The sequence below is a fragment of the Zonotrichia leucophrys genome, chromosome Z (assembly GCF_028769735.1).
Source record: "Zonotrichia leucophrys gambelii isolate GWCS_2022_RI chromosome Z, RI_Zleu_2.0, whole genome shotgun sequence".
In the NCBI taxonomy this organism is placed as follows: domain Eukaryota; kingdom Metazoa; phylum Chordata; class Aves; order Passeriformes; family Passerellidae; genus Zonotrichia; species Zonotrichia leucophrys.
The window spans coordinates 71,490,152-71,778,509 of NC_088200.1; the positions used below are offsets into that span (position 1 = coordinate 71,490,152).

Here is a 288,358-nt window from a genome sequence, read left to right on the forward strand (position 1 = left end):
ACAATTATTAAACAGAAGCATTTGGAGCTTGATGGAGCTCTGTGTCTGGTGAGAACTACATTAAATAATAAACCTTGTGGAGGTGGCATTCCCACGGCATGTCCTGGCAAAGAAGTGAAAAAGGCTGCCATGAGAAACATGAGGGAAATACTTCAATTCCTGATGACCAAAGCCATCCCTTAGTGACCCCATTTCTGCAGGCTTTGGGTGCTGAAACACCAGCATACAACACCTGCAATTTCTGTTCTCTTCCCTTTTATCTCTGCTATTATAATTAGCCTCACACACACCACTTTATGGTCAAGAATTACATTCATGACCCTCAAGTAGAATGTCAAAGCAACAAAACTAAAAAAAAGAGTTTAATGCACGCTGCTTACAGAAATGGTACTGCTGCCTCTTTAATGTATATAATTTTCCACTGAGTTACTTGAAAATGCAAAGTAAATTGTTTTACTACATAAAGTGCTGTAGCACTTTCAGTTGGTGAAGAGTAATTTGAAATTTGAAAATGTCAGAGCCGGGCAGGGGGACATTAGAAATGAACATTTCCTTGTTCTCTTTTCAAACCTGCAGAGGAAAATAGGCTCAGAAATCATAAATTTCCCTTTTCTTTTTATTGTCATTAGAAATTTCTCTGCCTACAGCCCAGTCAACAGCAATTCAGTCATGATTCATGGGTTTAAAGCCTGAATTATGACAAAAGGAGCCATAAATTGCAGGAATTATTTTACTTTAAAGATGATGAAGTATCTACTCTGACCAGAAGACTTTTAATCCATTATATTTCTTAAATAAATATGCCTGGGCAACTAATCACTTGCTATTAGCACTCTCCTATGATCACTTCAACTAACATAACAGTGTATCACTTAAATAAACTGGCAATGTGAACAGGGTAGATTTATGGGCTTTAATTTCTCAGCTCACACTTGTCTCTTGCATTTAAAACAAATACCAGAGTGTAGCTGTTGGCCGATGTTTGTAGAATCCATTTGTTCCATGTTTTGAAAGCAACTGTAGTATTCATCAGCCTCTTTGGGACTGAATTATTATGAAAAAAAACCCCAAAAAACCCCCAAGGAACTCCAAGCAAACCCAGCTGACTAACAAGTAACAAAAATGCCTCTGGATTATATGGTAGCATTGGAATGCTTTTTTTTTTTTTTTTTTTAATTTTCATGATGACACATTTTTTCTCCAGTGGAAAAGGTATGCATAGTGCCAGCCAAAGTTCTGTAGCTCTGCTCAGTTAAAGAAAGGTATGAAAAGGGGTGTCCCAAAGGGGTCCTTGCTGAGCCAACCCAGACGGAAGTCAAGTCCCAAAAATCTGATGTTTTGCCACCAGGAAGTGTCCAAACAGGTCCTATTTTACCTGATGCAACAAGCATGGCATATCCATCAGTGGATGTTAGTCAATGCAAGGTGTACTTCAGGATATAAAAAAACAAAAACAAAAACAAAAAACCAACCAAACAAAAACAAACAAACAAACAAACAAACAAAACACAAAAAAACCCCAATCCAAAACCAAACCTTTTTCATGTATAAAAATAATAAAATAAAATATTACTGTGAAAAAACTTATTAAAGCTGCAGGTGAAAGATGCAGCTTTTAAGGCAACTCTTCCTCAAGGATGACCTCACTTCTGCAGCAGTTCTGGTGCTTCACCTTTCCTGAATGCATTCCTAGGTCCCCAAGGGCAGGAGAGTCAGGGTGGCTGGGGAGGATGGGGAAAATCAGCCTCTCCTCACTGCTCCATTTGGGCAAATCCCAGCCCCTCCAGGGGCACTTCCCACTGAGATGGAGAGAGAGCAGATCCTTGGGTTGTACCTGGTGCTTTGAAACAAATGAAATAAAGGACAAATTAAAAACCAAACCAAACCAGACAAAATAACAACAAAAACAATGACAACAAAAAGCTTCATTTTAGGCTGATCCGAATTCTGGCGTTTGCAATCAGCTCAAAAAATACTTTGGGATTAAGCAATATGCTCTCATTCCTAAAAGATGACTTTGCTTTGGAATCAGATTCTTAACTTAAAGGAAATGTGGAACAAAAATCCTGCCTAAATGGAAATCCCCAAAATAATCTGAAGTAATGCTTGGATTTCCATTTTTTTTCCTGCTTCCACCTTTTCCTGGACTTTCTGTGAGTTTTTTTTTTTATTTTTTTGGTAAGACAAATGACTTGGCAAAAACTGAATTTTAGTTTCAACAATGCTACAATGTCACTACAACTCTGTGTTTCATAGAAAAAGTTTGTAGCCAGTTCTAACCAACTAAATCATGCCCTGTGGGCAGCTGAAGTAAACACAGCTCAGAAAGGGGTTGTTTCCCATTAATAATGAACCCAGCACCTGGAAGGAGAAATAAAAACAATTTCCCTGTGTGGTTGTAGGGCAGCATCTTCTCCAATGGCCAAGATATCTGCCATTTATCAGCCTAATAACCCAAAAAAGAAGTTCGTTTGAATTCAGGTACTTGTTGCTGAGAAGGTGTTTTGGGAGGATCAAAATTTTAGAACACCACTATTTTTATTAGCTGTAAAGGCACAGATCAGCTCTATTTTATCAGTGATTTGAATTTCCACATATTAACTGCAGGCATCACTAAATTAATTTCTGGTCTCTACAAGTGAAAACCAGAATTGACTAAAATGGCAACCACTTACACACCCTCCCACACAATTGTCTTAAGTATATATCAAAACTGATCTAAATCAAGCTAAAAGAACCCCAATCCCTCCCCAAAAAAATCAATAAATTCAGGATTAGTTCTGTGTTTGGTTTTCTTACATGCATTTTTCAGTATTTCCAGACTACTGCTGTGCCACTAAGACTTTAAATTATTGAAGGCATTGAAATGGGATCTTCCTACTCTGCATGGTCTGGGCTTGTTTTCTGATGCCAGAGTTAGAATTTGTCTTTAGGAAGTCCTTGAACAGTCAGCAGCAGGCAGGGCATCTGCTCTGGGCTCGTTTGGGAAAATGAAGTTGTCCACACAATAATATTGGAGAGCGTGGTGGCTCACCCTGGAAATCCAGGGACCCTTTCCCCATCCCACACAACCGCCCTCTCACCAACCCCCCAGAATTAATTAATTAATATTAGAGGATTTTCGCAGAATCTAAATGTCCTACTTATCCTGCCAGCATTTTTAGGGAAAGCTACAAGGTCAATGGAATTCTCCCAACAGCTGCCTCCCTCTGCTCATCTCTGTCACTAAAGTAAACTCTCTTCGGGTGGTTTGGGAGTGGGAGAATTCTGCAGTTCTGTGCCCTGGGAGGCAGGGCTGGGCTGTCCTGGGCCGGGCAGGAAGGTGTCCCTGACCACCCCAAGGGGCTGGAGCAGGTGGCCTTTAAGGTCCCTTCCCACCTGGATCATTCTGTGGCTCTGTGGAAATTTAAATTTAATTTTGCTCGTTTGCCCGGATCGACACACACAGATTGTGCCCCGGTAAGCTTAACAGCTCCCTTCATTCAGTCTCTCTGTGTCTGGCTTTCCTGACACACTCCTGAGCTCTGTTCCACCAGCACACAGAGAGGAATCCCCCTGGAACCATCTCCATCACCTCCTGCCCCGCAGAGCAGGCACACTTATGTGTGATTTCACCCCAGCCTAAATTGCTCCTCACTCCTTTAGCAAAATCCCGATCAGGGATTTTGTGCTTCACTGCTTCCACATCCCTCAGGTCTCCCAAAAAACTCTCACTGAAACTCTGCACCCCACCAAAAACCACAACTGAAGCAGAACCCTAATGCTCTGTGAGGAAAAGAAGCAGCTTGCAGCATTTCCATGCCTTTCCCACTCCATGAGAACAGCATCTCCGAAAGGCTGGATTCCTTCTTTTATTTGGCCATATGCTCTCTCACTGTAACTATGTTCTTTTCATAACAACCCTGCACTAACCATACATTCGTAACCCCAGGAGACCCAAACTTTATTTTCACATTTTCCTGTAAGCACTGTGCAAACCTAGGGTGTAATACTAATGTCTTTTTTTTTCACCCCTCTGCTTACACTTTAAGTATAAGGAGATGGTAAGTCAGTTAAAACAAAAAAAAAAAAAAAAAAGGAAAAATAAGAAATGAAAACTCATTCAGTGTGGAGCATCCAAATCTGAATTATTTTCTGGTAGGAAAGAGTGGGCAGGTGGTAAAACATCTGTTCTCTCTCTGGGCTTTAGGTATCCAGCATTGGCTTGTGCTTTGCAGATCCTCTCCCATATGTGTCTCTTACAGAAGGTTTAACACTTGTTGGACTCTCTACAGCTTTTTTAAAATCAAAACAGCAGAAAAGCAGTAAATTATAATATTATTTCACAGAGTTTCTGCAAAGAAAACTCCCCTCAGAGTTAGGACTGTGGGTTGCACGAGGTTCTGTGACTTGTCTGGCACAGAAACCAGTGGTCAGGTGTAACTCACCCAGCAGCTGACAGACCCAACAACAATTCTGTTACTGCTGAAGAACAAACAAAAATCCTCCTGCCCCTTTGCTCCTGCACTCTGGGGAAAAAGGTTTCTATCAGGGGATCTCAGGAAACCCTGTGATGTCTCAGGAGTCTCAAGCTGCGGCCTGTCAGGGTGTAATTAACAGATGCAGACAGACCCTATCTCGGCATGACTAAGCTAGTTTCACACCGGATAAGCCAGAATTATATTTATTTTCATTTCACAACACGTTCATAATTTTAATGAACTCGTGTGAGATACGAAGGGGAGAGCAAGGCACCGTGACCAATCCTCCCCCTCCCTGAGCTGCTGGCTCTGGAATGTCAGTGGAGTCAGAAAGCAGCTGCTCTGCAAACACCTTCCCCACTGATGGGACCACGGGGAGGGCACGGGGAGTGCCAGGAATGGGCAGGCAGCCCCTCACACAGGGAATGGAGGGGCTGGGAAGGGAATGGAGCCCCAGGAGAGGCTGAGGGAGCCGGGCAGGGGCTCAGCCTGGAGCAAAGGAGGCTCGGGGGGCCCTTGTGGCTCTGCACAGCTCCTGCCAGGAGGGCACAGCCGGGGGGAACGGGGACAGGAGCAGAGGGAACGGCCTCAGGCTGGGCCAGGGCAGCTCAGGGTGGGCACAGCAGGAATTTCCCCATGGAAAGGGGGCTCAGGAGCTGCCCTGGCACTGCCCAGGGGGGCTTGGAGTGCCCAGCCCTGCAGGTGGCACCTGGAGGTGGCACTCGGAGCTCTGGGCTGGGGACAAGGTGGGCATGGGACACAGCTGGGAATCCATGGGCTGGCAGGGATTTTCCAGCCTCTGTGATTCTCTGATTCTGAGAGGGAGCAGGCAGCTACTGGGGCTGATTCCCTAGGACCAGCCTTGTTATTACCCATCTGTGATTAAATCAACAGCCATAATAACAAAATTTCAAGAACACTGGGCTGCAGTCCAAAAGTATTGTATTTGCAGGGTGCCCCAATGAAGGCAGGAATGAAGAATCTGACTCCATGTTCTCAGAAGGCTAATTTATTATTTTATGATACTATATTATATTAAAGAATAATATACTATACTAAAGAATACAGAAAGGATACTTACAGAAAGATAAAAAGATAATAATGAAAACTCCTGACTCTTTCCAGAGCCCTGACACAGCTTGGCCCTGATTGGCCAAAGAGTGAAAACAACTCACAGCAGAATCCAATGGAACAGTCACCTGTGGGTAAACAATCTCCAAACACATTCCAAAGGGGCAAAATACAGGAGAAGCAAATGAGATAAGAATTGTTTTCCTTTTTCTCTGAGGCTTCTCAGCTTCCCAGGAGAAAACCCTGGGCAAAGGCATTTTTCCAGAGGATGTGAACGCCACACAAAAGCACTTGGCCACACAAACCAAACACAAGCAGTGAAATGTGTCTCTCAGGCTGAAACACAGGAAATGTTTTTTGCGCCAGACAATGTGGTGCAAATGTGTAAACAGGTAAGTGGAGACCAAGATGTTTTACAAGACACACTGTCAGACAAGAGGCTGTAGCACAAGTGAGACCTTGTCCAGCTGTAAGGTTGCAGCTCTTGGAATAAAAAACAAATTTTCCTTCTGCTGACCAGCAACAAGAAGCCTAAGGATGCTCTCAGAACCTGCACCTGTGCCTATAATCACCCTTTTTGGGCTAAAACCTGCCCATGCAGCAGCTGCCCAGGTGTTCACTTGTACAGCAAAGGCTTTTCTGCTGCTGTGGTGGGAAATACACTCACATATTATTTTAAAAAGGATGATATGGTCTCCTGAAAATGTCACATTTAAATATCAGAATATTTAAATATCAGCTTTCTGGCTCTGGCTGGGACACAACTCATATTAAATCAAATTCATTGAGAGGCAAGCTCACACCTGGGCAGAGCATCCCTCAGCAGTGAGGTCAGGAGGGGGGATGTTGGAATGTCAGGCTCTTCCCTGCTCCAAGGTCAGGCTGAATAATACTCAGGAAGTGTTGTTTTTGCAGTCTCACTATGAAGTTTATTATACTTATCTATTACAAACCCACAAGATGTGAGCTCTCCCTAACAAGTTGAGAAAATGAGATAAAATGGGGTTCAAGGCTGTTTAAGTCCCAGTTACCCAATAAACAGTTGACATCTCAATTATTTATGCTTCTAACCCAATTATGATCACCCTAAACCTGTGATGTGGACATCTTTCACCCAATTAGAGAAAACCACCCAGAATCGTGAAGAGGAAGGATGAAGAAGGTGCGAAAAAAGACACCTAATCCACACCCAAAATTCTCCATCTTGACTCTGATATACTAAAACCCCAAATCTATGTTTTTTCACCCTGTGAGATCACACAACGCTACCCAAACCACACACACACTGTTTCTGTGCTATCATCACTCAATTTCTGAAGCCTTTGCCAAAGTCTCAGCTCAAACGAGGCGTTTACTGGAGGGCTGGCACCCTTGAATTCAGAAAGCTCCAAGTTTTCAGCCATCAGAAACAGGAGGGAGGATCTCCTGAACTGTGTCCATTCCAAGGGCTGGGACCACCTGTGGTGCCACAGCTAAATAACAATATCAACGCATAAATAAAAACATCAACCTCCCGCTTTGCAAGGATTACCCCAATCCTCCAGAGCACAGCCAAGGGAGATCCCTTTTCACACATCACCCTGAACATCAGAGCCCCCCTGTCCCCAGAGCCCCTCCTTCCTAATACAGCAAGAAAGCAGAACCTTGAGAGCAGTATTGCACATTTTGATATATTTCTAATGATTATTTATCACAAAAACTCCTGTGCTTCTCTGCCTGCTCATTTCTTTGCTGCACAAAAGCTCTCCCAGTGTCTTTATACAGGTGAACCACTTCACTACTACCTGGTCATCACCCAGCCACCCTAACCTGCCACTGTGACCAGTTTTATGCACTTTAAAAGTGCCATTTTTTACTTAAGAGAGTGCACAGCTCAAAACCTTGCTTCCCTTGCACAGGGTTTGGGGCTGGCTGCAGTGTGGTGAGGACTTGACTCACTCATCCCCCTCCCCAGCAAAACTCTCCACAATGGAAAGCAATTTATTAACAAGAGGGCTACAGCAAAAATATAGCCAGGCAAATACAGAAAAAAACCACCCCTGTCAGTAGAATTTATAGAGACATTTTTCGAGGGCCTCAAAGGGATTTCGTTTTGTGTCAGTTTGCTATTCAAATTGTAATTTCAGGGCTGGGTGTGGAGGAGCTTATTTGGCAGCTCAGTGCTGGTGAGGGGCAGGGTGAGGATGCCACAGTCACAGGCAATGGGGGAACAAAGGGGCTCGGCCAGGTCTGTGAGGTGTGAGCATCCATTTGAGAGTTTTCCCCTGAGCTGGGAAACACAAATCACTGAAAAACAGTAAAAAGATGGCAAGAATGTGCCCAGCCTGGTTTTATAAAAATTTCCCTCCAGATCACTTTTGAACAGAGGAGAAAGGAAAAAGATATGAAGAACCTGTTGTGGTGTGGAACCTACGTATATTTTTTGTGAAACCAGAGACTGCATCTTAATATTTTTGGGGTGGTTTTCTTTTTTTTTGGGGGGGGGGGGGGTTGTTGTTTTGTTTTTGTTTTTGCGGGATTTTTTGTGGTTTTTTGGGGTTTTTTTTTTGGAATTTTTTGGGGGTTTTTTTGTTGTTGGTGATGGTGGGTTTTCTTTCTTTTTTTTTGGACAGGGTGTTGTGCATCTTCTTGTGCTGCTTAAGTTAAATTTCTCATTTTAGGCTCTTGAACTGGAGTGATAGAATCAGACAGGGCCGATTCCAAACATCTCATTGTTTTCAGACCTTGCCCAGTGGTTTTTGTGCACGAAACTTTGCTTTGGGCTCTCTAATTTCGGCTGTTTGACTGGAGAATTTTCCCTCCTCAGCAGTCCCGAGCAAGCCTGAAGGTTCCATGGTGAGGCCCCCCTGCTGCTCAGGAGGAACACAGGTCCATGCACACCTCTGGTTAGGCGTAACTCAGCAAATACACCTCCTGAAAGATGAAAAAACCTGCCCTGAGGGCAGCTGAGCCATCCATTGGCAGCAACAGGAAGGGCCCTTGCAGCAGCCCCACTTGGAGAAAACTGCCAGCTTGTTCCTGCACAACTGAAAGCAAAATCAAGGTTTAAGAAGGAGGAAAAAAGCCCAAAATCCCAGCATTGCAAAACAGCAGCTCATTCTGGGCTCACAGCAGCTCGCTATGGAGCAGTTGCAGTAAATAAATCATCATCCCGTTTGGCCCTGGAGCTCAGCTGAAGGCAAAGTGGGAGACACAGCGTTCCTGGGAGCTGTCACGAGGAGCCCTGCCCCATCTTTCCAAGGCTTGCAGGACAAGCTGCAAGAGGCCAAGTGCTAGGCAGAAATTATTTCACGTCCTCCATGCCTCTGCAGCAAAAAAAAAAAAAAAAAAAAAAAAATTTCTTGCCTCGAATCAGCTCTGATTAATTTATTGCGGAGTTTTGGGTTAAAACGTCTCAATTGCTGCTTTGTTCTGGGGAGGACGCTCTTGTTTTTTATGGATATTTATTAGTGCAGCTCGTAGAGAGCTGATTTCATTTCCCATCTCTCTGGGTTTTGGCTCTGAGCAGGGAAGGATGGAGTCATGGGGCTGAAACAAGGCAGACACAGCGAGCAGCACTCGGGGTTTTGTCTCCTCCAGCACGAGGAGCTGCTCAGGACCAGACCCTGCGCTGCTCTCCCCCCACAGCCTGTGAAATAAAATAAATTGGAATGAGTGTGGTTAGCCAGGCAAGGCTGGAACATCACCAGCTGAATCAAAGCTGAGCTAAGACAGGCTGAAAAAAAACAGAGTGCAGGGATGCCTTCAACTCAGGGGCAGAAAGGATCCACACCAAGGTGGATTTTAGCTTTTATTACCAGAATTTTTCTCCTGAGTTCAGAATCATCCCACTGCAATTTCCTGGGCAGAGGAGCTGGGAATGGCCTGGTCCGAACCAGGCTGGTGCTGCTGAGCTTTCTCTGCTCTCATGTGAATAATTGATGGACAATTAATGTAAATAATTTATTCATTCATCCTCACAGGATATCAGGTGATGGTTTCTGCCTGACCAGGACCTGCCAGGTACCAGGAAGCATAAAGATGATTTTCTCCCCTCCCCAGAAAGGGAAATTAACTGTATGGTCACTGTGAGGAAATGCTGTCAATATCTGCCTTCCCAATGCAGCAGGAATGAAAATCCTTGAGCACAATATTGCACATTTTGATGAATTCTCAATCACTATTTAATGTAAGAACTGCTGTGCTTCCCCATCTCCTTGTTTCTTTGCTGCATAGAAAGCTCTCCCAGTGTCTTCATAAACTTGAGCTGAGCAGGCTTGTGAAGAGTCCTGTAAATATATTTTATTGCCTTTCTCTGTCTTTATGCAGATGTGAGTCTGGAGGACAGACTTTTCTACAGCCTTTTTTGCCTAGAGCTCTGGCTTTTGGTTAAAATTGAGTTTTAACATCATCTTTCCACTACCTCGGGAGCCCAAGAGGACCTGGCAACATCTCAGAAAGAAAGGGCTGCAGGAGGATATTGAGGTAGGTGATTAAACTGATTAAACGCAGAGCTCAAGCCTGGTCTCTGAACCAACAGGAATCAGAACCATGCACTAGGAATGAGATGCAGGGCTTTGAAGTCATGGCTAATTAAGCAGGAAAAGGAGGACAATATGGTATCACATCATTTACTCAGAGCAACATGGGTGCTACATGCTGAACTGATGATTATTAAATGAATTCTACAGTAATAGCTGCATAAAAACAGATATGTAAACACTTCATGGCTTCATGCCCCTCACAGGGTGGATGTCTACCTCTGGACACGAATTTTACCATCAAATATTCCCTTCAGACTCTCTCCCATGAACAGCAGCTCTGTGTGTGAGAGGAAGATAATGAGGACAGCATTTTTAATCATTTTTCATTTAATACTGAAAGTATTCAAGTGGTTTCATGTTTGTTTCCTACCCAGGAAGGGTATTCCAGCAAGGAGCCACTGGTTGGATTCCCAAAAAGCTGAGGCTCACAAGAAAGCATTTACAGAGATTATTCTCACAGTCCCTTTCCAAAATCACCTGCCCAGTGACTCCAGGAAGATTTTCCTTGGTTAAATATTTCTGCACCAGGAAAACAGAGCCATAAAAAAAACCCCAAAACTGAGCTTTGTTTCCTTCCCAAGAAGAAGCCTTTAAGTGGAATGGTCATTCTTTTAATCCAGGGCTTGCACAAACATCAGCTTGGATGATATTAGAATTCAGGGGGGGAAAAAATAGGAAAAAAAGGAAAAACAAAAAAAAAAAAAAGGTGATTTCTGGTTGCTGTTCCACAGGGCTCCCTTCCCAAAGAGCAGGAGTTAATTTGAAATATTTGAAATAAGTTTCACCTGTCTGGGTGGGTTGGGCCACATCTCCGTGCACAGGGAGGAATGAATTGAAGCACAAAGCAGAGATCCCCACGTCTCTCACAGACAAATTCCTGAGGGATTTGATTTCCTCCAGTTTTTGCAGGAAAAAATTACCTCTGTTCTCACACAATGAAAGACCCACACGGATCTGAAGCGATTTGGAGATTGGTGGTTTTTTCCCCAGTCAAAGTCAAGAGGAAAATGGAAACTTATTAAAAAACCCCCAAAAAACAGTAGTTTCTCAAATAAATCTTCAGAAAGGATTTCCCCTGGCTGGTGACACTGCCAGGAGGGGAGAGGCATGTCTGAGTGTGCAAAACAAAACAAAACAAACAAACAAAACAAAACAACAAACAAAAAACCCCAAAACCAAACAAAACCAAAAAAACCAAACCAAACCAAAAAACCAAAAAAACCCCAAAAAACCACACATACAAAAACACCCCAAAAACAAAAAACCCAAAATCCCCAAAGAAACCCAAACCGAGACAAAAGCAAAAAAACCACCAAAACAAAAACCCACAAGAAACAAAACAAAAAAAAAACCAAACTCAAAACCAATCAAACAAAAAAACCCCAAAAAACCCTCCAACAAAAAAAAAAAAAAGAAAAAGAAAAAAGTAAATACCCTCATGGACTTTATTACACGTGCCAACAGCGTGTAACATTTCCTATTTGCAACAACAACATTTTACTTTTAGAAACCCAACAGTTTCCTGGAAGGGGGCCGTTCTGTGGGATGTCCAGCTCCATTCTCTGCTGCAGGCACCATCAAGCCAAGCTCTGGCGCTCTGGGTTGAGTCATGGAACATTTTCACTCTAAAACTGAAACCATATACAAGCTACTGCTGAAAGCATTGTCCGATCAGCACTGGAAGATTTTAAATCAGGCTGTGCCTATGAATGGGTGCATGAATGGCCCTTTTGTGGCTCTGCCACTTCCCAGGCACAAAGCCTTTTTAGCAAGCAAAATATTTTGGCCATTCTTATTTTTGCTGTGTGATATACAGCACTGTCCCAAAGCCCTTTGTGAATTTAAAACGCTGTAACTGTGTTTTATTTTCAGAGAGGAATGGTTAAATATAATATTCCCAGATCCCCATGTTCTTGTGTGAAGCCTGTAAGTACTGACAGGGATGCTTTTAATTGGGTATAGGATGGAATTCTGGCAGAATCAGAGCCACTTCAAAAATATCAAGTATTTCACCAAAGAACTTTGCAACCCACAGATGATATCAAGGACTGACTTCAGTGGGATTCCTTCTGCAGAAAGAACTGGATCCTTCAGTCTCAAGCAAGGATGGATTCAGGTCCTGAAAATGTGAAGCAGAATCCTGAGGTCCACCTCGAGCTCTTAATTTTGGCCACTGAAAGGTAAATGCATGTTAACTTTGTTTTTTTGGTGAAGATTTAAATCTAAATTAATGCATCAGTTTGGGACAAGACAAGCTCAGGCATTAAAACACTTTGGTAACTACTACCTTTATTCATAATGTTTAACAAACAAAGACAAATTTGATTTATTTTTTCAAATGCATTTTAATTTTCTTCTTTTTTTTAAAGAAATTGCCATAAGGAAAAAGCTGAAGTATCAAAAATCACAATTTTAAACACTGTGGGTTTCTACAGAAAGTTAAAATAGAGTCAATATCAACCTTAGTAGCACTTTACTCCCAAAAGCTGGAGTGCCACAAGTAAAAGGACGTTTTGCTTTGACTCAGAACCAATCTAAAGTCACACCTGCACCTCAAATAAAGCTGATTTATCCATCCAAGCCTGGCAAATGAAGCTGAGTTATCCATCCAAGCCTGGGGAAAGACTGAGCTCAGCGCATGTCTAGCATCACCCCAGGCCTGGTGCTTGGGAAATGGTTGATCCTGAGCACAACCAGAGGCTGTGAGGATGCAAAAACACATCCACAGTGCCCTCAATTCCCCCATGCGGGTGAGAAAAGCTCCACACAGGGGCTGAACTCAATTTTGGCCACAAATGAGGTGCAGCAGGCACAACAAACAACAAAGTTGCACAACAAAGAACAAAGTTGCAGCTTTGTTCTGTAACAAAAACCCTTCTAGCTGATAACTCATCCCTGGAGGGAGCAGCAGTGTCCCTGTGCCCGGCCCACAGTGGCTACATGTCCTCGAAGAGCTCCTCCGGCCCACACGAGTTCTCCAGGGTTTCCAGATCCCAGTCCGGGCAGCGCTGCCCCGAGGAGGCCGGGCCAGGCCTGGAACAAACAGAGCAATGTCACACAAGGTTGGAAACAAATATCAGTAATTCCAATTCATTTTGGGATTATTCCAGACCTCATCACTCGCTGGGGCAGCAGTGGCAAAGCAGGCTGAGGAAATTCGGTTTGTAAATCGCATAAATTGATACTTTATATATTTGTGGTGGTTTGACATTGACAGGAAACAGGTTTTCTGGGAGGTTGTGGTCAAACCAATGGGTGCTCAGATTTTAATATTGGCACCTGGTTTGACCACTGGGATTTGGATACGCCTCTGAGAACACACAGGAGTTAAAGCAGAGCTGCTGCTCTGGGAGTCTCTCTTGGGACTTGGAGGGAAAGAGGTCGGATCTCCCTCCCCCGTGCTGCTGGGCAGGGCAGGGGCAGCCCTGCCTAGGCCCGGGCCTGGACAGAGATGGGGGTGAGGAGGCCCGTGAGGATGGAAGGGTGGAGCAGCCCCAGGAGACATCGGGCAGCCCCACCCGCCCAGGGGAGAGAGAGGGAGAGCCGGTGTCTGAATGTGATAGCGGCGGCCCAGGAGGAGAAGGGGAGAGCGGCGAGAAGGTGCCCGGCAGGGCAGCGTGGGAGCTCCAGAGCTCCGGACAGGCAGAGTGTGAAATTTCTAATCCTTTTCTTGCATGACTGAGACCTTGCAAATGGTGATCCTCCTGGAGCTGAATGAGAAGAGAGATAAGAGATGAGATAGGAGGGCATGGGCCACGAGGGAGGTGCAGAAGACTCTTGAGTGGAGGGAGAGATGACGGAGTGCCTTTTTGGCTGGACTTTTCTTGTGTCACAGACTGAACCATTTTTTTCCTGTGACACAGAGACTGCACTTAGAGGGAGGCAGTGCCTCGGAGCCAGGAGGGTTCAGTGTGAGGACCCCTCGGCCCCAGGGGGTGAAAAAATGGGGGGGACAGATGTCCCAAAGCAGAGACTGTGCCTTTTTGGAGTGAGACAAGGCATCCTTAAAACACAGCCCTAGAAGCAGCTCTGATCCATGAGCTGTGGTGAGAGCACTGAGCATGGAAGGAAGATGTCACAACGCCAAAAGGATTTTCCGGGCGGTGCTGAGTGACATGGAAGCACATGAGGTTTCAGTTTCCAGGGAAAGACTGTGGTGCGAGAAGGACTCCTCTCCTCTTGATGGACTGAAGTTTGAGTATTCTAAACGGTAGTGCCAGACTGAGAGTTGGTGATTTGGGAGAATGTATTGCATTGGGAATTTGGTGGGGAGGAGATGTATTTGTGAAGTTTTCATTTTCCTTGTGTGTTTTTTTTTCTTTTCCCTTGTAGTTTAGTTATTTTCTTGTAGTTTAGTTAATAAAGTTTTCTTTATTTCTAAGTGGGAGCCTGCTTTGCTTATTCCTGGTCACATCTCACAGCAGACACCAGGGAGAGGGTATTTTCATGGGGGCATCAGCATTGTGCCAGTGTCAAACCATCACAATATTTATATAAAATTCTATATAAAAACAGTTTAGACATTTATACTTATGTAAAATATATGTTAATATTTTTATAATTATAGGCATATTTATATTTATATCTTATACAAATACATACATATTTTTTCATATACCTATAAATAAATAGAATTATAGTTTTATATTATAATTTCTATTACAAGTTGATGAAAATATAGAAATTATATATTTACATTTATATTTATTAATATATTTATTTTCTCATTTTATATAATGATATAAATAATTTATATTTTTATATGTTATATGTAAATATATAAATAGAATATATGTATAGTTTTACATTTATATAAGATTTTATATTGAAAAGAGCTTATAAATTTTTACTTATATATAGCATATATTTATATTCATTATTATACTTTATATTTGGAATTTATATAAATAATTTATATTTTATATAAATATATAATATATCATATTTATGGTTTCATATTTATGAAAAAGTTATATTAAAAGTTATAAATTTTTATTTTTAAAATATAAATACTTATTATATATTTATATTTTTAAATATAATTATTTAATAATATAGTTTGTTTTAATATTTTATACAAATATATAAATAATATATATTTAATATATAACTATATAAAAATAGAATATATTTATATTCATAGTATTATATATATTTAACAATTATATTTAAAAAGATTTTCTAAATCAACCATTAGAGGTTGTTGGAACACCCTGAGAATGACCATTTCACCCCCAATTCCCACATGGAGAGCTGGGCAGAGCAGACCTGATGCAGGAATCATGCTAATCATTTTCCCTATTTCTGCTCTCTCTCCAGGACATGATTCCAGTACAGACAGTTCTGCCCTTGTGCCTTGTGAAGGTGATGTATCCTGTGTTTCCAAAAAACACCAGAAAAGTGGCATATCCAACAGCTTTTGGTACCTACAGGAATTACACTTATATAGGCTGAATCCACAAAAAAAACCCCAAAAAAACCCAGAAAACCCCCAAAAAACAACTGAATCCTGCAGAGAAACCTTTTTTCCTGTGCATTTAGAGGGGATTTATCAATTCCAGGGCTGTGAGTTCCCAGTGATGACGAATTCCAGGGACCAGCATCAGTCCCTGCCTTGAACAGAGGATGTGATCTCCTAAGCTTGGCTCACGATGTGGCTGCAGCTTCACAGGGTTCATGCCCAGGTTTATTACACTGCTGCAATGCTGACAAAAAAAGTGAAAATTTCATGTATTGCCCAGGATGGGAAGAGCTGGAGAGAAGCGGTGGAGAGTTCTACCCTCCAGTGCTGCCCTGTGAGGACTCGGGGAAATGAGGCACACAATGAATTCTTCCTTTTCAGACTGATTCGAGCATCTGCCTTCAGCTGCTCCGTGTGGTACAGTCAGCACTGTTGGTCAAATTAATGAATTTTTCAATTTTCAGAACCAAATTTTTCCGTAACTCCCACCCAGGAATCTCTGGGGAGCTGAAATCTCTATAAAAAATGTCAATTCCAAAGGGGAATGAGCTCCCTAAGACAGCAGGCACTGCAGGGCTCCCACTTGCAGCTGCACAGGCCTCTGGAGGCTCAGGGCTCTGAACATTCTGTGTTTCCTGGCGGTGGGAAATGAGCTCCACTCCATCCCTGTGGTGCTCCATGGCCATCAGCAGAAGCCCTGGAAATGCTGAGTGTTGGATGCTGATCCAGAAGGGTTTCCTCACCACTCCAGCTCTGCAAACCCTTCTAAATTCAAAATATTGCTATATTCAGAGTATGGTAATTACTTTCTCTGACAGTCTAACGAGCTTTCTCTGAGAACTCTTCCAAAACACTCTTCTTCAGGCCTGAATAAATGGTGCCAAGCATCTTTTGTATTCCTTTTGGCACGCAGTGACACCTAAGCAGATATTTGCCTCACCAAAAAGTCACTGGGATTAGCTGTGGAACAGATCTGGGCCCTTCACCAGCGACCTCAGAGCATCCCCCACTGCTCTGGTGGATAGAAATCAACTTATTTAAAAATAAAATACAGGCACCAAGCCCCAGCAGAGGGATTTCAGGTTCAATCACTGAAGGTGTGTTGTCCTTTTACCTCTGTGAGTCCATCCCCAGTGAACCACACAGCGTGGAGCCACCCACCGATCATTTAAATTAATTCTGAAAGGTCTCATTAGCAAATAAATTGGGCTGTGGAGGCCTTTGTGCCACCACGGGATATTTCAGGTATAGTTTTTTTTAATTTTTTTTTTTTTTGAGCATTTGCTCATATATTATTCAGGCAAAAAAAAATTAAAAGTCCTCTGAGACCCCACATTTGTTGTCTGTGAGGTTTCAGCAGTTCCAGAGTTTTCTGATTTAGACAAGGAAGCCTGACAGGGCTTAAGCAACATCAACAACCATTCCCTCCTCATTGGCTAAAACAACAGTTTTCAACACCATCCACAAGAGCACATCCTTAAGCCAAGCCACTGTTGAGTTTTCACATCGCACTGTGAGAACTATTAAGCTTCTGTGTCCTTGTAACAACACGGTCCTCATTGAATCTCCAAAAAGCTGCCTCTGAATGAACCCAGCCCTGAATAAATGTGATGCTCGCAGACAGGAGGCACTGGGCTCTTCACGCCAAGCTCATCAGCAGCTCAGTTCTGCTTTTAGGGCTTGGTGATTCCCACTTGCACAATGCCAGCAGCCTGCTCTGTGCTGTGAAATTATTTTGGGTTTCTCAGGGAGGCTGCATTGCCCTATCCTGACACGTAACTGAGTTAATTTCTGTAAACTGCAGCGAGTTGCACAGCCCCCTCTTGCCAGGAAGCCTGTAAGCAAGGCATTCTCCCCCAAAGTTTATCCCTCTGCTGGATCTCTTTTTGAAGTCTTGCCTTTTGGTAAACTTAAACTCCATTAACACATCTGGAGAACTGCTGACTATAAGAGATCATTTCATATTTCCTGACATTTAGTTCATAAATTAAGGCAGAAGAAGCAGACCCACAGCTGGTGTGAATCACTGCAGCACTAATAATGTCACTGCAGCTCTGCTGACTTACACCAGCTGAGATGCTGGCCCCAAAACTGGAAGAAAGTGGTTTACATGACTTGATATTTCCTTCCAGAGCTGAGCAGGGCTCCTGAGGAGCAGGAGACATGCAAGGCTCTCCTTACAGGAGCTCAGAGCTCACCAAAAACCACTTTATTTTCTGGAATGAGAAGGGTCCCTGCACTTGGCTTTGCCTCCAGAGCCAGCCCAACATGCTGTGGTTATGATTCCACCCGAGCTTTTGTCCTTGAGCAACTCTCATGGGATTTGGAAAGAGAAAAACCATCACAGCAACGTGGATGGAAAGGTTTCCTAAGAAACTTGAGTAATCCAGGATTGTGCCTCTGAACCACTGCATTATTTCCTTAATTTTTTTAGTAATTAAAATAATTGCTTCCAACCCTGAGCTGGCATTTTACCAAGAGAGGGGAATCTCAGCTCTCACCATCTGAGTTTCTCAGTGTGTTCATCCTTCCCCAGCTTGGTTTGGTCCTCTGCTTCATTTGGACATGAATCTTAATAAAATCTGAATACCATGAGTAGATAATAATAGAGGATAAAACCTGATACACACTTTTTTTTCAGTGTCATAAAAATAGGTGTCAGCAGCAGCTCATAGGCAAGGAATTATTACAGAACTAACACAGATATCTCGAATTTTTGAGGCCCCCACTAAAGCTCAGGGGTGCAGCTGAAATCTTGGCCTGGAAGCACCAATGCCCCATGGTGCTCAGAGAAATCCTGTCTGCCCGTGCCTACTGGGAAAAAAGGAAAGTTAACCATAAAAAGAAAAATAAATGCTGTCATGGAGGAGGGGGGGAAAACCTCTCACATGAAGTGATGCACTGAGAACACTCCATGTAGACAGACCTCTTTAAAACAGAATATTAAAAATATGTGTAGGCTAAATGGGAGCTATATGTGATTAAAATTATGATGGTATTCCCCCTCAGAGATATGCTAGAGTCACTATAAGGTAAACTGTAGAGGCATTTTTCTTTTTTAATTCAATGTAGAATGGAAAAAGAAAATAAAATGTTTTACATTTTGGCAGTGGTAAGAGTATTCAGCTTCCAGATATAGTTTTTGCTGGCATTTATTCCTAGAAATGATATGAAAGCAGGCCCATATACTTCAAATTAATCCTGCAAAATGTAAATCCCTCCAAGTCCTGAAGAACTTGCTGGGTACATTCATCTTCATGACTTGAAATTGGAGTTGAGGGATTTTTCCCTAATTTAGTGAAGAAACAGAGATTTTTTTTGCGTGCCTCTGCAGAGAGCAGTGGTGTCAGAGATCATCAGAGCCCAATCCATGCCCGGGCCCAAGACAAATTCATAGAAAGTAGAGAAAAATACTCAGGAAACAGCTGAGTGGAACAATTCCATGCCTGGCATTCCCCTAAGCGCAGTGTGGCAGGCAAGTCCAGTCTCCACTGAGGTCACCAGACAGACAATGACAACAGCACCAATAAAAATAAAAGTAAAAATAAATAATAATTATTATAATAAAATATTGTACTATTTGATTATAATAATTATAAAAATAAACATTATTATTAATATTAATAATAATAAAATAGTATCTTGGTCAATTTCACAGCTAATGAAGAATATTTTCAATGCAGCAATCACAAAATTAATGTTCAACCAGGGAATAAAATGTTCCTTCATCAGCTTTCACCTCTGGCTTGAGGCCAACCTGCACCTGCACCCATCACCACCTCTGCACTGCAGGGCAAGCCTGGAGTTCCCTCAGTGAAACACAACTTAAAGCCAAACTTTCAAACCCAGGATGATTTTAAATTTTGTCTTCAGCTCCTCTGAAGGATGCTCTTCCTCCTCTGGGACTGGAAACCATCAAATGTGGGATGATTTTGTTCGATGCTTGCACAAGTTGCGTGGGGTTTGTTTTAGTTCACACATCCCTGGAATCCTCCAGAGGGAGGAAAGCAAACTTGGAATCCCTCAAAGATCCTATATATCCACACTGACTACAGCAAGAGCAAACAAATATATATCTATATATTGAGAAGATGCTCATATTTATCTCTTAATGACATAACTTTGAATATCTGATCTAATTTCCAGTAATTGGTCTAGATCAGTTCTCAACATTCATATTCATCCACTGCATTCATTTAGTCCTACAAAGCAGAAACTTTTTTAGGGAAACTTCTATCCTTTGAGTTGCAAATTCCCAATGAACTTCAGCTGGCACTGGTGCAGGTCCTTATGTCAAGAGAACATTCTGGTTTAGCAATATAAATACAGCCTTGGATCTTTCCATATGATCAAACACGCTTACAGATGCTCACTAACAAAGATCTACTTAAAAATGTAATAATAGATGTCACTTACAAGGAAAAGGCCTAGACCATGTTTGTTTTAGACAAGTGGCACACATTTCTGTGGCTCATTTCCACTTAAACTCCTTCCTGCTTAAATAAACTACACATGCACTTTGAGGAACACCCCAGCACCACTGCACTCGCTGGGGAAAAACACAAACCTCTCCATCACAGCTACAAAAGCACAGAGCAAAGGGAAAAAACTTGGTTTGTTTGGGAATTTTGTCAAGGCCTTTCATAAATCCAGCGCATTGCAAATCCACTGGCAAATGCTGGGAGACATTTCTCAAAATCATCAAGCACTATTTATATCACATATACATTTACACAACACCAAATCTGGCTAAGCTGTGCCATAATCCTGCTCCAGGCTGCCAGACCCTGGAAATGCAGGGTATCCATAACCTTTTCCTACCTCTCAGGGCGACCACAGAGATCTCAGAGGGCAAATTAAAAAACCCTGGTTTGATTTCTTGTGTCCTGGCGTTCCTCTGCCTGCATCCCTGAAGGGCTGGAGTGTGCAGGGATGGGGTTTTCCACCCCAAAATCTGGTGGCTGCACACGGCAGCCACAACTGAAACAAAGAACAAAAGAGTGTTTAACTGGAGGAAAGCAGGAGCTGGTGTGAAAAGGAGTCTGAGCTTGCAGAGCCTCCCTGAAGCACAGGCCCACCCTCTGCACTGCCTGGTGAAGGGTGGAACCATCCCCTCCACAAATTAACAACATTCAAAGTGTTCTGAATGAACACAAAATGCACCAGTTCAGCATCTGTGCAATGAAAATTTCCCCTCTCAGCACCAGACTGGGGTGCTGTGATTTAGGAGTGTTGTGGTTTGACACGGGTGGCATTTGGGGAAGTAATATCAAAAGTTTTTGTATTATTAATAGTTCGTGGAATTGTTAAAAAATTGGATATGTTTTTGTGAAAGATATATGTTAAATGACAAAAAAAACCCCCTTGGTTTGTTTTTTTTTTTTTTTTTTTTTTTTTTTTTTTTTTTTTTTTTTTTTTTTTTTGTTTTGTTTTTGGGTTTTTTGTTGTTTGTTTGTTTGTTTTCCTGGGGTGTTGGTTGGTTTTTCATTGATTATTGGGTAAAAGAGGGAATGTTGTGGGGTTGGTCTTGTTTCAGGAAATTTTAAAATTAAAAAGATCTTAAATTTCCAAACCAAAACCACTACAAGGAGAATCCATGGACTCTTTTAAAACCTCCCACAACAGAATTAAGCACATTCCTCCTCCCTGCTGAACAATTTGTGCACACACACCTGGGCACCACGAGGAGCCCATTTCTGCCCAGATCACCTATTTTGCACAGATCTGCTCAGCAGGTTTGGGATCGTTCACTTTAATCAGCTTATTGCAGAAAATCACTTTGGATCAGTGGAGCATTTGGATGTGCCACTCCTGTAGGTGTTTTCTAATGACAGCATGCACTCAGAAACACAGAGCAGCGGCGAGCTCTTAATAAATCTGGGAGCAGAATTCAATTTACAACCTAAGGCAGAGCAGATGAAGTGCAGCGGGGTTTTTTCCCCCCTCTAACAGGTCTCTATTGAATATAAAATTGGTTTTAGATCTCAGAAGTGTGCTTTCCTCTCTGCTGCTGCCTCTTAACTCCCATCCAGCCTCTCCCTGTGTTCCTGCTGACCCCTCCCCAGCCACCGAGCTGAATCCATTCATACTTTTCTGAAATGAGATCAAAGCTTTGATAATGAAGATCAAACAATCGCCTGCAGTGACACCTGTGAGAGCTGAAACCTGTTCAAACACACAGGAAAGGAAAGGAAAAACTAAAAATAATTAAAAAAAAAAACAACCAAACAATAAAAATAAGGGGACAGAGTGTATTTAGACCAAACACACAAGCTCATTACTTGCTGGGTAAATGCTGCTAAAGAGTCTGGAGATTGAGATTTTTAAGAAAGGTTGCACCATCTCCAAATAAACAACAAAACCCCAGCAAAACAAGAGGATGGGTTTTTCCTTTGTGTGTTTCCTTGGTGAAAATTGCCATAAAATGAGGGGTTTTCTTCTTCATGAGCCACTCTGCTTTTTATTCCTGTAAATGGCCAGAATCACAGAAAGCAGTGAGAGCCCAGCTGGGATGGCAATCAGCCCTAAAGGTGGAGAGGAGAGGAGCCCAGGAGGGGCACCAGGCTCTGCATCCATGAGCCACCTTTTGGGAAAGGAACCAAGGAGCTATGAGACACAAACCAAAAAAGCGACATTTTAAACAGGAATTTCTCATTTCCACCTCTCCAAAGATCAAGGCACAGCTTCAGGGAGCCCATGCACCTCATGTCCCCTCTACCAGATGCTCCTTCTCAGGCCCCAGGTTTTCAGAGACACTGAATGAGGACATTAAGAACAGGTTTGGGATAAAATTCAGGCATTCCAGGGTGAGCTGTGAGGCTCCTCAGGAGCATTAACCCACAAAGGAAGGTGTGACACTGGTGTCCCAAAGCCACCATGCCCTGCCAGCCTGCTCAGCACCTGCATGGACACCTGCAGGTTCCGTCTCACACATTGCAAAAATCACTCAGCAATTTTGGGTCACTTTGGGGTGGAATCAGCACCTCCCAGTGAGGAGGAAAGAGGCTGTGTCAGGCTCAAAAAATAAATAACAGGAAATTAAGGGATGACCCACCAGCTGTCCACAATGTGGGAACAGCCGTCCTTGAGTCAGCCCAGCTCTGCCCGGGCTGCTTTTGGTGTGTTCAGCAACTGGAGTGAATTTCTCTGTCGTGGCCCTGTGTCCTCTCAAGGCCAGGGGAACCTCCCAGAGCCCTGAAGACACCCCACACAAAATGCGCAGGAACAGAAAAACCACAGCAGAATGCAACGAAAATGTGACAAAATTCATTAGATATCGCTGTGCAGTAATTTTCTATACACAGCTGCCCCAACTCCAGCCCAAGCCAGATTTTTACCTTCAGCTCTGACATATTAGCACAAACCTAAAGCACGTCCAGAAAATTTTCTTGTGCTGCTGTGTTTCAAAGCAGCATCCAAACCACAAACATTACACAGTTTTAATCCACAGAGAGCCTTGAAAAAGGTCCCAGTGCTGCACCACCACTGAAAAATTTAAATAGTTTGCCTTTCTGTTGAGTTTCAGCACAGTGCTGTAAAGGAATTTTTCATCTGACATTAAAAGCATTAGGAGAAAAGGGAACACCATGCAACTGGGACTTTATTAGGAGAAGGCAGATGTCAATCAGAGGAGAATAATCATGGTTCACATATTAAATAGGTGCTTCTGACTGGGTAAAACAACCCAGAAATAGCACTGCAAATGGAGTTGAAGCTGGATCTTGAGGCACTGGGAGCAGGTCCTCTCAGTGGGAGCCCACGTGGTTTTTATCCACCCTGTGGCACTGGCAAAAAGGGGGAGAATAATGCACATTTTTCAAGTGCACCTCCTCCTCTGATGTCTCAATTGTTTTCTTTCCAGAGGAAAATAAATCAGAATCAATAGTCAGTCCATGGCCCACAAGCACAGGGAAGACACTGCCTGCTGTTAATGGAGATTGTGACAGACTGAGCATCCTGAAGCCTGATTCTGTCCGAAATGGGCACCTTTGCACAGGACAGGGAGGAGAGGAAGGTGAAAGAGCAAGACACAGGAATTCCCATCTAAAAGAGCAGATCCAAATAAAATAAACTAAAAATCTGGGATAAAGTCTCATGTTCAGAGTAGGCAGTTAAAATAGTACAGAATGATGCAAAAACAAAATTAAAATTTAAAGTTGTTCAAAGAGCCTTTTTAGAATTAATTTTAAAGCATTATTATAAATAAAAATGGTTGTTTCAAAAGTTTCCCAATAAATCTGGCAGACCAAAGACATTTCTGGTATCATTAGGGGGGGAAAAATTCAGAACTTAGTCTGAAGCACAGGTTTTCAGTATGAGCTCAGCTTAACTTGGTACATAACCAACATCACTTTTAAAACAATTTACCAGCCAGGTTTCCAATCCTTCCTACATGTCCATCCTCAGTATTACTAATTGTAATGAAATATTCTGGCAAGCATAACAGAAGCTCATTCTAAACCTGGTGGGACCCAACAGGAGCCATTTCAGACAAGGTTTGGTGCTGCCAAAATTCAAGTTTCAAGCCCAACATAATTCTTTGGAGCCCACACTTTCCCTGTCCTAGAAGGAGAAGAATGAGCTGTTTTCTGGTGGGAATGCAAGGAAAGAGATTTCAACTGCAGAACACCACAATGCTCCATAAACCACCAATAAAATTATAAATGTGAGGAATAAGTTTGATATTGCTGGTGAAAAAATATGACAGGGACCTCGAGGCCCTTGGTGGGGTGAGGGAAGTTTCAGTGGTGATGTTTCTGATTTCTGCATTTACAGAAAGGAGGCTGCTCAAACCTCAACTCCTCCTGCCCTTCCCTCTCAACATTTTAAGGATCAGGTGCCTTTAACTGACTCTTGATAACAGCAGCAGCTCAACAGGCAGGAGAAAAGATAAAAAGGTGAAAACCCCTCTTATTTGTTTGCTAAAGCTGTACAAAGCCAGAGCAGCAAGCAGGGCTCATGCTCCCAGGCAGAACTGATGCAGTGACGTGCTTCTCTTCCTCTGAGCATCCCAGACCTGATCCCAGCATTACAAAAATCAGCAGGTTCAGGAGGTTTGGAAGTGGACTGGGGGCTTATCAAAACCACACAGTTCTTTCTCCCCAAGGCTTTAAGCAGCAGAAAATCAAGAAAGGGAAACGCCCCCTGTAAGATTTCTCTATTGCTGCTTTCAAAAATGAGAGGGGGCGAAAACAGCACAGGGGGAATGAAAAATGGGATAGCATAAGCATCCAGGACAATCCTTTTGAAGTTTGGATCAAAAAAAAAAAACCACCCAAAAAAAAGGAATGAAGCCTCAGGGGCAAGGGAAGGGAAGTTGCTGCTTTACCACATGGAGTCATTCATCTTGAGCACTTCTGTGCATCCATTACGTGTCAGAAATCACAAATTAGGCAACAGGAGGGTGATAAAAACAGACATTCCTAGAAAACATTCCCAGCAGATGATGCTTAATTCAAAGGAGTGGGTTTTTTTCCTTCCAGCATTTGCCTGAAAAGACAAAAACTCCAGCGAAACTGTCTCTGATGGCCAGTGCAGATCGATACGAGGCGAGCAGCTGGAATTAAATCAATAAAGGGAATAATGAACCTGAAGACACTTCTCCTCAAACAGAAAGCCCAGATGACTCAAATTCCCTCACAGACACTGTCCTGCCTCACCAGGGCTGACTGTTCTCCACACAGCTCCAAGCTGAGGGGCCACGGTGCTGCTGAAAATGCCTCAATGGTGATTAAATTAATTAATTAAAGTAATACCTGCAGAACGATCAAAAATTTAAGTTTTACAAAGCTGCGTGTAGGAGAGGAAGATGTGGGACTGCTGGGGACCTTGCAGAGCAATCCAAATTTGGACAAAAATCCCATTTCTGGAGAGGCTGTTGCTGGCAGGGTGAAGGGGTCACAGCACACCTCACAATGTTCCCTGGCCTTGGTCAGGGTGTGACTGAGCTGCCCATCCCAAAGCAGTGCCAAAAACACCCAATCTCCCATTGAACAAGTGGTGCACCTCATTTATTGTGCCACCCTCACTGCCTTGGTGCCAAACCCCAATTTCTGCCCTGACAGGAGCAGCAGCACAGCAGCTCCCAAGCTGGAGCCCTGCCAGGGGCAGCACAGGCAGCTTTTGGGGCAGGAATGGGTTTTTTGAGGAGTTAAGCACGCCCCACTCCTGCAGAGCCCCCAGGGGGTGATGCATTGCTGCCCTTGCCAAAGGTGAGCTCCCTAAATGGAGAAGTGAGCTCCAGAGTCTGCTGAGCTGGTGTGTTCACAAGCGCTGCTTTGTGCAACGGGGAATGAAGAGTGGGAAAAAAGGAAAGGAAAAGGAAAAAATTCAATGTGGAAGTAAGAATGCTGTGGCATGATCCTGGCTGGATACCAAGTGCCCGCCAAAGCTGCCCCAATCCTCACCTGAGGAGGGCAAGGACACTGGTGAGCTCTGCTCCTTCTTCTCCAGGGCTTGGACTCCTCGCACTCCTTCCCCGCCCCGGTGTGGGTCCCTTCCATGGGGTCAGCCCTTCAGGAATTCCCCCCGTGTGCAATTCCTGAGCTCACAGCATTGCCAGGACCCTGCTCCAGCCCGGGCTCCTCTCCCTCCTGCCAGGACCCTGCTCCTGCCCGGGCTCACAGCCTCCCCCAGGGACCCCCTGCCCCACAGCGGGGCCCTGCAGTGGGGTCTGAGCCCCCCAGCACCAAGAGGAACCACACGGAGAGTGCTGGAGAGGCTGCTGTTACTGCAAAAAGCACAAAGAAATAAAACATGACGTGTTCATGGCTGTTTTGCAAGGCCAGATTATCCCACCTCCACAGGAAACCCAAGGAAATAACCATGGCCCATAGACCCCTGAGCTTGTCCCTTAAATGACAGATACTCAGGGAGTTGTGTAGCACCAAAGGTGCTCCAGAGCCTGGAAATCTGATTTTATCTGAAACTGGAGGCTATTGAGGAGGTGTTCTTGGAATAATCTCTGTCTGTGAAGCTCTGCACATAAATATATACACACAATTATGTAGAGGCAGCAGGGGGATTGCCTGGCTGTGCTCTTCAGCCAAATCAAAGGCACACATTTAAATATACATCCTCGCTAATTCTAAGAAACATTGAGAAACTGGAGCTTTGGGCACACAAAGCAATGACCTAATTGCACTCATCCCCACACAGCATTTTTCCTACTCCCAGCAGATAAAACGCTTCAGCAACCCCCGCTGCCCTTCCTGAAATTTGTTGTGCAATGTTCCTGTCACCAGCGCAGCTCTGCTCTGCCTTAGATGTGACTGTTCCACAGGGAAAACCACACACGCGGCCAGGGAGCCACTGCGGCTCCCTCCAGCTTCCATCATACACTTTTGGGAAGAGAGAGGAAAAATAAAAGGCTTCCAGAATGGAATGGTATGTCCAGCATAAGCCTTGCATCCAATATTAATGAATATTCACATGTTCGTGAATATTCATATATTAATATATTGCAACACACTCCACCTGAAATTCATATATATTAATATACATTATTATATATATTATATATTACTATATATATTACTATATTGCAGCATATTCCATCTGAAATTCATATATATTAATATATATTATTATATATATTGGATATAATATATTATTATATATACTAATATATTAATATATTGCAACACACTCCACCTGAAATTCATATATACCTCTATATATATTATATTATATTATATTATATTATATTATATTATATTATATTATATTATATTATATTATATTATATGACATGACATGACATGACATGACATGACATGACATGACATTATATTACAGTATATTACAGTATATTACATTATATTAATATTCATACAATAATATATTGCAACATACCCGACCTGAAATTCAGATTACTTTCCCCTTTGCACCTGAGTTTTTAAAGGTGTCCTCCTGTCCTCCCCAGCACAGGAAAACATATTTATATTTCCCTTTTTAAGACACACTAGCCACACAGCTGGGTTTTGGGGTTTGTCTGACACTTGGTAGAAAGACAGGCATTCAGTTTGTATGTTTGCCAGGCAAAATAGAAAGCACCAATTTAAATAAAGCTTTAAGTATGAAGGTTAAGTATTAAGCAGCAATTTAAATTTGCTTTTGAAGAGGTTTTGCCAGCGAGGGGAACAGAAGAGTCCTGGGACAGGACAGTGTGAATTTCCAGCTTTTCCAGTTTCTGCCCCTCAGCTGAACTCCTGTTTCTGGGTGAATACACTAAAAACAGTCCAGGGGTAAATATTAAACCAGTAACAGCAAGGTGAAAAAGAGCATTTTCCCAGACAATCCTTTTCTTAAAGATAATTGTTTCTGTTCATTGATCGTTTAGGCCTGAATTTCGGAATTTCTGACAGAAACCCACTATAGGAATCCCTTAAAACCAAAAGATCCAACATGCCTTTCTCTCTATGCTTGGGTGTCAAAGGGGTATTTAATGAATATTAATTCCTCTGATCTGGACAGCCATGACTTCAAGTTTAATGGAAATTTCCAACAAGTCTACAGTTCCCTCCACAAAAGACATGGAAAAATACCTTCACATACATTTATCACAGCAATTCATGCTTACATGCTATTTTTCAACTCAAACAGTTAATTTTAGAACAGAGAGGAGTGTATCTTGCCTTCTGTCGAGATAAACACTGTGACACACAGTGCACAGAAAATAATCCAAAACGACAGAATTGATTTTGGAAAACGAGCACTTGCTAATACAGCTAATGATGAGTAATTCCAGGTTGGGATTTACCAGATTTGATCTGAACCATGAACTATTTCTTTGTCTACAGCTCTGTGGAATAATACTTTAATGAGACTGTGGCAGATTTCCCCCACCAAAAAAAAAAAAAAAAAAGAAAAAAACACCACAAAAAACAAAACAAAAAAAAAGCCACACAAAAACCCAACATCCCTCCCCGCCAAAAACCCAAAAAGCCCCCAAAACCAACAAAGAAACAAAAAATAAAACCCAAAAAAACCAAAACAAAAATAAAGAAAAAACCCCAAAACAACAACAACAACAAAAAAAGAAAAACAAAAAAGAACTAAAAGCAAAGCAAAAAAACCCCGCAAAACAAAATGAAAAATCCCCAAAACCCCAAAAAAGATAAAAACACCAAACAAACCCAAAAACCAACCCATATTCTAACGACATAACTATTTCCTCAGAGCAACCTACAGAGTCTCATTGCATTGATGGCATGGTAATCAATGCCTGTTTTTAATTGAGGGAATTATCGCTGAAATAAAGACAGATTGTCCTCATAGCTTGCTTGGATTGATTAATTTTCCATAAAGGCATTGTGATGGTTTTATTTCTTACTTCAAAATAAGAAATAAAAGCCTGATTTGGGTTTTTTTTGCCCAATTCCTGCCTTGCCCCAGTGTCCTCCCCTTTGATGCTGCTTTCCACATCACAGTCCTCGAACAGCTGAGCCAGGATTACAAAGCCCAGGCTCTGCCAAGAGTGTGAGAGCCCAGCGTGAAGAAGCAGCTCAGGGATCCAAGTTCCTGTTGCCTAATCAGTCCTTTCACCCTGGCCAGGAGGCAGTCCTGCCTCTGCTGTGGTTTTGCAAAAAAAACCAAAAAACAAAAAAAAAAAAAAAGAAAAAATCCAACCAAAACCCCATGAATTATATGGCAGCACAATGAACTGTCAACTACTGACCCAATCTGCAATGCTGGGAATCAAATCCCAAAGAATGCAAGTGATCAAAGGGGAGTCGTAGGTTGCAAATTTTATTGCTGTGTTTTTACTGGAACAGAGTTTATTCCTCCTAAAATCTTCTGCATTAACACAATGCACAGTCTGAAGCTGTTTAAACAGGACCTCATTCCACAATTCCACATTTCAGGGAAATTAGCCAAGTAATAAGACAACGCATTTTCTTTAGGGTATTAGGAAAAAAAAATTAGGAAAAGTTTTGAAAATTTAACTCCTGTCCCCAAAGCCTTAAACTCTGGCAATCAACTACAGAGCATATATTTTCCTAGACAATGAAAAGTATTTGTAATGCGATTTTACAATTAAACGAATGAAAGCTGCTGCAGGATCTGTGAGGGATTGTCAAACCACTGCGAGGAATTCACTTCCACGACAAACCCACCATTAAATCTCTTGTGCATTCAGCCACGAGGCGTTAGGGAAGAAACAACATCTCACACAAGAAGAACCCCCTGGCTGGGGAGATGGTGACTCAGTTTGACTCCAGGAGGGAAAGGTGAGGGCAGTAAATCAGCCAAGGGGCTGCACGTGGCACGGGGCACACGAGGACTCTGCGAGCAGCGCTCGGCTCTCGTTGCTGCTTTCCGCCCTGCATCCCGTGGGTGCATTGTTAAAGGCCCTGGAAGCAGGAAAGGCACAAACTCGTGCCTGGCTTGGCAGGAGTGATGCTGGAATGGATGAATTTATGGAATTTTGCTGCTGCCATCAGACACAGCTTTTTTTTTGTTTCTCTTTCATAGAAGGCACTTGAGAAAGGAAAGAATCTCTGGGCGCTTTCCAGCAGAGCTGAGTCTCAGGAGGGGCTCAGGCAAGACCAAGCCATGGCTGCAGAGCAGCTTCCCCTGGTAACTGTGACTAGGCTGAGCCCTCCAGCATCTCTCCAAGCAATGCTCCTGTCCTGGGGGGAGGGATGGAAAAATACCTGTTCTGGGGAAACCAAAACAGAATAGCAACCCAGCTGGGTTTTTTCCCTTTCGCTTCTATGTTTCTTTGTTTTGTTGTTTTGGGTTTTTTCCCCCCTGTTTTTTTTTGTCATGGAAAGACCAAATTTTTTCCTCTTTTTCTTCTCATTTATTTACTTTATTACACTTGTGTGTTGTCAGTGGGGTCCCTCACACTAACAGGTCTCCAACTTCTGAGCCTTTTATTACAGCACTCGCTTCAAGTCAAGACTTTTTCCCAGTAATTCTGCAAAACAGGATCTTGTGCATTGAAGAAAAAATAAAAAAGAAATTACTTTGGATGGAATCTCATTCTGCTAGTCCTGACTTGACTATCACAATGCTGCTGAAAGAAACACTCCTGGTAGCAGGAACCTGTAGAGGTTCAAAGAGGTAAAAGCAGTGGGTGTAACACCATAAAGAGCTGCAAACCATGGAATATTTGGGGTTGGGGGGGGATGTCTGGAGATGATCTGGTGCATGCCACAGGAAGGTGCCCAGCTGGGGCTGGGATGGCTCCACACAGGGACACTCCAGGCCCTCCCTGGGCAGCTGTTCCAGGGCTCTGCTGTCCCTCCATGCACACAAGTTCTCCCTCCTGCTGCCCTGCCCCTCGCTGCCCTTTCTTTGATGGCCGCTGCTGCTGCTGCTGGCACTGGCAGCACCGAGCAGAGCCCGGCCCGTGCTCTGGCAGCCCCTGCTGATGTTGGGGGGCATTGATGGCATCCCTGGCAGTGTTCCCTTCTGCAGCCTGCCCAGCACACAGATGCTGCACAGCCCAGATCACCCAGGAGCTGGAAATCTGACCCCACAGCAGGTCGCTGCCTCAGATATGGCTAAAAATCTGAATAATCAATTAAACAGAATGCTCAGATTCAAAGAAACAAGCAGCCTGCTTTGCAGAATGTGCTCTCCTGCAGAGATGCTGTGGTTGCAAGTGGAGAATTCCTGTAGCACAAACCCTCCCTGCACAGGAGCTCTGCACTGGGAACGCTGCAGGGCTCCTCTCCACAGCCCAAGGATGAGCTCTCCCATCACAGCAGGTCACTCCAGCTGAAACTGCTCCTCAGTGTGGCTGGGGACATCCCTCAGCAAAATAAGCGTCCCTTGATAATGGTTGCCTTGGTATCCTTAATGAAATCCCACCTTGCAGCACGTTCAGCTCATCTCAGGACATAAAAGCCTGATTGCAAGAGGCACGGGGAAAATGAGGTGATGCCAGTGGAAAACATGCCTTTCATCCATAGAAATAACTCCTGAGAAAACAAGGTGCTCAACAAGGAGTCAGGATGCCCTGACAGCAAAGAGCAATTCGCCAGAATTCAGTGCACATCTATCTGTACATAGATCTAGGATTGCACTGGCATTCCTGCATGCACAAAATAATTAATTTTTCCATTTTTCACTGGTTTTCCAGAGTACAGAATTAGATGCGGGGTCTTTATTTACCTTCTAAAGGACTGTGAAGAGAAACAAGCTCTGTGGAGTTTCTCAAACTGATCTATTTCCCCAGAACTCCTCCTCATTATTAGCATTTCTGCAGCACACTATTAAATTCAGCCAGAGATGCTGCTTCATTTTTTCCTCTGGAAACACTATTTTGCAAGCCAAGAAATATAACTGACAATTCCTTAATATACTGCCCAAAAGTTCTTTCTCATTTCAAGTCATCTTCCCTAATCCCGTTTCTCATATTACATCCTCTGCTCCGCGCTGATACTCTTCAAGCCTTATCAAATGTTTCCCTTTGTTGTCCTGCAGCCAGCCTGTATGTGTTTAACCTGAACCCATCCCTCATAAATCCGGGCTCCAAATTCCTTTCCTGTGCACGGAGTGAGTTGTTCCCTCCATCCCTGAAGCTGTCAGTGCCCACTGCTAACGAGACCTCAGCATCCCCAGCGACAGGAGACCTCTGCTGATTGGGCTGAAATTGGGTTGGTCCTCACTGCTGTCAAATCAGCATTCCAAATTCATGCCCAATTTGCTGTCAGTTACTACTTTTTGTAAGTCCCTTTTGGCGTTGCTGCTTTCCAAGGTTCCCCTCACCCTCAGGAATCCGTGGCTTGGATTATTTCTCCCTCGATAATAACCTATAATAATTCCCCGGTGCTAATTAATGTTTCCAAAATGCTTTTACAGTGGCAAGAGCTGTATAAATATTAAGTGTCCTTATCTGTGATGGGGAAACGTGGCCCATTCCTGTTGTCACATAAACTTCACATCAACACACTCTGTGCATGGCCCTCGGTCATGGGCACTTGATTTCCAACAAAGCCCTGCTGACTGGATGCAATAATGGGAAATATTTATGTGTGGGCTGTGTACACACAAGAGCTGGGCCCTGCCATGTGGGTGTTGCACACACAAAACACGGCCCGAGCCACTCTGCTGTTTATGAATTGAATGTAAACAGAAACTCAGAACATTTTGCAGCTTTGCCTGTGTATTTTACACCCATTTTTTTGCTGTATAAACACTGTCTCACTGAGTTATTGGCTGCCCAGCAAGCCCTGGTGCAGGGGGATTGTTCAATACTGAATGAAACGAAGTGTGGTGAGCTCAGGCAGCTTGGCTATTAATCATTCAGGAAAACAAAACTAGCACAAAAGCCCTTATTTCCTACATTTGACTCTGCCGAGTGCCACTCCCAACGCTCCGTCCCACACAGGAGTGGAACACGTTTGTGCACACTTTAACCCCTTGGGTTTCTGTCCCAGAGCACCAGCACAAGGGGACCATGAGCACGGGGCACACAGAGGAAGGAAACCAGCCCGGATAATTGGTTAAAGCAGGCATTACATAGGTTGGCAAGGTTTATTCTTCCAAAAGGCCACATTCTTGGATCTGGTCCAATAAATCACTCACTGCAGAACTCCTCAGAACTCTGAGGAGTTATCCAGAGATATGGAAGTTAAATCTCTGTGTTTACATGTTTGTTTTTCGTTATGATCAGCACAATCAGCATCTACCAGGATTCACCTACCACTTAACCCAGTTTGTTTTTTTTAAATGCACCAACCTGGACTCAGGAAATTCTGTGATAAATTCCCTGCAAGCATTGCCCCAGAGCAGTGGAGATGGGAGATCTTCACTCCTCCCTGTCCTGTTTTCCAACAAGCCTGTTCACTACGAGGCATTTCCCCATATTCCCTCTTTATCTGAAACTAGAGTCCCTCTACAAACATCACACCAAAGCAGAAGATTGATCTCCTAAAGACCTTAAAAAAGCCATTCCATCCAAGCACCCGATGCTTCTGCATGGCATTTGCTGAGCTCTCAGAGGTGATGCTGAGCTCCTGGTGCAAGGTGAGTTTCCACTCTCCCCTTCCACAGGTGGAGGAGGGCACACTCTGCAGGTTTCCCAAACCAAAAAGCCAGCAGGTTGTTGACTTTGGAGATGGTTTGGGCAGCACAGCACACAGCCAAAGCACCCGTCATGCTACCACAAGACCAGGAAAAAAAAAAAAAAAAAAAAAAGAAAGTTAGAAAGTTGTGTTTGCCTCCCTTATAAAACAGAGAACAGAGCCCTTAACCTCGTATAAAATGTCTAGACTCTGGATAAACAGTCACCAGTGCCGGTGCTGCTGCTGGTTACTGAGTTACCACGGGGACAGGGCTGCAGACTGATGCCAGGCGTGCTCGGGGACGAGGAGCAGCTCTGAGAGAAGCCCTGGGATAATCTTTGCCCAGGGACCATCCGCACGGATGCACTCACACCCAGCCTGCAGGTGATCTCAGCACAGATTCCCTTGGGCATTTCTCACCTCTGAGGGGCAGCTGGAGCACCGCGAGGGTTTGCATCACCTCTGTCACTACTGCTCTTTTATCTCTGGTTTTTAACACCAAGCTCCTCGGCAGCAGGATGCAAAGGCAATAGTTCAGGACAGAATTCCTGATTTCCTTCACAGAAACAAGGGAAACTTAGGTGAACCCACAAAATGTAAAGTGCACATTTTACTGGATGCAGGCAGCCAATTTCAGGAGTGCAGTGTGCTCTGTTGTAGTTCCAGTCTATTGCCTTGATTGCACAAATTCAATTTGCTCCATTTTCTACACACTGATACAATGCTTGTCGTAGACTATTACCCTCCATTAGTTTGCTTCACGTTTTGTTTCCTGGCACTGTGTAGATAAACTAATAGAGTGCTGCTTTGGAAAGAAATGCTTCCTGTATTCACATGATTACCCAAACAAAAAAGCAGTTGTTATTCCCATTGCTATTCCGAGTAAAACACAACCAGAAAGACAACGAGGTTGGTGTGCAAGGGATTTTTGTCAGAGACACATTGGTGGTGACTCCAGCAAACAGCCATTTTAGAAAGGTGAAAATGCCACATAAAACAAATGTTCCTATCATCAGTGATTACCTTCCCAGGTGTTTCAGCACTGGGGGAAATATTTATTAAAAAAAAAAAATTAAAAATCCGGCCTTAACATGAAAGAACATCACCTGTTGCTGTTTCCACAAGCAGCAGGTTTGAAAGACCTAGAAACTGGGACAGCCTTAAAGGAATTTTCCAGGATTTCATCCAGGAATGCCTTTTCTCTGGCTGAAAATCATCTGGGCTCCTTGCTGAGCAATCTTTAATCAAATTGTCTGTGACAGAGAGAAATATTAAGAAGAAAACTAAGGGGGAAAAAAAATCAGGCCTGTTTCCACCAGGGACCTAAGCAGTAGCCTGAATTGAGGTTTAAAGACAGAAAAACTGGACAAATGCACTATTTCAACCTCATATTCCAAGTTACAGAGGCACAAACAGATAAATGTGTCAGTAAAATCAGCTTGCTTTTACTGCACAGTAAGCTCTTGTGAATAACCAACTTCTCCCCAACACATTTTTTAAAAGAATAATTTGTTCCTAGTCAAAAAGCCTGCGTGCCAAGTTTCAGCACAGAATAAAATCTTTACAGTGGAGTTATAAATTTTTTTGAAAAGTGGGTTCTGTGTACTCACATACACTTAACCATTACAAGGGCAGCAGGTGTCACTATAACAAATGATGTAAAGTTTAATTTAAACATCAGAGAACACACTGAAATACTTTGGAAATTGCCACAGGTCACTTAACATTTTATATGAATACGAAAAAAAAAATTGAAAAACCCTAACTCCTCTCCCTAACATTTATTTTTTTTTTCTCCCCTACACGGCCAAGTAAAGAAAACACAGACATGGATTCTTTGTAATTAGCAGGACTGTGGTTTTACAGCCAAACCTGGGCCAAGAAGTGAAAAGTTAACAAATCATTAGACAGCATACACTGCTCTGTATGAGAACCGTGGCAATCTGCAGAATAGCTCAGGATACACGAGCATGAGGTCAACTGTTTTCAGTAGATAATTGTTGAGCACAAGCATCCCTGCCTCACAGACAAGGCATGCAACAACACACAGGGACTCCTGGCACTCCCAAAACAATTATATTTGCCCACCATGTTACCCAAACAAATACAGGAAGCGTGGTCAGTAATCACAGATATGATTTAAATATTAAGGAAAGGAAAATAATAATAATAATAATTCTATTTTCTTCCCTGCCCTCCCTCCATTTTTCTGAGAATCACCAGTTTTCATAGCAACCGCACTGTTTACAACACAACAGCCTCTTCCTCCTCTTGCCCGGGCTCCCTGATGTTCCAAACCACTTTAACACCTCCTCCCCTTTAAAGCTGGGGGACCCCAAAGCAGTGCTGGGGACCACTGTGGGTGTCCTGCTCAAGCCAGGGACAAAGAGGGGAGAGAACACAGAAGGAAAAGTAAAAACAAAGATGCAACATCTGTTTGCTTGGGGTGGCCCTCCTTTCCCAGACTGCGCTTCTATTACAATAAAAGGTTTGATTTTCAGTGTTTCCTGCAGGAATCCTGCTCCTCCTGAGCAGGACTCTGCTCAGGGCTGCACTCAGCTCCCACAAATATCGGTGATCAACGTTTTATTCTGCATCTGTCACCACCAGGGCCAGGCTGGACACGGGCACTGGGGAGCACAGCCCTCATGCCCAGCAGTTTCTTTGCTTTTTAGACACAGAAGAGTTCTAATTAATTTTCAAAAGATTTTATTTTCTTCTGCTTCTAAAATATTAATTTATTTTAATTATACCAAAAGAATGGCTTAAAGATTGAATTCAAGTAGGCCAGAATTCAATCTCACAAAGAGCAGCAGATTGGCTCATGGGTGAGGGTTGATCAGCACATTTTTGTTGTGTTTGTTTCTTTCCTCCAAGCTAAAACTCTCAGAATTGCTGAAGAAAAGATGGAATGCACTTGACTCTCACAGTACCATGCATCACCACTGGACTTTAAACACACACCCACTACTGCTACCCAAAAATAATTCCCATTAATGAATTCATTTAGAGCTCCTGACTAAAAGCGACCTGGGGCAGTGGAAAGGTGGCAGGTGGAAAGGGATGAGCTTCAAGGTCCTTCCCAACCCAAACCACAGAGGAATTCCATTAATAATTTTACCACCATGGTGCTCTTGCTGCTGCTGGTGTCGCTACCTGTCCACAACAACAACAAAGAAGCCCTAAAATCAGCAATTTTATCCCACGTGGCTGAACTTCATATGCAAAAAAAAAAAAAAAAAAAAAAAATTGTCTGTGAGATGGGTTTAGTGAATATTATCTGTTAGGCGTAATTTTTGTGTGTGTGTGTGGTTTGTTGCTTTATTTTTCATCCTTTTTTTCTCTCTTTTGCTTCAGCATAACAACTCTGGCCCCAGTTCAACAATGCACTTAAGCATGTGCTTAGTTTTAAGTAGATGAATAGGCCTGTTGAAAAAAATGCTCCAGTTAAGTTTAAAATTAATTAATAAGCCTCAGTGTTTTGGATTAGGCTTTAATTGCAGGAAAAGTTTAAAGCCATATTGTATAACACTTAAACATCCACCCATAACCAAGTTATGGTTTTTCTTAAAAAAAAAAGAAAAAAACCCAAACTGCAACAATATTCCCTGCAAGAACCAAAGTACAGGGCTAAATATTCCTAAGATGAAACCAATATTATCCTGCAATGTGATAATAAAAACAGATTTGTGATTTTCATGCTAATCTTTGCTGTCACACACCAAGGAGATTTTTTTCATCAGTCTCCATAACTCAGATTATATAGTTTAAAAACACCAGTGCAGTTTGGTGTGTTTTTAGCTAAGTTTGTTCTGTTTTCAAACCCCAAAATCATTAATCCAGGTAATCACAATTCCAGACCACACATGCCAGCATCTCTTCACAAGCATTACAGGAGATCTTTCTGGGGGTTTTTGAGAGTTTTTTTAAATTTTTTTTGTTTTGTTTGGTTTTTTGGGTTTTGTTTGTTAATGGGAAATTGTAAATCCTTGTATCACTACCTCCCTGGTCTACCTACAACAAGAGAAAGCTATTTCAGTTTTGTTGTGAAATATCCCAAATGAACAATTCAAATGGCAAAGGAACCAACGTGAACATGGAATACACGTGGATTTCTTCCCAGCTCATGAGGGAGGTGTCTATCAGGATGAATTTAGCAAGAAGTGAAATATTTGTTATTGTGGCCATCCCATCCAACCTCAACACCCGTCACAGGGGACTTCATCTGTCCTTGTGAAAGGAGAAATCTGAAGCTCAGACTGGAAATCTGAAGAGTTTTGTGTAGCATATTGGTGATATCTGGTGCATGATAAGGGACAGAGAGGGGTGCAGGATGGTCTGGCAGGAAGCGCAAGGTGTGGAGCGGGGATGGACACAAACTGCGGTGCTGTAGTGTGTTCTTAAGTTTTTTAGTTTGCTCCCCCATTTTCTGTATTATATCCCCCAGTTTTCTGTAAATGGTTCCTCCCTTCCCCACTATTTCCCGCCACTGCCACCCTGTCAGCTAAGTTGCTATGGTAACCTCGCTATTCATAGTTGCCTATATGTAACTGCTCCTCCCCTGGTTTCCCTTATAAGTGAAAGTTGTCTCCTCCCTGGGCCCAGTCAATCACCCCCTTCTCCTCCCAGGTTTCGAGAACCTTCTTCTCTCTGGGGGTTATGGTTGGCTGCCGTCCCGGGGCCCCTCCTTTGCTTTATATTAGTTGGTTATTTAGGTATGTCAATTATGTTTAGCACCTCCAAATATGTATTATTATTGGTTAGCTGGGTTTCCCTACCTTTTCCCCCCTTTTTCCCTTAAAACCCTGTCTCGCCCCCTGTTCGGGGCCATTTGCTGGTGATGCCCATCCCCGTTGGTGCTTCTGTAATAAACCGACAGCCTACCTCCAGCAAGTGGTCACCTCCTTATTCGTCTCACAGTGCGCCGCTCCGAGCTATCACCCAGCCCAGCCCGAGGCCTAGATGCCGAGGGGGGCTGCCTTCAGATGCGCTGGGGCGTTGGCCTTCGCCCCTCACCAGCTAGCCGGAACTAGGGCCGCGTACGCCCCCGCGCACTGCGGGCAGCAGAGAATGAGCTCTGGCCCTGCCCGTGGCCTGGCCATGGATCGGCGAGCACAGGGCTGGAACCTGAGCACAGGGGGGACTGTGCAGCCCCCAAACCCAGCAGCAGGGTTCGGTGTTCAGCCCCAGCCCCCAGCTGCCCCAAAGGCACCGAGTTCTGTGCCTCACTCCGAGCATCCCCCGTGCCAGTCACAGCCAAATATTTATGGGCCAGTTGATAGGAAAAGCACAGAGCCAGAGGAAGGGATGGAAAGGCCACAAGACATTTATTTCTCTCTGCAGCTGTCAGAAGGAGCCTGCACACCAGAAAAAAAAGCTCCAAGAAGTTTTTGCAGTGTTGTTTTTTCCCCCCTCAAGACACACGGATACAATGATACCTATTCAGCAGCTCAGAAAAACGCAGAATTGCACTCCTCTGCCTCTGTGCGCAGTTCTCTGCTCACATACATTGTCCAACACCAAAGGAGACAGAGGGAGAATAATATAGTTTCTGTAACAAAAAAAGAACTGTGTCTGCTGGGACCCTCGACGTGTTGGAAATACCAAACTTTCATTCATGCCATGCATGCAGCAAGGCTTCTCCAAAGATAAAGAAAAATATTTTATCAAACTGAATCAATACTGGACTTTCTCACCAAACACTGCAGTGCTTTATTCCTACAGGGCAGCCTGAGAGCTGTGGTTTGAAACCACCACCACCATCACAAAAATCAATGTTTCTTTATTATTAATTACAAGACTTTTCCTTGCAGTCGTCGTGGGAACGGTGCTCACATATTGATCTCTCCCAAGGCAGCTCCAGAAGCAATCCAACCATCTCATTCTGCCATCTTTGCAAAGCAAGTCCCAACAAGTTATTAAAAAACCCTCATTTCTTTGGGCTGTGCCTCTGATTTCTGCCTCCTGTGTCACAAAGGGTTTCTCAGAGACACTTCAGCAAGGGAGGTTGGAACTGGGACTTTATTTGTACCAGCCCAGGGGATCTTGCCCAGCCAAACACTCAAGAACCAATCTCTGAGGATCTCACAGCCAGTGTTAAAGAATTTTTTAAAATTGTAAAATGCAAATGTATTAAAAAAAAAAAATTAAATGCAAAATTTTTTAAAAATGCAAAAATGCATTTTTTGAAATCAAATAAAAGATACTGATGGCGAGACTGTGGAGCAGCCTCAACCACTGATTATTTTAAAACTCATATTTGTCCCTCCAAAATCAGATTATACAGGAGCAAAGATAATAAAATATAATCATAAATTGGAAAAAAATAGTCCAAGTAGGACGTTTCAATACATTTTTGCTTGATGGTTTTTGTCCCTTTTGAACCCTGCATGGTTGATACCAGATGTGACTGTGTACCTTGCTCAGATGATGTGAAAACAAGAAGTTACTGCAGAAAAGCAATGAGGAAGAAATCCCTTTATTTCCTGCACTCACGAGGCAGTTCAGAAATAGCAAAGGTTTTGATAAGTGAAAAATGATAGTTGATAAAATAGATAATAAATGATCAATGCGAAAGACAAATTAAAGAAATGAGAAGTGATAGTTCATTTCTAGGCTGGGATCTGAACCATGAGCAGGTGCAAGAAGGTTGTCTCTGACCCTGCTCCAGGCACTGCAGAACAAGAATGAGGATAAAATCAGAGAGTTTGGACAAAGGGAACACAGTAAATTCCAGTGGCACCATTAGTCACAGTCTCGTATCTCATTAATGTTGTGGCCTTCATGGCTGAGTAATTTCCATGCAAATAGGAAGCACTAACATCTTAATTTCATCCTGATTGAAGTAATTGATTTATTATTTATTTAAGGTCACTGGTGTCCTTCCCCCATGCCCTAAAATGAACGGGGTGCACAGTGCTGGGGCAAAAAACAAACTTTTATACTGGCGGAATCACATGATATTGAACATTATTTTACCTGATATTTACTTGATATTGAACATTATTTTATTTAGGCCTGTCAAGACTGCACACAGCAAGGTTTTTCCATGCTAAACCTGAAAGCAACAGGGGAGCAGCAGGAATATTCAGCATTAACTGCAAAAAGCTGAGACATTTATATGTAGTTCCCTGCACTGCAAACAGAAGACTTACACCACTCTGATTTAATATTATTTAAAACTTGCTTCAATTTTCTCTTTTTCCCTCTACAGACAAATTGAAATAATGCATGCAGGAGCATCATCATGTTTGGCAATTGGTGAGAGTCTTGAAAATTGCTATTTTTTATGCTGTGGTTGGAAGAGCAAATATATTTTCATGTTTGTGTATCAGCTGGATTGTATTAATGCAGTAAAACCTGTGCAAAATTGTTTGCTTGTCTTTGGGCTTGACAGTGATTTCAGAATTTCACAGCAAAATGGCTTTTGGTGCACGATGCAACCTGCAAACTCCTCTTCAACAGCTTCTTTTTGTTAGCTAAGTGATAAAAACAATGAAAACAAACAAGAAGAATAAGAAGCTAAACCAACCAAACAAAAAAACTCCAAAATTCCCAAAATTTTTGCCACATAACCATTCTCAGCACACATTCAGGCAGGTCTAATTCACTTTTTTTTCCCCACCTTTGGCAACAGCTGAAATGACATGGAACACGTTTGAAAGAGGAATGCCTTGAATTGGAAGTGTTTTTATGGAGCTGGAGTTTACTGGGGTGCCACAGTAAGCTGAATTTTCCCCACAGGACTGCAGGGATATTGGGATGTGAAAATGGGAAACTGCATGGAATACACAAAGATTGATGGGGTGTCCATTTGGGGGTGAATTTATCCTTTGTTATAAATACTTTGCCATGGACATGTAAATGCAGCTTTAATATTTCTCCCACCTCTGGCTCTTCCACTTGTTTCATTTTCATACCAAACAAACTAGATTTAGTTGCAATATTTCTGTGGCCAGGAAACCAAGACTTCACCAAAGTGCAAGATGAGTATGTGGTAGCCCAGAAGTTGATATTCTCACCTCAATTCTGCTTTTTCCCCTCACAAATTTATTATAGCACTTTTACTGAACAGCAACTACACAAAACTCTGAGTTTCCAGCATAAAGGAACAATGCATTTTCTTGCATTTTGTTTTCCGATAAGCACAAAACCTGTAGGAACAGATTTTATAATTTGCTTACACCTGCTGGGAAAGTATCATTAATATCAAGGTAACAGATGGTGGATTTTTAAAGTCCAAAACATAAATAATTGAGATATCTACACTGTAGTTAGGATGGTACCTTTCTGTAAAGTAACTTGGCAGGATAGATCATAAACCATTTCAAATTCCAAAAGCCATCATTTTCTGTACTACATGAAGCAAAAAAACCCATCAAAATCCAAAACAGCCTTTCCTGCACATAATGAAATTCTTCCCTTATACTCCCACCCAACTTTTCGAGATGTGAAGTGACTTGAAATGAACAAAGACAGTTAATAAAGGGCAGTGTGACTTCCTTCATCCTCCTCTTGCCTGTGCTGTGGTCTGCACCTCAATTCAAGTCCCAATTTTGTTGGGGTTGTGCTGTCCTGACCAGCAGTGGCAGTGGGTTTTGTCAACCAAGAGAGGAAAATTCAGTGCTGGTTCAAAATGCACCAGCCCCCTTCACAAGTATCAGCTCTGAAGAGTCAAACATAAATAAATGTTGCTGTTTTCCCACTAATTCCACTGCTGACATGCTCTGTAATACGGATCTGTTACATATTCAGCTGCTGTCATATTAGTATTTAGAATGAACACTGCATTTTTGAAGACACCCACGGATAAAGGGGGATATTCTCACAGAATTTTAAGGCAGAGGCTTCATGAACAGCCAGCTTTGCAGTGTCCTGCAGCTCAGATTTCACATGGCCAGGTGAGACAATACATGGCCTTTATTTATTTTCAAATGTTTAGCATCTGCAACAAATCCAGACTAACCAAAACAGAACTGTGACAGTAAAAAAAAAAACCTCAAAACCACATTTCCAGGTCTCTGTCATTATGGTCTCTAATGAGAATTGCTGCTGTTGACATTTCAGTGGATGGCAAACTCCATAAAACAGGGGTTTGTTTATGAGGGCTGATGTTTTTAAGCAGCTGGCCATGACTCTTCAACCTGGAAATTATTTTAGCAGCACATCTTCCACGATTCTCACTGCTCACTGTGACAGTCAGGAAAGCAGCAGCAGGGTGGGAACACATTTTGGGGGGAAATAAAAGGGAAGAATCACCCCAAAGTCCTGCAGGATTTGGGCATGGTGGGTGCTCAGAGACAGCCAAGGCTCTCCATCCACACAGACCTTTTTGGGCCACCTAAAAACAAAGGCCAGACAAAATTAAGGGAATAAAAAGCGTTTGATTATATTTACTGAAGGGCCTTCAGGTACGTTTTGGGCAAGCAACGCCCATCCAGAGGCTACACCCAAATGAGCAATCAGTGACAAGTTTTTTAGGCTTTTATGAGTTTGGTCCATTTGCACATTGGGGGTTAATCTAACAATTCCAGCCTCAGCCTCAGCTAATGAAGTCATTTACCCCAAGTCTGCACACCCAACTCACTTTTGTTTGCATTTCTGGGCCCTGGGGCCCTGAGGTGCCCTTGGTTGCCAGGCCTGGAGAGGAATTGTTGTGCCTGCCCAGAATGGGACAGCAGCAGCTGACACTGAATGTGGAGTTTGGAGTTACACACTAAAGAACTGCAGGATTACAAAATCATAAAATTACAAAATTATAAAAGCAAAAATCCCAAGGCATCAGCACCTCTTTCTCCCCAAGGCCGTGCCTCTGATGGGGGGACAGAGGCCCCTCAGTGTCTCACCCTCCTGCACTCCCAGGAAAAACAGCCCAGCAAAGCACAGAAGTTGCAGAATTCTGCTAATGAAACAATTACTCACTTCAGAATAATAATTAAAAAAAAAAATTAAAAAGAAGAAGCACCTTCCACAATGGAGTTTCTTTCTTTCCCTTCTTTTTTGCCCCCCTTCCCCTCCCCCTGGAAATATGTGCAGTCTACACCCCTTTTATCCCTTCCATTAGTTATTTTAAGGGATACAGCTGATTGTGATGTAAAGCAAAATGAAAATAAGAGTGTTTTCACACAGTGTATCAGAGAACCCAGTTTAAAAATGCATAGCCTCATGCCTTGGGCCTCTAAAAACACTCTTAAAAATCAACCAATTCAATGCTTTTCATGTCAATCATACACAGAGGTCTCCAGTGACTCTGAATTTTATGAGCTGTCACTCATCCCAATCCCAGAGGTGCTGCTACTAAATACAAGCTTCATGACCCTAGAAAGCATGGTTGAATATTTCCATGCTACAAAAAATGTAAATTAAAAGCACAATGGTAATTGAAATTAAAGATTAATTAAAAAAAAAAAACAACACCACTGGCAATTTCTCCTTAAACAGCATTTTTATACTGGATGTGGGCTTTGTTCACACTGAAATAGACATTTTGGTCTCAGAGGGATGGAAATGATGCTCAAAAACATCTGCAGACAGTAAATGGCATTAACCTGAGACAATGAAGATTGCAACACAATAATTCCTTATAATACATAATGTGACCTGATTAATTGTATTTCCACTCTTATGAGAAACCAGAGAAATTTCTGTTGTCAGTCACTGTCACTGACCATACTGCTCACTTAAAATTGAAGTTTCATTTTCCCTTTATATTATCCCCAAAGATGGGGATAATATACAAAATGTGGTGCACTGCCCCAAAATTCAGTGTGCACCTGAGCTGCATCACTGATGGAAAGTTACCACTAAGAAGCCAAGTTTTATCACAGATATTGAACACACAAATAGAAGAAATGCAATTTTAGGAATGTTCTGCAGGGTGATGATCAAAGAAATAAAACAGTACAGCAGAAAAAGGGAGGGAATTAATGCTTGTATCTGTTTTGACTGGCTGCCAGGTGTGCAATATTGTGAATAACTTATCACAGAATTAGGGAATGGTTGGGGCTGGAATGGAGTTTTATTCTAATTATTCAGTTGAAGGCCCTGCCATGGTATTTGGCATGTATTAAAAAATAAAATACATTTGCCATGTATTAAAAAATAAAATAAAATGGCCTGGAAGTTGTGTTACCTTCTTGCCTCATTAGTCCAATATTTATTTTTTTTTTAATTCATTTGAAGATTCACATTAGGGCATTCATTTGATACTAATTAATATACTTGTTAGCTCCACTCATTAACATCAGCTGAAGGATCAGATCCAGTGAGGGCATAGAAATAAAACAGACCTTTCTTTTAATATATTTAAGTAAAAATGTCCTGCATTACCAACATGGCAGCTCTGAAAATCAAATTACCTGTGCAGACTGACATGAGTTTTGTTAACACCTTCATTTCACCTTTCTACGCACTCCATACTTCTCATCTTTCAGCATAAAAATACAAAATACTGGCACGAACCACCACTGTTACACTAATCCTCAACACTTTACATGTAAAGGCATTGTTAGAAAAGTGCAAAGCTACTTTACATTCTTATACTCTCATGAAAAAGTTTTTATTGTGAAACAAAGGAGTGACCTACTTTTGCAAACTTTTCCACTAATAAAAACTGGGAGAAAAAAATAGATATCAATGATGACAAAAGCAGAACTACAAGCTGCTGATAAGGCTCCTAATATTGATGGGAATAACATTCCCTGATGTTGATATCACATTTGATAAGTGGGAGGGCTGGAGCTGTGGAGTCCCTTCCCAGGAAGAACAGAAGAGGGAAATTTCTTGGCTGCTGAAAAATGAGATAAAAAGTACCAAGCAAGAACCAAACTTCCACCAAACCAAGCTGCATTTAGAGGTCTGCCATGCTGATTGTACATAAATTGCATGCTTTAATTTAAATATTATATACAGCCTTATTAATTTTAAATAATACAGTGAATGCGCAGAAAGCCCACCCGGTACAAGTGTTATTGGGTTCTTTAAAATAATCTTAGATTGGACTAAGTCCTTCTGATTTCCTACTGATAAATAAACAAAAAACCAAATAAAACCAAAATTTTGGGTGTACTTTGCCCTTTTTATGGACTAGGAAAGCTTTTGAATGTGAAACTGGGGAATAACCCAGAGAATTGAGAGAAAAGCGCTCATATAAAGATAATATAATATTATTGTGGAGATGTTGTGGTGATTTTATTGATACCACTATAAAAAAGAAGAATATCTGAAGTGAAACATGCCCTCTCAGTTGCTAAGATAGGTTCTTCTCAGGGTACTGTATTTATTTCGCAGAATTTTGGAACACAAGAATAGTCCTTATCTTTACAGGTTGTGTCTTTCCTGGAAAGCATCAAAACACCACAGTAGCAACAAAACCTCAGTTTGCCTAAATTCAGAAATATTAATTAAGCAGCACCCCCAGGACCTTATTAACACACACAATCAACTCCTTGCCAGCATTTCGACTTTTAAAACTTTGCAATTAATTAATTCACCCACACTGATCTTTGTGAGTTGCTTCATAAATGCTCAGTGTTTAAAAGAAAACAGTAATTTTCCTCACCAAAACTGCTGCTGGGTAACACCTTGGGACACTGAAACAAATGCTATTTATAACATCCAGCAGTAACTCAATATCATCAGGCATTCAAATATATGCCTTCAGCTCCAGCATTTCCCTGAAGCATTCAATCCTTTTAAAGACCCAGTTTTTGTGGCAGCGGTTAAAAAAATGTTCCTTCCACTTGATTAAGGGAACCATTTCATTCCCTGAAGGTATCAGATGTTACCTGTCAGGAACAGAGACAAGAATTGAGCCTTGTTTCGCAGAAGAAATATTAAAAAACACACGACAAAAACCGGTGTCACTGCAATGAGCTGGTGAATTATGGTGTTTGGGAAGCAGGGCTTTTGGTTAAAAGCTGCTGGCTGAGGTTTAATCCAGGAAACAGCAAAACCAACACACACATACACATGCAAAATAGAAAAAAAAAAGAAGAAAAAAAAAGGGGGGGGGAAAGAAGGAGGAAAGGGAGGAAAAATGAAGAAAAAAAGGGGGGGGGAAGGCAAGCTGCTTGGGAAGGCTTCTAATGAAGTTGATAAAGGCTATCAGCAAGAGCTTGTGTTCTGTCCTAGTGAAAGAAGAAGACAGGGTGGGAGTCACCCCCCCCAAAACAGAAGGATTCAGGGTTGATTTTTTTGTTTCAAACCCCTGCCACAAGGTGAGGGCGGCAGCAGCAGGGTTTGCTGCACTCACTGCGGGAAGGAACAAATCTGTTTATAATTATTACTTTTATGGGACCAGTAACTGCAGGCCTGATCAGTAATGAAGAAATAGAACAAATGAGAAAATGAAACAAGAAACAAACGAGGGATTCTGCCTCTCCTGTGCTGTAGGTCTGGGCCTTCTGAGGGGGTGAAGATGAGTCAGGGTGACTCAAAGCCGGCGCAGGGGGAACTGAGAGGCACCTTCTGCTCTACCCTCAAAGTGGGTGATCCGGTCCCTGCCCTGCTCCAGCATTAGTCATCCCACGGCAATAAACCCGTGGAACATTAAAAACTCTTTGCCATAAAGACAGAAAGCCTAAGAAACAGGAATTTAAAAAAATAAATATATATATAAATGAGCAAAGGAGGAGGAACAATGTGGACGTTCTTGCGTGACATGAACCTTTTCAAAAGGCTGCTTGGCCCCTGCACACAAAAACAGAGGGCAGGGGACACCTCCAAACCAGAGCGCAGGCCTTGACACCTGGATCACCTGTCAGCCCAAAACCCCACACTTTGTGCTAAATTCAGCATCATCAGCTGGCTCCTGGGACAGATCCCACACCCCTGCAGTATGGATATTTACTGATGGGAAAACCAGACTGCTTCTGTGACTTCATGTCTTCAGGCAAGGTAAGAACTGCAGGAGGGTGGTGGGGGAACCACATTCCACTCCTGGAGCACACCTCACTGAGAGAATGGCCAAAAATTCACAAAGTCACAGGAAAAAGATGGCAAAATGGAGCAAAAATGGTTACAAAATGCCCATTTGCAGCCCGAGGGCTGCTCTGCTGTGCATAATTTCAGGATTTTGGCAGGAGCACAGTTTAATTTGCCTCTGAAGAGCCTTGTTTACTTGCATTTCCCTCTCACCAATAACAAGCTGCCACTTCTGACGTTGTTCCAACATAGACACAAACCTGAGAGTTAGTGTATGGCTGCTCCATGGTTCCCTCTTAATAATAATACATAACAGAAAGACTTTATATAAATGTATCCTGCATGGAATTACAGATTCAGAGCTACCTGCCTTAACAAAAAAATAAAAAAGGTCAGGAAAACAATGAACCAATAAAATAAATTAAAAGCCTATAACTCTGCACCATTACCATGAGAGGAAAATAGCCCTTATGCCAGGTCTAAATCACACAAGTCAATTTAAGCTGTAGGCAAATGGATTAGAACCTTGTCAGTTCTAGAGTTATTTGAAACATTGAAAAAAAAAAAATTCCCATGTTTCCAAGGAAAAAAAAAAAGTCCTGGAATGGGTATCTAAATGGGACAGGAAGACTGGAAACAAATGCACAGCTGCAGAGTGAAACTTACAAATTTAATTATGCATGATTGCTAACTATCAATTTTGTTGCTAAAGTAGTGTCATCACCAGTAATAAGGAGAACAACAATTTATCTAATTTTATGGTGCTTGCAATTATGAAATTCTCTAATGCATGATATGAAGCACAATTTGAAGGAAAAAAAAAACCATCATTCAATTGGAAAGAAAAAACATGTAGTTTCCAGAATGATTCTTGATTCCAGAAACATATCCACTTGGAATTTTCTCTTCCTTCACCCCCTCCCTCCTTTTTTCTTAATCAACTGAGATACACAGGAGCTTTCTAATAGTAAAAAAAAAAAAAAAAAAAAAAAAAAAAAAAAAAAAAATGCTTAATGGAACAAAATGAAATTATTGAATATTCCATCCGGGATATACAAGACATTTCAGCCTAATTGTGTTAGTCTGGGAGGAAAACAAAAATATTATGAGAAAACCTTTCATATTTTTTGCTTTAGAAAGGTAACCTTTGTGTCCCACAAAAAAAAAAGAAAAAAAAAAAGAAAAAACCAAAACCAAAAGGAAAAAAAAAACCCCAACCTAACTAAACAAAATTAATCACCTGGAAAAGATAAAAACCATCAGGACTTCAACTGCCCACAATTTTAGAGGAAACTCTATTGAGAGTGCTTAACCAGCAGAAGGAAAGGAAGGGCAATGCAAAAGCCGGAAAAAAGGAAATAGTCTGTTATCAAAGGACTATTAATTGCTCCCAAAGTAAGAGCAAGTGATGATCTTCTTCCTTTATTTACTCGGACGTTCAGCTGTCTAATCAAAGAAACGTTGTGCTGGCTGGGCGGAAAGAAAACTGCACCTTTTGTTTTGGTGATTGCCCAGCAGACCTTCAGGGCTTTCAGTGGATGGGTTTTACAGCTCGCTGCTGCGCTGTGGGGAGGGAAAGGAGCAGCAGGCAGCTCCAGCCTCCGCCCGCACTGCCAGCAAACAGAACAGGGCTCTGCAGCATCACCCACCTCCATTCTGTGCTCCTGGCTGCTCGCTGGGTCCTCCCTCCAGAGCTGCACTTTCTGGTTATACTCAATTTACTGCTTCTGCAAATAGGAGTTTCTAATTATAAGTAGCTGGTAACATTGAAGACAATAGATTAAAAAAAAAATACTTAAAACAAAGCACCTTTCCACAGAGAAAACAAAGGTTACAGGTTCTGAGCACTTGCACTTCCTGCTCTCCTAGCAAATCATTTTGGCACAAGATTTTTTATGAATTTTGGATTTGCCACAATTCTTGCAGCTTGTAATAAAATAAATTAATAACATAAAGAAAATTTTAATTTTCTTTCTGCCTTGCAGACTCTCAGAATGTTAGATTTTTGCCTTCAACTCTTCAACTCTACAAGAAAATATGGAAATGCACCTCTTCCTTTTATCCTCCCTGCATCCCCCACACACGATCCATTACCAAAGCCATGAAAGTATAAAAGTGTCAGGTCCTCTTTCTCTTCAGAGCAACAAGTTTTGTAATTTGCCTGCAGGCAGAATTGGAACAAGCAGCTTTTCAAGGTTTTTATGGCCTGAAAGAATTCTTACAACAGCAAAATTATTTGGAAGAAAATTTCTTAACTCCTGCTGGAGTGAGCAAAGATGTTCCAGATGACCTGTAAATGATATGTAATGTATGCTGGCTTTTCCCCCTTATCTAAATTTGCTCTTTTCTGCCTTTTTAAGGTCTTCTGTATATTGAGAACAGAATATTTGTAATAATGGATACTATTTCAGAATGTGTGTGCAGAGGCTGGAAATGACCACAGGCACATTTCTGGGGGCACGCGAGGCTTTGCAGTCATTTCTGTGTGAGATGAGGCCTACAGGAGCGAAGGAAACCTTCACTCCTGATACTTAGCAAGACAATTTTTTAAAAAATTCAAGATGTTTACGACTCTGCAGATGTTGCAGGTTTATTTCTTCCCTCCTAGGCTGAGTGAGCACAGCAAATCGTCCCCCCGGGGCCTTGCGAGCCAAGGCACACTCAACTATCCCAGAAAACATCTCCTTGCATCCACAGGACTGAAACACCATTAAAACCCCAGTCTGAAGGGGCCGGTGAACCTCCTGCTTTACTGGTGCTGACCAGAATTCTGGCACATCTGCGAGACAGACACAGTAAATGGGCGATTTGTGGGAAAGCTCTCAGCGCAGCAGCCTCGGCTCCGGGTGGGACTCTGTTATTTCGTGCCCCACCTGAGGAGAGGGGCAGCGAGATGACAGAGGGGTAATCAGGCACACTAAAAGCTCTTGGCTGGCAGGGATGGGGCAGGATCACTCAGGAAGCAACAACAACACGAGCCATTGTATCCCAAACCTGTCCCGACAAAGGCGGCTCTGTCGCTCTGTTGACTTTTCCCAGTTTGTCTTGCTTTATGCCTTTGATAAACTGTCAGTAATAGCTCCTCCAAGGGCTACATTCCCCCCAAAAACCTCTCTCTGCCGGCCTCACATGTGGTACAGCTTCTCGTGCTCCAGCAGCCTGCAGTTCTCGTAAGAGCTCTTCATGTTTTCCATAATAATTTCAATACTTTTCGCTTTATTTTCCAGCTGCGCTGCGCACGGGCTGAGCAGCACCACAAATCCTGCCCTGTTACATTGCTGCTCGCTTTCAGCTGCTGCTGCAACCCTGTGGGCTAAGCTGCAGAACTATTAAAAAGCACAGAATCAGACAGCTGAATGCCAAACATGCCAACAGTTTACTCAACACCCAGATGAATTTACTAATGTTACCCAGCCCTTGAAATAAAGCAAAGTTGAAATCAGATTACTGTGGCTCCCAACAAGAAAAATTATCAAGTTTCTCTGCTCCAGAGGCAATTTTTCTCAAAGCTGATCAGGCTGAACTACCCCCCAGAAATTAACAGTATTGGAAAGCTAATACAGCAGGGCAAGCACTGGATAAAATAACATTTTTCTAAGGTCTTGAGACAGTCAGGACTTTTCCATTTTTCAAACACACAGGAAGAGCAAGAGGAGAACAGTTCATCAGATGGAGACCCCTGTGCTAAGGGAGCATCCACAGGGTCTGGGTTTGCCTCCTCTGGAGCTGGGGAGGATAAAAAAGGATAATTGTGGAGTCAGAGTGTAATTCAGGAACTTGTGCAATACCATTGCCCTTTAAATTCACTGATTAAACAAACAGCTTATTTTGCAAAAATTTGCCTATGTAATCAAGCTTATAGCAAGGCCTAGAATACAAGAACTGTTAATACCAGGGTGACTAAGCCGTCCACTTGCAAAAGCCAGACAAAAAGGGGATAAAATGCATGTCTGAGGACGGGAAATGTTTCACACTGAGAGCACAGAGTGGCCTTTTTCTGAAGAATGATTAGTGCTCTGCAGCTGCCCTGACCTCATTATATTCACTCTGCTGAAATTCAAACTTCCTATTCCGACAGTTTGTTCGGAAGGTGAAGGAAGAGAGTTTTTTGGGCTTTTTTTTTTTTTTTTTTTTTTTAATTTGCCAGTCATGGGTGATTACACATCTTCCTTCCACTGATAGCCAAGGGGAGATAAAAGCCTGAGCAGCACTTTTGCCCTCCAGGACCTCCCTGCTAGGAAGGCAGCAGCTCCTGGCAAGCAGGCTTTGTGCTGAATAATTCCACCTGCCCATCTCTGCTTGCCATCCCCCTGAGCTCCAGCAGCCACAGCTCAGATTGAGAAATCACCTCTGGCAAGCCTGAAACAGATTAGTGAAAATTTGCTTCTCCTCCTATAAAGCAATTTTCAGCACTTTATTCTGGTCAATTCAGCAGGTGACCATTCCCCCCAAGAGGGCACTGGGACCTGAGGGAGTGAAGATGAAAGCTTTTCCTCCACAGATAAATGTGGTACATTTTCAATTCATTAAGACCCTCATTTAACTCCTCTAAAAACAATAGGCTGCTCACAACGCTTGTTTAATGGGAATTACAATGGATTATTAGTGAGCACAAATTCAAGGGTAATCCATATCTGAGAACTCAGTGCTTCCTCACAGCTGCACCACAAGCATTGTCTGCTTGTCACCAGCGTGTTTGTGCATTTCTTGTTGTGTTGTTCTGCTTCCACTGACCCAAGGCAGCAATGCAAATGTTGAAGTCCAGTTTAGTTCCAGCTGGTGGGCCCAGCAGAGCATCACAGGGGTGCTGATGTCCTCGCCATGCACCAGCCCATCCTCCTGTCCTGGATGTCACCACAACTGCTCCCATCCACACCAAAAACACAGCCTGTGCCTCAATATCTGTGCCATCAAAACCTTTCCCTTGGAAAGGAGACACGTTCCTGCCCAGATCAGCCTTCAGAGAAATGGAGACAATTGTTCACAGACAGAACCTGCACCATCCTTGGTTCCTCAGAGTCCTACAGGGACTTCCCATCTTCCCATCTTCCCACCCACCTGAAGGGATGCCATAGGCCAAATTCCAGATTGGGATGAATTTATGTTGTTGCCACTGTCTTTGGGGTCGGCTTTAAGCTTTTGCAGACTGCCTTTTTACAAAGTTATCTTCTGATGCAAGCCCTGATCATTGCTGTGACAACAGGAAGGGAGATCAGTAATTCCATTTTCCATCATTATTCTTTCACGTTGGAGAACAAAATGCCTTCTTTTATTTCCCAAACAAAAAATTTCATGCTATGTAAAAGAAACACAGATGCAATTCTGCTTAGAATTTGAACAGGGCAAAGGCTGCCAGAGCTCCAGGAGGGTTTGGACAATGCTCTCAGGCACAAAGTGGGATTTTTGGGAGGTCTGTGCAGGGGCAGAGGTTGGACTGGATGATTCTGATGGGTCTCTCCCAGCTCAGGATATTCTGTAATTGCTAACCAAAAAAGATCTTTACCAAAACCCTGCAGATTGTCCAAGAACTGCAAATTTACAGTTTTGGTCAGATGTTTTCTTACACGGCACAGCCACCTGCCAAAAGTAATCCCTGCGGAATGTACAATAGGAAATTTATCTTTCAACCCACAGTAGTGAAAATACAGCAGCTCCAAGTACCTAAGGTGCTGCCCAACATCAGAGCTGCCTTCTGAAACACCAGGGAATTCAGTCTGCCACAATTGGAGTTTTGAGTCTCACCTGCTTTCTTTCTGAAATCCTCAGGAAGCCACACACACAATGACACAGGGTGATTAAAAAAGCAGGAAATTGGAGGCCCTGAGGAAGGACTCTGGCAGGTGAGCCCTCTGTAGTAGCTCCTGACTGATGAGTGCATAAACAAACCATTCAAAGGCTAAAAAAGTATCCCACTTGCAAATGATTTTTGCAATTGACGAGACTAAGTGTGGAGGCTGGGCCCATACATCTGAAAATATTAATTTCAGACTCAGTAGATATCTACACTCATCCATATAATCACACTGTATTGATCATATGTCCATTATAAAGAACTTATTCCCCAATCGAAGTGATCCCCTTTCTACGGACTCATTCTTTTATGCTTAGAACTCTGTTAAGTATATATTTTATTCAGATAATGACCTAAATGTGTTGCATTGGTTTTTTTTTCCTTACTAATATATCAAATGAACGCATAAGAAATCTATCTTTCTGCTTAAAGCTATAAAGACACCTTTAAAACAGCTTTCCATCATTTAATATCACAATTAGCTGCACAGAGTACTTGAATAGATGGTACAATAAAATCTAAGATATCTTCAGTGCCTGTCAGGGAAAATATCTGCGTTTTCCTGAATGCAAGCAGTTAACCTTCCATGTTGATTAATAAGTCCAGGGACCACTGTTATCATGCAATATTTATTAATCTGTTCTTTGTATTTCAGAGGTAAGTGTATAAAATACCTGCAACAACCACAGCAATTGTCAGGCTGGGCTTCCAGAGATTAAGTAGAAGGCAACTCCACTGATAGGAAAGGGACTATAAATAAAAACACACTAAAGATTTCATTGATCAAACGCCCTCTGAATGCATAATTCATCAAGGTGTTTGAGAACATTGAGATGCCTTGTTTGAACAGCAATCCACTTCTGTCAGTAATTTGAAATTTAAATTCTCACATTAGCTTCAGGGGGAAGCAGTGGGCGTACGCAGCAGGCTGGAGGTATGAGGAAGAAGAGATAAGGATTAAAATAGAAAATCAAGAAAAAAGTGTCTATTTCAAAGTGCACGCTGTTAATTAATAGATCATGAGCCAAAAAGGAAAATGCATAAATATTCCAGTGACAGCCTCACAGTTTAAAAATAAAGTTTAATTCAGAATTAAGAACTACTCTAGCAGGATGGATGGAGGGTCTGACTGGCCAAAGGTAAAGACACAAAAGAGGGAGTGGATTATTTCCCCACAGTTCATAGACTCACAGACTCCCAGAATGGTCTGGGTAGGAAAGGACCCTCAAATCCATGCAGTTCCTGTTGGGATATGTGTTCCACAGGCAGGGACACCTTCCCCTGCCCCAGTGTCCAGCCTGGCCTCGGGCACTGCCAGGGATGCAGGGGCAGCCCCAGGTGTGCCAGGGCCTGCCCACCCTGCCAGTTCCCAATCTCCCATCCAGCCCTGCCCTCTGGTCCTGCCCCATTCTCCCTGGTCCTGTCACTCCACTTGCAGATGAAGAGTCCCCTCTCCATCTCCCCTGCAGGCCCTCCAGGTCCTGGAAGGGACAAGTGAGGTCTCCACACAAATTTGTCCTCTCCAGGCTGAACGGCCCCAACCTCCTCAGCCCCAAAATCATCCAAGATCGAGTTGATCTGGCAAGCAGGGAGAAGATCAAGCCATGGCTTGGCTCAGTCCTCATTCCTTGGCTTCTGTCAACCAGACAAAGCTCATCATCCTGCCCTCCAAAGAAATCCAGAGGACAGCCTACAGCTGATACAGAGTATTTATTTGTTCATTTGTTTGTTTATTCATAAATATAATTTATACTGCCTGAAACAGCCAGGGAGAAGGAATTCTGTTGGGAAAAGGGGGATGGGGCTGATATTCCTGCTCTCTTCACAGCACCAGAAAGCACGAGGTTGTACAAGGGGGACACCTCTCAGATTTTGTCACAAATTGTGACTTTGGAAGCCTTCCACTGAGGTGGAACATTGACAGCCTTGTTTTGGAAGGTGTGCCAGGGACTGGTGGGAAGAGAGGGATGGAGAGCTCCATGCTGAGCTCCAGGAAAGGAGCAGAAAGCCATCATTCTCCAAACCTTTTCCCTGCTGCCACTTTGCTTAATGCCATCTCTCGACAGACCAGGAATTTTTCTGTCCCCTGCCTATATCCATCCACTGCCTGTGTATAATTAAGTTTTCTTCTGAAGGGCTTTTTAATAAAACTGAAGCTGCTGCCTAAGCCCTTCTCATACATCTTCTCTATCCTCATGGTGTCGGTTCATCTATAATTAAACACCAGAAAGCTTTATCACCTATCAGTCATCATTCATCCACAAGCTTGTCTTATTTATCTAATTAAAAAGGTATTTATTGTCAACATATTACATTTTTTCTTCAGTATGTGTCCAGTGGAGAAGTACTGTTTCATTTAATTTCTGTGCAATAATATCCACTGCAAAATGCTTGTTAAATCAAGAAGTGGTAAAATAAAAAACAGTAACTTCAGAGTTGGTGTTATCAAGGAATTCTCACATAAGCTTCATATACAGATGGAATATGGAATTGCTACTGTCTACTTTAATATGGATTACTCCTTTGGTTTCCTTCTCAGGTTAATAAAGAAATTTTATTATCATTTATCTGACAGCTTGGTTAGTGGCAGGAAAATTCATTTTGCTGAAAGATGGAAAATAAGAAAAAATATATAGCACCACATTGAAAACAAGGTAAAATAAGGAAAGAGAAAAACCAGTATACATTAAATTTTTCCTGTTGCTGAGAAGAAAAAGACAGAAATCTATGGAGGTGCCTTGCTTGAACATTTATAATAAAAGTTTAATTTTTCAATTATATCCCTGTAATATCCTGTCCTGAAGCACTGATTACTTCCTTGGCTCACTGAAAATTAATTTTGCATAGTGCAAAACTGTCTTTGGAAAACAAACCCCAGGAAAACAAAACAAAACAAAACCCCACAATCTACCTTCCCATCTAAGAATTGCCAATCCTTCTCCATTAACAGATCCACAAAAACACAAATGAGGAATGACATGTTAATAATGCCTGTAAGAAATTATTAAAGACTGAGGACCCTGATTATGTCCTGTCACTCTCTTGCCCTTAATTAACTTCTACTCTAGAGAGTTTTTAAGCAGGCAGAGCACCAGGCTTTCAAGACCGTAGATCTTGCCATAGTTTACAAATAATCCCCACTATTCATTTGGAATTTTGTAGTTCAGGGCTGTTGAGGCACAAGCAGCAGTGGAACCAATAAGGTACAAATTAATGTCTGCAATTGTTGTGTCCTGCAGCACCCTGAGGTCGGCACCTCTGCCAGACCCAAACCTGGGCTGAGGGAATTACCTGAATTAGACACCACACGAGGATCCCAAAACCCATTCCAGGATGCTGCTGCCATGGTTGTGAACTGCCTCAAGGGGAAAAAACCTTACAGATGTGGGCCCTACATTTCTGTTTCCATCAGCTAAATGCTCGGGTGAAATTGCTCAGAAGAAACAATCTGATTTCTCTTTTCTTCCTCTTTTCTTCACCTACATTGAGGCAGTCACGTTTCTGCTCCAGGGGACAATGGAGACGTTGTTACATGAGAAAACCTACTTTTGTGAGAACACACAATGGAAGAATAATATTTGGAGATGTCAGGCGATGGCAGGTGAACCTCCACACAGGTGCACCTCTATGCAGGCAGCACCGGGCTCTACCTGGATTCATTTTCTGAATTCCAGCTCAAATTAACTAAGCCTTAACAACTGGAAGGTTTTCAAGATGAAAAGCACTTGTCAACATGACCCAGCCAAGAAATATATGTAAAAGCAGAGAACTCAATTACATTTGGAATGTTGGTGCCCTGCTAGGGAACAGCAATTTCAGGTGTGACACAAGTTTTGAGGTTAATGATTTGGAAGCCCTAACTGAGACTCAACTTTCTGATGCCAAGGTAATGATGTTTAAATAAATATCAAGCAAATGCTTAAAAATAAACACTAAATACTACTGAAGACAGGAATACCTGGTTACAAGAAAAAGGGAAGATGAGAAATAAAAATATGAATAGCCAGCTTAGATTCATGGTGATTCAAGCAATTGGGAAGGCTTGGATAGGACATGCATAGTCACCTGTCCAACAACATCCAAGCCTGTTTACTATCTGTCATCTAAGTAATGAACTTCAGTAGTACAAATTTCCCTTAAATTATTTTTTTTTCTTTCACTTGCATATTTCTCTTTGGAATAGAAATATGTATTTTGGTTGATGCATCATGAAACTCCAGTGGTGTCTGAAAATTACATGTGTCACCATATTCAATGTGACCTACCCACTTGTGGGCTGGTTTTGCAAAGGGACCTGAGAAACAGAGAAGTCAGAAATAACGAATCTGTATTTTTAGCTTGGCAAAATGAGAACACGTCAAGAAACAGGAGTTGGTGCAGAGCTGGGAGTGGTGTGAATACAACCATGAAGGAGGGGAGTGTCTGGCTAACACTGCCTCAGGGTAACACGAAAAACTGATTTTTTTCTGTAAATCCAGCTCAATGAAAGGTTATAACAGCATCAGGAACACCTCAACCTCGCAAACCATTGCATGAGAGAAAGCTGTGAAGGCAGGATTGTGGTCTCTGGCAGCATCCTGCGCCCTGTCACGCTGAGCAAACAGCCTGACGAGCCTTCCTCGCCCTGCCCTCAGATGTGATGGCTGATTTGGTGTCAGTTAGAGCAGAAAAGGTGTAAATGCACACCAGGCATGCAGGGGCCTCAGTTCTGTGCCTCTCAAGTGTGGTGCTGGAGGGCAGAAAGCGGCACGGCAAACGGGAGGCTGAGAGGTCACACCAAAGAGTGGATAAAGGCTCACTTGGGCAGCAGCACATCCCTCCGAAGCTGAATTTCACATCACCTCAAAGCCTCCAGCTCTCACAATCCCAGCCCTGCTCATTCCAGGAGTGCCTTGACATGATGTTCCCAAAGCTCCTGCTGTGTCATTCCCTATGTTCAGCTCTCCCATGGGCAGAGCTCGTTGTCCCAAACGACCCCAGGCATTCCCAGATGTGGGAAGGACAACACTCACCACAAAGGGAAGCTGCACAAACCTCATGTATCTCTAAAAAAAATGCTTTTCTCTCCTGCCCTCCTGTTCTTGCCCTTGCTTCTCTCCCTCACCACCATCACTGCCTGGGGGACACTGGTTTGGACATTTTGCCTGGACATTTTTCTCCAGGATGGCTCTCAGTATCATTGATAAAAATTTGATGGTTTTGCTTCTTTTTACAACTTTGGAGCTCACAAAATATTTTGAAGCACTTAAAGAGCCAACAGGCAACTCAACACAACCTGACAATGTCTTATTTTTACTTGGACATCTTCTGGTTTGTGTCTTCAAATCTGTTTTTTCTTCAATTGAAACACTTGCTCAGGTTCTGAGCAGTTTTATCAAAACAACACAACTGGGTATAATCTGTATTTCTGTTTGGTTTTTTTTTTTCATTTAACATTTTTAGTCAGTGCTGTAGCTACACAGATATACAACTAGAGAGGAGTTTTAATACCAAGATATTCTTTCCTAACCTGGTGCTGCAGAACAGCTTGACACTGACACAGCACTTGAACAGAAAAACAATTTTGTATTTGTGACATACAGCAAATCCAGGAGGTTCACTCCTTGGAGAAATGTTTTCCTATTCAGGGGTGAGTTTTAGCCTAAAGGATTTAAGGTTTTCTTTATAAAAGTATATATTTTTTCAGGATAGCTTAATAAAAGCAGAATTTTGTTCAGGTAGTTCAGTAGTTACCCAAGGATCAACTCCAGAGGGAATAAAGCAGAAACTCTTTGGATGGTTAACATCCCCAGCAGAAACCAAATGATTTATCACCACTTTACTCCAGTTTTTACACTTGTGCAACTTCAAGGTTTATCCAGTTGTGGCAAAACACTGAAGTGATGAGTAATGAACCATTTTCCTCCGTGAACAAAAAACAACCCCTGTGAAAATGTTTCATAGAGTTGCTCAGGAACCTGGGGAGTGGGGAAGATCACAAGATGAACGAGGTGTTGAACAAAGTTTATTCCTGTGGCCAAATCATAGTTCAGAACCTGGTGATTTTAATTACTATGTGGAGAACTTCTCAATATGTAAAAAAACAAAAAAACAAAACAAAAAAACCCCTCATTTTTCATACTCCTGCTGAATTCAGTGAACATTCTCTGTGTTCTGTGATGGCTTTAGAAAATCACATCTCTGTGAGCTTCTACAACATAAAACAAATTTCTTTCAACCTTTTCCTACAATTAGCACCTTTTCCAACAAAGGCTTCAACCCTCTCATAAATTATTTTCTCAAGTTAAATACCTTCTTTATCTTTTCAAGATAAACACAAGGCCAGAGGTACCATTTTTTAACTTAACAGACAGGTCTCTCACTTTGATGTCAAATACTCCTTGGGGGATCTATATAAGTGGAACATAAAATATTTATTTCTATGCTCTTGAATAATTAACACCTTTTAAAGAAGGACATGAGAAATCTCATCTCTTTCTGGCATGAGACCTGGAATGAAACTCACCCTCACCAGCAGTGGAGTTTTCTTGCACATTTGTCCCATTTCCTCAGTTTTAGTCATTATTATTCTGCTCATTCTGAATGTACAGGATGAAACACTAATGCCAGTGGCTACACCAATGTTAGATTTTAATTCAACTCTGTACTTTGAATCATCAAAACAATTTTGAAAAGAGCCTTTCATTTTATCTCACTTCTGCTATTTAGCATTCAGTACAACACTGACTCTGCTGCTGATCATTTTTGAATATTGACCATTTTCCCTCAGTTTTACACCCAGTCCACTTACAACAGCTGATATGCAGAAAACCATCTGAGGAAAACACAAGCATGCAATTAGCTTCCAAATTGCTGGTTGTATGTTCAAGCTTGAGTGATGCAACAGCTCTATGGCAATTGTTATGAATGGTTTGACAGATGAATAAAGTAAGGAATTATTTTAAGTGTTATTAAGCAATCAAGGGAGTGTGTCAGCAAATTCTGTGTTAACAAGGCTCATATTAATCTAATTCTGCACCTCCTGCAGCTTCTAATAAGGGCATTTTTATTTATGCTCAAGGAGAGTGAAAGGTAGTCAAATAATTTTAAGAGAGACCTGTTTTGTGCAATTCTGTCTCTAATTCTCAAAGTTTTTGGACTGATGCATGAGTATGTGCTCTGTGCCCTGCCACAGATGGCAGAACTCATCAGGAAGGGGTCCTGATTAATGCCACAGGAATTCTGACACAGCCTGACAGAAACAGATGAGTCCCCTCACCCAACCATGAAAGTGCATTTGCTCAGGCCGTATGTATTAGTCACAGTGCATAAATCTATGAATATTTATCCCCTCTGACCAGATCTGGGGATGCTCTAAATATCATCAGAAATTCATTGCCATGGACGCCAAGGGCTTGATTTACTGATTTTGGGGAGACATAGGTACATGGTAAATGGGAAAACAAATGCACCATCAGTGCCTCTCACCACTTTCCCTCTCCTGTCCTGCTCACAGATGTGTCCAGTGCCACATCTCACCCATTTCTGTGCTCCAGACCTTCTCCTGCTCCTTCTCCAAGCCATTCTGAGGCAGGAGCAGGATTAAAATAAATTCAGTACAAGTCCTTTACCTCCCTTTTCCTCTGTTTTTGCCACCAGAATTCAAGTATTCTGGAACAGAAAATCTGTATCCTTTTCAGTGTCAGGAGCATCCTTATGCATCACACACAAGAGGTCTAGAAGGACACCCAAATATGATACAATATTTCTCATTGGCTGGACCTAGGTCTTCAAAATCAATAATAATCAGTGAAATTAAGCAGGTGAAGAAAAACAGACACAGCCATCACTGCTAGAGCACTACATTCACCAGTGGAAAAATAATTCCCATGCATTTAGTTCTATGGATTTTAAGCAGAGGATTAAGCACTTTTTTTTAGCATTAAGAAATTCAAGAAAGTCTTGCTCAATCTAAATGCTTTTTAGCCCTGCTTTGCTGAGGTGGGACATTTCTGGGAGGAAAAAAAAAGTAAAAAATTAAGTAAAGGAAAAAGGACGAAGAGAAATACAAATAGAAAGATTAATAGCTTCGTGCAGCAAACATGGATTTTGAAAAGTGCACTGAACTGAGATTTCACCTCAGCAGAGCAAGCAGCATTTGCAAGAGTTTGGGAAATCCATTCCCAGACCATGAGTTTTGGTGTATTTCTGTGCACAGGGTTTTTCTCCAGCAGGTTTCCTGGAGTCCATTATGATTTAAGGGATTAATGGCCTTCCCAGACAGTTCTGCTACACAGAATACCCCAGTTCAGTGCAGTAAAGAAAACTTCATGTTCAGACCAAAGAACAGCAAAAACAGGTATTTGAGGCAGCTTTATGTCATTAACAGAGCCAAGCTTTCCTCTTTTTCTCTGCCATGGTATTTTTGACACCAGGGCTGAGGTGCCATCCATCAGCCTAATCTCAATCTTCTGCCAACACCTGACCAAAATCTCAGGCCCCTGCATTACCTGCTCCTTCCTATTACAAATAATGTGAAAATAATTCTGCCTGAAAAGCTGCTTTGGGAAATTGAGGTTAAATGGCACCATCAAGAGCCCCTTGCAGAAGTGCTCACACAGAAAGTGCATGTTTGCTCCTGCACCCTGATCACAAGGATGCATGTGGAATTTCAAATATTGCCTTCTTTGTTGCTTTTAACACAGTCTCCTTTTCTCAGCTTCCCACCCTTCACCCTCAAAGGCTGAAAATGTTGGAGCATGGTCTACTTCAAAAGCCAACAAGTGTTCCAGCACTGCTGGTTGCCTCAACCACACACAATCTTCCCTCCTTCTCAGTGTAATTTACCTCTGAGGAGAAATTCTTTGGCCTCCCACATTAAAACACCCCATTGAGGCTCCCAGTATTTAACAAAACTAATGCATAGTTTGATAAATTAAACTATTCCAACCCACAGCCTACCTAAGAGGGGCTTTTTTAAAAAGCTCAGGTAAAACACAATTCCAGTTAAAACCTTTCTTGAAAAGGCAAGGGAAAAGCATAAAAAAAAGTTTACCAGAAAGGTAATGGAGGAAGAAGGTATTTCTATTTTTTAAGCTCTTCTCTTGTAATCTCACAGCCTGAAATATGAAATAAATGTTCTGGAAGCATTTCAGTGAAATGCATTATAGATGAATCATTGGAGACACATATCTCACCAGATTTGTCACAGCAATAAAACCCTGACCTAAGGAACATGCCCTGAGACAGCAGAGGGTAGAGTCCTGTCAGTCTCACTGAGTAATAACTCCTCCATCAGCAGTCAATTATTGGGCTATTACCAGTGACAAAACCTGTGAGATGTGCTCCAAACTGGAGAGCTGAGAGACTTTTCCCGGGAGAAATGGCAGCCTCTGAGGTCAGCAGACAATGCTCATTTTTTTCCTTCACATTATCCCACCCTTCCCTGGGGAGCTGAGAGAAACGGTGGATCCCAATTCCTTCCACTTCCCATGGAAATACATCACCCCTTCCCACGTGGATGCAGAAGCCTAATTATCTACTCACCTACTATCTAAAAAGACATTGCACAGGTACCAACAGCAGGAGAAAACCAGCTGTGCTTTGTTGCATTTATTTCTGCCTTATTCATTTGAGCTGAAAGAATTACTCTAGATCTTTTGCTACCACATTTTCCCCCAGTGATCCACGTCTTATACAGTTTTTGCAATTTTATCATCAAAGGCTTTATATATATATATATATATATATATATATATATAATTTTTTTTCCTTTGCTCTGGCAGCCCCCCATTGTTGCACAGGTCACACAGCACAGCTCTCCCTCCCAGCCCAGCCTGGAACAGTGGCAGGTGAGCGTTCAGGTGATGAGGGTCACTTATCAAAGCTCCCCCTGGGCACAGAAAGGGGCTGGGACATTTCTGATGTTGGCTCAGGTGGGGAAAAACTGTCTGGTGTGAGTGATGGCACACTGCTGCTGCCAGTGTCATGGCAAAGGAGGGGAGAGAGGAGCAAAAATAGATGGAAAAAGGAGGAAGGGAAGGGAAATTCAGGGAAGTTAGGGAAGGGAAAAGAAAGGAAAGGAGAGAGAGAAAAAGAGAGGGAGAGAAAGAGAGAAGGAGAGAAAGAAGGAGAGGAAGGAAGGAAGGAAGGAAGGAAGGAAGGAAGGAAGGAAGGAAGGAAGGAAGGAAGGAAGGAAGGAAGGAAGGAAGGAAGGAAGGAAGGAAGGAAAATGTTAAGCATGTGTGAATCACAAAGATGTCTTATCTCAGTATTTAATTTTTTTTGTGTAATACATTAAAGGCTCATACAACCCAACCATCCACTTCTAAGAGGTTTCTTAACTTGTTTGCATTTCAGCCTGAACGAGTAATCATCAAAAACTTTCCAAACATTGCCGTCCATAAATTTATGATGGCAGGAATGAGCTTCTCACTGCTGCACACATTCACTGCACTGACTGACTGGAAGATCACAGTGATCACAGTGTTTGCCAGTCCAGGAAAGTTCTCTCCTATTGTATTAAATAAATGCACTTAGGAGAATACAAAAGTGACAGGTCATCATGAGCTCTTAAATACATCTTTCCCTAAAAAAGATAACTGTGGTGAGAACTTCATACTCCCTCTGGAAGGTTCTGGTGTCATTTTCAGCAGAAAAATGACAATTTTTGCGTGGTTGAACTTTTACGAGAAGAAAGAGTTGTTGTGTGAGACAGAAAACCCAAAGTCTGGTTTGTCACCCTCTGAGAATGCCAGATTCCCGGACAGATCTGTGGTTTCTCCTACCTGAGTCACTGGTGGTGGCAGACCACACTTTAAATAAACTTTGCATTAGGGCTCCAAAAATGTGAACTGCAAGCAATGAATTAAACAAATGCAGAGAGAGGGTCCCCAGGGAGCCCTGGGCTCACCACAGACTCCAAGTACTTTTAAGGTGGTGGAAGTTTATCAAAAGAAAAGACAAGTCCAGCTTATTACAGTATTGGGATACAATGCTGGAGGATTTCTTTCCAAATAAATTACATATACCTGCAAAGACTCGAAAAGAAACCTTTTGAAGGGAGGAGAGCATGAAGAATGGTCAAAAAAAAAAAAAAAAATCCACATTTATCATTAACAAGTAAAAACCATGCAGCAGCTCATTCTACCCACAATTACACACATGACTAAGTTTAATCAGGCCTTGAAGCCAGGAACAAACAGGGAGTGTGAGCACCGTAACTTTAAATCGTGTTTAAAGTAAAAATTACATTGCCTGCTTGGCCTCTGGCGGGGCAAGGGATGGCAAGGCAGGTGGCACGAGCCTCCCCCTGGCAGCTCCTGGGACCTTCAAACACACTCTCAGAAACCTGATTACATTTCTCTGGGTGTTTCTGAGAGCTCTCTGAAGAAGCAGTGTTTATGTGTAAAAAAAAAAAAAAGAAATAATTTAATTACTGGTAGCAAAGGTCCCATCAAATTGACCCGCACCTTGAAATTTTGGCAAAGTCAAACATAGTGAGGTAACATATCTCTTTCCTCCAATTTAAATTTAGGCCTGATTCTGACCGTCACTCCATTCTATCACTCAAGCAAGAGGTATCAAGCCAGCAAAAGTCAAATTTCAATTAAAAAAAAAAAAAAAATAAAGGCAGTAACAGTGACATCAAATGGACTGAGCTAGACTTATGAAACTGAAATTTTTGGCACACAGAACAACTAATAAGTCAGAGTCACAGTGCTTGTTGTAAACAGGGAATTCCTCATTAAAAAAAAATACGTGTTACTTCTCAGCTGGATTAAGAGTATCTCTTAACACTTGCTTCTCACAATTATGGAACACTTCCTCTGTAAGAACTTTTCTTAAAATTATTTTTCTGGTCTTCTTCTCAGGAGAATCCAGCGTATTTGCATCCATAAGAATGTTTTTCCTGTATTTAAGATGCCTTTCCCCAAACCACTACTGTAATTGTACATCCACTCAACAGCAGGCATGCATTAAATAGCACAGAAATTATGAATACCCTCGAGCAGCAGGAATGGATTATATTTTGAAATATACAGAATAACTTATGGATATTTTGAGCCATATCCAGCAAAGCCTTTCTCCCAGGAAACACATGTGTGAATGAGGACAATAAAAGATCCTTTATTAGAAAAAAATGCAAGACAGAAATGAAAAGGTTTTGTTAGTCTTAACTCATTAAAAAACCACCCCCTCGATTTTGATAAATCAAAGTGGAAAGATGTAACTTGCACTAGAAATAGAAGCTTTTTCCTGATTTATTTTTATTTTAGCTATAGAGACCCCATCTCTGTTACATAGTAGTCTCTGTCTGCAGGTTTTGTTCAATGACTACACTCCATTTTTAAAATTATATTAAAAAAATTGCCATCTTCAGTAGGTACTATCTGCTCTCAAGTAGGTTCCAGCACTTTTAAAGTGAAAATATTAAGGAAACATCCAGTTATTTACAGGATTCAGGCTGACAGGCCATAGAGCTAAGCCTCTATATTGAATGCATATTCCACACAGCTATTAGTGCCATTCATGTGCAGCCCCCAAAGAGATTTGGGTAATGCCTCAATAACCATAACTTCTAACTGTGGATTGGGAATGCTCTTATTAATTTTTTTTTCTCCTCCAATTACAAAATGCAAATTGTGAAAAGCAGAATTTACATCTTAACTTGACTTATATATTATCTCTGCCTTGCACCTTAGGAAATTGCCAGATATTAAGCTACAGTTAAAGCTGCACCAAGACCATCACGGTGTACTGGAATCAGAATAATTTTATTTTACTTCCTGGCTCAATTGTGTTTTGAAAAGTAAGATTTACTTTATGTCCTTATGTATTTTTAAAATGTGTAAATTAAGAGCCATAGGTCAGCTGTTATTCATTGAAAGTAACATCTGTCTGCCCAAAGAAGCATTTCCTTCCACTGGATATCTCTGATTTAAGAAAAACCTCCTAGAGAGCTGGATACACCTCATTCTTGGCAGTTGGCTAACCCACTAATTATTCTAAATTTCTACTTTATCCTAAAGTACATCTTTATTTCAGCAAATAATTAAACAGATCATTTAGAGACCTTGTTCCACAAATCCTAGTTCAGTTCCTTGCTGCTCTCATGGCTACTTTCACTAAGCTTAATATTATCCAAAGCACATTGCCAAGTTTCATTAAAAATGTTGATTTAGCCCTTGAATAAATTGCCACTGTAATACTAGATGTCTATATGGATAAATACAATTCAACTCCTTTTCCTGCCACTGCACCCACACACAAAGCATGAGAAAGGCAGCACTCTTTTGCTCTAATTTCTGTGTCAAACAAACATTTATTTGCATTCTTCTGAGTATTTTTGGTCATATCCAAGAATATATTTTCATTCCAAGGCGCAGAGAATTGCCACACAACTAGCCCTGACATCCATAAATCTGAAATATTTGCAGAAATAGAATCCTTTATGTTTTGATGACTTAAAGTTCTCAAGTTTAGGATAAATGCTACTTTCTTAGCACACTGTGAAGTTTTATGAAAAATAGATGAAAGTTAAGACACAACTTTTCTTACGCGAAAACACTGAAAAACACTTTGTTATCAAAAAACCATCTGAAAGACAAAGGGAGAATAAAACCTTGGGCACCTTCCTTTGCTACAGAGACATTTTTTAGGATCTTGCATCGAGGAACTCAGGATGCAGCAGCTTTAGGGCAGCATCAGGCTGGAGGTGTTGGGTTTGTGGCAGCCCTTCCCTGGCCTGGAGAGCGCTGCTGACGTCACCAGAAATTCCACATGGGAAACAACCCTAAACAAGCTCTGTTTGATACAGCAAGAACTGAGGGAAAGGGTTTTGTGCGACTTGGCCTCGAAGCATTTACATTTTTATGTGCATGAAGGAGCCGGCCCTGGCTGCAGGTCTGAGCAGGAGAGCCCAGGAAGGAGGGAGGACTCGTTGGTGCATTTGCACTTGATCCCAGAACATGCTCCCCATCTCCCTGTTTGTGATGGAGCACTTCCAGAGCTGAAGGAATTTCCAAGTTAACTTCCCCCACTGACACCCCTCTTCTTGGATAAATAAGTTTTAATTTTTTTGTTTTGTTTTGTTTTTGCTCAGTGACACAGTACTGGAGAACATTTTGGGCAGGACCCCACTGTGCTGTCAGCTTAAGATGAAGCCCTTTGCAGCACCAAGGATTTGGCATTCCATCAGCACAAATTACTGGAGTAATTACAAATTACTCCACAAAAGGACACCTATGTTTGTGAACTGGATCGCCGTGCTAATTCTCCACCTCCCCACTTTTGACAGGCTGAAGAGAACCGAAAATTATTAGCCAAGCAAATTGACTGAAAACTTGATTAGCAGCTGGCAAAAGACTTCAGGTGAAGCTTAAAAACTTCAGTGACGTTGAAAAAAATAACCAGCAATGTGGAAATTATTTCAGCTCAGATTTTGTAAGGTTTCAGGTAAACAGGGATATTTCCTATCCTCCTGTCTAATCCAAGAATTGTCACTGCCACACAAGGTGCAGGAAAGAAAAATGGAGAGAGAAACTGATAGAATGGATGCTCCATATGCCCAGTATCAAAATATAACTAATTATGGTGTTGCCAATAAGAAGAGCCACTCTTTAGATTCAGCCCTGACTCAATCTGTAATCAGAGCAGAAATTCTTTGCACATATGAAAATCATAATGCTGCTCTGTTTCTACTAAAGTTTGCCGTTATTTCAAATAAGAATTAAAACAAAAATATCACTATATTCTTAGTCCTCCTACACACAGGACTCAGATATAAATAAAAAGATTATTACTCAGTCCAAGGCTTCTGTATATTTGCAATACTTTGCCTCCATAGGTTTTCCTTCAACAATCAATATGAAATAAAATGAACCTGAATTTCAGGCAAGCACAGGCAAGCTATCAAAATCAAACTGACCAAATACAATGGGGAAAGGGGATTTTCCACTGCAATGGACTGGGATGTAAAAGAACAAAAAAAGCAAGGCCTGACATATTTCTAAACCATCCTAAAAAAATTCAATTTTTAACCTAATAAAACAGGATTGTAAATTCAAACATTCCTAGCTGGCGTCAAACCACAACTTTTACGTCAAAGTAAGATAATTTTCCTGCCGATTTAAACAGAAATCTTTGCTAATCATGAGAAATGTCTTTGTAATCTACTTCTGTCCATGGCTGTTCAAGGAGTTTACAATCCACGGAATATTACAGATAAAAATGGAAAATATGTATTTTCAAATGTAATTTACCATGTATTTAGGAAAAATAGCCAGGTTTTAGAAGAAAATGCTACCAATCCCATCAGAGCTCTGAGGCAACTCTATGCGTAGCTATAAGCACCTCCCAGAACACCTGGAAAGATTTCCAGAAGCTGAAATGGACATAAGAAAAATACTTTTAAGTGTTACAAATCCTGACTCCCTTTGTGTTGTAAGAGCAAACTTTTTGCTGTCTGGAGACTCCACGTCCTGAAAAAAAAAATCTATTAAAGATGGAATTGAGAGGTAATTTCTTTGCACTGGAATCCCAAAGGCAGAATCGCAGGGTGTGAGCTTGGAACCTCCTCAACCAGAGGCTGTCCATGCCAAAATGGGTTTGGAGTCCCATGACCCCGATGAGATCTGTGAGCATAAAAACGTTCCTATATATTTAAAACCCACTTACTTTTCCTGGGCTGGCTGCTCTGCCTCTAAAGCAGCCACCTTAGCTCCTGTCCCTGCAGGTTTTGCTGTCCTTTGCCTTCGTTTTCTCCTGGGAGCTGGGTCCACGATGTCTGGGCTGCCCAGCAGGGAGGAATCCCTTCGTTCTGGAGCTGCCAAGAGGAAAAACAGCCAAGGTCAAAGGGAATCTGACATTTGAAGTGTTTCGAGACAACCCTCAAAATATTGATTTTCTGCGCCTTTCTTATGAAAATGTCTGTAGTCACAAAATGGCCTCAGAATTGGGAGAAGTTTGTGACATAAAGGCGTGTTCAAAAAGACTTAATTTAGACTAGAAAGATAATCTTCCCTCTGCATCTCTTTGTAACCAGTGGAGAGAAACACCACCAACCTTAAACTGGACAATCTGTCTGGAATTTCACTGCCTCTTTTGCGGAAGTTGAGTGAAGCAGGCTCTGTCCAGGTTCATGTACCTATTTAAATTGCCATGTAAATTCATAAAACATGCTTTATCTACCCTTAAACAACAAACCTCTCTCCACTTTGACAACTACATACTCAAAACTCAAATGTCAAGACAAGCAGATCCTTCCTTAAGCTAAAGGAAAGATAAAACAAAAAGTCCCCTATTAATGCATTCAGAAGTTATACAGACATTTTAATCCCAGCTATCAACATCCTGCAGTGTATTTTCATTTGGTATGCCTGCTTTCAAAATGAAATCATAAATTACCTATAATTTTCAAGACAACAGAACAGCACAAATTTCAGCTGGAATATATTCAATAACAATGTGGTGACTGAGGCTGAAGCTGTTAGGGTAACTTCCCTGTTTATTACATTTCTGTGCATTTTAGGGTGGTTTAATCCTCACGTGGATGAAAGATGCCATAATTTGAGATTCAACACAAACATTTTTCAGAGAAAGTAAGTAAGGAATCCTTTTTCCCCATTGCTTTCAGAATTCTTACCCACATGTACTGAAAATGAAGCAGGGAGGTAACACACAGCCCACAAGTGGCATTTTTACCATTTCTCAAAGAAACATGTGTTTCTGGCCAAGAACACTGATAAATTAATCAGAGGCTCCCTAGAGCCTCTGCCCTCAGTGAAGCACAAACCTAACATTTAATAATATTAAATATTCACCAGCATGCACTACACCACATCACTGACTTGCAGATACTTGCAGGGTGACAACAGGTATTAGCTGACATATTTCCAAGGCACAAGGTAATTAACAAGTTCCAAAGTCCAGCACAGACAGGATACATTCCTACAATAAATGCTTAGAAGGGTGAAATGACATCCTAAGTCTCCACACTAAACTTTAACCAGATATGCATGCTTTTCCAGTGCTAAATGCTGAAAATATATTTATGATAGTTACTCTTTACCTGTCTGGGGCAGTGTGTCCAACATTTCCATAAACATTATTTTATATATTTCAACATCACTATTCAAAGTTGGCGTCTTCATCATGAATACACACAGAGCAGTTTGCTGTCAAGAATCCAACAAACTGGAATAAATTTACTATCATAACTCCTATCCTTCTTTTCTGCTGTTTTCCTCCCATGCCCTCTATTTTGGCAAAAAAGTAGACCCAGAGGTGAACGTCATATACAAAACCTAAATTTTCCTAGCGTAGTAAAGAAATGTCTCTGCGTTTTCACCTGCAGAATGTGCACTGGAGAGCACAGCCCTCATGCCCAGCAGTTTTTTTGCAATTTAGACAGAGAACTCTTCTGTGTCTAAAATTATTTCAAAAGATTTTATTTTCTTCTGTTTCTAAAATATTAATTTATTTTAACTATACCAAAAGAATGGCTTAAAGATTGAATTCAAGTAGGCCAGAATTCAATCTCACAAAGAGCAGCAGATTGGCTCATGGGTGAGGGTTGACCAGCACATTTTTGTTGTGCTTGTTTCTTTCCTCCAAGCTAAAACTCAGAATTGCTGAAGAAAAGATGGAATGCACTTGACTCTCACAGTACCATGCATCACCACTGGACTTTAAACACACACCCACTACTGCTACCCAAAAATAATTCCCATTAATGAATTCATTTATAGCACTTGACTAAAAGCCAAAGAAAGCTTCAGCAAAATGTTATTCATTGCTCAATGTAAAAATCTTTTGGAAAAATGAGAGACAGTCCTAGGCACAAGCCTAGCTTTTCATCCTGAAAATATTTTCTGTCCAAATTTAAGCAACGTTTTAAGGAAGGAAAGTTCCTTGACTCCTCGTGAAATTAAATTTCTTACTTTTATATTATGTGATTCAATATGAATGATTGTTATACCTTTGAGAGGAATGGTAGCAATTTAGACACAGACAAGAGTACTGCTAGATGAAAAACAGTAATTAAACCTCCTACACCAAACATTGATTAAGAAAAGAAAATATTCCCAATAGATAACATACTTCCTGCAGGAGAGTAACTGCAAGAAATGAGATTGATAAAGAGAGCAAGAAGGGAACTATGGTTCAAGTACTAGAAGAATATCTGTGCCCAGGAGATAAAAGGCTTTAAATAAAAACTCCTGCTGGTTGGAGGGTTTTATGTTGTTTTGGGGGTTCTTTTTTTGTAATTTTAAAAAGTGATATTATTTGGTGGGTTGAAGGAGCTTTTCAATAGGGCATTCTAGAGAATAACTGAAAAGTAAAAATAGCTGTCATTGGTTTGGAAGACCCAGGATGAAATTAAATCAATGCAGCCCCACAATGCTGGGGACCAGGAAACAGAAAATGCCTTTAATAGAGAAAAATGTCAGGACTCATAAGACATTTGGAAATACAGCATAAGGATCCCTGAAAGTAGAGAAATTAACTTCTGCAGCCTAGTTACAGGCAGGCAATTCTGTTAGATTCTACAATACACTTTTGCATTACTTTATTTTTATATACAGAAGTCAATTGTTTTAAAAAAATACCTTCCAATCTGCCATATCCACCTTTCAGTGTGAGAAAAGCAATGACTCTGTGAATCTTCATTTGAGTACACCATCACCTCTAATGAAAAATCCTACAGCTTTGCCTTGCCTAATTATTCATGAGAGAGTCACTGAGAAAACAGGATCCAGATCCTCTCAGTACAGCAATAAAGGGCTAAAATCACCACCAAAAGCTTTGTTTTGCCATAAAAAATATAAACAGGGACCAAAGCAAGCAAAAAGCAGGCAGAAGTTTTTCAAAACTGAGGAATTTGTTTGCCTACAATGACCTAACTTCACACAGACAGAATACACAGCCCTGATGTTCAAATTATGAGTGATGGACCACAAGCAAGAAAAAAAAGCTGCAATTAATCTGATTTTACCTAAAGGAAACTCAATCACAGGCATTACTTCTCCTCACTTTGCTGTTATATAGTCAAGATATAACAAATGATTAAACGGATTCAAAGGACATTCACATTTTCAGCCTGCATCACTAAGTGAAATTACTTAGTTTGATCACAATAAAGAACTCGCAGTTATTAAAAAAAAATAAAGAAAAAAAATAAAAGAAAAAGGGCTTCTCCAGATTGGTACAGAACAGGAAATACTTTTAAAGGACAAGCATTTATCCTGAAGAAAAACCTTCATTTAAAATTATCTCCTATCCTGGAGATTTCATCAACAGCACAGAATTCTAACAATTTTTTAATCTTCTGAATGAAAATTCAGCTTTTTCATCAGACTTAGGAGAATTTGCTCAGATTTTCAGACATTAACACTATTGTAACTCCCCTAAATTCCTCCTAGAGCCCTCCTGTTAGCAGAGCAGAACTCCCTGGCTGAATTCTGCCTAACTCCAGGCAGCATGTGTTGCTCCATGGAATTAATCAACTGGACTTCCACGTTCTGCTCCTTAATAAAGCTGCTGATTTAACCTAAAATCAGCACCAATATTAGACAAAATGGGCTGAGAGGCACCTGGAGAGCAGCAGGACTGCCTGTGAGAGCTGTCCCCAAGCTGCCAGAGAAAGGCAAAAGCAGAGAGGAAGCAAAACTCATCACTTTAATCCTTGACTGTAACTCCAGCCATTCCCTGGTTCCTCAATCCCAGCATAATTCCCCAGGGATCACCGCGGCTGACGATAATTAGCATCTCTCTGACAGTCTCAGCAGAGCCTTCCAAATGAACGGGTATGGAAATTAACACATCCCAGGGATGTATCTGCAAAGCAGGATGAAGTCGTTCCTGACAGGCAGCTGAGGAAACACCATTCCTACCTACTCTGAAGTTACCCCGTGTGCACAGATCCTGGCATTTCTCATGGGAAATTGACTTGTTTAGATCACTCAGAGATACTAAACACTGCTATTTACAGTCCATGCATCTGCTGCAGTGAAAGCAACAGGAATATGTCATTATATTAATTTTAGGAAAATAGTGAAAGACATTCCCTGTTCTTTTTGTCCTGCCCTACTGTATATTTAATTCTTTGTATAAATTTGGGTTTACTGTACCATAATCCCCTGGGACCAAGAGGCAGCTGAGACCAAGGTTCCATAAATTCTCTGTCAGCTGGTTATTAACATTTATTTTTACAAAGAATATTTCCATGGGAAGTGTTTATGAAGACACATTTTAAAACAACTCCAGCAAGAAGTTTAGCTCCAGCTATACAAAATTTATAAATTGTATTCAGCCCAGTAAGGAAGTTTACATTTCACCCTTCTAGGCTGTATTACCACTGAGTTTTTTATTTGCAAAGTCAATTCTTTTCCTGATATCACCCTTTTCTAAAATCTTTTTAAATACAACTGTTTTATTAAAAAAACACAAACAAATAAACAACAAACCAAACAAAAATCCCCCACAAAACACCCTCATTTCACACCTGAAGGGAAACCAATCAAGTTATGGTAAAATCTGTTTGCCATAAGGTTTCCTTCTCAATGCTTTTTTATTTGGGATAACTCAGGTGCTCATCTGTTGCCATCTCACATTGTCTTGAAACTACATTGGGAAAAAAAATTTGGGTAAATTTGACACACAAATAATAAATTTAGTCATGAGGCATGAAAAAGTCTCTTTCCATCTATCAAAGCACATGAGGATAAAAACATAATGCATTTTACACATATCCAAGAGACTCTGAGGGAGCTCATTAATTTTAATCATCAAAACTATGATCTGTAATAGAGAGTCCTCTTTTACAAAGTACCTTAAGAAGGGAAATTTCAATGAACAACATTGAGGAGGAGAGATACTAATTTTCAATAATCCATATCAATGTGTTTTGCCTAAAAATAATGCAGTACTATTATAATTCTAAAAAAAGTCCCTGCTTACACGCATTGCTAAAGGTTATGATTTTGTTTGAAAATACTACAAATTTATAGTCCCTGTAGCTCCTGGAAGTTGGCACCTCACTCAGAGCACAAAGAGAAAGTTTTGGGATATGCTCAGATCATTCCTTGTGTGTATCAGGCAGGCAACATTTTGCAATTTCAATATTGACACCTAAAAATCTCCTTACCAGTCTAAATCCCCTAATAAAAATCTAACAATGTCTTCCCTGCTTTATTTTCTATGGGTGCTTGACAGAGGCAGCAAAAAGCTCGTGGCTCCGATGCTGTGGTGCTTTTAGGCTTGGCCAGGGGCTGTTTGGGGACAAAGCTTTAGGCTGCTCAGCAACAGCTTTTCAACAATCCACTGCAATTCCTGATTTACTGCACGGACCTTTCCTCCCTCTCTGGCCCTCGAATCTCTTCAAATCTCTGAATTAAGGCTAATTTTCTGTGCACCACGGCTGGATGCAGTCATCCAGCACACAAGCACATCCAAGCTCAGGCATCAGCACCAGAAAGGTCGTGGTTTGAAGAGGTTTGGATGAGCTCAGTGTCCCGGGTGTGCCTGTTTGCTGGAGTCATCCTCTGGGCTCCCGGGATGTCCCGTTTGGATCATCTGTACCACCCAGGGTGGAGGTAGGAGGCTTCTGGACATAACTCCCAGGAGGCATGAAGCACCATGCAGGTCGAGTAAGCAAAACAACAAAGCAGGCAGACACAAGGGCTGAAATCATGAGGCCGCTATGGGAAAGATTTCTGGGCTGTGATGTCTCAATTCAATGTGAGGTAGTGGAGCCCAGAGTAATTCCTCACCAGGCTCGTAAAGCATAAACCTCGTGCCTGGAATTCCATCATTTTTTGCTCGACTTGGATTTTCTGGTGTCTGAGCTGATGTGGCTCTGGCCCACCCAGCTGATCCAGGCCCTGGCACCAGCGGTGGTGGGGCTTCCAATGATCACCTCTAAAGATTTCTGACCCACATGTCAGAAATCGGTATTATCCCTAACCTCAGGCTGTGTGGATGTGGAGTCCAAGGTCTGAAAACCAGTCCTAAAGAAGAACGTGAATAATCAACATTATTTACTGATTTCAAGCCAGTAAGTGATTATTTTGTTAACCTTTATGTAGTCATGAAACCACAGAATTGTGGAATGGTTTGGGTTGGAAGGGATCTTAAAGCTCATTCAGTCCCACCCCTGCCATGGACAGGGACACCTTCCACTGTCCCAGGGTGCTCCAAGCCCTGTCCAACCTGGCCTGGAACCCCTTTGGGGAGACTTTTGGGGACTCCACAACCTCTGCAGGTAACAGAGGTTGTCTGTGTGGCTATAAGGAATGTGAAAGTAAGTAATATATTTGTTCATGACCACTATTTAAAAAATAAACAGTGTACTGCTTCTGAATTAAGTCTCAAACCCCTCATGCATGTAGTGAGAGCTGCTGTGATTCTCCTGGATGGAGAAATACACAACAGCCGCTGCAAGATCTGTACGCAAGAAAGCCTTTTGACGTTATTCAGCTTTATTTTGACTTTCTGAGCCAGCAGAGTGCCCAGAGGCCGATGGCCCCGGGGCTGTGCCGGCCGGGGGGCGGCAGCAGGAGCGGGGCAGGGCCCGTCCCTGGGCCGGGCCTGCTGAGGCCGCACCTTGAGGGCTGCGGCACCTCCGGGCCCTCACACGGGCAATGGAGGGGCTGCGGCCGGGGCAGGGAACGGAGCTGGGAAGGGAATGGAGCCCCAGGAGAGGCTGAGGGAGCCGGGCAGGGGCTCAGCCTGGAGCAAAGGAGGCTCGGGGGGCCCTTGTGGCTCTGCACAGCTCCTGCCAGGAGGGCACAGCCGGGGGGAACGGGGACAGGAGCAGAGGGAACGGCCTCAGGCTGGGCCAGGGCAGCTCAGGGTGGGCACAGCAGGAATTTCCCTATGGAAAGGGGGCTCAGGAGCTGCCCTGGCACTGCCCAGGGGGGCTTGGAGTGCCCAGCCCTGCAGGCAGCACCTGGAGGTGGCACTCGGAGCTCTGGGCTGGGGACAAGGTGGGGACTGGGCACAGCTGGGAATCCATGGGCTGGCAGGGATTTTCTAACTTGAATAAATGATTCTGTGAATCCACCACTTGTTAAATTTATTTTCTTATTCCTTTGGATAAGGCACTGGTGCTTCAGCAGCCTTTGCACTACCTGGTCTCCCTGATTAGAGCTTGTTTGGAGAATCACCATCCTGACAGACAGTAAATTCCCTGGGAACTCCATGGGATTCCTAGGGAATGGACTGAGAGATTTTCCCCTGCGTACCAAAGGCAGCCTTAAAACCCAAGTGTGACCTGAACTCGGGACATTCCCTCCAGGGCCTTGGAGGTCAGACTCCTCTGCCACAAGAATGATTTCTTTGCCCATTAAACAACCTTTGAGGAAATCAATACAACTCAAGGGAGGCCACAACTCTGGAAAATTTATGTTTTCCTAATGTGGCATTTTTTGGTGGATAAATTTGCAACCTCTACCAATAATTTGATCGTGTTGTACTTATAAGCCTAAGATTTTTTTCACTTGTATTGCACATTACAGTTTTTTGCATTATAGGTATTTCTATTTTAGGTAGAGAAAACATTTCAGGTTGAAAAATCTAAAATAATAAAAGAAATCTAAAGTAGAAACCTACTTAAACAGGAACTTTGCTTGCCTGTATTTCACTCTATATTTGTAAGGAAGCACAAAAATATTTAAACAAATACTACATTCAGAACAGAAGGGATTTTGCTACTTATTTTTACAGCAGCATAAACACGTGGTGCTATTTTAGAGATAAAATAGCAACATAAATATGTGGCACTACATCTTTTAGAGAAAAAGACAGATTTAAAGCTTTAAAATAACCCACTGTAAAATAAGTTGGCGACACAAGACCTGTGCCCCCTCCAAAACAACACACAGCTTTAACCCTGGAACACAAACCAGCCACTTCAAAACTGTCCTTACACATGAACATACAGAATTAATGACAGCACAGAGCCCAATCACTCAAAATGTCATTGTCAGAGGACAAAAGTTGGGATGAGTAAAAGGGAAGTGGTGATTCCTGGGGTGGGCAGGCACAAGGAGAAGGCCAGTGCTGTTGAGCAAGGCTCAGACACAAGAAAATCTGGGATCTAATGGCCCACGAGCCACTCTGATGGCCAACGTGATTCGTCAGCATGCAAAAGATTATAAAGTGTGCCTGCCCATCACCCTTCAGCCAATGCTGAGGGTGAAAACCCCAATTCATGCCCCAAACGGAGCTTCAGATAGGACCAAAGGTGACGCCGACATTGTGATCTAATTAAGGAAGCAAATTTAGACATAAATGTGATTTGGCCTTTTCAAAATTTTTAAGTATTTTAAAGATTAAACCACTGCCTGAAGTATTCAGTGTCTTGAAAAATGAAGTGAAAAATCGGGAAGTTCAACATGACAACCTCAGGGAGGCCAAACTTTGCCCCAGCATCCTCCACTCTTCAGTGATGATCATCAAAAAATTGGGGTGAAGCCTGTGAGATTTTGTACTGCCTTCTTTTATATCCATTCTCCTTTTCTTTTCCTGCCTTTAGCAAACTTTGAGACAAACTGAAGAGACTGTGGTGACTGGCAAAAGCAGATCATTGCCCAGAAAGTGACAGAATTATTTCAGACCCCTTCCTTCTCCAAGACTGTTCCATGAGAAGCTCATGCCCTTTCGAAATAACCTTTGCTGTAGAAGTGATTTTTGGTGTACTTATATTGTGCTTTTTGTACGCACACACATTTTTTTTCCCCGAATGTAACAAGCTCTAGATCTTTTACTTCTACTGTGTATTTTTTAATTTTGTATAACCAGCTGATACAGTTCCAAACTCTGCCATGCATTTTCCTGTATTTCCTTTGAAATGTGGAAGCTGAACTGAAGTCTCACATGTCATTCACTAGGAACAAAGTTCTATTTACACTATTACCTTTCTGGACCCATTTATTTCTCTTGAAATCAATATCAAACCTCCACTAAATAAAAGACATACCATGAGTATTATCTACAAATTGCTGTCAGCTCTCTGCTTTTTTCTTTTTTTTTTTTTTTTTTTTTTGTCATACCGTATTCCTAAAAGGCTTTCCATGCTGTGAATTTAAAGACAGCATTTAAGATGTCATTATGGCATGTCTTTATATACAGCTGCCATTAAGGTCTTTGTAAATGGATTCAGAAATGATGAACATGGAAGGTGCCTCAGTCAGACATGACATTAATGTTTTTATGGCAGATGCACTGGCACAATCTCAATCAACATCACGGGATAATTCTGCTTTGGAAAATGCTACAGGTAATTCTGGTTGCCCTAAGAGGCTCTGAGGGCATATTTAAAGAATTTTAAAGATCTCAGTAAGTACTTTGAGAGCAGCAACACATTAATATTTATTACAACACTTACTGAACAATGAACGTGAAGCCCGGGCATTGATACATGATGAACAGAAAATTATCAATCACCAGGTCTCAATCAGAATGGAGAAGTTGGTTTAAACTGTAACAACCTCTGTTTAGATGCTCTTAAACACTCACACAGACACATCCACAGCCACCATTAATTATTGATTGCGAATGGACTGTGGCAGGAGCCCAGAGCTGTGTTCATACCCTGACCTGGGCTGTTTTTCTTCCCTTGGGCATGTGCAGGGCTCTCCTGGTCTGGCTGGGCTGTGACCATGAGCAAAGCCCAGCAGTAACAGGGCACAGTCAGGAAGGAGCTCAGCTTCAGGACCTCAAAAACACCTGTGGTGCACAGGGAATGGACAAGCTGGGACATCCTCAGGGATTTTTTGGAGGGCTGTGGCGGAGATGGATGGCAGAAGACCATGGCAAACAAGTGAGCCAGACAGCAGGGCTGCAGAGCCAGGATGCAGGGTGAGGTCAGTGTGTGTGATGGCCAGACTCCTCACAGGACTGGCCCTGCTCCCCTGGGAACCACTAACTCTGGGATAGTCTTTCCATATGGCAAAAGCTGCAGGAGAAAAAACAGGATCACGCCCTGGGCTGTGCTCATGTTCCACAGATCCTCCCCCAGCCAACGTCCCTGCGAGCCTCCAGGGCCAGGAGGCACCAGGAGAATTGTTTATTGACATGGGAATGACAGGGGCTTGATCACCCAAACCCCCAAACCCACTTGGAAACGCAAGCCCCAAACACCCAAGCTCAGGAAACATAGTATTTTCTTCTGATAAAGAGTCTCCCTACTAAGTTTTGCTGAAATTTGCAGAGTATCAGCTGCTTGAGGGATTACTGAAGGGTGAAACACAGCCTAGACTGGCATAGCTTGATGCAATTCCTCTACCCCTCCATCAAAGTGTTGTGATTCTAAAAAAAAATATATCTATATATAGGGATAATTTATGGTTGCTTAATATTTCATGCAAGCTCAAAATATCTATACGCAAGAAGAAAATGCTTTTCTATATTTAATGTATTTTTGTAATTTCATTACACTGGGCAATTCTCATGCCCCTTTACCAACAAAAATTCATTTAAATTATTAAGGCCCTGTGGAAATTTTAAACACTTCCTGACATTTCTCCAAAACAACAGTTACTGTAATGGTAAGGTTTGATTACAAAAAGTAATACAGTCTCCCTCTAACTAAATAAAGCTTAGAGAAAATGGGATTTAAATACAAAGGGTGTGTAAACACACACTCCTTTTCCCACCACAACAAAACAGACTAGTTTAGACTGAAAAGAGTTTTTCCTCTGGCACCTTGCTTCAGAAAAAATATCAAGGGATGATCACTGTGATATAAACCACATGCTAAATCCTAGTGATGAAATACAGTAAAAACAAAATGTCATCAAAGGAAGAATGTCAGTGGGTTATTTCCAGAGAAATTTGCTGAAGATGTTAGAAAGTATGAATTACTTTGTGAATTTTTCTAGAGAACCAAGAGAAAAAAAAGATGTGGCAGGCTACAAAGACATGAAGGATTAAGCTCACTAACAGTAAAAGCAGAATAAAGTCACTAGGTTGGGCAGGTGATGTGTGGGATGATATAAAGGCATACCAAGGTTCTATAAGCAGAAAATATTACATAATTTGATTTTTTTCCATTCTTTCCAGAAAAAAAAAAAAAAGAGAAATGTGCAACAGAGAATCTTCATATCACATTTTCTCAAATGAAAGGTTTCATCTTAGAAGTACTCCAGCTGTCCTGAGTAGTGCTGTGTTGACAGCCTGATCCTTAGAAAAAAACAATGCAGATATTATTTAAAGCTAGAATTTTTGCCTTTAACTAACATTGTTTCTAACCATCATAATACTTATCCAAAAAGACGTTTGAGAACCTGCGATTTTCTTTTATCGGAATGGATTAATCATTATTATATTTGTATACCTAAAATAAAAAAAAAAAAAAAAAAAAAAAGGAGGCGGGAGAAATAAAAAAAAAAAAAAGAAATCACACAGAGTTCCAAATCAGACATTTAAAAAAATATTTTCCTAGTGTGCTCCAGTTGGAGTTCCACAGTGCTGCCCTCAGTCCCACGGTTGCTGGCACTGGGTGCTATTTTGGCAGGCTGCCTCCCAGGAAGGCCAGTCTGGTCTGACTCCTCGTGGAGGAAAGCACTGTGCAGAAGAGTGAAAAACGTCAGAGCAGAGCTCAAAAGCAGAGAAAGATACATCTCATCTTTGCCCGTGCACACAACACCCTCTTTGTTGACCAACAAAAAACACATTAAAACCTCCAGGACTGGGCACAGAGTGCTGATGTGAATAGCGGCTGCTCAGATGAGTAACACTTTTATTGCACGTTCAGAACTGAACACTTTGGGCCAGAATAAGCCAGAGCAGTCTCTCTGGAAGTTAATGGAACCATCATGAATTACACCAATTGAGAATTCAGGGTATTATTCTGGGATAGAGCTTGCTGGTGAAATGCACAAAACAAAGAAAAAAGCTAATTGCATGCTGGGCATGAACGCAGTCACTTCAAATTGTATTTCCTGAAAAGGCAGCTGAGTAATACCATTACCTGAGAAACACCTAGAATCCTTCTTGACCATTCCCTCTCCCACAAAACCTGCACATAGCAGCTTTGTTCTTTTTTGTTAAATTGTATGAAAGAGCTTAAGGTCCATTGCTGCTTTCTTTCCCCTGAAGTAGTAGGAAAAAAGCACTACCATGACTAAAACATCCATTTTTAAACTGCTGACACACTAATGGCTAGCCTGCATGCTCACACATCACAGCCTCTTGTTTTGGTGGTTTAAAAAAGGAAAATGCTCTGTGCCTTCACCATTTACCCTCAGGAACCCTCGCTACAAAAATACCTGTTATTTCCTCTAACACTGTTTTCACTAATAACAACTATTCCAGCTGATAACAAGAACTGTGTTGATCTAGTTATCCAAGGATATCTAAGGAAAATAAAGCCACCTCCTGTCTGCCAGACAGGGATTTTAAAGTTCCTCTGGCCCATGAGCAACAAAGGGATGATTTGTTCTGAGAAGCAGACGTGAATTAAAAATGTCAGTGTTGTCCGGAATGGGAACAGCAGCCTGGGCCACTGGGAGAAGCTCAGCTCTGAGACACCAGGCTGCTGCAAGGAAGGATTTGGGGGCTGCTTTCCCTTCCAGTTTCCCATCCCAGACAAAGGACATGGATACACAGCATGGTTAATTCACTGCAATATGGATAAGGGTCATCACTGACTGAGCCACTGGCTGCCATTAATAAATGTCACATCTCTCCTGCAGTAATTCCAGCAAGCCACAGCGAGGAGAATGAAGTGGGAAATACCTTAATCTCATCAAAATGCCACTTCTTCCTGTCTGATGTCCCATTTTTCAAAAAGTAAAGAAAAAAAATTAAATGAAAATGCATCTTGTTATGTCCTTTACTGCTACTACTCATTGCAGCAGAAGGATGGAGCAGCACAGAGTGAAACAGACATTGTTCCCACCTTAGAGCTGCAAAATCCCTAATCTGTACCATGAATTTAACAGCTTTTCTCCCACCAGAAGACAGGAACTGTGATTATATCCCCTTACCCCACTAAGGCTCATCTCCTGTGCCCATTCCTTTCCCTCAAGCTCAACAGGGGGAACTCACCAGTGATTTATTTTAAGGCAATTTTCCATCATTCATGCAGTAAAGATTCTCCTCAGTAGGCTACGGACACATCTTCAGTGGGGCTGGGGCTTTAGGAAACTATTTAATGTCTTTTAGCCATAAAATATAAGTATCTCCTGAAAGTGCTGGCTTGTCTGGATGCTCTGTGCAGCCCTCCAGTGTCTGTGACACTTCAGTGGCACAGTTGGCCTCCCCCTGCATATGAAATACCTCCAGTGCACATAAAGGTGCCTGCAATGGGACGGCTGCATGTCTTCCATCCTTAGTTTATCCAAAATAAACCATCTCCTCTCCTTGGCTCTCCAAAACTCAGAGGTTGACAACATGGGGGTTGATTTCTTCTGACTCCTGACAAGAGACAGGACAAGAGGAAATGGCCTCAGGTTGCACCAGGGGAGGATTAGTTTGGGTATTAGGAATAATTTATTCACACAAAGGGTTTTCAAATGCTGGATGGGCTGACTGGGGTAGTGGTGGAATCATCCTTTAAAGTGTTCAATAGATGTGAGGATGTGGTGTTTAGGGATGTGGCAGTGCTGGCTTCACCATCTGACTCCATGATCTTTGATGTTTTACCCAATCTTAGGGAATCAATGAATCTGCAATTCTGTGTTCCTGTGAGGTGGACAAGACCCTCCTTCTCTCAGGGTGCAGTGAGAATGATGCCTGATTCCAGTGATTTTCTGGGTATTTTTTCCTCAGATTATCAAAATTCAGCTGTGCTAAGCAGCTAAGCAGGAGGTTCTCAGCTATTGAAACAGCTTTTTGATGTTCATATGCCTAGAAAAAGAGTAGATTTTTTCATTTGGCAGCTCCTGAACCAAGTGTTGCAACCGAGTAAAGAATAAGCATCAGGAAGCAGCTCAGTAGCCTAGAAAGTGACATAATTCGCTCACAAACCAAAGGCTAATCACAGCTTTGAGCTTGCTGATGATGCTTCCTGGAAATTACTGCCATCAGTCCTATTATTCAAACATTGTAAGGATAGCTTGAAAGCACTCATAGCCCTCAAAAATCCTCTGTTGGGAACCTTCTAATTCCTGCCCTGCTTCATGGGGAAGGTGCCCAAGATGTTAGGACTCATGGCAGAAATCTGATTTTACCCTTGGTGTGATGTGGTCAGTGTCACCAGCCTGCAATAATTGAGGGCAGCTGCTCAGTCTGGTTGCTACCTGTGCAACATCTTTCATTTTTCTGTCTCTCAAAAAAACCCCAGAAAAACTGAGTTTAGGCAGAGGGAAGTGGGGAATTGGAAATCACATTTCCATCAGTCACAGCCTGCCTCCATTTCCGATCACAAGGAAAAGACAGATGCATTCATGTCACAAGTGCCAGAAATCTTTATGAAGTCCTTGGTGGGCAGAAGCACTTTTTACATTTCCCTAAAAGCTATGAGACTTAATCATTTCTGGGAAGTTTAAACTACAATTTCCAGAAAGAAAATAGTTCTCTGTTCTCCAGTTTGATGAAAAGTTAAGCTAAGTGCACAATAGCAGCTTATCCCTCCTGGGCATGCAGAGAAGAGGTGCATTTAAATTTCTTCTGCATCCTGATGGCATTTCGTGCTTGGTTAGTGATTTGTTAATGTCCTCAGAAGTTACAGAAGCTTGGCAGAACATGTTCCTAAATTTCACTGGTTAATGAAATAGTTTTAGACATGGGAGGGACAGAAAAAACAGCAAGGTGAAGTAAAAATAGAGCAGCTCACATCAAAAATGAATGACAGTATAGTGAAATGATTGAAAATCCATTTAACCTAAAAGTCCATCTGCATTTCACATCAATCCCCAGATTTTGTTTTCCTTTACCAGCCAAGGTAGGTGATAATATTGGAATTGACCTGTTTGCTCTACAGAACTGAAATCAAACCAGGTGCAATTTACAAGGAGCCTCCACTGGGGCATCAACCAGCTGCTGATGTTTTGAACCTGCTGCACAAAGGCTCGTTTTGCAGGCAGCAGCCGCACAAACAGGCGGCCCAGTCCTGTGGGGAGATTTGCTCAGCATACCTGGGGACATGGCTGGGAATTGTGACTCAGATTTGTTGTTGTCAAGTGAGGGAATCGGGGAACTCTGTCTTCAGGCAGGCTGCAAACAGTGCTGGGTAGAGCCAGGGCTGAGCAAGGCACAGACTTTGTGGAGGACAGGTAATGAGCCCAGTGCTCTTAGGAGCAGTGCTGGAGTAAGGATGAGGATTCACCTCTGGACACAGATGGAAGCTGATGGCAAGCAGTGTCTCACAGCAAATAGAGAGGAGCTGATTCTGATCTAAGAAAAGGCTCTGTTCAGCATGAGGACTGAACAAAAAACGAACTGCTTGTTACGGGCTATGAGGAAATTCACGCCAATAAAAGCAGTCAGGTGAAAAGCATGGGTGCTGGAAGGGTGAGGAGACCCTGGCACAGGGTGCCCACTGAAGCTGGGGCTGCCCCTGGATCCCTGGCAGGCTGCACACTGGGGCTTGCAGCAGCCTGGGGCAGTGGAAGGTGTCCCTGCCAAGGAACTGGGTGCTCCTCAAGGTCCCTTCCAACACAAACCAGTCTGTGTGATCTACACTCAACCCTCTGTGAATCTCATGGATTATGTGGGACTTTTAGAGACTAGCCAAGCAAATTACTTATATACCAAATATCCTTGCCATTTTGCACATCAATCTTTTTTCCTTTTTTTTTCTCTTGTTTTCTTTTCCTTCCCACACCAAGGGGGTGTTCCTGCAAATCCCAACAAAAAACACTGTGAGTCTTCCACACATGGAAAACAGGAGTCACTGGTAACCAAGCACAAAGTGTTTTACCTAACAAGGGATATTCAGGGGTTCACAACATGCAACTGCTTTGGAAAAATCAGCTTTCCCAGGAGATTTCCTCAAGGCTGCTTACTGCACTCCGTGCATGTGTTAGGGGCTCTGTCAGGTGACACCCTGCGTGCGTGCTGTTTCCAACACAAACACACACATTTTGGGACCTGCTCCATCCTCATTCCCCTCACTCACACACTGATCAACAATGCAAGAAGCCACTGCCTCCTTTCAGGGAGATGTGTCCCAAATCCTATCACATATTCCTTCCCTCTCCCCTGCGCCGCAGGGCAGCTCCATGGAGTGAAGGCATTGCTTTTGGCTTTCTTCTCCTCACCTCTAGAACAAAACAAAAGAAAAAACAAATCCAACAAAAACAACAAAAGAAAATTTCACCTCCATCAAAATTCTCCAAGTCTTGCTAGAATTCAAAGATTGCCCCCAAAGGGTTTTGATGCTTCCTGAAGGAGCAACAAGCTGTACTAATGAGCCATTTAGTTAATGATACTGTTCCCAAAGTAGACCAAATTTCATGCCTAACTAGAGTAGTTAATATTTGTTGAGGTGTAATGAAGTAAACAGTCAAGTGGGGAGCATAAAACAGCTTTTTTTTGTATTTGAAATTTCTCTCTTTTTTTTTTTTAATTACTTTGAAGCTTAGAGCAGATGAAGTGCATTAACGCCACGTGAAGATGGTGGGACAAAATTCAAATAACCCATGGAGAGTGCCAGAATGCCACCATCAGCCCCCAAAAGAACCCCTGGGGATTACAGACAGGTTAACCGGGCAAGGTCTCAAGGAAATTGCTGGCAATCAGATACTCCTGACCTGACCCTCCTCTCCCAGGAACCCAGGTAATGAATATCCTTGTGAGAATCCAACACCTGGCTATAGATTAAAGAGATGTTTTTCTCCTGACTGAGACAACAGCTCACAGTATGGCTAATCCCAAATAAACCCTGCTTTTCCTGTATGGAATTGGAGACAGTTGCAGGATCAGCAAAGGGAAACTGGGGGCTGTGTAAGCTGGGACAGCATTGCAGCCAGGTGAGCACACCTGTGAGACCCAGTCTCAGCTGAGACAAAACTCTGCTCCAAGGTGTTCTCCTACAAGCTGAGTTTATTTCTCCACCTGAAACAACCAGGTTCATTACAGAGACAAAAATTAAGACTTTTGGTCTTGCCTGAACTGGCTACATCAAATTTCCTTCCAAGCTACTGATGGATTAACCCATTAAATAATGAAAATTACTTTGGCACTCTTGAAAGCTGAGATTTTTAACTATCAGCACAGTCACCAAAGAGTTGCCTATTCACTTTTTTGTTGAGGAAGTTTTATATCCTTATTAAATACAAAAACTCCAAAAACTCTGCTCTCAAACTGAACAAAGGAATGCCCTGGAAGCCATTTGACATAGGCATAGTAAACTGGTTTTCTGCCATGCACATCAACACTGAACATTAATTTATTTTGATTGTGGCTTTCAAATGATTGAGGAGTTACTACTTAAGAGAGACTAAGAAAAACTATCATGGAATCAATGCCAAGTTTTCATTCTTAGTATATTCTCATTATATTTAAAAATACTGGAACATATATATGTATGGTAATGTACCTTTTTTGTTTCATTTTGTTTATGATTAATCTGGACATAATTGATATCTACACAAAAAAGTTTAAATTTTACCCCATATTCTATGAGAAAAAAAAAAAAAAAGATAATTAAATAGGGTCACTCTTTTTAATTTACATTTAAATATCCAGATTTCCAGAACAGTATGTTCTGAACTGTTCACAGAGCATCCAAATTTCTGTTTGCATCAAGAGTGATATTGTGCCTCTTTGCACATGACAGAATTGGTAATGAGTTATAAATGAGTTATAATTAATATTTTTATAAGCTACAAGGGAAAAAGAGGTTTGTAGCTTGACTACAGGGATACCTTTTCTGGAAAAGTGAATTATTTGGTTTAAATTTGAGAAGAATTTCAAAGAGGGCCCAATGATTTCAGTGCGATTGGTCCCAGGTGATCACAATCACACCTGTTAACTTGCAGGAACAGGAGCAAAGTTAGGTAAAGCCTTATGAAATGGAGATGAAAACTGCAGGAAAATGAATTCACCTGTGAGCTTCTTTTTCTTTAAATCTACCTTCTTAAAACAAAAATTAGCTACTTTGTTTCTAAGATAGGGGCATCATACTCAGGATGCACAGAGTATTGTTTTGCACCTGTTTTTCTAAATATAAATATAAAGCTGTGAACCTCATGGATTTTACTCTCTCTGTGAAGTTATCAAGTGTCATGTTTTGTGTGTCTTAAGAGAATAAAACTAATCAGATATTAAAAAGAAAAAAACAGTAAATAAATGAGGTATTTGTATGAGGAAATGCACACTGTGTTTCATGTATACTGGAATTCTCTCTGCACCAAATTAAAAAAAAAAAAGCAAAATTCAGAGTTTACAATACTTTTGCTTTGGAATTATTTCCTTTATTACTTTTAATTTATATAGTAAGCAAAAAAAACCCACAAAAAACCAAAAAACAAGCTAATAAGATGTTGCTGACAGCTCCAGATGTGAAAATATCTCCCCTTTATCAGTTGCCACATGGGAAAGTTTTCTTTTAGAGTGTGAAATTTGATGTTTGACCTGCCTGGACACAGGGTATGTAACTGTGAGCTCCTTTATGAGGTCACCTGGCCTGCTGTACATAAACCAGCGAGTTCAGGTGAGGCTTCAAAACCAAGCAGAATGCAGCAAAATGCACAACAAAATCTGGAACAATAACTACTCATGGCATTTGCCTATTGTGCCTGGATTATTTTGAAGCCGTTTTTCCCCTTTGAAGCCATTTTCCCCCTTCCAAGTTTCACAGATTTCTAATATTCTGCATTAAATCTGTGCATGTGATGTATGCAGCATCATGGATATTGAGGAAAAGGGTCCTCAAGAAGAGCCTTTCATCCTAAAGATGAAAAGGGACTTCTCAGCCTTTCAATACAATGACTGACCAAAAAAAGAAAAAAACAAAAACAAAAAAACAAAATCCTGCTTTCCAGGAAGTATGGAAACATGCCAAGTGATTTATGTGGAATCTGTGTATCAGTTTAGTGCCATCGTTTTTCGTTTTCACTGAGTAAAGCAAATTTTCCTAGTGCAATTTTATCACCTCATTCTCAGTGTCTTTTAGATTGATCTATGTGCCACCTTAAAAATAAAAGCTTAAGGTGGGAAGGTGACTTTAGGACATTACCTTTTACCTGAGATGGACACAAATAACAAAAATGTCCAGTAAAAGCAGGACAGTAGAGAAGGGGAGGAGGGAATAAGTTAAAAAAAAAGTTTACAGGCATATTACATTCATGATTTTTAGATGAAGCAATGAGATTTCCTTCTTCTTACTCAAAGGTGTTTTATAGCACTAAAATAAAACATCTTTTTCTATTCTTGTTTAGATAGTGTGATGACTTTGACATTTCCTTAGGTGTAAAATCTGTTTCCCACCAAGTTTCCACTGGGCTTAAAGACACAATAAAGAGCCAAACAGGGAAACCAACTCTCAAATCCAGCCAAGACCCACCAGACTCACAAGGTGCAGCCTGGCTGAGAAAACTTCCAGTTAAAAACAGGGATGTGTGCTTTAACCTGGGAAAGCAATAAATCAAGGGAACAACCACAGGCCTTAGAGCAATCTTGAGCAACCCAGCTTTTAATCAACACAGGCTGTTTGCTGGGATGAGACACCATGATGCAGCTGGGAAGTCATTAGGGTAATTATGGCAGTGAGCGTTGCACAGGTGGCCAGAGCAAATGCCCCCACAGTCCAAATAGAAAACAAACTGGTGTGTGCACCCAGCACTGGGGAACTGCCCACTGCCTGACTCCCCACCCAAAACACAAAACACACAGGAAATGGGCAGCTTGAGAAGACAGCCTGCAAAACACTCAGCTCTGCATCAGAGGAGCTGCTACAGAACTTGGAACAGCCACAGGTGACAGCAAACTCTGCTGGAATGTGCTGCTCCCTGGTGTGCCAGCACCTGCAGCATCCAGGGCTTGCTGACAGACAGCCCCAGCTGACAATAAGGGTTTTCATCCCAGTGTTCAGGATCGCCACCCTTTCAGGAACCTTTCTTCCTCAAGAATCAATACTTCTCCTTGTTGAAAGGATCCCCCAACAGTGCTAAACCAAATGTCAACTCTTCTGAAGTGACAGTGTTCTCAAAAACTGAACGCAAATGCTCTGTGTTTTCTGCATGTCAATTATCTGGTTTTCAGTATATCATGAAATATGCCTAAATATTTTTGATGCTGTTTCTTCTGAATTACAACTGGCTGGGGGCAGGGTCAGATGGGAAATTGGGAAGGAATTGGGAAGGAATTGGGAAGGAATTGTTGCCTTCAAGGGGGGCAGGGGACGGGGTGGAATTCCCAGGGAAGCTGGGGCTGCCCCTGGATCCCTGGGAATGCCCAAGGCCAGGCTGGACAAGGCCTGGGGCAGCCTGGGACAGCGGGAGGACCAAGTTCAAAATGAAATTGTGTGACAGAGGTTTCCTGGGCAGGCTTGCATTTCACTGTGCACTGAATTCAGTCACTGCTGTGGTCCATAATACAAGTATTGAAGAATAATGTGGTGTAATAAAAATAATCCCTGCCAGGTCCTTTAATTGCACCAGATCCCAAAAGGAGAATTACCCTGCAGATGCAGGGAGTGTGGAGTAAAGCAGAGACAGAAGCTGGAATGGGGATTGCCCCTGGCAGGAGTTTCCTGCTCACCTGATAAGCAGTGGCTCTTCAGCTGGGCATTGGAGGAGGATGAGGCAGAGCAGGGAACAGCTCCAGCTCCACTCAAGTTGCAGTTTCACAACTGGGGAGGTAAATTCTCTACCAACAGGTGTCAAAATAGGCTTGGGAAATGATTCCATTATTCATGGAAGGAGATAAGGCACTGCTTCATTAATGGATTTAATTGTGACTTATTTACTCAAAAACTTTATATCACTTATTCTCCTTTGTGTGACCATATTAACTCCCCCCCAAAAATGAAATAATTCCACCTCTGTTCAAAGTGCACATTGCTGAACTGTTGAAATTAACCTGGTTTTTCAGTTGAGGACAGAAAAAAAAAACAACACTGCATTCATGGGTGTGCATCAAGATTGTAATCAACAGCTTGGTCTGAAAATGATTCTAAAATAAGGCTCTTACAATTTAACTTGAATATACTAAAGGCAGTTAATTTGACAATTTATGCAGAAATTAAATAGCACTTAAAAACATTTTACAACTCACCAAGGAAATAAAAGGTCTTTCATGTGTGACATTTATTAGTATGTGGATAATACAACAACAAACATTTTAAAATTTTATATTAATCAATGCTGTGGCACCTAACTGTGCAGTGTGATCATTAACTGCTCTAATTTTTTTTTGATCAATCACCAAACTTTCAACAGCCTTAACAAAGTATAAATCTGACTCTGTCAATTACAGAATTTCATCAAATAATGACTCATTTTGGTGAAACCACATTCAGCTGCATCACTGTAAATGCTGAAGAAGGAACAGAAAGAAGGTGTGTAGAGAATATGCAGAGATAGAAGCAATTTTGATAATTTTCATAGAAATATGTCAAGGTAATGTGTTGTAAATCCCTCTTAGTGCAATACTCACATGAGGATTTTTAAAGGGGCATGGAACATTTTGATATTTTTACTGTAAATGCATTTTGACCATGACACCTGCTGTAATACAGAGGGAAACCAGTTTGGCCACCACAACTATTTCAGAGGCACAAAACCATCTGGTTGCAGGGGAAAAATCAGTATCAAGTTTCAGGGAGAAGAAAAGAAAAGGTATCTACAGCTTTAAAGGAAAGGGAAATGAGATTGTTCCTCAGGATGAACCATTTTCAATTGCAGCCTGACAAAAAGAGAAATAATTTAAACTTGAGGTAAATTAGGATGGCTAAGTACTAAAACTCCTAAAAAACAGACTTTTAAAGAGAAGCCTTCACAGATGGAATTTTAACTGCACAGCACAGCCGGGTGCTGTTACAACAGGCTTTTTTTATTATTATTAACTTTGATCAAAGCTTATTAACCAGCAGCATCGAGCCATCAGTGGCTTGGACTACACAGGAGAGCTAATTAAATTTAAAGTGCCACTAAGTCCTGAGGGCATAACACACAATCCCCAAGGCAGGAGCTTGAATGCAGGGGGTGAGAACATTTGCATGGTGAGGCAGTGGGAGATGGCAAGGTGCTCGCTCTTATTTACTGTGGGCTCTGCAGAGATTTTAGTAGAACCAGTTCTGAACCTGTCCTCATCATCAAACACGCAGAAAAGTGTGGGCACTCAGTGTCTGGGGAAATGTGGGATATTTCCACACAACTCGGCAAGAAACACAGATCATAAAATTTTATTTGATCCAGCAGGGCAGATCATGACATCCCTCCTTACCCTAAGGAGAGGTAACTCCTACCAATTATAATGTGAAATACAACTAAGGAAAATAAAACGAGATGCAAGCTGACTGTAAATTGGTGCACAGCAGCCTTGTTCTGTCCAGAGGCAGACACATATAATGGCATTTATAAATTAAAATAACAACAATAAATCATTAAACAATTTCTTCCTACATCCCACCTGCTATGTTATCCTTCTTATCTACAATAGATTGCAATAATTAAATCTTTCCCTGCAGTTTTGGCATATACCTGGGAGGAGGGATAATATTCTCCTTTCTGGTCACTTTCCAGGCACTGTGAAGAGTAAACTGTTACCCTCCATCTCTCTTTCAAGCTCCTGGGAAGGCAGCAGAGAGGGGGAACATTTATCCCATCCTTGCTCATGTTTTAAAAGCCTCCTGATGGGTGAACCACTAAAACATTTTCCAGTGAATAACAGGAGCTGATTTGCAGGGCAAAGCCATTATTTCCAACCGTGATATCAAATAATGATTTATCAGACTGATATTGTCATTTCAGGATCCCGAGGAGGAAGGGCTCAGTAAACAAAACCATTACAATTCAGTGCAGAGGGAAGAAAGAGGAATCTGTAACAACTGGGCTGTCCCTAACCAGAATTAGCGTTTCTGTATCCTGCAATGACAGAAACATCTTGTAGCATCCTGCTGAGTGACCCACTCGCTCCTGTGGGCCAGGAGGAACTCAGGCTTTGCTTTTTCCCCTTAAAGAACAATTGTGCCCAGCTGGCACCAGCGCACCAAGGGAATCACAGCCTTACCCCACTCCACACCTTCTGAGGGATTTCCAGCTCTGCTCCAGATGGGGGAACTTTGCTGAAGCAAAGTTCCAGAAAACACCTGGATTTGGTAACTCTGGGAATCTCACCAGCCCTGGAGCAAAAGCTCAACCAGCCAAAGCCAAACCAACCCTGTCCTGCTCCCCAGATACATTCCTGGCACTCCATCCACGAGGAGCAGCAGCAGGATTTCCCCCATCTCCTCCTTCCTCTCTCAAGCAGGAGCTCACGGGCATTTCAAGGACCTGACACAGCATCTGTAGCGGCTGCTTCAGAATTTATTGAACTGCAGTGAGAGCTGGAGCTCTGTGCCTGTCTCATCCTCACATTCACAGCCCTAAACAAGGTTTCAAATAAATTCCTCCCATGCTCATGGCATGGCAGGCAAAGCTCTTGTGAAGAATCACACAAAGTGTTATTTATAAATGTATTATTATTTATAAACATTGTACTATTTCTAAGGAGTGTAATTATCATCAGCTTTATTTCTGAGTGCTTTAAAATACTTACTTATTCCATTTTAATTTCTCCCTTTACACTAGCAAGCATTAACTACATTAGTGTGTAAGCAAGACAAAAACTACCATGTTTCAGTTCATCTTTGCTTTAGCCTAGGACGCAGAAATTGTTGTGAGAAAGCAAACCATATATCAAACATACAAATCACACTGGAAATGCCAAAAAAAGAAGAAATTTTAGGTAAACTTTTAGGCTCCAGATTCTGCCCCTTTACAAAGATTGCAATTAATCATTCTTACTAATTTTCTTACTATTTTTCTTCAGTGCATTTTGTTACAATATTTTTATCAGATTAACACCAGACTGATAACTAAATAAGGTATTCAATTTTCTTTTAATAAATATCAGCAGGTTTTTCCTCCATATCCAGTGAAATACCCTGGCATTTGAATGCCCCAAAAATTCAAGGAGAAGAACAATTATTGGTGATTAAGAAAAACTGTCAGAGTTGTAAACTCTGCAGTTCAACAAATCCTGATTTTTTTTTGGCTGATTTTGCAAACGATCATGATTTTGAAAATTATTTTGTCTGAATTTCATAGCTTCTGTGTAACATTCCTATGAGCTGCTAGAACAGAACTATCTTGTGATGGAACCACCACAAGTTTTCCCCTCCCAACAGAAACCCAAGCACTTGCTGAGCACTCCTGCTTTTTCAATTAATAGTGCATTATTTAGACATGCACATATACAAATGCACTTTTACTGTGCATATATGTGTGCACACACACACCTGCTTTCACTTTCCTTCAAAGAAATTCTTTAATTATGACCTTCTCTCTTGATTGTGGGTTTCACCAATATCTACTGAAACTACCTCAATAATCTTCTAATTCTCATTGACTCCTGCAATGACATTGCAAGTCCAAAAGGGAAAGAAATACAGTGATGAACTAGAATATAGGAAAACTGAGATAAATAGAAAAAACATCCCAAATATTATCTGTCTTATCTTTTATGTCTTACAGTCCTTGATGCTTCACGGAGCTTTGAGCTTCACTATCCACTCATTCCATTCATCCCTGAATTACTATTTTCCGCATAAAGACATGATCTGCTTCTTTTTGAGTGTGAAAATTCTAGGACAGACTTCAGATATTCATCACCTAGCTGTGCTTGCCCATTGTTCACTGGGAGAGAAAGCTGTGCACACAGGAGGAGCAGCAGCTGACCTCAGGGATATTCAGCAGTGCTATGGCCTTGAAAAACTCAACTGTGTTCCCAGAGCATTAACTTTATGTTCTTTTCATGTTATCTGCAAATTTTGCATCTGAACTCTTCCAGTCAGGACCAAAACCCTGAGGACTGCATCCCTCAAAGACAAAAGAAAGTACATTTTTTGTTTGCACCTAAAATAAAAACACAGCTGGTGTATTTTCCAGTTCAGTCCCTCGTGGTTGCCTGAGCAGGGCAATAGTTGTTGTTTTCATTATTAAATACATATCTCCATCTCAAAATTCCCTCTGAGCTAGTTAGGCCCCACTGAATTTAGAAGAAGACTCCACACCTTCCACTTTTCTCTGTCTTTTCACAAAACAAATTTCTCATCATGTTACCTGAACTGAACAATTAGCACCTGACAGCAAAGACTTCTGGAGACCCCAGTGCAGCATCAAATTATTTCTTTCTGTGATCACAACTTCCTCCACTTGTCTGAAGCTCTGCCCACTTTATATAAAGCCAGAAATTCTTCTGCAAACAGACCCCCATGAGTGACCAAGCTGTTGGCCACTGGCACCAGGGTCCCAAACACTTCCAGCTCCCAATGGGAAGCACACAAAATTGCTGTTTTACAGGAAAAGATTGTTGTCTGGATTACCTTTACCTGTGGTGGAAATAAAAAGCTCCAGTGAGAGAACCCATAGCAACCTTTGAAGACCTTAAGGGAAGTTTATGTATCTATTTTTATACACATATGTGTATATATCTATACATATATATAAACAAACGATATTACAACTATCAATGCAGTTTTGAAACTTTTATAGCATTTGCCCTGGGTATTCCCACTAGTTTATCACAAACATGCCAAAATTCTGATTCACAGTTAAATATTTTGTACTGTATAATGTGCCATCACTGCATCCCACACACTTTACAAGGCTCTAGTCCTGGAAGAATTCATCAGATTAAGTTTCATGAGCATCTTCACAAGGCCAAAAATTCTCTGACAAATAAGTGGATTCTGCTATAAATACACTTTCATTCCTTTTATGCACACAGCTCTTTTTATAGCTGTTAAACCTCCCCTCTTTCCCCTTTTTAAACACTATTGAAACTGTCAGGAGCTACCTTTTACACTTTATCAATCACGGCACACACATCATGATTCCTAGAATTTAAAATGGAATTGTTGATGGTTCGGATACTGTTAGACTGTCATTAGTTCTGCAAAGTGTGTAATTTGTCACTTTGCAAGAAATGACAGTGCCTTCACTCGTGCAACATGCTTTTAAACCTCCCCTCTCTAATTTGAAAATGCCAGTATTGTACTCTGCTCCAGGAGAGGTATTTGTGAGGCTTGCTGGCTGGCTTGTCACAGAGCAATCTGTCAGGTAGCATTTTGCCTTCCTTAAGGTTTATTCACACAAAGCCTGTCTGTGATATAACACAAAGACAATGCTTTCTGTCTTACCTGATGGCAACGAGGCCCGTGCTGGATTTTCACTTTCCTCATCAGTGCTGGCATCATAGTTGTTTTCTCTCTTTACAACCACCTGAGTAGCAGCTATACTATCCCTAAAAACATCAAAAGAAAGGGAAAGAAATTAAGGTATTTTTGTTTCTCAAAGGAATTAAATAATTCAGGGAGAATATGTATGAAATCACCACCTATGGGAAGGGCAGGGACATGATCCTACTGGAAAATCAATTGCAGCCCAGCAGAAAGCAGGAGAGCTCCATCAAACACTCACTTCTTGGCTACAGCACCCACAGCAATCTGCTGCTGCTTGCAGGGATGCCAGAAGGAATCCTCCTCTCCCCTGACTTCCAGGATTGGTTTGGATAAGCCAGCACTCAGCCAGGAAGAACTGTCACTCACTGTCAGGGCCAGGGAGATGGAAACTGAGCTAAGCTAAACTCGCATGTGCACCCCACCAAGAAACCCAGGGAAATTAAATACCTGGCACACTTGGCATCCGCTGCAGATTCTTTAGCTTCACTCAACAGCTTCTGCAAGTTCCTTATCTTTGCCTTCTTTTCATTCAGCACCAAAACAAACCTGCTGTAAAGGTCTGCCTCCAGCTCCTCTTTGGCTTCCACACATTTTTCCAGCCTGCAGCACAAAATTAACTGTTACACCAACTCCTCTGTTTCCTAGAAGACAATTCTGTCCTGAGGCCAGCCTGGAATCCCCACTCCAAACCACTCAGGGCTGGTCCAGCCCCTTGTGTCTGAAACAGGCCTGAATAAGCTTTTTTTTTGGTGGTTTTTCCACAGAGGAGTGCAATGAGCTCTGCTTCCAAAAGGGAGAAGTTCCCCAATGTGAACCTTTCTTTTCATGAACTTTTTTTTTATTTTTGGTACGTTCTTGCACCCCTCCACCCAAGACAACTAAAATTTAAACAGGCAAATGTTCTTTATTTTCAAGGCTGAATCACAACAGTGGGCATACACCTTAGGAGGAAACACATAATGAGATTATAAACAGATATGATTCACCTAGACAGGCTTCAAATCCGTACCACACATTGGTGTGAAATATATTTGAAGAGGAAAAGAAAATTTCAAAATATAAAAAATGCCTAGCTCTTAATATCTTCAGAGGAAAATATACTTCAGGTTTTTAAAAAAATTTAGTATTGATCTATGCAGGTAGATGAATGTCAATAAAAGGAAGCACAATGGGAGTATTAAATTAAGAATATGGGTGTTTGAATGCTCATAAGCAAAACTGGAATACAAGCAAACCTGAGCACAACAAATCAAGTGATTTGTGGCAAATGTAACTCTGTATTTAATTATTGTATTTCATAACCTTTAAGTCCTTGGGTTGAACCACAAACATTTTATTAGCTGTGTACACAAGAAGCAAATAAGTATCTTGATAATTTTATTGATCATAGTAAGTATAGTAGTCATAAGTCAAAATCGTATTTTTCACCAGCCTGTGCAAGGCTGTAAAAAAGTTTAGAATGCTTATTATGCTATTAAACCCAGACATGTAACAGACTTTAAAAATATTAATTTATAAGGCAAGAGATTTCAACAGACTTCCTACATAAATACTAATTATTTTGTTCACAGATCAAACCCATATATGATGTAGGAAGCAAGACAATAGCAAAAAAAAAAAAAAATCTCACAATTTTAATGTTTTGGTGAAATGTGTGAAATCTCATGAAGTATTAAGCCTACTGTTCAATGCTTTAGGGATATGCTTGATAGTTGATAAATAATTCATCCAATTTAAATGCAAATAGCAGAACATCATTACCATACAGATCAGTTCAATAATTCTTAAATGAAAGATCATAGGTACTAATCAACTACCAGGAGACTTCCCACCTACAAAAGGGAAGTTAACTGTTTAGTGGGGAATAAATAGACAATTCACAAAGAACCATAAACCCTAATGCAAGGCCCAGAAGAGCCTGGACATGCTTGATACTAATTATTTCTGTATACATAAAAATGGGGGGAAAAAGGATTTTGTCTAAAATATGCTAATCTTGTCTGTATCAAATCCCTTAGAATAATCCCCTCTCCCACACATAAACCAGGGAAAGTGGTTGCTCTCCGCCTTTACTTTGACAAGGCACTGGTTTGTGGTGGAGGAGTTGAGGCTGGTCCAAATATTGAGAAATGTGGCTGACTTGGCCAAAAAAATGCCATTTAAGATAACTTCAGTGAGGTCCCTGGGTGCTGCAAAGACATCCCCTGATGAAAATCCACTTAAAAGGAAACTTCAGTGAAGTGAAGCTGATGCTGCCTGGACTGTGAGTAGTACAGTGGAGAAACCAACTGCAAGACTAGCCAATTCCTTCAGTCTCCAGAGAAAAAAAATTAGCATCTTGAATATTAGAATTAGAATATTAACTTTTCCCTCTGGGCAGAACCAATTAGTAGTATGCCATCAGTTAATCTTATATGATTGTTTTCATTTACATGAACACCTTTTTTTTAATTTTTCTCTCCCATTATTCAAAGCTGCCCACATCCAAATACATTCTCCACACACAGAATGGCATTAATTTGGCAGAACACAGAATATCACAAAAGCTTCACATTAATGCTGTACTTGCAGTTTATATGCCTTTAAAATACACTTTTATATGGCATATCTGATAGTTTAGCAGAGACTGGTAAAAGGCAATGGTCAAACAGCCACTGCTAGGGACTATGACAAACAATAAACTGAGAAATTAATTATAAAAAACAAGATTTCTGGTGCTGACCCAACACAGAGCAATCACACGTGCTCTACAGAGGCGAACCTGAGCTATGAAACTTAATGGCTTTCCTTTAATTCTTAGTGGCAAGCTTCACAATCCAACACTATGAAGGAAATAATTCAGCATCTCTGGTATTCATCCCTGTTCCCAGTGCTCTGAAATAATTCCTGGATCCCACGGCACCTCTCCCTTGCATTTCAGATTCACCCTTCCCCCAGCATTGGAAATGGTATGGAATGTTGATGAGCTAATGCTGAACACTCAGTTTCAAGCCCAAAGTACCTAGCTTGCATTTTTATAATCTGCTTGTGGTTTAAATATACTGTCACCGCAGGTGACCACAACATAAACTGGCAGCTATTTTGAATTTGGCTTGTCTCTCAAATTTTGGACATCCAAAACCAAAATACATACCCCGTGGCCGAACTAGAAATTGGATTTTTATTGTTCAAGAAATTATTTTCTACATGTTATTATTACTTAATATTTGCCACCTCCATTATCATGGAATCACAGACTGGTTTGAGTTGGAGGGCCTTAAACTCCAGCCAGTCCCACCCTGCCATGGGCAGGGACACCTTCCACTGTCCCAGGTTGCTCCAAGCCCCAGCGTCCAACTTGGCCTGGAAATAATTTGTCTTGAATTTTCTAAAAGAAATAAAGAAAATAGCTATTGGCCTTGAATTTTCTATAAGAAATAAAGAAAACAGCTGTTGTGCTCTGATATTTTAACTCATCCATCCCTGAGGTGTACACACACAGACACACACACTCAAGCCCAAGTAGCCACTTGCTCACCAAAACCTCCGTGATGGTCAACAGAATTAAACAGGGAGATGGAAATGGGATTATTGAATAATTCCACCCAGTGCCCCACGACTGAGGGGCACAGGAGCAGCTCTCAGAAGCCTGCCTGCTATGTTTTAATTCTAACCAAGCCCTGAGGAGAGAGGCTGTGAGCAGAGGGAGCTGCAGGGGCTGTGGGGCTGGTGTGCCCTGGCTGCAGCTCTGCACACCACATGCTCTGTGTTTGATGTTCCAGCACTCAGCACCCAGAGTGGTGCAGGATGTAAATCCTGAATTCCTGCCTCCTGAACAAAGACAGGCACAGCTTTGTTCAGCTCGGGGCAACTCGCAGCGTTTGGAGCTGAAACAGCAAAGGCAGGCAGCAGGGTAGAAGGGGGTTGTGGGAAAAAGAATAAAAAAACCACACCAAAAATTAAAAAATCAAAATAAAACAAAAAACTAACAAACAAACAATAAAACAAAACAAAACAAAAAAATGAACCCAAAAAATAAAACCAAAAATCTCCCAAACAAAACAACACCCCCAAAATCCCCCAAAGAACCAAATGAAAAAGCCCAATACTTCTTGAATGAAAATGATTTCTGAATTATTTTTATTCTGCATAAAACAGACATGACCAAAGACTGGTGACCATAAAACCTTCAGCGTATATTTCGAAAAATCATTTTTCATCTACTCAAAACTACAAACATGCTAAAGAAATCCACCAGCTTGCACTGAGAACAAAGTCACACAGCTCGGAGGTTTTTTTTTCCTTATTCCTCCTTTTCTTTGGGGTTACTCTGTAAAAGTGCCACCCCACCATGGAAATTGATACAAGCACTAATGCCTCTTACACATCAGCGTGTAATGCAGCACAGAACACGGGTTATACAATACACTATTGTTCAATTACACTGTTAAGCAGTAAAACACTACTTAGGGAGGCCCTCTGCTTGTCAGGGAGACTGTCAGGAGAAACTGTTACTCATTTTAATGAGAGGGAAACAAAACTAACTCCTCCCAAAAAGTTGGCTGTCTTTTTCAAGGTAAATTAACGCAAATTAGCTGCATTCTTTCATCAATCTTCCTAGATTGTGTGTTTTTTCAGGTAAAGCTACAGAAAAGCAAGACAGATCTCCCTCAAAGAGTTATATGCTTACTGAAACAAGCACAGATTATTTCACTACAGAATGATAGACAACTCAGATTGTAAATGCAGCAGCAATTACAAAAATCTCTTGAAAAATAATGGTGCTTTTTCCTATAATACTGCACTCATCTTTCAATTCCGGCTTCCTCAACAAAGAAAAGAGATGAAAGAAACAGTAATTTATTCCCCACTCAAAAATGTAAATAATTTACACTGCCAGTTCTAAGATTCATAGGAAATAATATTCATGAAAAGGTTTCCTAAGGAAAGTGAAGCTAATTCCACAGATTTTGAGGTGTTTGGGGATTTTTTCTAACACAGAAGCTAAAACCACCTTTAATTGCAAATTATTAGTATCAGTTGCACCTTTATCAAAGGAAGGAGATCTACAACTACATGGGCTGTGGTTACCTGAGCTCAAAACATGTCTCAAATGAATAAAAATTTCTGACCAGTGCTGCTGAGCTTCTCAGGTGTCACCTGTGAATCCACCTGGGAACTCACCTCTTCTCCACCTCGCTCCAGTTGCTGAAAAGCCTTTCATTTTCTCTCTGCAGATGCTCAGTTTTGGCTTGCAGCTTCCCCAGGCTGTCCAGGCAGTAACCAATGAGTTCCTTGATCACCTCTGCTGGGTTTGGGACTTCCTGCAGCTTCAGAGATCCAAGTCTGAACTGAGACACAAAGAAAGAATGAATGATTTCAGCTGAACAAAAATCTTCACTGAGGCTTCCCCCCAGTAAACTTGAATACATCTTTAATAAGCATAAGAAATACCTTACAGTCCTCCAGTTTAAAGGGAGACAATGATTTTGTCATGCAGAGAATGGAGGAATATGTGGAATAATCTACATGGCAATTATTTCCAGAGGGCCACAATGTTGAGAAGGACTCTGCAGCATCTCTGGGCTGGCCAGGCTGCACAAGGGAGCCCTGACAGGGCCGCGAGAGACGTTCCCGAGTTTCCTTCATTTGCCTCATGATGGCCACGAGGGCCCTAAAGGCCCCGTCAGGAGCCCGGGCCTGGCTGAGGGGGACGTTTGCTGGATGTTATCCCAAGTGATTGTTTGCAGGGGTGCTGGCTGTGCCTGCCCAGAGCACTGCTTGGAACAGCTTCTGATGGATGCTGGCTTGTCCTCACACGCTGCCCCTGCCCCACAAGCCCTGACTGGGTGCCTGGGCCTTGCTCGCTGCGCCTGCCCCACACACCGAGGGCTCTCAGCACAATGGCCCAGGAATCTTCCCCACCCTTTGGCCGGATGCCGCCCCTTTGGATTGAGACTGTATAAAGTGGAACTTTTGAGATGGCTCTGGTGAACCCCCACGCCCGACCCCGCTGGCCCCAGCGGATCGTGCCAAGGGGATGCCATCAATGCCCCCCAACATCAGCAAGGGCTGCCAGAGCACGGGCCGGGCTCTGCTCGGTGCTGCCAGTGCCAGCAGCAGCAGCAGCGGCCATCAAAGAAAGGGCAGCGAGGGGCAGGGCAGCAGGAGGGAGAACTTGTGTGCATGGAGGGACAGCAGAGCCCTGGAACAGCTGCCCAGGGAGGGCTTGGAGTGTCCCTGTGTGGAGACATCCCAGCCCCAGCTAGGCACCTTCCTGTGGGATGCACCAGATCATCCCCAGACATCCCTCCCAACCCCAAATATCCTGGGATTCTGTTAGTCTGTAATTTATGCAGCTAATATGAAAATTCTAGCCAGTAAGTTGTCACCTCCAGGGTTCAGACAGCAAGTTCTTAGTCTTAAAAGGACTCCCCCAATTAAACAGGCAGCCTCATCAAGCCAGTGAGGTGAAAGGATCTGTAATGAACCACTGTGACAGCAGTGGGGATGCTGTACAGGGTATACAGGAGGTCTGAACACATTTGTTTTGCCTGGGATAAACAATAGAAAACTGTTGTTTTAGTCACATTAAAGGAGGAATAGCTCAGCCATACATAGAAACCAGTACCAGCTGAGCTATAACCATGCAAGCCTGGGTGAAGACACATTAATACCCAACACAACAGTTTGAGGGAGTGGAAGAAGGAGAAGGGGTTGTCTCTCATCTTCAAAAAGACTGACATATATTTTATGGCATTTCCCTATGGAGGAAAGTATTACCCTTCTTTCCAACTTGAATACATAGCTATAACATCTTAAAAAAGGCATAAATATAAGTGGTACACACTAGGGAAGTGTTCACTCTGTGTTGTGGCACCTCACCTATTAAAAACAGAAATGCAGTTTGATTTGGTTTTCCCCCTATTTTACTTGGGAGGGCATGGAAAATTACATAAAAGATGCCTATTTAAAAATGCCTATTGCTTGTTACCCTTTTAAAGTGCAAGTTTCACTAACGCCATGCATAAGTTTTGGCTGAAAAAGGCTCGGTAAGAGTTGCTCACAAAGCTATCAAAGACATTGTTTGAAACAAGCAACAGCCCTTCCACGTGGACCTTTTATCTGGAAGGGACCTTTTATCTGTGGAAGTCTCTGCCCCAACACATGATACCACCCTGACCTCCTTCAGCAAGGTCAGCCTATCAGAAAATGTGGAAAACACGAAGGTTTAATTTCCAATTAGCCACCAAATTCACATGTGCTGTCTCTAAAGCGTTGTTGTCTTTAGCAGGCATGCATCTGATGGCTACAGATGAAAAGATGCTTTTAATTTATTTTTGGAAATTAGATTACGCTATCAGTAGCCCGCAGATTGGCGTGCACCCCCTGAATATCACACTTGCTGTCAGACAGCAGTAACAAAGATGCACGTTTGTGTAAAGGAAACTGTTTTTCATCACTTGCAAGCCACCACCATGCTATTTGGATAAAGAATTCACAGAGATAGAGGCACGGTAGCACAGACAAATAGCATCACAACCTTTTACCGTGAAGGAAATAGCAAGGAGAGCACATCATCCTTGTCTTCTGCCTTAATACATTCAACTGAGATCAGGTACAGGCAAATCGATTTGATCAGGATAAACAAATTACAGTTTTCACTGCACAGAAAGAATAAAAAATGCATAATCCTGAAATAAATTAGAGTAGCAGCTGAATTATTCTGAAAACCTGCACAACCAAAATCACAGCAGACACTCCAAATGCAATTGCAATGATAAAAAAAAAAGCCCAACACTGCTACAGGGACACAGAATATGTGTCCATCTTTGTAGGTGTTGAAGTCCAACACTGACTTTAATTTGACTTTAACTGACTTTTAAACTGACTTGAACTGAGTTTTAAATCTTTAATTTAGCCTTTAGCTCAGGCTTCATGTGAAGCAACTGACTATAACCTCCTCTCTCACTATAAAATTTACTGTCCTCCTGTCTTGGACACTGAAACCTGTGGAGCATTTCTATGAGAACCACAAAGGTGAGCAGAGCAAACCCATTACCAGGAGGCCTAAATTTATCATGCAGGTGCTGACAAACCAACTAAAAAAGGAAAAAAAAAATAGTAAGTTTTTCTGCAAAACAAGTGTTCTTCTCTATCTCTCCTCCTCCAGTAGCCATCTAATCTTAATTTAGGATAGCTGTGGGGAACACATTATCCAGCTACCTCCAGAAAAACACAGAATGTTTGGATACAGCCCCGATTAAAACAAAACTAATGTGTCAGTCTGGAATAGTGGAAAGCGTCCCTGCTCGTGGAAAGGAGTGGAATGAGCTGTGCTTTATGGGTGCCCTGTGATCCCGGATTGTGTGGTCGTGCTCTGCCTCCCTCACACAAAGTGCACCAAAATCCCCTTCCCTGAGGCCGTTCTTGCAGCAGGGAATTGTTTCACACCAGCTCTTTAACAGGCGACTCAGCACTAACAATAGCAACGCAGCTATCTCGGCAAATTACAGCTGAGTGGTGTTTGCCCCACCAGGAGCCCGGTGCTGAGAGGCTGATAAGCCAAAAAGGCCCCCGGAATTCCCAAAGCAGCGCTAAAACGACGTCAGGAAAAAAAGAAATCTCAAGGCAGTTCATGCTCTAGAGTCCTGCTGGCATCCTGAACTGGAAAGTGGACTGGTAGAGGAGAAAATGACAAAATAACACAATTTTACATCCAAGGATTCTGAATTTGGGACGGGCGTGTGAATTGCAGACATAATTCTGTTAAAATTCAGTGTTGTGGGGGGAAAAAGTGTATCATTAAAAAGGAGATGTTCGTTTTCCCCACACACTGCTAAGACTTTCCTTGCAGCTCAAGCAAGAAACAGTGCAGGTATTTGTCCTTCACCGCCAAAGCCAGGCAGGGGAGCAGCAAACAGCCCCAGGGCGAGGCGGTGGGAGTGGTTAAAGATCAGGACACCACAACAAACAGTTAACCGGCTGGCACATCGAGATAAACAGCTCTTGCTTACTGCAGGAGTGAAAGAAAACATCATTAACACCTCACTAAGCTAATTTGACGAGCAACGTGTCTTTGGTTTGGATCACGTTTCCGAGGTGATTTGGTAAATTTGTAACGGTGAATTTTAAATTTTTTTTTGTTAGCTTTGTAAATTCCTGCACTTTGCCGCTCCCCCGATGAATTTAAATTTCTCACCATCCTTACAGCTGCTGTAGCTCGCTGGCTCTGCATCATCTGCAGATGTAACTAATGTGCTTTCTACTTCCCCTTTCAGATCATTCAAGAAAACATTATGTAAAACACTGAAGCACTAAACACTTCATTTATACAGAGAAGGAGCAGGCCTGGAAGAGGTCCCAGGGGACAACAGAGTGACTGTGACTGATACACTGCTGCCCTTCAATATCTGTTCTACTGTTTATTGGGATTTCATTTTTTCAATCTTTTTTTTTTTTTTTTAAGGTGTAAGAAGATGAAGACAGAAGCATTTAGAAAACTGTGTTCTCTTAATCAAAAATCAGTCATCATGTATCCACCAGACCTTGTATTTTGAGCTTAAGAAATAGAAACAAGAATTAGAAGCTTATGAAAAAATCTCATTTTCCCCTGACCACTTCCCCTGCCCACTATTTCCCTTCTAGGATGAAGAAAGAAATTATCATAATTATAGACAAAATTATCATAATTAAGACAAAATATTTCAGAAATAACTGAAAAGTTTCTCAGTTTTTCTTCTAGGTGCTAATGCTTATGGGAAGATGTGCTTCACATAAGGAAATAACAGGTATTAAAAAATGATACAACACATTTTTCATACAAGATTCCAAAACTGAAAGTTTCATTATTGTATAGAGACTGAATTTTAATTTTGCACTAAGTAACACATAATCTCCTATTTAATCTTTGCATTACTTCACTAAATATGAGAGTTATGATACCTAAGGCAATAATTATCAGAAGTTATGCACCGAAAGGAGACATTCACACAGCAATGCCTCTCTTTTAAGTCAGAATCTGAAACTAAACACTGAGTTTACTTCAAATAACAACAACAACAACTTTTCACTGTGTCTATATGAAAAAAGAAATCATGCTGGAAACTCTCATTACATCTGCTTTGCTGATTGTGATTTCTCTCTGTATTAGTAAAATATTCTAACAACCTTTTCTAACAATATTTTTTTACACACAGGAATTCTGTACTACCACGAAATTAGATAGATTCTGCCCTTGTTGTCCTGGCAGGTTATAGCCTATATATAGATATAAAGATATAGATGTATGGATAAATATATATGTTATATTTGTGAGATATCTCTCTTCTATTAAATCTTAACCCACAGTATTTCAATTTTTCCTTCTCTGTTTCAAAAACCATTTAACAAATAATTTTTGGAGAGAGCACGCTTCACAGACACTTAGGTCTGATTTTGAAATGAAAATATTCCCAGCGTGTGAACTGAATGACAGAGGTTTAATCACACAAGCCAACCTTGCACAGGCTGTCACAGGCTCTAACTCAGCTCACTCAGCTTCCACTTCTCCAGCCCCGAGTGCAACAGAGAGAACTTCTCCCATTCCTATTCCAGAGATCCCCATGTTCTTAAATGCCCCTAAAACAGCATTTCAGACTGAGCTAGCCCACCCCCAACACCGACATCCTCACACACAGACGCTGCCTCCTGCAAGGTATTGCCCAAGCAATGTCCTTTCCCCGGGGAAATATCAAAGAGGAATTTGTGGAGCAGCTGTGCAGTCCCTGTCCGGCTGCTTGGAGCCCGTGGAAGCAGCTGTGACCCCTGTGCTGCAGCAGGAAAGCCCTGCAGATCCACACAACAACAAATCCTTTTGTCACTGCCCTGCTCCGAGCACAGAATCACGGGCTCAGAGAATGTGAAGGGTTGGAGGGGACCCTAAATGCCACCCCTGCCGTGGCAGAGATATGTTCTGTTCTATGATATGTTCTATTCCACTGTCCCAGGCTGCTCCAAGACCCAATGTCCAACCTGGCTTTGGATCCAGGGACAGCCACAGCTTCTCTGGGATCCTGTGCCAGGGCATCCCAGGGAACAATTTCTGCCTAATATCTCAGCTAGATTTCCCCTATTTAAATTTGTACCCATTGCCCCGTGTCCTGTCCCTCCAGCTCCCGACGCAGAGTCCTTTCCCTGCAGCCCCTTCACGTCCTGGAAGGTGCTCTCAGGTCTCCACACAACCTGCTCCTTCACAGGGTGAACAAACTCAATTTTCTCAGCCTGTTTTCACAGCAGAGGTGCCCCAGTCCTGCTTGCCAGCTTTGTGGCCACCTAGAAAAATGCTGCTAGAGAAGCTGTTAAAAGCTGTACAGGTGAGCTACCCTGAAACCCCCTACAATACCTTTGTCTACTGCTGGTGCTGAAAGCAAATTCTTTACTACTGAGCCTGATAATTAAACTGGAATTAATTGAATTCCAGAGGAATTGTTACAAAAGGAAGTTGTGCCTTGCCTGTGAGATACAGCAACTTTCTTTTTCTCTGTTGAGAACTGGAGCTCTTGCAAGACAGACAGGCTGTGATTCCCTGTTAAATATCAGCTACTTCTCCTACTCCACAGACTCTGAAATAAGGTAGAATCAACACTTGGATAAAAATAAGCTTTCACTATGAAAATACCTAAGAATTTAAAAGAGAAAAATGTTAATGAAAATTCATGTACAGGGTTAAAGAATATGACCTACAAATGAATGATGCTGACACTTACACAAAGAAAGTATTGTTACAAGCTTGAATCTGGAAAGCATTATACCATTTTTATTTCTTAAGTCAATCAGTGAGTGGTCTTGATTTTTTAAAGCTGTGCCACTATTATCTCAAGGGAAATCATTCAGCAGCAACTATGACATCCCTGGGTGTGGTAGTAAAACGAGTACACTAGACTTGCACAATACAGTGATGACAACATGAAAGCAGAAGTTGCTTTTGTAACAGCAGACTCTAGGAAGCTAGAAAAAATTACACAGCACCATGGAAGCCAGGAAATCTGTCAGGTTACATCAGACGGTGTAAAAATATGATCACCAACTCCAAAAAAACAAGTTTAACACAAAAACTCTGCCTGCAACAAACCTCCCCCCTGACGAAGGCATTGTATCTACTCTTAGAGCAAAACAGCTGACATGATTTCTCTCAGGTTTTTACCACACACTGCAGAAACCTTCAGAATTGCCATCCTATTAGCTCCATGTCCACTGGAAATTAAATTCTTTCTGGATTCACTGTTTTGCATGGGAACAGCTCCCAGGTATTTTCTGGAGAGTGCTGCAGTGTTCCTCACACATCCATGGCGCTGCGGGCCCTGCAAGGATTGGGGTGCAAGGAGGGAAACCACAGAGAAATTGGGAACATCCCCAGGTGCTCAAACACACTGATAGCCATCCCCACAAGGACAAGGAAGGCCCTGTTCCTCCTTCCACCCCTCATCCAGCCCGTGCTCAGCCTGGGCAGCAGGCTCTGATCATGAAAGCTCTTGATGGAGTTACTGACTGGGAAGGAGCACTGGAGGTGTGAACATCATTTTCGTGGGACCTGCAGCTCTGTGCAAGCACAAGAAACAGTGTCACATAAACCCCCTCACACAGGAATATAACTTTTCACAAGGTTTTCTTCATCTCTTTAGTGTAGCTTGCATATTTTTTCCTAATTTGTCTCCTAAACATACACACATGCCCAATTTGTATCCATTTGTTCCAGGACATGCTCCCTGGCTTAGAGTGTTCTTTTCCCTCTGTCATGTTCAGACTCCATAATTTATAGATAAATAAATTTCTCAGCCAGTATTTTTTTCTGTTGGACTGAAGCTCCATGTAGCTTTGGCTACATACGTTTCCCTTCTCTATCCCTCATACCACACAACCTTCCTCTCAAGTTCAGGTTGCATTTCTTGACTGTGAATGACCAGAACTGTACATGTGATTTCAAATATAAACTGTGTTGAAGTAGACAGTGAAAATCCACAGAAAACAGGCACAGACTTTAATACTGATAGTGTTCAAATGTCACATAAATCAATCCGCATGTTTCATTTCTTTCCTTTAACTCTGACACATGTACCCTGTGTAAGAATCATCAGGATATAGGAATTATCTACATTTTAGGATGTCTGGTTCTCCAGATAGTCTTGGAATTAAAAATGGTAAATTAAAATAGTAAGAACATCATAAATTCTTAAATACCCCCCTCCAAGAAAAAAAGAAAACCATGTACATAGGTTAGAGTACCAAAAACACGTACTGAGCAAGTAACTACTGGATGTCTTCCATAAAAAACATTGTATCTATATGTCTTTCCTTAAAGCCTTTGGAAAACTTCCTTGTTTAATCTCTACACTCCTCAGAAACACCATATTTCACATATCTGTACCATCAGCTACTTCTGTGAAGCTTAATCCCACCCAGGCTGAAAGGGTCTTTAGCTACTGAATTTTGACAGCTGTGGCATGGTCTGGTCAGGATCTACCCAGGCTGGGATTCCACTGCCTCAGAGTGCTCTGGAACCATTTCTTTCAGTCTTACTCTAAAAAATATTGCTCGAGAGCACTTCCTCTTAACTAACCTTAAACCTATACACACACACACACACAGATAAATATATATGTATATATATCTGCAAGACCCAAATCGTATCTTTGTAAAAAGTGAGATGCATTTCCAAAAAAGGCATGAACTGAATAAAGTTGCAGAGCATTTGCACTACAGAAATGCTCATATCTCAAGGTGCTAAGCCACAGAAAGTTGCCCCTCATTTCCCCCCACTCACCCATTTTTTGACCACAGTGCAATTGAATCCCTTAAAATTAAAAATACACTGAATACTAAAATGAACTGCTGTGGTAATACTCAGCACTTGTAACATCAGGTATTTCTTCCACTTTTGTCCTTTTTTTTTCCCCAATGGTAATCACATAAATTGTTTCCCTTCACCAAGAAAAAAAAAAATCAAAGCAATAGGAGTAAAAAAGCCAGAGGCAAAAATCTATAAAAATCAGGTGCAGAAGTTACTTTTTAGAACAATAAATATGGAACAGGCAAGTATACCTTATAATTCCACAAACAGTGATAACATGATTCTGTGAAGAACCAACAATTCAAGCACTTTGTTAGATTTGGTCTGAAATTACTATTTCACCACGCAAAAACCATCAGGTTTGCACTTTATGCATGCACCCCTTTTATTCCTCTTGTATGCTTCCCCTCTTTTTATCATTCCCTTCTGTACTTCAGGCAATACTGTACATCATTCACCTCCCTGCTACCCCTTCTGCCTCTGAAGGGAGCTAACAAAGAGGAGTGAAGCAGCACACCCTTAAAGGACCTTTATTTTATTTTTTTTTCACCTTTTCCCTCATTAATTCCGTGGCTCCAGGCAGGATCAGATGTGTTCCCACCTCGCAGAGCAGGAGCAATGTCTGTGAGCAATGGAACTACTGAAGGCTGGTTTCCTATGGCTATGACTCTTGCGCTGGATCCCCTAATGTCTAAAAAGGTGAGAAATCCAGTCAAAGCTTTTCCCTTATTTAATGCATTCATAACTTCTCTCCTCCCCCATGAGGATTTGCTAGTGTCTAATAATACAGTTGATCTCATTCCACAGCTTTTTCCAAAGCAGGCACATGAATAGGGTCTCTTTTTCTCCATCCAGGCACCTATTTCCATGAAACTAGTAGGAACCTGATATCTCTGAGACCTTTACTCCTGTCAAATCTGTTTGAAATTGTCCAGGAGTTTCAGAAGTTACTGGGGGGAAAGGGAGGAGGCAAGAGGCTGGCAGTCAGCAGAGGCACACAGCATGACCACATAAGCTTTGTTTCCTTAGGAAGCAGGGTAAAACACTTGCACTTTCTATTATTTTTAAAACCTGCCCTAAATGAATTAGGAAATCAGCTTTACTTAGAGATCTAAACTTGTTTTCTTCCTTGTTTTTCACGTTATTTATAGTGTGGCAATAATACAATAGACTCTAGACATAACATCTGGATTCAGGTCTCAGGGCTTAAATGCATGAGCAGTTCCCAACTGTGTTAATTTAGATTTCAGAGGGAAAGCCCTTTGAGATAGCTTATATCAGGATTTATTTCCTAGAGGCAAAGAACAGAACATAGGCTCATTACCATAAAACAACTGCCACACAAACTTATCACACAGCACCTTCCTTCAGTTGGAGGCTTGAGCCTCCCTGAAAGTATGAAAGGATACCTGCCAAGGATTTTTAATTTGATCTGATGGCTTTTTTGTTTGTTTGTTTTGTTTGTCTTCTTCACTTATATTCAGGTTTCCAAATCAAAAATTAATCCATTAAAAAACCCACTTATTTAAGTGGTTTTTAAAAAATCTTACTTAAGCAAAATGCTTAAAGGAGCAGTGCGAAGCTCTTTTTCTGAACAGTCACAAAGCATATGTGGCATGAACCTGAAACACTGAAAAAAGCACCATGCAAGCCTTTAAAAACCTCCAGAGAAGTTTCTACGAACATTATGAAAGGTAGACCCATATAAATGTGCTTTCAGCCAGAAATCTACAAAATAAAAGCAAGACTTGCAGGAGTGCTGGTGACATTACTGTCAGTAAAGGTTCCAAGGTAACAAAATATAAATGATTAATACTTCCAAGATTAAAAAAAACACCACCACATTACGTGCTGCATAATAGGAGTATTTTAATTCTACCTGTCAACTGATCCTATTCCTACATGTGAAGCCCAGACTGCAGCTTTCCTTTAAAAAAATATAATAAAGCACAACTGAAATGTCTGGAGTAATAACTGTCAGATATGAAGACAACTTGTCTTGGGAGCTGCTTCCCTTCAAACACTTGACCTTTAGGCTTTGGGAAGTAATGGAAACTATAAAGTGCTGGGTGAATACACCCTTGGAGCTGACGTGCCAACGTTCTGCAGTAATCTGGGTCTGATTCCCCCTGAATATGCTGGCAGTGAACAGCTCCAGGATTGCACATGACTTTTTTTTCTTTCTCCCCCCCACTTTGGAAAGTAAATGTATAACCACGTGAATAAGCATGAGATAATGCCTAGACCGAGGCAAAATATAAAAGTGTTCCCAGCTAAGCGCTGCAAATAATTTTCCAGTGTGAGTAATAACACTGCACTCATTTAGAACAACCATTGACTATTTTCAGGATGGTATTTTACCCTTTGTTTGAAAAAAAAAAAATCCCTTCAGAATGTTGACAGCCACTTGCTGAAACCTTCAATATCCAAACACCTAACTACTTAACAAAAACTTCATTGAATGAAGTTATTCTATCCCATTCAGAAAAAAAAAAAAGGAACATATTGAAGACTGTTCACCTAACCTGAGCAATCTGAACATCTGTCTGTGTTGTGCCCCACCCACAAATGTGGAAATAACTCAATGCATCATGAGATATATGTACTGAGTATGAAAAAATTCCAGCAAAGCCAAAATTCCAAGCAGCGCTGAGTTCATAGAAGGACATAAACACTTCTATAAATTGTCAAGACATGAATAGAACATTTCTTTCCATTCAAGAACCTAAAGAAATCTACAAAGAAAAAAAAAAAAGGCCAAAATGTTATTTTTATAGAAAACCCAAATCTTATTTTCATTATTTTCTTATTTGCATAGATAGAAATCATTGCAACTTCAGGTTCAGGAATGCAATGCAGGTGAAAAAAACTTTACTGATTTCTCTCTCCCAACAGTTACATCCCTATTCTTATTGTTCAATTTCACCAGCACAAAAAGATTCCCCCCACCCCTTAGGGAACTCTTTAAGTAAGCTTTAAGATAAATAAGAATGAAAGGAGTGTTTTTAAAAATCAAGGAGTACTTCACTTTGTTTCACTGTCAGAGAGGCAGAAATTTGACAAGAAACGTTTGTTCTAGCCTACACACTCTGGTAATAGCAGGATGGGTATTTTTACAGCTAACAGAGATTCTCATTTGGTGGGAGGTGGGTTGAGAGATGCATTCTGCCCCTTCTTGTGTCACAAGGATAACCCCTTGAAGAACAGTGAAGTGTCTGTGACCACAGTGGTCTCAACATGGAATTAATGACACAGGGGGGGCAGCTCCAACTTGAGCCATTCCCAGGTTCAGCAGGAGCAGGAGAACATCTTGAACTCTAAACTGATTGTCCACGGGGCCATTTTCCCCAAAAATGTCTGAAGGAACCATTATCAAACCCCAGTCAGAGCTACACATTCTATCATGTAATAATAATTAAAATAGGACATTTTTATTCCATAGGTAAGGGCCATTTCAGAGCATTAACTGATCATAGGTCATTCCTGAGTGATCAAATGCCACTTCATCTTGAATAATATGATTATTAAGCTCTATGTCAGATTCATTCATGGGCACTACAAATTCAACTCCAGCCATAAATTTTTCTATATGGATTATTATAATGATAAAAGGCATCAAAATCTTTGCATTCAAGAAACCTGTATTAAGTTCTAATAATAGTTCTAATAAAAATAGATTTTCTGAAAATTCAAATCACCTGAATCTATCTGAAGACAAAAAAACTTTCCTATCTTAAATCTCTTAAATCTCTTACTTAATGCTTTAAATGAACACAATTGTAATACGTCTTCTTACAATGCAAGTTTCTACTCAGATGAAAAGCTGGAATGGATTCAATTAAAAAATATTTTTCCCTGAAATCTTATAAATTCTCATCTGCAAAAGAAATATAGTTCATAGATAAAAAAGTTAGACTAAACTGGTTGCTAGCAACACAAACAAAACATTTACTTTCTTTTTTGCACAATATCATTTTCAAAAGTTTCCATGACGAAGTATTTAGAGAATTAATGTTTTCTTAAGCCAAGCCAGCCCTGGATGAAGGAAAGCATTTTTTCCTCTCACCATTAGGATCCTATAGAGCACAACTGGAGGCTTCATGGGATCATGTGTTAGAACATGAGGTGCTCAGATGAGGCACCAAAAAGCCACATCAGGGCATTTGATTTGGAGAAGAAAACAGCGGCAAAAATTTCCAAGGAATCAAGTGAAATGAGTGAAGTGTCCTTAATTTTGCAGTCTCCCAGCACAGAGGCAGGGACAGGCTTCCTCTGGATGGCCCCAGGAGTTTGTCAGAGGCCAAGAGCAGAACACTGATCACAGAAATGGCAAAGAACCTCAGAATTTAATTTCATCTTTGCAGTCATTTCAGTGGAGGGAGAACATCATTGTTCAGGTCTGTTGTGTTTTATTTTCTTAATTTTTACTTGCCAGCAAACCAGCCCAAAAGGGAGAATCTGTGGATTTTCTGAAATCTATAGCAGTAGAACTAAAGGTTTCTTATGAACCAGAAAATGCTGGGATTTTGTGGTTTTGTTTGGCTTTGATTTGTGCTTTGTGCTCATTCAATTTTTAAACATTCATATTATCTTATTAGGATAATAATATAATATTAAGATACTAATATTGCTATCTTATTTACTACAGAATAATAAAATACTAGCAGTGTGATCACCTTAAAGAACATCTGGTTGAGCTAGTGCTGTTTAACACAACTGATAAGAAGAAAAAATTCCACCAACCAACCAACCAAAAAAAACCCCAAAAAGCAAACAAACAACCCAACAAACAAACAAACAAACAAGCCCATGAAAAAACCAACAGCCAGAGAACAATGCATACATTGAGGTGATAAAAAAGGCAAAAATCAATAAACATATATTTCTGTCAGCAACAACCTGGGAAAGAAGACACACAACAGCAAATATAAGGTAGAGAGGTAACTTTTCCTTTAAAGCACAAAATGTCTCAGTGCCAAACGTCAACCACCAGTTATCAGCATTTAAAAAAAAAAAAACAACACTATTCTATAATGATGGGCAAAATAAGATCTAAAGGGATGTGTCTGTCAGGAACCCATTCTGAAGGGCAGGTTCTGGTTCTGGTGGTTTGGGGAAGCCCTGATGCAATACCTGACTGCAAGACCACCCTACAGAGAGCCCTGTGCACAGAGTGGTGACAAGTAAAGTTTTACCATTTTTCTGACTTTTTATCAATATTTCACTGTCAAACAGACAGTGCTTGGTGAGACCATGGCATGTCCAGAGCTGAACAGGCCTGACATGTTCACGTAGGTTCCTTTTTTGATGAGGATAAAACAAGTACTTGCATGGTCTGAGCTGTCCTCAGGCAAGCAGTTATCTGCACTTTGCTAAATATAACTTCACTGGGGTTCTCAGCAGCCTCCTGCACTGCATGCTCAGCAAAAACCTGGCCCCAAATAACACCTAAAACCATCCCTGCTGAGCAAACAGGAGAGACCCACCACCATTTCTGAAGCTACAAAACTGATCACTAGAGTCGCTTCCCACCAGAGTGACACAAGGGTTTCCTTAGGGACGTACAAGGAAAATGCTCCTGTGAGCAAATCCCACCTTGTGCATGCAAAGCCCACGGAAACGCACGAGGAGACTTTTGAAAATAAACCATCCCACGCTCCAGGACAGCTGGTTTAAACACACGAGATGTGATTATTCATCCATGGCACTGGCAGTGTGAGACAGCCCAGGCTGGGAGGCAGAGCTGTGTTAGTGCCTGCACCAGCCCACACAAACAGGAGCCAGAGATGAACCAGAGCAGCAGCACAGCACACTGGAATGGGTTCTTTGCTGCCAAAACCCCAAAGTATAGGAACTCATTAAGAAAAAAACAACAGGAGATATCCCTATGCTGCTCCTGACTTGCAGAATTAAGAATATTATTCCATGTTTTGCAAGACCAGAGTCCTGCAGCCAGTAGCCAACACCACTCAGACCAAAGTCAGAGCTCACCGGACATTTTTTTGGCTTGTTAACATTTAAACAATCATTAAAATGAATAAAAGTTAAGTAAGAATGCTCAACATTACTCAATAATTTCTTTCACTTTACTTTGAGCCATTGGAAAGTGGTGATGATAATCACAGCAAATGTTGCTTGAAAATAGTACCAAGGAACAAAAGAAAACAGGTAAATACCATGCAAATTTCTGTTCACATAAATTATGTCAGAGCACACTGAAACTTGCAAAAGCAGCATGTCTATTGTCTCTACATTTTGCTTTTATCTACTGGAGTGTAGCAATTCAAATATGCTGGAAATTAAAAATGAGGCCATACTAACTGAATGTGGGGATGAAATTTCCAAGAAGCAAAAGAGATCTGATAATAATTTCATCACCTTTATGTGTTGAAATCTACCAGAAACACAGCCTTCCACAGCAGATGCAGGAACCTCCACTGTTAAGCCTTTAAAAATACATTGGAAATACTTGGGTCTTCAAAATCCAGTAAAAATAAGTGTGATTCTTCCACCATCTGCCCAACCCAACTTCCAGCAAGTTGGGGTTGCTCAGACATAGTGAGTGGACTAACCCAAAATGCAAAATTCCTGCACCAAGAACTACAGATTAGCTATTTCCAAAACACATGGAATGGAGAAGGGTGTTAAAAAGTTACTGGAAAACAGACGTTGCCTCTCCAAGTTTTTACACTCTTAGCAGAAAGGTTGTATCTCACACATCTGAGTACTTATATTTGGAAGATTGTGAGGCAAAACAAAACAAAGAGCAGCAAATCAATCTATTTCACCTCTCTCTAAATAAATTGAGCAGAATCTTATGAGATAGGTATCTTATCAGATAGCTCAAGAACCAACACTGGTGTGCATAGAATCATCTATTGTGTGCAGAATTAAGCAGCTACAGCTTGCAGCAATCATGATTTCTCTTTCTTAAACCTGTAGTTTACCACAAAATATCACAGTCATGACCACCAGTGTCATGTCTGAATGAGATTCAGAGAGCTCCTTCCAGAAAAGAAGATGCACCACCAACTGAATAAACTCTCTGTGGCTCTAGAGATTACAGAATATAAGAAACACGTCCAGGACATCAGGCTTCTGTTATCATCCTAACAAAGTCTCATGAATTAACTAATACCTTACCTTCATACAAATTTCATAGATTGATAACTTAAGGCAGTATTCTACAACAATTAACTGATATCTTATTTTATATAAATTGCACAAATTAGTAATTTAGGGTAGCCTTCTACACAAATAATAGGACTGCAGCTAAAACCGTGCAATTGCAAAACTGTTTTCAGGGACATCATTCTCTTCCCCCACACATAGTGAGGCAGATCTCATCAATGGAGAACAAAACACTTTTGTCATACCCCTCCCAAGAGGAAAGACAGCTCTCTGCAGAGCTGCAAGATAATTCACGTCAAAATGAGGAGGAATCCTAACTACTATGAAAACAAATACTGTATTTCAAAACCCACTGGGAGGAGCCCATTGTGCAAGAGGTCAGGATACTTAGTGCTCCTCTACTTCAGTTCATTAATTGTAGCTAAGGATGGATTTATTTATAAATATAAGTTGTCTATCATGCCATGAGTATTGCTTCTCTTCTCTAAACCAGTAACATAAGTCTTGTACACAAGCTTCCTTTTCCTTTCCACTGGTTCTCAAGTTAAAAAATAGCAACTGAAAAGGAAAATCCAAACAGGATGACTCCTCTCACTTTTCTCCTTGATAAATAGGGAGCAACATTTAAATATAACATTGTATTTAAATAAGCTGTAAGTAAAACAAACAGAAACACAAATCAACCGTGATGGCTGACTTGTCCAGAAAGCAGCCACTTCCTGGCAGAAAAGCTGGGAAGTTGCAGTGTTGGAGCAGATGAAACTATCCCTCCTAGCATGAGAACTTCTGCCTAGTGAAAAATAAAACACTTCTGAGTTTAGGGGAAGACTTACTACCTCTGCAATTCTAAACTGGGTATCTTAAACCTCTTCTAACACTGTGTGATAATTATTCCATTATCACACCAAGGTTCTCTGCCACTCTCTCATCTTGGAGAATGCTGAGGCAACAAACTCACCCCAAAACCAACAAAAATGAACTCAAAACAAAACAAGAAAAAAACCACCAAATAAACAAACAAACAAAAAAAAAACCCAAAAAACCAAAAAATCACCAAGAAAACCATACAACCGGAAAAAAAAAAAACCCAAACCCCAAAACCCCCCCCACAAAAAAACCCCAAACCAAACAAACAACAACGAAAAAGAAACAAAAAAATCCCTACAAACAAACATTTAGAAACCAGCCCAGCAAACAAACAAAAAAACCCAAATAAACAATTAATGCAAGTTTATTTACCATTAATCATCTTCCAGAGCATAATGGGTTTATGGGTTTAGAGTTCCATTTTCCACAGCATGAACCAGTTGGTAGTTTCGATAGAATCAGCCCTCTTTCAGAACAAATGTGTGTTTACAAAGACTTACAATAATATGCCAGCCATGGAAGAGTTTTTGATGTCAAGGACTCCATTATATGTTTGGGTGGAAGTTCAACAACAGCTGCTCCAGATTTAATGAAGGTAGTACTCAAGGGACCGACATTTCCTGGATTTATTTATGGGAGCTTACAGAAAATGTTCAATATGTACCAAAATATACATTGTTCAGAGACTTTCATGCTTGAGAGTGAAACTCTCAATGTTTGATTCATAATGCCTATTTCACAAGGGCTTACAGGAAATAAAGCTGTTTATTTTAATTGCATACAGCAAAAATGTTAGAAAAGAAAGATTTATGTTCTCTAGTGACAGTGAATGTTTTGGGTTAATTTGTCATGGTTACCATGGACAGAAAATAAAGGAATACTATTCAAGCACTACTCCAATTCAAGCACTACTCTAATTCATAGACAACTTAAAGTATCAGCAAATACTCAAGTTCTGTGAGCTCTCTTTTTAATAATTCATGTAAGCTTACAGCACCTTTTAAATACAGTACAACTACCTGTGCAAACCCAGCATTTTACCTTTGTTTTTCTTTCCCATTAAGAGAGCTGTTTTTTCATATTTCGTGCTAATGGAAAATAAAAAATAAACTTGTGAATTAAAAAAATATTTAAAAGCAATTACATAACACTCAAAAGACTAAATAGTACTGATCTCTAATTATGTCAAGGTGGTTTTCCACTCCAGCTCAGGGTTTCTATTCTTGTTTGACTGTAACGTGACAATTTCTTTAAAACAAACAAAAAATCTGTTTTCCCTTTTCACTTGCATATTGTCCAACCAAAAGGACTGTGAAGAAACAGATGGAAAACTATGCATCTGCCTATGTTAATTGAAAGGTTGGGAAAATTAGTAGTATGAAGAGAATTTTTATAAAGATGAACACTGGAAATTGGATTACAGTTGGGAATAAATGGGAATAAAATGCAAATTTAAAAACTATTCTTCATTTCACCTTTTCTTTTCTTTGAATAGCCCAATGTCTGTATTGGCCAATGCTTTGAAAAGCAGAACCACTGCCTACAGGTTCACATCTAGTATGAGGAAATTTTAGTTTTTCACGGTTTTGTCTTTGTTTTCCTGAATTTGTGACCAGACAATGGTGTGGTCACACACTGACAGTTATTATCGTGTTTTCTTACACTGTTTCAGCTACTAGGGTGTTAACTGGTAAGATGGCAGAGCAGAAATTAATGTCAGACTGAGCAGAAATTAATGTCAGAGCATTACAAATGCATTTTGTCTGCCCGTTGAATACTTCATTTTCAGCATCATCACACCTATCCCAAAACATTTTCCTCTTGTATTCTGAGTTGCCAACTCTGTCTTCAGCAAAAAGAAAACAGAAAACAGCAAATGACAAATTTCAGCACAATTTCAGTGGGTTTAAATATCTTGTAATGGATAAAACTCTCATCCTTCAGCTATTTCTTGGGCCTCACATAGCTTCAAAAAACTCAAATACTCTTCTCCAAGCGTGAGCTTCATTGTGCCTTTTTGCTACAAATCACTTCACTGTGAACTGAGACACAAAAATGGGGAGTTTGCCTTCTGTTTTTCTTTCCATTATTCCACTGTATTTCTCCTTTCCTTCAAAACTCAACCCCTTTTGCCACAGACTGTTTCCCTTCCATCCATTTTTCATCAATTTTTTTTTATCAGTACAGATGAATGTCCAATGTTGAGAGTAGTTCTTTTAACTCAGATTACTTGTCTGAAGCATTGTTCAAATTGAAGCCACTTCATTTTTTTTAAAGAAAAGTGAACAGAGAAACAGAATTTAATAAAAAAACAAGTGTACTTCTCAACTTCTGTTTGTTCTTTTCTAACACCTGCAAAAGTGACAATACACAAGAACAAATCTATTTCAACCTGAAGCTAGACACTTTTTTGCAGTATACAGTTGAGTGACAAATCAGTTGTTTACACCATTTCCTTTCCAGAGACATAGAAATCACGATTATTTAACTTAAAAGCTAAATCTCCTGAGTGCAGATGGCCCACAATTCACACGCCTTCAGATTTTCCTCCAATAACACAAAATTGGATTAGACAATCTCAGCCACTGCTGAAAAGGGATATTAACAAAGCACAGCATCCACTTCTCCTGGCCTTTGGCTAATGAGCACTTCTCCAGCTTTTACTCACATTTTCCACACATTGGACTCAGAAATCCTCAGTCTCTTAAGGATCTGTCATTAAGGTTTGTCCTTTCTAATTTAAACATTTCAAACTGTTGTCATTCAGAAAGAAATGTAAAGGAAGGGGTCAGTAGTGACACTAGGAGAACAAATACTTGTTTGCTTTTGTCAAGTTAAATTCCAACTCTAATGACTCATCCAAAAAAAAAAAATCACAAGATTTTTCATTGTCCCAAAATCATAATATAGGGTTAAAATACATTAACTCTTATCTTCTGCTCCATAGGGTTTTTGATATTTTTAAGCTTTTAAACCATGCATTTTTAAGCTTTATCTCTAATGTTCACAATGGGGACTGCCAAAACTTGAGTGAAAGCTAAAATTCTGACACAGCTAGACAACTCTGGTAGGTATCAAATAAATAATAATTTTTAAAAAATCAGTAAAATGCATCCACTTAGCCTTCAAATCTTGTATATTACTGATTAGTCTTGTATATTACAGTTTAGTTTGGATGTTTCCCATACCAGCACTTCTTTTTCTTTAAGACATGACCTAAAGGAGTCTAGATGCTACTGATATATACAGAATCTCCATGCAAAAAATATGAAACGGATTTGATGAACAAATACAGGAAGTAGTCTATAAACTATAGGAAGTGAAGCCCTACAATTAGCATTATTTTTCATAGTTTTTTCCTTCTCCGTAGCATTTAATTTCAGAACAAGTTTCACTGTCAACAATCATATGCCAGCCCAGTAAAGCTAAATTCATCCTCACCCCTTAGAACACCCTGAAACCTATTTTTCCTGTATAATAATCCAGTTACCAACACCAGAAAGCTTGTCCTAAGTCCATTAATTGCCTTTCCATCACAATATGGTGGCACTGAGCAGCTTTAATCCAATTTGTAAATAACATCGGAAAAACAAAAAAATTAATTAATTTTTCCTCAATATTCCTACTCAGCCTGCATTATTCTCTGCACTTAGTAGGGCTGAATGAAAAGTGAGAGCTATTAACAGCTTTCTTTTTAGTAGCAATTAGCTAATTAATGGCCTTTTATGGGGCTGGCTGCTGTCACCAGCTCTGAGTCAGGTCAGCAGGCAGCGCCAGTGAATCACTGGATTTGTAAAAGTGGAACTTTTGTGATGCAGCTGAGACCTTCCCCTCAGCTTTCCCTGCCCCTCCCTGACAGGCAGAATCACTCTTCTGAGAAATCACCTCCTGCCCAGTAGGGTTGTGGAAGAAGCCTCAGCAAGTCCAGACTTGTCATTATTCAGAAGGCATCTGTTATTTTTACATCACCTTTCCATTTGCCCACAGATGCTGAGACTGCTCTCCTTGCAGGGCTGAGCTGGAAAACAATTGTTAGCCTAAAATTCCAGGTACCTGTAAAAAACTATCAACTTTCTTGATGAAGTGAGCTCAGGGGATGTGCACTTCTGTTAGCAAGCCATATACAGCCATCACTTTGATGTCTGTCCTTACCAAAATGGCGCTCCTGCATGGGGGAATTTTTTGGTTGCTGATTCAAAACTAATGTAAATATACAATGCTTCCATTGTTCACTCACAACTAGCAATTTCTTTATATTGGAGCTGTTATTTACAGCAGTCAGGTTTCAGGAGTTACACCCCATTTCAGCCCCACTGAGGCTCAGAGCACAGTCCTGTCTCTGTGGTTCTCCAGTCGAGCCAAGAAAAAAATAAAATGTAAGTTTATATGAGCCTTAGTACCAGAGTCAAAAGAAACTTCTTTCAAGGGAAGACTGGAAGTTTTATTCACTCAGACTGCCAACCTGAAACTGAAATAGCTGGAGGGCAAGGCCTTAAAGCAATTCCAATCTGGACCAACTACATAATGATTTTTAATATTTAAAACAGTTGCCTTCCCACGGGTCATAAGATTGTGCACTTGTCATACAACTCAGGAGGGAGAAAACAGTCTGGGTATGGAGCTGAGACTACTTCCTAATTAATTCAGCGGCCCAGTACTCCTAAATGAACTGCGTGCTTCCAGCAAGGGGCCCAGGAGGGCTACCACATCTGGGACTTTATTAGGATCATGGAATATCCTGAGATTGATGATCCTGATGGGTCCCTTCCAAGTCCTGGTTCTGGCCCTCATAGGACAGCCCCCACAATCCCACCCTGTGCCTGGGAGTGCTGAGGAAACACCACCTCCACAGCACAGGGCTGTAGCAGGCCTTGCTGTGTTTTTATTCACAAATAAATAAAGCTGGTGCAAATACGACCCAAGGAGCACTCAACGTTTCTCTCTTCATTACTCGGATCAGCAGGAACAGACCCAGGAAGGTTAATGAACATTGCAAGGATATTAGCAATTTGTAACCAATTTTAAAAAGTTATATTTAATGTTTTAATCAACTTATGTGGCTTTTTCTGAAGGAACAAAAGAGAAGTGAAGTGAATACACCCATTCACTTCTCTTTTTGAGAAGCGAACATAATTTTTACTTTATAAAACAAGGTGCCAACAAAATTATGATGAAATTATATTGATCTAATAGTCTTGATTCCGTGATAAAATTCAACACGTTACAAATCCTAAGTGCGCTCATCTATGTAATATCTTCCTTAGTAACTAATGGACTGTCTTCGTGATACAAATATTTTTGCTTTTCAGATTCAGAAGAGGAAACAGATCAGTCTCAGATGTCTAAAGATTTGCTAGAAGACTTAAAAATACCCAGGAAATTATTTTAAAGATTGGCACAGAATATTTCCAAAGCGGTCTGCATTAGACCACTACAGTAACTGCAACCCACCAACGTGAGTTCTGAAAGACGCTTCCAGAAACAAATGAGATACAATAAAAGTGATGGCCTGCAAGCAGGGCTGAACAGAAGCCCTTCATAACTCAGGAACTTGGTGAAAAGAGCAGTGCTGCAAGCTTTTCCAGCATATTGTCCAGTGGGTGAGTAACCAGCAGGAACCACCCTGTCCTGGACCGGCGCTGCCTCCCCGCCTGCCAGCTCAGGCTCCACAGCAGCTCCAACATCCACTGCTAAGGTACATGGGCAGGGAGTAAAGACTGAGCTGAACTCCCTTTGTTTGCTTGTTTGTGAACCTGGAATGATGTCTGGAGGGGGAAGAAGAATGAACAAAAATGAAACAAGACACCATTCTCTGTTCAGTTTCTAAGACCATCAGAGCCAAACTCGTGCTGAGTTTTTCTTTAATTATGCAATCATCCTAAATATTCACACAATATTTCTTCAGCTTTATTAAAATATAAACTTGTAGGGATAAAAAGCAGGCTGAGAAACATCAGACAACTTGTACAGATACTCAGTGTTGCTACAACGTGGTGATCACACGCTGCAGAAGATAATCCTGTTAAAAGAACTAACTGCTCGCACACTGTGAATTTAAGGGAGATTGTCTCTTTTTTCACTTGTTTATTGTCTGGTTTCCACAGCAATACACTGCCTGTTTGTTTTGAACATGACATGGAGAGCACATTTGTTCAAGGCACTATTTTCTCAGCTTTATACTGTATGTGCACTGATGGTCCTGGGCCAAAGGAGACGCAGGACTCCGAATGCACAAAACCCGAAAGGATCCAAAATGAACTCAGGCCAATCCCAGTTTTAGAGCACCAAAATGTCAAGTTACAGCTGTTCTGCCTTAATAAACTGCCCAGCTTAACCCACTCCTTCCCCCCATCTCCCCCTGAGAGAGGCTGATGACCCTGTGTCAGTTTATCTCACCAAATGTATGAATCTCACCCAGAGGTCTCCTGCTTTGTGTCCTTCTTTTCTCACCTCCATCTCCAGCCTCCACACAGGCACAAACCACTTCATCAAAAAAAATGTTTCACATGATTTTACAACCTCACCACTATTCTTATTCATTCACAATACTGCCACCACCAAAAGTTTACGGGGAGAAAACAGTAACTTGCGTTTCCCAGTCTCAAAAAGCACTAAATTCAAGACATCAAACATACCCATTTCACTTCCAGTGTCTAAGTTTTGACCTTTGCTCAAGTCTCACCAATATGGAAAATTGCTGACAAAAGCTGCAAGCCCAAACTCCCATCAAACCCTTTCAAGAGGGTTCCTCTGAAGACATTTTAAAATATTTCTCCAATTTCCAGCAACTCTTCCTGCTAAATTCTAAGGTTCTAAAGTTGTTCTCGTGTTTTGGTTTGAAGAGATCACATCTTTCAACTCACTTTTGTTATAAAAATCAAGAAGCTGCCTGGTTTCCTCATGATAACCATTTCCACCACTTGGAAAATGCACTCAGCCACTTTTATTTTTTTTTTTCTCTCCATCTCAAAGTGACACCTCATTTCTTCACTCTGCAGATGATAAGCCCAAACACAGATACATGAATCAAGAGCCACACCACTGCCCTGGCACTTCTGAAAATCTTTGGTTTCTGATACAACTTCCATTCCTGGATTTTATTCTGCTTTACCTAACTCACCAAAACAGGGGAATGAAATGCAGAACTTGCATGGCAGATTCTCATTTCAGAGCAATGCAAGAATCAAAGAGTAACACAAGATATAAAAAATTACTGCGGGAATTCACTGACGTTTTATTCTCTGAACTCAGGAAAACACAGTAGTGGATACCTCAAGGACCCAACGTGCAGGGATTAAATCCTCAGATTTCATGGAGACTTTCTATCTACAGTAGACATGAAACATGTACTACATATATCTTAGGCTTGAACAACAAGTACAGATGTAAGAACTACAGACATTACTTATTTCACTGAGTCTCAAATCCTCAGACATTTCAATAGAAATAATTAAATCCAGCTTTCATGTAGAACATGGAAACCTCTGCAATACTACCTCAAAAAAATCTACTGTGATATTCTTCATCCACAGATGCAATCTTTTTTTTTTTTTTTTCACTTTTGGGTCAGTCTAAGTGATCCTGACATTCTTTTCTTTGGACATGAGTAACTATAGGGATGCAAGCCTTGATCCTGTCCTGCAGAGGGATTTTTTTGTAAAGGAAATTTACCAGCCAGAATTACATTTTCATTCTGTAATCCCTTTAGTATTTTAGCAGACTTGCCTATTACTTTAATTCCAGACTGACTACAGCACAGGCAGCTTCAGATTTCAACACCAACAAGTGGGATAGGATACCCACTGCATGCTGACAGAACAGTAGCACATTTTCAAGTCTTCCATAACTTCCCATGGATTTAGCATTAAAACCAGACTTGAGCAAGCCAGAAATCAGTTCAGCCAATTCTTTTTGCTCTCTTGGACACCATTTATTTGAGGAGAATGGTAATTTAAATGTTTTCATCTATGTAATATCTTCCCTAGTAACTAATGGATTGTCTTTGTGACACACAAATATTTTTGCTTCTCAGATTCAGAGGAGAAATACTAATGGAACATCTTGGTCTGCTCTGAAGTGATGGCAACTTTTTTCAGCATTATTCAGAAACCCAATAAGCCTAACAAGAATATAAGCCTAGCACAATTCGCAGAATGTTTTTCAAAAAAAAAGCATTTATTCTCTTAATTTTATCAGTTGCAGGTTTTTTTCATTATATTACTCTGATTATCTTTTGTAAACTCACTTTTTTATATCTAGTCTTTTGTACTTTGACACTCCCACTTAAGCAGGAAAAGCCTCATTTAAATGTGCTTTCTTAAGCAAGAAACAGTGAGACTTTTGATCCTTTAAATGTTTTAAATCTTGTTGATATAGATCTATGTACTTGATTCAACCATCTGTATGGTCTTTATTACCTTTTCTAAGGCAAGGCAGCATAAAGCAAATTAATCAAACAAGAATCAATCACCCTTTACATCTGTGTATAGGAAATCCACCATAATCTGCACATAGAGAACACACAGCTAAAGAAACTAAATCAAAGATATTGGCTTGTTATTTAAAAAAAAAAAAGCAAAAAACCAACCAAACCCCAAGCCTACATTCCCGTTATTAACTCGCAGCATTATTAATTCCATCTCATGTTTCTGTAATATTTTAATACCTCACTTCAGGGCAGCCATGAAGGATTTTCATAACTTCCAGAGTGATGGGAAGACAGATATGAGGTTAGCTCTGAACTCCAAAAACTCCCATGCAGCAGCCCAGGCTGCTGCCAAAAGACCACAGATGGATGCCATATGAGCAGCTGAGACCGTGGTGCTGAAGGGGAGCCATGGAAATTCTTTGCTTGTAATGTACTCATGCAGTTCCAAGGTGTAACATGCACCAAACTCAGTGTTTTAGCAGTTTTAATCTTCATCTTGATAATTTTATAGCTGTACTCAGCAATAAGCTTCAGGGAAGGGAATCAAAAAAGCAAAGTGACAGAAAATTAAAGTGAAAACAGTGCAAAAAAGAAGAAAGTTAGAATCAGACCATGAGAGACAGAATCAGTTCTGAGATTTTTTTAGCTGATTTTTTGTGCTAACAGAATTTAGTGCAAAAATGTAATCGTGTTTTTCTTTACAAATCCAGACACTGATTTTATCACAGTGACTTTTTTTTTCTAAGGAAAGGAATGGGTTTTCACTTATGTTCAGAATGAAGTCTCAAAGTTACAAGCTATCTGTGAATGAAGTCCTTTTGTCATTTGATAATCAAGAACTGTCTGCAGAGAGAGCCCAGAAACAGCTTCTCTAATACTCCTAAACTGCATATGACTAATCCAGGGGAGTGGGGTGGAAAAGGGGGATGGAAATCTGCCTGGGCTGAGTCATTGTGAAGGCACAGTAAAGAATGACTGCTGTACAAGTCCAAAGCTATTGAGACATAAATTGGCTGACCTAGTAGCCAGTTTTTAAGGCTTAGCACAAATATGAGAACTGAGCCCTCCCTTGACATCTCACACTTCCCCTTTCAACAAATGAAATTTCTGAGTTGCACTGAGAAATAGTTTTCAACCTACAAGGACGCCACATAGCTGAAATGATCAAAATTTAGAAACTTCAAACTGAAAAGCTGCTGCTTCAGCTGTGTTTGATTGTTTGCTCCAACAGGATCCAGCTAATGGACTGAACAATAAATAGTATTTCTGAAACCCAAACTTACTTGTAATTGTGTTTGACAAATAAATTAAAAGTTCCAGGTTCTTTTTCTTGGCTATCCGTTGTACTGCTGACTTAAGTGCTGCACATCACTCTCTCTCAGCAGTGAGAACTTGCTCGTGTAGCACTTGGAAAAGGTAAAACAACAAAAAAGACAGGCTGAAATTCTTCAGAGAATACGTACACGAAATCTCTGAGAAGGCCAACAGGTAGACAGATCAGCTTTTAAAGTCACCACAGAGAGAGGACAATGAAAAACTGATTTCAGGAAAAAAACAGCATTTTCATAGTGTTAATCCCCGTGGAACTTCCAGAAAAAATGATATTTTATTTGGACAGAAGTGTTCAAACTGAAATATCTACAACAGCACTACTATAAAACTATCTAGTGTCCATGCCATTGCCATTGTAACTGCTACCATCCCCACCAATTACAATGGTGCACACAGTAAAATAAAAGAACTCTACGACCTAAAATGCTCTGAAACAGTCATTTGAAGGCTTTATCTACAGAATGTTTTAAAATTAGCTTCCATGCCCATGGGAAAGACCTGATGGAAACTCAAGATCTTGCCTATCTTCCATAGGTGTCAAGTTGATAATGAATGGAAAATTTAGGACCTGCTAAACAGCTGGGCATCTACTGCAACCAGAAGATAATCCTTGGAAAACAAACACTGAAGGAAACCAGATCCTATCTCTCAAACAACCTTCCTTAGCCCATGGCTATGAATACTCACTCTTCTTCATTGAGGAGAGCAGCTGGGACCTGTAACAAGATGAGCTCCCAGTTAAATGCCCAACTTCAGGGCAAAAACCAAGAGTCCATTCAGACATCATTTGGGAAATCCTTAATTACTGAAAAAAAAAACCAAAAAAAAAAGCCCTATGTCAACTATGTCTTACCTACAACTTCAGGTGTTATTGGCACCTTATTTTTCTAAAGCAAAAATGCACGTTCACTTCTCAAAAGGCATGTTCCTTCAACAAAGGCCACGTAAGTCAATTAACAGGTTAAATGTACTTTTTCGAAACTTGCTGTGAGTTTCCAGTGGGGTTTCTGTAGAAATACCAGAACATTTCAGCTAATAAGGTCATTGTGCAATCCAAGCTGTGTTAATGTAAGAGACAGGGTTATTTCCTAAACTACCAAAATTCTGTAGCTTGGGTGTTAGCAGCAGCCAATCTATGCCATTTGTCAGCAATAAGCTGTTTTTGAGTACTACCAAAAAGTTTTTAGAACAAATACAATCTCCATCTTGTCACACAGTACTCAGAAAACCATAATTACACAACACTCATGATGGATTCAAGCAAATATCACAGACTGACACCACTTATATGTTACCTCTGCACTATAAATTTACTTTGCTGATTTCTAAGAAACACAAAAAAAAATGCTTTCCCACATTTTCCCCTGCATTTCCCACAGCATATCCCAACGTTCAAAAACCAATTTCAGAATATTTTTTCCTTAGCTGCTGTTTTAGCCTCAGAGCAAAATACAAATTTCCTTTTCAAATCAATACACACCCCCCTAATCTCAGGCTACAGAGAGCTCAATATAGCCTGGAGAAACTGAGGTTGCCATCATATACCAATAAGTTATAACATTTCATATCTAATTTTAAAAAGAGTGCCTATGATAAAGACCATTCTCCCGATTGCCATTTTCTCTTCCAAAGCATTAAAACAATAAGGCACAAAGGTTTTTTGTCACCCACCAGACTACTGAAGCATTAACAGCATTATGGAGAAACCCACATGAATTTTTCAACAGAAATTACTACATTTCTTTTACCATACGGAAATATATTTCTTTCCAATGTCATGGTCTGGCTCAGGTTTAAAGTTGCAGCTGAAAGGAAAACACTCCTGTGTCATGGAATTGATGTTATTTTCCTAAACCATGTGACCTGACATGTAGGGACTTTAATTTCTTTTTTAATTAAAGTAGCTGCCATTTGTTGAATGACATAATTTTCCATGCTCAAGTACATAAAATAGCCAGTTTTGTAACTGTCATTGAGCAAAACCTGCAGAGTCACTCACACACCATGAAATACAAGAGTTTCTTCAGGTAAAAGCAACAGAGAACTGAAAATTAATTGACTAAAATCCAAGACTGGTGGATAACTGAGAAATGTTTCACTGCACCCAGTTTTGATGAATCAAAACCAAGTATGTCAGATGTGGTAAATGAAAGAAAAAGCAGTTACAGAATTTTGTTGACCTCTGCATTGGCTGCGCAGTCACAGAGAGAGCCTCCACTACAAAATGATGGTGTCGTGAAATTTTAACCTACGAAAGACAGACAGACACGTCACTGACTCAGTTTTAAGCTTCTCTTTTTCCATAAGGAAACTCTAACACTCCTGAAGGAGCAGAGAAACTCTTGAGTTTAGATAGATATATTTTGTCCAAATCTAGTTTAAACCCTTAAAATTGCAATTAAGAAAAATGTAAAGATTACATTTAAAATCTAAAAATCTTTTATAAGAAAAAAGTTGGTTTGAGAAGGAAGAAAAGTCCAGGGTGGTTGTCTCACCAGCTCTGGGGATACTGGGATTATCTAGCTCAGCTTTGTCAAGCACTTCAGCACTGTCAGAAGAGATATTTTCTCCTGCCACACTACTGACTTTCATAGGAAAAAGAAACCACATGCAAACCCACAACAAAACATTAAGCTGTCAAGAGAAGACAAGTTATGGTTAAAGCAGAACACCTTTAATAATTGCCATTAAAAATTTACAAGAAGTTAACAGAAGTTGTCTTTAAGGTCCATACCAGCCCTAATTATTCTATTATTTTGCAAGAAGTGAAAAAGATAAAATTGAGTGTTATTTGTGAATATCTATCATTATACACACATGATTTATATGTAAATCATTCAAATATCACGACCATCATCTCTGAACACACACATTCTCAGAACATTGCCTGGCACGCTTCACCTGGCTCTGACCAGGGGGAATTAACACCATCTTAAACACATTTGCCTTCTCTAAGAGCTCTTTTAGTACCCAGCAAAAAGAACCAGCAAGAAGTTACAGAAGCTTTAACACAATGAAGAAATTGTTCAGAAAAATATGTGGAACAAAAAGCTCATGCTTTTGTAATATGAAGAAAGGAGCAAAACAGATGTGAAATGGTTTAGTGGATGTTTCTGTTTAGACAGACCTGGAAAATGGAGTCTCCTAACAAATAAAAGATAGCAGGCAATTCCTACAGGCTTAACAATTCTCCACAACGACTCTTGATTTGTTATTATTACCGCAAAGCTCTTTAAACAACTTGGACTCTGAATAATATACACAGAAGTACGAGAGATTATGGATAAAGGTACTAATTCCAGAGAAGTGGCACCCTCTGGAAGCTTGTTACCCCGAGCTGACGTGCTGGGGTTAGGCAGAATGCACGTGTAACTCTAATTTTGGCATCCTGCTGATTATGTATACTGCTCCTGCTAGCCTCTCCACAATAGTGGTCTTGATTAAAGAGCATTGTTCAGGAAGGGGAGCACATGCATTTGCAGATGGCATAAACATGCTGCAGTGACTAAACAATGTTTGATGAGCACATGCAGCCCTGGCAGAGCCCCAGCTTGTGTTCTGCAAGCCTGGCCTGACAAACTTGAGATGAAACACACAGCTCAGCCACGAGGGGCAAAGGCAGCAGCTCCCCACTGCCAGGCCTGAAAGCAGTTGGTAAAAACAGCGTGTGAATAGATGTCACACTCCTCAGTCTCAGGTATTAGCCTGTCTCACAGAAATGAAACTCAAAATTAAGTATCTGGTTATCTGTCTTTCATCTCATGTTTGGGTTTTTCAGTGGGGGAGTGCTCAGTTTTTACTAGACCCTGATCCAAAAAAATACTATTTTATTATCTTATTCTCGACACATTTTATCTGTCCTGATTATTTCCTACGAATGAAGACCCTTAGTGATAGTGGATAAGGTGAGTCTTATTCTCTGTAAGTTTACTTCTTGGCTTTCAACAAAGAAAATAGTTGTTTTAGAAAAACTGATTTTAAAAAGTTCTTAAAGTTCTTTAAAGAGGACCACATTTAAAAAAGGAAAAATTAAAGGATTGGTATCTGCATGTTCTTTTCCACAGAAAGAACGTCCTTTTTGCAGTCATGTTGGTTTTATCCCCAGATTACATCCCTGAAAAAAGAACTGCTAAACTATAATTATGTCAGGTAACCAACAGAGATAACAGCCCCCCTTCCACTGGTTGGCAGAGCACTTCTGCTACCACATGTCCACATAAGGGCCCTATTAAAATCCCTTTCCCAAACATCTTTAGTGATTTACCCACGGCCTGCAAGGATTTTTTGGAACAAACATCTTAGTTATGTAGTTTACTGGCTTTTCAAGCTAGCACACCCACATAAGAGCAGACTGATTATTCCTCTGATCTCTTCAAAAGACAACTCATATTTAGTTATTTACATCAAGGAAAACATGGGGGTTTGCCCCTCATCACAGCTAGCAAAACCTTCAGGTGGTCTCAGAAACCTAACAGTTTTCTTGCATACAAATCAGTGCATATAAAACCAAAATAAATACTGTATGTATTAATGCAGTCCTTATTTTAATTCCTCAGTTTTGACCCAAGTCCTGGGCAATGTCTCACTAGTTCTTAATGAGATGAAACCTGCATTGCTCAATGTATTCCAGTCCACCAAGTCAGTAACACTGGCACAACCAAAACTGCAGTGGTGAATGGCTGATTTAGAAAATTCCAGCAGGACACAAGACTACAATTTTAACTCCTTTGTGAGCCCATGGAAGTAAAATATGACAGTGAATTCTTCTGTTTTCAATTATTAGCAAAGAAAACCTCACCAAAACTGGAAATAAAACAGTGCTTGTGAAGGCTAGACAAGTTCACATTTTTTCATAAATGTGCATCTTCCCCACATCACCTCAGGCTTAGACCACTCACCTAAATCAGAACTTGCTAATCAGCAGCTCAAGTTAGTCTCTAAAAGCTACATTAGATAAATCCTTTTCTTGTTGTTTTTTTTTTTTTTTCCTTCCCTTTCCTGAGAGTGATTCAGCTGAGAGGAGAAGAATATGGATTCAGGATACACTGAAAGAGTACAGTCAGGTTTATTCCAACTAAATAGCAAAATTCATCCCTGATGTTCCTGGGATGGATTATCTACATAGAACAACAAATTCTCATTCCAGCTAGAACTGAACACGTACAAACACAACTGCAAGGCAACAAGTTCAGTGTAAATTAATGGAAATAAATCTCCCATTGTTTTGCAAGATGTACAGCCATCAATTAAATGAGCAAAGAACTGGTATAAAAAAAAACTTGACTGCTTCCAAATCCCAGTGTTTGGCACCTCTGCAGCTCCTAAGAGTATTGACAATGTTCTGTTAAAAATCTGTGTTAAGCTAATAACCTACAGGTATTATTCACGCACTGAAAAGACAATGTGCTTTTATGAATGGAACAAAAAACAGTACCTCAAACTCTTAAAAACCCCCAAAGCTTGGGACTTATCTGAGAAAAACACATGCAGAAGGACTAGGATTTGGGTTCCAAAAATAAGAAAAAAACAGTTACACTTTGTACCCAGCAAAGCGGTTGACATGTAATTTTTAATGAAATGTCAGGCATTATTTGCAGAGGTACCTGAGAGGAACAAGAAAAGAGAATGAAACAAATAATCCTCTATGGAAGAGTTTTTTCCTGGAATGATACTACCCAGAAACATACCCTCAAAATTGTGTGATGTACCTGCCTTTCTAGGAAGCATAGTTTTTGCAAGAGAACCACATTTTCCAGTGAGACTAAAATATTTCAGAACAATTCTAATGGAATCTTCTACTCACCAGCTCCAAATCCATGTGCAATCTGGCGTTTAAAGTTTAAAACACAAAGATGCTTAGACTTTGTCCTCATGATAAAGAACACTCATTCCACATACTGACATGTAACAGGCGGTAATTAGCATTTTGTCAGATCCTATGGGCAAGCACAACACCTCACAAGGTTTTTAGGTTTTTTAAACTTACCAAAGTTAGTATGGTAAGTTTACCATTCTAAACTTATGGTGGTGCTGGTAGTTCCACCAAAAAAAGAGCTGATCTTGCTCTCCTCACTGGACACAGAAATTAGGGACTTGTCTTCACTGTTAAAAGAACATTTCATTTTTATCTGTGTCTACTAATACAGACTGACTTCACAGTGGAAAACCAAAGATATGTGTATTTTAAATCACTGCAGTAAAAGGAAAGAAATCAACAGGAAGTGCAGCACTTTCCTCACTGCACATCCTGCAGCTCCCTTATTTCTTCATCCCATCACCTCACAATATTTCCATATTTTTCACTTTTTAAAAAATGCAGGACATCCTGAATTTGCCCTTTTTTTACATTTCAAGACATTTTCTTTAACTGCAGCAGAAGTAATAGAGGTGTTGAAGTTACTCTAAGTTTAAACATATCCATTCAATATTATATAGTGGAAAAGGTGTTATTTTAGTGAACCCAAGAGTTAACATGAGGTTGAGAGCTCTCCTGTGCCTTTGCAGGTAGAAAGATGAATGCTTCCTCTGGAGCTGTGAGAGGTGAGAGAGTTTCTGAAGAGAAACCACTGGTGAGATTCCCATTGGTTTCCACGCCCTGGCTGCTGCTCATCCTCACAGAAAATACAGGACTGGGGTCTTGCAGTGCAGGTTTAGAGCCCACACACAGTAATCTCTTTTCCAGAGCACCTACTGTCCTCTGTAATTTGTGTTTGGGAAACTAAAGCTTGCCAATATTCCGTGATTTAAAGATTTCTTCCTCCTAAAAGGAAAGCATTTGCAAATGAAAGCAAGCCTTGATGTCCACACAGGGATTTGAAATGCTCAGCAGGTATTCCAATAAAGGGAAAATCTGAAAAAAATCAGAGGAGAGGAAGGGAGGGGAGATGACACAATAATACCAAGAGGGAGAAAGAATAACTGACAATTTTTCTTGCACAAATCCAAATCTGTTATTTTATGAACACGTTAAGTATACTTGAAATATGTTTAGATTCTCATTGTACTCAAGAAATACAAAGATGTCCTTTATGGTGTAATTTACAGCACACCTTAATGCACTTAAACTACCATTTTTCTCCAGTTGGATAGATCTAGTGAAATACACAGATCCTAACAGGTTGAGAAAAAATGAAGAGAATTTATACATCACAGTGTTTGAATCCTCCTTTTTCAACAATACCAGTTTTAAAGGCATAAATTGCCAGTATTTTAAATTAATTTCTCCAAACTACTGCTTATCAGAAGCAGCAATCAAATACATAATCTAATAGCTAAGCAAGGAAAATAGCTCACCAGGACTTCTGTCACACCTTGTACAGATACACCTTGTAGGTGAATTGCACACCTACTAATATGGTAGGGAATCATTTTCAGAAATTGTTTTTCTTACCTTAAGGCTACAGAAATGATGCATTGCATTTCCAGTGTACTTGAAATACCTGAAGGAACACCCGAGGTGAGATGGGGAAAATCATGTGGCACTCAGAATTCTGAGATTACTTACAAGATAACACTTAATGTTTCTATTACATAAGGCACATCAGAAGCCAGCTATTTCTAAAATGGGCTTCCAAGAAATCCATTCAAGTGTCTACTCTCGGGTCCTGAAGTACATAGACGTTAAGTGACAGAAGTGATATGAGAGTCATTACTTTCACACTGACCCAGGGATTAATCATTTCATCTTCCTCTCTCCTCAGCTGGTGGAATTGCCTGGGAAACAACCTGAACTCTCAGTGACCTTTCCTAACCAAACAACACATCCTCAGTGGTTTGTAGCAAAGTAGCTACTCAGACCTTGAACCAAGATAGTTTGGACGGCACAAAGAGCTCTACCAACTGCATTTCTCTCAGTTAGCATGCTGTGAAAAGTTTTGGTTAGCACAAGCTTCTCCAGCTTTTTTTTTTCAACTTTTACTAAACTTATAATGAACTCACAGCCTGACCAGAGAAATGCAGCCACAGGAAATGGGGGAGACAAATAACAGCATCTCTTCCACCATCCTAATTAGCAACAGTGCTGCTTCTAAGGTGGAATTTGTTAAGCTCTTACCCTCCCTGTTTACAAACTTGAGCAAAAGGCAAGGGAAAAAAAACCCCAGAGCCTGTCACATTACTGTAAAAAAAGAGACTGCTAGCACTCAAATAATTGTTTATCAAAGGCTATTTAGTCTATTTAATTGCCAGCCCTGAAGAAAAGAAAAAAAAAAAGAAAGAGCTTGCCGGATTTCCATTATTTATTATATGTGGAGTGACTCGCTGAAGCACTTGGAAAGATTTACTTCCCAGTGGTCACCTACTTAGATCAAGCACTAAATCACTGCCTCTGAGGCCGGTGTTTGTTTAGGTGGCAGCAGCTGAGCTGGACCAGCCTCGCCGGGGTCTCCGTGTGTGTGTGTGGCCCGGCCGGGGCTGCAGCTGGATCCGCACACAATTCCCACTGTGCTCCGCAGACATTGTTATTCCAGGGTCCTTCCCGACACGCCAGGCACCCCAGACACGGCTCCCACCTGTCCTGAGGGAGGTAAATCGCAAACACGCAGGGATTTTCACCCAGTGCGCCAGGATTCTCACAAAAACACATCGGGATTTTCACTGAACCCATCGGGATTTTCACCAAAGGCATGGGGATTTTTAAAGGCACAGCTTCTCAGGCTCAGCTGCACATCCTGAGGCACAGCCAGAACCAGTGTTTCTAAAGCTCAGGCATCACTATCTCTCCCGACCAACACTTCAAGATAAATAGGTAGTAAAACCCTTATGAACATTCCTTAAGATAAATTATTTTTCTTATTTTCCTACTTCTAAGAATTACAGGCAGACAGGGCACTACAAAACAAACATGTTACACAGTGCTCCCTTTAAATCAGACAGGAATTCTTCATGACTTGGGGAAGTTTTCCATCCATTCAAAACCCAAACCACCAGCACTCATCCCTTACATAAACCTTACATACACATCATTATTATATAGTGACTATTATAAACACTTTTTAAATTATATGAAGATACAGGTTTGGTTTCATTTCATCAAAGCAGTGCAGGAATAGGTGTAACATCCTTTTACAGTTCATGGAAGGAACCTCTTTGCTCATTACCTGAATAACAGGTGAATCAAACACCTTGTTAAGTCATCAAATGTACTACACTGGCAATACAGATAATTACAGCGCATTTTTCATTCTAGTCCCTTTCAAAGCAAGGGGCACAATAGGGCTGCCACCAATTCCACCAGAAAACACCTGGGCAGTAAAACAAATTTCCTTATCAGAAAGCATTTCCCAGTAATATGCCTATGTTTTCATTTGCTTAACATCACCCCACTATTTTCATTTGCACTCCTACAGACCACCCAACACAGTTTTGGCACATCATTAGACTTTATGGAAGCGGAGCTTTAGCAAGATGCTGCAAAGAAGGTAAAACTTACTTCAAATACCACGGTTTGGTACAACCATGAAAACAATAAACCAGGATCTAGATCAGAGATTTGCCAGTCATTAATCCCACGTGGGATGGAGAACTATGACAGAGCTCAGCTCTGGAAATCACTGGGCACAGGTGACTGCTGGTGATCAGCATCATATTCTAGGCAGGTCCCATTAAAAATAATTAAAATAATCAAATTTGTGTATATAAGCATGCATATGTTTCTAAAAAATAAGGCAAGGCATGTTACTGATTTTCTAAGACTACAAAATTTACTCTCAGGCACCCATATACCAATTTCATGAAAAGATTTTGCAGTAACTTTTACTTACATGGATTAATAAGCATTTTATACCGCAAAGTGTAACAATGCATTTCAGAAGTTTTTCAATTTTTTTAAAACTAAAAACTGTTAATTATTAAAGTGACAATAGATAAGCACTGAGTTTAAGTCGTGTTTAAGCTGCAGAGGAGTTTCTCTAGGCTTCCTCTGCACTAAATTTACATTTAGCTAAATATCAGCCCTCTGGATGTACTGAGCCCAGGAAGATTAATTTCCTAATGTGGTGCTGAAAGAGAGAGATCACAAATACTTCCACAGAGAGGTTGCGAAACGTTTGGAACATATTCTGTTACACACCTGAAAGCTATTTCTAATACTTAATTTTATTATTTAATTCTCTACAACTGCTTTGGCAATTTTATTTGTAGGCATCAGTTTAGCACAGGAAAATAAGAAAAAGTGCATTTTCACCTAAGAAATCCTATCTTATCTAAAAACATTCTTTCAACACCCAAAGTTTAAAGCATATATAGGAATCAAGGTTCTTTATATTTTCAATTTCTTTGGCCAGATTATTATTTTCCCAAATTGACATAAAGTAGTTTTCATACAAGTTAAATTTCTCATAAGCCTTAATTGATGCAGACATGTATTAGGTGACCCCACAAACACAAGGATGTTTTTACTTAATAAAAATACAGAATGTATTTAATCCGGCTTGCATTTAGAACATGTGTGACACAGAGCAGAAACAAAAAGAAAAAAGGATTCTTAATCTTAAAGCTCTCAATTTCCGAGTACAGTTTGGTCCTAAACTTTCAACATCTTTGTGAACAATCAAACAGCTCACAAGGTTTAGGGTCACTATGGCCTTGGGTAAATTCACAGAAATACTTATAATGCAGACTGGAAGACTTACATGCCCTAACTTTTGGCTCCTCAAGAGCCAAACTCACCTGAAATTTCCTATACTGCACAAGAAAAAGGGCATGTAAAAGAATTTTAAAAAAATAAGTACTGGGATATTCACCTTAAAGTTAGCTTCTTCTTCAGAAAAGTTTTAACACAGCAAAGCCCACCCTGAAACATCCAGAAGTGCCTACAGATACAGATAATACTGGTTTCTTTCCTGTTTTAAGAGGGTCCTTTCCTTTGCAGCCAAGCAAGCAGCATGGAATCACTTTCCCATTTGCAATTTATTGCGACAATTTCAACCTTAACTTCCATAATATCTAAAGTAGTTGAAAAGTTAATTTTAAAACTATGTTTTAGCATTTGAAAATAATCTTGCCTGATTTTTTTTTTCTAATTCAGGTGAGTAGTACACAGAGAGGATAAAAAAAAAGGAAAACAAGAGTGCACAAGAGGATACAATTTGAAAAGGGCAGCATCCACCCCAAACCACTCACTTTCTTTCTAGCTTGGCCCATGCAAGAGCTCACAACACTCATTCAATCTGGAGTGAGTATCACACATCTGATTTTAAAGATCATAATAAAATACAAAAATGTATTTCATTCTCATGATTTAACAGTTAAATTTAAACATTTATCTACTTACAGAGCCGTCTTTCAGGTTCCTTTCATAGGAGAAGTGACAGGCCTTATTCTGCTCATCCCTTGAAATCACAAAGTTGTATTTGCCAGCTGACTCTTCTCCAGCTATCAGCGCTTTCCTCAGCTCTTCCACATATTTTTCTCTGTCCATTTCTATGTCAGCAGCCTCCCTAGAAATGTCTGATTCAGACACTACCAGAAAAAAACATGTGAGGAACAAATATCCATATGTGTGGGAACATGTGCATTATGCATTATATACAAAGCATTGATTAATATACATTTACATACATATATATAAAATACTGTATTTATATATTTACTATACATATATATACACACATAGTGCAAGACAGATATATCCTAAAGTATATATATATATATATATATAGATATATATAATTTAAAAAAATATTTACATATATGTATATATATACAGACACACACTGACTAGATGACCTTAAAGTTCCATTCCAACCCAAGGCATTCTATAATTCTGTGATTCCATGGAATATTAGAAGATTATTTTTCCCTTGAACACACGTTGGTGTATCGCTTCCACTAGTGGAAATGTAGCAGGAATACTGGGGTTTTCAGAAGTTCTGTCTCCTTTTTTCCCCATTTGAAAATTGATTATTTCCTTATTGCTACTGATCCACAATTCTAGTTGCCTAAAATCACCCAAAACAGTACAGAGTGAAATGTGGAATCCCTTGCAGCAAAAAGACAAAAAGGAGTAGAAAAAGGAAAGTCTGAAGTATTTATAAAGGAAGCACTTGTCTGGAACAGTAATTTCAATACTGAGAAGATAAACTTCTAATAACAGTAAGAAAGTAATAAAAAGAAAGACACTATAATATTGGAACAGAGCACTGTGGGTTTGTTGGGTTTTGGGGTTTTTTCCCTGTATATGCTGCATGTTCCTTTATGATTTAAAACCAGCAGAACTGATCAATTATTAGGGAAATATGATATGCATTAATCCTCACAGATGTATTTCTTTAATCCAATACCAAGGTAACACACTAGATTACATTGTGTATTTGTGTGCTTCTCCTCCCCTCCAACATTCCCTGTTTTCCCTCTCTCCTTAAACATGACTCCTAACACATTTCATCATCACATTAAACATACAAAACCCATAAAAGACAACTCCATCAGCAGCTCTCACTCTCTCCCTGGTAGGTCTTGCCAAGGAAAATAATCCACAGCATGAGAAACCCAAAAGGGATTTCCCACAGCAGGAATATTCTGACCGTTGCTTTCCCTCCCTCCAGGTTTTGAATTTAAAATGGAAGCAGCCTCAAAAATGATGTGATAACTTTAGAAAGTGACCAAAATGTTTTGTTGAACGAAAGCACAGATCAGTACAGTAGGAAAGCCTCAGGCACAACAACATCAATCCCCAATGAAATTATTCAAGGGACTGAATAGAAGAAATTCAGTAGGAATTCAGAAATTCAGTAAGAATAAAAATAGAAATTCAGTAATAATTTATTAGAAAGGGATCAGATTCTTCCAGAAGAGAAAAAAACTTTACTTTGGATGAGCACCCAATGCTCACAGCAGAACTATTGTGGGCTTCTTTCTTTCCTTGTTAATGGAGTGAGGTCATCCTGCTTTCACTGCCCCTCTGTTTTGAGAAATCATTATCCTCCATTCTGCCAGATGCAGGAACTCAACAAAATGAGAACTGTGTCCACCTATTTTTTCTATACGCTACCAGCTACAGTGGCAAAGCCTTCACTTGCAGAAATAAGAATAATCTTTTTTGTAAATTCTAAACTGGGGATTTCTGAAGTCACATAAGAATGAGAAGATCCTTCAAACAGAAAAAACAATATTTGTCAGTGTTAACAACCTTTTTTTTTTGTTTTCAAAATAACTTGACTTTATTCCTGTCAAGGCAAGAAAGAAAAATCTTTCATTTCCAGGAATCAGTATTGTAATACGTGTATGTGCTTCATGCAGGAAGCCCTGATCAATGGAGCATTTGAAATGCTAACAGGAATATGGAAGAGCAGATTTAATTTATGTGCTGATTTTAATTTACATTTATCTAATCTCAGACCTGTATGAAAGCTTGGCTTGTGCAGGAACTGAGGAAGAACAACACCCACTGGGTAAGGAGAAGGAAGGAGGAAAGGAGCTACATAGATACTTCTTATCATTCAGACAAGGAGTCCAGAAAATAGCTTTGCCTACAATTTGCTTAAAATACATAATTCTCTTCGCCCTCTGAAATATTTTTGCTACTGTGAGAAGGGATTTTGATCAAGTGTTTGACACTTCTCAAGGAACACACAAATCTAACTGGGCATGAGAGAATCATGCACATATGCAAAGACCCATCCTCTTATGGTGGTTTTGGGGGAGGGGAAGAATCCCACAGGCTAAGTTTTTCCTACTGATAATTTATTGTCCCTTTTCCTTCCCAAAAATTCACTTCACCACAAAATTCAGCTACCTTTGTCTATTTGAATTCCATGAAAATATTTAAAAAACATCTGCAATTAAAGGCTTTATGGAGTCCAATTTGCAAATGGAACTTGTGTACACATTTGCTCGAGAATCTGGAGAACACACAAAAGTGTTACTTCAGCATCACTCCAAGAAATTATACATTCTTGAGAAAGAACAAAACATTGCATATCCATGTGCTGAATGGATTAGTTTTAGCTTTGACACACAATCTCTCCAGATTTCAAAGTTCTCTGGCCACATCCCAGAAGATCATGAACCCCACCTCTTCCATCACTGGGGACAAAACGCCCCTGGAATTTCCACACAAGCTGCAGGACACACCTTAGAAAGTGTTTTAAAAGGAGCAATTAAGAGCAGCAATAATTTAAATTAATGCATTTTTCTTTCCATTACCTGTCCCAGTCCAAGCACACTGACAGTCACTGAGAAGTAAACCAAAGCCAGTGCCTAAATCCTTTTCCCATGACACCTGTAGAAAATAGGTTGCTTCTGGATCAGAAACTGGATGAATTCTGTTCAGAGTCTTCTCCATCTTCCCAACACCTGTTTAAAAAGCAAGATAATCTTGTTATAACCACTGGGGTGATTTACAGCTTTGCATAACTAGCTTGGGGGTTGTGTGTGTGGGGAATATACAAATACAAGCATGCTTGTAATTTTATTCTACTTTCCTCCCCAAATTCACTTTGTCAGAGAACTGGTGATACTTGCAAACAGGAAACTGGATTATAATATGTAAGGTTTCAGTGCCAACAATTAAACATATTTGAATGGTCTCAAATTAAGAAGCTGTCAGGAAGCTGGGGGACAGGAAATTACTACACACAAGCTCTTCCCCATGTTTTTAACTCAATGCCTGCTATCACCCAAAGTACAGAATATTTAACATAACTCAAAATAATCAATATTCATCTGGAAGACTGCCACATGAAAGCTGCTACTAAGCTTCACAGCAAAGCAGAGGGTACAGGCAAATGCCAGCAACCCAACGTAAGTATCTTAAGCACTGGATTCTGCAGAGAACAAAATACATGATGTTACAGGGAACATTTCTGCTCTATGGGAAAGCAACTTGGCAACTTGTGTTTGACTTAAGATCTTCTCAAGAATCCCATGTATTTATACATAACCTAAGTGAAGTGACTGAGAAAAGGCTACATGGTCACTCGCAGACTAAAAATAGCATGTAAAAGGAAGAAAAACCCAGATGAGGCATTTAAATTTAAACGACATGCACTCAGTACAATGGTGCTTGGGCAGGGATTAAATGCTCTGTGGAAGTTTCCATCTGAAGTGCAGCAGTAAATAATCATGACCAGGATAAGTTCAGGCCCTGAAGGGACTCTGCTCTCCAAGCAGGAGTAGAAGGAAGCTTTTTCTTTGCTCCTGGACATGGAGAAATAAATCTAGGTACAGATTTAACTACCTTGGCTTCCCCCAAAAATAGATATTTTAAGGTTAGAAGAAGCAACTTCAGTTGACTGAACTGTTCCTAACCGTTGCTCAACTCTGCACTCAGTAACATTTCAAAATGCCTATTCAAAAGCAGCAAAATATATGAATTTAAGTGTTGGTTTTCAAGCATAAAGCTTTAGTATTTACATCCCTTAACCACAATGGCATTTACTATTACAGATGTCATACTCCACCTTTCTATTCCCTGAAAATGCAACAGAAATGAAAACATTACCAAAACATACATTGAAAAATTAATCTCAGTAAAAAAAAAAAAAAAAAAGAAAGAAGTTTTCTAGTTCCATCACTAACCAGCTGGCCATTTCTGAAAATCTACAGTGTGTCTGTGCACCTGTAAGCAAGAACAAAAAAATTAAATATTTGGGTGTGGACAGCTAGAACAACGCCTTTGCAATTAGTGACTCCAGAAATTAAGGCATTTTAAATATTTGTGGGGCACTAACTGCCTGGCCATGGGTCAGTAATGAGCACAGAGCAGGAAACACAAGCAATGCAGGCTCAAGCACACATGCATGCACTCTGCTCTGCCTGCCAGATTCCCTTTTGCTGCTTGTTAATTATGTTAAAACACAGTCTCTCGTGAAATATTTTCAAAGAATTCCTCCTCTGAAAGACAATGTTTTTAAAAATATTTCAATTAAAGACTGTAAAGCAGTACCAGACTGCGGACCAGACAACCTGAACAGACAGCACATAGGGTACTGAGGCATATATGTGTAGTTCACCAGGAAGGTTTTGCTTATTTTATGTGATTTTTATCACAAAGGAGAGCAGCATTAAGTGAAAAATACCTGCACTAGAGGCTTTCTTATCAACCCAGACTTTTTATAACAAAAAACAAAGCAACAGAATTACAGTTTTTATTTATGTAACGACAAAGCGAATGAAGTGTGAGTCAGAAAAAGTGAGGTCAAGAGTATCAGAGGAAAAAAAGCCTGTTTATTTATTTAAAGATGCACTAACAAGGTCTCTGAGGCCTGAGACTAAATTCATTTGATATAGTGATACTAGTTTCCCATGCACACATCAGTATTTCATTACAGTGATGTAGCACAGCTAAAAATGAAAGTTCTGTTTAGGCAGCACTATTGGTACCCCTGCGGTAAAACACAACCTCAACAGAACGAGGAGACACAACCAAGAATAATACCCTGAACTTCAAAACAAATGGAAAATACAGTTTTCCTGCTTTTCCACATTTTATTGTGCAGCTCTGAAAAACAGCATTTTCAAAGGAAGCATAAAATGAAGACGCTTTTTCTCCCAGCTTTCATCTCCTCCACAGTGCTCACTGTCCTTTTGAAAGCAGTGTATTACTTATTAGTCCACGTTTAGGATGTGCCTCTGGAAGAACTCAGCCAGACTCCATCTCCAAAGCACTCAACTCCTCCAACCCATCAGCAAAAGCTCAAGGACTCCTGGCTGTGTACAATGCCTATTATATGCTTGTCTTCAAGAGGAGGGTAAAACCACCTCCATGAAAATTAGTCTGACCTACACAGCACAAAAAAACATCCCTGCAAACAGTAATGCTGTACCTTACTGCTTTTTTAAAAGCAAAACAATTACAACAACTAACTAAAAATCCAAATCCCTTTTCCCCTTATCCCTTTTATGTCCTGAGAACACAGTCTTGACTGCAGTGTTCAGTAAATGGATAAACCACACACAGTTCAAGCATAAACATAGCAAAATAGACCAAAGGAGTTCCCTACTTATTTAACAACTACCAGTTACCACTAAAGAAATTGAAAATACAGACAATAAATGAGAGTGTATTCCTTATTCATTCACTATAAGGTGACTGCATGCACTTCATTCATTCTAAAGACAAATCTTAACAAAGATGTACAGCACTGTATTCCCAAAAAGAGATGCACTGCTCTGTATTTCAAGAGATGAAATAAAACAATCTCCTCAAACTAACCTGTCTCAGTGCACCCACCTACCCACTAAATTCATCACTCCATCAGTTTCCAGTGTGTCAAGCTTATGTACCTTTCACAATACTTCTGCCAGGTAAAAATTTCCTTATGAAAGAAAGACAAAACTATAAAAGAGGTGAAACTTTATTTTCTCTTTCAGATCTTTGGGGTAGAAAGGTAGGAACTGTGTTTCTGCTCAGAAAGGTTAAAACAGCCCCCTGAATTTTTGAAGTGTCACCATTTGGCAGCCCAGCTGTTGGTGAAGCTTGTTAAAACAAAGTAAAATACAATCATTGCACAAAAGTAGACTGTATTTTTATTGCTACCCAAACTACTGGAAGCAGCCTCTCACTATGGCAGCCTAAAAAGCCCCTCAGAGTCCATCAGAGCAGAGGAACACCCTCAAGTGCCATTCAGCGCCCAGCCCCTGTGGGCCGTTCCCATTCACCACCTCCACAAAATGAGAGCAGTCGGCTCCTTCTCCCTGCCCTGGCTGTGACAAAGCAAAGCCGCAGGCAAGTTTAGGCCTTGGGGCCACAGAAAGGCAGTGTTCCGTCCCTCTCCACGCCAGGGCCCCGGGGCCAGCCTGCAGGTGGGGACAGCAGGGTCCCACCCCACATGTGCAAATCAGAGGCTTTATTGAGGCCTTTGAACAGTCGGGGATTGAGCTGTTTATCTTTAGCACTTTGTCCCCGTGCTCCTTGGCGCCCGTGGGCGCCATTAGGCAATGTTTCCCTCTGAGGAGGAATCGGCTGTTGGCTGGTGCCTCTGCCCTCAGAACAAACAGCGCACACAGGCCCTTCTGAATGAACAAGACACTCTTAAAATGGGCCCACAAAGAATTTTATATGTTGTTTTGGATAGCACCAGGCATACACCAAAAGCCAAATCTTTCAGGCTGCTCCAACACAGCATCATTGATAATATTCTGAGCTTCACCACTTCATTTTTTTCTTTTTTCCCCATGCAGACTAATGGCTTTTTATTTTTTTTTCCCCAAATTGGTCGGACTGCAGGTGCTCCAAACCTCGGCAGCTATGCTTGGAAGGCTACTTACAGGCCAGAAAGAGCCACTATGTCTTTGAAATGAAGCAATTAACCTAAGTGCTTTCTTGCTGAGGAAAAATGGGAGCTATCCACAGGGAGTTCAGAATAGAAGACCACACACTGCTATTACAGTCTGCAGTTTGCTTCCTTCTGACACTGCCCAAACTACAGATCATAACCTAATAATCAGAAGAAAGTTAATAGTAAATTCATAATCAAGGAAGAGGTACTATTCAGGAGATGCTACATGTCCTCATAAGTAGATAATTGGAGATTTAAACCAGTCAAGAAAATCTCAAGATTGCTTTTAAAGATTAAAACTAGCTATTACCACATTTTCTAACAGAAGGAAATAAGATAATGCCTATATTTATGCATATTTCCAGTGATATATTTCATACAAATTGATATTCTCTCGTGTTAATTTAAAATTCCATTAACTCCTATACTTCAGAAGTAAGAACATTAAAATACCTGACAAAAACCTCAACTCTCACTCCATTAATCTTAGAACTACTACTGATCCAATAGGGAGTTCCTCTTTTCGCATTTCTTTTTGGAGGAACATGGCTGGGCCAACAAACATGAAGACAAATAACACAGCATCTTTCCTGTCCCATCTCACAATAATCCTCCCACTCTTCTGGCCACAATACTTGTTTGACAATGAAGCATAGTTCAATAATAACCTTCATGTGGAACTTACAGATAAATCTGGAAGCCAAAGAAGAAAAATAAATTAGAAAGAGCTTTGTTCCCTAATGCAATTTAGGGGGCTAAGACATTTTTGTATTACATGCACCCTGAGTAATATTTACTTGCTCTTTTGTTTAACTTTACTCTGTACTAAAAGCACATGGGTTACAATTTCGCCAATAATGCAATTTTGTCTTGGAGATAAAAGACATGAAACAAAAATTAGCACTTGGATATGAGGAAGAGACTGAATGATTTTCTGACTTTGCACAGAGGGGTAAGTGGGCCATTTAAGAAATTCAGTGCTCCATGGCAACATTTGATGAGGAGATCATGGGCCCAAGCGCAGAGACGAGGCTCACATGGCTCCCATTTGCACTGCTGCCTTCCCACTGCTTCATGGCAGCCACAGCACGATTGGAAACATGCACATGCTTTTTTGTGCAATTGTGTGTATCCCCCCCAAAAAACAGAAACCCCAAACCAAAGAACCAAAAACAAATTAGTTCTGAGCTTGTCAGGCTCCATGGGGACAACAGTATATGGAAGATTTGCCACAGGAGATCTGGAATCCACGATAAGGAACAACCCTTGTCAGGCTTATTTACTACATTCACCAGCTGAAAAATGAGGAGAAACAGAAGGAAGCAGACAGTCAACAACCTTTATAGTAGGAATCTTACTAACAAGCCTTGATCTTAATTGTAGCCTGGAGGCAAAGCCCACCCTGGTGTCTTTCATCCCCTTGAAGTCTCAGGCCTAACCCACTACCCACTGCATGCATCCAGCCTTGCCAAGCTCACTTACAACCATCTACATTAAGCTGTAATAAGGTTAAAAAAAAAAGGCCTTCAGTGTATTAAAATAAACACCAAAGTGGGCAATTATACTAGTATATACTAGCAAGTATGCAGACAGATTTATAAAAGGGGCAGACCCTTTTTTTCTCACCCTTTTTGTAACAATTCTTCCCAAAACTAACAGCAAATCCTCACTTTCCAAGATGTACGGATAAGCCAGCTTACACTAAGTGAATGTTACAAACATGCAAAAGAATAAAATAAAAATAACAACAAGTCATGCAATTGTCATGTTTTCTGTTGAAAAAGTGAATTTTAGTAGTGAAGTTTTACCAAAAAGTGCATGTGGAAGGCAGCAAAGATCAAAGGCAACAACCAGCCCAGCCTGCAGAGGATAGATCTGGGATGAAAAGTCAGCAAGGCGTGTCTGAGAGACCCAGACTCCCTTTCTCTGCTGCTCCTGGAAGATACAAGTCCCAACAAATACTTTATAATTCCAACTTGGCATCAGGACACCCTGGCTTTACAAGGTCCTACCAAAGCCAGTGGTGGCACAGTGCCTTCACTTGAAAACCACAGGGTACTTATTAAGAAAAATAATTCACTTCCTCCTTAAAAAAATGAAAAAAAAAAAAAAAAGGACACATATTCCAAATATATATCATTTTCCACGTAATTTCTCTGAAAAGACAGCACTAAAATTGCTGTATGTTTTGCAGATATAAAACAGAAAAAGGAAGCTGTGCCAGCCACAACCTTTGAGCCCAATGTATACAGTCAGTGAGAACAAAGATTTGGGAATTCCAAGTGTCTTAGTCATATTTTTAAAAGCATCTCTGCAGTTTTCAGTACCTTAGTATCATCCCTTTGAGGACAGTAAAGTTGAGGACATTTTTGGGGGGAGGACAAACCAAAAAAAAAAAAAGCAGCATGTTTTAATTACCCTTCGTCCATCCAAAAATACCCCAATACATATGTGTTTTTGATGTATATTTGGATAACAACATAGTCTGGCTGAGGTATCATCTGTTTTCCAAAACACTGCCTTCTTTAGGATTAAATATTATCAAGATATTCAATACAAATCTGTCGCACAGATTTCCTTTGTTTTCTATTTTTCAGTCCCCACACAGACCTATGCAATTCCACTCAGTCTGATGTGTTTCTCTAAATGTCTAACTTGACATCACTGAGCAACGGATTACACTAAGTTTGGTTTTGTTTTTTTTTGCTCCTTTTCCCCTCTTTTCTTCTTTTTAAACTCAAATAAATTTAGTACTGTCAAATCCACAAGAGATCTGGGCAAGAGCGCCCAGTCTGACACAAAGATAAGTGAAACAAAGAAATCAGTGTCAGGTAGATAAGGATGGATGTAATTCTGTACGTAGGATTTTCTGAGGAGTTTTGAAAAATTGAGCCCAGTAACCTGGAAAAACAAGTTTCACCAAATGTTGCCACTTCAGTGGGACAAGGGCAGGTATAAATATGAAGGCTTACATATCTTTCTCTCCTCCCACCTCTACACCCAAGACTTTTCAAAGAGATGGATTATTTTAATTTCCCGTCCCTGTCAAATTAATAATAAAAAATAGGCCTAGGCTCCAAATTGCTTTATCTTACTAAACAGTTTCCTCAGGCATTTTCTTTGAAGAAAATTCCTGCATTACCCAGTCTTCACTTAACCCAAGTTTTATTATGTTTTTTCTTTCCATCTGCTATTTATCTATTAGAAAATGCAACACTAAACTCCCCGAAAACAAAGAGCTCATATGGCTTGAATTTATTAATTTAAGAATTGTAATTAATTTTGCTTCACCTGACCCCCACATGAAAATAATTCATAAAACAAGAACAATTCACAAGGAACTGAGACACTCACTTTCAATGCAGCCAGATTTCAATTTTGCAGCTCTTTATCCAGCTATGTTTATTACTTGGCATTGACCATTAATTACTCTGCTGATGGATTAGGCTGAGTTTGAAGATAAGGCAAAAAGACCAATATTGAGCACCAATTTCAGCTGTTTCCACACATGGGCACAGGTTCAGCTTGGGTTTAGCTCGGGCTTTGTGATAATCCACATCTGACAAATCAAAGCGGGGCAGAAGCACCAGTTCTTATCATGGCATGTGACAAGATTTTAACAAGGAGGGGACAAATCCCACAACCTCACCAAGCTCTGAGCAAACAAGTAGATTTGTTTAAAAAAAAAGAAAAAAATAGATAAAATAAATGAGGACACAGTTCCACCCAAAATTCTGAAGCCACTCACTCTACACCCTCAGCCAGCACTTACAAATCTACTGGCTTATGCTACAAACCACATTTGGAAAGGGAAAAGGGCACAAAGACCTTCACAGGAGTCACTTTTATGTTCAGCATCACAAGTTTTGTACATTAAAAAAAAAAAAAAAAGCCTCTCAAGACTCATCAGCTCACTGCTTTTCTAAGCAATTTACTTGACTCTTTTCATGTGGGGTTTTCTGGTTTTTGTTTTGTTTTGTTTTTTGGGGGTTTTTTTTGGGTTTTTTGTTTTGTTTTGGTTCATACTATGGACTGGAAAAAAATAAAAACCAGAACAAAACCCTACTGGAAAATTTAACCCTTACCCAAGACACTTGATGCCAGGCAGGGGGTCTGCTCTAGGAAAGCAGCTTTTCACTATTAGTGTTCCCTTACAACTCCTAAAGAATGCTTGCACAGGCGTGAAAGGAAACCTGCAGGCTGAGATGAGGGCACAGCAGGGGCAGACCAGTGCAAAAATGCCACTGGGACTTGAGCTGAGAGGGCAATTAAGAACTCATTAGGAAAATACAGCACAAAACTGCTTTGGCACTGAACCAGTCAGACACAAGCTGGAGATCTTAACACTCAGATTGCAACAAAGCAGAGAAACACCACAGAGGTCTCAGGGTAAATTGCTGCTTTCCCAGGTAAGTTAATGACGACATAAAACACGGGGAGTGGGGCACAGAAACAGCAGCAGAAAAGGGATAAATATTTTAAAAACAGGTCTCAGTGTATGTAGGGGGGCACTTCACCTTTGTGTTTCTGGCTCCCAACTGCAGCTGCACATCAGTACCTGAAACACAACAGTGAGCAAACACAATGGCCCTGAAATAATGCAGATACATGAGCATTAAAAAAACAGCCTTGGAACACAGGAGTCTCCTCTCCACAGGTCCAACAACCTGTTCCAGTGCAGTTTTAGATAAAGAACCTGTCACTGCATCTTCCTCTCGTTCAGCGCTACAAATGCCCTAATTTATTTATTTTGCACCCTCAAAAGTATTTTGATTTTGCAGTATTATTTTATTGGATTTTGAGTATTTTTATTTTGCACCCTCAAAACAATAACCTCAAATTAAAACAACATACTAAAAAATTCCTCCTCTACCTCTTTACTTAAAGAAAAGGAAAAAAAAAATCTAGTTTGAGGACAGTCAGAGTGAATAAAACAAATCCCTGCAAGAGACAAGAGTAAAAAATTTATAACATATAAGGCACATTTTTAATCTATAGACCTATCTGACCAAGGCACAGGGAGAAAAACCCCTTCCCTCTAATACTGCCTTCAGGAGATCACAAAACATTACTCAAGCACTGTATTTCCGAGACACACAAGATGTTAGTTCCCTGCCTCTTGCTTCCTAAAACAATTATCCTCCACGTCAGCTTTCAGAGAAATTAACATTTCTGCCCCATCTCCCGATCTGTGCCTGCTGTGTGCTGGACTCTGAAAATTAAGGTTAATTTTCTCAGCTGGAGTAATTTAATACAAGCCTCCACACCAGAGTCTGATGCTCCCCTGCTTGGCTCAGCCAGCACAAATCTCTCCCCAGGATTTTGCGAGGTTTCACCCCAAGCCTGACACAGCTGACAGCGTTTGGAAAGCCCCAGGCTCCCTCTATCCTGTCCAGCTTCTGTACTGAAAAGGGTGGCCTCTAAAACCCCTTTGTAGACCTGTTAACAAACAATCCCTTTCATAATTATTTCAATCATTTATTAAAAAAAAAATCAAAAAAAACACACGCACAAAAAAGAAACAAGCGCAGCCTGTGATAGGATATATAGCCTCACTCTTCCTCTAGTTCCATTAATTTTTCTGTCCCAAGATAGCAAGCAATTTGGCTGATGTCTAGATCAAGGGCACAAAAGTTCTCAGTCTCTGCACTCTTAAAAGTCACATCTGATCAGTCTCCTTTTTTTTCTGTTTATTGACAATCTGTACTCTAGCTGTCTGCTCTGCTGGAGGACATCCTTGCCCAGAAAAGCCACCTAACAGTCTGCAGAGCACATGCAGAAATATTCCAAGGCTTTTCCAAGCTTTGTAAATTTGGACAATTTGGACAAATAAAAAAATGTTTTATGCAATCACCAGTACACCTTAGAAAGCAGTAGCACCAGAGGCCTTTGCTCAAGGCACACACTTGAGCATGAATTTTTTTTTTTTTTGCAATTTGAACTTTTACTATAAGACATGTTCTTTTGCGCTGATCAGATTTGACTGTGTTAGATTAGCAAACAACAGCAATTTGTTTAGTAATTATCTCCTAAATTTCACCTTAGCTTGTGTCAACATGGCAGCATACATAATTCAGTGAGTCTTTTGTACCTTGACATATCTTGGACAGCAGTCCTTACCATTTGCACTTTCTGATACTATGTTCTATGAATAATATTTAAATTCACAGGAGGTTTCTGCCACCTTTCCCTTTTTTCCATCTCATAAACAGAGGGAAAGGATGTGGGGAAGACTGAGATCCACAAGACATTGATTACAAAGAGCAGGAGATGAGGGCCATTGTTTCCTAACTCGGGAAAGGGACACAGCTCAAGTCAGGGATACAACTAGAGAAAATATCCATTTTGGTGGAAAAGAAGTGATTTTAAGAACCATTTAATGCTATTTTACAACAGCTGTCTAAACTGGAATCTTGGTAATTTAGTGATGTTGGTTCAGAATTTATGCACAATTTTATGCATTCTCCACATCAGCAAGCACTGTGTTACATTTCTGCCAAATGTAACAGTGAAGAAATCACAGCTGCATCCGACTAACCTTGAAGAATCAGATAATGGTTTTGAGTCCTTGAAAATCTGACCCTCAGCTATGGGTGGTTCCACTCACTCAAGGACGTGTGCTGCTTTTTCATCTGGGGCTCCCGAGCTCTAACACAACCCCTGAAAAACATTCTCCACCTCCTGCTAAGCCCTAGGTGACAAGAGTTAGGGATTAAAATTTCTCATCCTCAAGTGGCAGCACTGCAAGATAACGAGCGCATCAGAAACAGGCATTGAGACAAAACAGCAAGTGACCCTGCAAGGCCCACGGCACACCCACAGCACATAGCACAAATATTTGCTGTACTGCTTTAATGAAGCCAACGTGCAGCATAGAAAACCACCTACATTATCTCATCTGTACAGAAATGGGTGGGTTTTGGTCAAACAGAGCACTGCAAGACATCCAGTGTTGCTGTACACCAGCAGCAGGGATTGTGTCTGTCAGAGAGACACTGAGGTCACCCATGTCAGGCACAGCATCACTATTTCTGCATCAAGGCCACCTCGAGTGCTTTTGTAATGTGGATTATCTTTCTAAGTGATGGCGTACCCTTAGCATCAGCCCCTCAGTTATATACACATGAAATCTGCCACAAAAAGCAGAAATTTTAAGGCGCAGGAATTCCTGGTGCAGTAGGAACACTCTCCACCACGCATCACCCTGTGCATAACTTTGTGTTAAATGTATGGTTGAAATACCAGGCCAGAGCACCCCTGACATGAAGAATGAGGCTCATTCCTGCTCAGAACAGCTGCAAACTCCAAGCCTTTCACAGCTATTGCGACCCATCCTACCACAGTGAATATCACGTGCATTTCTGCTAGGTGACACGCAGAGGCGCAGAAATGAAGCCAAACCTACATGTAGATGAGGGATTGTCTTTTGCTTGTTTTTTGGGTTTTTTTTCTTTTAAAATGGTGTTAGCAAACAAAACACCACGCTCTAATTGCCACTGTCAGCACAGAGAACACCACCTACCCACGGCAGGCTTGCCTGCAAAATGCAAACCCCTCGTGTTCCACCGCCTCTTCACTCCAGACCGAGAGCACAGCAAATTTGTAGCAGTAGCAGAAATTCAAATAAGTTTGTAAGTATTCATGCCCGTGTTTGAAGATCCTGGGAATGACAGATGTGGGCACCACACAGAAGCCAAAGAAAAGAAAAGCAGTATCAGCTTTTTGCCAGTCACTCAAACCAGCATTTCTCAAAAAAAACCCCAAATTACTGCATTTATAGCTTATTTTCAAATGTTTTTTCCACCTCATACACACACATGGATGTGTTAAGCTGAAAAACTTATTTATATGGATGTACCTGCCAGTCACCCGCCTGTGATATTTTTAAAACCATTCCCTCCAATCCTCCTCCTGATAAAAGGTGAAACACACAGAAGATAAAAACCAGGCTTCCACATGCAATTGTCACTGTTTTGTGGTAATTCTTCCTGCATGTGGGAACAGCCTAGAGGTTAAACCTTTTTTACCTTTCACTGTAGACACAAATTCCTTGGTGTGCTCTACTCTACAGAGCAGTATGAAAACCTTTCACCACTAAAATATTTCTCAACACCAGGAAACACAGCCATGACCATAAAACTGCTCTTAAGAGACCTAACAACAACAACAAAAAATCCAGTCTTCATCCTAAGCTTTTATTTAAATATCTGAATATTGCTATGTAGATCAATGTAGCTGTTTGAACTTGTGATTTAGTTTTTGATTTTCACCCAGCCCATTCCTGCAGACAACACCAACCAACCTGGCCCAGCTCCATGACAAGATATTAATTAGGAGGAGGAAAAAAGTACAAGGGAAACTGGAACACCACTATCTGAAAGCTGATATTCCAGTCAATGTCCCACGCCTATCACACAGTATCCCAGAAAACACTTCCAGGCCGGGTGCACCAATATTTTCAATTATGCCACCAAGGGTCCCACAAAGTGTATAAATGGCATTTTTCCCACCACAGCAAATTGTTCACCTGAAATCATTTTAATATAGCACATGATCAGTAAAAATTCCCTTTTGAGTAGCTGAGACTGCTGGAAACCTCACTGGGAAATTAAACGTTTAGGGTAAACAAAGAGCATTTTTTGCAAAAACCTCCAATGGGTTTCAGGTGGGAACCTGCCAGAAACTGTCAAAGTAGAAAAATTGTAATAAATCTATCATAAAATGGCATGTTTGCAAACAAAACTACACTAGAGGAAGCTAGATGACCACCTGAAACCAGGCTTGGCTATGGTGTGAACAAGGACTGACAGCTAGAGTCTGCCTGGACCTTACAGAATATTTTCAATTTGAGTTTCTAATTCATATTGAGCATCCAGAAATGAATCCAAGCAGGCAAAAGAACCCAGTTTTTGCTTTCTATCTCTGGCATTCAAAAAAAGAAAAGTTCAAAAGTATTCCTGCCTTTAAAGTCTTCAATCATGTTGACCATCAGAGGCTGAACCAGTCAGTGATTATACTAACTATTTACTTCTCTTTACAAACATACTTCAATGTAACATCATTCAAACACTTCAAAGTGAAGCTATCCTAGGTAATAAAGGCTATTTTTAGAATTGTCTTTATGAATGTAATGATTTTTTTTTTTAATCCAAAATCTGGACACTGATGGAAAGAAAGCAATCCAATGAATTTAATTCAGTGACAGGAATGAGATGTATGAATGTGAGAAAATCAGCATACTACCTGTTAGACAGATGGATAAATCTACAGTTGAAAGAACCTTTACAGCAGTAAACAATCTAGAGAAGAATCAGAGCAAATCCAGAATCAACACAGTGCCTGGAGTGCACAGGATAGAAAACAGTCACACAAGAGAACCCACCTCAAACCCTAAACCTGATCGTGCTGGCAACATCACAGTAAATTCTGGTAAATTTTGGTGATTATGAATCTGAAACCACGACTTCACAGAGATCTGTCAATTTACAGTCACCAAATCTACTACTGCTAAGAAAGCTGCTCTGTAGAAGACATAAACAGCATTTTAAGTGGGCTGTGTAGGTCTCATTCAGCCCAAACTCCTTCAGTAAATCACTGCCTCAATTCCATGGGATAAATGCATTCCATACACGTACATCAATCCTCAGCCTCCCACAGCAGCTGCACAAGGCATGTCAAATGTTACCTCAAAATGTCATTTTAGAGAAAAAGAAAAAAATCTGTTTACCCTCACCAAAGAAAAAAAGCAGAAACTGTCCCACACTCAGCAGAGGGCACAAATTTGGTGCTGAAACACAGAGAATGACACAGACCCCAAAAACCAAGCCACCACCTCGTGAAGGGGTGATGCTTTTAAAACCACATTTATAAGGAGGAACAGGTTCAGGAGTTTGTTATTGCAGTAACAGGCACCTAAACACAAAGTCATCACTGTGAAGTTCTACAGTGACGACTTCTTCGTTTTACTGAGCTCTCACAGCATCAAAGATTACTCCGTAAAAAACACACAAACAAAACAAAATAAATAAACAAAAAAAAAGCTCCTGGAGGAAAAAAAAAAGTTGGAAATTCTGGGGCAGGTGCAGCAACAGAAAAGATGATGACAACCTCCAAGGGAAACAACGTAGCACAAAATCCAAAATACAATAGACCAGGGGATGACAGCCTGGGTTCTCCCTATACAACTACAGAAATAAGAGGGCCCTAATTAAGAAATAGCCTCATTAAGGCATTCATTATGTTATTAAGGCGTTTTTTATGTTATTAAGGCTTCGGTAGCCGGTGGCTCGCACTTCAGGGACGCAAGGGTGAGGCAACAGCGCTGGGAGCCGAATAACAATGAACCCAAAAAAAAACACCTAAAAAACACGCCAAAAGAACCAATTGGTGTGGGGGGTTTTGTATGTTTTTGTTTGTTTGTGGGGGCTTTTCTAGTTTTTTGGGGTTTTTCTTTTTTTTTATTTTTTTGTTTCTGTTTTTTGCCTTTTTTTTTTTTTTTTTTTTTGCCTCAATAAGACACGCGGCCCCCATGGCCCGGTGCAGTGTCAATGAAGGGGTGATCCCGGTGATCCTGGTAGTCCCGATTGTCCTCAAACTGGGCCAGGAACGAGTCCCCCAGGTCCCCTCACTGCTGGTGCGGGGCCAGCCAAGGATTGATCCCGGTGATCCCGGCTATCCCGGTCATGCCGGCTGTCCCCACACCAGGACATGGTTGGGGCTCCCCTCAGTCCCAGTGGGGGTCACTGAAGGGCTGATCCCGGTTATCCCGGTTATCCTAGTTATCCCCACACCGGGACACGGTCGGGACTTCCCTCGTTCCCCTCAGTCCCACTGAGGCGTCACTGAAGGGGTGAACCCCGGTTATCCCGGCTGCCCCTCACACCGCGACACGAGCCCCCCGCCGCTCCCCTCAGTGGCGGTGCGGGGTCAGGGCAGGGCTCATCCCGGTGATCCCGTTATCCCCACACCGGGACACGGCCCCTCCCCCCGGCGCTCCCCTCAGTCCCGCCCGTGCCGGCGCGCACGGGGCGGGCCGCCCGACCTACCTCCCGCGCCGCCACTTCCGCCTGCGCCGCGCCGGCCAATCCGCGCCGCGTCCGCCCCTCCGTCCCGCCCCGCGCCGGCAGCGCCGACCAATCGCGACGCGCTGTGGCGCCGCCAGCCAATGGAGGCCGTGCCCGCGCCCCCGCGCTCTGAGGGCGCGCAGTGCGCGCTTCCGCCCGTGGCGGCGGCCGGAAGGTGATGTGGCGGAGCGCGGCGCGATGGTAAGCGTGGGGCCCACACGGCCCTGCCGCGCCGGGGCCGGGCCCTCCCCGCTCCCCTGCCCCTCCACCGCCCGGCACGGTACCCAGCGACGCATGTCGGCCCGGGCGGTGCCCACAGAGGTCGCTCACGCCATAAGCCGCGGGAGCGGAGCCCCCTCAGGGCTTTGGTGGGAGTAGTGCGGGGCGCGTTTGCGTCAGGGGTTTGGTGGCAGGAGAAAAACCTCGCTTTGTGGCTGTGCGGGGCATCAGCACCTGGTGCGAGGTCGATCAGCTGCTGTGGGTTCTCTCACGTCTTCCCGACGTCATTTCTGTGCTGCGTGACGTCACGGTGGTGTTAGGGGACGTCATGCTCAGAGCAGTGCGCTGAGCCGCGTCATTGGCTGCTTTTCAGGGGTGTCGTCAGAGGCCCAGGTCCATTTACTCGTGAAAAGTGGATTATATCACAAACTACATATTATACAGATGCATATATATGTGTGTGCATATAAATAAGTTATATATATGCATGTGTATATATAAATTATAGATACGTATGTGTATAGAAAACTTGTTATGTATGTCTACATATATATTACCTTTTTCCTGTCTTTTTAGAAGTTCATACATTCACAACATGTTCTAATTTTTAAGAATATAGAAGTATATAAAATATAACTTACCATATAAATACATATTTTAAAATTTATTTGTAGTTTTGTAAATGCGTAAAAGGCAGGTAAGTGCATCTGGAACAGAATATCTGTGCCTATATGTGAATATATTATGTGTATTACCAATATCTGTGGATATAAAGATACTTATTTTTTATGGGTGTATGTAAATATTTAATTGAATATTTTAATAATTATCTTTTCATATACCACACATATCAGATATACATATCTTTTCTATATACCATGCGCATAAAGACTGTGCTTAGATACATATATATATATATATATATATATTACATGTGTATGAATATATACATTCTTCATCAAGAGGCAAATTGGGGGGTTAATTTTTTTTTTCTTTTCTTGTTTTCTTCCCATTTTTCCAGTCTGTGCGGGTAACACAAAATAAGGTTTTGCATTTCTGTCACAGTTAAAGCTGAGCAGTGAAATGCTTTTTCTTAGTCAAGGTTTGTACATTAAATATTTATATATCAATGGCATTTATATGAGCAGGGCAGATACATGAACTTAAAATTAAAAGGAAAACCAAAAGAATTACTGAATTAACATAAAGTTTTCCTGTACAAAGTACATGTTTGTCCATAAGTTCAGCACAGAGCTTGTTTGAGGATGAGAATTTTTGGCATTTTTCTAATAATCAGAATGTGGTTTAGGTTGAAACGACCTTTGAGGATCACCTGGTTCCCCCTTTCCCATGAGCATGGAGAGATCATCCATCACAGCAGGGTTGCTGTGCAGTTTAATGGAATATTGCTGTATTTCCTGTGCATTTACAGAAAAGATCAATATCACTTGAAGTTCCTTATGGCTCAGTTCAAAAAAGGGTTCCCAGGCTCCAGATCTTGTCACCAGCAGGAAATTGCTGGGAATTGCTCACCTGAGCATTCCTTGGCAGATCTTTCAGAGGAACCTGCTTCAGTCTGGGGCTCCAAGCACAAAACAAAGGAGGTTTTTTCATTATGAGAGGCATGAATTATCTCAGGAGATCTAAAACACATGTGCAGAAAGAAAGATTTCTCTAATCAGTGCCATGGAAAGGTGAATATAGAGAATCACAGCAGCACCTAACTTTTTTATTGTACTTAAAAGGTTTGAGGTGATAGAAAAAGGCAAGAGAACTTGGTGGGACATTGGAGTTGCTCAGTGTAATGATTGAATAAAACTAATTATTTAATATTATATCACTATGTCATTTATATTTTATATATTTTCTTACAGATATGTAAGAAACACAGTAACTTAAAAACAAAGCTAACGTTTAAATTTAAGAGGATTGCGGCAAGTGTATGAGATTCTTTAGTATTATCTTCTCCGCTTGTCCCTGTTCCTTACTTTGTGTGAAGCAAGAAATTCTTGTAAGGGTGGTTTGCTTATGATTTCATGTTGAAATTAAGTTTCTTTCAGCCTTACTGTGATGTTTGAATTTCTTCAAGAGAGCAGCAGCCCGCCAGGGTTTGGGTCCTCCATGATGCCACCTCTGGTGTCAAGGCATTTTAGGGCAAAAAAGGATAATTTTTGAGCTCACATTTGTGTGTGAGAGAGGCAACAACTGCTGTCTGTGTGTCATGAAATGGAAAGATTAGAGCTACATCTCCTATTTATTCTCCTTGCCCAAAGAGTAAGAGCTGCAGTTCTGGAAAGTTAGTAGCACTCTGAATATTCTGTATTCTATAATATTCTGAATATGATTTCCAGAGGACTTTATCCCTTGGAAACTTTTCATCCTATTGTTTTCCAGGATCCCTTATCATGTGCTTCCTGGCTAAGCAGATGAGAACTTGAGCTGGGTGAATGGCCAGCTGCTGCCAAGCAGAAAAAAAAAATTACATATATATATATTTTTAAATATATTTTTATATTTTATATATTTATGTATTTATATATATGTAAGCTGACTTTTACCTGTAGTTTTTTGTGTGAAAGCAGAAATTGTGAGATTTTTTTTTTCCTTTTTACTGCCGGTGGATAGGGAAAAACTCACCATTTTGACTTAGAGCAAAACCTTCACTATTTTAACTTTATTCATCTATGGAATCCAGCAGAAGCTTCTAAGTGGATTCCAAACTTGCTGGGACTGGAAGGGATGCACAGCTCCCTCATTTATTTTGGAGGAGAAGGTGTATTGTTTGCTGGCTTCCACAAGTCATTTTGTCCTGACAGCTTTTGGGATTTTGCATCTGAAAGCTCGACAGAAGTTTTCCTGGTGGGCTTGAAAAGTTTGCCACGGGCATGGTAGGAAGGAGGGAGGAAGCCAAAGGTAATATTAAAATGAGTGAAGAGGCTCTCCCCTCCTAAAGGGTGGTCTTCACTTTCCTTCATAGCGGAAATGTGAAGTTACACTCAGAGTTTGGTGATGGAAATTATTTTTAAAAAGTGCAGGAAACTTGACAAAAACAGCTTCTTCACTGTCACCCTCTGGTTGGGGCTGATCCTGGCCCCACATTACTGCACAAAAATTGGTTTGGGAACTTTCCACGAGGACAAACATTTCTGTCATAATCTTTGTTGCTCTCTTAGTGTGGTGTTTATAGAAGGAAGGGGAGTTGCTCATAGAGCCAATTGTAAAAACATTCATTAGTAAATATTATTTCAGCCAAGCTGTCGGATATAAACACACCAGAACCCAAGACACTGCTCTGAAAAAGGAGCTTTCAGGAGTCTTCAAGTACAAATTTTTATGTTTGTCTTATTCAAAATTATAAGAATGAATCCATCCTCATACATAGATTTGCTAGCAGCTTTGTATTTATCATGACGTAACGTACATAGGTTTAAAAACATCTTCTAGGTTGTATTACAGTCTTAAAGTATCTTTGTATTGTGAATTTATTTCACCTGAAGTGTTTAGTATTGATACTTCTGTCATCTTAGAGGATTAAGTGAAAATACATAGTAAGTGTTTTATTAATGTGATTATTGAACAGAGGAAATTTTTCTGACAAGGTAAGATGGTCTCTTTTTGGAAGAGCAGGATGCAGTGAGTCTGCTTTAAGAGATTTACCCAGAATGACTCTGGTTATGAGAAACCATTTCTTAGCTGAGTGCCATAAGAAGGTGAATGCCACAATTTAATTTTTTGGTTAGACACCACACATTCACTGTAACAGCTGCAGCTCTGAATATGTTTTTCTGCTAATGCACAGAGACCGGCGTTCAAACTCAACAAAAGTTTTTGATTTTCAATCTGGTGACTGTGGAAACAAGGTGGGAACAGCTGTGAAAAATATTACCTGTCTTCCAGATGCTAAATACTCAAACCATGCAACTGAACCTCTGCCAAACAAGAGACTTGCAGAGGTGCTGTGGTCCTGCCCAGGGCCAAGGGACGTGACAGACTTAGCAGAACTTGTCATTGTTTTTTAACTAAGTATATTTTTTCCTGGTATTTGTTCTTCATGTTTGAAAGAGATGGTTTGACCATGAATGAAAAAAAAAATTGGTAAATAGTATACATAAAATATTTACAGATCTGTTTTGTAGTTTTTAGGTAAATTAGAGTATATCTTCCTTTTTGAAAAGTTAGACTTCTTCCTATGGCCATGTTCACATTCCTGTAGCACTTCTGTTGCAAACTCATGATTTTTGCATGCTGCTTTTATTATAGTAAGGATGTCACCTGATTCAAAGTGTGCTTTAGTATGACTCTTACCTCTTCCATTCACACACAAAGGTTTTACTGTTTTTTACAGTTTCAGTACTACATTTATGGTGAACTAAACAGTGTGATGTGCAACTTCAGACGGCAGAGTTACTTTAAAAAAAAGGGGCTATTTAAAATACTGCTTTTATCTAATGGGGAAAGACAGAAGAGGAAAAATATCTCTGTAAAATTTAAAACTGTGTAATGTACAGAGAAGGCCTGGGGGTAAAGGTATTTTAAGATTCTACTGACATATCCACCATTATTCTTTGATTGTTTAGTAAATATGTGGACATGCCCACCTTTGTGCTACAGTGACCTCAGTAAAAGACTTCCGTAGTCACTTTGTTTTTTAGAGTAAGATGTTTCGGTGAAATGCTGCATCAGCTAGCTGCTTGCAGCAAAAGTTCAGTTTTCAAACTAGATACTGGGGCAAAGAGGGAGGAATTCAAGCAAGTGTGAAATTTCAGCATCATTGCCTGGAGGTGTCTTCTCACTGCTGGTCTGTGGATTTGAATTACAGTAAAAATCCTAAATGTGCTGAAGTCAAATGAGCTTTTTATAGGGGAGGGCAGCTGTGTCCGTATGTTTAATTAAGTGTTTAATTGTTCAAGGAGATTGGTTTAAATAGATGTATTATTAGTCTTCAGTTGACTGGAAAGCATACATGTTAGTTGTACTTGCCATTTAAACTTGACAATGTGCTTCTCCCGAAAATGACTGGGAAAAAAATTCCCTATATCTCTAATCAAGCCTTAGCTTACATTCCATGAGTGCAAAAATACACCAGACAGAAATCTGAATGAATATTAAATAGAGTATTTAAATTCTTTGGAAACGAAACACTGAGGAGAACATGCTGTAAATCCAAAGTAAAAAGCCATATTTATGCTGGAACAACTGCATCTGGCTGGTATTGGGATACTTACTAACAGCCCTTGCTTAGTTTTGTTGTGTACTTTTGGCAATAATTGCTTCAAACTTCACTAATTTGCACTTTTTGTAATTTTTCTATGATGCTAATTAGCATGCCTCTTTTACAAATGCTTGTTTTCCATTTGTTTGGATCAGATTGCATTTGGCAGCAGTGGGAAAAGTAATTATTTTTTTAATAGATTGGAAAATAATACAGTTTTGATGCATGTTTTAATTACTTTTTAGCAGTTGCTTTGGTTTTCAGGTTGGGAGTAGTACTAGGTGATTTATATCCTATTATTTTTCTCAATATTATATTCCGAAAAATTTGATTTCACTGACGAAATAAAAATTGTGGGGTCTATTGGAAACCATAGATAATAAGCATTTTCTCTTTCAGCTTTGTAAGGACCTCTTTGTTAAAATTTCACAGCTTGATTTAACTTTTCTGTGATTAAATTTTTATCACCTCTTGCTTAACTAAAGTTTAACTTCAGGATGTATGCTCTTGCTCATATTCCAGTATGAGGAAGGCAGCTGAATGATTGGGTATCCATATTTGATTACAGAAAACATCATTATTCATCAATTTCATTATATTGGGGAGAAAAAAAAATAAAACATTCCAGAAAGACTGAATATTCTGAAGCATATTACGCAGAGATGATACTTTCTTTAAAATATTCCAGTTATTTATCTGTGTTTGCCTACATAAATTGGTTGTTATAATAGTAACCACAGGGCAAAGTTTTGCAGCTTGCTGGCACTACAATGGCCTCTGCTTTTATAGCACAGATGGATGAAATCATCATGGTCACACTGCAATCAGAGATAAAATAATCATTTTGTAAATACTTTTTAAGTCTAGGGAAGGTTAAGCTTTGGTTTCAGTGCTAAGTCTGTGGAGATAAACTCAGAGAGCTTTTGTGTTAGGCTTTCTACCAACCTGAAAGGATAGCAGCATAGGGTTTGTGTTCTCCTCCTGCACGTTTCATTTTCCCTGGAACCACGATACTGGGTGGTTTATTTTGAACAAAAGTCTGTTAGACAAGGGGAAAATCAGCAGGTCCTTCATGACACTGACAGTTTCATCAAACCTAGGGTGTGATTTATTGCTGTGCTACCCAGGGCTTGCATCTGTAACAAAGGTGGTTTGTGCGTGTGGTGCTGCCTGCAAGGACAGGGAGCAACAGCGTGTCTGAAGCAGAGGATATTGGGGTGAGGGAGTGAGTGAGAACTGCAGAAATGGATAAATTACAGTATCTTGTCTATGGGTGCTGTCAGTGCAGCAAAGTGCTTGGAATTAGTGCATTTCTTATGGTTATTTCTGCATATTGAGTAAAATACTCCTGTGAAGTGCAAGAACTGTTGGTAACCACAACTCCGACCTGCTGCTTTTTTTCCTCTTCTTCTGCCCAAGTGTAGTAAATTTAATGCTGGGGGACAGCATTGTCTATGATGAGGTTTGCAGGAGCTGTGCAGTTGTTGTCATGATTCCCTGTCACAGCCACACAAAAAGGTAACTTTTAACTTTCAATCAACACTTATTAAAGTACATTAAACTTCAGTTTATACTCAGATGAGAGTACATTCAGACAACTCTAGCTGTACCACTGGGTTTCCAACTACTGTATATTCCTATGAGTATTTATTTTAGTACAAGCCACTGCTGTTAATCCCAACACAATAAAAATTTCAGGAGTACTAATTCTTTATGGTTTATTATATGGAGTTTTTACTGAGATATGTTATGATCAGGAAATAATATTGAGGCTTTTTTTAAAGGCCTGGTTTTGGAAAGGATTTAAAACAGCCTTTGGGCATGTAGCTCTCAAAGCTGAAGTCCATAGTGTTAAATTTCCAAAGACATTGGTAAAAACTTGTCTTTTTCAAGTTCAGGTGAATACAATACCTCATTGGTGCTGCAGGTGATGTGGTGATGCTCCACACAGGAGGGGACCCTGGGGGAATGAGACAGAATGGAGCAACTGAGGTGTTCCCACTGTGTCAGAAATGCAGATGTAGAAAATTTCAGCATGTGGAATTAAAGCTTGCACTGTCCAAAACCAGAATAAAATGCCAGTGCTGGTTCTTTTGGCATTGCAGCATAGTTAGTTGTCTTGAAGTTAGTTGTCATTTCCCCCTCATTGGACACAGCCTAAGAGACAGCACCAGTTTCTCCATGTGCTGGGATCTCTTTGCAGTGGGAGTGAGGCTCACAGGATCTAGGCCAGTCAACACAAGTCAAAAATTGGAATTAATACATTTTCATCAGAGCAACCCAGTCTAAACAAATGAACAGCATCACATCTACATTGTCCAAGTAGCTTGCTATGTGAATGCAGTTTTTTAAAAGGATTCTGACCAATGTATAATTCTTGAAGCAGCTTTTAATTACATTGGTTGGAGCAGCCAGATGTAGGTTGCTGCTCTCTGTGAATTCAGCTGGGCCATGAGAATTACTTCAGATGTGGAGAGCGAAACTGTCTAATTCAGGGATAAATTCTCATTTCCAAAAATTGTAGGCAAATTTTGGAACGCTCACATCTGCCCTTTGAAAGCGGCTGTGCAGATAAACGTGTCATTCAGAGCGCGTTTCCGTGGAAGGGCAGATGCAATTACAGCCACAAATATCCGGGGAAACAAGTGAAGACCCCAACAAAGAACAATTATATACAATTATGTACTGCCCCAGTTGGCTGGCTGATAGCACATTTCATGAGTATACGTTTACAGCCCCTGCTCTGGAGGAAGCAAGTGTGCCCTTGTGCCATTTTTTAGTGCCGGAGCGCGCGGTGCCGCCTCGGGAAGCAGCTGCAGGAATCCATGGGAACGCGGGGCTGTGAGCTGTCAGAGCAGCTGTCCGTCTGTCCCGCAGGACTGATGGAGTTAATCAGTTGATAGGCAGTATCTGGCTGTGCTGAGAGCAGCCGCTCCTGGATCCGGCCCTGCCGCGTTCCTAGACCCGCAGGAGCCGGGGGGAATTGAGACTTGCCTGGTTGCTGGAGCTGGCAGAAACTTCTGCTGAGCACAAAGGCTCCAGAGGCTGGGCATGGCAGTGTGCTGTCCTTGGTGAAGAGTCTGTCCATTATTTGTGACATGATGGGGCACAAGAAGGGGTGGCTGGTTGGGCTGAAATGCTAAATTAGATCTGATTTAGGAAAGGCTGTGGTGCGAGAGGAAACCAAGCACAGCCTCGTGGTTGGGACAGGGAGGCTGGCTTTGGATGTGGGATCACTGTTCCCTCATCACAGAAAGGGTGGGTTTCAGGGATGCTGAAATCCCTCCTATACAGGGTACAGAGTAAGAGCACCTCTAATGATTCTTCTTAACAGAATGGCCTGTTGGACCCCATTAAGTTAAACTACTTTAGGTAGCTAACCCTACCTAAAGCATATGTTCAGACTGGCAGCTCTGTCCATGTTCTGGAGTCCATATGATCCACGGAGACTTCTAAATAAGATGTTTTGCTGTTGATTTTGGTGGGTTTTGGTCACCAGGTTTTTGATCTCAGTATTGGAGCACTTGGTGTGTGTTCCAGTGGCTTTCCTTCTACTAGAGCTTGTCATTTTTCTCTCCTAATTTCCTGTTAGTGCCATGGTGAGCTAGAATAGTGTGGTTTTCTTTTATAGTTCTCATTAGCTAGATAGATTTGACCATCATAGATTCAAAACATTCTAATTTTGTGACATAGGAAGAAAGCACGTGCACACCAACAGAGATGTGCCTCAGGCTGCATAGAAATGAAGGCTCTGATGTGCCCTAAAATATGCTTGGAGAAGGAAATGCCAATGTATTATCCATTCCTAAGTGCTAAATATTTACCTTTAATTAAATACCACTGCTCGGCCAGCTGGGTTGAGCAGCGCGAACACAGGACACAAAAGTTCATCAGAATTCCAGAACAACAAAGAGTGAATTTCTTGCATTTGTCTTGACATTTTTTTGGTTGTTTTTTTTTTTTTTTGAGCTCACACTAAATCAGATTTGCAAATGAGCGTAGCAGAGTGAAGGTAAAATAAAGCTTTATGAAATAAGCAGTTGCCTCTTACACCACCTGGTGCTGTTACACTGACCAGAATGTCAGTTGAGACACTTAAGAGAAACCCAAAAACCATAAAAAAAAAAGAATAAAAGGTTAAAAAAAAAGTTTATGGGTTGCAGTTTCTGCTTATTAGTGTTATTTCACGCTTCAGTAAATTGCCAGATATTGCAGCAGTTTCTCAAGAATTGTCTCTTGTCACTGCCACTAGGCTGATCAGTGTTTGCTGTCAACAACAGAACTTTCTTAAGGCAATTTCATACATTTCTTCAGAATTTACCAAAGAACTAGCAGTTCTGAAAGTGTATTTACAGTAAAGATGTTTTCAATTTACAATCAGAACAGTGTTTGAAAATAAAAGTAATCAGTTATCATAGTTCAGGTGGGCTTAACTTTCTACAAATCTGTTGAATTTGGCCTGTAGCTTTTAAAAAGTGGTGTATTAACAAACCTACTGCACATTTTGTGTTATTTTTTTGTCTTGGCTGGTTTCTTTGCCACTCAGTCCTCACCTCTATTTTCACTACCACCACCCTATTCCATTGATGGAAAGGTTTTCTGGCTCGTTGTAGGTTTCATTTTTGGTGTTGTGTGAGGGGTCACCTGTTTTTTCCAGAATTTCCACTTCAAGAGGAGTTCTGCACTGCAGAGATGTAATTGGTTTTTTTTTCCCCGATTCTCTTCCACAGTCTGCCATCTTCAACTTCCAGAGTCTGCTGACTGTGATCCTGTTGCTTATATGTACCTGTGCCTACATCAGATCCTTGGCTCCCAGCTTACTGGACAAAAATAAATCCGGGTATGTGGCCTGATCATTTCTAACATCCACAAGCTGTGTGCGTTCAGTTTTCAGCATCTCCTGATGAGGTCTGTGATAATGCAGATCCTGCTTTGAAAATTTTCTCTCTTTAGAGATAAAAATCTTAATTTTGTACCTCACAACAGAGTGCAATAAGGTATTGGCAAGCACTTAGTTGAAATTTTATTGAAAAAATTTATTGGCTTGCGAACCTTGCTAATACTGTGTTATTAATCTTCTAGATTTGTAGCTCTGTTGTTAGATGCTTATTGGAGATATAGAAATGAGAGACAGAAATAAAACATTCTCGTACATGTGGCTATTGTTGCAATGATTTATTTTTGATTCCTAGGGTGCATAAGGAGCCAGCAGAAACTGGCTTTTTGCTTGTTTTCAAGATAGGTGTTTTGCAGATAGAAGTTTGAAACACAGCTTTAGCAATAATCTGTAACTAAGAGAAAACTAAAAATACTTTTTAAAATAAGCAACGCAGTCCTCTTGTGTGGTCTGTTCAAATCGTGGTTTTGTATTCTCTAAGGTGAGGGAATGTCTAGAAGAGTTTTTGAAAACTTCTACAAACCTAACTTTTTGGTTTTTAGTCATATGGAATGCCTGCTGTGATCAGCATAACTGTGATTTAAGTGTGGTGGGTTTTGAGTAACCATTGGGCACTTGTGACACAGAATGTCTGGGGCTGTCCCCAGAACTTCAGTAATGCTGTCACCTCAGGTTAGTGCAAAGAAGATGATATTTGTAGAAGCAGGAGGTAATTCTAGGTGGGAAAACAGACAGGCTTTTGGATAATGAGTGTTTGACTTCTCCACTTTTGCCATTAGGTCATTTCCTGTTAAATAAAAATGTTCTTCTTCCCTCAGTGTCTTCCATCACTTTGGCATTTAAATTCAGAAGTATCCAGTTTTAAATAGTGTTGTGACCAAGAACACCAAACACCTGAGTGTTTGTTTTCTGAAAACCTTCGTTGTAATTAGCCTCTGGGGTTGCTGTTTTATTCATGTTTTTTTAATTTTAGCAGTGTAAGGTACCCAAATTACACTAGCTTTTTTTTTCTTAATTTGGAGTACTAACATGAAAACACTTGTGTCCTTTTATATGAGGCCACAAAATTGTCACTGACATGAGAGGTTTCTTTGGATGGAAGTAAAGATGAAAGAAAGGATGACTTCATGAAGGACAGGGAGTGGGGGGACCAGGGGAGTTTGGGTGTCTGCTGGTGGAAGATAACACAATAGTCAATGAGGTATACACAGTAAGAAGTAAGAATGTTTATTTTACTGATTAAAATTTTAGTGCTGTTCTTGGCAAGGAGTGTTTCCTTTAATCTAGAGCTACTCTGTTTATTCTTGAGGCAAATCTGTCTGGAGTACAATAGAACTCTCTTCATAAAACGTTTCCCAGGGGTGCTGACACTGTGGAGGAGTTGGGCGTTTGATGTGTAGGTTTGTATTTATGTAGATGTAGGACATGCCATTTTGTTTTATATATATATATATATATATATGTATGTATATATATGTATGTATATATATATATTTTTGTAGACTACTTTGTACTGAAGAGTAAAACCTTGGCCTGGAAGCAGTGAAAGTTGTTTCCTGTATGGTAGATGTTTACATGGAGCTCATATGGTGCTAAACCCCTTTCCCTCTCTTCTAATGTACTCCAAGCTCCAGTGGAAATGTCTGGACATGTGGGATAAAACAAATTCTAGTGATGTTTCATTTTGCCACAGAGATGCTGTTACCTCATCATTCCTGCTCCAAATAAAAGACATAAAAAAGTAGCAATAAAATACCAAAGTGACGGAGAGGAGGAATGTTGATAGTTATTCACTGTATTTCTGAGTGAATGGTAACTTTGCTGGGGATTTAGATCTGTTAATAATAAGTGAAGAAACATATTTCTGTTGTTTGAGAGATGCTGTTGCACAGTGATGTCACCCATCCTCATAACCCTGTATTTCCTCCCCCTCATTTCTGCCAAAGTGTGTCTTTTCCTACCAAGCCAAACAGAACCTTAATCCTTCATTTTCCCTGAATGTTTCCATGTGCTTAGTCCTGAGCAACAGTGTTAAAGGCTGGGAAAGCAAGTGGAGATTTACTGTTTCATGCTGACTAGAGGAGAATGTGCGCCACAATGTAATTCTCTCCTCCCTGCTAACCAGAAGGATGTGTTAGCTCATGTGCAGCGGAGATCCCCTTTGATTTTCCATCAGCATTGCACTGGGGATGTCTCACACTCCGTCCTGCAGTGGCACTGGGCTTCTCCTGGTGAACACATGGCATTTTGCAGCACACACAGCCTTAGCAGTCATTGTCTAAGGCTCCACCAACTCCTCCTTTGCTTAAGAGGTTCCATTTATTTGGGTTTTTTGTCCTCCAGGTAACCGCATCCACTTTTCACAACGAGTGCTTTTAGCATTTAGCACTGAGAGCCAGGAATCTGCAGCAGGTCCTGCACTTTTGGGCTCTGGGTGCCAGAAAGAGCAGGGATCCCAGCCAGATCCACACCTTCACCTGCTTCCAAGCAAGGATGGAGCAGAGCACAAAGGGTGCAGTTACACCAAGGAGCTGCTGCAGGAGGAATTGTTTTGGAGCAGAGTTACTCAAGGCAGCATCACTTCTGTAATAAGCAGGTTTTGATTTGAAGAGGTCCTTCTTGTGGACCTGGGATGGGCACTAATGGAAAAACCAGAGGAGCAGGAAAGAGCTCTGCATAGGCTTTTCCTGCAGTGAGAGCTCCCCAGTTCTTCCAGAAGGTGCATTATCAGAAGGTCCAGAATTCAGTCTGCTTCTGCTCAGCAGCAGCTTCTGTGAACAAACAGAGGTAATGAGCTGTTCCAGTAGCACAAAAGCCTCTTTCAGATGTTCTGGTGTCATCATGGAAAGGCTGGTCAGTCCTCATAAATTGTTAATTGCAATTGTTAAGGACAGCTGGTGAAACCCATCGTCTATTTTGTACCTGGCACATCAGAAAAATTTCTGTTTTCACCAAGGGGGCTTTGTAGGGAAATGTGCAGTAGTGGCTTCAAATCCGAGAAGATGAAAAAATACCCTTGCTGAGATGGTGAGGCAAATTCAACAGACTTCTAGGCTGCCTGAAAGGGTTAATATTCTTTTTCCCATGCAAGAATCTTCAAAAGCATATGGACAGAATGTTAGTGTTTTATTTCTCTGAGCTCCTGGGGAAGCTTTTGGGAGATGGCAAAATGAGAAGCAGGGCTGTGGAAGTTTTTCTGTTGGTTTTGCAGCATGCGATCTGTAAATTGTAATTTTACAGAGAGTGAACAACAGTTCTGAAAACCTGAGGTGCTATCAGTGGAGCACTTAAAAATTACACATGAATGCCTTTCTACCTGCACACATCTTCAAAAAGTGCATAAATGTCTTCAGGTTACTTTATTGTATGACCTCTTAGCCTGGAAAAGTGTGGTGCTCTATATGCAGGGATCATTACTTCTGCTTGTGGAGCTGCATAAAAGCAGGAAAAAACAAGCTGTGGCAGTACAGAAATATAGTCAATCCTAAATATGTATGTGTGTATATATATTTTGCTTGAGATAAAGCTAAAATCTGAAGCACAGATGGAAATGCCTGCTTTCTAAAAATGGAAATGGAATGCTGTTAGTGATGAACTGGTCAGCAAGGGGTACATAAGTCAAAAAGCATTTTACTTTACCTTGGTCACTTGCTGCCACCCTTGGTCTTCACCTGCCCAGCCCTGAATCTTTGTGTCAGAAATAGAGGAGGCTGCTAAATGGACAGAGAGATGCTGAAGTAAAGCAAGACCATAAAAGAGCACTTAAAATGGAAGTATAAGAGAAATAAAAGATATGTTGACTGCTCAAGCATGCAGGAGCAAGTGGCCCAAGCCTACCTGTCTGCATTTAGATGTGTTAGAAGTAAGCAACTCTCAGAGCCCAAGGCAAAGACAATCAAACCTTTGTGGGTGTGAGTTCCGAACATTATTTGTGGGGTTGTATTTACTACCTGCTGGATGCAGCTCTCCACATGCTCCCACAGTGTTCTGTGCCATGTGTGAAGGAAACCTTCCTGCAGACAAGCTTTGAAGGGCTGAAATCCATCTGCTCACACAGGACACCTCAGTGTTGTTCCCCTTGTCTTCCTCAAACACTAAAGCAGTCCCTGCTCCTCTGGAGCTGTCAGTAGGAGATTATTTTAGTTCCACAGAGAAATTACAGGTTTGTGACATGCCTTTGGGTTGAATTCTGCTTTTCTCCACTGCTGTTTCACTTGTGAGAGGTGAAGTCCTGGGCAAGCAGCATTGCAGAGATATGAGCAAGGCAAACTTTGGTAAAGGAATAAGAAAGAACCAGAAGAATTGGGAAGATTTTTTTCTTCACAAAACTGTCTGTCTGGGATACTGTATTGTAGATAAATATGGGGTTCTGGTGAAGTCTTTAGATCTGGAACACGGAACAAGTTAAATGGATTTTTTCATGCAAAAAGACCTCTGCTAGACTTACAACTTTGCCGCTTCTGTAATTCATACTCTGTACCCTTACGTGCAGGTATCTCCTGTTTTCTGGTGTGCAGGGGGGAACCACGTTGACAAATTACTGTCAATTCAGATGATTTTAACATAAAGAGAATCAGTTGACTTGGATGTATTAAACCAAGACCGTAATGAATTTATTTTTATCTTTACAGATTGTTGGGGATATTCTGGAAATGCGCCAGGATTGGTAATTGTTTTTTGTCTTTTTTTCCCTTCAAAATCCTTAAGATCAATCCTATTTCTACCACAATTTATTAGGATTGTGTTGCCATGTAGCAGTGAAAACCATACACATCCTTTGTCTTCAAAAATGCAAGTTTTTACCTCCATGAAATAAAGGGCAGGATATTGCCTTCTTAGATTAGCATAATGGAAATCCTGCATCTTCTCATGTCAGTTCATATATCTAATGTTACATTTTCAAAAGTCTTTTGCACTTTTTGCCACATGAAACAATAAAGGGTGCATTTATGACATGCAAAGAAATCAATGTTTTCTTATAAACTGCAGTCTGTTTGAAATTGCAATGGACTGTTTAAAAAAACCCCAGATATTTACCTTACAGTAATAAAACAACATGGAGTTCATAATGCATTAAGGTTCTCTTTAAGCATAAATGTGGTTTTCTTCCTTTCCCTTCTTTGCTCAGCTTCTGTGCACTTTTGAATTACACAAAGCTGTTCGTGTCAAGTGACATCTGCACACAGGCTGATCAGCTCTATCTGATTCTTGACATTTTCCCATAACATTGGTTTTATATTTATTTTAATCCTTATCCTGAATTTATTTTGAGAAGGAAATTGGAATATGCAACAGAAGTTTAGTCTTAACATTAAGGTATATCCACAATTTAGGAAAAAAAACCCAAACTACTAACCCGTCATCAGTGTTCAAATTGCATTGTTAATTCAGAGCAGAAACTTTGAACTTGTAATTCTAGAGCTTCCTACTTGTCACTGAACCTAAAGAAAGCCTTTATGATTCCCTTTCTGCATTCCCAGGCAGAACATTTTACAGGATGTCAGAAAAGCATTGACACAAAAAACAGGGTTTTGCTGAAGAGTGGTTGTTAAAATGATTGCAGATATTGTCCTATTTAGATAATAGACATTGCAGAACCAATTTTAGTGCTGTAATTGAAAGATACTGGGAAGGTGGCAGCTGTCAGAAATGAATTTTGAGCTATACCAGTGAAACAAATGTAAAAAATTCAGCTGCATTAGGGTTTGTTCAAAGCCGAAGAGAGCACCTCACCTTACCTTGCCATCTTCTTTGTAGTTAAGTGCAAGGATATTTTTTTCAATTAGCTATGTTCTTTTTGCAACTTGCATCTAGAGTGGACCACTTTGACTTTCTTGTAGACTAAGAACTGGGCTTTGGAGATTATTCCTTTTATGTGTGTTAGTCACAAAGGCAAGTAGAAAGCGTAGGTTTTAAAAATGAAAATGTCTACTGGCTTCCTTTACATTTCACATCCCTGGTATGTTTAAACAACCTTTTCACATGTACATAAGATCTTAATCACCGGCAAGTGGTTACATATTTACAAAGTTGTGCAAAATAATGTTTAATCCTGCCACATGGTGATTTCTCTTTTAAGAAAATTAAGAGCAGAAAAGCATAACCCATATGAAAATTGTAATACCCTGAACCGTAGGAGTTGGACTTCCTCAAAATTTATTTTAAACAGATGTGAAACTGCAGACATTAATTCGTTCAGTTATTTGAAGTTTAATTAAATATATGCCAGATCATGACAGAATCTTGTAATGTCACTGGACAGTCAATCCTGTGTATGGGAGGTGTCACTGCAAGTATTTTATTTTTCTTTTACTGTGGAAAGTTTGTTCCCTGTGTGTTTAAAGGTCCTGCTGGTAAAGGAAAAGGCTTTTTTTTCATAAAAATTGCACCATGCTAGACTTGGGAGCCTTGGTGGTTTTTTCTTTAATGTTTCTCTGAAAACTGTGTCTCTGATAAGGTGGTTTGTAAAGACAAAAGACCTCACACAGCAAAGGGAAATTGAACTTTGCTTAAACCAAACAGCCCCAGCTCTGTCTTTATACTCCTGAGTGTGTAGAAACAGGGATCTTCTCACTTGAAAGACACATTTCAGTGTTAACCCTCCCTGGCAGTTCTGTAGGCTGAATTTTCCAAGCAGAATTCAGTGGAACCATGAAGAATAAAGTTTAAGTGTAAGAACATGTTGCTCATTAATGTAAAAAGTGCTCATGTAAGTAGGTACCAGTGTGATTAACATTACTGATGTTCCCCTGGTTGTGTTATAGTTCCCCACCTGAGAAGATTTTTTTTTTTCTTGAAGAACAAGAAAAGTAGACCTCTGTAAAGTTCTGTCCTGGACCAAATGGGTGGGAATAGATCTCTCATGATTGCTTTTGCCACTAGATAAAAGTATATTAATGTATATTTCCATCCACAGATAAAAGTATATTAGTGGAGTAAAATTAACTTTCTTTCACAGTTTGCCCTGGGAAACTCTGACACCAATTGAAAGAGTCAGAAAATAGAGGTGTCTGTGCAGCTTCTGTGACAATTTTTATCATGGAAATCTGTGGACCAGACCCTCTCCACATTCTAACAATGTTATGTCTTCTTAAAAAAGTAAAAAAAGGCATCTGGCTCTGTCTGGGCAGCTGTGAGCCCACAGCTCTGGCTGCTGCATGACACCCTGCACAGAAGATTCAGGCTGCAGGTGGCAGGTACCAGGACAGGCAGCACCAGCTGCACCTCAGCTGACACACAACAGCAGAACCAGCAAAAATGGGGTGTCCCAGGCAGCCTTCCACTGCCTGCCCCCTGACTTTGGCACTAGGAGGTAGCAGCAACATAAAACTGCACCTCACAAAAGGTGGGTTGTAGTGAGATGGCAGCCTTTACATGGGCCTGGCACAGAGACCCGGAATCACCCAGTGCCACCCTGCCACGGCAGGGTCACCTCCCACTGTCCCAGTGTCCAGCCCGGCCTCAGGCAGTGCCAGGGATGCAGGGGCAGCCCCAGCTGCTCTGGGCACCCTGTGCCAGGGCCTGCCCACCCTGCCAGGGAACAATTCCTCATTGCCAAGATCCCAGCCAGCCCTGCCTTCCTTCAGCCTGAGGCCATTCCCCATAGTCCTGTCACTCCCTGCCATGTTTACAAGTCCTCCCTTAAAGCAAAGAGCCCCAACTCTGTTTTTATGTATCAAAACAAGGTGTCCTGCATCCAGGTTTCCCCACTGCCCCTGCATTTCTTTGTGAATACACATCTGTACTTCTGCCTGCCTTCCTCCAGCTGGAAATGATGAATACCAGTTTGTACATGCTGTAGCAGAGTTACACTAGACTAGGAGCAGGTGTGTCTGTTTAACCTGTTTAACCACACCTGAATTTCTGTTTGCTCTGGGTTCTCTCCCCTCCTGGCAGGTGAGAGGAAGAGCCCCTACGTGGCCGTGTGCTGTGTGGTGATGGCCTTCAGCATCCTGTTCGTGCAGTAGCAGCTGGAGAGTGTCCCCAGGTAGCCAACAGCAGATCCTGTGTCAAGAAAGGATGGGAAGCCTCAGCAAGTCTCCTCTCACACGATGGATAACCTCTCTCCTGGTGGGCACCCCTGCAGATGGACCAGCATTAGTGATCACAACCCAGATGAGATGTGCTTGTTCAGCCAGGTCGGCACTGACACTCCTGCAGTAATTCATGGAAGGGTGTCTGGTGTGTGTCTGAGCTTCATGGGAGCTCTTTGTGTTTGTTTCTTTTTAAACACCATGCAGTTGAAAAGGCTTGCTGTTTCTAATTCTTCAAAATTTCTTGTCCAGTAGATCTGTTGAATGAAACACTGAAATGGTAAATCAGCCACAGCAATAAGACCACCCTTTGAAGAATAAAGAGTGTTTTGACTCTAGGGGATGTTTATCAAAGTATTTTTAGTTCTTGCTGCCTAAATAATTCCTCTTGATTTGTAAGTGATGTCTCCACTCTCATCCTAAAAATATGACCTCTGACCTAAGTTACACTCAGCTATTTGTTTCTAAACTTGTAATTTCTCAAATAAACTCTTAATATTTCTGTTGTTAAGATGTGAAATAAAGGCAGGGACCATAATTGTAGTGATGTGTGATTAGCTGCTGATAAGGCAGAGATGGGGATCTGAGACACCTGGATTGTTCTCTGTAAAAAACCACATGTACTCATTTTTAGAGATTTCAAAATGTTGAGAAAAGAATTGAAAACACTCTACTGCTGCTGTTGCATGCATGGAAAGATTTCTCAGTTATCAGAATGAACAGTTAGCTGCAGATAAGGAAGTTGCATGTCATAATACAAAGGTTGAAGCAACTAAATTATGCTCACCAGTAGTAAAGATTAATTACTTTTAATGATACCTCCCATTAGCACATATTTCTTAATTTTGCACACTTTCAGTGATCTAGTGACTTCTTCAATAATTCTTGACAGGTGTGTGTTGTGTCAGACACCTGTGTGACTTCATACTGGTTCAATGTGGGAGAATTGTGTGTTTGCAGTATTTGTTGTTCTGGAAAGGCTTGTGATCAGAAGGAACAAAGCTGAAAAGTAAAACACACTTAAAGGTATGTTACCTGTTGTCATTCTTGTTTGAAAACCTTATTTTCATCAATCCAAATTATCCTGCAACTAGGCAAAAAACTTATTTTGAGTTACAGCCTTTGTGTTGTCTCACTTGTACCTGCGAATCTAAATCACCATCAGAAGTAGCCATCCAAACTTTTGTATTCTGGGCTCAGGAAAGATAGATTTCTCCGATTTGGGCCAGTAAATCCCCCTGGCAGTGCAGAGCTGTAGGACTGTAACCATGCTGTGCGCACACAGAAGCATGGACTGGGCAGGGGATGTGGGGAGTGCACAATCTGCTGCCCTGTAACTTTAAACGTGGATGCTGCTCCAAACAGGGCATCAAAGCAATTCAGGTTTGGATTTCAAAGGAGCTGTTCCTCAAGAGGGGGAAGGGACATTCCTAAACAGTCTTGGGTTTTGACTGTTCAAAATATGCAGAGAATCATCTGGAAACTTTTTATATTGAGCACTTATATTCCAGTTATTACTGCTTTTAATAAATAATGGCATTTTTATGATACACATTTCCTAGTCATCCAAGATGTTCTAATTACCAGGTGAATTCTTAATAATCCCTGGGGTTTAGCTGCAGGTAGGAATACCAGTGAAAGAACCCAATGAAATTTTTTGCTCTTGAGTGCCTGTAATTATTAATATGGAGGAACTGTGTTGCAAAACCCTTCTCTGTTAAGGTTTTATCATCCAAGAAGCTCAGACAGGCCTCTTCCTGGCTGTTATTTGTTGTTCAAACTTTATTTGTTATATGGCTTCTCATCCTCTTGCCCTAAATGTGGGTGATAGATACCTCCTAGTTGGATTTTTTTTTTAAATTTTTCCCATAAATGACATTTTCAGGCTGTTCATTAGGTGCTAACTGCATGGCTGCTCAGCAAAACTGTCTGGAAACAAGATCTCTAAACTGATAAACCGCAGTTCTGAAATTGCTGCTTCAGGCAGGTGTTTGCCTCAGGATTGGGGTCTTTGGTTTTTAGCCTTGAAGAGATTGATACCTCATGTCTTTTAGTAAGTTATAGAGTAAATATTGGTTTCCCAGGTTAGAATCTTAAAACCATTTTGCTTTCTTGGCTTTGTTTTTGTCCTGCAAAAGAGTTTGCAGCCACAGCAGGTCTGTACACATTTCTTTGTGCAGAAGGAACAGCGATTAAATGTGACTGAAGCTGTAGTTGTGCCTGCTACTGTGGAAAAGTATTTCCACATTGGGACTTCATCCTTTTTTCCTAAACAGCATTGTGGATGTTGTTGATGCCCAAACATCTGAAACACAACGTGCTGCTCCTGGAACACACAGAGTATTTGATACCTTTGCATGTACTTGGTATGGATTAATACTGTATTAATTTCCATCCACATCTGCACTTTAAATGGCCTCAAATTGAAAGCAGGGATTTAGGGAGGCTGAATGGAACAGCAGTAATTGCCATGTTGGGAAATGAGTAAAGCATGAGTAAGAGATGGGATCACGGTGAAGGTCTGATGCTCTGGAGGGACTGATAAGCAGCTGGGCAGACGTGGCTGGTGGAGGAGGAAAGACAAAGTGGAGTCCAAGGATGACAGGAAGATTTCCTGTTCTTGGAACAATGTCCTTGTTCTGTGAATGCCCTTTCCACCTCCGTGACCACAGCAGTGAGCACTGGAAATACAGTGTCACCAAGAGGTGAGGCTGCTCCGTGATGGAGCGAATAAATGCTCTGTTAGTGCTCTGAGGCTGTTACTATTCCAGTTTGTCTCCAGTTCTGTCCCACTGGCATCTGGGGCAGAGCCCACTCTCTGAAGCCTAGGAAGGCTCACCATGTTAGATTCCTGCCTCCCTTTTCCCTTTGATAATCATCTTCTAGAGAAAAGGAAACAAAACCAGCATCTTCCTAATGATTTAAAATGCTGAACATGGTGAAACCCACCAGAAGCCAGGAAAGTGTGATGTAAACCTGCTTCTCATACTCAGGCAGCAACTATACATTATTTAGTCCAAACATTTCCAGCAAAGAAAAGTTTTCCAGCCAGGTTTCTTTTCCCTCCCCTTTTCTCTTGTTTTTTACTCATTCCAGACACGTTTAGGGAGTGCTCCCAGCATCTGTCACAAAGCTTCACATGTGTTTGATGGCACTTGGCTGCCTGGAGAAGCAGTTTTCCCTCAACTCCTGTACTGCAGTGTAATCAGCATGCCAGGCATGGGAGATCCACACTGAAAAATGGGTTTTGAGCATGAGGCCTCAGTTGTTTACCTGGCTATTTTATAAATAGCACCTCTTTTCATGACACCTCTAGGCCACAAGGCAAAAGGTGTGGAGGAATGCTCATTCTGCAGGATCTAAAAACTGGGGAAAATCTTCCCCCAGGTGCAACATGACCAGTGTCCCACAGCTAACCTGTACTCTGTGGTAAATTTTTTTACTCCATCTCAAACCTGAAGGGCTCGTGTGGCCAAAGGCACTGTGGTTTTTAGCTAGTCAGGATATCACCCATGTCCAGAGGTTTTGCCTGAATTCCAGGAGCTGTTTCCTGTGTCATGTAGCACAGGGAGCATGACGTGTCTGCTCACAGGGTACCTTCCCTTCCCTTTGGCTGTGTGACAGATGGAGCCCAGGTTCTTCTGATGGAACACCAGCCAAGCTTCAGAGACTCTGAAATAAAACCACCTTTGGCACTGCAGCTGCTTTGTCTCCTCCTGCTTCACCAGGAGCTGCAGGAAGGCTGTCCAAGGTTTCCTTAATCTGAATGAAAAACACCTTGAGAAGAGTGTTACTAACTGGTGTAATCCCCTCTGGTGTGGGAGGGAATGCCAACATTTCCTCAAGGACCTGGCTATAAACATTTCCAGGGAAAGAGCTGCTGCTGCCAGCTCCTGGGACATCAGGAGGGGAGATAATTACTTAATTAAGGACTGGGGAAGTTCCTTGCTGATCTGTCACATTCAGAACTTCCTATGAGAGCATCTCATCATCATTTATGTTGTTTGAAATGGACTCTTTGGAAGCTGTGCCATGGGAAAAGAGGTTTTCCTTCCAAACCCAGCTCTCTGAGTGGGCAGCAGGCAGTGCCCATCCCCAGCTGCCACAACATTTCACTGAATGGCCATGTTTGTGCAGACTGCTTCAGCTGAGGAACAGCCCTCCGGTTTGTGCAGGCCCAATTAACCCACATAATCTCTTTTTCAAAATAACACAAACACAAAATCTAAACACACTGCACTGACACCCTCTGCATCACCCATTTACATACTCAGAGGAGCCTATCACATCATTCACACCACATACCAACACTTAACTTTGACAAACTCAATGGTTAAAATACATTACAAAATGTAAAATACTGTATACTGTAAAAACTCAAATGTTAAAATACTTCCTTCCCCCAAAGAAAGACCAGGAGGTTTTAAAGGGGTAAAATTATATATGGCTTTGTTTATTCCAGGGAAAAAAGAAAAGGTGGGGGCTTGTTTTAAAACACAAAAGACTTGTTTTAAAGAGAAGAAGTCAAGTCAGGTCAAAAAATAGAAATACCCTTTTCAATTCTAAAACCTCCACAGCTGGTCATTCCCACATGCAAAAACTTAAATAACCTTTCAGGGCTGTAGCAGGGCTAACAAAACCTCCGACCAAATGATAGATGTATTTGGACATTTGGATGTATAAATGTCACACCCAGTGGAATTAAGAGGAAATAAATAGTAATTTGACAGCATTGGCAAGCTGTGTTCTTGACTGTGTAGCACCACCAGCATATTTTACAAGTGTATCACAGTCATGAATAAGCCAGTCCAGACACACACTCACAGACCATTTTTGATTTCCTACTAAGCTACATGCTCATTTTCTTTCCCCCACCCTTTCCAGCTAATAAGGAGCCAAGGGAATGCACTGATCCTTGTCTCTTTGGAACAAATTACCTCCAAATTCTCACAATTGATTCAGACAACTTGGATCATTGGATTGGTAAAACTCCAGGAAACAAGGATAAAAAAAAACAAACTTCCCAGTGATAAGGCATTCTTGACATTTGAATTGTTTGTCATTTACTAAGGACATAAAACCCTGATACCAAAGATGGCACTTAAAATTATCGTCATCACTTGGAGACCTGCCTGGGGCTGGGGCTCCCTGCTCCAGAGGGGTTTTTGAGCACACTCAAAGACTCAGTGAGTTCTGCCCCCAACCTCTGCCCTGCAGAAAACATGCTTCTGCCTGCCCAGGGACACATTCTGGCATCAGTCTGATCACTTAATGATACCCCTCCTGCACAGACCGGAGGCATGGAAAAGATTTTCATCTCTGAGTTCACCCAGGCTTCTGGAAGTAATAAAAACTGTTTCCTCCTCTTCTTCTCACCAGGAAGAGCAAATCCTTTGAAATCCAGCTGCTTTCAGGTCATAGCTTGGTTGGTTGGTTTGATCACCTTCATTTTCATATAATCACAGACTGTTTGGGCTGGAAGGGACCCCAAAGCCCAACCAGTGCCACCATGGCAGGGACACCTCCCACTGTCCCAGTGTCCAGCCTGGCCTCGGGCAGTGCCAGGGATGCATTTTTTTTTGTTCATTCATAGTCAAACATTCTCTTTCAACATGAAGAGCAAATACCAGGAAAAAATATATCTAGGAAAGATATAATGACAAGTTCTGTTAAGTCTGTCACATCCCTATTTTAGATTAGTTCTCAGTGCCAATAATTTATGCACTCACCGATGGATATACAGAAATACAGAGCATTTCGAAGACAGAATTATTCAGCATAAAAACACTCCTGGTCAGAGCATACCGTGCCATTGGTACTTGGGCAGCTCAGCTGCTCACTAATGGAGCTGTGGACATGTCCCAGATGAGAACACAGACCTTGTCTCTTTCCACCATGCCAAAACACCCAGCAGCTTTATGGGGAGCAGCACTCAGCACATGAGAAAAGCTCAGGGCAGATAAGGAAAACCTTTTCCAGTTTGTGTTCTGAGAGAAACAAGACTATTGATGAACTATTAATTATAGTGAAGGATGTTCACTAAATTGTATGTAGAGGCAGAAAGAGTGGGACCTACTCAGACTTTAAATCAGCCAAGTGATTTAAACTGCAATCCCGATCTCGGTCGTATAAATAACTATAACGCAAGCATCTCTAAGATGTTTCATCAATTTATCACAAATTATAACTGAAATTCTCAGGCCTGTGCAAGCCTGCTGTGCTACTGATACAGATTTTGGCCCTCTCCACCTTCCAAACTATTATTTCTCTATTGCATGCCCACCTGGAACAAAGTCACTTGGGATGACTAAATAATCTTTACTTCCAAAAACCCCTGTTCCGATAGACTGCTGTTTTATTCTCTTGAAAGCTTTATTCTTAGAAATAAGACTCTTATCAAAACTTTCTATCTCAGACAAGACATGATTAGCCCCCATTTCAACATAAAATGTTCTTGTTTTGGAGGGAAAATAAAGATTTCTATGTAAATGCAAAGAATAATGCCTCAGAATGTCGACAAAATTTACAATTCACTAATGTGTATGATGCTACCAGATGATACTCATAGGGAATGACAATAGATGTGTGTCCAACTGGATATTATCCCTGTTCCAAAAGTGCAGACTAATCTCAGCTGTCCTTGTGATTTACAGCATCACTAATGGAAGCAGTTTAGCAACATTTTCTGGCAAGCAAGAGCATGTGCACCAGGGAGAGGGAGAAATATCCCACACTGGAGGGAGAGGATGTGTTTGCTGAAGGGGAGAAGGATCCTGTCAATGGAAAACACACAAACAGAATTAAAACATTCTGGGGTTTCCTCCGTGGTGCTTTATATCCATTGGGGACTACATAAATTAGACTTACTGGCACTGAGAATTAATCTAAAAAATGTTGATAATATTAAGACCCAAACAGAGCAAAAATGGCTTTAACTCATACTTGGTTGTTTTCAACAAAATTGCTCCAACATCATTCATGCTATTTTGTCACAACAGTGCTCTATTTTGTGATAGTAATTGCCCATTGTGCTTAAGCTTGGAAGCCTCTCTTCCCTCACAATTTCTTTTTCACTTACAATTCCCTTTTCCTCAGACGCTGGATTGTCACCCATTTGCTCCTGCAGGATAGCTCACATGACACTATTTCTGCTAAGTCTAACAGAAATAGCACCTTACCTGGAATTGTCACACCTGCCAGGTGATTTGCCCAGTGATTTTTTCTCCCTTTCTGAGAAAAAAACCAAACCCAGTCAGCAGTTGAAATGCATAAAGTGGATAGACACTCAACCTCTTTGGTTCTCTGGGAAAATAAACTGGAGAGAAGTTCTGTTTTCTCAAGGGTTAGTTTTTCTTGACCATTTTTTTTTGTTCTTCTGGCTCCTGCTTGGTGGCTCCTTTCCACAAGCAGCCTGGGAGAAAGAGTCCAGGGAGGCTCTGGGGCCACCAGGGAAATCAAATGGAATCATTGCAAGTGACACAAAGCAGTAAATGAGTGTCTTCCCTCCCTCAGGCTGTTTACATTTCTAAAGCTTGGGTGATTTAAATGCTAGGATTAATTAAATGTATCACTAGTCAATTCTGTGGAAGTTAAGTACATCCATTTCGTAATGGTAAGAAAAGTGAAGAAACTAGAAACAGGAGGATATTTCTCTTTTCTACCACATCTGGTTTAAAAAGAGTATGTTTTTCTAGGCAAGCATGAAAATGGAGATGAAAGAGGAGTTCTCCATTAAAAAAAAAAAACCAAACCAAAAAAAACCCGGTTGATTATGATTATGGAAGTGGTAGGGAATGAATCAAACCAGGAAAAGCTGCTGCCAACCTGCACAAATGTTATGGCTGATTGTCAAAATTCAGTCACGCAGGAGAAGAAACACCAGGCTGTTTGTCCCTAATCAGAGTCTGACAGGGCCACACTCCACTGGCTGGAGTGAGCAGCTCCTTCCTCACTGGGGCTTCTGTGATCCACAGAAGAACCACAGAGTCATCCAGGCTGGAAAAGACTCCAGGCTCATCAAGCTCAAAGACGAGCACAGCACCACCAAGGGCAGCACTAAATTCTGTCCCCAAGTGCCACCTCTGCACATCTTCCTTACCCATGCACAGGACAAAAAACATCAATTTTTTCCAGTTAAGACAGTAAAAGTTAAAAGGCACAGCCAGGATATTTTTCCCAGGAAAAAGATCTCATTTCTGCTGCTCTGTCTGCTTTTGCACTGCTTAGAGAGAGGAAATGTGGCTCGCCCTGGTTCTCCAGCCCCAGGCTCTTTTCAAAGAGCAAACTGGCTGCCACATTGTGCACAACCAGGACAAAAATCTTAGATTTGCTCTCCAAACAAAAGCCACCTTGTCCTTTTGCTGCCAGAAGCTTTCATCACCTGCCCCTGGAATAATGAAGGATGTGCCAATGGTGGTGTTCCCATGGAGAGCTCAGAAGGCAAGTCCCCAGCTGTCCCTCAGGGGAAAGTACGAATTGTCATTTAAGAGATGCCTCAATCCTCACATTTTTAAGTGGAATCATTCCTTGACATTTTCCAGGCCAGGTAGGATGGGGCTTGGAGCACCCTGGGGTAGTGGAAGGGGTCCCTGCCCATGGCAGGGGTGGCACTGGGTGATCTTCAGGGTCCTTTCCAACACAAACCATTCTGGGGTTCTAGGATTGATATCACACTTACTTATAATAGGCATTTTTCTGGATGTGTGGGCATTAGGACAAACAATTTCAGAGATAAGAGTTCATACAGATTTCCAAAATACACAGTTCTTAAACCACCAGTTCTTCACTAGGTACAATCATACCCAAATTTTGAATTAATTAAGATTATGAACCACAAAACCCAGAATTTTCACCAAACTCCCACAGATCTCAGCTAAAGCAGGACTCTGCCCTCCTTTATGGTTTCTCACCCTGCAAAACTGGCATAAACCCTCCATGAATTTTGTATCTAGGAAATATTTTAAACCTGAAACGTTTCCAGCAGAATTGCTAATGCTGGATTCCACAGAGAAATATTCCCATCCCTGGAAGTGCCCAAGGCCAGGTTGGAACAACCTGGGAGAGTGGAAATGGTAAAAAATTTTTAGAAAATGCTAGTTAGACCAGCTAGAAAATACAGATCAATATAAACTGCAAAAGATATAGAGAAAGTCTTCAGCAGAAGAGGTTTCCATGGAAGAGGAGCAATTAATCCCACTGCCACTTAATAAACCTGGGGAAGACATGGAATTTGGGTAACACAAGCCACACAAGGTGTCCCAAACCAGGGCAGGTGCTGATGAAACACTGTTTATGGTTAAGGTGACAAGAACTACATTTCTTCCTTTTCCTGAGGAAAAAGTTGTGTTCTAAAGTGTATTTTGTTCTGAGGTAGAACAACAGTTTGGGGAAAACATAGTAATAATAGAAGTTCAAAAATACTTTTTTATAATATAATTGTTAGTTTATTGGAATAATCTGAAAAAAAAAATAAATCTGAGCAGCTGAAGAGACAGACAAAGCCAGAGACCTGGCAATTTTGAGTGGAAAGTGGATAATCACAGGGAAGGCTCCCAGAGTCAATGTTTCAAGGAGAAAACAGGATTTTAGTGGAAAAGCCACTTCTGTTTCAGTGAGGTAGCAGTCAGAAAAAATAATCCCACTGAAATTAAACCTTAGTTTGACCTTGATTACCCAAGGCAGAGTGTCTTGATCAGGAATGTGGTGAGGAGCAAGGTCCAAGTCCTCAGCAGAAGGGGAGGAACAGCAGGAAGCCACACCTGTGCTTTATCTGGGTGCACAATGAAGCCTAAAAGAACTTCCAGAAAATTTATGGGGAACTCTCAGACACCTTTCACACATTTGAGCGTAATTTTTCATAAATGCCATTGCCCAAAGTCTGGGTGACTGCAGGAAAATCAAAATCAGACTTTTTGCCCCAGCTGCAAAATGCAGACCTGTGCCTGGGGAAGGGAAACAACAGAAATGAAAGTGACAGGTAAAACTCCAGCTTTTCTTGGGACAGCAAATCCATACAGGAGCACAAACAAAGCTGCTCTGATTTATGCTGCTGACATAAAAGAATCCCCACCTAAGAGTGCCTAACAGCCCCTTTCCTCCCCGCAGCACAGGGCTGGCAGGAAATTCCAGATATCCAGGGAGCTGAGCTCCAGGAATGAAAGCTGCCATTCAGAACCAGCCTGAGCAAGGCAGCAGCACTGAAATTGAGCATCTGAGCCATACCTGCATCATAAAACCTTTCAGTTTTGGTTTTTTTCAGTTTTACCGTGGTGGGATTTTGCCACAGGACAGCCAAAGTTCAGCCCTGAGTTGCTGACATATTAAATCTAAACATACCAATAATCGTGGTGTGAAACCACAGTTTTGATTCCCATTTCAATTCTGTTTTGTTGAGCAGAGGCATTTCTGGTGCAGGGAAATAAGGTAGGATTGGGATCACACTGCACTTGAAGAAAAAAGAAAATTCCAGAACACTTTGTGCTCTTCCCCTTTCCTTCCCCCTTTCCTTCCCCCTTTCCTTCCCCTTTCCTTCCCCCTTTCCTTCCCCCTTTCCTTCCCCCTTCCCTTTCCTTTCCTTTCCTTTCCTTTCCTTTCCTTTCCTTTCCTTTCCTTTCCTTTCCTTTCCTTTCCTTTCCTTTCCTTTCCTTTCCTTTCCTTTCCTTTCCTTTCCTTTCCTTTCCTTTCCTTTCCTTTCCTTTCCTTTCCTTTCCTTTCCTTTCCTTTCCTTTCCTTTCCTTTCCTTTCCTTTCCTTTCCTTTCCTTTCCTTTTCCCTTTTTTAAAGACAGAAGTCCCATGACAAGATGCCTGTTGTAAGGATTTATGGACATCCACACAGCAAGACTGGAAAAAACTCTCTTGTGTAACAAACCTTCAGGTAATCCCAAACTGCAGAATTTAAGACTGTTCTATTGCCAGCATTTTCATAGCCATTTTTATAGCAGTGGGTTGTTTTCTCAATTATTTTCCTACAGAAAATCCCATTCCAAACAATAGGAAAAGCATTCTGGAGTGTAAATCACTGTAGCAAGCTTCAGGATATGGAGCTTTAGAGTGAACCCACCACAGAACTGCTGGTTGGGGAAAAGTCTGAGGAGATGTTTTCGTATGAGTTAAAGTGAAAAATTGTGTGAAGCCACCGCTAGGACACATTACGAGGTTTATGTGTCCAAAAAAATTTTTTTAAGCTTTCCCAAAAGAATGTAAGTTCATGCCAATGGTAATGTCAGATGATAAAGGTGTCAGTCTCATATACCAGCACTGAAAGTCCATTTACAGTGCAGATGAACCTTTATTCACACACTCAACTTCACTATTTAGTTGTTCCTATCAAGAAAACCATATGTACCTACTCTTTGTTACTCTTGTCAAGTTCATCAGCCCCCTTAAAACCACAAAAGATGGCTTTCGTTCTTTTATTTGTTCTTATTCCAGGTTCTCATTAAAACTACAACCTATCTCTACTTTCTTGCTGCCTCTATCTGCCTTATTAAAGCGTTTGCCTTAAAAAATAAAGGGGCAGACATGTACAAAGCAATGAATCAGATGTAAACAGAGGTATCTGCAGCCTGAACCTGCTTTATGATGTTCTTGGGCTGTCTGTTATGAAGCATATTTCCTGGTGAAGAAAACAGATAACCCCTCTATCTAAAAGACAATTTGGGAGCAGGGACAGGGAGTTGAATCACGATTTCTGTAGCTTGCTTTCAATGCAACCTCTCAGCACGTGCACAATGATCCTCTGAGTCAGTGAATAAACTGATTTTTAATATATTGTTAGCTGGTATGAGATGGAAAAAACTACTTTGGAGAATTTCATGTCTAGAATATTTAAATTTTCTGGCCTAAATTACTACGGTCTACAGGCAAATGTGTTTGGCATGAGTTAAGGCTTTGGCTCATGAGATAATTCTTGGCTTTCTCAGCAGTGACACAGCTTTCTCAGTCATGTATGGAGCATTTATTAATTAATGACAAGGTGTTAGTGGAAACAATTAGCTCCAAACTCCTCACTGAGCAATAGATACATGGTTTTTTAGTTTTGATCAGAGAAGGGTGTCTCAGCAACTTGCATTATTGTTGTGGCCACCATGTCAACTGGACTGCTCTCATGAGAGGGTTCGAGAAAAGACCATACCAAGACTCTAAGTCAGAGTCTAATTCAAGTCCAGATCTAACCTTTTTCTAGGCAAGACCTAATAAATTCCCTCAAATCAAACTCTTAAGGGGAAGAAAAGATACTTTATGAAGCTTTGTTCTCTTAACTCCGACACCCATGATGTCACACTAGCACAGGCAATTGCATGGCTTTCCTCACTTAAAAAACATGACTCAGCCTTAGATTTTTAGAAAATGTCTGAAATTAAGTAATGTTGTGCCAGGATTTACCTTATTGCTGCAAGCAAATTGAAACAGCCCTTAAAATATGCCAATATTCCAAACACAACAGCGAGCGAAAAATCGCCGTTTTTAAAGGCGAAACTCATTTTCTCATGCACAGAAAAAGTCCTAAAGGAGTTTTAGCTGGGAATTTTTTTTTTTGGACTGTCAGAAGCTCTGTCACAGGACCCCTCATAAGAGGCTGCTGAAAAGACCCCCGTGGGCACGAGGGGAAGGGCACGGCAGGGCCATGGGTGAGGGATGGAGACGCGCGAGCATCCGCATGCACCAGCGATAGAGAGGGACAGGGTCAGTTCCCCTGGTGCCACCAGAGCCAGGCAGGAGATAAAACACACTGAGTTACCTCAGTTTTACCTCCCTTAAAACCACTGGTGTGCCTGCAGAAGGGTTCGGGTGGGCCAAGTGCGCGAGCAGTAAAAGGTGTGCTGGGAGGCCTGACCTGAGCTGCTCGCCACAAAGTTCAGAGAGAGAGGAGGCTGAGCCCTTCCAGAGCTTCCTTTGCCACAGGAATTACATCCACATCACCAGTCCTTTCCCAACTCCTGAGCTCCTGAAAGGTTCCAAACCCTGCAGGTGAACTTTGGCATGCACGTGGTAAAAGAAATAAAATTTTGGCCGTCAATTCGTGGTACACTTGGACAATCCCAGGCAGCTGTGACTTGATTCTCACCCAGCAGTAAAAGGTATTTATATCTTCCCTTTCTCAACCTAAATAACTTGCTTATTTGGGCCAGTTATTTTTCCTGTTCTTGGCTCCAGCCCTCCCATTAGTGAGTATTATAATGTTCAGGAAAAGAAACCCAGCTGGTGGACTGAAGGCTCTGCACAAATTAAATGGGAAGCTTGCAGCATGCCTGTTTTTCATCTAAACACTTGGTGCATTTAATTCAGGGTTACAAAAGCTGCTGTGTCTTCAAGGTTTCATGTATAGGTACATCTCAGAAAAGACAGTGAAAAAAACTTAATGCATTTTCATCTATTTTATCTCAATGCAGCCTAAAGAAATATAAGCTTAAAACTATCACCATCTCTTCAAGGTCAGCCATACCTTACAGCAGGGGTGAAGCCTCCTGCATTTAGGAAATTTCTTTCCCCAAAACAACTCCCAGAAGTCCACTCTGGGTCTTCAAGCAGTTTATGGCCATGAAAGAATCTCAGAATGCCAGGCTGGTTTGGGTTGGAATGGAACCCTAAATCCCATCCAGTGCTACCCCCGGCCATGGCAGGGACACCTCCCACTGCCAGGGAACAATTCCCAATTCCCAAGATCCCATCCAGCCCTGCCCTCTGGCAGTTTAAACTTGTCCTGACCCAAAAAATGATTATTATTTTGCTCATTTTAACCAACTTTGCTCAAGAAAGTTCCTCCATGTAGGCCAAAACTTGCAAGAAATATTCCACCTGCGAGCTTCTTAATATTTTGTGCAACATGTAATACCCAAGTAGTAATTTCTAAAAATTATTCCCTGAACAGAAACTTAATTTCATCTTTTATCAAAGTTTTGTATTATCACATATAAAAGCAGTTTCTTGAGGTTTTTTTTGTTTTTTTTTTTTTTTTAATTCTTTCTTTGTCTTCTTTTTCTTCCTTAGCATAATAATGCTTGACAAGAATTCTGGAGACAAAACTAAAATGACATTATAACTTCTTTATCTCCGTTTTTTATTGTACTCAAATAGAGCAGTGCACTACAAAGTGTCTTCAAATCAGGTTTCTGAAAGTTAAAAATAAAGGATCATGATGGAATTGGAAGACTCCCACAGAAATTTCATGGGAAGTAGTGCCACTCACACAGACATTGTGTGCTTGGAAAATCCCTGCCTCCTCATCAAATTGTACTGTACAATTTATTGTCACTAAAATGCAGTACAAAAATGAAGAGAGTATGATGTGCAGCTTTGATCCCAGCTTTTCTGAAGAATAATTGCTTGCTGTAAAACCCCCTTGATTTTGGAGTTGCACTCATGGATTGTGGAGATTCTTTCCAGTGCCACAATCAAAAATCCAAATTCTGCTCCATGCCACTCTCGGTGGGTGAAGCCCTTATTGGTAGGTAGTCACCATGAGTCAAGATAAACAAATTAAATTTCTTTCACATCCACAGTCATCCTCCACAACACCCCTTTTCTTCACCATTTCACCCGATCCTGAGCAGAAATTGATCTGAACATTCAAAAATTCACTCACCTTTATTCCTAAAGTGTAAAATCCTGGAGTGGGAGAAGGAGAGGCATTTTCATGGAAAAAAACCAGGGTTTCACCCAAAGCATGTGATCCTTTTCAGAAGGTATGCATTGTTTGGAATTTTTTATGACATTCCTTCCCATCAGCTCACTGTCCTTGGTGGAAGATGGGCCTGCTGTGAGTTAATTGTGATCACTGAGTTCACACATGAGGAATTTTGTTCTGATTCAGTCAGCATGAAAACTCTTTGTGGCACAGGTTTTACTGACAGTGAGAATGGGAATTTTATTTTAATGTTAATAATCTTTTGGTGAATTTTGGACTGGGCAACGCAAGGATAAATGGGATAGTAGCATGATTGGAACAAAGCAATTAAAACTGAGCAAAAATGAGTCAGCTTTCATCTGATCCTTCTCTTAAAAGGGTTGAAGTTTTCATATTGTATATACTGTATTTTTTTTTCATATTTATTCATATAAATAGGCTCAGCTTGGCCACAGAGCGTTCCACTGCTTCCATTAAACCTTCGTGGCTTGACAGGCATTACCTCCACAGGTATCAGCCATACCCTGGTGTCTCCCACAGGCTCCTAGACAAATCCCAGCTAATTTAATTCAGGGAGAATTCTTAATTTCTCACAGGGCCAGATGGTCACTGAAAGGGGAGACACCTCATTTCAGGTCTCAGTGCAGCTCTTGAGCTCCTCAGCACCAATGTATTTGCCAGTTCTGGGAACATCTAACACGTGTCATGTGACAAGAGCTTGCCTTGGCAATCCACTCCTGTTTCCCAACACCATCCCTCCCTGAGCCCTGGGGTTCTGGGAAGAGTTGGGAGTGGGAAAGGCTGGCTGGGCAAGGGAGGCTGTCAAGAAAGGAGGTGGAAAAACTGGGAAAGTTTGAGGTAGATGAGCTAATCACCAGGCAGAGGCAGAAAATAATTCCAGGATAAATATCAGGTCCTTTGTTCCAAAGAAAACTTCTTGCTCAGAGTCAGACAGTCTTTCCCAACATCAGATAAGGTCTTGGCAGGGGGAAGCTCCAAGCACCTAAAGGACATCAATTCTGAACATTTTAGAGATTCAGTCTTGGTGCAGAGCAAGGCTGATGATGCCTGTAAAAAACTCAAGAATATTTAAAAAAAAAATTGACCTCCACAAAAGAAAATTCTCCAATTCTCAGAAATCTCCCTGAGAAAAGAAAAGAAAAGAAAAGAAAAGAAAAGAAAAGAAAAGAAAAGAAAAGAAAAGAAAAGAAAAGAAAAGAAAAGAGAAACCTAAAAGAAAAAGGTGCAAACCCATTTAGGAAGAGCACAGAGTATTACGTAGATTCTCTATTAACCCTATTTATTTGAGCAGTAGTAGCACAGAGAAGAGGAATCAGTACTTTCCTTCCTGCAGGGAGCATTGATACTCGTTAGAGTAATTGTTCTCATTAGAGACTCACTCATTAAGCAGAATAGAGGAAAGCTGTGTGTGTGTCATCTTTCCCATTCCCAGCTGTTGGTAAAGAAACCCAGCCCTGGAAGGAGGGAGAACTGCAAATGTTAACTGCTACCCTGACATTCATAGCCATGTAATTTCTGCAGGATATAGGAAATCCTAATTTATTTTTATTCCAGGCTTATCACGGAAAATTGATTCTTTCCCCAGTTTATCCAGAATGGGATATGGACAAAGGCACGCATTTGCTAGGAAAATAAAGAAATAAATTAACGTGCTTTTTGTTTTGTTTTTGGAGGAGCTAAAACAAGGATTTCCCTGTTGCAGGCAGCGGGGTCATATGCAATAATCTGGCCATTGTAAACCCATATCTGCTCCTAATTCCCAGCCCAGCACCAGATGTTCCCAAGGCGTGCTCCCTTGCAAGGCTGAAGAACAATAACGCCGGGATTTTGGCTCCCGTGTTTCAGCACCTCATCACGGCTGTTAGGAGATAGGCAGAGGGATTTCAGGGCTGTCACCCTGCCAGGGAGGCTCTGCTGGCCCGGGGAGGGGATTTATTGGAGGGCTGGGGTGGTGGCTGCAAAGCCAGCCTGACCTAGGGTCAGCATCCCAGGAAGGGCTGGCACCCCTCCAGCCAGTGGCCGGCCCCTCTCACACAGATCAGGTTTTGGGACTCTCGTGCCTGTGGCCAAGCCCTGGTGATTTGAAGGGGCTGGATGCTCCATGGGGCCGAGGGTGTGAAGGTTACAAGGGATGCTCTGTGCTGGGGATCAGCCCCTGGCAGTTGCCACCATGGCTCCTTTCCCTGCTGTGTCCAACAGGTGCCCCCAGGCTGCCAGCAGCCCCCTTGATGCCTTAGGGTTTTAGTTTTTGTATTTTTCAAATCCTGTACTGCTTTAGGGTATAACTCTAAACTCCATATAGAGTGTTAGTTACTCTCTTCACAGACAAAACAATTCCTCTGGGCCTGTGGTCCAAGGATACCCTACAGCCTCAGGCCCTGAAAGTATAAACAAAAGTGAACTGGGGGGAGCAAACTGGGGGTAAATGACTTCATAACCTGAAGCTGGAATTGGAGGATTAACCCCTGATATGTACATGGACCAAACTCATAATTGTGTGAAAAACTTGTGACTGTTTGTCCATTTTTGAGCGTAACGCTGTGGAGGCTTTGTCTGCCCTTAGTGTACCTGCAGGTCCTTCATTAAATATATCCATTTTTATTCTCTTAGTTCCGTCTGGCCTCTGTTTTCAGATGAGCCCAAAAAAGGCCTTACCCAGGAGAACTCCAGGCTGGCTGCAGGCCAGAGAGTCTCCAGACCTTGCTCCTGGCTGGCTCAGTGTGTCCTGTGTCACACCAACGGTGCCACTCTCCTCCCCTTCTCCTTTCTTTTATTCCCAGCTTTACTGATCGCCCCATCTTCCAGCACCCACTTTGCATTTGGGGCTCTGCTGCCCCAAAAGTGACCCCCCCACCCCCTCAACACAGAAATGGGAGTGAGGGGATTTTTCCTCCAAAAAAAAGGAAAAATGCACAAATCCACAGGTTTTTACCACAAAACCTTTGGGCATTGGGATGGCCATACCAAGCCCCTGAAGAAGGGTGCAGATAAGATATCTTCTGTTGTTTTTGTTTCCCAAACACCTGTGGGGTGCATTGTGAATTAGGATGGATCCTCCTGAGCTAATTTTCCTCTATAAGGACAGTAATTCCCACCAAATAAGTTGTAGCTTTGTGACATCTCCCCCTGCAATTACTGGGGTGTGTGGTTTGGTTTGGTGACCTTAAATGTGTTTTCCAACCTTAATTCTGTGAAGGTAGAATGCTAATCTTCAGTCTATATGTTGTATTAAAGTTCCCATACTGCTTCAGCTAAACAAATGATTTTCAAAACTTCTGTAAAATTGTGATGTGAGTAAAAGAAGACTCTGGCATAAGAATTAATCATTTCTTATCACACTTTACATGGGAAGGAACCCAAATGTTGATGAGTTATTTGCATTATTAAGTCTCCAGAGCAAAAAGATAGCAATGCTGAAATGCATATGGCTTTTTTTTTTTTAGAGATAGAAGCAATTTATACATATCCCTGGAGATAGGAATCACAGAGCTGTAAAGCTGATGAAGAAAGTCACAAAAATGGGCAATTACACTTGGTGGTGGTACGTGCCATGAAGATGTGTATCCTTTGCTCAAATACTTTTCATTTTGAAAGGTCTTGGTTGTGACATAAAGTCTCAGGCATGAAAAGTGTGGGACTCACCTGAGATTTAGCAGTTCTACAAGAAATAAGGTTTGCTCTGCCTTGTTTCCAGAATAAAATGAGCTTGTTTGCACAGCAGAATTTCTGAGTGAATTAGAGGTATTGCCCTACTTGCAGTCAGAAGTTTTTTATTGCAACAGGATGGATGTAGCCAATCCCTGCCTTGAGGCAGAGGCATTTCTACAGTGATGTTCAAAACCAAGAACACAAGGAAAGCATGGACAGTTTCTTTAAAATGTGTTACCTTCTAAATAAAATCTTTATAGGCTTTAGAAAGAGAGTAGCGTACTAATTGTCTAATTGTCATTTGTCATTAAAGCTAAATGCTAAAACTTGTCTCTCTTTCTTTTGATTTTCATTGGGGATTGGTTTTGGAGGGGGTTTTTGGCTGTTTTTTATTGTTTGGTTGTTTCTGGTTGATTTTGTATTTGGTTTGTTGGTTTGGTTGGATTTGGTTTTTTGGGAATTTTTGGGGTTGTTTGGGGTTTTTTTTTTGGATTGGTTTTTCTTTGTGTTTTTGTTTTTGTTTTTTAATTGTTTGGGTTTTGTTTTGGTTTTTTTGTAAAAAAGCCTTTGAGTCCCACCTGAGTCAAGCTGGATTTTACTAAGCATAGTAAAAGCAGTAGGACATCATCCTACTGAGCAGTTACAGAAAACATTGTCAAGGAGCAGGAAAAGAACACCTGGAGGAGCTAATAATGACAATCTAATGGTATTGAAGAATCAGGGAAGGGTTTGGGTTGTAAGGGGCCTTAAAGCTCAGCTCTGTCAAACCCTCCTGCCATGGCAGGGTCACCTCCCACTGTCCCAGTGTCCAGCCTGGCCTCGGGCAGTGCCAGGGATGCAGGGGCAGCCTCAGCTGCTCTGGGCACCCTGTGCCAGGGCCTGCCCACCCTGCCAGGGAACAATTCCTCATTGCCAAGATCCCAGCCAGCCCTGCCCTCTGGCACCGGCAGCCATTCCCCGGCTGCCGTCCCCGCGGCCCTCGGCAATTGTCCGTGTCCATCTTTGCCGCGGCCCCTCCGGGCCCTGCGAGGCCGCCCTGAGCTCAGCCCAAAGCTTCTGGTGCCCGGGTGAGCGATGGCAGCCGTGGCACCTTTGCTGCCGGCAGAGCTGCTCCATCCCTGTGCCCGTGCTGGAGCCTCCTCTGGCCTGGCTGCAGCAGCTGCAGCTCCTTGCTGGGCTGGCCCAGGGCTGGGGCAGCTCTGCAGGTGGGCTCTGCCTGAGGGGCAGAGGGGCAGAATGGCCCCTGCGCTGCTGCCCCCGCTGGGCTGGGCCCGGCATGGGGCTCTGGGCTCTGGGCCCAGCACGCAGCTTTGGGGTCTCAGCACACACTATCAGCTTATTCCGAGGGATTTTTTCAGCATAAAGATTTGCCAACCCTCCTGTCTGTCTCTAAGTCTGTACCCTCATTAGGAGAACCTCTCAAATGTTCTCCTTTAGATCACTCAGAACCTCACCTCAAGTCCTGACCATGCTCACACAGATACAATAATGTGTCTGTAACTGCAAGAACTGAGCAACAGAAGCCTACTGCGAAAGCTGAAATTCACATCAAATGCTCTGATAGATGAGATTTTTTCATATAAATAATTTCTCATGAAGTTTAAACTATCATTCCAATCCATATGCTGATTGGTAATGGATTCAGTTCTTGTTTTCCCTTTAGGATCAGTTACTGGGGAGGAGGTAAGAAGGAAAAAAAAACTTCAAGCAAAAAAAGCAGGTTAATTGTCAGAAGAAATAAAGGGAATCACAGTGGGCCAATGAAAGACATGGTTGTGCCTGTAGGAATCACAGCCTCTAATCCAGGACCTAAGCTGACCCTGATACCTTCTCAGCATCCAAAATCCCTTATGAAGGCTGGGGACGCACAGGCACAACACTTGGGGGACTCCTGTTGCTACAGACTTTGAGAATGTGGCTCTTTTTTCCTTCTGCTAGTCCATCCCCTTTCCTCTCACCGTTTTGCCCCCTTTTCCCTGGATGGTCTGCCTTGAGTTGCTCCTGTCCCATGCAGGATGCCACATGGGTGTGCCAAAGGCCTCCCCCTTGGGTATGGGATGAAATTTTTATCTCTTCATCTAGTGGGCCACAAGCCGTTTCCTAGCCTTGCTGGGCCTCTGCAGCTCCTTCAGCTTTTATGGCTGTTGTCTGCTCTGCCCTGGATGTTTTTTTGCCCCCCTAATCAACACAGTGGATGAACAGCTCCTGCCCTGCAAGCTCCTGTGCTCTGTCACGGCACTCAGGCAGCTCCTTGTCAGCAGAGAGCCCTAAAGGCATTAACTCATTAATCCTCACACCCCCCTGATGATACGGGCAGCTATTATTATCCCCTTTTTTTGGGGCTGTGGGGGGAGAGAGGAAACTCTCTGAGATTAAACATCCCAAGCCAAGGTCACACCGGAAGCACGGCCAGGCTGGTCTTTTCTTCTGCTGTGTCCAGGTCCTCCTGGAGGAGCTGCAAAGCCTCTTCACAGCTGGGAAAACCCTTGATAGGCAGGGCTTACACCCACACAGCAGGAAGCAGAAGCACTGATTATTTGAGAAAAATTGGGCCACTCGTGGAGGGCACCCTACAGCACACAGAATCACCTTTGGGTCAAAAGGCAAAATCATGAGGTCTCAGCACACCAACCCTGGGCCGATGGTTTATTTTGCCTCATTGCTCACATTGCCAGTGCTGCTCACCATCAGTGGAAAAGCCAGAGTGTGTTAGGATGGCTGGGATGAATCCTTGGAATTCATCCCAGAGAGAAGGGAGCAGCCCTGGGTGTGCCTTGGGTGTCACCCGTACCCCAGAGCTTTCCCTTTCTCCTTGCTACCCCAAATCACTCCAAATAAAACCACCCCAGGGGAAACCACACCTGAAACCACATCACAGACCAGAGCAGAAATGTAAGAAAGTGTAATTCTGAGTACAGCAGGATAATGGTCAAACCCTCTTCATTCACAGAAATCAAATTGCTCCATTTGTTCCCACCTCTGTTTTTGCCATTTGTGAAGCCATCACAATGGGGCCATGAGTTTTTTGCAGACCTGCTTTTCTACAACACGATATTCAAGATTAGAATTCATTCCTCCTCAAAGTGAAAATGAAATACTGAAACATCTTCTTTATGTTGTTGCCAAACCAAATCTGTGTTTTATAGCCGTGTCTAAAAATGGGTAACTTAAGTTTTCAGACTAATTGGAAACATGAAATTAAGGCACCTTTGAACAACTGTATTTGAAAATACCAGGCAGAGATTTAATCTTTCATGAAAGACTTCAGCAGAGACTTTGGCCCCCTCCACCCAGATAGTTTGATGCTGTCCAGATGTTTTGCTGTGTGATGGGTGTGTACCTTCTGTCTCTGATGAAGAAACCAGCCCAGACATCCCTGGGTTCGCTTTCTTTTTTACAGCTTAAGAGGATTTAAACCTGTTTTGTCCTAGATTGTCTACTCACATTATCATTAGGGATGGCAAATCACAATGGGAGGGAAAGACTGGCTTAGGTCAGGACTGAAAGTTTTGTTGCCTAGGCAAACTGAGCCAAAACACTCATGAATTCAAAGGGTTTTAGCCTGTGAGGATATAGTAAATCCATAGCTTTTAATTTCTGGATTTGCAAAAAAAAAAAATTCAGAGATCAACTTTTCTCACATGATTAGTCTATTTTTACTCTGGATAAGAAGGCTAGAGGTAATGTGACAGCAATGACAAAGAAATTATTCTGTGGATTTATTACAATTCCATCATTATGTTAAACCCACTGCATGGCTGCATAAATCAAGAATTTTTATTTGAATGAAGAGGAACAATACTTATGTCACCAAACCCACCCTGCATATTGAAAATGGTGGAATGATAAGAAAAAACCCCAAACTTTCCAATTCAGCTACAAATTAGCATAGGTAGTTGCAGTTTCCCTTTCAGACTGATGGTGGCTTCTGGTTTTGATCAAAACAGAGGAGATAACACAAATAAAGAGGAAAATCTCTGAGTTTAAAATATATTTTTCCTACATTCTAGGTTAGTTATGCAGTACAAAGCATGCTGGTGTGTACTGGCAGATCCAGGAGGATGCATAATGTTAAAGCTACCAAAATCATTAGTAACAATCTTATTATCTCTGCTAATACCATCAGCTGTGGAGGTAAGAACCTGCAGAAATTAGTGCAAAACCAGAAAAGCCTTCAAGTCTCATTTTTATAACTAAGAAACCATTCACGTGGGAAAGGAGGAAGAGCAAAACAATTAATAAATTACTTGCTCGACCCTGTAGAATTCCAGAGTGACTGGATGATCACACATATAAGCAAGATAAGGAAATAAACCAGAGCAGGGTAGACAAATTTATTCCTGGTGCCACTCAACACTCTTGAAATACAGAGTTTTATGATGGCTCAGTGCAGGCTCTTTGGCTGTATTGTGGAGCATGAAGACCAGCCCCTGCCTCTATTAATTCCCTGGTGAAGGGGGGAGCTGGAGAAGGGATGGGTGACAGCACATTCGTCCAAGTCCATGCCCTCCTAAGGCTGCTCTCTGTCATGTTTGAGAGCTCTTGGAAACTGAGAGAGGCCCCTCAGGAGTGGAGGAATATTCTCCACTCCAGAAGAGACCAGAAGGACTTTTTTAGTCAGCAAGGAATAGCTCAGAAGACATCACTGAGAGGATCCCAGCTCAAATTTTTTTAAAATTAACACCCCTTGCACAAAAGAAATGGAAGAGCTGTACCACTATTCTGTCCCTAATTTCTGTCTGAAAGGTTTTGAACACAGGTGAAGTATGGCTGAACTTCATTACAAATAAATAACTTGAAATAGAAAGATTATCCTCTTATATCTATCATCACAATAATATTGGCCATTGAAGAGAACATGGAAAATTAATAAAAAAGGGAAAAATGCTCAATTTCACTGTGCAAGCGAGTGGAACAGGTAATAGAAAAGAATTATAGAATTATTGAGACCTCCAAGACCATCAGGTCCAACTTTCAACCAAAAATGAAGGAGGGAAATTGACTAAAACAAACTAAAAAAAGCCAAGAACATCCTCACCATTTCTTCCTATAGTTTTTTCAAATATGTGAGTACACATTCTGTCATTTCCACAGGGTTTTTCAATGAAAATATCCTCTGCTGGGCCCAGATATTGGCTAAGATGTGGAAAGCATGGAAGACATGGAGCTTCATCCCAAGCTGCCTGCTTTTTAGGGCTCTATGGACACTGAAAAGTTAATTTCCAGAGAATTCTGGCCAAATTCCTGCTGAAATCCCCTCCTGGTGGCTCCATCCTGACCATCCCCATGGCTTTGGGCAGGTGTCTGGGGTCTGTGTGTGTGAAAGGGGGGGACACAAAAACCCCTGAGCAGCAGCTGGGCTCTGCTCACTGCAGGGGAATCCCAAACCAGCTGCTTCCATCCCCTTCCCACTGGCAATGGCCAGAAAAAACAGAGCAGGGGCCAGGATATATTAAAGTGCTAAGTGCAGGCTGTTATCTGTGCTCTGTAATTATGAGTGTGATAGAAACTTGGTGCTTTTCCCCCCCGTTGCACTGCTGCTCTCCCATGCCAGCATGAACACAGCAGATTTCTGTGTTTTAATCTCAAGCATGTCATTGCCTACTCGCTGTCTTGAAAGTCAGCTGCCAGGGGTGGGAAACTAAGACAAGCAGATGTTTTGCTTTTCATGCTGAGGAAGTGAAATTAGACATCATCTTCCTCAAGATTTTGATGGAAGAAAGTTCAGAAATATAAGGGAAGCTATTCTTTCAACCCTGTGCGGTTTAAGCATCGAGTCCAGTTGGTCTAATCACTGGTTTTAAAAAAAGTAATTAAAAAAATAGTTGGAGTAACATGGAGGGAGGGGTAGAAAACAGGAGTAAGAAAATGAAGTAAATATCACCCTTTGTTCTTGGTTATGGCTTGAAAGCTAATTATCTCCTTAATGAGGGGCAGGTAAATCTCTACCAGTTAAAAACTACCAATTTGAAAGTCTGACAATGTTTACATTTAGAACAAATATTTTTACTTCTGCTCTTCACAATCTGAAACTTCAAGGCATCCACTGCTAAAAGAGATGCAGAACTCTTACTACAAATTGCCCACATGTTGTGGCTGGCATCCTAAATACACAGAAATGCAAAAATCCCAGTATTTTCTCTTTCAGACCCCTTTTTTTCAAGGCATACCTGACAGTTTTCAAGAGGGCTGCTGCAATGTCAAGGCAGAGGGGTAGGAGGTTTTTGGGGAAAGCAGCCTGCAGTGGGAAGGCTTCATGCACTGCCAGCTCCTGGCAATCAGTGCTGTGTGAAGGAACATTCATGGCACAGCCCTGCTCAGCTCCTCGGTGTTATCACAAATGGGAAATTAAACATTTTGTCTCACCACAGAATACACTGGTTGGCTTGCACCCATATCCTCTTAATTTCATTTGTGCTAGCTGCAAATCTGTTTCTCATTCAGCTGCAGCTTCTTTCTCAGCTGTGTCTCACTTTTTTTGTGTGTGTGTTGTACTGAAAGTGAATTTGTATTTAGAGGTGAACGCTGCCTCCAACCACAGCTCCCAATCCCAGCCCCATTCAACTCTGTGACTGTTTAGATTTAAACTTTAGCCCAGATCTATTTTTTTTTTTTCAATTGACTTCTGCCTTTGATACAGCACAAATGGAATCCCTGAAGCTGAAGGCCTTTGGACTGTTGCAGGGCTGAAATATGAATCCATATCAAGCACACAGCTTGAGCTTATTTCTTGGGGGTACTGGGGAGGTCCGCACGTGAAACCTTGCTCATTTTTCCTGTCACTCCTTGCTTATGTCTTTGGCATTAATTCACCCATCACCTTCCCAGGTGGGATTTTGCATATTGAGGCCTCGCAGTCCAAGTCCGGCCCAAAGATGCTCCAAAAGGAAAATCCGAACCCGACATTAAAACCTATATTAAAAAAAATCAGTGTCCTTTGAACCTCCCACTGAAATGCGAGGCTCAGATATTGAAAATGCAGCCACTCTGGGCCTGCTCTGAAATCTTCACAGGAGAGGTCCTGAGCTCTTTATTTTATGCACAGCAGGAATGGGATCCTCTTTACCCAAACTGGAACCAAAATCAGGGCAAATTTCCCCAGCTCCCAGCTCACTGCTCATAGCAGAAAACTTAAATTGTTCATCTCCAAAACAGCAAAACAATAAGTGTTAAAAACCCCATGTATCCGGCAGATAATAGTGTATGGATTCTTCTGTTTGTTTTACTTTTTAAACACTTCCTGCCTCTTTTTCTAAAAAAGGAGAGTGTACTTTCAAACCTAAAGTATATTACTGCTATTAAAAAAAAAAAAAAACACAAAAAACCCAACAAAGTTATACAAACAAATTTTGAAAAGCCTGTGATGCTATTTTTCCTCCTGATGATGTAGTTATGCCACATCAGCCCAAGGAAAAATTTTCAAAGGAAATGAGAGAAAAGAAATAATCTTTGGACTCCAGGGAAATGAAGGAAGTTTTAACACCAAATGACAGCATTTCTCATTTTCCTCATTAACGACAACTTCCCCTTGCATTATTGCAAAAACGAACCTTTACCTAGAAATATCTATTCACTGATTATCACTCAAAACTCTAAAATGGTTTTATCTGAGCACTTTTTAAAAAAAAAGACAAGCAAGCATGGGTTTCTTGAAATTTGCATGCAAATTTATTTATAACACATTTATTTGTTTTTAAGAACACAGGGAAAATAATGGAATATTTAAAAATTATTTTTCTAATACATGAAGCAAAAAGGGGATATCTACTCTCCTCCTGTAGTGGGGTAGATAGCAAGCAACAAACTGGAATATTTCCAGGTAGCATCTCTTGCTAAATATGAATTGCAGGGTTTTTTGCATTGCAGATGTTTTTCAGGCAGCTCTTCTGTGGCAAAAGTGCCCATTAGTTTGAACATAAGATGTCATTACAGACAGAAATTTCCCATTTTCTTTTTTTTTAACAGAAAATTCCCATTTTTCTCTGCCCAAATCATGATGATTTGCTTTACCTAAGCACAGGCTGTTGTACGAGAAGGGATCTGTGGAGCTAAAAACCATCACAGGCAGGAAAACCTGGCTGGAGCCTTGATTTCTTCGTATCTCTTCGTGTTCTGATTCTTTTTTGCTTGATGAGAAACGCAATCTCAGTTATAGTCATTAGTCCAGTTTAATTTCTTTTTAGAAAAGCAGTGTCTCCAAAGCATTGACAAGTGAAATTCATCAAAAAATAAAGGGCTTTCCTTTCCCATTTTACTGAATTATTTGAGAGTGACAACGATGGACATGACTTTGTAATGGGAGATCTTAGCATGTCTCATTGTTTTTAATAAACTCCCAATAGAAGGAAAAGCTGGAAAGCAAGATTAAATGTTTATAAGCTACAGAATGAATTCTGGGATAGCTCAAAACTGATTCTTTCAAAGTGTGTTATTAAGTCCTCAAAATGTTACTTAAAGTGACAACTACATGGAGTGCTCCTTGCAGAAACAATTATCATGCAAAAAGCTTTATTAAAACCTAGAAATCATCTATATGGGCTGCTAATCTAGCAATTAATGCTAATTTTGCTGCTAATCTAGCAATTAATGCTAATTCCATAACATTATTCTATATATATCATTTTAGTTTATTACACTATTAATATTAATGTATTAAATATAGCATTAATATTAATATTTTAACTTTGTTTGTATTATTGTTAATTATATTATTATTTAATTAAATAATATTAATTATATTACTGTTTAATATATTATTTAATAATATAACTGTTAGGATGGAAAAATACCTCGAAGGTCTTTGAGTCCACCACTGTGAACCCAGCACTGTTGTGCTCACCAGCAAACTGTGACATTGAAGGATGAGCATCTAAAGATTTGCTGTAATATTTTAGCTTTAAAATCCCTGGGAAAGAAATATTTGCTGAGGGACATGTCACAAATGTAAGTTGTTAGAGAGGTCACCTAGGGAATTAACCAGGGGAAAAAAATGTAAAGCTTCTCAGAAGAGATAAAAAAAAAACCCCAAAACACCCCAAACACAATGGCAAGATTTTTGTCTGTTCTGGTTTTGTCACACGGTGTTATGTTTGTGGTACTGGCTGCCACAGGATGTCACAGAGACCAAGAGCAGGAGCAGTTTTAGGAGGGATTAGAGGGATGGGTTGGGGCTAAACCCATCAGCGGTAATTAGGGTATCTGCTCAAAATAACATTTCCACTGCAAGTCCCTGCAGCAGCCTTTCCACAGAGATATTCCCTGATGTGGGAATGGGAATGGGAATGGGGTGACCTCCAGGAAGCTCCAGCAGAGCAGAGACCCAGTGCTGGGCCCTGAGCTGATCTCAGCAGAGCAGGTTTGAAAAGCCAGGTGTCTGCTGAGGAAGGCAGGAGCCTCCCCTGAAATAGAAAATGCAAACCCTCTCCCTCTGAGTTATTGTAATTTTGAAATGAAGGGGCTCTCAGGCAAAGATATGGGAGTGGGAATAACAGTTCTGTACTAGGAACATTAACAATACAAATGCAATAGCACAAAACAAACCAGTGCCAGAGTGATCACAGTCCCTGCCCCCTGAGTGCCAGGGCGGTGTCCCAGCCCCATCCCAGGGGGGCTCAGCCCTCCTGCAGTGCCAGCTGTGGCTCTGCTGCAGCACGGATCCTGCACAAGGGGGGAGTTTTCCTCTGCAGCTCCAGGGCTGCTGCAGATGGGCCTGGGCTCCCTCTGGCCATGCAGGGAGCAGAAAGCTGCTCCTCTGGCAATGCAGGGGGCAGAGGCTGCTGGGGTGTCCCAAAGCTCAGATTGGATCCAGGTAGGAATGCTTGGCTCCTCCCCTGGGCGGGGCATCTCCCCATGGGATGCTGGGATTGGATCGGCCCTGCAGGGACACTCCCTGGCCATGGACAGAAGGTGATTAATAATGAATGGGCCATGGACAGAAGGTGATTAATGATGAATGGGCCATGGACAGCGGAGAGCTCCTGGAGGGAGGATTGGCTGTGGGAGAGATAGAGAACAACTGCCCAAGGAACCGGAGACAACTGCCCCACCTCTGGTGGATGACGAATACAAAATAAAATAAAATAAAATAAAATAAAATAAATACACACCCCCAGCTAAATTTTTCAACCTGACACAGCAGGTTCCCAAAGATGTGTCTATAAAGTGACACCAGCACATTCCCATCCTAAAACTTAACTTTCTTATTTTTATTTTTGACAGATTTCAGACCCTGCCTCTGGTGTCTCAGCTGACACCCACACACAGCAGAGGCAGCGCATGGAGCCCTAACCCACCTCCTCCTTGGCCTTTCCAGCATCAATATCCAGGTGAGAATTCCCTGCTTGGGAAAAGCTGCTGCTCTGCTGCTCTGTGAGGTGGCTCCAGGTGAGCCAGCGTGCTCTGCCTTCACCAAACCCCTCCAGAATAATTTTGGATGAGCTTTAGTGCCATTTCCTGCAATAATCACACTCTAGTGTAGAGTTTGGGGAAAAAAAAAACCAATCAAACTGCAACAACAAAACAACAACCATCAAAAAAACCAAGCCAAACTGAAACAAACTAAACAAACCAAGAAAACCCTCACCATTTTTCCTATAGTTTTTTTGAAATATGTGTGTACACATTCTGTCCTTTTCACAGGTTTTAAAATGGAAATGTTTTGCAGGAGGGCGACTGCTGGGCCCTTCACACCCCAGCCTCATCTGTGTCGTATTCCCCTTGACAAACCTAAAATAAGTTTAAACCAACAGGACAGGAATTCTGCAGTCACCAAAATGGTGCAGTCCTACAAGACATTGGGTAATTTTACTGATATTTGTGGAATAAATAGGTCCCTTCACCCGTCACTGGCTTTTGTCCCTCTGCAAATAACTATCCTGAAGTTCTTCATGCAAAGGAAACAGTTTGGCACCAAGAATTTTGATGGTTATGCTACCTTTAGGATAAAAAAAATATCAATTTTACTGTGAAATTTATCCCTTATCCCATTCCATCCACCACAAGCATGAACTTTACTTGCAAGGCCGTGCTGAGCTAATCAAAGGGTTTATAAAACCATTAAAAAAATTACTGATTTCCTGTGTATAATCATTATTGATTGAGGCAGGTAATAATCATGACTGTATCAAGAACCAAAATACACATATTAAAAAAATATATAAATGTATGAAAAATAAATTCTTCCTCTTAAATGTGTTCCCCTAAAATCACAAATGAAAATTTCTCTTGCAAAACTGGTGTCAGGGGAGGCACCAGGTTCTGTCCTAAGGACTTAAGGAAAATATTCACATAGAGATCAAGGGGAAGATTTGGATGTGGATTTGGGAGTGTTTTACATCTCCCTGCACCCTGGTTATAACAATAACAGAACAATTAGGTTTTGAAAATTCCTGTCAGAGGTTACAAAACAATGAGGATGAAATCCCACAGATCTCCAGAAGAATCAGTTAGATAGAGTGTATTTATAGTAAACACTTACAACCCTGTGAAGTTATTTATGGCTGGACGTACAAAATGGCTTTTTTAGAACTTTTGGATTCAAACAGGACCCTCAGATTCCATGGCAATCCCATTGACCCCATGGATCTTCCAGCCCCACAGACAATTGTTCCTTTTTGTTATTCCCTTTTATTACTTTACTTCCTTTTTTACTTACTTTCTTACTTTACTTTCTTTATTACTTCACTTTCTTTATTACTTCCTTTTATTACTCCTAACAATCCAAAGCCAAGCTCCCAAGCCAAATTAATTCAGTTTTGGTTTGAATTCACTTGTGCCAACCTACCAAACAAAATTAAAGATGGGGAGCTGTTGGGTGCCACTCAGCTGAGATAAAAGAGGCTTGGCCAAATAGAGACCATATAATATAAAGCAATATCAAGTTATTATAAAAATATATAATATAAATATAAAGTTATTATAATTTTTATTTAAATCATTACATAAAAATACAGTTAATTTAAAATATAATATAAAATAATATAAATATATATTATGTAAAGTGATATATGATACCACTTTATATAACATAATATAAAGTGACATACAATATAAATTGCAATTAAAAGTGATTATACAATTCCTGATTACTCTCAGAGTGACTAAAAATTTCACTGTCAGGCTTCTGAGGCCCAGGGAACACCCTCAAATTAAATACATGAAATAGGACCTGAGATGTAGCATTTAAGAGCCTTCAGAAAAAGCTCCAAACCAGATAAATGTTACCCAGGACTTAGCCCAAGCAGCTTACAGTATCAGAACAGGAAGCTCTTAAAGTTTATTGGGGCTAATGTGGGAGGGAGTGAAAGTAACTCCTCTCTGCATGTGATTCAGGGGAAAATAAAACAAAATATTTCCAGGGTTGCAGTTATACCAGTAGGGTCTGTCAGTCATTTCACCACAGCTCAGAAGAATCTAAAACATAAAAAAATCATTGTTAACACTAGGCTTTGAGCACTGTTCTGTGTGAAAAGTGAACTAATTTCAAATTCTCTCTGTAGGCAGCAGCAGTTTTATGGAATACAGAAGCAAATAAAAATTATGGGTTTATTTCTCTTTATTTTTGTAAAGAAAAAAATACAAAATTAAAGTATTTTAATTATTGCAATTGGCTTATTCATACTTTGCTAGCAGTATTGTTCTACAGAAAGTTGCCTGAGGGCCAAATTTTGTCTCCTTTTGCTTTTCAGGTAATGCACATTAAGACAAATGCCGAGCACCAACGACACCCAGAAAAAGGCTTCTTTTATAATGCATGGTTTGGTTTTATTATTGTGCATGAATAATATTTATATATGATAAAAATATTATATAATAATAGAATAATGTATAATATATAATTATAAATTTTATATAATTTATAATTATATTATTTAATTATAATTATGTTATATATAATTATATGATATATAAAATATTATACATATAGAACATATTCTATATATTCTATATATAATATAGGTTATATATAATATAATATAATATAATATAATATAATATAATATAATATAATATAATATAATATAATATATAATAAAATATATAATAATAAATATATAATAATAAATAAAATAAATATATACAAAATAATAAAATACATATATAATATATATTATATCTTATTTCGGGAGTGGAAAGCTGTGATGACAAAGAGGGTGGGAAGGGAGAGGCTGAGCTGCAGGGCAAGGCAGGCAGCTCAGGGGCTGAAAAGGCCCCAGCACAGTGACTCACTCACACAGAGGAGGGATGTCATGTTTCAAACTTGATTTTCCTCCCCAGGTCTCAGCCTCATCAGAAGTTCTTCTTGGAGAGTGGGGATAGAGTGCTGTTATTAATTAAAATAGACTGTTTAAAGAACCCTTCTTTTGCCCATCTTTGAGCACAAAACCTGGCTGATGTTATTTTACAGCAGGTCTGTGCAATGCACAGGTGATTTGATACTGGTTGTGAAATACCCCTTTAGAAATTCAGTGCAATGAAACCAGCATGCTTTCCTAATCATTTTTAGAAAGGAAAACCCTGGAAAGTCTCTTGTAGATCCAGAAGGAGGGTGGGGAGCTGCTGGTTTCAGTGAGGTGCTAGCAGGAGCTGGCATTGTGGCAGCACGTAGTCACATACTGGTTACGGATGAAATGTAATCCACTTAAACTGGAGTTTAAAATAAATAACAGCAGAGAAGAGAGGACAGGAATAATGGCAGAGAGGGGCTTGTATAAACAGCTTTCTTTATAACCAATTTGTATTATTACATTTCAGCTGAACAACAGATACACTCCAGGTTTTGGTGGATTTTTTTTTTTTTCTCCCTGGGTACAGAAACCAGACGTTTTCTAAAGTAAAGCATTAATCGTGCTTATTTACTCCTTGGTGACAGTGCATGTTCAAACAATGCATCTTTGTTTTCCTTTTCCTGAGATTTATTGAGGCAGACAACTGCCAGTGACTCTCAGGAGCCACTCGGGGAGTCAGATTCACAGCACAGGCTTGATGAGGAAACCAGTGGTCTCTTCTGGTGGTCCCTGGAAAAAGGGAATGGTTCCACTGAGGCCATGGGAGGCAAAACAAAGTGAAATTGTGTCATTCGGGTTTTTTTCCCCACAAATTAAATTTGCTCGTTTCATTTGTGGCCCACCACGAGATTACTTTGTTTTGATATCAAAGGGTTTTTGTTGGGTTTGGAGAGGTGTTTTGTTTTTTTTTTTTTTCCCTTTAATTTTGAGAAGTTTGTTACACTCCTCCTAGCCCATCAAGAACATTTAACAGTTTGACTTAATCCCTGATGTCTAGACTAGTAATGCTGTCATTGACAGTCTATCCCAAATTCTTGCCTGTGATTTGAGTGCTGAGCACTGGCAGCAGCTGGGGAGGGATGAGAGGGCTGGGAGCAAGGTAGGAGGAAGCACAAACAAGTTGGGATATTTCAGACAAAATATCCCAAAATATTGCCCATTTTATCCTGATGTTTATACTTGGCAACAGGAATCTTTTCTGCCCCTCTCTCCCTTCCTTTCCCTAATGGGTGTAGGGCTTCCTTTAATGTATTTTAGTCTGCTGAGCAGCAGGACACAGGTAATAGAGATTTTTCAGGCCAGATTTTCAGATATGGGTGGCTTTGGTGATGTGGGTGATGAAAAAATCCCAGAGAAGCAGATGTCTAAGCAGAAGTAAGCAGGGGGAGGAGTAGGTGAAGTGGCCAGAGGAGACTCATCTCCATAGCAATGGAGTGGTATTTTCTGCTTGCACATGCAGTTTTATCAGTATATTTTATTTTATTTTATTTTTATTTCATTTTACATTACTTTACTTTTTATATTTTATTTTATATTTTATTGTTTTATTTTTATTTTACTATATTATTTGTAAAATAAATAATAAAATAAAAATAAAAAATATAAATAAAATAAAAATAAAATAAAATATAAAATTAAATGTATTTTATGTTACATTATTTTATTTTTTAATTTTATTTTACTTTATTTTATTTTATTATTCATTTTATTTTACTTAATTTTATTTTATATTTTATGTTATTTCTTATTTTACTTCACTTTATTTTTTATTTTATATTTTATTTTATTTTATTTTATTTTTATTTATTTTTATTTCATCAGTATTATTTATTTAATTTTTATCTGAGTAGCCTGCAGAGTCAACCCCTTCCTGTTTAAGAAAAAAAAAAGAATATCACAGTAAGGATTAACCTGGGCTGAGTTTTGCTGAGTGATTGGACAGCAGTGCTGTTTCCCTTTGCTGTTCCAGCTGAAATTCTTGCTGTGGGGTTGTGGATTCTGCCTTGGGGTGGATGCATTGGTTTGTTTTGTTTTGGTTTTTTTTCAGTCAGGCAAATTAATTTTTTCAGCATTTAATTCATGGAGTGGTAACAACCTCTCCATGACATGTAAGCCTTCACAGTAACACACTAATGCAATAATGTGAACAATGTTGGGTTTTTTTCCCTGATAAAACCGGGCCTCTCTCTTTGCTACAGTTTTCCATCAGATAAATGGCTTGTTTAGAAATCTCACAGCTCTGATTATCTAGAGCAAGATTATGGTTTCACATATTCCTTAACCATAAAACCAACTTAGGTTGAGTTTAGGAGGATCTATAATAATATACAAGGTGCTAGGAGTAACACTAGTGTCCTTAAAGCACCATCAAAAACTTATTACCTATATTATATTATATTATATTATATTATATTATATTATATTATATTATATTATATTATATTATATTATATTATATTATATTATATTATATTATATTATATTATATTATATTATATTATATTATATTATATTATATTATATTATATATTATTATATATTATTATATATTATTATAATTATTATTATCCCACAGATTTTGATAAAATATATACCTTACAATGTAATGTAATCTTATAATAATAATATTAAACACATTAATAATATTATATATGCAATTATTATATCCTATAATAAGAACATAATATTATATCCTATATATATAAAATAAAACATAACCTGATTTTTAAATTATTTTTTGTTTTCCATCTGCCTTTGACCCTTATCATCCACATTTCTCCCCTTCCATACCATGGCAGATTCAGCCTTTGTTGCCCAGTCTGGACCTGAGTCACCTTTCCCACTCCTTTCCTAATTCCTTCTTACCCACTGACTTCCAGATCCAATTCCCTTTCACTGTTTTACTTTCTCAACTCCATCCCCTCCTTCCTGGGCTCCTTATCAACATTTTTCTTTGCACTTTTACCTCACCATCCACATCCATCAGTCCATGGAAGTGCTGGAGCACATCAAGGAATCACAGGGGAGAGTCTCCCCTTCATTTTACCATTCTGTATATACAATAATTATATATAATATATATAATAATAATATATATAATATATAATATATAATATATAATATATAATATATAATATATAATATATAATATATAATATATAATATATAATAAGATACAATATATGATATGATATGATATGATATGATATGGTATAATATAATATAATATAATATAATATAATATAATATAATATAATATAATATAATATAATATAATATAATATAATATAATATAATATAATATAATATAATATAATATAATATAATATAATATAATATAATATAATATAATATAATATAATATATATTATAATAATACATATAATATATAATTATATATAATAATTAATATAATATAATTTTATATCTGTTTAACCAAAATCCAGCTATATACAGGATTAGAGCTGAAATTCCAACAGAAGTCCTGCTGAGTTCTTGGCTTTGCCAAGTCCAGCACGGAAAAGTATGTCCATAATTTCCACAGTTATACTAACAATCTCTTTAAAATGCTTATAATTAATAAAAGCTTTTCAAAAAAAGTGCATCATGAAAGGAACTTTTGCTGCCAGCACTCAGATTGCTGCAATTTCTCAGAGAAATATCTTCCAGGATTCCTTCCAGTAAGAACAACATAATATTGTTTTATTCATTCCTGGTTTTGGAAAAAGAAAACCCAAGCAGGTATTTTCCTCATAATTACAGTCAGCCCGAGGCACACACATCTCACCTGGAAAGATGAAGTTCAAATGATTAATTCTGAGCAGAATTTAAAGCAAGCAGTGGAAATAAAGACACCCTTAAACTGTCCTGTAGCCAGTCTCCCCTTCAATGTTAATTATCTTAATTTTGCCTTTTGCTTTCAGATCAAGGTTCTGGGTGTTGCAAATTAATCACAGGAATTACCAAGAACTGTGTCTGTTGTAAAAACTCAGAAATATCATCTGCTCTCTCCTGTGTGCTGCAGCTTGGGTTTCATTTTGCTTTTTGTCTGAAAAGAGTGTTTTACCCAGAGAGCATCTAGGGCTGGTGAACTCTGTGTGTTTTCTATGTTGCATCCTCCCTTGATCATCTGAGTGCAAGTTTTTCGTGAGCTCTCAAGGCCAAGTGGTTTTTAGGTTAAATTTACTGAGGCCCTGTCGTGCTCATACAAAAATCGAACAAAGGGGGCACCATCTTTTTATCTTTTTATAAAAACAGTACAGGGATAAAAAAACAAACAAAAAAACAAAATAAAAGAACAAAAAAAACAAAACAAAACAAAACAAAACAAAACAAAACAAACAAACAAAAAAGAAAAACTAAAACAAACCACAAAAAAAACCCCAAACCACCCAAAAAACACTTTTTTTTTTTTTTTTCATTTTGCAGCATCCAGCTGCCTAATTTTATAAGGATTTGATCTAAGAATGTACAACTTCTTAGATCAAAATCTTCCCCTGTTAGATTAAAAACTTAGATCAGAAACTTCCCTGTCTGGCACCACGCTTGGTCCCAGAGAGGGAAATCACTTTCCTGCCAACTCCAAATATTCCAAATCCATGTAAAACCAGAAATCTCAGTTTGGGGCCAAAATCAAAATCCAAATAAGATTTTCCCCTGAGATTATGAGTAATTTACTGTGTATAACACAACAACCTGATGCCCAAAAAAGACCAAACAGGCAACTCCATTCTCTTTTGGCGATGTGGAAAATCAGAGCAAGCACAAGAAATCAAGGCCAGACAATTAGACAAGGTAAAAGCTACATATAAGGAATAAAAGAGAAACCATCTCTACCCCAAAACCAGCTTCTAGATCAGTGAAATTCTATGGCTGTCCAGAGTACTCTGGAAAAATAAGTTTATTTGCAATACAAATACAATTATTTGCAATAATTTCAAGAAGTTTCCCGTACAAAGCTTACTTCCATCAGTTTCCCAATCAGTACTTTTTTCTGTGTTGCTGATTCAGATCCTGTCTTTCTGTGGAGTCTCAGAACCCCTCAGAGCAGCTCTCTGAACAGAAACAGATTTTTTTGTAGCATGGAAAACACAGGGGACTATTTTGTTGCATCTCAATTTTACTCTGATTGGAAGCAATATTATTATTAAACATGCAAAACTCCCAAGGGCTTAAATGTCTTGAATTTTTGAACACCATAAATCTCCAGGAAGGAAAACTCTATCTCCCTCCAGGCAATGTGGCAATTGCAGACAATTTAGAAGTCAGGATCCTTTTTTCTCAGCCAACTAAAATTATGAGCACTTCTTCTATATCAATTTGAAATCTGGTCTCTATTGACTACCAATGCACAAAGCCACTGAAATTAGAAACATTCTTTTCAATTTATGTTTAACTGCAGGATTGTTTTTCTTATTGAACTTCCCCTACACTTCAGAAATAATAAATGAAGGTTGATCAGAAAAGCTTGATGCTCAGGAATCAAACTGAGTATCCAAGTTGCCCAAATTGGAATTTTCCACCTTTTTTTTCCCTCCCCATTCACTTGAAAAGTCAGCTATAAAATTTATAAACAACATTGAAACATGATAAAGAACAAACCCCACAATTTCATTTTGATTTCCAGCTTTGCAGAGCACAATTGCAAGAATTTATGAAGCTGGCACTCTTCTACACAGATTTGTCTCTATTAGCTTTGCATTCTGAAATGAAATTACCAGAATGAAGCTTTTTCCTTTGCTGTTTGTACCATTGTGAGTCCCTCCATGAGGGGGACTCTGGCATGTGTTGGATGCTCAGAAACCTCTCTCTCTCCAAACACAGATTTATTCAAATTACTGCAGCCCTGGAGAGGGATCAAAGCACATGGAATCAAGTAGCAAAAAGAACTTCTTGGCATTTAAAATCACTGGTTCAATAGGAACAGCTAATTCAAAACTGCAAGAGGCACCTCCCACCAGCTAAATCCTGGGGTTTCATTCCATTACAACCAGATTAGAAACTTATTCTAAACGTATTCTAAGAAATTAACTGCAATCACATCACAGCAGAGCATCCTGTTGGGTCACCCTGGTTCAGCCTGTCTCGATTTCAGCATCAAATTCCTTGTGTTAGTGTAATCAACTACAACCATCCTTCCTCCTACCTTTGGAAAAAAAAAAAAATCACTTAAAAGCAATCTTCATGTGAAATCATCTTTGGGGAGGAATCCTAGTAAAGCTTTTAAGTTGGCTCTTCACCCTGATTCACTCTGAAACATTTTCCCAGACTGCAAGCTGACTCCCTGCCTCTATTGAATTTAGCATTTCAATTTCAGGGTTTCAGGGGTGGAATGAACCACAGTCCAAACAAACTCACAGAGAAGTTTTAAAAGCCTAATTGTAAAAATATTATCTTTTAAACCTTTTTTAAAAAACTCTCTTTTAGTGACTCAGAGAAAATTCCACTCCTCTTTATGTAATCTGTGACTCCCATTCAAGTCATGAGCACGAGCCCCCAAGAGAACATTAACCAGAACTTTGATGAAAGACATTGTTTGCAGCATTTGTCACAATATTGCATATTATCTTTCAGCAAAGCCCAAAATAACCTTCAGAACCCTTTGCCATTTTCTCTAAATCACTTCTCCTGGCAATACCACATGCATACCACAGGGAATAAAACACCCCAAACAGTCGCAGGTGGGAAATACAGCCAGGTTTCCTATGTATTTTAACACAAATATTAACTTAAATCCTAATTTGTCATATCCTAGCTGGAAGTAAAGCATGAGAACATGAAATATAAACCTATTTTTTCTTTCCTGCAGCCTGACCCTGGCTGTGGCCACATTTTCTGATCTCTCACTCTTATTTTTCCCCAGCAAGAGGGTAGAACATTTCTGCAGACAGCTGAGTCTGGTTTAAACCTGTAAAAAACCCCAAATCTGGAGACTTCAAAGGGACATGATGATTACCTAGACATTCAGGACCTTTATAACATATATGCACTTTATTTTATATTTTATTTCCTCTATTTTATAAAGCAAAGCAGAAACTATGCAAGAAGCAGACTGGGCTTCTACACCTTCTTTGAAACGAATGAAATTTAATTGTTCATTCCCCAGCTTCTAAAAATGAGTTTTAATCCCTAAGTTAGAGCCAACACAGAGGAAGGAACAGGGATTAGAACCAGGAATTTGTTTCCAGGAGCGTGCCAGCCATGCAAAGCTGTGGATCCAGAGCATGAGGGGGAAATGCTGGCCCTGAATTTTCCTCTACAGAGTGAGGGAAGGTGTGGAAATGAGGGAACCCCACCTGGCTGAGGAAAACCTGGCCTGGCAGCTCAGGTATCCCCTCCTCCTTCCCAATCCACTATTTTTGACTCTTCAGTCACTCAAGGGGAAGCAGCAGAAGCACAAAACCAAGGGAACAAAACACAGCAATTCCACGGTGAGGTGAAATCTCATGATAATTTTGAATTCCTGTTTCCATTTGATTTTCTCCACTTGGGCTGGAGATTCACCAAAGCATATATATATGTGTGTGTGTGTGTGTGTGTGTGTGGGTGTGTGTAATATATAATAGATAATAGATAATAGATAATAGATAATAGATAATAGATGATAGATGATAGATGATATCCTGAGAGGCCAGAATCCACCTGGGCTTTATGGAAACAAGCAAACCTGAATCAGAATCTAGGGACTTTTTTTCCGCCCTTTTTTTAGACACTTATTTTTAAATTATAAAAAAAAAAAAATTCTTGTGAATGGTTGAATGTTGATCTTTCCTTTGCCAAGTCTACAAAACAATTTCTGAAGGTTCTCCTCTTGTTTCTTTGTAAGTAGTCATACTCATACCTAGCACATTTGTAGTGCTGAAACTGGGAACTGGGCACGTCAGAAGTAAAAAAAAAGAAAAGGGAATTTGAGAAATAATTCTCTATTTACTGATAATGTCACACTAATATGTTTTGTGATGCAATTGTATGACTACAAACTGGAATTTTTCACTGCTGTGCCTGATGCACTCCCATTCAGTGACCCTGGGTCAGCTGCATGCTGAGGCAGGGCAGAAAAATTGTGTCCACAGGAGTCTGACAGGACAAATTTTGTCCTTTAATGTGGCTTGATTTTAATTGTTAAAGCAACAGCAGAAGCCACTGTTGAAACAATTTGGTGCTGCAATTTCCAGTTAGAGCAGTGAACTGAGAATCTCTTTCACTCTTGTTTTTTTTTTGTTTTTTTTTATGGGGCTTTTTGGGGGGTTTTTGTTATGTTATGTTTTGTTTGGGTTTTGAGGGTGTTTTTTTGTTTGGTTTTGGTGGGTTTTTTTGTTGTCTTTTTTGTTTGTTTGTTTGTTTGTTTTGTTTTGTTTTGTTTAAATGGCTGAAAGAGGCTGTGGAACAGGAGGAGGAGCTGCAAAGGCTGAACCAGTCTCACACCAACATCCTGAACACAAATGCACCAGCAAAAATACCCAAACAAAACCCTGAAACCCCTGAGATGCTGAATTTTCCTTGGAGAAAACCCTATGTTGGAAGGGGAGGGGTGTTCCAAGCCACCTTGGAACTGCCCATGACAATGTGGTGCCTCCACAGCTGATGCGAAGCTGATGCCAGGGTGATTTTTTTGCCTTTTATATTTTTACACCTTTATGTATCCTCAGTATTCTTACTACACACACTTGTAATTCTTTAAACCTGACATCTTAAACCAGTCCTAATGTCCTGCTAACCCAGAGGACCAAACATCCCAAAAACCTCACAGTTAAAAACCAAAAATCCTTGAGCTAATTTAAGAAATTAAGGCCCTCTCTGGAACATGTTCTGTAAACCAAGATTAAACCCATCTAGGAGAGAATACTTTAGAGTAAAGAAATGTCACACCATTCATTTAAACCTCTCATTAGAGAATCCTTGTCAGATATGCTAATTTGCAAAGTCCATAAATTTATACACACAATATACCATGGGTGTGCATTTTGGCATATTCCACCCTGACAAATTATTGCATCACAAAAATCCTTATTAAATACTGAAATATCTGAAATTTTATCCCTTAACTCTGTCTGATTCTTAATTGTAAACCAACAAAACCCCATCAATTTCCTTTGCTGTGACACTGTCATGCCGAGGATAAAGCATTTCCTTGGGAACCCCCTTTTCCAGCTAATAATAAATGATAATAAAAATCCTGCTTCTGATAGGATTCCCCAGGCAGGAAGGGTGTACCTGGCTTCCCTCAGCAGCTCAAGGTGGGTTCTCCAGTCTGGGGGTAGAAAAAAACTGAAAAAACACAAAAAACTGGAAAAAAACCACAAAAAACCTGAAAAAACCCACAAAAATCTGAGTCCATCCAATTAATAGTTGCATGACATTAGGAAAAGCAAAAATTAAAAAAATTAGGAAATGAGCAATTAGGAAAAATTAGGAAACAGCAATTCCAGAATCAAGCCAAAACTTATTTTGAAGTTTTAACTGGTGTATGTTGGAGACCAGCTACATCTTGGAATCGTGGACCTTATTATGACAGAATCTCACAATAAAATGTTCTGAGAATATTTATAACAAATAAAAGTCGGAAATAAAAGAATAAAAGTTGGAAAAGACATCCAAGATCCTCAAGTCCAACCTTCTCCCATGCACCCCTTTGCCCAATAATCCTTATCACGAGTGCCACACCTTCCTAATTTTGGTTTTGAGCACTTCCAGGGATGTGTTTTGAACAATTCCACCTCCCCTGGCAGCCCCTTCCAAAGCTTCCCCAGCATTTCAGGGGAGAAATAAATTGCTCCTAATTTCCCACTGGAACCCACCCTGGCGCCATTTCCTCCTGTCCTAAAGCAACCAAAGGGAAGCTTGGCTCTGCTGGAAGACTGGACATTTAGTTAAGTTGGGTTTGTTTTATTTTTCATATGGAAGAAATGAGAATTTATGTCATTTGAGATTTTCTGAGAATTTTTATTTTCCCCACAAAGAAATGAGAATTCAGGAAAACTGAGTGTTTTCAGTTTGTTGTCCAAAGCTACAAGTGCAGCCCTCTGTCTGTGCTTCACGATGGCAAATGGAGAGTGCCAGGTTGATTTTAATTTAAAGCAACAGTAGGAGCCACTATTGGAACAATCCGATGCTACAATTTCCAGTTAGAGTTTTTGATGCTGTCATTTCCAGCTAGCTGTTTTTCAGATCCACTGGAGGGATCCCGTATCTAAAATATGAATATTGATATTTTAAGGACACAGGGCTGAACTTGCTCCTCCTGGCAGATTTTCACCATCTCTAATAACTCCTGGGAAAAAAGGTTTGACCAACAGATAAAAAATTTCACCACAAGCATTTCTTCTTCCTCGTGGTGGCACAGGGACCATGGAGGGGTGGCTTTGATAAGCATTTACACCATTTATTGATAAGAAGAGTAATTTGTGCAGGTTTTATTTCAACAGCCCAAAGCATGTTCTAGGCACGTGCATTTAAGCCCACTGAACATTTGAATACTCACAGGTTTTCCCATCACCCTGAAATTCACACAATTAATCTCAGATGGAGGGGTGTGCAAACAGGGCAGTTTGGAAGTGATGTGTTTAATTTCTGTCTAAGTGGTTAAAAAGAGATTAAACCCTTTTGCTGCATGAAGGTCCCAGATGCCAGATTTCATCTTAGCTTCAAAACTATGGAAATGCTTCCTCTGCCTTAATCATAGCATGTGAAGAACATCCCATGAAAACAACCTAAGAATAACCAGATGCTATGGCTGATTTTGAATTTTTTCCTCTGGACAAAATGATCACAGAACCTTAATTAGATATGCAACATTAAACCCCCGGTTTGCCTCTGTGAAACTCATTTTAATCTGGATAATTTGCTTCAGTGCATGTCAGAGATATGCCTTCCCTGACTGGGTAAGCTGTGACCATTGGAAAAGCAAATTTTAAAACTTAACGATATCCAATTTGTAGAAAAAAAAAAATGCTGTAACAGAGGCACCTGAAAGGTTTTTCACAGAGTAAAAATTAGAGGGAAGCAAAGCTGGAGAAGTCAAACCCTTATTCTGACACTGCATAAATCCATGTTAATTTCCAGCTTGAAGCTCCAAGTACTTTTAGTCCTCTGTCTTCACTAACAGCAGAAAAGGAAAAATTGCAGGGAGCAGCAATGAGATCAATCAGATGTTGGCAAGGCAAGTAACCAAACACTGCAATTTTGAAACTGGAGGAAAGCAGCATAAGGCAACAGGAAGCTGACAGGACAGACTGCATTTCACCATACCTGATGTAGAATAATCATATTTTTGAGAACATGAGAGGGCATCAAATGAACCTAGCCGCCTCTCAGGCTCAATAAATCCTTACAAACATGCAGACAAGCTGTGGAACCACAAGATACCACAAGTAAGCTGGAAGTGTTTGTGGACACAGGAAAACAATGTGTTCCTGGAATTTAAAAAAAAAATAAAAATTCAAATATATAGAAAACTGGCACCACACTTGCTTCAGGAACTGCCTGAAGTGCAGGTGGCTGGAAGATTGTTCTGGAGCAGGACGTTGTGCATTTTTCAGTGTTTTCTCTCTAAAATCCTGTGATGTGAGATTACCAAATGTCCCTGGCCCGTGCCCAGCACTAATCCAAGTGGATTGTATTAACTCGACCTCTTTGGGTGAAATGCTGGTTAACTGCAGAGGATTTGTGCTCCATTCCGCCCTGTTAGGAAAAGAAACCCTGTAAAAACTCCCTCGATGCCAGGATTTGTCTCATTATCCTGTTTTTGCCTCATTATTCTGCTTTAGTCACATTATTTTGTTTTTACTGAGCAAATGAAGACATCAGGCTTCCTCTTCTGGATATCCCCTGAAGTTCTTTCAAGAGCTGGAGCAGAATCAGCCACTTTTCTGTTCCTCTGGCCCTACCAACAATGCAATCCCTGAGTTTGCTAGAACAAATACAACTCCTGTGATCACCATTTTACCTGTTCATGCTGCACCAGTTCTACCAGCATTTCATAGCTGAGGCAGGTCTTTTAATTCATCTTCCATAAAGTGGTGTTGGGTGCCAAAATCTCCTCTCTCTTTTTTTGCATCTGGGCACAACTTTTGCACTTCTACTGTCCCTGTAAACTTTTCATCCCACAAACTCCCCAGCACTCTGACCCCGATGCATTCAAAGACGGAACTTCTTCCACGTTTGTTGTTTATTTGAAGTTGTTCAGACTCATGGTGATGTTCAGCTCCTTGACAGATTTGTTTCCCAACTTTCTCTCCCCAGACCTGTGTCTAAATTCGTCCCTTTCTGCGAAGTTATGTTGATCCAGGACCCTGCATTTTCTTCAATTCATGCAAGTCTATTAAAAGGCACAGGAAGAAAAATAATTCCAGATGCAGATGGTCCTTGATAATTCCTTAATGAAGATTGTGGCTATTCTAAGATCTAAGCTTAGTACCATTTCCATAGGAGACCACCTACACTTTTTAAAGTGCATTTCAGGGGAGAGTGGAACAAACCTGAGTCACTAGCAGGGATCAGCACACCTGCACCACCTTGGGCCAGAGAAACAGACAGGCCCAAGGACTTTCATTTAGTGCATGCTGATATCTCCTCTTTAAATCCCTGACTTGAGCATTCAGAAAAATCATTTTTCCCCCACCCACTTAATTTGCTGCTACCTGCTCTTTCCAATAGTTAAGGTTTTACTTCTGCTGACCCTGAACTTCATTAGAGAAAAAGGAAACAAAGCTAAGGCCTTTAAAAAAAATAAATAGATAAACAGCAAGATACAGATTTGAAGAAATACAATTTACTATTTTGTGGACAGCATCTGTGTTCTTACAGCTGATAATTAAATTAAAAAACAATTAAAATTAATTAATTTAATTTCATTAAAATTCAAAATTAAATAAAAATAAAAATAAAAATAAAAATAAAAATAAAAATAAAAATAAAAATAAAAATAAAAATAAAATAAAAATTAAAATGAAAAGTTAAATAAATTAAATTAAATTAAAATTAATTAAATTAAATTAAATTAAATTAAATTAAATTAAATTAAATTAAAATTTAAAAAAAACCCACCTGCAGTCAGCCTTCCCTCCCAGTGTCAGCAGGGAAAAGGAGCTTGCCACAACAGAACCATCCAAATATTTGCAGCCAAGCAATGAAGACCCTGCCAGGGCTGCACAGCCCATGCCTTGCCATGCAAAGGATGCCAGGACAATGTCAAAGGATGCCAGGGGATGCTCAGGCCCAGGCAGGGTGGGACTTTGAGCAGCCTGGCTCAGAGGGTGACATGGCAGGGACAAAGTGGTTCCTCAGGTCCCTTCCAGCCCAAACCATTCTGTGACTCTGTAACTCTGGCAGTGGTGTCCAAAAGTGCCCTGCACATCTTCCTGGGGACAAAGGTGTGGGCAGCACACCTGGGAGAAGGGCAGGGAAAATCAGGGAAAACCCAAAATTCACAGAGGCAGGGTGTCTCCCTCTGCCCTCCACTCACCAGGTCACTGCCGGAACCCCTGAGGAAAGACACCTGTCAGGAAAATCAACCACAAACAGCAGAGGTTTATGGCCAAAAAAGAGACACAGAAGTCTTTTGACTTTATTCCAATAAAGGGAGAGGCCATGGGGCATTCCCTGGGGTCTCTCACACTTTTGGAGGACGCGGCCCCCTTTGTATCCCAGTTTCCCAGCCTATTGAAAACAGATGTTCCCATTCACCCTTTGGGCCTGTGCCTTGTGCCACCTGTGTCTCAAGGTGAGGGAGGTGTTCCTGGATCCATGGATTTCCATAAATCTGTAAATAGTACATGCAAACGTGTCCATGTATTTGCAAGGATATTTTCTTTTCATTTGCATCTATATCTCCTTTCCAACCTGAAGAACTTATCCAGGCCTCCCTCCAGTGCTCTGTATGAAGACATGCGTTCATATGACTATAATATACTCTGAATTATGTATTAATTATATTTGGATGAATATGTAAGTATCTATATTTATCATCAATACATGACTGGTGCTCCAGCCATGCTGCATTGCACAGGCAAGCAAGAAGTGAATTGCCACGTGATGCGCAAGGGAAAAGTGGAAATGCATGCCTGTAGCTAAAATCAGCTTTAATCTTATGTATCCCGTGGTTTGGCTGGTGCAGCACAGTCAGAGTGCGGTTGCCAATCCCAAAAAGGATTCCTTTGTGAATTTTGGGCATAAAATGCCATGGAAAACTCTTTCCTGCCCATCAGCAAGAGGTGGTTGCAAAGATGAGACAAAGGAAAATATTTCAGCCAACCAGAGAAAAGTTCATGTCTTTAATGTTGGGACAGAACTGAAATTGGAGTGAGACAAAGGATCTGGTAATGAAATTTCCTCCAAAGACTTTGAAAATCAAGGCTCAGGTTCCTTCTCTGTCCCTTGGTCCAGATCAACAGACAGCACTTGGATCCATTTCTGAATTTCAGTGCCCATATTTATGCGTTAAGTTTATTACCAGAGAAAGAATAGGAGAGAAAGGAGGAGGTTTAAAACCAGAATTGAATTCTGCAGCAAGTCTGGCCCTAAAATTTGTGTTCGTTAACAGCAAATACAGAATTGACTCCTTCAAATTCACCCAAGTGGTGGAGAAGGTGCTCTGCTCATCATCCAGACCAGCCCTGGGAGTACTGGGGACTCAGAGACAACTAAAATGGTGATATTTTATAAAAATACTTTGCATTCTTTCTGACTCCCAGTAGATATTTAAGTAAAAATATAATTAGATACAGAGAGAAAGAGAAAGAGAAAGAGAAAGAGAAAGAGAAAGAGAAAGAGAAAGAGAAAGAGAAAGAGAAAGAGAGAAGGATAAAGAGAAAGAGGAAGAAAGAAAGATAATGAGAAAGAAAGATGAAGTAGGTAAAGGTAAAATAAAGACGGTAAAGGTAAAGATAATATTACTTGTCTAATATGCGCTACCTTTAAATAAATGTCATTTTGTTGGACTCCAAAAATGATGTTTTACTCAATACACTTCTAACTGAGACCTGTGGTGCTGGGTACCATTGAGGGTGCGTGAATGTTGTACACTGGCTTTTCCTTCCTTATGTCTACCACTCAGAATTTCCCTCCCAAAACCTACCTGACACATGGGACACAACTAACCTGGCCACTGCTGCCTTAGCACAGCCTGAAAATAATCTTTTATCATTCAAGGGCCTTCATTTATTTGACAATTTGTTAGCTGGTTTATTATTTGTGATGTTTGTGATAATTTATTATGTGCACTTTGTCAGGATTCCCTTTGGAGAATGTGAGGTGAGCTGCAACTAAACATCCAGGGCACTTCCAGAGCTCACACTTTAAACAGGGTAGAACCAAAGCTTGACATGTGCCTTTCTGTGTGTTTTCCATGTGTTTCTTCACCAAGATAACCTCTGTGCATTGCTGGATGGCCTGGACAGATGCCTGAAGGGATATTTTGTGTGTGCACAAAACCCAACCCCTGCTGATCCCGGAGCTCCTACAAGGGGAGAGCTGTGGGTGATTTGTTTGGGACTGATGATGGACATCGGGGTATTTCCTCCAAGTGCACCTTCAGAAGGAGCTGCAGGCAGGCAGAAGGAGGTGAGATGGGGCATGAAGCTGTGGTTGCATCGATTCTCTGATGGCACCTTACTGATGGGCTCCCCCAGCCCTCCAGCCTGGCCCTGGGTCTTGTGCTCTCCCAGGGCTCTAAAAAACCTCCAAATCCAGGAAATCTGCTCAAGTTTGGCTGACAATGGATGCCTGGCCTAAAGGAACTCTTTGAGGCCATTCCAGGAGCTGTTCATGGCCACTTAGGCATTCATTGACTGATATTTTGCCCCATTTAGGGTCTGCAGGAACAGCGTTCTGAAATTGAATCTCCTCCCCTTCTCCATTTTAGTGAACCAACAATTTGCACTTCAGCAAACCGAAATTCTGTCATTTGTTGTGTTTGATGTGCTAATGCTGCTGAGAAAAAAAATCACCCTTTTGAGGGAAGACTTTGGTGATCACTTCCTAGTGGGTTTCGAAATCACCTTGTGGACTTTGTCTAAGCACTCAAAGCAGAACATAAAAATGTACCAAAATAAAGCACTGAAAAGGAGGAGAATCTATTTCAGAATCTGGGAGTAGAACTCAGCCTTGAGAAATAAAAAAAAAACAAAACTCAAACAAACAGGTTGAAATACTGGCCTCTGTGAAATTGGTGACAAATCTCCCTCTGCTACACTGCCCGCGCTTGTGTTCTAATATTTCAAAGGAAAATTGATTTTCCTAGCTCTGCTATTGGCATGATGCTGATAGGATAATAAGGAACTATTCACATCCAGCATGCATGCTCACACTGTGACAGCCCCACTCAGCCTTTCACGACCAGAGGGAGGGAGAAAGTGGCAGTTGTTAATAAATTTCCTGCACAGATTTATTTTACCTGCTGACATTTTGAGAGGCAACTCAATCCTCATTCTCTCAAACCCAACTGTGCCTGTGGGACACCAACCAGCTTGCATTAAATCACGGAGCCCCATTCTGGCTCGAAGAGGATAATCACAATTTGTGTTTAGGAAAGTGGGTGAAGTCATCTGGGTTATTAGGAACAAATGTTTAACAATTCCAGCTTTTCAAAGACCCCTCTGTATTCTCTCCAGGAGGGTTTCAGTTTGTGCTGCCACTGTGCCCTCAGGGAAAGCTCTGTGTGTGACATGCAATACACACTGTTCTGACCTGTGTCCCCTTTGAAAATCTAAATTCTTTCTCCCTCTCTGCGTCCCACACTCAGACTCTCTCCTTTCCAGGTGGAGCTTGTCACATTTGTGAGTTTAAATCAGCCCAGGGTGAAGGCAGAATGTTCTGCTGAAGAAGGGATCACTAATGAAGCGTGGTGTCTGTGAAGAATCCAACATTTCCACTCAAAAATGCTGCCTGTGCAGGGGTTATCTCCTACATCCCACACGAGGGGCAATGTGCTGTCTCAAGCCAAATTATTGTCAATTTTTAATCTCCTAATATCGGTCATGGCGTGTATTGAACAACAGCACCGTGTTGGCGTTTTATGGGTATTTTAACGACTTTGTGAAGGTTAGTTATCAAAACAAACAACTCAGGGGGAATGAAAAAAAGGAATGGAAATGGAATGAAAAAAAGGAGGGTGGAATGAAAAAACTGCCTTGCCTCCATTTCTGAAGGAACACCATATCATGCAGCACCGTGAGGGTGGGACCTGCAGAACTGACACCCTGGTGTCACTTGATCCAAGGGAACAAGAGCAGCAGTGCAAGGGTTGGTTTGTGCCTTGTCTGGGTGTGAAAACACAGGTGTCTGCTAAGGACTCCTGCTTTTTGGGTTGGGAAATCTCAAAATTGGGTAAATCTTATTTTGGCAAGCCAAAACCACTGCACAAAGGCAGGAGCCCTCCCCCAGAAATGGAAAATGCAATCCCCTTCCCTCCAAATTATTGCAATTTTGAAATTAAGGGGCTCTCAGGCAAAGATATGGGAATAGAATAACAGTTCTTTAATGGGAAAATTAAAAATAAAAATGTAATAGTACAAAACAAAAAACAAACCAGTGCCAGAGTGATCACAGTCCCTGCCCCCTGAGTGCCAGGGCGGTGTCCCAGCCCCATCCCAGGGGGGCTCAGCCCTCCTGCAGTGCCAGCTGTGGCTCTGCTGCAGCACGGATCCTGCACAAGGGGGGAGTTTGCAGCTCCAGGGCTGCTGCAGATGGGCCTGGGCTCCCTCTGGCCATGCAGGGAGCAGAAAGCTGCTCCTCTGGCAATGCAGGGGGCAGAGGCTGCTGGGGTGTCCCAAAGCTCAGATTGGATCCAGGTAGGAATGCTTGGCTCCTCCCCTGGGCGGGGCATCTCCCCATGGGATGCTGGGATTGGATCGGCCCTACAGGGACACTCCCTGGCCATGGACAGAAGGTGATTAATGATGAATGGGCCATGGACAGAAGGTGATTAATGATGAATGGGCCATGGACAGCAGAGAGCTCCTGGAGGGAGGATTGGCTGTGGGAGACATAAAGCACAACTGCCCCATGGACAGCAGAGAACTGCCCCACGTGTGACTCCTGGAAATTCAATATACTCCCAGCCACATCTTCTACCCTAAGGCATGCCTAAAGGCTGGGAGGTCCTTCACAGCATTTCAACAAGAAAGCAGGAAAATGGGCAAGTTCTCCCTCATATTGCCCCAAAACAGGAACACACTGGACCATTCTGATAGATTTCACCTCCTGTGTTATTTTTCTTCTTCAATCCAACTGAGAACAAAAAAGCTTGGGTTTGATTTTCTGGTTTTGTTTCCCCCATCTGGCCAATCCCCAGTTAGTCAAACTCTCATCAATGAAGCCATCAATGATAATTTGCATTTCACTGGTGAATCTTCCTGCTGCCTGTAACAAGAGAGTGGCAGGAGATGCAGACAGCTGCTCTTTAGGAATGGAAGTGCACCAGGAGATCTGAGAGGCCAGCAGACATTCTCTTTGAAGTTATTTTCAATGTTTTTACATCCTATTTTGGGAAAGGAGAGGGGAAAAAAAAATCTTTTATATATCTGAGTAACAAAAAGAATTGACAGCATCTTTTCATGTGCTGCTTCTACCCCAGACTGATGTGGGGCAGGGAGAAACATTCTGGCACCTTGTTCTAATAAATCTTCCTCAGTTTTCTCATGGACAGAGCACATTGTAATTTAGAAACTTGGCAGGGAGGAAGTCCAAGTGCAACATCTTCAAAAGGCTGTGGCTTTAGTGAAAATATAAGTGAATGAACTTGGATCGAGTACAAATAAGAAATGTATTCCTGGGCTGTAAGAGCTACAGCATTAACTTAACCTTAGCACCAGCTCTGCCTCTCCAGAAGCCAGGAGAATTTTGTTTTATTTTAACATATAAGATCAAAAAACACAAATAGATTGCACTCCCTGCCCGTGGGTGGAAGTAATATCTCGAGCAGCTTTGCTTCCAGCCTGTAAAAGAACTGCAGCACTGTTGTGCATTTCTAGGTGAGGTGAATTAAAATTCAGGTGCTGTGGTGGGTCTTTTATCCACACATCTGTGGCTTTATTTTCCTTGTTTTTCCTACATGTTTTTGTTGGGTTTTTTGGTTGTTGTTGTTGTTATTCCTGTGATATTTGTTATTTTTCACAACTTTTGCAGTGGATGGACGCCAAACCATCACAAAGATTTTTGGTTATAAGGAGCAGTGCCTTTATGCAGAAGACATGAGAAAAACACACTCCATAAAGTGCTTTTCCCACAGGGTTTTCCTTCCCTCCTCCACCCCCTCACTCCAGAGGGGCGACAGGGGATGGTGCAACTGAGGGGCTCCAAGCTTTAAAAGCAGGATGGTGGGGTCAGATTTGCTTTCCCTTTCTCCCTCAGTGGTATTTTCTTTGTCCAAAAATTCAAACTCTGCATGAGATGGATGTTGCTGTGAGGGAGCAGTCACTGATCTGTCAGGTTTGCCGAGTGCTCCTGCGCCACCCAATTTATTATTTCTCACAAAACAGAGAATGCTTTATTCTGAAACCCACAACATAAATGTTTTTGGTAGGAATTTGGATCCATGCACGTGAGCACTGTGAATTAGCTCATTGTGTCCCCCTCTCCCTGGCCCTGCCACCAAGTCAGGCTTTGCTCTTCATGTCCTTTTTCAGTGTGTAATGATTTTGATTGATTTTGCTGGATGGAGCTTCCAAGGACTAGACTGAGAAAATAATATACATACATTTTATATATATATAGAATATATAATATAAAAATATATAAATATCTATATATTTTATATTTTTATAAATATATAAACATAGCATATATATTTTATAAACATATAAATATATAAATGTATAATTTTATACATAATGATAAATATTATATATTTCTATATATAAATATATAGAAATATATTGTATATTTTATATATAATATATATAATTATACATAAAATTATATACATATAAAATATATTTCGAATTTATATATATTAATTTATATATATACAATTTTGTATATAATTATATATATATATATCATATCATATCATATCATATCATATCATATCATATCATATCATAATATATAAAATCTCAGACGTAATTTTTTAAGAGTCTTTGGAAGACTCCTGATGTCTGTTACTTCCAGAACTTGTCAAATCTGGGAGTGGAAAACCTTGTGTGCAGCTGCAAACACATTCAGAATCTGATTTCACCACAAATCTTACCTGTGCCAAGTCAGGTTGCAGATTTTAGTCTTTGCATCCTGCTTCATGCTGGGAGGTATCATTTAAAGGCCAGTGGAAGTACTTACATGCAATAACATTATTAACAAGTATTTGGATGTTATTTCATACCAACAGACCCACACGTCTCTCTTAAAAATTTAAAAAACTGTCTGAAAATTCTTTGTGGCATCTTTTCCACGAAGGAATAAGTGTGGTTGGGTTGTGCTATCACCCAGTGAGAACTCCCAGAGGCTGTGTGCTTGATGTGGTCAGGAAAAACCACAGCTCATCAGAAGTGAAATTATGAACTTGGGCATCTTGTATCTGAAAGAAAGAGGCAGTGTTTTAATACTGGGGTTTTAAAAAAAATTAATTCTTTGTTCCCTTCACGCAGAAGGAGCTGGTAACACCCTGTGCTCTACATTATACCAAATTTCTGGACATCGTACTCTAGGATAAAATTCCCAGGTAGTTTGGTAGAGCTAAGATTTTGAATTTAGATGGGGTTTGGGGTTTTTTGTTTAGTTTTTGTTTAGGTTTTTGTGTGTGTGTGTGTGTGGTTTTGGTGTTTTTGTTGTTGATTTTTTGTTTGGTTTTTTTTCTTGTTTTTTTTTTGGGGGTTGAAGGCTTTTGGGATCCCTTTTGTTTGTTTTTTGGGTTTGTTTGTTTTGTTGTTTTGCTTCTGGTTTTTTGGGGGTTTTTTGGTGGTTTTTTTTTTTTTTTTTGTTGTTGTTGGTTTTGGTTTTAGGTTTTTAGTTGGCTTTTTTCCCCATGGTCTCCAAGACCGGACTCCCTGATGTCACCAAACATGAAAAGACTGTTTCCCACCCAACAGAACAAAAATCAGCCACGCTGATGGCTCTCAGGGAGCCACATGCTGGTCTCAGCACCACAGATCACAACCATCCTGCATTTATTGGTTCTCTTTATTCTGAATAATTTATTTATATGGAATGTTGACCAATGTCCCCCGAGTTCCTGCTCCAGCTGCAGACACTGAGCTCAAACCTGGGCTTTTTGGGGTGTGTGGAGTCGTGTCTTAACACCAAGCACCTCTCACAGTAATTTTGGGACACAGTAAATATCAGTGCATCACTTGTTTCCACTACAGCCTTGATCGTGCCAGAAATTTGCAGACGGTTGCCTCTGTGTGTTTTGCTTTCCACTGTTGTGGTTTTTTCTCCTTCTTTTTTCCTTTTAGAGCCTTATCTCAGGAAGACCCAAACAGAAATAAAACACAAGGCCCTGCAGGATCAGACTGAGTAACTATTAGCCTGATGAGTTAGATTGCTTGGAGAAGATTGTTTTTTACCAGGGCTCAAATTGACATCTGCCAGGTCTCTCCTCCCCCTCCTTGGATCAGCTTCAAACAGCAGTTCTTCCTGTGTCTAAGAAATCAAGCATTTTAAGATTAAAAAGCTTTAAAATTGCCTCCAGCACAGGCTTACCTTGCTAAATCAGCACAGGCTGAAATGGACAGACCAAGTGTTGAACTCTGTGCAGAGCTGCTGAGCACCTTGAGGATTGGGTCAAAAATGATACAGAGACAAAGGAAAGGTGTTGGTTGTAAAGAAAATATTAGTTTCTGAGTAAATAAAATAAAATAAAAAAAAATAAAATAAAATAAAATAAAATAAAATAATAAAATAATAAAATAAAATAAAATAATAAAATGTACCATTCTGATTTGCTCTTAGTCTGAGTAAATAAGATAAAATACCATTCCCACCACACACTGAAAATCAGAAAAACTTCTCTTGCTTTTTGCAAAATCACCTATATTTTTGTGTTCTTTGATAGTTTTGCAGCTGCCATCATCTTGTTCAGTCCTGGAAAGAGAGACTGGGGACGTATTGCTCAGGGTGGGGATTTCCAGTGTGGGTGACAGTGAGAGGGGCTGGGCTCGATTCTCTTCTCAGGGTCTCATTTTCCTCTCCAGGAACAGGACAAGAATTATCTTCTGCTTTTTTCCTGCAGAGCAATGAGTGTGCAGCTCCTTCTGCTTCACTTTCTTGATGTGGCAGTGATGCAAGAGAGCTCAAGCTCTTCCCCATCCACCCTAAAACCATGAGGGTGTTGAAAGCTGGGTGTTGAAACCTCCACACTCACAGCCTCTCCAGTCACCTGGTTCTTTCCCTTGAAAAATGCTCTGTACCAGAACTGTAATTCCTGAGGAATTGTGCAAGGATTGTGAAAGGAAAAATGTGTGGTGAAGCTCACGAGGCAATGTAAGCTCTGCACTGAAAAGGAAATTGAAAAGTTAGTGTTCTCACACTGTAATTCACTTGGTTTGCTTTGGTCCTATGCCATTTAACTCTGACTTTATTACATTGAAAATAGATAATCAATCTCCTAATGCTTTTAAAATTATGATTAGTAGGCAACTGAAATCAAGTAATGAAGTTCTATAATGTATGAAGAGTCAGTAAGGCGATTGTGCGTTCAGCCTTAGAGTGCATATTTAACTTAAATCCTGACTAATATACAGAACTTTTATCATAGTATATCACACAATAGTTTTTAAATGTGATCAGGTTAACATTGCTTTTGAAATCTTCATGTTGTTCTTAAATATTTCTTACATTAAATTTCCTAGTAGTTGTTAAGTACAAAGCCCTCAGAATCTGTTTCTTATTAGACTTGCAAAGTTTATATATTCTCCCTAACCAGGTTCAAGTTTCAGCTGTGTTGTACTGTAATTTGGGAGGGTTTGGGGGGTGTAAGTGTGCTTTGAGTTTCTCTTCTTTTTTTCTTTTATTTTTTTTTTCTCTGACTTTTTATTCTTGTTAATGGATGGATGAAAGAGAGAGAGAAACAGGAGAAAGAACAAGAGAAAGAGGAGAGAGAAAAGGAGAGACGGGGATGGACCTGAGAGATGAATGGGAATGGAAGCAAAGAGACAAGGGGAAAAATGGAAATAAAAAAGATGGAAAAGGAAAAGGGAAAGGAAAGAAACGAAAGGAAAAAGGTAATAAAAAAGAAAATGAAAAAGAGAAGAAAGAAAAAGAAAAAGAAAAAGAAAAAGAAAAAGAAAAAGAAAAAGAAAAAGAAAAAGAAAAAGAGAAGGAAGAAGGAAGTGGAGAAGGAAGAAGTGCGGAAGGAAGGGCGAAGAATGGCAAGGAAGTGGGGAAGGAAGTGGCGGAAGGAAGTGGCGGAAGGAAGGAAGTGGCGGAAGGAAGGAGGGGAAGGAAGGAAGGAAGGAAGGAGGAAGGAAGGAAGGAAGGAAGGGAAGGAAGGAAGGAAGGAAGGAAGGAAGGAAGGAAGGAAGGAAGGAAGGAAGGAAGGAAGGAAGGAAGGAAGGAAGGAAGGAAGGAAGGAAGTGGCGGAAGGAAGGAAGGGGCGGAAGGAAGGAAGGGAGGGAAGGAAGGAAGTGGCGGAAGGAAGTGGCGGAAGGAAGGAAGGAAGTGGCGGAAGTGGCGGAAGTGGCGGAAGGAAGGAAGTGGCGGAAGGAAGGAAGGAAGGAAGTGGCGGAAGGAAGGAAGGAAGGAAGGAAGGAAGGAAGTGGCGGAAGGAAGGAAGGAAGGAAGGAAGGAAGTGGCGGAAGGAAGGAAGGAAGGAAGGAAGAGGCGGAAGGAAGGAAGGAAGTGGCGGAAGGAAGGAAGTGGCGGAAGGAAGGAAGTGGCGGAAGGAAGTGGCGGAAGGAAGGAAGGAAGGAAGGAAGGAAGGAAGGAAGGAAGGAAGGAAGGAAGGAAGGAAGGAAGGAAGGAAGGAAGGAAGGAAGGAAGGAAGGAAGGAAGGAAGGAAGGAAGGAAGGAAGGAAGGAAGGAAGGAAGGAAGGAAGGAAGGAAGGAAGGAAGGAAGGAAGGAAGGAAGGAAGTGGCGGAAGGAAGGAAGGAAGTGGCGGAAGGAAGTGGCGGAAGGAAGTGGCGGAAGGAAGTGGCGGAAGGAAGTGGCGGAAGGAAGTGGCGGAAGGAAGTGGCGGAAGGAAGGAAGGAAGGAAGTGGCGGAAGGAAGGAAGTGGCGGAAGGAAGGAAGGAAGGAAGGAAGGAAGGAAGGAAGGAAGGAAGGAAGGAAGGAAGGAAGGAAGGAAGGAAGGAAGGAAGGAAGGAAGGAAGGAAGGAAGGAAGGAAGGAAGGAAGGAAGGAAGGAAGGAAGGAAGGAAGGAAGGAAGGAAGGAAGGAAGGAAGGAAGGAAGGAAGGAAGTGGCGGTAGGAAGGAAGGAAGTGGCGGAAGGAAGTGGCGGAAGGAAGTGGCGGAAGGAAGGAAGGAAGGAAGGAAGGAAGGAAGGAAGGAAGGAAGGAAGGAAGGAAGGAAGGAAGGAAGGAAGGAAGGAGAGTGAGCAAGAAAACATGTATTTTTTGTGTCATGGTATGGAAATATCAGAATGAAAGGGTGAACCCTAAATACATGCACATACTACGCCCTACAAATAGCAGAGCTACAAAGAAGACAACTCTTTTCATGCCCTGGAATCCTGCTTTCTTTGCAGACCACAATATCTTCCCAGAGGGAAAAGAGTAATAATTCAGAAATAGCTTCTGTTGAGTGAGAAGATTCAAAAGATATGTTCTAAAAAGATCTTTCAGCTAAGCTGTTTTTAAGGGTGAATGGTTGAAGTAAATTTTAAAAGCAGGATGCTGCTTGAAGAGCTGTGATTAAAGGGAAATGTGTCAATAAGATCTAACAGAAGGAAACTAAACACCCTAAGGGATTAAAAAAATCTGAATAAAAAAAAAATTCCAACAGATTTCTTATCTCAGTCTCACTTTTCAGTCTTAAGGTAGTTTTGATCCCCTTCTCCCACACAACATTAACATGTGTTAATTTAACAAATGCATCTGCACTTCCAAAGAGGGCAAGGAAAATGTGCTGGAAAGAGATTCATCTTCAGTAAAAGTGGAATTTGATGTCAGCATTAGTAAAAATCCAGGCATACCAAACTTCCTAAACAGCAAAATTTCCTTGAGCTCATTTTGGTGCCAAATGGGGTTGTTGTATTAACAGACTTTGAGATTGTGTTTCAGCAATATTAGGATAACTCCATGCTTATGGTCACATACAAAATGAATAAAAATTATAAGAAAATGATAAAAAATATAAGACAATTATACAGAAATTATAAAAAAAATTCAAAAAAAATTTAAGAAAATTATATAATGTCCAGCTCATTCAAATTAACCCTTATACAATGTTTGGATTAGGAAGGAAATGATGGCAGAGAAGAAGAAAGAGACTTTGGGACATCATTCTGTACCTCCTTTAGGAAACTGAAACCAAGGAGAAGCATCCTGCAAATATCAATAGAAAAAGCAAAATGAGCAATTCAGTGTTTTTTAGCCCAGATCTGAAGCTAACTACCTGAGTGACCTGTTGTCAAACATAACCAGAGCTCCAGATCTCCAGCCTTCTTCTGCATTATGCAGCATGTTTGAATTAGGTCTCAGCTATAAGTGCTCCACTTCCATGGATATTTAAACCAGCAAGAGCATATAACTTGGGGAAAAAAGTAAACAAGTAGTATGGGAAATCCACTGAAACAGATTATCTGTCATTTCACTTTCGTTCTATTTATTCTGTCTGTAGTTCAAACCTCATTTTTCTACAGCTTGCCTAAACAAGTTTTGGGCTGTAGTTGCGACTTCCTCAGCACAGGAGAAAAATTTCAGTTCGTAATTCTTAGGGGGGAAGAAAAAAAAAAAACACCAAAACCCAGTGTGTTTTTTCTGAAGAGTATTGGAGCCATCTGTAAGGACAGAATGTGTCACTGCACATGAAGGAGCTCAAGGATCAGGCCCTGGATATTCCCACAGAGGCATTTGGTTTCCTTTGGTAGTTACTGCGTTGTGACATTGCTGAATGTGATTTTTCAGCTGAACAGAAGTAGGGGAACAAAATAAATCTTGAAAATCTTTCTCAAAAGGTTAATGGAGTGAATTGTGGCAGCACCTCAGCCATATCTGTCATACTCCTGGAACAGAGCTGCTTCTCTTGTTTTCAGTGAAGGGATAATATGTTTTAGTGTGCTTCAGGCTCAGGGAATACACCCAGGGAGACAACCAACAAAAAAACCAAGCAACCAGACAAAAAACCTCACAACTGGAAACCATACTTTAGCATGGATAAATAAAAGAAAGGTGATGGAAGCAAAAATGAATTATTTCCATGACTGATGGGATTAACCTCATGGTCAGACCTGAGCAGCCTGGGCCAGTGGAAGGTGTCCCTGCTCATGGGGCAAGGGGGTTGGAATGAGCAGAACTTTAATTTCCCTTCCAATTCAAATCATTCCAGGATCCTGTGATTCCATTCTGTGATTTTCCATTCCTGGATCCTGTGATTCCACTCTGTGATTTTCCAATACTCACAACCTTGCAGAGTGCACGTGCAGGCAGCCGAGCTGACGCTAGCAGGAGAGTTCTGAGGAACCAGCAAAAAAAAAAAAAAAAAGGTCCTGATTTGCTTAAATGTGAAACATTTAAGTATTTCCAATTCAAGTTTCCTTTATTTAGAGCATGCCTCTGCTTGCCCAGCTCTGCTCCAGGACAGCCTCACACAAACTGGAATTTTGGAGCCCTGGGGCTCTTCATGGAAGGTCTTTGGTTGCAGGAGTGTCGGGGTGCTGTGCCGCTCCTGTGCCACATCCAGCAGCTCCAGAACTGTGGAGTCAGGCAAGGAATAATTTACATTTAGACAGCCACAACCCTGAGGCCTCCTGCCCTGTGATTTCCAGGGTCATACGCTTGAAGCAGAGGATATGTAATTTTCCTGATGGTTTAAAATGGAAAGTTATTTGATACCTCCTTCTTCTGAAAGGGAGCAAAAAAAAAAAAATTAAAAAAGAAAAAAAAGGGAGTGGTGAAGTTGTTGAGCACAGCCTCTTCCAGTCCACAATTGGGAACAGATTCCCAGACTCCTTTGATGGTGGGAAGGCTCATTGAAGGAACAGCTGTCGTTGCTCCTGGGTTCACCAAAGATAGCAGCAGCAGCAGCAGCAGCCACAACTTCCAGAAGAGATTAATGGCAAGGCAGAGAGGAGGAGGAAATATCTCCTCCTGCAGCAACAGCAGCTGCCATCTGCAGGCAAGGCAGGAGGGGATGGGGAGCCTGGATGAGACCTGCAAAGAAAAGGCACAGTGTCTGCCTTGCCAGGTTGTCTGCCAAATTGTTTTGGTGGTTTGGGATGTGGCAATCCTTCCTGGGAATGGCAGGGAAGCTGTGGCTGCACCCTTCAGGGGTGGGATAGGAGAATGGGGAGCACAGGTTTGCTCCTGAGCACTTGCATCAGCAAAAAGAGTGCAGAAATTTTTTGAAATGTGATGAGAAGAATGAAGAGAAATTGAGAAAAGTTAAGGAAAACTGATATTGGGAAAATCAGCATTTTCTGAGCTTCAGGAAGGGACAGATGGAGAATGGGAGGTGAAAGAGGTGCAATGAGATGAAGAAAGAGATATTTTAAGGACCTTTTTAAAGCAAACTCTCAGAGGGAGCTTGTTGTGTAAGGAAAGGCATGTTCTAAGGTTTGTTCTAAGATTTATTCTAAGGTTTACAGCTCACTGATGGTGCATGCAGCTGTGGAGCAAGACCATGACAGGACCAATTGCCTCAAGGTTAAGCAATGGTTCAGGGAGCTGGAAAAGCTGCAGCTCAGCTCCCTGCCTACACAAGAGCTCTGGAAATATCATCTTCCATCTCCCACCTTCCTCACCCTTCCCATACAACCTGGGGTTGGGTTGCTCCAAGGTCCCAAGAGCCCCAGATGCAATGCCATACCCCGTTGTAGGAGAACTTATGATACTAAGTCATCGTGCGTTTTAAAAATGTTTATTTTGTGGTCAGAACCTTTGCTTGCAGTGCCCCAGAGCACCCACTGGTTTTAAAGAGCATTCACGAGGGGTCAGCTTTACCCCTCTGTGCATGACCCCTCATGAGGGATGTCTGAGGAAATCTTCAGCCTCCAGATGCTCCTGTCCTCAGCAGCTCTAGTGATTCACAAAGGGGGACTCAGCAGCAGTGACACATTTATTAATTGCTGTGGCAGGCTTATGAGGCCTTGCGGCCTGCACAAGTTCGGGCCTCAGCAGCCCTCAGACCCCCTCAGGCCCAGAGAAGGCTCCAGCTGCCCTGGCAAGCAAAGTGCACAGTTTGTGAGCTGAAATAGCCTTTTTGTGGCTGTTTAGCAGCCTTTCCTGAGCTAAATCAGCCACCCCACAAGGTGGTTGTAAGGCCACCTTCCAATAATCTGCTCAGTGAATTCCTCCTCAGCACACAATGGTTTACCTTGCGCGGATTTTGCTCAAATTTAAAAATGCTCTTTTAAAGGGAGGGCAACCAAGCAATGAGAACTAAGTCTGAAGACCCCAGAGATCAGAATCAGATGGAGAATGCAGGAATTCCTGGCTCCTGTCTCTGCATTCATCCCTGTCTGTCCTCCTCAGCCATTCCTTGTTGTTTCTGTAAAAATTTAAAAACCTCCCCTTTATGTTTAAAAACTCCACTGCAAGAAAGGGCTTGAAATCACCACCCTATTTCCTTGAAAGGTAGAAATAAATTGAAAGGTGCTGTTTTCCTTCAGACACAGGAAGACCACAACAAGGCCTTGGAAGCCCAGGGAAAAAAACCTCAGCACCAGCAGCAACTCACAGGATGGTGTTCACTAAAACTTTCACTGAACCACTGAAGATTATATTTTCTGAGTGTCATTCAAAGAAAAGTGTTAAGAAAATAAAGGAGAAGACAGTGATAAAAGGATGCAGGAAGTGGGAAAAAGATTTTTCTTCTCTTTCAGCTGCTCAGGTGGACCCTCGCGCCCTGAATTTTTCCCCTGGATTTTTTTTGCCCTTAATTTTTGAAATGCCAGTGAAGTTTGAGGATGGAAGCAGAAATAATGCTCCTGCTATATTCTGTTTATCCCACAATGCATCTGATTAATCGGTTTTTTGTGTTCTTAACAAGCAAAATGTTTGTTCAAATCCTTCTGGCCACCCATAAGTCCCTTCTATCAGAATTTTTCCCCTTTCTGTCAATTTAAAACCATGGAGGATTCTTCTGAGCTGGCAGCAGCTTTCACTCACTCCACATCTGTGATGAACCCTGCAGCTCTTGGAGAACCTCTGGTTCCACACAGCAGCTTTTAGGGATTTCTGAGGGGCACCAGGATCATGTTTTGACTGTGGGATGCAGGCCTCTGTGCTCTTCAAAGGGCATTTTTCATGCCATAAATTGTTTTGTCTGTCTGCAAGCACCACACCGTGCAGGGGGACCTGTCCCACAGCCAGATGTCCAGTGAGGAGCCACCTTCTAGGAAGTTCTGCAAGGAATTAAGGATGCTAATGCAAACCCCACATTTCTCTTAGCAGTGAGTTCCAAGCTCCTCTTTCCTCTTTTAACATGCTGGAAGAGGGAGTGAGGCCTCTTTTTTTTGGTAATATTTTATACTGCAGGGTCCTTCACTTTGTTCCCACAGCCCCGTGCACAAAAGTGGCCCCAGTGGCTGATGCCAGCCCCAGTGACAAGCCAGGCCTGCACAAAGAAACAGTTAAATAATGAAATCTGGCAGCAAAGCCTGGCAGGGGACCAGGCCTGTAATTCCACTTGGCAAGATTATCCCAGCCAGCAAGGAAGGCTGACTTTGTAGTATAAACAATTAACTGTGGTGCTAAAGGATCTACCACATACGACATCACTGGCCAGGGAGGAAAGGCACAAATGGTTGGTGCCTTTCAATTAATTTGTTCTCTGTGGATTATTCAGCTTTGGGGTTTGATGGATTTGTTTTTTGCCTTTTTAATACATGGGAGAACACATAGGAAAGAGAAAATGAAGTGCATCCTGTGTCTCAGCAACCAGGGTTGATTTTTTCTGCATGCTAGCTCTTCTTAGTCTCAAAGGAATATTTCATTTGTTATGAGCAAACTTTATCTTCAAAGAAAAATCCAAGCAACTTAATTAGTAGCTGATATTCAGAAACAATGGCAGGCACTTTTCCACTGACATCTTGGCAAGGAAATGTGTAAACATAGGAACTGATGGAGATTGCATATTGAATTATCCATTGACTTAGAGAAAGACCCTTCTTGATACTGCAGTAATATCCTCCATAATTATTTAATGAAGAGGAGGGCTAATTCATTTAGGAAAAAGAAAATTTAATCCATATTTGGTTGTTATGACCTTAGTAATGATTTCTGATAAAGATTTAGTATCTGAGCTTCAGGATAGCTCTTTTTTTCATAAAACTTCCTTATTTTTGCTGGATTTTTCCTTGTCCCTATTCCAGTACATGCCAACTACTACTATGCCCTAGTCTAAGTCCTTCTTACTTTGGTAGTCTTTAAGTTGCAGAATTAATTTCAAGTCTTTTCTAGCTAATTTGAACAAAGAATTCCATTTTTTTCCATCCCCATTTTTTCCAAATGGAAATTTGTTTAACATATACAGTGAGCTGGAAACACCTTTCCTCAGAGGAGTAGCTCTGGGAGTAATTTAGGATGGGAACATTGAAGGCCAAGGCACCATATAATCCTGAGTTCATGCAAAGCAGGGCAGGGCACAGCACCTGTGATATCAGGACATCAGATTGAAGAAGATTTGTCACTGCTCAGGGATTTTTAATAGCTGTGTTCCATGGCCACAACAGCTAATTTGGGACTCAATTAATTAAACAGGATTATCTTGGACCCTTGTGCTTGTGAAACTGATTTTGGCTCTGGAAGAAAGGCCCACGAGGTTGCTTTGTTTTTAAAGAACACAGCGCAGAGACCATTCCAGGTCTGCTCTCCCTGGCACCCCTTGTGTGTTTCTGCCCATCTTGGTTGATGCTGTGTATGTACCTTGATGGGCTGAGCTCCATAGGAGACCAAATCCCACCTTCCCTGCTCCCATTTCAGTGCAGTTTTGGTGGAAATGTAGGATAAACAGTGCTTTATCCATCAGGTCATCAGTGGAGAGACAGAGACACCAAAAGAGAAGATGCCTTGGAGCAGCCCAAGTGTGCAATCACATGGAATTCTGCTGCAGATCACCAAACAATAAACCAGCCTTAAAACATTTCCTGCAGAGGGTCTTTTCTCCACTTTTCCCATCCCAAATGCTCCGTGATCATCTCACCCACCTCTTTGGGGGTCTCAGGCCATCCCAAGCTGTGTCAGTCCCATGGTGGCGGTGGCACCCAGGGTAGGATCCATCAACACCTCACCTTCCCGAGGCGGTGACGGGCCAGCACAACATGCTGACACCTTTCAGGCATCCCAGCCAGGGAAACAGGGGCACAAAAATAGCCTCCACCCCTCCAGCAGAGCTAACAAGGCCTGATTGTAGCGGGGCCAGCTGTTGGAGGCCACCAGCCAAAATGTTTCTGTGTGAATTCTGCAGTCAGATGACAATAGATTTTTAACCCAGCTGCGTCTGCTGGTTTTCCCTCTTTGTGCTGATGCAGCCACTTCCCACAGGAGCCTGCACAGGAGGGGACAATAAATGGAAAGATTACACCTATCAAGGTTTGTTCAAAACCTTTGCAATTTCTGTAGTTCCTTTAACTGGGGACATAAATTATTCCACCTCAGTCTGATACACAGTGGAGGATATAATGTCTGACTCCAAGGCGTGGTGCCTTTGGATGTGTAAGAGAGGGACAGAGATATCTGCTTTGCTTTGAAGCAAAAACCCACGTAAGAACCACCATTATCTCATGGAAAGTTTTGAAAACCCCATTTAAAAGCACTTGTGTCCAGATTACCCCTGTGCCAGAGCAAACCACAGAAACCTCCTGATTCATTCCTGTCATTAGACTATCTCACAACACATTTGCCAGGCTGCTGAAAGAAGGTAGCGTTTCCTCTTAGACACCACATGTTGTGAAGTATTATAAATACATTGCAGAGCCCGGAATCAGGATCAGATTAGTGGGGCTTGTGAAACAGTAGTGTTTTACTTTCTTGTCTCATTTATTTGAGAGGTACCAAAGCCCGGCGTTGAAACCCAGGGTTTTTTTTTTTTTGGTGTATAAACATTCTGAGGCAGCACATGGAGTTCATCTTCAAAGGTATGTGTTCCTACATATGTACAGACAAGGTGCCAGAATGTGGCCTTTGCCAGTCCAGCTACAATTTCCTGTTCTCAGTCTGTGCCTCCCAATTAAATTCATCCCAGAAAAAACACGGGATGAGGGCCTGTCCTCCCTTTCTCCAGCTTTTCCCACAGACAGGATCCAAAGGAGAGCACACAGAAATTGCCTCCCCAGGAGGCTGGTGTCATCTCGTAACAAATCAAATTCATTTTATGTTTAAATAGCTACTTCTCCTCAGAAATAAAATATAATATTTATAATGTTATATAAATAATATATAATATTTATAACCATAATATTATTAATTATAAATAATTAATAATATTATTGGCCTGGGAGAGGGCTGTGGTGAGGAGCACAGTTCAGAGGGCATTGTAGGGGTTCTCTGGGGTTTTTGATTCCTGGTTTTTTGGGGCAATATGAGGTGATCTTTGCCAAGATGTCCCTTGTTTGCAGCAGTGCCACTGCTAGCTGCAGTGCTGTGGGAGAGAAGAGCCCTGCAGGTGTGGATGGAGGCACCTGGGAACCTCGTTTTGGGCCACTTTGTACCTTTTTTGTACCCAAACACTCAGCACCAACATGCTGCAACTGCTCCAAGCTCCATCCTTCAGTGAGTACCCTCACCCACAAGATTAAATCACGGAATTTCTGCAGTAAGAGGAAAGTCAGTGGATTGTTAACAGGAAAAGCATCACTCAGCTCTACCTGTTTCTTAGGTCACCTGCACATCTAAATTTAATATTTGTGGTTTGCAAAGTTACTGAGCTCTGCTGGAACTGAGACTTCATGTTCTCTTTGCTTTCCTTTTATCCTCCAATCTGAAAACCTATTCTCTTGGAGAGCAATGCTGGAAAAATCACTGAGTCCTTATTAAGCACCAATAAATATCAGTATTTTTCACAAAAGAAGAGGAAAACCACACTGCAGGGGAAAAATCTTTACTGAAAATATTGCCTGTCCTTTTCTGAAAACATAAATTCTTTTGGTCATTAGTCAGCTATTAATCCATGACTAACAGAAAGACTTTGATAAGAGTTGTATTTTCTGGAGTAATTTTAAACAGTAAGAGTTTCTTTTTGCTTGTTTTGTTTTCTTTTGGTTTTAGAGAGGAGTATTTATGAGATATTTAGCCTGGGTGAAATATATAAATAGATATACATATACATATACATATACTTACACATACATACATATATATATAATTATATATACTCTATATTATGATATATATTAATATATGTATAATTATATATGTGTATATATGTGTATAGTGTATATATGTGCATTTTATATATATATATATATGTTTCAAGTCTCTGCTGCTAAAGGATTTAGCAAACAAGTGCAGCCAAGTGGGAAAGTAGAAAAAACATAGGAAATTTTGAGGAGATATTGGTTGGTTTAGTTGGTTTGCACTTTTAAATCCTCCACTGTGGGGACGGGAAAATTTTAACACTGGCGACAGATTAGTTAATCTACAAAACAGATTATTCAGTAAAAGCTAATTATTCACTTCATCATCTAAACTCAATGAATTAACACCTCAAGTTTTCTGGGTGCTGCTTTTTGCTAGAAATGTTTTTTTTGGGAGCCTGGGGTGTTTGCCTGTGTTTCTGTGCTATTTCCAGGTCCAACATTCCAATGATAAAAACCACAGTCAGGAATCTGACTGGTAAGTATTAATAGCTACATAGCGTGTAATGCCTTCCAAATGAAGAGGTGGCATGAGTTACATTTCTGACATCCGCAAGAAATCTCTTCCCAGAATCTGTTGAATGCACAAAAAACTGGAAATTTTGCTTCCACCAGAAAAATCCAAAGCTTCTGGAGCAACATGGCAAATGAATTATTGGCATCTCACCTTCTTTTAGTTCAGGTAGGCTCTGAAACCAGGTCATTAGGATGGTCTTTAGGTGTAGTGATTTTTAAATCAGGGAGATAAAATCAGAAAGAAAAGCCTTCATTTTTTAAATAATGCGAAGCTAGTTAGAAAAAACATAATAAAAATATAATAAAATATAAATAAATATAATAAAAGGGCAAAATTCTTTGCTGCCAGATTTCAAGTTAAAATGGATTTAACTTATTAAAAACTATTAAGTGTGTATAAAGACTTGAAAAAAAGTAAGAAAAAAATAACTGTCATAGAACAAGTTGCCACCTCCATTGGAGAAAAATAACAATGTGTGATTTTGAAAAGTATTTAAATATAACCTGTAATCTCCTTGTGTGCTTCAAATCTTTGCCACTTAGTTGAAGGCAGAGGATTGCACAACATTTTCCTGATGGCAGTGAGCTTTGCTCTTCCAAACAACTGGTTTAGGTGGGCAAACCCAGAATTTCATCCTTATTTTCAGAGACTGAAACAGAGACCCCTGGCACCAGTGCCCCCTGATGGAAACCCAAATTTACCTGCCATAAAGTCAAAGCAAGTTGTGGCCAGTGAGGCAAAAAGTACAAAAACAAAACAAGACTTTGAGAGCTCCTTTCTAGAAACTCTTAATAAAGTGGGGTGGCAAAGGGGAGCCTCCTGGAGCTCAGAAAATTCAGATTTATCAGACTTATTTAAAATTCAGATTTATAATTATTTACCAATAATTGTTATTTAAACAATTATTTATTAATTTATAAATAATTTGTTTATAAAATTATTTATTTTATTTTTTTATTTGATTTGTCATATCAAGCCGATGCAAAGCTCTGGGGATTTTGTCTGCTGTCCAGGAGCAAAAGTGTGAATGATGCCATTTATTGCATTTCTACAGCAGGGGTGGGAAGCACTACCCAAGAAACTGGGATGTATCCCACAGAAAACAAATAAAACTTTTACTGAGGAACAACTGAGCATGTTTGGGCTTTTTCCTCTAAAAACCAAGCTGGAAGAACCAGTGTTATCTTACTATGCTGAAGTGCAGTTTAAATGCTACTCATTCCTTTCACAGAACATAAAAAACACACCCAAATATTGTAAATAAACACAAATATTGTAAATAAAGGAAACCCACAGCACTGCTGGGCGGCAGTGGCCATGCTCAGGCTCCCTGCTCTGGTGGGGGAACCTCTCTCCTTAACAACTTTCAGCTAATTATTGTCATTTTCTAGAGCTGCCATTCCCGGTGCACAAGTCTGTGGACAAAATACTGCAATAACCTCAATTTTTCAAGCCTATGCCACCCAAAATGTTGAAAAACCCAAGCAGTGCCTTATGATTTATTTGCAAAACTCTGATGGTCTTGGTGGACTAAATCTTATCTCCTGGTGTGCCTTACCCATTTCTGAGTCTGTGTCCACATCCTACTTTTGCCTCCTTTGGAATTTCCTCTATTCCAATAGACATGGCAGCATTAAAACAAACTCAGTTTTAATTTAACATCATGTTATTAATTTAAAAAATAATAATTATTTTTTATTATAATAAATGTCAAATAACAATAACAGTATTAATCAATAAATAAGAATATATTATTTATCATTATATGTCTATATATAGAGAATTCTATATATATAGAATATAGAATATATATAGAAATCTATATATATGTATAATTCTATATTCTATTACATATTATATTATCACATTATATTATTAATTTTTTAAAAAATTACTAGTTTTATTTTTATATTTTTAAAATAACAATATTAATAAATCATTAGTAAGATATTATATATTATTATTTATTATATAATTGTATATATTATATTATATTATATTATATTATATTATATTATATTATATTATATTATATTATATTATATTATATTATATTATATTATATTTTTTATTATTTTATTATAATTTTGAAAATAATACCATTAACAATAACAATAGTAATAGCAATAATAATAATAATAATAATAATAATAATAATAATAATAATAATAATAATACAACTGAGAAAATGCATCAGATTGTCCTTTCCTTCCTTTGTGGAGGGGTTGTGCTGTCACTGCTTATTGTAACCAGCAGTAGTGGTTTAAAATAACAACGTTCACATTTCTACTCTCAAGAATAGAAGGAATTCTGGTGGATGAGTGGATTGATTATTTCCTCTCCTCCACTCCTTTTCCTCACCAGCTCCAGGCATAGACAATAAAAGCTGCTTTTAGAGCATGAAGCCTTTTGCAGCACACACCAGGTTTTATTGATCCTGCAAAATTAAACTTCCAAGGGCTGCCTGCAGCCAGGCTCTCAGTTAAAAATTCACAGGCACAATTCCCTATCCAAGACACAGCTTCCCTGTGCTCTTGGAAAGAGGTTTTCAGGAACCAGTCTGATGTGCCAGGTACCACAGACATTAATATTTGTGTGCATTTGTTAAAATAGCTAATCCACAAAACAAAAAAATAATTTGTAAAATTACTATGAAAATACCATTTTCTAGCTGCCATGCCAGTATTTCTCAAAATGGTACATTACACTTTGATAAAACATCATTGCATATAAAGCAACAATGCTTGTGAATAAAAAAAAACCCCTACAGATTGTACACATTTTCCCAGGAAAACATTCTCAAAGCCTTCTGGTGTTTCTTATGGAGAACTCAAAAATTTCCCTCCCTGCTTCTCCTTTAGATTCATGTTAATTATTTATAAAGTAAAATATTACATTATTAATGTTCGTTAATACATCCACATTATTGGATGTATTCATTGAGTTCATTATGTTCATTAATACACCCACATTACATAAAACAGATGGAAACATTTAATGCATTTTTTACCAATATTCAACACTAATGGGGAGAACATGAAAGCATTGAATACAGCAATTATCAGCTCATAGCAAAGTAGTCAAACTGATCACAAACTGGCCTCAAAGGAGCCACCAGTGAGTATTTAGACACTGAGAAATGAGGTGATAATTTTAAAAAAATTCATATTCTTAATTTGAAGTGGGCAAAAAACCCCTCCAATTCCAAAATTTCCATTTGATTGAGTGGAACTTGCTTCATCAGAGCAGCAAATCCCCCACCCCATCCACCTCAGTCAGCTGTAACAAAGGTGTGATGCAGCTCCATGTGAATTTCTGTTTCCAAACTGGATTTTAGGATCAGAGAACTGATCAGGGCTGATAAAATGAGCAACAAGTCCCTAAGCAAATACCAACACTTGCTAATGTGCATCAGTCTGTGGCTCACACCTTTTCATTTGTTTGACCTAATATGCTGATTATTCATTATTTATTGAAATAACAATTTAAAATAGATGCACACCATAACAACCACAGAAAGGAGATTTTTTGGATTTATTTATTGAGTTACCAGGGGGTTTCTGGCCTTCCCCTGAAGTAATTTGCTTTTCATGAATCCGTTTAACACAGCATCTCATTCACTGCTCCTGGGTGTGCATTGCATTTCAAACAGAAGTCATTTGGGCCAGGGAAGGCAGTGCTGTGACCACCTGAAATTCAATGCCAGGCTGAAACCCCTTCCTTTCCCACCAACCCCTCACTTGGGCTCTTTTCTTTGTTACTGCTGTTTCAGGAGAAAAAGTCTGCAGGAGTCACAATAACATGTTTCAATAGTCTAGAATTTTTCATCAAAGAGGGAAGAAAATTTATAAACTGTATAAATAAACATATAAATATAAATATAAATACATATAAATAAATATAAATATACATATAGATAAACATATAAATAAACATATAAATATAAATACATATAAATAAACGTATAAACATGTAAATATAAATATAATACTATATAAAATGATAATCATATAACTACATAAATATATAAATATATTACTATATAACCATATAAATATTTAAATATTATATTATTAGAATATATTATTGATATATTATATAATGATATAATATATTTATAAATAATAATTAATAATATATATCATTAAATAATTATATACAATAATATAAATTATATATAATTTTTATATATATATATATGTAATTATAATTATAATCATCATGTTGAGCTTGTAATCGAGCCAGCTCTATGTAAAAATGCAGGCCAGGAGAATTTCATGAATGGATAAAAAAAAAGGGGGATTGGAAAAAATAATATTTAAATTAAACAGCCCTGTTATCTTTCTCTTCTGGCCGATTTATTTATTTTAGGTCAAAAATACTGAATTTTATGTAATAATCCTCATCCTGGAACTGTTGCATGGATTTGGGGAATGTGCATGTCTCCGCTTCACCTCTGTCATGGAGAAAAGGAAGGAAGGAATACAAAATTGAAGTTTGAAAGGAAATAACCCCCCCAAATATAACCAGGATTTTTTCCTCTGAGCACACAGCAGCACGTTCATGTGTGGGTTCAGTGTTCATGTGCCTGAGGTCATGGATTCCTCATCTTCCTCACACTGCCATTCCTGTGGCCATCAGCAGCTGGTTGCAAACTGGGTGCCAGACATCATGCAACTCCCAAACCCAAATTAAGGCTTTAAACCAATTCTGGAAGGCCCTGGACTCACAGCCATTCCCTTATTTTCTATGCATGGATTGATTTGGTTCAGACAAAACCTCTTCTTCAGCCTCTGCTGGGGCAGACTGAACCCTGTCTGAACCCAACCTGGGATGAGTTCATTCTGATTGCTGCCTGACAGAAATTATTTATTTCGAGGAAACACTGGAATTGAGTCAATAATCCATAAGCACAGATCTTCTCATCCTCCAAAGAAACCACCTGAGGAACAGAGAAGTATTTCTAGCTATCCATCAGACAAAGAAATGGCTGCAAACATTGCTATAAAATGACATTGGCACTGGATCCAGGACTGTCACTCAAGCCAGAGTGGAGAGGGAGCTGCACCACAGCTCTCTCAGCCTTTAATTAATTAATTGGGAGCACAATGAGGTAGGGGTTCCTCTGACAGACAGCAAGAGAAACCCAGCATCCACATATAATTGATGGTCTTGCCCTCAGCTTTAATTAGATTCACAGACGCAAGCACCACTTTGAAGAGGGAATGACAAAATAATAATTTTTTCCTACCTATATTCTCTTATTTCCTACACATATTCTCATTTCCAAGGGACATCTGATCCCACCAGTGCATACCCTAGCTGAACATCCCTCTGTGCAATCATCTCAAATCCCACCACCAGACATTATTCTATTCCTCCCATGTATTCCTGTTCTTCCCTGTCACTGCTACATAGACTGTAACTTCCAGAAATCATTTTCTCCTACAAATGTTCACTTTCTCACAAATGTTCCTTATCACACATCCTATTGTTGTGTTGTTTTGGTTTCCTTTTTCACTTTCTCAACTGTACTTTTGTGCCATCAAGCCTCCCCAAATTAGAAGACGGTGCACATCAAAGTAGCGGATATTTTTATTTTATTTTATTTTATTTTATTTTATTTTATTTTACTTTGTCTTATTTGCAGCACAACCGGTAATTTAATTTTTCTTTGTATTATTGCCATGTTGCTGTAATACAATTGAAACAGAAAGGGAATATTTAAGCATCAATAAAATCAATACCATAATATGAGTCAGTAAGAGGTTGGGTTGGGTTTTTTTTTCCTGGTATGAAGTCACAAATTCTAGAACAAATAATTAATTAGTAATAGGCAGACTCTGAATATATGTGACAGCAAAACCATGGTATTTCTTCTGGCTGTCAGGTCAAATGGCAGTTAAAATATTTTTGACTATGAGCAGTAATTCTTTTTAGGCCAGGAATTTCCGAGCTTTATGGTTTTTAATGTTTATAAATTTTTTTTCCTGGTTAAGGAACAGCAAGATTTTATTAAATACTGATTTCCAGGCTGGGATGCTTTAGCAGCTCATTAGACTGTCTGTGAGCTGATCAATATTTCAGAGAAGGGATTCCAGGTAGCTGTTTAGCTCTGGTTAAGGGACTGTGGTTGCCTGGAGGGAAAGAATCACTAAGACATATCACCCCCTCTTTCAGCCCTCATTGTCTCTTGTTCACTTTTTGGCACAGAAACCAATGTCCACCCAATTTAATCCACACTGTGCCCAGTCTGAACCCCTGATTTTTGTAACTGAGATACAGCAGCAATTAAAAAAACAACCCAAAAACCCCCTTATTTTTCTCTTTCAGAAGATTTGGGCCAAACTGTCAGATGACACAGAAAATGAGAGTTACATCAGTTTCTGCCATGGGCAAAATTTTGCTGCTCAGAACATGAACTGCACCTCATGTGAATGTTGATATATCCAAATGAGACACTGCACTAAAACCAGGGCTACAAATCCAGGAGAAGGTGGACAGACCTCACTGCCAGTCCCAGTTCTCAAAATCGTGTGGAAATTGAAATTTCAAAACATTTTTCAAGATTTCTTCCACAGCTTCTTGCAGCTTCTAATGTGTCAAGCCCTCCAAATGGCAAAAAACAGTGTGCCCAACTGAGTAGTTAAATATTCTGTGCTTTTTTTTCCACTATGACTTCCACAAATTCGTTGATGGACCTTTTAAAATAAAATTATTTTTTGCTTCTAATACAATCTAGATTTGTAGAGATGTCAGTGAGAGTTTGCAGACCTCAGGAAGAACAGTGTTGAAATAATCATCTGCCAGCCCCTAAATAATTTCTATAATAAAACCAAACCAAACCAAACCAAACCAAACCAATAAACTAACAAAAAACCACCCAAAACCAAACAAAAAACCTACCAAGAAAACCCAAAAAACCCCCAAAAACCCAATAAAAAACTGAACAAAAAAAAAAAAACCCAAAAAAAACCAACCCACCAAAAACCCACACACATACAAAAAAAGAAAACTAAAACTTACAGAAACAGAGATTTAGGAAAACCTCTTTACCTTCTACAAATGCACCAGACTGGAGTAAAGTGCTTTTTCACTGCCATCTAGCCTGTTCATGCCTAAGTTTTAGATCATTGTCCCTCAGCACCAAGTGGTCTGCTTTAAGCAAGGCTAAGGCTTTAGGAATTGCTCTTTAGTAGCAGTCACATTTTCTCCTCCTCACCAAAATCCCCAAACCCCAAATCTCCACAGTAAACACACCTAATTTTGACCCTTGAAGTAAGTCTTTAAGGTAAATTTAAAAAATCCTGAGCTTCACCTTCTTTTGATATACCAATTTTACGAAATGCTCCAATTGTAATTTCAATTTTTCCCTGCTTTGCTGTTTTGCTTGATTTATATAATTGTATGTATATACTAGGATACCATTCTAGAAAATATATATATATATATATATATATATATATATATATAATGTATATAAACTCAGCTGCAGTGTCAGGTTCCCACTCCAGGATATTCTGGGGTGGTCCGTGCTGGTCCCTGCTTACAGATTAATATGTAATATTAATGGGCATATGTGGAAATAAAATCATAGAATCATGTAAACCTGGGGAAAAAAACCTCTGAGATTATGGAGCTGCCTCTGCTGTCCTTCTTGCTGGTATTAAAATCCACTACTCCACATGGGGGGCAAGGGTACAAATATCTCTGGTCTGATAATGAGAAAAAAAGAAACTGCTGATACTTCCAAATAAACCACGTGGCATAAAAATGTCCTGCAAGCACAAAAAAGTGATGGTATTTGAGATTATTCTCATTTCCCTGACTGCCCATGACAGAAGAAGGAGTTGCTTATATTTTAAGCTGCATTACCTTTGGGGACATCTGTCCAGTGCAGGTATATGTTGTGTTGCTGCAACACCTCCTCCCTCCATCACATGTGTTAACACTTACTGGTCCAGAAAAGAAGAAAATCAGCAGGAAAGGGGACAAAGACCATTGTTTCTAAGATGTTTTGTTTGCAAACAAACAGCCCAGCAAAGACACATGGGAGTTATATCCCATTTAATTCAGAATACATACATCTGCCCCTGCCAATCAGGTCATCCTGAACACAAATAAAAATGTTATTAAAGCTCCATCACTCCTACAGCCATGGTGCCTGTGAGACTCCCAGAGTGCAGGATGCAACAGATAGAGCTGAGCATCCAGCCTGGCTCCTCGCAATCAGCATTATAAATGAGCCACGAGGGTAAGACTTGGGTCAACTGAAAGATTTTATTAAAAAGCAACTATTTGTATTAATAATGTCAAGCCTGCAGATACAGTCCTTAAATAATGGTAACATCGTGAAGAGGAATCAATTACACACAAAACCAGAGCGCACTTTTTTTAATTTTCATTGCATTTCTCATTTTTATTGTGATGAATGTGGCAGGGGGTTTTCAATAGGATATTTGGGAAGCAGATATTAACATTCTGAATTTCTCAGGCCTGATGCTTGTGGAGGCATAACATCTAATTGAAATTCAAGGTCTTGTGGTCGAAATCTGCTGAACCAGAGATCCTCACACTATACCAAGTATTAACACATTATTCCTCATGGACTATAAAACAAGTGAGGAATACATGATTGTACCCTTTGTATTGCACAACTTTGATATTTCCTCTATTTTTGAAGCTGGCTTTCTCAGAAGGTTATTTAACCATGTGAGGTAAAAATACTGAACAGTGAAAAGTATTTAATGTGGTCATGACAAAAGAAATGGACAGCAGCCACAGATGTCTCTACAGTGCATCAAGAACTTCCAGAAGGGAATACAAGATCCCGGCTCCACAGCAAGCTCACATCTGTATAAAGGCAGAAAGATCCTGGAATATGTCAAAGACATGAAACCAACAAAAAATTTAAATTCCTGATTTAAATTTAAAAATTTAAATTCCTCTGAGGTCATAGCCAAGACCTGCTCAGAAAAATGAAGTGTCTAAAAATTTATTAAGAGCAAAGCTCTAGAACTGCTCATATGCCACTGTGTGAAGATGAAGGATAAAATAAATAGAATCCATTGCGCCTTTAGCTTATAAATTCACTTTTCATATGAGAGTTTGTGCCACACTGGGATTTATCATACTTTTTCAAGCAAAATCTCTGTCCTGTTTCCCTGGACTAAAAGACACACTTTGTAAAGGGGACAATCCCAAAAATCACTCTCAGACAGGTGGGTGTGCAAGGAAAAAAAAAAATCCTCTCTTGCAAATAGAAATATGACTTCTGTCAATTTTACTTAAAGAAGCAGATGGGAGGTCACCACAAAAAAAAAAAAAAAAAAAAAAAAAAAAAAAAAAGAAAAAGAAGAAAAAAAGAAGAAAAAAAAAAAAGAATAGGTTAATTTGAAGAGACCATTTAATGCTTTCAGACGGATTTCCAGACAGTGATGCATATGCTCATCTATTTACAAAGAATGAGTTGATGTTTTAACAAAAAGGACAGCAGCATGAATTGGATATGCCAGGAATGGGGCAGGTTTGGGGATTCTTTTCTCCCCCCTGTTTGTCTTATATACACTTTATCCCCTTTATTCTTAGAGATCATGGCCTCTGTTGGCCTGCAACCCCAGGATGGAGAAACACAAATATTTCTATGGAGCCCAGTGGTATTCCTTTGCCACTTCTGAAACACCACATGAAGTGCAAATCTCCTGTGAAAAGGTGTTGGGACCAGGTGTACTCAAAGCAGGTGTAAAACAGTCTGACCTTAGTGCTCCACTCCAAGCAGACACATCCACCCACAAGTCTGCAGGAAGAGGTGGTGATGGGGGCCAAAATCATCTGTGAAAGAGGGAAAAGCAGGGAGGAAGGACTCACTCAGTGCATTTTTCTGTATAAATTATGTATATGTAATATTAATGGGTATATATGGAAATAGAATCATGGAATCATGTAAGTTTTGGGGAAAAAAAAACTGAGATCACAGAGCTGCCTCTGCTGTCCTCCCTGGCTTCTTGCTGGTATTAAAATCCAGTATGAAAATGAAATAGGATGCCTTAAGAAAATAAAGGTAAAGCTGCTGCCAGCTTGGGACAAACAAGGGGAATTGTTTAGAAGAAGAACAGATTACAAAACAAACAAAAAAACCTCCCAAAAAACCAAAGAAACCCACCAAACAATCGAACCAAACTAAACAAAGCCAAAACCAAAACAAAACAAACAAGAAAATAAAGCACACATAAAAGAAAAAAAAAAAAAAAAAAGAAGAATTATTTTGACTGGAAAATTAGAACCAAACAACAAAAGGGGCATTTTCCTTTTGTTGTGGCAGCCCATGAGGATGCTCTTGGACCAAAGAGAGGGGCCACATGAACTGCAGGAGCACGGCCACCTCGTGCCACAGGGATGCCACCAGCTCACTGAGACTGTCCTGGCTGTGCCCAGCCCTGGAAGCCCCCAGGGGGATGCTGAGGCTGCCCCTGGGTGGGATCTGTCCCACATCTCCAGGCAGGAATGGTGCTCTCTGCTCCGTGTGCAGGAGGCAGTGACTCACCCCAGCAACGCCAGGGCTGGCTGTTGCCATGGCTTTCACAATTCCAGTACAACATTTGCTCATGAAAGATGCATGCCATCTGAACTAGGGTAAAAAAAAGAAAAAAAGGGCCTTGCATTGTTTCCTGAGACTTACCTTTCTCTTGGACAAAACTCGTGGCTATTATTTTTGGATGACAGCAGGAAACTCCTGTCTAATTCGAAACAGCGTCACGTATTGGCACACGTCTCGCCTCACCTCTGCCTCTGCCAAAATGTCAGTTTTGCTTAGGATGCTTGTCCTCCTGTCACTACAATGAAAACTGTGTCCTCCCTGGTACAATTTATCACACAGGGTTCAATGATGCAGCGTGCCAAGCAAGGAAGAGGGACGTGAAACCTTATCACCATGGTGTTTATTGACCAGTCATCCTGCTTTGTACTCATTTCCTCTCCTTAATTCCCTGCAAGTATACATTGGCTCGGAATCAAAAGGAATGCAATAGTTAAAAAAAAGCATATGTCCTGGGATGAATGTATTATTCCATAGATGCTGATGGTGCAATTATTTCTCTCCTGTGATAACTGAAAACGTTTGTTAATAAAATCTGTTCCAGAAAAGCAGAGCATTAATCCATTATGCTGTTTGAATCCTGACAAATTGGCCTTTTTTTCCCTTGGAGAAATCAAGTTTTGCATCTGAGACATCATCCTGAGAACGACTATTTACACACATTAAAGGAGAGGGGATGTTACACAAACAAAATAATAAAAATACTTGGTTTTGCCAGTCCTACTTGGCCAAGAAAGAAGAAGAAAAGGATCGCAGCCAGAACATGCTGTACCCAGCTCTTGCTGGCTCATGATTCCCTGCTATAAAATTAACCCATCTGACCTCATGGTCTCTCTCAGCCCTACAGCATCAGCCTGCAAAGCGAATCTCCTGAAATGGTGCTGATTAACTCCATCACTCATCTCCATCCAGAGATGCCCAGCAGAGAGACATCACCCCTTTGTGCATTACACTGTGGGATCCCTGCAGAAACAGCACGGGAAGAGAGAACCACAACCCCTTCTCAGTCCTGGTGTCCCTTTTACCCTTTTCCTTCAGCCTTAGTCCTCCCTGCGTGCTCAGGCAAAATCTTTACATTTCACTGTTTTCCTTCAGTTTTAGCCCTGCCCCTTCTGCCTCTGGGTGCTCAGCAGGGCAGGTGCTCTCTGTGGTGAGGGTGGCAGAGAAAGGGCAGCAGCTCCTCACCCTGGTCCTCTTCTGTCCCTTGGGGGCTTGGATGTGGCACAGAGGGGCATGTAGGGCACCACCAGCAGGACCCTGGGGTGGGGTGATGTTGGGAAGGATGGAAGTTTGACACGAAAGTCTCACAGTTATGTGTGCCCAGCACAAAGATTTTTAAATGTGGAGTCTGATGAAGAACAGAGATGAAAGCAAGTTTTGATATAATAGAAAAGAATTGCTGAGCCAGTCTCACTGGATAACCAAGGAGGCAAAGGGTGTGTTAGTTAGAAGGGCTTAGAGCAAAGGATAAACCCACCCCAAACAAGAAGATGATTTCACCAAGCAGAAAGAGAGCACAGGCAAACAAGACAGCAAATGTGGCAAGTGGAAAAAAGGTCTCAGAATTTCCCACTGCAAGAAAACTGAAAAACAACTTCGAGCTTAAACTGTAATGTACTGACTTTAGTGACTGGAGAACAGCAACATGAATATGGTAATTGCAGTAGTTATGACGGGCTGTAGATAAGAGTTAAGGTATAGATTTGTTCTGCTGTGTTAAGATAGTCAGCAAAGAAAAGTATAGAATGCATTTGTAACCAAAAGAGAAGTATATAATGCATTGTAACCAAACCCAAAGGGTCTCCAGGCCTGCCTGCAGCTGGAGCTGACAGCTGTGGGCACAGCTCTGTCACCCACAGCCCTGGGCTGCTGTGACACCTTGGATGAAATAAACTGCATTTTGTATACAATAAACTGAATTTTGGAGAGCCCCTGCAGTCCCACATCCCTCATTTCGGCTCTTACAGGGTGACTTTGCCTCTCCCTTGCACTCAAAGTGACAAAACCCCAAGCCAGCATTGCAAAAGAATAGGCAGAAGAAAACTGAGAGGCAAAACAATGAGCAAAGGTAAAACAAAGGCTTTTTCTTGAGCTCCCATGGAACTCGCTCATTTAAAATACAGTCTAGCCCCATAGTCGTGTCAACCTTTCCCCAGAGGAAGCCTGACAAGTTCTGTATTCTCAATTTACGTCTTTTTATTTTGCCCTCAGTGCAGCCCTGAAGGAGAAGCACAGACTGCTCCTTTTGTTAGGTACCTTTTCCCAAGGCAGAGCGCAGGACCTCCAATAAGTGCAATAACATCAGGAAATAAACATTTTGCTGATTTGCCTTTGCTTGAAAATATTCTCACAGCTACACTACACAGAGGAAGAAGGAGGTGGTGATGATTCAGGGAGAGGCCAAAGAGTAAGAGAATAAAATCTCTCGGGGAAGAAAGCAGCTAATGAACAAAAGTCGGGAAGAGAAAGAAGACTTGTTATGCCACAAATATAAAATGTATAGTCACATAAGCTCATAGGAAAGAAAATGAGAGCTGACATCCTACAATGCTAGATTGATTAGGGACGGCTTGGAAGAAGACCAAGGTCTGGGAATGGCATGGGAAATCATTTCAAAGGAGAAAGAACCTCGCACTCTGCTATGGGGGATGGCAGCAGTACAATAACACATGAGGAGGATGTTGGAGAGCTGCCACAGACCCTGGGCTGAAGGGAAGCAAAAACATATGACAACGTGTGTGTGTGTGTGTGTGTGTGTGTGTCTGTGTGTGTGTGCAGTTATTCTGGACACCTGTGTGGCTTGCAATGGTGGAGTGAAGGATCTGGACCTTTGCCTGAAAAGTGCCAGATTTGAGAGACCAAGGGTTTTGTCTTTCTCTTTGTCTGTCTGCCTCCTCCATTTCCAGGTACATCCTTAGCCACATCCTAATGTGCCCACAATTTGGCAGCCTAAAGTGAAGCAGATATTGCCACATCTCTGAATTTTTAAATTTATCCATTTTCTCCTTCTGTCCAAGGGCTGGGATTATCAATGACCCTTTCTTTGGTGTTACAGACACAAAAGTGATAAATATCCTTTAATAATAGAACTTCATTCATTTCTCTGCACACACAGAGAGCATTTATGCAATCCAGGTACATTTAGAGGGACATATTCACAGCTTTTCTCTGTGGACAAGGCCAGGCTACCTTTGAAGGGAATTTTGTCTCATGAAAATCAAGGATAGTGTTGTCTTTGAGATTTCATAGGGTCATGGAATGGTTTGGGTGGGAAGGGACCTTAAAGCCCATGCAGTGCCACAGGTAGGGACGCCTCCCACTGTCCCAGTGTCCAGCCTGGCCTTGGGCACTGCCAGGGATGCAGGGGCAGCCCCAGCTGCTCTGGGCACCCTGTGCCAGGGCCTGCCCACCCTGCCAGGGAACAATTCCTTCCCAATATCCCATCCAGCCCTGCCCTCTGGCAGTGAGAAGCCATTCCCCCTTGTCCTGACACTTCAGACCCTTGCAAATCATCTCCCTCCATCCTTCTTGTCATCTCCCTATTCCCATGTGAATCTTAAATAAGTTCCAACTTCCACAATGCCCAATTTAAACTTGAGCTTAGCACCCTTCATTTTGAGACAAGGAAAAGATTGTGAGTGGACATATCCCCGTCACCCACAGTCATTCTGGGAGGTGTTACACCTCTACAAATTGGGCAGTGCTCAGGGGGCCAGGCTGTCCGTGCAACACCAGCCATATTTTGGCATCCTCCAGCAAACTTGTGTTTGTTTGATGAAAATGTGTCATCAGACCTTCCCTCTGAGTGCCCTAACGAGGCACACATGGAGCAGATGTGCTGGCCCCTACTCTGAGGGAAAATGTAGATTATCTGGACACACCTTCAGAGCATGGCTTGGGTTTAGCTCCTTCAGAAGCCAAGAATAATTGACAAATGGAGTAAGGGGAAAACATTATTACAGGAAAAGCCGTCTTTACATCTGGATTGTTGCTTATTTTTAACAAGGGATAGCATTCAGTGATGTGCTCAGAAGCCAACATGAGTGCCTTCAAGGTTTAGTTCAGAAATCATAAAAACTTGAACATAAATAAAATGTAAACCCTAGTGGTCCTTCTAGTCCTGAAGGAAGAAGCCATTAGTTGCAAAAATGATTTATCATGCCATCCTCACCCTTAATCCATCCCCAAATCCAGATTCTTAAGAACACTAAACATGAATTATGTTTACAATGATAGAAAGGTAATTTGAACAATTTGCATATTGTTTGCATATTGTTCAAATATGCAAATAATCTGGAAAAGGGATGGATAGCATGCTGAATAGACTTGGAGACCAAGACTCAGAAAATTTTGTTTAAGTTATTTGGAACCAGAAAAGCTTTGGAAACAATGGTCATGTGAAGAAAAAAAAAAAAAAGATTCCTACTTAAACCCCTACATCTGTCAGTGCTTTAAAATATGAAATTTCAGTCAGGTTTATTTTCCTAGGGGAAAAATATATCTGGGGAAACACTGATAAATCTCTTCTCCAACTATTAATTACAAATTCAAAATGAACCTGGTTTGGCCTTTCAGAAACCTTTTTGTATTTGCTTTCCACTCTAAGTCTGTTTTTTATTTATTTTAATGTGATTAAAATGCTGCCATTCAAAACACAGAGTTTCTGCAAAGATTGTCACCCTTCATCAGTCTGGGGGTATATTCACTAAAGAAATAATATTTGTCATGTATATTTTCTCTTTCTATCAAGTACTGTTTGGCACTGGTGAAAGAAATATCATATATTCGATACGTTCTGCACTAAAATCTTCACTCTCTGAACAGCTGTGAGGTGGCAGATACAAGGCTGGCCCAAGGGAGATGGAGTTTTCTGTACAGATTTCATAAAGGAGAGAGGCTGAGGTGTCTCCTGTTGAAATTCATTGCTAGGATCAGTACAAACCTCTGGTCTAAACTAGTTTTTATCTTTGAATAACAGCTTATTTTGCATCAGTCTCCTTATCCTGGCCTAAAAAGGTCCCTGCACTGTAAGTGTACAGTCCAGCACTTTGGGGTGAGCACGGCTGTGGCCAAGGGCAGGCTGAATCATGACCTGTTAATCCTCTTTTTATTTTTTGAAAAACAGGCTCTGAGTTCAGCACGGTGTCCTGGGTCCTTTTTGGTACTTTGGAAAATGCTGTTCATGGAGCACTTTAAGAAACAAACTGTGCTCCTTTATTTTTCACCAGGGTAAGGGAAACGACCCAAAGCGTGGCATGTGTTACGAGGTCCGTGTGAGCACAGCCAGCCACACAGGACAATGAGCAAACCTCCTCAGCTTTATGGCTTCCAGGAATCAGCTGGGCTATCTCCCCTCCCAGGGGCTTCCTTAACCTGGAGAAACCCATGGCGAACAAGAGACAGACAGTCAGGAGCAAATCACAGCCCTTGGCCTCCTCCTCCATTTAGACAAATTTTAAATGTTAAATAAATAGTGAAGGAATCACTTGTCACCACAAATTATTCCTTTGAATGTTTACTGTTCATGCCAGCTTCCCTGGGGTCCTTCCCATTTAGAAACAGCTTTAACAAGCAATCTCATAAAACATTGACCATTATTCCCCAAGAAGTTGTGCCTAGTGACTTGTTACACAGAAATATGTTTCCAATTTTGCTTTGAAACGTATTAGAATGGAGTCCTCAGTACTTTTTGCATTAGCATTTAGTGCCATGTGGAAATGGCAATTATAAATTGCCGCGAGCTGTACTTGCAGCCCTCAGTTTAACTGTTTGTGTGGTGCTGTGCAGCCCATTTCCCCCCAGGGCGCAGGGAGATGGGTTGGTTTGCTGCTTGCCTTGGCAGGGACAGGACAAGGACAGCAATAGGGTTGTGTCATTGTTCCATCCCTCCTCCTCCTCCTCCCAGACAGATGTGGAATGAGCCAGTGGCTGCAGGAACACGTGGGCTCAAGGGGCAGCTGAAGGACCAGTGGCTCAGCAAAGCCTCCACCAGCTCCAGAGGAATTTGGGAAGGCGTGAACCCTGACAGGGTGGACCGCCAGCTGGGGCCAGCACCAACAGCAGACACAGGGGAGGATTTTCTCGTCCTCACAGCTACCTCTTGACAAAGCCCCAGCTTTCATGAAGAGCAGTCCCAGATTGGTGTTTGTGGCTGGGACAAAACAGTTTGAGTTTTATCTGAGGCAATCATGCATTTATGTTATGAAACACACAGATGTAGGTGCCCATCCTTTCTAGAAAAAAGCAAGCTCTGAAGGCTGAGCTAGGTTTGCCTTATTATGTCTCCAATTCCCAATGGCTCTCAGCCCATTTTATCATGCAGTTTGGTGAAAAGAAGCTGCAGGAAGAAGGTGAAGGCCAACTGCAATGGAGAAGATGGTGATGGCAGATGCACCTGGGTATTGACAGAAAGGCACAAGCAACAGCTCCAGAAGGATCCACACTAAACATTTCCATTCCATTTCCTAATTCCATTCTATAGGATTAGGGGCCAACAACCCTTGTTTATTATTTTGTAAATATTTTTACATTGTCTGTAAAGCAACCCTTGCAATATTGTTTTTCCCAAAGGAACAGGGTCAGCTACTCTCAAATTTCCTACTAATAAGTACTCCATGCAAGAAAATATACTAAAAAGAGGAAATTATTTTGTCATATCACAGTAAAAATTTTAAGTAAAAGGATTACATTTAGGAAACAGCAACACCCCTGAAGTAATATTTAAGTGAATTATTTTAATTAAAAATTAACAGTGGGACAAGAATGGGAGAAGATTCTGAGGCAACCTGAAATAACTGAATTTGAGAAATAACTGAACTTTCTCAAACTGAGTTTGAGAAAAATATGTCAAGCTGCAATGAGACCTCCAAGAATGAGGCAGGCTGTGACATCTCAGGTATTTAATAACATTCCTAAGTGCTACAATACAAGAATTCCTGTGAAAGGGATGATGTGTCAAAATAACCCAGATGATGAGATTCTGATGTCTGCGCCATGCTCCCATCGCTGTGTCTTGAGGACCATTGGAGGCTGTTCAGGGTCTCCATGAAATCTCCCCTCTACACTTTTGTGCATTTTTTAATCTCCATTCTTTCAGAAAATACCCAGTCTGGTCTTGTGAACTGGTTGCCAGCCACAAAGTGCTGCAAAGATGCTTCTGGATCCCTTCCACCCCTTCACTTTCATCCAAAGTGACTTCATTCATCTTAATGCATCCTTCCTGGACGAAAATAAAACACAGGATAGGGAGGTGGTTGGGAATTTCTCTTCAAAAGATCTCTCCCCATCTAAACAGGCCTAGAGATGTGTAATGCTGCTGGTCCAAGGAGTCCTTGTCAGACTTGAGCTGTTCAGTGTTCACTTGACACTAAAGAGAAGAGCCCTCCAGTCAATTTATTAAATCCCTGCTCACTCAAATAGACTTTTCAGCTTCAGTGATTGATGTGAATCAAATATTAATCCATGAAAACAGGATTAATATGGTGACTGGTTTCACCCTACACAGTTACTCTCTCTGGTAGTTTCTAAAGAAATTTGGTTTTAAGGGACACAAGACAGCTAGACTTCAGACTGCTTTGGGATCAGAACTGAGTTTACCTGTAGGAATTATAAGCCTATGGCTTGGGTTTTCGTAAGAATAGTAAGAATTCCCTTTGAATTCTTACTATTAAGTGTAGGAGGTTAATTCTGTAACACAGTGGTTACTCTAGCCCTTCTCAAGCAAAGCATTTAGGCCTGTGGAGTGACTTTTAATCCTAGGAATGATTCTCCTGTGCTCAGCAGACTCCTTGGGCTGGCACTGGGCACACTCCATGGCTTCAGTGGAGTGTTTGCAGGATCAGTCACAATTTATCTGAGGGCAGAGTTGTTTGAGAGTTCAGAAAGCACCGGAAAAGGTTGGGTTTTTTTTTGCCTTGACGTTTCTCAAGTATTGTAAAAATCCTGTGACCCACTCGCTAGTGCGCTATATTTGTGTTATCTTGGAGCGGATACATTTCTCACTTACTGGAGCTTTCACAGCTCATAAAAATAGAACTTCTGAACTTTCAAGGGCCTTCTGGATGGTGTGGGTGTGTGACACGTCTGCACTGCAGCAGAGGTGAAAGGCTGCGAGGGGGTCGGAGCGACATGGAGGCTGCGGCCTAGTGCAGGCCGCAGCCAGGATCAGCCACTGCCGCCGCCACCGCATCCCTGAACAAAAACCAAACAAACAATTACCAGAAATGCAGCCAGCGAAAATCCGCACTTGGACTCGCTTTGACACATGCTGTCTTCAGATAAAGTCGATGTTAAACAATACAGTATTTTTTCCCCCTGCCTCCCTCAGAAATTCGGTGGCAAAATTATGCCTGTCTTCATCGCAGTTATGATTTTATCCAAATGCTGAACCTCCTAGATGAATTTTGCAGGGAGTCTTTGTGGACTTCTGTGGGATCCTTTATATCAGTGATGCCTGTAAGAGACTCAGAAGTCATTGTGAACCAAGATAAGTAAATAAAACACATGGTTTCAGGAAGATGAGAGAGGGCAGAGACTCCCCTGTTGCAAAGGTACCAGTTGTGGGTTTCTCTGGGTCTGGATTGAAGGCACTTGAGGTGGCATTTCATGTTCAGATTCAAGTGTTCATTATTTCTTATCATTAAAATAGTCTCACTACTGTGAGTTGGGCAGCTTTTCATTAGAAGGCACAAAATGGCCAACAATCTCTTGTTCCAAGGTCTTTTAAGACTGAACCTTGCAATTAAGAACTGACACCTAGATTATTTTCCCTTTTAACCCAATAACTGATCCCACAGAGCCCACAATGCAGACTTTTCTGCCCACTTACAAAATGCCACCCAAACCCATGAGGAAGAAGAAGGAAGAAGAAGCATGAAGAAGAAACCCATGATGACACCCTGTGCCCCCCACCTTGCTGCCATACACCATACTAAAAACCCCAAACCCTCAATTTCTCACCAAGTGACGCACCTACACTACTCTCCATAATCTATTTCCCACTTTTGTGTGTTCCAGTCTATCTTGAAGTCTGGGAAACTTTCTCCATGGATGAGGGTCAGAGTCAGTGCTGCCCTGGGGAGGGAATATTTTAGGGAAATATTCCCTGTGGTGCCCTGGGTTTCCAGATCCTGTTCCAAGTGATGTGCATCAAGTTTTGAAGAGCCCTGTGCTCCAGTGGGAAATCACACTGGAATGGGGAATAACTGCAAACAAGTCAGAGTTAGGCTAAGAAGCAGCATTTCACTGGGATGGAAGAAATAATAGGATATTTGTGTGGCGGTTTGGTAGAATTTTGGGGACTTTTGTGCCCTATAAGCTGCAAACAGTGCAGCAGGGCCAGGCCAGTGGTGGGCTGGTTTGCAGTCTCAGCAGCATCCCTGGGAGGACAAGAGCAGAGCCAAATCCCTTCTCACCATGTTTATAAATGGCTGGCAAGGTCTCATTGCTAGAATTAATTACATCTATCTCCTGACACAGTCTCAGCTCGATTAAATACGTCCGTAATTATTACTCCAGGAGAAGAAAAAAACCAACCCACCCAGAACCTGTGACTGCGTGAAAGGAAAACTTTCTGATTTATGTTCCTGGCATGGGCACTCCAAACAATTTCAAAAGGTTTCAGCTGTCTCAGCCCAAATAAAATGATGCTGCAGGGCCTGACTGTAACAATGCTGCTCCAGTGAGCAATACACACTTACACAGCCAATTTTTTTCTCTATCAGGAATATATCCATGATCACAAGAGCTTCCTCTTCAAAGGAACTTAAATGGGAAGGATGGAGCTCTTATTTTGCTACAGTTGTGTTAGCCTTGCTTTTAGTGGATTGAAAAAAAAAAAAAAGAAAAAAAAAGAAGAGGTTTTTTTAATACTCTGGAAATCTGAACCTGAGTGTGGAAAGTGAGTTCTTGCCTGCTAAGGGCATTTTGATTTTTCTGAGGTTGTTTTTGAAGTTCAAAGCAGATAAGGGCCCTATCTGGGGATACAAGCCACTGTAACACAACACTTATCCAATTTGCAAGGATGTTAATAGCTTCAAAGTCCCCTCCAAAGGCAAACTAAGCTTCCAGACTCAGCTAACCAAGCATAAGCTGGTAAGAGACTCAGCTTCCTTTCTTGGCTGCTGTTACATCTTTCCCCTAAATTACACTAAAACAAGCTGTAGGGTTAGGAAGGTAAATAGTAAAACTAAAAAAAAAAAAAAAGAGAGAAAATAAATATAAGACAGGGGAAAATAAAAAACATGTCTTAATAAATAACAAAGGAGGACCATTGTACCAAAGTGAAACCCTACCATAGAGCATCTAGGTTGGTTTGGAGACTGCTTTAATTATTCTATTTATTTTATTGATTTTGCCTTTCTTACTGCCACATCTGACTGCAGAGTTCAGGGGGAGGAATCTAACACCTTGAATAAAGACCTTCTTATCTCTTTTCCTCAGAAAAACTATGCCTAGATACAGATACAACTTGCAGATTATTTATGCAAGTGAAAGCAGCAGGGAATTTAACAAGTGTTGCTTACAAAAAGATTAAATTTTCACACTTTTTGTAGGTTTTTTTGGGTTTTTGTTTGGCTTTGTGGGGGTTTTGTTTGTTTCTTTGTTTGTAGTTTTTGTTGATGTTTCCCTGGGGTTTGTTTTGGTTTTGTTTGTTGATTTTTTTAATAAAAAACCATGATGGCTGAAAAGTTAAAAGTTTCTTGGTTGGTTTTTGAATTATGGAATGGAGTCCCGTGCAAGGAAATTATGCCTAAATAATCCAGTGTGATCTGCCTAGAGGTATCATTTGTAGCTCTTTTTAAGATTGGAATCAAAATAGACCAATGTTCTGCCTGGATGCTCTTTTTGGATCATGGCACCTTGATTTTTAATTCTGCTAACCAAAAGACTGCCACACAAATTTAACAGATTAAACTATTTGTAATAGATAAACTATTTGTACTAAACTACAAAGAGAAGAAATCAGTCAGTGACTGCAAAAAATGAAATGTCATGTATACATAATTTTCCTTATGATGTAAATTACTGATGTACATTACAGCCACCTGAAAAAATAGTGTGCTTGCCAGTCATGGGACATTTTTTTCTTTTTTTAATTCATATCAGAGTAAAACGGGGAATTCTCAGAAATCTTTGCAGGCTAATAATGTCTGCAATTTTTATTCTTTTTTCCACTGAGCAATGTAAAGCAGTGTCCCTGGCAGTTATTAACTGAGGAAGTGATCTCATTCCTACGCCACTAAGAGTATTTAAATTTAAATTTAAGTTTGAAAGATCCACTTTAGTCTCCCTACTTAGAAAGGGGCAGCCGGCCAACCTGGCTGCAGACCAAGAAATCAGCGTTTCTCTTTACAGACAGCTCCAGAAAGGACCATTTCAGATTTCAGCAGAGAGTTTTCAGAAACTGAGCAGTAAAACAAAGAAAACACTGAGCAGATAACACACTTCTGAAATGATGCACATATCAGGATTGCTCAGTGACATAGTGGTCTTACGAGAGGAAGAGTACTGGCTGAGAAAAAATCTAAACAGCTTGAAAAAAATAAACAGGAGTAAGGTGGTTTGGCAATGTAAAAGTCTGGACTACAAGAGATCAACTTGGTCACATAGCCCATTTTTTTTACTTAATGGGTTCTAATTATTCCAGTGGAAAGCAAAGCTAGCTGGCAGCAGATATTTATATTAAATTGATATAAGCAGGGATAACTTGGCTTTTGACTTTTAAAGTCAAGTTCGGTTTTGCCTTATAATTTCTGCATTGTCCTCCTTAATAAGACAATAAGTACCTATATGTGTATTTTGTATAACATTGTTTTACAGTTCAGACAGCATGGAAACTATTTTAAAGATATTATGTGGAGTACAGTCACCAGCTGCTGAGCAATAAAGGTCCACACCCCTAAAAAACCCATTTTTTTCCCCCTGAACACGCTAAATCTCCCCACCCAACCAATCTGGGTGAAATATTACGTTATCTGTGCAGGGCACAGCTGAGAATCCTGCCCAGCTGTAGCGTCAGGTTCAGATGAAGGTTTCAGGCTTTGAACTGCAGAAGCTGCTCTCAATCAAACAAAGTGGGCAACTACTCCAAGAGGAAGAGACTGATAAGTAGATAATAAACCCATTCTTCTTTTTTTTTAATTCTTCTTTTTTCTTTCTTTTTTCTTTTTTTTTTCCTCTCTGAGCCTAGCAGCAAGAAGCCAAGAGCTTCATTGGCTCGTGTTGCACACACAGCTGTAAAAAACGAGGCTGTAGCTTTGCTACTTTCCCAACATGGTTAGATGAATAACATCATACTTTGAAATAGTCAGGGACTATTCATGGCTGGTTTTCTTTTCAATAAAGTCACACTTGAAGTCACAGTTAACCCCTTTTCTTTTTTAATTAATGCACACAATTAAGAAAAAAGAACAGCAAAACACACCCAAACCAACAAACAAACAAAGCAAAACAGAAACCAAAACACCAAAAAACCCATGAAACACCAAAACTCAAACCCCAAACCCAAAACACCAAAAAACCCACAAACCTCCCCCCCCCAAAAAAAATCCCCCAAAAAAACCCAAAAAGAAACAAAACACAAAACCCCAAAAGAACACACAGTCAACCAAAAAACCCACAACACAAGATGCTTCAGCCAATAGTCCAAGAGACTTTTGGAAGTCCAAGAGACCAGACTTTGCTTCTTGAGGCCCTCAGCATCAAGTTTGAATTCTGTTCTGAGTCAACCTGATGCACTAGGACAGACAGCAATGTAGTTGATCTTAGGTTGGTATTTACACTTTGACTTTTGCTTGAACTAATATTTAATCGAGTTTGTCACCTCATGAGCATCTTCAGCATTGGAGGGAGATTTATTTTAGCAAGGTATCGGGGAGTGATAAATTTGTTACAGAGAATTTGCGGATAAGACAAAAGAGCTGTTCTGTGGCCACGATAAGGAAGGCTGCTTTGAAAAATCAGCGACCATATGAAGTCCATTAAGGGCTGCTGAACTGCTCAGAAACTGCACAAAAACATCCTTTCCTGTGACTCCTCGGAATATAAGAGCTTGCTTCAAAGGGACTTCAAGAATAACATAATTGGGGGCTCACGGTCAGGCACTTAAACCCATGTAGGGCGGTGGGAAGAGTGAAATGTGTTCTCTCTTTGTTCAACCTCCCCTGCTCCTTATCTTATTTTCTCTCTCGCCGTGTTTACTCAGCGTTCATCCTCGGCCAGGCCGGGCTGCAGCACATGAATGAATGGAGACGTCTTTGAAGTCGCTGTGCCGAGCAAAACAGTGGAAGCTTTCCTTTGATAAGTTCACATGAATAGAGCCATTTGCTATTAACACGTCTTTTACTGACACGGGAAGAATTAAGAGTCCTTTTCGGGTGCGTGGATGCAGCTCCCATTAGGGGCCAAACGATTCTGCAAACGCGGAATTTGGGGGCGAGGATGTGCATAATTGGTAATTGCCGTGCGTTTAATCCGGAGAGAGCTCGGCGTGCTTTACAAACTCCACCGAACACAATTACACATGTTGTAAATGTAGAATCACTTTGTCAACAGCTGCTGCGCAGCCACCTCGAAGTGAGACCCGGCAGCTGTGCAGCAACACAAAGCAGCACCACAGAATGTGGCAGCAGCCGGGGAAAAAACTTAAAATTGCCTTATCTGGCTGAAAACGACAGGAGAATTCTAGGTAAGCTACATGTAAATTACTCGAATTAAAAGCTGGCTGGAGCTGTGGAGGTAACACTCCTACTGTTGCAGGGAAAGTGGTGTTTTTAATGATGGCAATTTGCTGGAACCTCTGTTTTATGTCTCTGCCTAAGGGCTGCTCCTCCAGCTGCAGGGTGATGGCAAACAGAGGCCAGGGCAGGGTCTTGGTGAGCCAGACCAGAGTGCCACCTACAGCACAGGCATCTGCAGGGCTTGGTGATGCCCTGGCCGGGGTCCCAATCCCTGAACCTCCTCCAGAATAGCAGGTGGAACCACCGGGCATGTATTTCACAGAGAGAAACATACAGAATTTTAAAACATGAGGCACAGAACTCAAAAGGGTGATGTCAACATGATGTAAGAAATTGAAAGCCTGATGATGGTTTCAATTTCTAGGGGATGCATTACCTTGCATGTGAAATAATAAATGGGCAAGTGGCAGCATTGCCCACAGCCAGGGCCTTCACTGTCTTGGCTGTGGTGGTGGGGAAAGGCCTCTCCTGGCTGTGGAAGCTTTGTCTCTCCATGGTTCAAAGGTACCCTCTGAAGCAAATGTGGGAGCTTTCCACAGCTGCAGAAGACACTGTGGTCAAAACAGACAGAAAATTCTTACTTCCTGAATCATGGAAATGTAATAACTCTTTGCTCAGGCTCTGAGACTCTGGAAAATTTTGGCCTGTTTCCCGTCAGTATGATCTCCTTGAAGGAAAATTAGGGAAGAGTGGATTTTCATGCCATCTGTTGTCCTTCCTGCCCACCATGAGCCTGATCCTGTGTTAGTGACTGCCTCACCCCAGGCCGTGGCCCCTGCCCAGACCTCACATTACCCTCAAACACTGCCCTGGGCTCTTCTTCCTTCCTGCTGCAGGAGAGCAGCTCTGGCACTGGGGCCCACGGCAAATGGCAGCTGGTGCTTTGGTCACACAGCCCCACATGGCTTTTCTGAGCTGTAAATGCCACTCCTGGATAGCCTGGCCAGAGAGGCAGCAAGCAGGAGCCTGAAGGTGCTGTGCGAGCATCACATTTTGCAGCCTGGTTCCCACCACAAACCCGCGGCAGAAATTCCCTCCTGTGCAGAATCCCAAACTAAACTCCATTTTGCGAAGGAAAGAACCCTTCCCTTCCCTTCCCTCTGGGCCTGGCCCTCCCTTCCGTTGTGAGGAGGGGGAAGATGCCTGAGGTGAGGATGGGCCAGGGGCAGCTGGAGCAGCCCGGGGAGGGTTTGTGTCACTGCTCTGGGCCCAGGAGTCACGTCAGCACAAACAAAGTGGGGAAGAGCTGGCCAGCATGTGTTGTCAAGCTCTCCTCTTCCGACAGCTCCAGATGGGGACCACATGGAGCCCAAAGTAAAAGTGCAGCAAATGAACCTAATCCTCTAATTCTCTGCCTGCAGTGAAATGGGCTCTCACTGCTGCTCTCCTAATGAAAAAACGAGTGAGCAGTCATCTGTCTAGGTCGCTCTCGTTGCCTCTTATTGGCATCACTGAGTTTTACCATGACTGGCTAAAGCAGCAGAGAGAAACAAATTATAGTCTATTTTTCTGAGCCTGTTTTGAAACAGAAATCAGAAACATATTTTTCGTTTGGGAGGACAGCAATGTGCAGCTTTATTTTTTATTCCTCTTTTTTTTTGTTTTTGTACAGTTTTGTTTTATAAGAAGCAGTTTCCCCCACGTTTCTAATTACCCACCATAGCCCTTTGATCTCTCTCTAACCTTGCTATTAATTACTTCTCCAAATACAGCAGTAGCAGAAGCTTTTCATAAGACTTTTATTCTTCTCAGGACCTGATACAACAGCCATCAAAGTGAGTAAAAGCCTTTCAATCCACTTTAGACAAAGGGCCTTGTATCAGGCCCTTTGTGAAAACGCATAATCCATCATTAAAAGGAGGGCAGTCACTCCTCCATCCTTCTCCTTCTGTTGGTTTCAGTGGAAGTGAATCAGCACAAACACAGAAATCCTAAATACTGATAGAAAATAATAGCGTTCCCAATTCAAAATAAAGTGCTGCCTGTTTCTCATGCTAAACATCATGTACAGTGCTGCTTTACTCACCAGAGTGACTGACAAACTCTTTGGTTTTTTAATGGCATGTCCTGGAAAATAATGAAAGGCTGGATTTCCACATGCTGCTGTTCATTGCTGTCTAGACTATACTGTGAAATGTACATGACAGTTCCTTGGAGGTGAGATCTTTTTGTTTGCTGACCATACAGCTGGAAATCATGTTCTGAATGTCCTGGACATTCAGGGATAAGTACAGAATTAATGGCTATAATGTATTTTTAAGTGTCTGATGAAATTACAGCTCAATCTTACTCCACTCAAATTGTAGCTGCCATTATAACTATATATTTGATGCAAGGAGGGCTTAGACCAGACTTCCATCAACCTTCTTTCATAAGGATTTCAATCTGTGTAGCTCAGTCTTAAATACAAATTACACAGCCATGGGAAAATTTTTATTCTGGGAGGTGTGGAGATAATGATCTCTTGCTCATTCATTGAACTCTTAAAATTCCAGTTAATCACAGTGTTGTCAAGGGCCCGTCTCCATCTTCCCAGTGGCTTTCCCCAGGCTCTGAGGCTGCTGATACCACCCTCAATCCTGCTTGGATCAGCCCCAGTCCCACAGCCTCTCATCACAAAAACCTTGGAATCACAGAATTAAGTTAAGGTTGGAAAACAGCGCTGAGATGACCCTGGAACCACCGACCCGGCACCACAGTCACCTTCACCACTGAGCCATTCCTGAAATGCCACAGCCACCCGTGCTCCGACCAGCTCCAGGGACAGGGACCCCACCACTCTCCTGGGAAGCCTGTTCCAATGCCTGAACACTCCTTCAATGAAGATTTTTTTGGTAATATCCCACCTAAGCCTTCCCAGCACCACTTCCTCTTGTCTTATCAATTATTGTTTGTGAGCAGAGCCCAACCCTGTCTGCGCTGTCCTGGCAGGAGCTGTGCAGAGCCACAAGGGCCCCCTGAGCCTCCTTTGCTCCAGGCTGAGCCCCTTCCCAGCTCCCTCAGCCTCTCTTGGGGCTCCATTCCCTTCCCAGCTCCATTCCCTTCTCTGAACACACTCCAGCCCCTCAATGTCTCTCTGTGAGGGGTGCAGAGCAGCCCCCAGCACTCAAGACGCAAAGAGCAGACACCCCAAATCACTGTGGGGACATCCCCAACCTCACTCTGGTTCATCCAGGTCTTTCTCAAGCTGGACATCCCACAACAGAGCATTCATCCCCTTGTTCTCCTTGCACAGGACAGGGCTTTGCATTTTTTTGGTGTGATTCCTGCAGTCCCATTCCCCCCAAATGGACTTGATGCCTCAATTTTTTGCTTTTCTATTTTTCACATTCTCTGCTGCTTTAGTGTGTGAGCTTCCTATCAGGGGATGGTGAGCTCTGTGCCCAGAGCAGGGAGACAAAACAATTCCTGCTCCAGCTGGGGATCAAATGATCCCAATCTCAGACCAGGAGCACAAACACCGTGGGCTGGAGAGAGAAAAACAAGCAGGGTGGGACTGCCTGGGCTAAAGCTGGAATGGGACAATGAACTGCAAGGTGCAAATGGAGCTGAGCTGATCCCAGGGACAGGCCCCCTGCCGGGCCGTGCATTTTGGGGCAATTTTCAGTTCATTTTGTGACCATTTGGGCTCATTTCGGGTTCCTTTTGGGGCCATTTTGGTTCATCTTGGGTGCAGCCCTGGTTGGGCTCTGGTGCTGCCCAAGGTGCATCCATGGAGATCCTTTGAATAAATCCCTGCTCTATTCTGTAATTCTGTCTGGTCTCTGTTCTAGGGCAGCCTTCACAAGCATCAGCCTCTTTTGGTGTCAGAGCCTTGTTCTTGAGGATATCCTTTCTTTTCCCTGGCTTGGAGTCACCTCCAGACTCAGTGAAGAGCACTCCATCATTTCCAGCAGGCTGTTGACGATGGTTCTTCATCTGGAGCTGAAACACCATGAGATGCAGTTCTGGGAGGATAATACCACCTGCAAGGCAGACTGCCAGAGGAAAACTCATTTCCCGTTCCCAAGGGGGAATTAACACTTAGTTTTTGGAGGCAAATAGCAATTTCTCCTCAGCTGATCTCAGGCAAGGCAAGTCCTCTACTGCTGCTTTGCCTCTTCATCACCCTCATGGGCTTCCCAGCAATGCTCATCTGTGGCTCCAACTGGGGAAGCTTCTCTTCCCAGAAAATCACAAGATGGTTTGGGTTGGAAGGGACCTTAAATTCCATCCAGTGCCATCTCCTGCCCTGGCAGGGACACCTCCCACTGTGCCAGGGTGCCCCAATGTCCAACCTGGCCTTGGGCACTGCCAGGGATGGGACAACTACTCTAGGATCCCCTTGTCTTCTTCCATTACCTTTTGCCCCATGAAGTTTTTGCATCATCACTGCTTCTCTCCTTTTTCTTTTTACTGGCACCTTCAGTTTCCTTCCATTTCTTTAATTTCCGTCTTTACCTTTTGCTGTTACCCCTTCTTTCCTGCAAGTCTCATTTTTTATGTCTTGTCTTTTCCATCCCACCTTTTCCTGCCATTTTCTGCTCCCCCTGTTACTCTCCTCTTTTCCTTAATTCCTGCCCCTTTTAATGCTACTTTTTGCTTTCCTCAAGAAGAGCTTTCCTCCTGCTGCATCTTCAAGCTGTTTTCTTGGAAGATACTTTGATTTTATCAAGCCAGAGCATTCCCTGAGGTTATGACCTCTTCTTATCAGTGCAGCCATCAAACACAGGCAAGCAGCCAAGCCAAGGCTGCATTTTGTGAGAATATAGACTCCCAAAGGCTCTGTCAGGATAAAATACTCCCTTGGGTTCCTCATCTGTCTTTATTTCAAAACACTTTGATTTCAAGTTCAAAATCAAGTGGCAGGCAAGATGAAGCTGAACATTTCAGCATCCTCTGTTATGGGGGATTTTTTTTTAGAGTCTTTACTCTAGGACCACTCCCTCCCTGCTATGGGACTGGCTCTCCTAAATTATTCAGTTATTCCTGAAAGGCATGACCCTCCTCTCTGTGAAAGAGAGGGGTATTATAAAAAATTCAGTGATATCACAACTGCAGGCTGCAGCTCGGTAAGGTTGGGTCCATAACAGGACATCTTTATAACCTAATAATTGCATTTGTGAGCATTAAAGTGCCTTCAGAACTGATATAAAAAGATGACATTTTCACTACAGTTTTTGTAAAACAAATGGAGCAAAAGAGAATCACAGGACACTGGTGGAAGGGACCCAAAAAGATCGAGTCCAACTCTTAGCCTGGCGAAGGCCAACACCAAAAAAAAAGCCACAAACGTTAAAAATTTTAATTTAAAGGCATAAGTAAAAACCATAGGCATAAGTAAGGTGTAAGTAAAGGCATAAGTAAAAACCATAACTTAATCGAAATTCTGAAAAGCCTTGATTAAGAAGAGTATTGTTTGTATTGTAGAAGGCTAACCAAGTTTAACAGAACTTGCATGGCAAATTGGAGCTGGTCTTATAAAAATAATACTTCTAAGACTTACACTTCAAAGACAGTTTTTTTCCAAAGTACAAGTACAAAACTTGTAATGAAAAGCCTTGTATTGACTGACAAAAGAATTCTACCAGTAGAAGAGTGAAATTTAAAGCTGCAACACAGAGGAAGTAAAAATACTGCACAAAATATTTTTAAAATCTTTTTAGGTGATAGCAAAATTAGACAAACTTTAATTTTCATTTTGGAGTCACATCAGATTTATTGTGGCCGGGTTGGCATCTGTAGAAAACTCACCATCTACCAAGAGAGCCTCTGGGCTTCAAATGAACATGATCTGGAACCTGAACTATCCACCTTTCTTAATGTGCTTGGGGTTTGGAAAAATAAATAAGTGCATAGACCAATCCAAGGAATACAACAGGTTTTTTGCTTTAAAAGGTAAAGACAGTTTTAGAGCTAATTTTTAATGATGATGTCTGGTGAGATTTGTTTGTGCTTTGTGTGTGTGCGTGTTGGTGAGGATATATTGTTTTACAGACATGTGAGCTTTTGGGTTTATATTGTACGTGCTGGAGTTAGTACACTATATTCACTTTGGCTCAAAATCTACTTCCAGGAGCAGGTCCAAATAAGCTCAACTGCTTGGTGTTATTTTGCTGCCTTTTTTGTGTGTTCTCTTCTGTAAAGCTAGCTGCTAAATCTCACCATTTTTGTGGTTATCCTGGGCTCTAATGAGTGCTCCAATACCTTCTGGTTTTGGCACAAAGGAGCTTTCTCTATCCCTTGAAAAGAAAGGTGTTCAGGACATCAAAGGTTTCCTTCATGTTCTTCAGGATTGTTTACCAGGACACAGATCATCCAAGAACACTCTTCCCCACAACTTTTGTATCAGTGTACTCCTCTCCAAGAGCCATCAGAACTTGTTAACCAAACCTCTCCAGGCACTGGAGCACAAATATAACTTAGATGCACCCCAAGTCTGCCTCTTCTGTCACAGGAACCAGCCAGCTGTGATAAATCCTGACAAAACTGCTTATTTATTTATTATTACTTAGATAAATCAAAATATTTCAGTTGACCCAATTTTTTTTTCTTTTGGCAGTGCAGAGTGATTTAATTTTTTTTCCTGGTAATTCAAGGCATGGGTGTTCTAGGACTTAAAATTCAATTTCTTTCCCCTTCATTCCTCCTCTAAAGTAATTTTTTAAGAAGGCTATTTGTCCTGAATATTTAGCAAGAGTAGATTTGCTTTGAGAGTATGTTATATCTGTCACACATATAAATGTTGTGTTTTGTGACAAAGAGTAAGAAATATTCATTGAGTTTTACTGATTCACAGATGACAACAATATTCAAACCAACACAGAAATATGATGATGCATTCTAAGACACACAGGTTTGTGAAAATGCTGGGTTTGTCATTTTATGGACAAAGCAGATGAGGAAGGTTTATGAGTGACTACAAAAACTTCCCTTTTGGCATGGGAATCATGGAGTTAATTTGGCTTAGGTGTAAGGCAGAGGAGCTTTATGGCTGCTTTAACCTCTGCCACACTCAAACCCTTCCCTGGTCCAGGACTAAGGAGGGATGCAAAGAGCATGCATGTCTTTTTTGGACTAAAGAACAGAGCTGGAAAAAGAGAGGAACTTCTGGGAACCCAAGGCCCTTGTCACATTTGAAAGAGCTCCTTGGCATAGTTGTGCCTGGCTGACAGGCCCATGATCAGCTCCTAGCACTGCTTCTTCACCACCAAAGGGCAGGAGAACATTTGAGTGTCTGCCTTCACTCATGACTGGTGCAATTGGGGTTTAGTCTCAGACTGTGCTGGGAAAAAAAAATGGCATGGATTTTTTAAATCGAATCCACCAGCAGGGATCCATGCTCTTTGTGCCAAAGGTAGGGAATTGCTTTAAAAATGGATCTGGGAGGGACAATGTTATTATCCCTTCTCAGAAGGCTTGAGCCAAGACCTGCAGTGATGCCCACCATCGGTAAAAGAAATCCAGAAAAGGCTGCAAAGGGACAGGCAGAGTTTCCCTCTTGCCCTCTTTTGCATCTGGTGTAGGGCAGAAGGAAAAGAGGGGGATGTCAGTGAGATCATCCCCACTGTGCCTGGTTTTTGGTGGTGGATCTGGCTGTGACCTCATCCCCCACAAAAAAACCACATTTCCTCTCCAAACTCAGGGTCTGTGGAAGTTGGGCTGAATGACTGCAGCTGTTGCACACCCCGGAAAGGAGCAACACTCCCCTTGGGCATCAGCAGGGTTTTCACCTTTTTGGGGATGTCCACAAAATACCCCCACCCCAATCCATTTATTGTGCATTACTACTGGAGGACAGCAGCTCTTGTACAACACAGAGGAGCACTGAATTCTCCTGGTCACATTTCTCATCTGGTTTTGACCCTAATTGAGGGTCACTTGCATTTTCAGGTTTGTTGGTGGATGTTTCCCCCTAGACCAAAATCACCTTGCTGCAGAAGCTTCCCTAAGCCCCAAGAAGTGCCTCTCCATCACCTGCTGATTTCTCCAGAGCAACCTCAAGGACCACAGCCTGGCTTGTGCCCCTCAACAGAGCTTTGTGAAAATCTGGAGGTATTTTTACACCTGAAACTGCCAGATGGCACACACAGCTCAAAGAAGACATTTTAGGGGATGGAGAGGATGGGCCTTGTTGATTTTCAGTACAATTTCTTTTGAGAGAGCATTAGCACTCACTAAGAGGGTCCCACTGCCATCAGAGTCACCTCTCCAGACAAATAATCCCTTAGCAAAGGAAAATCTGACTACAAGGAAGTCAAGACCAGGTGTATTTTGATTTTGAACTGGTTTCAGTTTCAGCATTGCTCTGTGCATCACTGACACAGCAACGTGAAGTCTTTGGGCTGTGTGTGATTACTCCACTTTAGCTGAGAATATAAATAATTCCCAAATTCAAAGGTCATGCGGAATTAATTCCAAAAGAAGGTTCATGTATAAAACAATAAGAGTGATTATTTCTTATTGAGATTTATGTGTAAGCACTTGCTGCTGCAAAAAACATTAAACTAAAACACCTTCTGTCTAAAACATCTTGTTGAGTGATGACAGTACAGAGAGAAGCTGGGACAGTCCTATTAGGAATCATTCATTAATAGTGCTTATGATCACATTTGCAAACACAGTAATAAAATGTTCTTCTTTGGGTACAAAGAAGAAAGGCTGCTCCTAGAAAACAGCCAACTTTTCTTAGAAAGCAGTGATTCAGAGAAGAGTTTATGAAACATCATAAATAATTGCCTCGAAGCATCAATTTGTGGAAACAGAGGTAAAGCAATCTTTGCATAACAAAAGCAATGTCAAGAAAAGCAGTAGAAACAATAGCAATGCCACCTAGCTGCTGTCCAGGGCTTTTCATGGCAGCTCTCAAAGCACAAAATGGGTAAGAATTAGAGCACAGGAGAGGGTAAAAATATTTATTTTGTTCCGTAGAAATGAAACCATGAATCATAAATGGGGGGGGGGGGAGGGGAAGGAAAGTCAATTCAGAGTAAATGGAACTTGTTATTATGTCAAAACAAAGAGCCTAATAAAATGAAATATTTTATTTTAGGGCCATTGTGATGCCTTTATTTTGCAGCCAAGATTGAATGAAAATGCCATTTTTCCAACTCAGAGTTTCATTTGACAACTTTACGGCGCAATTTGCAAAATTTTTTACATTTCCCTCCTGACATTTTGAAAAGAGCTGGCCGAGAGTGTGTTTCTCATGGACCAGCAGGTCAGACCATGTTTAAAGCTGCTTTGCCTTCTTCCCACAATTCTGACTGAAATTCCCTCTCCAGTGTCCTCAAGAGCCAGGAAAAAATTTCTTCATGCACCTGTTCCATTTTCCTCCTCCCTCCTCTGGCAGCTGATGGGTTTGGATGGTCCCTGGCAGAGGGAAGAGCTTCTGCATGCTGTGACCCATCCTTTGGGTGTCTGGAGATCTTTCCCAACCTTTTCCATGATTCTGTGATTCCTACTTTGCTGGCATGCCCAAAGCTAAAGGAAATACTGTGTATATAAATATATATATATATATATATACACATACATATATATATATATATATATATATATATAAAAACCATATGTATAGATATATATATATTACATATGTATAGGTGACACACAAACACAACACATTTTCTTCTGGAAAGAATCCATTTGGTGCTGACTGGGGAAAAATTCTCCTGAGTTTTCCCGCTTCCTGCAACAAGACCATCGTACATAACAAAGATATTCCTGGCTTTGATAACACCTTGGGTCCTGGTTGTTTCACAGGTGTGTGACTCATTCTGCATTCAGGTGTAGGGGGTGGGACTTTGGCAGCTGATAAACTTCACACTTCTTGGAAAAATTAATTCAGAATGGACTTGATTTCTTGCAAGGAGTTTGTAAGGAAACCTTAATCTAAAGCCAAACCTGTGAAATCAGGATGGTAAGTATGAGGGGCTCTGTTTCACCAGGGTAATAATTTCAAAATGCAGTGACAGGACCTGGCCTTGTGCATTTTTATTTTGACAGTCTGTTACGGGTATGAGGGAAAGGACAGAGAATTTTGTAAAGCAGCCTCCCTGCCCTTTTGGGAGATTTTAAACCCTTCTGGAGTTTACACATAGGAGTACCCTCCTGACATCCAGCCTGCAGCCAAATAACTCATTCCCAGCACAGAAAAATTGGAATATGAGCCATATTATACTTCTACAGCCTCACTCTGACCCAGGTAAGGGGGGACATTTAGGCACTACCCAAAATTCAGCCTAGAAGACTACAACATGTTTCACTGTCAGAATGTTACAAGGACTTCAAGGCGATTAAAAAAAAAATTAAATTTTGAGGCTGAGGTGGGTTTTGGAGAAGAATTACAGCCTAACAGAAAATGTAAGCCTTGAATAAAAATAGGACAGAGAAGTTGTTTTGGCCTGTTTAGGAGATAAGAACAAGATCTTAATTTGGGATGGAATGGTCAGGAATGGTCATTGCTGGATTATCAACTTTACAAGAAATGTGAGAGATGAAACTTGCAAGGATATTGTGAGGAATTGGACTTTTAACTTCTGTTCCAATTAGTTTGCTTCTACTCATTCAAATCCTTTTGTTCTCTAAAACTTGGTGATTATACTCATGATCAGAAGGAAGTGGTGCAATTTTAAAATCTGCAGAGCTGCCCAGAACTGGTAGTGGGGATGAATGGCCTGTAAGTAGCATTTATTTTATATGGCTTTTGTTTATTGTTACAGTGATGCAATTCTGCAATAAACGATACCATTGAAATTACAAACTGAAAAGATTATTTTTTTTTTTTTATTAGCAAGTTCTACAATGGGTATTTATTTTCCATTTGAATTCTCTTTCCTTGCTTTCCTGCCTTCCACTGCCAGGTCTCTGCAATCGTGTGTCTAAAGTCAGTAACTCTGAAAATTTTCTCTTCATCCTGGTACACTAATTGAGGAAGTTCCCCCATTTCCACATTTATTCCAAACAAGAATACTTCCAGAGAGCTTGCTTTATACCTCTGCTCATTTTATTCAGGTGGGTGTAACACAGTAAACAAAGGTAATAATTTAGATATGATTCACCAATTCAATAATAACCTTCCTGGTTTCAATGAGGCCAACAAATGTGAGAAGAAGTGACAATGAAACCGTGGCTCTCATAAGCATTGCAGTAACTGTGTGAGGTTACTTTGAAAAAGGGAAAGAACCAGAACTGATAATTGCCTTAATCTGTGACTTCATTGTTTCAGTGCAAAGTATTGCAATCAGCACACATTCCTGACTGCTTGTGATCTCCAGCTCATGGCCCAGCTGACTGCTGATGGCACATTCTGATACGCTTTGTCTGGATAAAGATTAATTAATTTTGTGTCCCAGAAACTCTTTCTATGGACTAATGAAAGCAGTGCACAAGTCTGGATAAACTCTTGCGTGAAGTTTCTTGCTCATTTTTCATACACAGCTCCTATTCTCCCCAAGAAGCCGAGCTCAGGACTGGAATACCAGGACTGCTGGTCCAAAACTCATTAAATCCATTTTATACTACTTATTTCAGTCGGATTAAAATCAGAGACTTAATTACCTGAGAAGGGTAATGCAGCACAGCATTGTGAATTATTGCATTTAATATTCCTGTGGCATTCTCAATATGTATGGTGGCATACAACAAGTAAACTGCCCTAAAGGGATTCATAAATCTATTCATTTATAAGGGGTTTAGTTAAACGAATGCACAGTGGAAAAATAAAAAATATTATCAGGGAAAACATAATTCTTTCAATTCTTGCCCAGCACAGTATTTTATCTGTGCAAGTTCTCGCTGTGTAAGACAGGGAGTGAAAGAGCACAATTGCCTTATAGTGAGATGGACCTGTCATGTGGAGAAGGGGTTTTTTTTCCTCCTAAAAGCCAAGAAATCACTTGTCAATGTCAAGTCAGCCATCCCCAGTGTGACATTTGCATTGTGAGCCCCAGCACAGCTCGGGAGGCGACAAAGCATCGCCGCACACTTGGATCCCAGAGCTGAATGTGGACAAATGTAATACTCAAGTGTAGCTTTCATGATGAAATAAAAGATATCTCACCCATGAAAGGGGATTATTATCTCTGCCATACAAGTGTGGCCCCCTCATTAAAATATCCATGGTCAAGTCTATGTCTTCCAGTGAGAGCTTCTTTTTATGCCGTGGCATTGTTTTAGTTGTCAATGCCCACATTTCAGTTTGAACCAGACTGTGGGAATTAGAAGTGAATTCGGTCAGATTCTCATGGAACTTTTTTTACCCACTCTATTTCATCCCTTATTTCAGGATAAGTAATAATAGCTCTTTTTCCATGCAGCATTTTACTGATCACTAAAGTTATTTTGTATAAGTTAGGATTGCTTAGGCTTTTTTTATGTTGCACAATAAGCCAAATACTCTTTCTGTTCTGGACAGTTTTGTTCTAAAAATCTGATAATTAAAGGAGAAACATTATTCCTGAAGTAGGCTGAAATGCTAGATAATAGCTAACCTCTTTTGTCTTGCTATTTAATCTTAAAAGACGAAAATTTTGAAAACATGTTTTTATCTTAAATCCTAAATTTTGAATTATCGTATAACCAGTGTTTAATTATTACTCAGATCTTGTGTCCCTTGATTGCTCTGTCTGTTTTCACTCACTATTTACACTTGACTGAGAAATGTTACCTGTAAATTGGTAATTTCTTCAGCAGTATGGAAAATTAAGCCATTAAAGCACAGAGTTGCTAAGCCATTAGCTACCTGCAGTGGTTGCAGTAAAAAGCTTTGCCATATCTTAGTTACCCCCAAAACGTTAATATCAGATACATGGTGCTAATCCTTCAATATCATGGATATTTCAATTAAAAAAGGATGATGTAGATGGTCATGCTGGAGACTGGCCTAAGCAACCATTTGTTCTGTTTTCAGGGAATTCATTTTTCCAGTCACGCTGGAAATCAGGGAGGAATTGAAATGAGGGTGGGTAAATATTTTAGCTGCCTACAAGCAACAAAACCTGCTTGAAACAGAAAATTAACTATGGCCAGAGAGCAGCCTGCACATGTGCTTGTTCTTAAATCTACTGAAAAAGGAGGTTTTATTGAAAGGGTGGTGGTGAGTGAGTATTGAAAGAAGCATATGGAGAGGCACTGGTTTGGTGTAAGAGCCCCATTTTTTAGGAATGGAAACCTGAGGGGATGACAAGGGAGAAATTTGGGATGGGTCTAATTCCTGTCTTTGCTTTGCAAGCAAGCAGACGCTCTATTCACACGAGTCAACATCCACCAGATGTTTCCAGGAGCTGGGAAGATTGCAAAGGCAGAAAATTGCTCCAGAAGTCAGAAAGATGTTTGGTACACACCTCTGGTGTCCCAGGCAGGATGCACAGTGGTCCTGACCAAGCTCATGTGCTGCAAAAGGGGGTGAAGAATGGAATATCCAGATTCCAAAATTCACCATCCTCTCCACAACGTAGCAATATAAATGACAGCCCACCAAACTTCTACCCACTCTTCTCTTTCATTCAAGTAAAAATATTCCCTGATATCTTCTCACACCTCTACCACACAATGAGAGATTTTACACTGAGGAGTGATCTGTGTAGGCAGATGTTTTATCCACTTGTAAGTAAGTTTTACTGACTTTCAAATGCATAGTAACCAAAAAAAAAAAAAAAAGTGACTTGTAGTGCTCCACACACAAAGCTCCCTTTGGCAAAAGAGCACATTAATTCATCAACCTCCAAGGTATTATTTGTGAAAATACATAATTTCCCATATTGGATATCACCCCCAGTCAGCTGCCCCTTGGACAGCAATGTAAAAACACATTTTCTCCATTTGTAATTTTCCTTTGTATACATTCTTCCTCTACTTCAGCTGAGGGGAATTTAACATTTATGCCCCACGTCCTTCCACGAAGCCTTACCCCTTGATTCATATATGTTCTGACAACATACTTCAAGTGCTTTATTTTAACAAGGACTGTTCTCATTACACTGTTTGGGACTTGGTGGGAGAAACACACTTGGACAGTTGTCTACTTCTTAAAAATGTAGCTAAAGGCCTTTAAGGTCCTGTTTCTTGGACCATAAAACTTGTCTGCAGTGACTGAAATGAGAATTCTGTTTGACCTCTTGTGACTTAATTTCACGCTTCATTTCCACTGCTGCCACTGCTTCACCTCGTGTCCCTGGGACAGGGAGGCTGCTCAGCCCAGGGAGGTGAGAGTGTGTTCTGTGTCCAGCCTCTGCTCCTGACCAAACCAATCACTCAGGTTTGCTGCAGGACTGATTCTCAACCCCAAAATTAAGTTCACAGTCATTTTCAGCCCTCTCCCATTGGTTTCCCCCACGTAATGTGGCCATATATGATACAATAACTTGTCACAGACATATTTTATGAAAATTTCTTTTCTCCTGAGAAGCTTCACCTTCTCCATGTTTTGCTGCTCTGGAATATGATTTGGAGAATAGTTTACCCAGCATGTGAACTGTTTTTACTTGATGACCAATCACAGCCCCCTGTGTCGAGGCTGTGAGGAGCCACAAGATTTTATTATCATTCTATTCTTTTCCTTTGCTAGCTCTCTGATGTCTCCTTTCTCTTTTCTTATAGTATAGTCTTAGTATATAATTTTCTTTTAATATAATATATATCATAAAATAATAAATCATCCTTCTGAAACCTAGAGTCAAGATTCTCATCTCTTCCCTCATCCTGGGACCCCTGCAAACACCACCACGACTGTCATTTATTCTTAAATTATCTTTCCCTCTGCTTTTTTAATGATGGGGTTTTAATTGTAGTTTGTAAATGTATATTTTGCATCAATTAAATTTGCTGATTGATCTGCTGGATATTTCTGCAAATGTTGCTTTTGATACTCTGGTTTCACTGGTGTAAACAGAGGGATGACTCACATCCTGCTCTGCCCACCACGTACCTGTAATCAGCACCATCTGCCACCACAGGCCCCATTAAACCATTTCTTCTCCTTTTAAACCATTTCTCCTTGTTCCCATCCTTTGTCTAATTCAGCCCTAGTGGAAACAAAAACAAATAGTTAAAAAACAGATGGAATGAGAACTTGAAGATTACAGCAAAATGCCAGTGCCTGTTGAAAACCCTGGGCAAGAAATTCAGTTTGCCCAGGGCTGCAGAAGGAAGTTGTTTCCTAATTTTAAGCCTAGAGCTGCATTGCAGAGGGCAGTGCTACAACATCAGCAGCACCATGGCAATCACCAGCAAGGATTACCAGTGGCACTTCAGTCCTCTGGACCTCCAGGTTTTGAGTTTTATGCAAAGATATGGCCATGACTGATTCTTTGAGATGTAATAAGTCATGGACATGTGCTGCTAAATAGCCAGCCACAAACTACCAGCACAGGGCTCAAATGTGACTCAACATCAGCCAGTCTCTACAGAAAAATAGGATTTTTCATGTGCTTTTTTGCTTTTGAGTAAGAAATGCCTTTTGCAACTAAGCCTTATTTATCCATAGACAAAATAATAAGTTAAAACATCTAAGAGCTTTAAGTGCTTGAACTAGCACAAGTAGAGGAGAAGGAAAAGACGACTGAAAATTACTAGAGGTGGAAAAGGGATAAAACAAAGAGATGCATGGCTGTTTGAAAATAAACATGTATTCCTCAGGTTTGGAACTTGTGGAAGACAGGTTCTGGGGATGAACCACTCCAGATTCAACACCTCCATGGGGCTGATGATGCCATGCAAACACGTGGCATCTGTGCAGGTAGCTGCCTTGTTGCATCTGATTTCCTAGGAATCACGGTGTCTCTGTATCAAACCAGCCCCTTAAAATGTGCAGGGACACACCTGAGACACATCCCTGGCTGATGGAATTCCACCCAGGAAATCAAGCTCCTCCAAAATGCCTCACTTGAGTAATTTTGAGCTTTGTTCCTGTTTGGATGAGGAAAGTGTGAAGAAAGGGAAGGAGACCATGGCTGTGAACGAAAACTGGAAATTAGCACAAGTGTTTCTGCAGATGAGCAGTCTCCTGTTAGCTCAGCTGGTGGGAGCAGGCAGACCTGGGACCTCCCGTGGGCTCCACACCATGAAAACCCATCCAACTTGCACTCAGCCAAAATCTGTGAGATTTTGATCTGTGGGACCAAAATCGATGCGATTTTAAATTGTGTAAGCACAACTGTTTCCATATATATCAAACAGAATGACAATTGGTGGAGTCTGCAGGGATATTCCTAGTGGTGTGTCACTTCCAAAAGGCCTGGAACACTGCTGGCGTGATGAAACAGGAGTTTGCAGATAGATGTTACAGTAAAAAAGGAGAAGGGGAAGGGGAAGGGGAAGTGGTGGAAGGAAGTGGCGGAAGGAAGTGGCGGAAGGAAGTGGCGGAAGTGGCGGAAGGAAGTGGCGGAAGGAAGGAAGTGGCGGAAGGAAGTGGCGGAAGGAAGTGGCGGAAGGAAGTGGCGGAAGGAAGGAAGGAAGGAAGGAAGTGGCGGAAGGAAGGAAGGAAGGAAGGAAGGAAGTGGCGGAAGGAAGGAAGTGGCGGAAGGAAGGAAGGAAGGAAGGAAGGAAGTGGCGGAAGGAAGTGGCGGAAGGAAGTGGCGGAAGGAAGTGGCGGAAGGAAGTGGCGGAAGGAAGTGGCGGAAGGAAGGAAGGAAGGAAGGAAGGAAGGAAGGAAGGAAGGAAGGAAGGAAGGAAGGAAGGAAGGAAGGAAGGAAGGAAGGAAGGAAGGAAGGAAGGAAGGAAGGAAGGAAGGAAGGAAGGAAGGAAGGAAGTGGCGGAAGGAAGGAAGGAAGGAAGGAAGTGGCGGAAGGAAGGAAGGAAGTGGCGGAAGGAAGGAAGTGGCGGAAGGAAGGAAGGAAGGGGCGGAAGGAAGTGGCGGAAGGAAGTGGCGGAAGTGGCGGAAGTGGCGGAAGTGGCGGAAGTGGCGGAAGTGGCGGAAGTGGCGGAAGTGGCGGAAAGAAAGGAAGGAAGGAAGGAAGGAAGTGGCGGAAGTGGCGGAAGTGGCGGAAGGAAGTGGCGGAAGTGGCGGAAGGAAGTGGCGGAAGGAAGTGGCGGAAGGAAGTGGCGGAAGGAAGGAAGGAAGGAAGTGGCGGAAGGAAGTGGCGGAAGGAAGTGGCGGAAGGAAGTGGCGGAAGGAAGTGGCGGAAGGAAGGAAGGAAGGAAGGAAGGAAGGAAGGAAGGAAGGAAGGAAGTGGCGAAAGGAAGTGGCGGAAGGAAGTGGCGGAAGGAAGTGGCGGAAGGAAGTGGCGGAAGGAAGGAAGGAAGGAAGGAAGGAAGGAAGGAAGGAAGGAAGGAAGGAAGGAAGGAAGGAAGGAAGGAAGGAAGGAAGGAAGGAAGGAAGGAAGGAAGGAAGGAAGGAAGGAAGGAAGGAAGGAAGGAAGGAAGGAAGGAAGGAAGGAAGGAAGGAAGGAAGGAAGGAAGGAAGGAAGGAAGGAAGGAAGGAAGGAAGGAAGGAAGGAAGGAAGGAAGGAAGGAAGGAAGGAAAAGAAAAGGCCTAAAAGTAATGTTTCTGAACTGGCTCTTTATCCTTCTCTTGCTGTCATCCAGAGCTCATCCTGTAGCGGCCTGACAAACACTGATCATCTTGAGCATCACAGACCTTTCAGCTAGTTCTAACTGTGGTGTCCTCAAGTTAATTCTCAGTTTGGAGATTTGAATATTTGGCACATTGTTGCCAGGGTCAGACCCTCCCAGCTGAAATAAACAGGGTGAAAGTCAGACAGCCACATTAATACAGAGAAGTGTTAGGTAGCCTGAGAGAAAATTCTCCTGCAGTCATGTATGGTACTGCAGCAGAGAGGGGATCATCTCTGGTAAACCACCCCATTAATTAAATCCCCCATCACCATTTCTGTCTCTATCAAGTGGCTGAATCTGACAACTCCACATCTTTGGTGTCAGGTCCTTGAATGACTCTTAAGGTCTGTGCAAAACACAGACATTTGCAGCTTCAGTAGGGTGACATGATCAAAAGAACATTAAGTGACAAGATAAGTAGCCCAGATAATAGCCCCTGGCAATCCTAGGTGTGCTCAGCTGAAGCCCTTGAAACACCAGCTTTCCCTGCATCTCATCCATTTATCTGATAGTGGCAGGTGATAATGATTTTTCTGAGTTCTCAAGGTCGCAGTGCCACCCTGCATATTTTCTGCTCTCAGATGAAAGGCTCTTCAGCAGGAGGCACTTCAGCAGCGTTACTCCTCTGTCACGGCGCAGGGAAACTCGGGACTCTCAATATGAGAATCAACAAGCTTCATTTATTCAAGAGAGCATCAGACATTTATGCACAACAACTAATAAGCTCATACATACTCTGTAAGCTAAGCAATCTATTGGTTATACTACAATATCAGCTCTTCCTCATTCTTTAGAAGTTATATGTCTCTTTTCTAGTGTTTCTTTCTCAATTACAGCATCTTGCTATCACAATACAGCTATGCTTCAAGGACACGGTGTTTTTGCAGCTGCAGGGACTAGATTAGCCATGACCCTGCACTTTTCCAATTCCTGCTTAGCTATTATTCCAACACTCCTCTCTCCTGCAGCTATCGAGGCACACAAACAAAGCCCTTGTGGCTGAAGAGCAACCTGAGTGATTCAGGCCAAACAAATACCTCTTGCAAAACATCCACCCAAAGCTGATCATCCCAAATGACAGGGAATCTTCCAACAGCCATAGCAAGGCACTTCAGTGCTGAAAACCAGGCACAGAAAAATCTCTGCAAAAAGACTAGCTAAGCACTCATTTTGTTTAATTCATCTTTGTCTTCCCTTTTTAACTATGGGATGTTATTACGCACTTGAAAATAACTAATATAACTTACAGATATATATAGGCATAGATATATAGATACATAGATATATAGCTATAGATAGATATAGATATAAAACATATATCTTTAAGTTTTCTAGATATATAAAACATATATAGATATATGTTATTATATCTATATATTATCTATCTATAGATATGGATAGATATAGTGCATATATAGATATAAGTTTTATATCTATATATATCTTATTATATATATTTATGTTATTATACATAATATAAATAATATTGTTAATACATTTATCTTATATTATTATATCTATATTATGTAGTTATTTTATTATGCAGTTGAAAATAACATATATAACTTACAGATATATAGATACAGATACATAGATATATATATAGATATAAAACTTATATATATAGATAGATAAAAAAATATATATATAACTTACATATCTATAAAAGTTAAAATAAAGACATTAATTATAGGCCAAAGGCAAACTGCCTTCTAAATTTCTCTCTAATGAGATAAATGGGTGAATTCCTCAGGTTTCTCAGAGTAAGATTTTTTTTACCAGAACTCAAATCATTGTGATTTTTATGGCATTATTGTCACTGCTTTTTTGGTAAATACTCATTTCTTGAAAAGCCATAATTTTATTCCACTCATCTTGTGCATATTCTGAATATCTCACCTACTCCAGAGTATCATTTCTCTTCTGCTGAGCCAAACTTTCTTGTGTAAAGAATTTACTTCCCTCACTTGCATTGACAGTGGCCAGTTTCACGGACAAATCTGTACCAAAAAGTGCTATTATCTGCTCACACTGTATTACTTTACTTTTACTTTGGCTGTAGCTGACAACATATCAAATTTAATAGGATAGTTCTCAGTTAACACAGGTTGCAAAATGCTCCTGAGGCCCCTGGCAAATTCTTTGGTTGATAGTCTGTGCTTGCACAGGCACTCCCAAAGCAGCAGACAAATTAATTAAAGCTTGCTTGGGTTCACCTTTTGTGAAAAGCAGGTAAATCTTTAACAGCAAATGCTGCCTTACAAAAATTTGACTTTTGTTTTTTCTCCTCAGAAGCACCCATCTCTCAGCGCAGTTGTTGCTGTATTTAGTGCTGGGGGAGGCACAGAGTTGGAGGGTGACCAGTGGTGTGAGGTACCAGGTCCTGCCTCGGTTCTCACCAACCCCCTGGAGCACTCCGGGCTGGGGCAGAGGGGCTGGGAAGCTGGGACAGCCCTGGGGGTGCTGTGGTGACGAGGTCTCTGGTGTTGAGGTGACCCCCAGGTGTCAGAAAGTCTCTTTTTCCCAGCCCTGAGGCTGAAGAAGAAGAAGTCCAGATGCATCAGTTCTGCTTTCCAAGATTGTTTATTGTTTTTTATTTATAACATTCTTTCTCTGACCTGCCCAGGTCTGTCCAGCAGGTCTCTTCATGGCACACTGCCCACCCTCAGGGCAGTGTTATCTTTTTATCCTAAAAACTACGTGTACTTTATTTATGTCATGGTTTGATGCTGGCACAATGCTATTAGTTTGACCACAGTGAAATAAACAGGGCCAGGAGACTTCTTCTCCTTTATAATGCCTTTATTAAAAGTGATCAGCTCAGGATTGGGCGGCTCGGCAGGGCTGCAGTCCCCGTCGCGTCTCCCAGGGCGACTCAGAGGAGGAGGATATGCGCAGCTCTGTCCACTAGGGGCAGAGCCGGGGAATCCAGTCCTCGTGGGAGCTTTTTAGGGCTTGATGTCCCCGTCAGATGTTGCGTTGTCAGTGCGGTCCCCCTCAGTCTCGGCGCTGGGGACGACTCCCATGGTCAGGGCGAGAGGGGCTCCGCATCTCTGCAGGCTCAGCACTTGGCTCCTCACATCCAGACATCACCTTAGTCTCTCAATTCGTAATTGGCTCGTTGTTTTTGGGGTTTTCTCGTTGCATTTCGAGTCGGGGTCCCACAAAGCATTCTGGACTTTGGAGTCACTTTGCATAACCCCCCCCCCCACCCTCTCAGGTGTCTTCCCTATGTTGTAAGAGAGCACAGCCTCGGGGGAAGGGTCCACCGCACCCAGCCAGGCTTTTTACTAATACAAAAGAAGGAGATAAGCCTTAACGACCCGGTATTACAATAACAAAGCACTAAGAATCCTGGCAGCGCCTGAGACCTGGCTGCTTCTCTGTAACTCTTTCTCACAAAAAAAATTATTAACCTATTTTTTGTTCATAACACACAGCATCCCAAAAAACTCATTTCCTTTTCAAACCAGGACAATTTACCATAACTTCCCAATACCTATCATCTATGTTAGACAGTGAGTTTCTACCTTAAACCAATCCAAAAGTGCCACCATCCCAGCAGAAGATGGAGGCCACGAAGAAACAGGAGGAAGGACAGGACAGGCCCAGATTCCTCCATCTTGCCTCCTGAACCTCCATTCTAAAAACCCCAAAATTCTCCATTTCCACCCTGTGACAAATTCACTGACATTCTACTCAAACCCTTGTGGCTCGTAACAAAGTTGGTAATTGTTGTTTCCATGGGTTACAATTGAACGCCCGGGTGTCTGACTCCGTGCCCAGGTCTCTGCCCCCTGCCAGGCTCTGAGGGCAGCCAGAGCCGTGTCCTGGGTGCCAGCCCTGTGCCAGCAGCCGGCCACAGCCCAGGGGTGCCCGGGGCCCAGAGGCCGATGGCCCCGGGGCTGTGCCGGCCGGGGGGCGGCAGCAGGAGCGGGGCAGGGCCCGTCCCTGGGCCGGCCCTGCTGAGGCCGCACCTCGAGGGCTGCGGCACCTCCGGGCCCTCACACGGGCAATGGAGGGGCTGCGGCGTGGCCGGGGCAGGGAACGGAGCTGGGAAGGGAATGGAGCCCCAGGAGAGGCTGAGGGAGCCGGGCAGGGGCTCAGCCTGGAGCAAAGGAGGCTCGGGGGGCCCTTGTGGCTCTGCACAGCTCCTGCCAGGAGGGCACAGCCTGGGGGAACGGGGACAGGAGCAGAGGGAACGGCCTCAGGCTGGGCCAGGGCAGCTCAGGGTGGGCACAGCAGGAATTTCCCCATGGAAAGGGGGCTCAGGAGCTGCCCTGGCACTGCCCAGGGGGGCTTGGAGTGCCCAGCCCTGCAGGTGTTAAAAGGATTGTGGATGTTTGCCACTAAACTGCGCCATCTCTCCATGGGCAGGGCTGGTTTAATGGCTGCATTCAGTGATCTCAGAGGTGTTTCTCAACCTTAGATACCCAGTGGAGGATGAATATGAAGTTGTCTTAAAAGAGGTATTTATGAGGAAATACCTTGGTGTCTGCAGAGCAGCCATGAGAAAAATCTGACCTTGCCTTGCCCCGCTGGGAGCCACTGCTGCGTCAGTTGCTGTTACCTTCTTCAGGTTAAAAAGCAATCATTTGGGTGAAGAAATATGAACAAAAATTATAGGATGGCTTTGTTCAAGAAGCTTTTCTATTTACTCCAAGGGGAATTTTTTGTGCAGGACAGTGAAGCATGGCTTTATGGCTTATGTCATGTTCTGTGAATTCATCAGAGCCATTGACGATACTGGAGGTGTACTAAAATAATGAGAGCATATCTTTAAAAAATTCTGTGGCTGAATAAACTCCAGATGTTAGCTTTTCATACCATCTCAGAGCAGTATGTGCTGAAACACTTGGCAGATAGAAAGCAGGAGCTTGTTGCAGTTGGTGATATCCTTTGATAAGATCAGGCTTCGGGAACACAATGGAACCATTCAGTGTAGGAATTATGTCATTTACAGCTGGTGAGAAATGATGCTCTGTTCCTTTTGCAAGAGTTTTTGGAGCTGTTCAAATGCATCTCCTCCTAAAATGCCATCTCTCCATGTCCTGAGACTCTTGTAAAGGAGATTTCAGCAGGATCCTGTTCCGCACCTCCAGATTCTGCTGCCCCATCCTGCTACCAGCACTGGTGAGGGGTCTGCCACTGCTAATTTACTTCATCAGTTTCTTCATCTGCAGGTAAAAACTGCTTTTCAGGGCAAAAGGAGACTTTGCATGTCTTGTCTTGTCTGTCAAAGTCATCTTTATTTTATGTTTACTGTCAATACTGTTGTTCCAATAGTTGGTCTGGCAGCAGGAGCCAAAATCTTTGGATTTAGCTTTCTCGTTTTGAGTTCACTCTTTAGTCAGCACTACATTGACTAAAGCAATCTTTAATTAACCTGCTGTGAACATCTTTTAATCTGTTTTTATGATCTTTTTTCAAGAATTAAATTCTACGAAGGAATTAATGTTTTTTTTTTTCTCATTTAAACATAATTATCTGTGCTACAGTATTTGCACTCCAACCCAAAGTGGATTTGTTGGTAATGTTGAAGACCTCTCACCTGAATGTGCTTTAAGCACCTAAACTGGCACCAATTAACTTGATACAGACTAATGAACACAGGACAAGGAGGCAAGACATCACCCTAAGATAACAGAGCACAGAGATAATTTAATTTTTCCAAGTAGTTTGGGTCTGATGACTGTTCCTTGAGGGAGCTGAGAGAATTGGATGAGGAACCTCCTGAGTATTTACTTCTCAGAAAATCCACAGTCTGTGAAGAACCAGAAGAGGTGAAAAGGGCAAACATAACTGATGAAAATGGAAGAGTGGGACAGGAAAAGGGAGGCACCAGATTAAATAATCATACTACTGGTACCAATTAGATGCCAGAAAAAAAATTACAAAACAACCACATTGATAAAGAAGCAACAGCTTTGTCTAGGGGAAACCAAGAAAAATCAAATAAACCACCTTTTTTTATGATTCCATGAAGCTTGTTACTCTTAGAAAACATGGCTTAATTATAGCAGTTAATGCCCCTTCATGTAACATTCCAAACACACTCTAGAAGAAACTACTAAAAATTTCTCATCAACTTCCAGAGATATAGATACTACTGGGTTATTTATTTGTGTCCCCTCTTAAACTGAAAGACTTTCTCAAGTAAGGTTTTACATATGTTTATCAACATTTTAATAATTTGATTGCAATCATTTTCCACTTGGTTGCAAGTATTT

General features: G+C 40.9%; 2 protein-coding genes and 1 long non-coding RNA gene across 7 annotated transcripts; 1 reads left to right on the forward strand and 2 right to left on the reverse strand.

The window, feature by feature from the left end:
- Positions 1 to 12,321: 12,321 nt before the first annotated feature.
- Positions 12,322 to 156,438, reverse strand: XRCC4 (X-ray repair cross complementing 4). Of its 5 annotated transcripts, none has more exons than XM_064735758.1 (8): positions 156,400 to 156,438; positions 141,279 to 141,428; positions 138,406 to 138,593; positions 100,732 to 100,898; positions 96,016 to 96,168; positions 95,527 to 95,630; positions 68,907 to 69,054; positions 12,322 to 13,087 (listed from the first exon to the last, which is right to left on the reverse strand). In XM_064735758.1, the coding sequence occupies exons 2-8, from the start codon at positions 141,415 to 141,417 to the stop codon at positions 12,991 to 12,993; spliced, it is 996 nt and encodes a 331-aa protein (XP_064591828.1). In that variant the 5' UTR covers positions 141,418 to 141,428; positions 156,400 to 156,438; the 3' UTR covers positions 12,322 to 12,990. The 5 variants fall into 5 exon arrangements, with proteins under 5 accessions (XP_064591828.1, XP_064591831.1, XP_064591829.1 ...); XM_064735761.1 differs by lacking the exon at positions 156,400 to 156,438 and adding an exon at positions 151,893 to 151,974 and having other exon boundaries at positions 12,435 to 13,087; XM_064735759.1 differs by lacking the exon at positions 156,400 to 156,438 and adding an exon at positions 147,163 to 147,211 and having other exon boundaries at positions 12,435 to 13,087.
- Positions 156,439 to 156,554: 116 nt separating this feature from the next.
- Positions 156,555 to 175,807, forward strand: TMEM167A (transmembrane protein 167A). The gene is made up of 4 exons (XM_064736101.1): positions 156,555 to 156,618; positions 166,579 to 166,688; positions 171,377 to 171,411; positions 174,642 to 175,807. Exons 1-4 carry the CDS (start codon positions 156,616 to 156,618, stop codon positions 174,710 to 174,712), a joined length of 219 nt encoding a protein of 72 aa, XP_064592171.1. The 5' UTR covers positions 156,555 to 156,615; the 3' UTR covers positions 174,713 to 175,807.
- An 11,151-nt stretch (positions 175,808 to 186,958) lies between these two features.
- On the reverse strand, positions 186,959 to 190,410 carry LOC135459715 (uncharacterized). Its single transcript, XR_010443082.1, has 3 exons — positions 190,281 to 190,410; positions 189,364 to 189,535; positions 186,959 to 187,725 (listed from the first exon to the last, which is right to left on the reverse strand). It is a non-coding gene; the product is annotated as an uncharacterized LOC135459715 (long non-coding RNA).
- Between the last annotated feature and the right edge of the window lie 97,948 nt (positions 190,411 to 288,358).

Excerpts from the sequence above, each read along its gene's own strand:
- XRCC4 (XM_064735758.1), bottom strand. The coding sequence starts at position 141,417 with ATGGAGAAGACTCTGAACAGAATTCATCCAGTTTCTGATCCAGAAGCA. Across the intron at positions 96,169-100,731 it reads TGGAGCGAGGTGGAGAAGAG|GCTGGAAAAATGTGTGGAAG; the intron begins GTGAGTTCCCAG and ends TTTGTGCTGCAG. Across the intron at positions 69,055-95,526 it reads ACGGGCCTCGTTGCCATCAG|CTCCAGAACGAAGGGATTCC; the intron begins GTAAGACAGAAA and ends TCCTCTTGGCAG.
- TMEM167A (XM_064736101.1), top strand. Across the intron at positions 166,689-171,376 it reads CTGGACAAAAATAAATCCGG|ATTGTTGGGGATATTCTGGA; the intron begins GTATGTGGCCTG and ends TTATCTTTACAG. Across the intron at positions 171,412-174,641 it reads CTGGAAATGCGCCAGGATTG|GTGAGAGGAAGAGCCCCTAC; the intron begins GTAATTGTTTTT and ends CCCTCCTGGCAG.